A 283,481-nucleotide genomic window follows, 5' to 3' on the forward strand; every position below is an offset into this window, starting at 1 on the left:
GGTCCCCGAGGGTCGGGGGCGCCTTTTCGGGGAGGGAATAGGGCAGTGTTCACTGGGGGCTCCCGCAGACGTAGCCCCGCGCTGTCGGCTCGGTTCCTGCGCCGTCGGCTCGGTTCCTGCGCCCAGCCTCCCTGTGCGCGGATGGCCGGAGGTCCGCAGGTCAGTGGCTGACCCCAGCCAGGTGGTCCCGCCCTGGGACTGCCCATCAGGACTGGCGGACAGACTCCAGCAACATCCCCACACAGGTGGAACATGATGAACCCGGGAGCAGAAGGCCAGGAGGAAGACTGGCGTGCAGGAGAGGAATCAGCCTTGGAGCTGGGCCTGCAGGGGCCACTCCTTTGTGTAGGATCCTGGCCAACGGCGAGTCTGCCGGAAGCACAAATAGACCTGCTTATAACACAAACTGCCCTGGCCGGGTTGGCTCAGCGGTTAGAGCATCGGCGGGGACCGAAGAGTCTGGAATTCAATTCCCATCAAGGGCACGTACCTCGGTTGCAGTTGACTCCCCGGCCCTGGTTGGGGTTGGCCCTGGTTGGGGTCCTGTGGGAGGCAAGTCGATGTCCCTCTCTCTCTCTCTCTCTCTCTTTCCCTCCCTCACACTCTATCTGAAGATAAAATAAACAAACAAATAGGAAATGAATGCAGTGAAGACCCGGGGTAATGGGGTGAGACCGCACAAGATTTAGCCGAATGCGTGGCTCCCCGGAGCCGGCTAGAAGGCACTGTGTGTGCGTGCACGGGACAGAGTCAGGCCTGTCCCCAGGGCAGGGCAGCACGGCTGCTCACGGACAGTGCCCACGGCCACACGCAGCAGAAGGAAACAGTGGGGTAGTCACACTGGACAGAGCAGAGCAGAGCCGACTTTGTGGGCACCTTTGCCAGTTCGACGTGGAGTCACTGTCAGCCATGACAGTTTGTCAAGCTGTGTCAAGACTGGTGTCCTGGCCTGTGGGCTCAGCAGTTAGAGCACAGGCCTGTGGAGCTGCGGGTTCGATTCCAGTCAAGGGCATGTACCTCGGTTGGGGTTCGGTCCCCGGCCCTGGTTGCGGTCCTGCAGGAGGCAGCCAGTACATGTGTCTCTCTTGCATCGATGTTGCTCTCTCTGTCTCTCTCTCTCTCCCTCCCTCCCCCTTCCATTCTATCTGAAGATGAATGGGAAAAAATGTTTTTTAAAAAGACTGAGGTGAGGTCATAGGGTGTGATAGGAACACCCAAAACTGCAAGTCTGGACACTCAGATAAGGACGCCATCTGGTCACTATATGAGTGGGACCCCACCCTGGTGGGCTGTGAGAACCCAGTGCTGGAGCTGGGCTGCACCCCGGGTCACACGGGGGGCCCTGCTGGACTTCCACCCCGCCAAATGGTGCCGCTGCGGCAGCCTCCTAACGAGACAGGTGCCCACCTCTGCACGGGGACCCGCCAGTGACCAGGACCGCACATGGGATGCTCGGTCTGCTCATTTCTGTCACCTCCGCTCCCCTCTCTGTGTGACCTGTGGGTGACAGCATGTGTGAATGACTTTTTTGGGGGGGAAGCTCCCCTGCTCACAACACGCACCTTGGAGCACTTCACAACCCTGAAAACGGCAGCGACAGGCTGGCTGTCAGGGACATCGTGTAGCAACAGAGAAACATGAAAAGACACTTGGTGAGTGATTCTGCCTCTCTGAAGGACAAGGACAAGTCGGGAGAATGGTGACCTTGGGGTGGGTTGGTGGCTGGCACAGGAAGCTCGCTGGGGGCTGGTTAGGATCTGGTTATAACTCTGAGTATTGGTTACCATTTGGTTCCATTTGTGAAAGAAAGTTCATGGAGCTGATCACTTGGGACATGTGCCCTTTTCTGAATGCACGTTAGGTTTAAAAATCAAAAGCAAAAAGACAAACAACTCATCTCCCCCACAGGATGCCTCATACAGTTGAGGTTTGCGGAGGGTTCCAGAAGGTTCATGAACGGGGCCTGCTTGCTAGCGGCCTCCAGGGTGAAGGAGGCTTCCAGGAAGAGGTGACTTGGACTAGCCCCTGGATGGCGGGCAGAGGGTGGAAGGGTTTCCTGGGCAGAGGGAACAGCATCTGCAAAGGAAGGAGGCACCAGAGACCCTGGGCAGCTCGGTCCATTTGGATTGGATGGACTGGGGTGCCTGAGGCACATGGATGGTGAGGTCCTGTAGGCGGTTGGATACAGGATGGGTGGGGAGCTCTGAGCTGGAGACAAAGACTCGTTTGGTATTAAGTTGATTTTTTTAATCCATGGGACAATAAGGGTGCCCTGGAAAGAAGTTACAGTGCCAGAGAAGGTGCAGTCCATGCCCAGACATTATTTCCTTAATACTCAGCTCCAGGAGGCTTTAGTGACCCCCTTTCTGCTGGCGAGGAAACCAGGGCGCAGAGAGGTGAGCTCACTGGTCAGATTCTCAGGCCTACTGATCGGCCATGCTGGGATTCGAATCCAGGACAGGGACTCCCCATGCCAGGCTCGTCAGAGAGCGGCTCTCTGTGGAGGGTTCTGTTCGCCACTGAACACATCATGCAAACATTTCCCCATCTGATTAGAGATCGACATTGCACAGCTAGTGGGTGAAGGGTATGGAAGGTGCACCCAGGTTCACTGAACGACCGTCCTCTCATCGGATGCTGAGGTCGGTGACATCTGGGGGGTTGTCAATTGCGCAGCGGTGAAAACTGGGTGCTCTGGTTCCGCCCCCAGCCTGGGTATACCCGAAGAGCAATTGCTGCCCAGAAACGGACCCGTTCCCAGCCCTACAGAGGCACGAGCTGAGCCAGGGCTCCTGCCTCCTCTCCGGCTTGGAGCAACATCTTGGTTTAATCTGGGCTATTTCCATGGGCGGCCTGTGGCTCCAGAGTGTCTTTAATCATCACCGAGGCTGAACATTCTTCATGTGCTTATGAGCCTTTTGTGTTTCTTTTCCTGACTTCTTTCATAACCTGCGCTCATTTATTTCTGTAATAACAGAACTGTTGATTACAGTGGAATGTGGAGCCGACGCCGTGTCCAGCAACAGCCTGGCCACGGTCCGTGCGCTTGGATGCAGCGGTGGCAGTTTTCAGTGGCTCCGTGGACAAGGAGGCCTAAGTCGAAACACGATCTTCGTGAACCAATATTATGTGAAAAACAAGAAAGAAAACAAAATTGCATGTGGACACGGGGGCCACACAGAAATTACTGTAAGAGCCGTATTCGTGCAAGGAAAGAGCAAAAGGACCTAAATGAAATTCAGTGGGTGTTGTGTTTGGTGAAATTTTATTTTTATTCTATGGGGTTTTTTTAGAAAACAGTTGAGACCGGGAGTAAGTATACCAGAAACGTGGAGTGATACACTTCCTACATCTAAACTGACCCTGAGTTTCTTGACAACCAAAGTAAAAATCAAAGTATGATCCCTTATGCGGCTCCTGTTTTCTGACTGTTCTGTCAGGAGACACCAGGCTCTTTCTGGCGCTTTGTTTAACCACTTCCCTCCGCTTCTCTATGCAGAAGAGTCACGAAACGAAGCCAGCACATTTGCTTGGAGTTTGCAGAAGATGGGCCTGGTGTGCAGAGAGGCCCCCCCGCCCTCTGAACTCCGGGTCCAGGGCAAGATGACAACCCGCCCCTCGGACCCTGCTCCAAGCAGGAAGTCGCTCATTACGCGCCTAGTGACAGTCCAGCTTCCTCTCATCTCAGAGGAGCCGTAGGCCGGGTGCCCCCCCTAACAAATAGCTCTCTGTTTGTTTGAAAGATCCTTGTTGGCACCGCGGACTGTTTTTCTCCAGAAAACAAATGGCTTTGATGCTGCTCAGCCTTGGGAGTATGAGCATCCTGTGGTTCTTCACGTGGTGCTGCCACGCACCCTGGGTGGTTTTCGGAGGACAGCACTGCCTTGAGCCCTGCCCACCCCCCCAAACGCACCCCCGGCTCCCTGGCGGCAGCCCCAGGGCCTTTGCACAGTTCCTAGGACACCCAAGCGCTTTCTCGCCTTCCCCGCCCCTTTGCTCAGCTGGCTCCTTTATGACAGTTACCCCTCTTCATACTCCTTTATTTCTTTGTCCAAGTGTTGGTTTTCATCCCGCCCACCAGCCTTGGAGCTGCCAGTGGGCGAGGGCTGCGTGTGCACGGGCTGCGTGTGCACACCTCCGGTGCGCCGTCCATCCTCGCCGAGAACCGGCGGGAACCGGCGTGTGAGAGGAGCATGCTTGGAGTCAGTCACGCACAGCGTCACAGCCGCCACTGAGGGACAGTGGTCAGGGCGGTGGCAGAGCCCAGCGAGTCCCTGGTTCCCAGGGTGGCTCTCCGGGCACTGCCCTCTGCCAGCCCCGGAGTTGGTCCGGTGCTGAGAGCCAACCACCTGCACTCCTGGCCCCGGTCACCATCCCCTCTGGGTCTCTTGTCCCTCCTACACCGGGGTCTTTTCCTCACTAGGAAGTCCCTAGGGAGGGGGCAGTGATGAGTGATGTAACCAGGGTGACAAGTGCGAAGAGAATTCTGTCCCTTTGTGTGGGCTGCCGGGAACCAAGGATTCGGACTGTGCCGCATGCACAGGACACGCAGCCCGCAGCTCTCCGCTCCCCAGCACCGCTGTCTGCACCCCCTCCACCTGCGCCTCCCACGCAGCCCGTGCCCGGGCGAGGCTCCCTGGGTGCCAAATTCCTGCTTACAGGAAGTGGGCCTGGAGTGACCGTGCTGGGCCCCTGGAAGGCCCCCTTTGCCTCACAGGCCCCTCCCCATGCCATCAGGGCCGGTGGTGACTGGGAACGCCCGACGGGGGCCCGTCTTACTATTCTGTTTCACCCATGACGCCTAGGGATGTTCATCTCCACGTGTCCAGCACCTGAGCGTGCTCAGTCCACTTACTCAGCCAGCCAAGAGGTGCTCTCCCCTCTCCAGACCCCCCATTTCACACGGGATGGAGGGAACTGCCGGCCCCACGTGGACCAGCGGCAGGGCCAGGACGCAACCCAGGCACGTCTGGGTTCTGAGCTCACGGTTTCTCACCACCCCACGGTGCCCGTCAGTATAGTGCCAGGTGGCTGGCTCATGTCGTGGGCTGAATTAGGTCCCCCGGAATTTATATGTCCAAGTCCTCACCCCCAGGACCTCAGAAGGTGACTGTATTTGGAGTTGGTCTTTAAAGAGGTAATTAAAGTAACATGAGGTCATATGGGCGGGCCCTGAAACCATAGACTGGCATCCTCGCAGGGAGAGATGGGACACAGATACACACAGAGGGACGACCGCATCGGGACACGAGGAGAAGGTGACCATCTGCACGCCAAGGAGAGAGGCCTCTGGGGAGACCTGACCTTGATCTGGGACTTCCAGCTCCAGGGCACCAAGGAAGTAAGTTTCTGTTGTCCAAGCCCCCGTCTGTGCTGTTTGTTACAGCAGCCGAGCTGACTAATACAGTGAGAAAGAAGAAGGTGAAGAAGAGGTGCTGTGTCTGTGGTCTAGGCCCTGAGAATGGACGATGGAACCAGGGGTGGGAGGGAGCACATACGTTCCAAAACATTCTAGAAGCTCAGCTGTCCTGGGATGCTATGGATCAGAAGAATTACGAGGGCAATTTCGAATAAACACTGCCATTTATGTTTACGAGAAAACATGGTTCTCGAGGCGACGTGCTCTGCTTTGAAGACTGACGCTCCCGTCCGTGCCACCCCAACAAAGGCCTAGCAAACAGAGGCCACCAGTGAGCTGACGCCGGGGGAAGGGGTCGCGCCTGGGCTGCCCGAAGAGCAGTCCCGTGGAAATGGAGAGCGTGGCTGTCTCACTCACAGAAAGCGTGGGGGCTCCTGTGGCCAGAAAGAAGAAGGAAACTGTTCTGTGGCTGACGCTAGTGTGATTCTGTTTGGACAAAACAAGAGAACTCTGATCACGTTCTGGAAAAACTGGCCCCTGGAGCCCCAGCGGCAGAAGGGGAGACGGGGACATCCTAGTTTGGGGCTGTGTGCTCCAGTTGTTACCCACAGATGCAGGAGCGAGGTTGCAGAACAGCAAACAGGATTGCAATGAGCATCATCCCTTTCTCCCCCTGTGTCTGATGAATCCCCACTTACGAGCCCACAGACATTAAACTCTCACTTCTCCCACACCGGGGTGCTGGCTGGGGACCGGGCGAGCCAGTCGCGGGGAACCCCAGGTTTTGTAGGGGGAGCTGGTGATGGAAGGAAGCAGGGTCGGTGGCGAATCCAGTGTCTTGGCGGTCAGAAGCAGCGAACACGTGGGATTTCTGGGCTCACCGTGGCATCTGGTGTTGAGTGGCATGTGGCAGTGACATCACCTGACTGGTTTTGTGGCCTGCATTTGGCTGTGGCCCTGGCTACTCCAGACATCCCCGTCTGGCTCAGCCTCCAGGCTTGGTCTGCAGTGTTCCTGAGGAGTCCATGAGCTGCCCGATACCACTTCAATGAACTGCTTTGCTAATTACATCCTCCGGAGGGCTAGTTTCCGGTGCTTACCGCTGAGTCCTGATGGTACCGAGAGTGAGGGGATTCGAGAGGAATGGGTCCTGAGAACAGCAGCCCGATTTTCACTGCGTCTGGATGTAACCTCTGATCATGACTTGGGTTGCCTTGGTGGAAGGTAGGTTAGCAACTTTGTAGTTGTGTGAGAGATAGTTGAGTTGAGTTCAGCAAAATGAGGTTTGGACAGAGAGAGAAAGGGTATACGGTGTACCGAACAGCCAAGGGGTGGGGTGCAGTGGGCACCTTTGGGGGATTAGGCCCGGCTCATGACTCCCTCTCCGCTCAGAAATGCACCCTTAGCAAAATGTGGCAGTTTTTTTTTTTTTTTTAATCCTCATCCGAGGATATTTTTCCATTTTTTGTTCAGATAGAGTGGGAGGGAGAGAAACATCGACGTGAAAGGGACACATGGAGTGGCTGCCACCCACACGACCCACCAGGGCCGGGGACAAACTGCAACCGAGGTACATGCCCTTAGTGGGAACTGAACCGGGGTCTCTCTGGACCGCAGGCCGACGCTCTAACCGCTGAGTCAAACAGGCCAGGGCATGTAGCAGGTTTTAGTATTGATTTATTTATTTTTATTTTTAAATCTTTATTGTTCAATGTATTACAGATGTTCCTCATTTTTCCCCCATTGACTCCCTCCTCCCCACTCCCACCTCCCTCTCGCTTTTCCCCACACTATTGTCTGTGTCCATTGGTTATGCATGTAAGTTCTTTGGTTTATTTCTCCCCCCCCCCCCCAACCACTTTCCCTTTGAGGTTTGTCAGTCTAGCAATGAATTTGTACTTCTTAATCCCTTCACCTTTTTCACCCATTCCCCTAACCCCCTCCCATCTGGCAACCAACAAAATGTGCTCTGTATCTATGAGAATGTTTCTGTTCTGCCTATTATTTTGTTTGTAGATTCCATTGTCGATAGATATGTATGTATTCATTGCCGTTTTGTTTGTTCATATATTTTATCTTTTTCTTCAAAAAGACCCTTTATCATTTCATATGATAACGGTTTGGTGGTGATGAACTCCTTTAACTTTTTCTTGTCTGGGAGACTCTTTATATGGCCATCAATTCTAAATGACAGCTTTGCAGTAAAGAGTAATCTTGGTTGTAGGTTCTTGCTTTTCATCACTGAATATTTCTTGCCACTCCCTTCTGGCCTGCAAAGTTTCTTTTGAGAATTCAGCTGACAGCCTTATGGGAACTCCCTTGTAGGTAACTAACTGCTTTTCTCTTGCTGCTTTTAAGATTCTCTCTTTGTCTTGAACCTTTTGCATTTTGATGATGATGTGTCTTGGTGTGGGCCTCTTGGGGTTCATCTTGTTTGGGACTCTCTGTGCTTCCTGGACTTGTATGTCTGTTTCCTTCACCAAGTTAGGGAAGTTTTCTGCCATTATTGTTTCAAACAGGTTTTCGATTTCTTGTTCTCTCTCTTCTCCTTCTGGCACCCCCAAGATGCGAATGTTGGCACGCTTGAAGTTGTCCCAGAGGCACCTTAGACTATCTTCATTTTTTTGGATTCTTTTTTCTTTTTGCTGTTCTGATTGGGCGTTTTTGCTTCCTTATATTCCAAATCAATGGTTTGCTTCTTGGATTTATGTACTCTACTATTAAATCTGTGTAAATTATTCTTTTTTTCAGTTAATGCCTCCTTCATTTCTGACTGTGCATTCATCATTTCTGACTGGTCCTTTTTTATGCTCTTAGGTCCTCCCTGAGTTCATTGAGCATCCTTATAAGCAGTATTTTGAAATCAGCATCTGTTAGGTTGCTTATCTCCATTTTGCTTAGTTCTTTTTCTGGGGTTTTGCTCTGTTCTTTCATTTTGGACCTGTTTCTTTGTCTCCTCATTTTGGCTGCCTCCCTGTGTTTGTTTCTATATATTACTTAATGAGAGATATGGGGCTAGCTGAGACCAGATGCTACTTGTTTGGAAGAATTTAGAAAAACCTGAAGTAGGATCCAAGACAGGCCAATCCTATGGTTAAGCAACTGGCAACAGCTTGGGTGGGCCTGAAAGTTGGGTGGGGCGGGGCCTCAGGGAATCACCAGGGCGGGGCTACCAGTGTGAGCCAGGTTGCTGGGGTCCCAGATATGGCGACTGTCTGCCACCCGAGGGAAGGGCTCACCAAAGGAACAAAGGTCTCTGACAGCACGTTTGCCCTGGAGAAAGCCCCCTCTCCAGCCCTCGCTCCAGTGCCAAACAGCTCAGTTCTTCCCTGTATGTCTCTGGCGCCCCTCGAGCTGCCTCCACTCCGAGCTTAGAGGGAGAGAGTCCGAGAAGTCCGTGCACGGGCCCTTTAAGAGGAGCTGCCTGGGGCTCCAGCCGCCTCAGCCTCGCTGAGCCTCAGTTCCTGCTGGTTTTCCAGCCAGAAGTGATGGGGATTCTCTTCCTGGCACTGGAACCCTGAGCGGGTCATCTGGTGTGGGACGGGGACCCCTCAGTCCTCAGGGAGGACCTTCCCAGCCAAGGTGTCCTCCTGATTTTCATCCGCCACACGTGGGTGTGGGACCAGCCCGTCCCCTCCGCCCTCCTACCAGTCTCGATGCGGCTGCTGCTTTAATTCCATAGTCGTAGGACTGCCATCCAGCGCGATGTCAGGTGGTTCTGAATGATGGCTGTTCTGTCGTTTAGTTGTAACTTTGATGTGGTTGTGGGAGGACGCGATACTGCGTTTACCTACCTGCCATCCTGACCAGAAATCCCATGTAGCAGTTTTTAAAAGCACAGACTTTGCACCTTACTTCTTCAGTTCTAAGCACTGTTTATGTTTTATTGTCCTTCTGAATGGAGTATTCTCCATCGTGTATTCCGATCCGTGGGTGCTGACATCAGGGAGAGCTGTAAGATGTCCCGTATCCGTGATATACAACACTGTGTATGTCGTGTATAGTTAACTCATTGCCATGAGGTTTCTAATGGAAACACAATAGCTAGCGTGTCTCCGAGGAACAGTGAAGTGAATACACAGCGTGTGCCCGCAGTGGAATGCTAGCTGACCCTTTAAATGTGCACGTGTGAATGAAGACTGTTGCAACAGAGGTCATTGTTTTCTAAGTGAATGAAAACTGAGCCCTGGCCAGTGTGCTCAGTGGTTAGAGCATCGGCCTGCAGATAGAAGGGTGAAGGGTCTCATTACTGGTCAAGAGCACGTACCTGGGTTGCAGGCTCAATCCCTGGCCCCGGTTGGGATCCTGTGGGAAGTAACCAATTGATGTGTCTCCCTCACATTAAAGTTTCTCTCTCTCCCTTCCTCCCTCCCTCCCTTCAATCCACTCTCTAAAAATCAATGGAAAAATATCCTTGGGTGAAGATGAACAAAAATAAATAAAAACATATGAAAGCAAAACATAAAATTGTGTGTGTATATATCCATCTTTGTTAAAACATATATAAATGTGGACAAACATTGGGAGAAAGGCAGTTTCACGGGGCTAACGGGAGCCGTAAATGGTTCTGACTGTTTCAGTCTCTGTATACGTTACTTTTTCATTAAAGAAAACCATCTAAAATAAGCCATACAGCCCTGGCCGGGTTGGCTCAGCGGTTAGAGCATCGGCCGGTGTTCCAGTGAGCCACGAGTTTGATTTCCCATCAAGGGCACGTACCTTGGTTGCAGTTCGATCCCTGCTCCCAGTCAGGCTTGCGTGGGAGGCAACCAATCGATGTGTCTCTTTCACATCGATGTCTCTTCTCCCTCTCTCTCTCTCTCTCTCACCCCCCCTCCCCCTTCCACTCTATCTAAAAGAATCAATGGGGAAATAGCCTCAGGTGAGGATTAAAAATAAAATAAAATAAAATAAAGTAATAAAATAATAAAATAAAAAGAGGCCATACCAGTGCTTCTGCAGAGCTTCTTTGTACAAACCAGCCATTGTCTCTTTGTTTTGCTCTGTTTAGGCGTCTGATATCCTTTTAACTATAACCACATTGCAGAAAGTTGGGAAGGGGGGAACCGGAGTTGCGGTGTGTTGATTTCCAGGGCTTCACGTGCACAGAGCCCACCCCAGGGCACCCAGCTCTGTAACCTGGTCTCTCTCACTAACATCCCGTCACAAACATGCCCCATGTTGCTGCAAAGCCCCCACCCCCGAGCGGCCAATGAAACTCCACTGGGCTGGGGAAATGCCAGCTCGTGCCCCTGCTAGACAGTCCAGGGAATTCGGTGTCTTTGCTGTCATAAGAAGAACAGCAGAGACGTTTATTTGTTCCTGAGCCTTGCCCTGCTTGGGGTTCTTTCTCTAGGACAGAGTCCCAGAGCCCGGAGAAGGGGTCAAAGGGCACGTGCTGCTCTCCTGAGGACCTCGCTCTGAGTCGGCTCAGCCTCCTGCCGTTCTGGAAGGACACACGATTCCAAGTCGAGGCCATGTCCTCAGGTCCCAGCTGTGTGGACGGGGAGCCGCGGGGTCTGTCCAAGCTGAGCAAACTTGCTGAGCTAAATGGTCCGTGCAGGGAGTCTCCGGAGATAGTGTTTTTCTAAAAGGAACTCAGCAACCTCTTGCATTGGGTCTCGTTTTAGGGAAATCTACGTGGCCGGGAGGACACGCAGTGCATTCGGGAACCCCGCTCCCAGCTCCTGGTGAAAGACAAGTGTGGAAAGCAAAGCCCAAAGAAAAATGATCAGGGTTCCCCTGTGCACATGGCCAAGGGACAACGTTAGAGACCACAGTCAGCTGGCTCACCCCTGGCACTGTGTCCTGATGTCTAAGCTTCCCTCACAGTCCTCACAGACCTCCATTTAAATACTGGCCCCATGACCTTAGGCTAGTCACTCACCTGCTCTGGGCTGCGGTGGCTTTTTATAAAAAAGAACTATCATTCGGCTGATGTGGCTCAGTGGTTGAGCATCAACCCTGCACCGAGAGGTCGCTGGTTCCATTCCCGGTCAGGGCACACGCCCAGGTTGTGGGCCAGATCCCCAGGGCAGGCATGCAGGAGGCGGCCAATCGATGTTCTCTCTCATTGATGTTTCTATCTCTCTCTCCCTTCCCCTTCCTCTCTCTCTCTGAAATCAATAAAGAAAAAAAAATTTTTTTAAAGGACTGTCGACATCACCCTCATGCTGGTGTCGGGAGGATGAAACTGAGTAACGCATGTGAAGTTTCTGGACCTCTGCCCAGCACATGGAGGCTGCATGGTGAGTGGGAGCGATGAGGAAGGAGGAGATGAGGGAGTGCGGAGGGGAGGGAGGTCTCAGAAGACCTCTCTGAGATCCTGAACTTGAGCTGGGAAACGGATGCAGAGTTCGGGGGGCAGAGTAGGGGGGAAGAGGCACCCCAGGCGGAAAGAACCGCAGAGGTTTGGAGAGGCCTCGGCCCCTCCAGCTAGACCTGGCGTTCCCAGCGTGGTGCTGAGCCACATTCCAGTACGTCTCTAGGGGGCCCTGACCAGGGCCAGGCACCAAGCCACGTGCTGGGACGCAGTCAGCTCGCTGGGCTCTGGACCCCGGGGCTGGGAAGCTGACATTTACAGAGGGAGGCACTGGGGGTTCAGTGCCCCCTGGCCCAGGGACACACTCTGTCCAGGACACCAGGTGGCTTCTTATTTGTTATTATTATTTTTTTTTATCCTCACCTGAGGACATTTTTTCACTTTTTGTTCAGATAGAGTGGGAGGAAGAGAGAGAGAGAAAGAAACATCAACATGAAAGGGACACATCGAGTGGCTGCCTCCCGCATGACCCAACCAGGGCCGGGGACAAACTGCAACCGAGGTAAGTGCCCTTAGCGGGAACCGAACCCGGGTCTCTCTGGACCGCAGGCTGACTCTCTAACTGCTGAGCCAAACTGCCCAGGGCAGCTTCTTATTTTTTTATTTTAATCCTTATCTGAGAATATTTTTTCCATTTCTCTTCAGATAGAGTGGGAGGGAGAAAGGGAGAGAGAGGGAGAGGCCCAACCCCAACCAGGGCCCCCAACTCCGACCAGGGCTGGGGACCAACCTGCAACCGAGGTACGTGTCCTTGACTGGGATAGAACCCTCAACTCTGGTCCACGGGCTGACGCGCTAACCGCTGAGCCACAGCGGCCCGGGCAGTGGCTTCCTCTTGACGTCTCACACTGGCTGCTGGGCTTCTTGCTTCTTCCCAGGCACTTGCTTTTGCTCCTTTTGTGTGGCCTTGGGGTGGGTGTGGCTGGAGAGGCCTTGCAGGCACCACAGACTTCACAACAAGGCCCCGGGCCAAGCCCCGTTGCTGTCCCGGAGGCCTGAGATGTCTGCGGCTGTGACCGTGGCCATGGCCAAGCTCCAGCCAGTCCCGCGCCCGCCCCTCCCTGCCGCGCCTGGGACACTGGGCAGCAGCAAAGGGATCTTGCTGGCTCCCTGCAGTGGGCCGGAGCGCGTCCAGGACCTCCCACGGCCTCAGGAGGCTCCTGGGACACTCTGTCTGTTTCCTTCTGTTGCATCCGCAGCCTTCTGTCTGCATACCCAGTGCATGGCTCACTCATACATTCAGGCAGCAAGTATTTAACTGAGCACCTGCTATGTGCCAGGCACTATTCTGGGTGCAAAAGTGACCCAAACAGACAAAATTCTGCCTCCGTGGGACTGACACTCTGGGGAAGGAGTTTCCATTCAGAGGTGAACCGTTTTCCCGAGGCCCGTGGCTGCCATTCCCTCGCCTGGCAGGCCCTCCCCTCCTAGCAGGTTCATCCTCGGGGGGCCTGACTCTTCGGGGCACTGTGGGACAGGGGTGGCACGCCTCAGCACTGCCCCTCCAGACCCGCCCTCCCACAGGGTGTGTGTTGTGCGGGGCTCGGGGCTCCCACTTTATCTTCGGCTTCCGTTTCGGTCTCAATGGACAATGTGTAGGATTTGGTCTAACACAGGAGAGGTCAGCCTGGGTCTTGGATCTCACGGTTTATTGTGCTGACATGTTGAAAGCGCCATAATTGGTGATTGGCAAAATCACTGTGTGCCCTCTAGCTGAACCTGTTTTGTAAGGAATTTAATTAACAGGATAGAGATCAAAATAACCTTAGTAAATTGGAATACCTCCTGGACCAAGAAATGTCCAAGAGATGTCAGGTTCCCAGACACTGAACCAAGAAATGTCAGGGTCCCAGGTTAGCCAACTGCCTAACTGCATATTTTCGCTTCTGTACGTGCATGCTATGCCCCAGTGCGTACCGGAATGTGGTTTTAAGCTCTAAAGGGCGTGTGTGTAAGGAGGTCGGGGCTGATCTCCGAAGACCGTCCCGGGGGTGTTCGGAATCAGACTCCGGCCGGCTAACAAACGGCTCTTATTTGGACTTCGGTTCTCTAGTGGTCTCTCTTCGACTCTGTCGCGCCACATTATGAGGCTGACTTCATTATGACCGTATTTTATGGGCGCTCATGTTTCAGACCACCAAACACCTTTAACTCCCTCTGAGATTTCGGGGTGACACGGGGCACAGGTTGGGCGGTCCGCGAGGGCACGTCGGCCGCTGGCTCCCTCCCCCATCGGCCCTGCTCTGGTCCCCAGGCCCCTCGCCCCTGGGTCTCCCACTGCCAGCCTGCCCAGCTTCAACTGCTCGCCCACCTCTCTTGCCAGCGGTCACCTCAGGGCCTCCAGCTTGGGGCGCTCCCGGAGAAAGCGCACATCTGTCCTGTGTTCACCCACGTAGTGTCTCGTGTACGTGGGGAATGATCTGTGAATACTATGACTGATCAGATCCGCCCAGCCTGCCCTGGTCCCTGCGTTCCTCCCTCCACCGGGGCCGGCTCTCGGTGGACTCCACGCTCAAACGGGGGCTGAGCCCGGCTCCGGCAAGCTGTTCGTCCAGCAACCCTGAGATAGGAACGCTGTGCCCACTTCGCGGATGGAGGAGGCCTCAGAAGAGCCAGGGGCTCACCAGGTCTCGTGCGGCCAGGGAGAGGCAGGTGTGGTGCCCCCTTCCCAGCTCTCCTGGTTCCCAGTCTGAAGCTCAACCCACTAAAGCATCAGAGCACGGACAGGAGACGGGACTGGGTCCGTGTGGCTAATCCTCCCCACTTTGCAGAGCGTCTCAGAGAGGAGGAAGACAGGGGCCAGAGGTGTAGGCAGGAGGGTTTGGTGGATGAACAAAATGGAACCTTGTGATATGCATTCTTGGGACCTGGCCAGCCTGCGATCAAAGAGTCTGTGGACAGACAGGTTTGCCTGGAGGGCAGGAAGACTGCCCTGGTCCGTACTGGATGTTTTGTTTGCATGTGAACAGATAAGGTTTGTATGACAAAGGGTTGGAAGACCACCCGAGAGGATAATGGGCCATTTCCAGGTGTGGATGAGTTTGTTATTTTTTTTATCTTTGATCTCTCTTTCGCCATAAAAAGCAAGAGACAGGGCTTGGCTGTATGGTCTGCAGAGGCATCATCTCAAGGAAATAATTTACCTAAATCAACCTGTAACCTAGGGAACCACTCTGCAAACAAACCAGGCTGCATCTAGAGATCGGGAGCATTTTGCTCCCTTGCGATGCTCCCCCTCACTCCTACCAGCCTGTGCTTGTAGTTCATTGCATTGTGCAGACCAAGAGAAATGGCACTGACAAGGTGTGGGGACTCTCTGAAAGAGCAGGGCATTGCTTGGGGAGTGTGGAGCGGGGCCCAGTGGCCCCTTTATAAGAACCCAGGACACAAGCCTGCAGGCAGACCTCAGGCAAAGCCCCACTATCAAGCCTGGGTTTCCAAAATGATATTTTTGAAAAGTGTATAAACCACATTTTGATCACATGAAAGGAAATCAAAACCACAGAGGAAAAGTGACAGGCCCCCCCGCCCCACCCCACCAAGGTCATTTCTCCACGTTGCCCTCTGCTTCTTGTCTACTTGGATGGAGGACTTTCACCGTGGTAACCGTGGGGGAGATACAGCTGTGCACTTAGCTTTTCAGTTAAGCATGACTTTATAAACAGCAGATCCGGGCAGACTATGCGGGAGACAGTCTTTTTTCTCCTCTTCACATTGGAGTCAGTTGTAGCTCCTCACAGGTCAACGTTCCCACAGCACCGATGAGAAAAACCTGGATACCTTACAAACTCTTATTTGAAAGGCTTCACGAGTTCTGGAAACTTTGAAGCTTTGACTAGATTAAATGTCAGTGTTGGGAGACCTCAAGGTGAGCTGACGCCCTCCTGCCATCGCCTGATCTGAGGACGGAGGCCTGGGCTGCTCCTGGCCCTGAGCCTCTGGGGGGCGGGGGGCGTGGAGAAGGCAGCAAGGATTTGTGTGGTCACATGGGAGTGTGGCGAGGAGACCTGGGGGCTTGGATGCACAGCCCACTCTCCTGGTCATACATCTGCTGACGCTGCTGCTGTGCAGGGACCTGGGGAGCCAGGAGGACATCTGGAAGGCAGAGTGGGGTGGGACATGAAAGACCAGCCTGGGCGGAGGCCCGTCGCCCCACGCCACGCGTTTGCCAGGTGTCCACGCCCCTCGGGCCGGAGTCTCTGAAGGACAGAGCTTGCTCTCCGGTCGTCTCTCAGGGCTGAGGAGACCACGTGCCCCAAGTTCTCAATAAAAAGCCCGGGGGGCACTAGCTTGGAACAGGGACACCCCCGAGACAAACAAGGATCCTAAAAACTACAACCCATCCCCTTCCCTGTTCAGTTCCTGGTCGGATCGAGGTGGACTGAGGGCCAGTTTGGTATTTGGCCTTTTTCACTTCAACAGGAATCGTTCTAGGAGACGAGGAAGAAACATCTGCAGAGGAGAACGGTCGCCCGGAGCCTCCTTGCTTCCCATACGCAATGTCCAGCACTCAGTTAAAGTCACGGACATGAGAAGAGGGGGGACGACAAGTGACGGAGAGAGAGGCAGGAAGGGTGCACCACCTCAGCTGATCCAGAGAGTTAAGTGAGCTGACTAAGGCTCTACAATAATAATGACTCACATGGCAAAGAAAATAAAGGAACGTGTAAGCAAAATAAGGAAAGGTAGATTTTTCCAATTGAAAGTGGAAATCTTTAGAGAGAAAGAAACAAGTAACCAAACTGACATTCTAGAACTGAAAAATGTAGAACTCAGTGGAAAGGTTTAACACCACATTAAGACACAGCAGAACGCAAGAAAAATGAACTCAAAGAGACGTCAACAAGAAATATGTGTATTAAAACATAGAAAAAAAAACAAAAATGGATAAACAACAGAGGATAAAAGGCCTCTAGGACATAATCAAAAACTCTAACAACATGCCTATCATTGCAACCTCAGAAAGAGAGGTGGAGGGGACCATCGCAATACTCAGATTATGGCCAAGAATTTCCCCAAACAACGAAAGATGCCAACCCACAGATTCGAGAAGCTCAATTGACCCCAAACAGGATAAACGTAAAGAAAACCACATTTTCAGCACAGAACAGCAGACTGTTGAGAAACAAACACAAAGAAAAATCTTAAAAGCAGATGGGGGGAAGGTGGGGGTGGAAAAAATGCATGATCTTCAACAGAACCGTGACGAGTTGGGGTGGGCAGGGGCAGGAGCAGCGGGGACACAGGAACACCCTGTGCTGACCACAGACACACAAGGGGCTTTGGACATGATCCCTCCCAAAGGCGCTTGCAGGCGAGGGATGGAACAATCCCTGCGGTTGGTTCCTTCCGGCTGGACACATGGGGCCCAGGAGCCCAGCGGAGAGGAGACAGGCACTCAGGTTGGTCTTCGCAGAGGGAGCATCTTCCTGGAGGCCCGAGGAACAGGTGAGAGCCACTAGGGAAGGGAGAAGTGATGTTCCCGACAGACCCACCTCCACCCACAGCCTGGGGCCTCCCGGAAGGTCTGTTTTCTTCAGGACTCCCCGGAACGTCTCCTGGGAACCCATGGCCCTCAACAAGCTCTGAGAGGGGCAGGGAGCAAGCGCAGACCTCCCCAGGACTCCACGGCTTCTGAGCTGTCTTCACCCCACTCTGGACTCTCTCCCTCCCAGCAAGGCAGCTTCGGGACTTCGAGGTGCCGTCCCTGTCAGATTCCGAAGGCGTGTTTGGGATTGAGGCAGTCTAGCATCCCTGGAGGCCTGGGTCATACTCCTGGGGGGTCCTCCATTTCACACCTCTTACTGTCGAACAGTTCCAAGCATCCCACTAGCGCACACCCGCTAAGGACCTGATGCTGCTGGACACTGGGCTGGGGACCGAAAATTCAGGGACCAACAGGTCCCAGGCCTCGGCGCCTCTGGGGAAGAGGCTTCATGAGAAATATTTGGGGCTAACCACGGGGTAGATGCTTTTGCAAGGCTGTTTCCTTGTGTCCTCCCCACAGGGCTGGCTTTCTAAGTAGGTCTGGCAGGCACTTGTAACATCGTGCCCTGCTCCTGCATGTGCTCATTATGGCCTAAAACAACACTGTGCCCTATTCGAGTATTGTTCCCATACACCAAGGTTGTGGGTTCAATCCCCGGTCGAGGCACATACAAGAATCAACCACTGGCCCGGCCAGTGTGGCTCAGTGGTTGAGCGTCGACCCTGCACCAAGAGGTCACCGGTTCAATTCCCGGTCAGGGCACATGCCCAGGTTGTGGCCTGATCCCCAGTAGGGGGCGTGCAGAAGGCAGCCAGTCGATGTTCTCTCTCATCGATGTTTTTATCTCTCTCTCCCTCTCCCTTCCTCTCTCTCTCAAATCAATAAAGAAAAAAAGTTTTTTGTAAAGAATCAACCACTGAATGCGTCAATAAGTGGAGCAACAAATCGATGTTTCTCTCTCCACCCCCACCCTCTCTCAGATCAACAAAAAGAAGAACAGCAACGACATCGGAACCCAGACTATCCAAATGCACTTAACAGAACAGGAGGGATCCAAGCTCATCATTGTCTGTCTCATCTCAAATGAAGCCAGTTTCCCAGGTTTAAGTTTTGGCAATTTGGCGTCACGGTGGGGACGGAGGCCAAACAAGCGGAAAAACAAGCCCACACTGAAAAGGAGGAAAGAAGTGTTTACATGTCAAGGACTGTCATCATCTTCGCAAAACCGAGCCCCAACCAGAGCGGAGGCCCTGCCGGGGGACGCGTGCTGCCTGGTCTCTCTCGGTGGCTGAGAGGCTCTTTAATACACGTCCCCACGCGCTCGTGTCCCAGGCTGCATCTGTGGCCATTCCGGGGTCCTATGACTTCATCCTGAAACCAGGGAAATTCAAACTATGCTTTTCATACTTTAATGGACACATGAAACGATCCATCAAGAGAGGATATCTATTCTAGAGAGACGAGGACCAGCTGGTTCACAGTTATACAGAATTCATGACGAGAACCGATCCACAGCTAGTTGTTGTAAACACTGAAGTCATAACGGAGGCTTAGAACGAGGGGCCCTGCTGCCCCAGAGACCCTCCGAGCGGTGACAAAGGGGCCCTTCGAAAACAATGCTCGGTAAGACTCCTGGATCAACGTGTGTGGAAACCACCCAGTTCTACGTTAGCGACCCCCACTCCCGCGGGGGTTGAAGCTCAGCCCTTCAAGCGGCAGGCCTTGGTGCTCTTATTTGACAGTTTTGAGTGGAGGGAGTCCCAACGTGTAGACCGCCTTTCCGTGCCTGTGGAACAGAGTGTGCGCTCACGTCCGTGCGTTCCCTTCCCGGTTTCCCGTCCACGCGGACAGCGCGGGCTTCAAGGGCGGGACAGTACCTGCTTCGTCCCTGGCCCAGGGCTCAGAGCCCAGCCCAGGACAGGCATCTGCTGACTGACCCTCTCCATGAGTGAGACTCAGAAGAAGAAGACACAGGGGGAGAGGCTCCACCAGTCCAGGGGGCACCTCTGCTCCGTGAATCTGCCCCCAAGCACTGGGGTAAGAGCGGAGTCATCAACACGCCCAGAATTCCAACTCGGCACACCTGTGGCCTGCAGGCCAGGAAACGCTTCCCACGACTCTGCACTGCCAGCAGGAACCATACTGGATGCACAGGCTGGCGACAATGACACCAGGCCTGGCCCACCTGCCTGGACCTTTGGATAAGCTGTCTGCCACTCGGCCGGGCAGTGGGCACACATGCGATAACCCCCTGCTCCTCCTTTTTTACTGTGCCAAGGTTTTACTGGAAGCTGTGGTCTCGGGGAGCGAGAGTGAGAGACAAAACCAGTGAGGCCGGGGAGTTGGGGTGAATCAATGCAAAGAGAGCGACGTTTCTAATTTCTAACTATAACGGGGGTCATAAAGTGTTCTCTGTCATCGTCCCCATGCTAACCAAATATGGAAGGAGAACTGTTTATCAGGGTTTTGAACCAAAGGTCTGCAAGCAAGATCCACGATAAGTTTTTTTGTTGTTGTTGTTGTTTCTTTTTATCCTTACTTGAGGACATTTTTTTTCCATTTTTTTGTTCAGATAGAGTGGGAGGGAGAGAGAGGAAAAGAGAGAGAGAGAGAGAAACATCGACGTGAAAGGGACACATCGAGTGGCTGCCACCCGTATGTCCAACCAGGGCCGGGGACAAACTGCAACCGAGGCGCATGCCCCTAGCGGGAACCGAACCCAGGTCTCTCCAGACCACAGGCCAACGCTCCAAAAGCTGAGCCAAACTGGCCAGGGCCACAAGAAGTTTTCTAAAGTTTGAATTTGCATACTTCTCTTCCAGCCACAGGCCCCACAGCGCCCTCCAGGGGTGGGAACTTCAGGCCGGCGGTTGTAGAAGGCCAGGAAGTCAATACCAACTAACAACACATGCTTCACCAAATTAGCCTGACCAAAGATAGCAGGGTAATTTTTTTTTAATCCCCCCCCCCCATATTTTTCCATTTATTTTCAGATAGAGTGGGAGGGAGGGGGAGAGAGAGAAAAACATTGACATGAGAGAGACACATTGATTGGTTGCCTCCCACATGACCCCAACCAGAGCCAGTTTGATTCTGTCAGGACACATGCCCAGGTTGTGGGCCTGATCCCCAGTAGGGGACAAGCAGGAGGCGGCCAGTCGATGTTCCCTCTCATCAATGTCTCTATTTCTCTGTCCCTTTCCCTTTCTCTCTCTCAAAATCAATAAAGAAAAATAATTTTTTTTTTTTTATCCTCACCGAGGACATTTTTGCATTTATCTTTAGGTAGAGCAGGAGGGAGAGAGAGAAACATCGACATGAAAGGGACTCATCGAGTGACCCCAACCGGGGCCGGGGACAAACTGCAACCGAGGTCCGTGCCCTTAGTGAGAACTGAACCTGGGACTCTCTGGTCCGCAGGCCGACACTCTAACCGCTGAGCCAAACCGGCCAGGGCGAAAATTAATTTTTTTAAAAATTACATCATTGACACATAGGAAGAGTTTTATTTCTTCCTTTCCAATCTAGATGCCTTTTGCTTCCTTTTCTTTCTTTTTTTAAAATATGTTTTTGTTGTGGTTTTTTGTTGTTGTTGTTGTTTTTACAGAGAGAGGAAGGGGGAGATAGAAACATCAGTGTGACAGAGACCTATTAATCAGCTGCCTCCTGCACATGCCCTGCTGGGGATGGAGCCAGAAACCCGGGCATGTGCCCTGACCAGGAATCAAACCCGGACCCCTCAGACCATGGGACAATGCTCCATCCACTGAGCCACACCAGCTGGGCCTTTTTAGGAGTTTTAGATTTTTTATTTTATTTCATTTTATTTTTTAATCCTCACCCGAGGATATTTTTCCATTTTTTGTACAGATAGAGTGGGAGGGAGAGAGAGGAAGGGGGAGAGAGAAAGAAACATCGACGTGAAGTACACATCGAGTGGCTGCCACCTGCACGACCAACCAGGGCCGGGGACAAACTGCAACCGAGGTACGTGCCCTTAGCGGGAACCGAGCCCGGGTCTCTCCGGACCGCATGCCGACGCTCTAACCGCTGAGCCAAACCGGCCAGGGCAGGAGTTTTAGATTTTTTAATTCAATATTCTAAATATGCTTTCCTGATTTATAAGTTTCTTATTTTACCGTTTCTTTTCTGTTTAGAAAACGTCTTTGAGTAATTTTTAAGGATAGGTCTACCAACAAAAATATCTTTTAGTTTTCCTTAATGTGATAATGTCTTGGTTTTCCTTTCATTCTCTAAAGAATATTTCCCCTGGGTATAGAATTCTGAATCCCACTCCCGGCCCCAACCCTTGTTAAACATCACCACTTCCTTCTGACCTCCATGATTTCTGATGAGAAATCTGCTATAGTTTGAATGATTTCCCCCATAGGTAAGGTATTATTTCTCTCTTGCTGCTTTCAACATTTTTTTCAACATTTTTGGAATTTGGGCTATGATGTGTCTTAGCGGGAATTTCTTTGGGTTTATCATATTTGGAATTTGCTCAGCTTCTTGACTCCATAAGGTTTATGTCTTTTGCCAAATTGGGGAAGTTTTCAGTTATCATTTCAGCCCCACCCTCTATCCTTTCTCCTTCCAGAACTTGATGTAACAAATATTAAATCTTTTGTTTTAGTCCCGTGGGGCTCTGCTCCCCCCTCCAAGCTATTGTATCTCAGTTGTTCATAGTAAGTAGTTTCTATCGCCCTATCTTCTAGTCCGCGGATTCTTCCCTCTTTATCTCTCTCTCTTTGCTGAGACTTCCTGTTTTCCGTTTCTTTGAAGCATATTTGTAAGTGCTCGCTGAAGCATTTGTATCACGGGCCTTTGGAATCTTCGTCTAACAGATAACCTCACACCCCTGTCCTCTCGGGGTTAAGGTCTCGTTATCGCCACACTTCATTTCGTTGGCGATCTTGCTGGTTCTTGGCACGATGAGTGATTTTCAGCCGAAACTGGGACATTCTCCTATTACACGTGAGACTCCGGGTCTTCTCCACCGGTTTCAGCTGGCTTCCCCCAGTCGCTCCGGCAGGGGAAGTGGGGCCCTGCCTCGAGCGGTCAGGGGAGGAAGAAGTCCGGTTGCGAAGGGGTGCTCCTCATCCCCACTGGGTGGGGTGGGGGTTCTGGCTCGGCGCGAGGCCCCCACTGAAACCCCTCTGGCTGCAGAGATGGAAGCTTTGTTACCTCTCCCGCCTGGAGCCACAGGCAGGGGGCGGCAGCCTCATTCCAGCGTGGCCCAGTGAAGGCCCTGACTGCACCAGGCTGCCTCTGAGACCCCGGGAGGGGGCGGCCTGTCGCTGCCCAGCTGGGTGGAAGTCCAGACTCCCCCGGTGTCTGCTGACCCGTGGGAGGGGGCCTCGCGACCGGCTGGTAGGATGAACGTCCTGGCTCCCCACCCACCCTTGTCGGGCACCAGCAGTGGGGAGGCGGGACCCCGCTGCAGCCTGGTGTGGGGTCGGCGGCCTGTCCCTTCTGTGTGTGCAGCCGAAGTAGGGCAGCTATTGTGTGGACGTTTTCTGTCCTGCCGGAAGGGCTGCCCTTTCCCGGTCCTTGGCTACAGGGACCAGGCTTTTGTTCATCTACGCCTATTGGCATTTCCAGAAGCCAACTCCTTCGGCTGCATGAAGCAAAGGGAACCCACAGAGCTCCCCACGGGTCTGCTCGGTGGGTCCCGAGGCCCCGAGGCAGCAACCCACCTGCTTCTCTCCACCTTCCAGAATCTTCTTACATTTGATCTAAGTCTTACATAGGTTCTCAGCCTTCCTAATGCCGCGACCTTTTCATACAGTTGCTCATGTTGTGGTGACCCCAACCATAACATTATTTTCGTTGCTACTTCATGACTGTAATTTTGCTCCTGTTATGTCTTAGCCGACCCCTGTGAAAGGGTCGTTTGACCCCAAAGGGGTCGCGACCCACAGGCTGAGAACCACTGAAGATGTTCTGAGTCTCCGTGGTACTTAGGGGGAGGACTAGGGAACAGCACATCTACCCCATCTTCCCAGGAGCAGAAAAGTCTCTGTGCTATTTTTTGAACTTCCTGTGACTCTATAATTATTTTGAAATTGAAAGTTAAAAAGAAGTTCTAACACAGGTGTCTCACCAATTTGTTCGATCTCGGGATCCAAGAGCTATTTCTCCAAAGAAGAACCCTGCCCAGCGATTCCGGTCAGTCTGACAAACCCCAGAGGCGGGCGTGGGCGGGGGCTGGCATCACCAGGGGGCAGTCTATTAAGGCAGAGGTACGGGGAACCACGCCAGCAGTGCCCAGAGAGATGAGGCTGGGCAGGCAGCTCGGGCCAGACTGGTAGGTGGTGTTTCTGAAGATTGTGAAGCACTTTTCAAATCAAAGGCATCATTATTGCCAACCCCGCGGGGTCCTCAGATGCCTGGCTTGGATTCTGGAGCAGTTGCAAACCCAGGAGGCACACAACTGTGGAACGTTGGAGCCGGAGGGGTCCGCGGGGACCGTCCCTGGCCCTCCTCTGCAGCAGGAAGGGGGGCCGCAGCCACCCCGCTGGAGCCAGGCGGGCGGAGGAAGCGGGCTGGCTGCGCTGAGGCTGGGCTGCAGGAGGGGCCCGCGCCGGGGCCCAGCTGGCCGGCCGGCCGGGCTGGCGGAGAGGAGAGCATCTGGAAAGCATCATGTGCTTCGACCAATCAAAGTTTAAAGGCCAAACAAAGCCTCAGTGAGCACAGCCAGGTTGGGGTTTTCTTCCCCTTCCAAGTGGAACAGCCCGTCTGGGTGTTTCGTTTGAGCTCACAGCCATTTGCTGCCACAGGGCGGCCTCGGGAGGGCATGAGTCTTTGCAATCAAAGGACACATTTACCCATCCTTACCTCCCGGGAAGTAGACAGATTTCATGAGAACAGAAACTCACACCCGCCGAAGGAAACCCAGAAATGAATATTTCCTTCTTTCAATGTATTCCGTTCCCGAGCCAGGCCCTGGGGTGAGTGCTGGGGCCTCGGACAAAAGCAAAACTAAGCCTCTAGCCCACCCGTCTGCTCTCTGGTGTGCCAGATAGAGGACAGGCACCCACCGCTACATGGAGGACATTCGACATGGTGGCCAGGCCCTGGTCCCGTGGTCCACCTCCCCGGCGCTCCTGTCCCACCAGCCACAGCTCCCACCTGCCCTCCCCACACTGGGGTCCTGGGGTCCGATTCCTTCCACCTGTGGCTCCACTTGCCATCTCTCTGCTTCCAAACTCACAGCTCCAGCCGCAGAACTCGGACACCCACGTCCCACGCAGCCTGCGGATGTTCCCAGGGTTCTCGGGACTCACCTGGCCAAGCCCTGTGCATGCTGCTGTGGGCTGGATCGCATCCCCCGCAAAGCCATGGGGCGAATCCTAACCCTGGACCTCAGCGTGCCATTGGATTTGGGCCTCGAAGGAGTGATTACGTTCTAATGAGGTCATTAGGATGCACCTTAATCAAACCGGACTGGTGTCCTTCTAAGAAGAGACAATTAGGACACAGAGGCCGAGCATGTGAGAGGAAGAAGGTGGTTGTCGACAAGCCAAGGAGAGAGGCCTCAGGAGGAACCAACCCTGCCGGCAACTTGGTCTTGGACTTCTGGCCTCCAGAGCTACGAGACAGAAAGTGTCGCTGTTCAAGCCCCGGGCCGTGGTCCCTTGCTCCCACGCCCTTTGTTAGTGAGCTTGCACACTCACACACGCCTTCGCCGCACACCTGGCTTGCTTCCTGGCTTCCCCGCGCCTGAGACACTCCCCACCCAGCCCACTGCCACGCCAGAAGGAGGCTTGAGTTCACTGGCCGCCTTCCCCCCCTCCCCCGCTGTCAGCCAGGGTCGAGTCTGGGCAGTCGGGCCTCCCAAATCGAACTCAAATCCACTCAGTCCTCTCGGTTTCCACAGCCGCCCCCCGCCCCCAAGGCCGGCTGACCGCAGACAGGCAGAGCGGCCAAGCTCAGCGTTTCTCAGGACCTGCGACCTTGGTGAGCACCGCACACGCGGCCACAGACTCGTCATCATTTGCAGCCGCAGGGGTGCCCCCGGGCATTCCTGCACAACCCATGACCGTGTCCCAAGATGTCACAGTGCGGTGGTGTTGAGAAGCTGCACCAGGGGCTTGGGGACTTTTTGCAGCTACACAAGACAATTCTGCTGCCATTTCAGAGTGAAGCGTTTGGGAACGCAGGAGGTGCCTGCCGCGGATCCTCTCAACTCAGGGACCCAGCCCTGGACTAAATGCTGTCACCGTGAACCCGAGCACAGTTCCCGTTAGGAAGCGGGAGACGCAGGATGAGGCTCGCCAGACACCCCCAGCCCCCAAACAGCCGTTTCCTGGGCTGCTTTGCCAAGATCATGGGCTCCGGGATTTTTGAAATGAATGGAATGTCCAGAAGGTTTACGTGTCCGTGTGCATTCTCCCCAGGCCTCTGCAAGGTCATTTCATCGTGTCCAGGACAACGGCCAACCAGGGCCGCCGAACAGCTGTGAGAAAGGACAGGCGAAGTTATGTCCTTCTACAACCATCAGCTCTAGAAAGATGCTCTTTTAGTCCCAGCAAAGGTGAAGTGCACGGTTTGCATCACCAATGGGAGCCTAGCACGGAACGTGGATGAGGGACCATGGCTGCAAGAGGAGGCTGGTTGGCAGCAGGGAAGAAGGGGACAGGGCCCTTCCCAAACACTCACTGCCAGACCCTGCACAGAAGGCCAAGGACACAAGTTTCCCATAGCTGTCAGCACCTGTCTCCTCGGACCCACCGCCCACTGCAGGAGGTGGATGGTGGGCAAAGAGAGGCTGCAAGGTGTCCCATGACAGGTGTATGACTGGAGTGTGGCTGGAGCAGAGTGGGTGTGGGGGTCTTAGAGGAGCCCTGGCTGGAGCAGCAGGCAGCAGCGTGACCTCGGAGGGCCCTGGGGACCACATCTACCTGTTCTGAAGTTACACCGATAGCCTGAAAGGCTGAGCAGTGATGAGTCAGATTTGGCTCGCCCTGGCCAGTGTGGCTCAGTTGGTTGAGTGTTGTCCCATGCACCAAAAGGTCAATGGTTCGATTCCCGGTCAGGGCACATACTCAGGTTGCAGGTTCAATCCCCAGCTGGGGCGCATGCAGGAGGCAACCGATCAATGTTTCTCTCACGTCAATATTTCTTTCTCTCTTTCTCTAAAATCAATAAAAAATATTTTAATAAGATAAAATAAGCTTGCCCTGGCCTGTTTGGCTCAACGGTTAGAGCGTTGGACCGCGAACCAAAGAGCCGCAAGTTCGATTCCGGTCAAGGGCATGTACCTCGGTTGCAGTTTGTCCCCAAGCCTGGTCGGGGTCGTGCAGGAGGCCACCAGTCAATGTGTTCCTCTCATGTTGATGTTTCTCTTTCTCTCTCTCCCTCCCACTCTATCTGAAGATAAATAGAAAAATAACCTCGGGTGAGGATTAAAACAACCACAAAAACCCAAAAAATTAATAAGCTCGGTTCTACAATCCCTGTATTCTCAAATGACAGTCTCAGTTTCTCCATCTGTTAAATGGGAATAACAACAGAACCTCCTCATAGGGTTGTGGTGCAGGTTAAATGAGTTACACAACTGGAAGTGCTTAGAATAGGGCCTGGCACATAATAGGTGCCCCATCGATATGACTGATGCTATTGTCCTGTCTCTGATGTCACTTGTCAGGCCTGGAGCTAGGTGGCCGCACTGGAACACAGGGCCCTTGCATCTGTGATGGGCAGCCTCCCTGCTGAGCTGTCGGGCGGCACAGTGTGAGCCATTTACTGCACACGATGCCAGGCCCAGGGTAAACGGTGACTGCGTGCCCGCTGTGGCCAGCCCTGCCTGGGGGAGGTACCAAACCCACCTGGAGGGCAGAAACCTGTTTTCAATGTGCCACACCCTGCATTGGGAGAGGGGACTGGGGGACTTTTTCAATTCAAGTCCTGGGGCTCCCGGAGCAGTGAAGGGGACTTACTGTCGCCTCCATTTTGGGAGGAGGGCTGGAAGCTGAGCTGACTTTTCTTAGTGGTGTTGGCTGGGGTGAGGGGGGCAAATTAGGAGGGAGGCCCGCCCCTCCAGCCCCCTGATCAAGCTTCTTCAATGTAACACACTTCCGGGAGCAGGGAGATGTCCTGTGGGGTTCCACGTTAAACTGAAATCCTCAGAATTTCGGGAGTGAGCGACCCACACGTGTCTCCTCCAGCTCGAACCCGGGCGTGGTGTTTAACACAGAGCTGGAGCCATGGGACTGGATGCAGCCCTGCCCCCGGCCGCCGCTGCTGCTCAGTCCCCCATCCCGGGCTCTGTTTTCTCACCTAGAACGTGTTCGATGGTAGCAGCACCCACAGCACTCGGGAGACACCAGCCAGAAGGGCACAGCCTGCGGGTGTCGCAGGTATGGCACTGAGCGGACACCCCAGAAATGGAAGTCACACTATGTTGGGGGGTGGGGCAGCGCAGTACTTTGTACCCCAGCACAGATACCTCAGGAGGTTTCCCCAGAGGTCCCCCCACCCTCACCCCACCCCCGCCCTGGTTGGGGTCGCTGGGTGGCAGCCAGGCTATGTCTCCCTCCCCAGAGGCTCATTCTAATTAGCACGCGGCAGGAGAAGTTGATTTGAAGCTGTGAGTGTCTGATGGTTTCCCCAGGTGGTCGGAAAATAGCAAATGACAAAATCAAACTCAGAAAGGTCCTTAAGGAAAACAGAGAGTCCTGTGAATAGCACGGCCTAAAAATAGCAAAGTGTGTTTTTATAGATGGCAAAAGTGGTGCCCAAGCCTGGAAGAAACGACTGCACCTCCCAGTTTCCCCCTCGCTCTCTGAACCGGGGTGGCCGGCGGCTGGCAGCGTCCCGCGCGGGAGCGGCCCGGACAGCCAGGCTGGGGTCCGTCTGGACAGAAGGACGTGACGCACCAAATTCCAGCGCTTCGCACACAACCCGGGAGCGCGCCCCCCGCACACCTGGGTTTGGTCACCTCCAAGGGACTTTTTGTAGCCTACGGTTTACAAAGGAAAGGATGCGCAGGACTCCCCCGGGAAGAGGCAGCACTTGGTCAACGCGCTCTGCAAAGGAGCGGCCCTGGGCCCCAGCAAGCCCCTAATTGGGAACAGGTGGGCGGGGGCGCCCGCGGGGCGCTCGGCCACGTGGTCTCCAACGGGGCCTTCCCACCGAATTCTTTCCTCTGATTTCGACACAGACCAGCACACGCCATGCAGAACCAATTAGGAGGCGGCTCCAGCTGGGGCGCGCGGCAGGACCGCCTCCTCGGCGCGGGGGGGCGCCCCGGTCCGGTCTGCCCTGCCCTGCCCGGGCCCAGGCCTGCCCTCCCCAGGCCGCTCGTCCTTTATCCCGAGGTCCCCGAACCGTCCGAACGTTTCGTGGGTGCTCAGCAAATGCTTGACCGTGGAGTGGCAGCAGCAACGGTGTCAGCGCTTGGAAAGGGTGGGGGCCCACTTATAGCAAACGAGGGGAGAGGGCGGACTTCCGCTCTCAGTTATCCATTTCCAGCTGCCCGGGGGCCTTCGCTGCCCACTCAGGTGCCCACGGCCGCGTTTGGTGGAGGCGGGGCGGGCGGTGGGTGGAGAGGCTGTCTGGGGTCCTAGCAGAGGGTACCCCTAGCTTTCAGCAGAAGCCTGAGCGCGGCGTTGTCCTGCCCTCCTGCCGCTCTGGGCAACACGGGGTTCGTGCTCCGCGTGCTCCAGGTCACGGGGTTCGTGCTCCGCGTGCTCCAGGTTCTCGCAGGCTGGGCGAGGGGCGCTCAGGTCTGCGCCCTGCAGGTCGGGAGAGAGAGAAGGTGGAGCACAACCCGGGGCTGGGAAGGCGCACACGTGTCATGTGCTGCGTGCGCGACACTGCCTGGCTCCTCCACTGACCGCTCGGGCCTTGGGCCAGTGGCTTATTTTACAGGGCCTCAGTTTCCCGTCCAAGAGAGGCCTCACAGAGCGTGTAGCTCACAGACGGTTGTCAGGATGACACGGAATGACGCGAGCATAGGACAGAGCAGGGACTCCGCAAGCCCTGGTCGTCCGGATTCCACCCGGAGTCATCACCAGGCTGACCAGCTCCGCCCTGAACGCTTGTTAGCTCAACCCTTCTGGTGCCTCAGACTGGTGGGGGCCATTTCAGGGAACCGGGGAGCATGCATTCACCCAGCAAATATTTACTTCCTGGCTGCCTTCTAAGAATGAGTGAAATGAAGCAAATGCACGCAGGTCTGTTATTCATCAGAGCCCCCCAAGGCTGCCAGAGGCCGGCCTCCCAGCCGCGGAGAGGCTGGCCCAGGCCCAAGTGGCCCATCCCAGGTGAGGGGTGTGGGGCCCAGGGTATTCTCTGTCCCCTTTCGTGATTCCCAAGCACGAACCCCAAGCGAAAGGCCACTGAGTTTTGCAAGGGGGTGTGTGGGAGAGCGTGTGGCCTGCTGTATGGGTCTAACGCCCAGCTCTGCCCATCCACTGTCCTAGTGATGCTCTGTCGACGTCCCCAGCCCATGGGCACCAGTCCAATCTTGGGCCTCCTCAAGGCTCAAGGTTCTTCTCAAGCTGGCTGAGCCCCTCTCTGGCCCCTGCTTCTGGAAGCTTCCCTTTCAGTCATTACTAACTACCTGTCGTCAGAGCCCCTTGGGCAGGGACTGCGTTCGAGTCTTAGGCCTTGCCTGGCACAGGTGCCAGGATCCTGCCACCTGACCATCAGTTTCATTACCAGGACGTGGTGGACAGGACGGAGGCCACAGTCTCACCCAGAGTGTCCCCTGGTGTCAGGGCCATTCCTGGAAGGTCCCCCCTTGTACTAAATCCTAGATAGGAGTTTATATTGTTGTTATTTGCATTTTTTTTTTTTTTGAAAGCTGGAGTTCAAGCAGAGAGACGAATAGATTGGGGTTCCAATTCAGTTCCCAAAAAGGGCCACCAACCAGTGGGGTCTGGGTTTTTCCAAACATGATCCTGGAGGGGTGGGGAGCAGGCTGTTCAAGGTGGGCGAGAGGAAACTGCTGCAATAGACCAGACTCAGGGGAAGGACCCCAAACCAGGCCCAGAGCCGGCGGTCGCAAGCGCCAAACGGGAGAGAGAAGGGCCAGCAGCGATTGGTGTGGGCGCGGAATGGTGGGTGGGTGGGGAGACAGGGAATGACTCCCAGGTTTCCAGCCCAGAGCCAGGTGGTGCCTCTCATCAGTGTGGACTTTGCAGATGAAGGGCAGGTCTGGGGGAATTGCGAGTCCAGCTTGGACACGTTGAGTTGCAGATGCTGGTGGGACGTCCAGGTGCAGAGTCCTAGTAGCAGGAAGAGAGGCATTCAGAGAAGGGGTGGGGGTTGTCGTCTCATCAGGGCTGTGGGGTGTTGACCGCCAGCTGGGGGGCGCCGGCCCCAGGATGCTGCCTCCCAGGCTCCTGATGCTGGAGAGAGGAGGAGGAGGAGACCTGGGTGTTGCAACATCCCGGGGAGATTTATAGGCAAAACGTCTTGTGTGTTTGTGTCTCAGCACTGCCTTCCAAGACGCAATCCAAAACCCCACATTCTCATCCTAAGTGTAATTTCCAGTCATTTCCACCGACAACATTTGGTTCTTATTATCAGACGATACTCACCCAGATGCAGCATTAAAATCTTGGCTCCCCCAGAGAAAGAAAACAAGATAATCCGAAGGATTGCAGCAACCCTCGGACATTTACGAGTCCAAGAGATGGTTGCTGGACACTCCTCTAGAGGTCCGTTTTCCAGCGTGTTGTTTGGGTGGAGGAACGCCAGCCGCTTGATAGGTTTCTTCTGAACGTTTCATCAGAACGGCCGTAGGGCCTTCCGAGGGTGAGCTCCCTGGGGACAAAGACCGGGGCCACCCTTCGCCACCGTCCCTGGACCCAACACACAGCCAGGCACGCTGGGTGGTGCTCACTAGGGTTTGTTGACTGAAAAAAGTTTTTTAAAAAGCAGCTGAATGTCACGAGTCAGAATACAGTGTGTTTTCTCGTTCGCCATTTCCTTCCCAAGTTTCCGAGGGCGCACTGCAGGGAAAGGTGGCTTCGGGGAGGCGGGGGTGGAAAAACGTTTCCCCAGAACTGACGTGTTGAACTTCGGTGGAGAACGCTATCCCTCCCCGGGCCAGACTTCATATGAGTGGCTTGGAGCCCTTCCAGATGACATTAGTGGGACAGTGTTCTCCACTCAGGGGTCCTGGGTAGCCCCAGATACGTATTTTTACACATTAATAGCTAACATTTATGAAGACCATCTTATTACATGTCAAGCACTTTAACAGATTATCTCATTTAATTCTCATAATTCTGGAATGATAATGCTCTTATTATCCCAGTGTTACAGGTGTGGACATGAGACCTGGGCAGTTGTAGGTCACTCTCCCAGGGGCTCCCAGCTAGAGAGAGGCAGAGTGGGGGGCTGAGCCAGGGAATGTGACCGTGGCCACTTACCCGTGTCCCTGAGTCCTGTAGGCCAAGCGTGGGTGGGCTGGGCCCTTACCTACAACCATCTACGTACTCCTATGCACCCTGAGAGATAAGTCAGTGCTGTGAACCCATTTTACAGCTGGGGAGACTGAGCTTCATAGACATAAAACCCTGTGCAAAGTAACGTGAAGGACGGAGGCTGAACCTGGGTCCGAGGGGATGTCAGTGACCCCGTTTGTCCTCCCACAGATCCCGGACCCCTCTCGTCGCTCTGCAGCCCCTGGCTCTGCCCACGCACGGGGACTGCGAGGCTCCGACAGACCACAGGGACCACGGGTCCCTGACAATCTCAGCCCGGGAACCTTAGGACCCTTCCAGACCTTGGTACAATCGTAGCTGCACCAGGCATGGCTCAGGGGACCCTGGAGAGGAGGCAAAAGAGATTGGACCCTGTGCGGCTAACTGCACTCGGACGAAGCCCAGATCCGCACACGGAGCCTTCTTGTCGCCACCGCCCACCCCATCTCGTGCGTGTGCCACAGGAAGGAACCGAGAGGGGTCCGATTCTGCCCCTTTTCCGGGCTTGCTTGCCTGGAGGGTCTGAGTCAAGGCCAGAGAACCTCTCTTCCTCCCCAGTGGGGCCTCGTGCCCAGCCAGCATCCTGCCACCCCCCAGGGCCTCACGTGGACTGCCAGCTGGGCAGCGCTGGGTCTGCCCCGCCCCTGCGCCAGGCGCTCCGTGCCCACAGCTCCGCAGCCTAGTGGTGAGACCACCTGTCCACGGCAGCCAGGAGTCCGTTCAGCGTGCCAGTCAAATCGCTCCTCCTTCAAAACCCTCCAAAGGCACCAGTCTGACTCCCAGTCAGTCTCCGTCCCGGCAGAGCCTGAGGGCCGCTGCCTCTTCCCTCCCCTGCCCTGCCTCCCTGGGCCTGATCTGAGACCCTGCCCTCTCCTGGGCTGGGGGCAGCTGGTCCTCCCACTACTCCATCCAGGCTGCGCCCCTGGTAAATACCCTGGCCTCTAACCTCTGAATCAGTCTGCCTCCCAGGGGACTCAAACAGTGACCCTGTCACCCTACCCAACACTGCAGGACCCCTCTCACCAAACACTCTGCTTCCCCCTCGCTAGCACCCATCACCCTCCACACCACAGGTGTACGGGTTCGTCTCCTCCACTGGCTTCTTCCCACCAGAATGCAGGCGGGGCAGGACGGGCTCTGTTCCCTTGTGTTGGGTGAATCCCCCGCCCAGGACAGCATCCTGCGCTCGCAGCATCCTCCCGGGATTTGTTGAGCGAGCGAAAGCCTGCAGGGCTTGGGGGCAGTGAGCCCTCCCGGCCCCTTCTGCGCCCATCCACTCCGACATCGAGTCTGCCTGATTGCTTCGGGGAACCTGATTCCAGATCTTGACAACTTGTGACCGTTCGGTCCTGGGTTGCTGCCTCTAGACCTTGGGGTCCTGATTCCAGCTCTAATTATTTGAAGAGCTGAGGAGCGGTGTTCAGAGCTTCATCCAGGTCACTGTTCAAAATGTCAGATGGAGCCCTGGACAGTTAGGCTCAGTGGTTGGAGTGTCCGCCCAAGGACCGAAGGGTCGCGGGTTTGTTTCCTGGTCAAGGGCATGTACCTGGGTTGCAGGTTTGATCCCCGGCTCCAGTTGGGGTCATGCAGGAGGTAACCAATCGATGTGTCTCTGCTGTTCCTCTCTCTCTCCCTCCCTCCCTTCCACTCTATCTAAAAATCAATGTAAAAAAAACATCCTCGGCCCTGGCCGGTTTGGCTCAGCGGTTAGAGCATCGGCCTGCGGTACAGAGAGACCCGGGTTCGGTTCCCGCTAAGGGCATGTACCTCGGTTGCAGTTTGTCCCCGGCCCTGGTTGGTCGTGCGGGTGGCAACCACTCAATGTGTCCCTTCACATCGATGTTTCTCTCTCTCTCTCTTCCTCTCTCTCCCTCCCGCTCTGTCTGAACAAAAAATGCAAAAATGTCCTTGGGTGAGGATAAAAAAATAAAAAATAAATAAATAAATAAATAAATAAATAAATAAATAAAACATCCTCATGGGAGGATTAACAATAACAACAAATGTTGGATGGACCCGGATGGCTCTCATTTGCTTAGAAGCTGTTCTGTCCGTCTGAATTGACCTTGTCCATGTATGAATTTACCTGATTTCACACCTGCGTGTCACCTGCTGCAGCCCAGGGTCTGGCACGCTGTGTCAGATGAATGACTGGGTTTCCCTCACAGAGCGCGAGCACTCGGGGCCGGAAGCAGCATCCCTGATGTGACTCGTGTCGTGTGTGTGGGCCTCAGCACCCCCGGGGGCTGGGTGTCATGTTCCCCACACCCAGGCCTGGCTGGCCATGCCCTCTGATGCCTTGGGGCCCTCTTGGGCACCACTGTGGGTCCTGCTGCCCCCCGAGCCTCAGAGGGATGCTGGTCCTGGGACTTCTGGTGCCCTGCCCTGCATCTCGGCCATAGTTCTCCCTGTTATCAGCCAGGCCGTTTGTGCAGGACTCACATTTCCCCTAGGGTGAGTTGTTCCTGGCACCTCCTCAGTCACTACACAAACAGGTCCCCGGTGGACTCCGCCCCTTGCCGTCTAGACATGTGTCTGAACCTGGGTGAACAGCTCGGGCTCGGGCTGTGACACTCATGCCCCGCAGTTCACCCGTGTAACCAACATGTCTCGCACTGTTCCAGGTCTGGGGATAGCAGCCGATAAGCAAAGCCCTGCCCTCATGTAACATATATTCCAGTGACGGGGGAGGACCAGTAATAAACACGCACGTCGGGGGAAGGAAGAGTGCTGTGGAGGAGGGCTGGACCTGGGCAGGGCCTCACTGAGAACGTAACTTTTGAGCTGAGTTCCTAAGGAAGTGAGAGAGTTGGTCACATGGCTATCTGAAGAAAGAGTATTTTGCCTGGCCGGTGTGGCTCAGTGGCTGAGCATCATCCCAGGCACCAAGAGGTCGCCAGTTTGATTCCCGTCAGGGCACATGCCCAGGTTGTGGGCCTGATCCCCAGTGGGGGGCGTGTAGGAGGCAGCCAGTCGATGTTCTCTCTCATCGATGTTTCTATCTCTCTCTCCCTCTCCCTTCTCTCTCTCTAAAATCAATAAAGAAAAAATAAACACACACACAAAAAACCCTCAACTTAAAAAAAAAAGGAGTATTTTAAGCTGAGGGAAGAGCAAGTGCAAAGGCCCTGAGGCAGGAGTGTGCTCACCATGCTCACTGAGTAGCAGGGAAGGGAGTATGAGTGGAGCAGAGTGAGCAGGAGGAGAGGAGGTCAGAGAGACAGACGGCAGGGAAAGAGGTCATATGGGCCTTGAAGGCAGCTGGCTTTACTCTGAGTGAGCTGGGAGCAGCAGGCGGGTTCAAGCAAGGGAACAGGCAGTCTGGCTTGCATTTTACCTTGGTCTCTGGCACTGTGTTGAAAAAGAATATGTGGCCAGGGGAGAAGCAGGGACCCCGGCAGGCAGCCACCGCAGTGATCCAGGCAGGAGATGGTGGCGTGGCCGAGGGAGCAGCTGTGCAGGGGTCAGAGACGCCCACATGGGGCCATCAGCCGGCCCTTGCTGCTGAGCCCGATGCCGCAGGTCGGGCTGGAGAGAGGGCACCGGGCTCCGCAGGCGGAGGTCTCCTGACCACGACTCCCAGGCTCTCTCTGGAGGTCAGTCTGTGGGACGTGGGAGTCCACGCCACCTTTATCTGGCTCCGACACCTTGGGAAAGTCAGTTCTGCTCTCTCAGCCTCAGTTCCTCAGCTGGGAAGTAAATGTGGCAATAACACATTATAGATTCACGGGGTTCTAATCACATCGCATGTCGTGTCACGTGCCGGGCACCACGAGCCGCAGGCAAAGATGCCGCTGTGTTTTGCTGGACGTGTTTATTGCTGCTACAAGCCCACTGCCCTTTTGGCCCACTCGGAGCCGAGGGGCCAGGGCCAGGGCCAGGGCCTTGTTCCATGGACTGCCCATTTTCAAGAACGGACAGACTCCCTGGCCTTGGAGACCGGGCCAGTCAGTGGTGGGCTTGGAGCAGAAAGACCATTCTGGGCCAGTTACAAGACGATCCAGCCAAGGACAGTGTGGCCTTGGGAGACTTAGCGCAGGCTGGCTGGCTCCCGGACTTACTCCAGGGAAGCCCAGATGGCCGTCAGTCCTGTTCCCAAGCTCCGTGAGGCCCAGCTGGAGAGCCGGTCAGCAGAGGTGCATGTGAGGAGCCCAGGAGCCCATGGGAACCGTACGGAGTGATTAGCTGCGTCGGAGGAGAGGGCCCCAGCCCACTGCTCTCGTGGGCTTTGGACTCTCCAGTCCCCAGCGGTGGACGACAATGTCGGATTGCTGCCAGACCGACAGGGCAAGTGTGCTTGGAAAGCTTCCCGGAAGGCCTGATGGAGGACCCGTGGCATCACAGGCGTGCCATCTGCCCGCGTGCCCGTCCATGTCCATATTCTGGGGCCGTGGCCAGTGCTGGGGTTGGCTCATCCTTCATTTGGCAAAAGATGAGGAAGGCAGAACCACCAGGCATGGGATGGGTAAAGCTGGCTTTGCCATCTCTGGGCAGAGGGGTGGCTCGGTCCCAAGACAGGGCAGATGCACCTGGGGACAGCCGGACAGGGGTGTGGGGCTGTGCCTGGGCCCTGGCTGGGTGAGGGTGAGCACAGAGAAAGTCCCCACCCTGCAACTTCTTCCTCGGGGTCTTGTTCAGCTTCCTCCAGCTTCTTTTCATCATCGTCTTTCATCACTGGACACAGTACAGCTGGTCGAGAAGATGCCTCTTTTGGAAAATGTACTCTGGAGGCTCCGCTCCGTTCTCCCCACCCCACCCCGTGTTCCCACCCATGACCACCAGAGCAGCGTGGGCCAGCGGCCTCACTGCATGAGCACTCGGGGGTGGCTGTCACAGGGGGCCATAATGGCCTCCTCTATCCCCCGAGAGGGACCAGAGGCACAGGTGCAAACAGAACGGCCAGGGACTCAGCAGCCCTGCAGAGGCGGATGCATGCAAAGCAGAGATGCCACCTGCTGGTGGACAAGGGCACAGCGCACAGCGAGCTAGGCACTGTCTGCTTGCAGTGTGTTAGAGCCCCTCCCTTTGCTGTCTGGACAGGGTGGGGAGCATCTCAGGTTTTTCTGTACATTCCTATCAGTCCATAAGACTTACCTCATGCTCCTTTGCAGTCGACACCAGGGCCCCATCCCAGCCAACACTGATAAAATAGTTGGGCTAAGTCTAAAATGTCACATATATAGAATTGTATTGTGTACACTTTGGGGTTGGGTACAGTGTTTCCGATTATGGTTTCTGATGTCTGCACTAGAGCTGGCTCATGGGGAGGGAGGTGGGGCTCACTGGAGGGGAGGGGTGAGGTGGACGAGCAGGGCTTGGGCTCAGGTTACCTGCTTGGAAACTAGCGAGCTGTGGGACCTTCGGCAAGCCGGTAGCGTCTCTCTGCCTCAGCCTCCTCATCTGTGACACGAGGACAAGCAGCCACCACAGTTTCCTGGGCCGCTTCGTTTTAGGAGTCTCTTTTGTAAGCAGCATAGAACTAAGATTTTTAGAGGCCCATCTGTGCAGAGACAGGCCACGAAGCCAAGATTAGTTGTAGAATCTAGGTAGTGGGTGTATGGATGTAGACTGCATAGTTCTTTCCGTTTTACTGTATGTTTGACCTTTTTTGTAATAACATGTTGGGAGAAAAGTGGAACAAAATAAAACGAAGCCCTCTGAGTTGTGTGTGTCTATTCGTTGTCAAACGTCAGGGGCCATTCAGAGGAGAGTACTGGACACTGGCTCTGGCTGGCTTCCAGCCAGGGCCACATCACTCCACAGGATGGCAACTGCAACATCCAGCAGTGTCCCAGTGCTGCTGGAACCTGCCCAGCACTGGGCCCGGGGATGGTAGGGGTTTTTGTTTGTTTGTTTTTATTTTAGAGAGAGAGAGAGAGAAAGAAAAACATCTATTTGTTGTTCCATTTATTTATGCATTCATTGGTTGCTTTCTTGTATGTGTCATCGAACCCACAACCTTGGCATATTGGAATGACGCTCTAACCAACTGAACTGCGGGGCCAGGGCCTGGGGATGGCGGTTTTTAGACTCAGGCTTCATTTTTCTGCCAGAGAATCATGGGCAATGTGTTATGCTGCTGGTTACCAGCAGAGGGCACACTTACAGCAAGCAAGTGTCCTAAGTTTTCAAGCCTGGCTTTCCTTTTGCAACATTTATTATTTTAATTTAATTTAATTTAATTTAATTTAATTTAATTTAATTATTTTATTTTAATCCTCACCCAAAAACACTTTTCCATTTATCTTCAGATAGAGTGGGAGGGGGAAAGAGAGAGAAACATCGAAGTAAGAGAGACACATCAGATTCCAAAATGACGGCGGAGTGAACGGAAGCTATACGGACCGTCTCCCAGGACCAAACTGGAATTACAACTAAAATAAAGACAAATAGATGGGAAAAAGCAACAGAAAAGCAGCTTGCGAGGACCATATAACCAGGGACACTGACTGGATCCTGGTAGGATTGCGAAGGCACGAGAGGGGGCTGGGAGCCCACAGACAGCAGCGGCCTTAGCTGGGAGCAGCGCCCTCGGGTTACACTCCCAGGCGGCTCCACAGCGCAGAGCTGGGACAGAGGCTAAAATAGCAGCAGCCACTCACCTTGGGCTCCGGCAGAGGGAGGGCGGACTGGACTGGAACTGTGTGGGGACACTCGGGATTTGGAGGGGGCTCAGAGCTTTTGCTGAGTTGCAGCCACACAGGATGGTAGCCATCTTACTCCTCCCCAGGGCTCTGGGGAGGAGGAAGTGGCCCTTCCCTCGGAGATTCAACCCCACCCAAGTGGGCCATTGAAATGCAAATTGAGGCTCACTAACAACCAGCATCTGCCCCACCCTCGGGAAGTCCCCTTATGCTGAGCACCTGAGGGAGTTTTTCATTCAACTGAGAATGCAAGGCTCTTTAAGCAATCACTACTGATAGCCTCCAGGCTAAAAGCTAGAGGATAACTGTACCATTCCTGGGCTAGCAACTCCACCCAGGAAAGTAAGACTTGACAGTGGTGTTTAACATGGGTCCTCCCACACTCATTCAAATGCAGTAGAGGGAAAATTTGGCAGGCTCCAAAGCCCACTGTGATAGCCAAAATGGTGAAACACAGAAACAAACGCCAAATGAAAGAACAAGAGACCTCTACCGAAGATGAGATAAATGTGGAGCAGTTAAGCAAGTTAACAGAGCTAGAATTCAGAGCCATGATCTTGAGGAAGCTCAACAGCATGAGTAAGGACATAGAGATGTTGAAAATCAACCATCAGAAATAAAGAACACACTGGAAGGGCTAAACAGCAGAGTAGAGGAAGCTGAGGACTGGATCAGTGAATTAGAAGACAGGGCAGAAAAAATCAACCAATCAAAAAACCAAAAGAAAAAAACAATTAAAAAAACAGGAAGACAGCTTAAGAGAACTGTGGGACAACTGGAAACATAATAATATTCGCATCATAGGAGTCCCTGAAGAAGAAGAAAATGAGCAAGGGTTAGAGAATATATTTGAAGAAATAGTGACAGAAAACTTCTCTAATTTGGTGAAGGAAGAAGGCATTCAAGTTCAAGAAGCACAGAGAGCCCCAAGTAAGAAGAACCCTAACAGGCCCACACCAAGACACACAGTAATTAAAATGCCAAAAATTAAAGACAAAGAGAGAATCCTAAAGGCAGCAAGAGATAAGCAACAGGTTACCTACAAAGGAACCCCCCATAAGGCTCTCAACTGACTTCTCAAAAGAAACACTACAGGCCAGAAGGAAATGGCATGAAGTAATCAAGGTCATGAAAAACAAGGATCTGAATCCAAGACTACTCTACCCAGCAAGGCTGTCATTCAAAATAGAAGGTTAAATAAAGAGCTTCCCAGACAAAAAAAAAGGCTAAGGGAATACATTAGCACCAAACCAGCACTGCAAAAAATGTTAAAAGGACTGCTGTAACTAGTAGAGAAATAGGAAGAAAAATTTAACCAAACTAAACAAAAATGGCAATAAATAAGTACATATCAATGATCACCTTAAATGTAAATGTACTGAATGTTCTGATAAAAAGACACCGAGTAGCTGATTGGATAAGAAAGCATGAGTCATCTATATGTTGTTTACAAGAGACCAACCTCAAAACAAAAGACTCACATAGGTTGAAAGTGAAGGGATGGAAAAAAATCTTCCAAGCAAACGGAAAGGAAAAAAAAGCTGGGGTAGCAATACTCATATCTGATAAAATAGATTTCAAAATGAAGGCCATAACTAGAGAAAAAGAAGGCCACGACATAATATTGAAAGGATCTATCCAACAGGAAGATATAACCTTGATAAACATATATGCACCCAATATAGGAGCACCAAAATATATTAAAAATCTTCTGGAGGACTTCAAAGGAGAAATCTACAGCAATACAATCATAGTAAGTACACATGGGACATTCTCAAAGATAGACCACATGATAGGACACAAACTAAATCTCTACAAGTTCAAGAAGATTGAAATCATATCAAGCATCTTCTCAGATCACAATGGCATGAAACTAGAAATCAATTGCAACAAAAACATGCAAAGACATTTGAACACAAGGAGGGTAAATAGCATGTTATTGAACAATGAATGGGTGACCAAGGAGATCAAGGAAGAAATTAAAAACTTCCTAGAAACCAATGAAAATGAAGACACAACAACACAAAATCTGGGATGCAGCAAAAGCAGTTCTGAGAGGGAAGTTCATAGCACTACAGGCGTACCTCAAGAAACAAGAAAAATTTCTAATTGACTGTCTAACCTCACAACTTAAAGAATTAGAAAGCAAACACAAAGAAAACCCCAGAGCAAGTAGAAGAAAAAAAATAGTAAAGATCAGAGCAGAAACAAATGACACAGAGACCAAAAAATCAATTCAAAGGATCAATGAAACAAAGAGCTGGTTTTTCGAAAAGATAAACAAGATTGATTAACCCTTAGCTAGACTCACCAAGAAACAGAGAGAACCCAAATATACAAAATCAGAAATGAAAGAGGAAAAGTAACAACTGACACCACAGAAATACAAAAGATTGTTAACAACTACTATGAACAATTATATGGCAACAAATTCGACAATCTAAGCAAAATGGACAAATTTCTAGAAACACACAGTCTCCCAAAACTGGACCGGGAAGAGATTAAAAAAACTTGAACAGACCAATAACAACTAAGGAAACTGAAGAGGTAATCAAGATTCTCCCAGCAAACGAAAGCCCAGGCCCGGACGGCTTCACGGAGGAGTTTTACCGAACATTCTAAAAAGAACTAACACCCATTCTCCTCAAACTATTTCAAAAAATTCAAGAAGAAGGAAGACTTCCAAACTCGTTTTATGAGGCCAGCATAATTCTAATTCCAAAACCAGAAAAAGACACTACGAAGAAAGAAAACTACAGACCAATATCCCTGATGAACATAGACGCCAAAATCCTGAACAAAATACTAGCAAATCGGATCCAGCAATACATCAAAAAATTTATTCACCATGACTAAGTGAGATTCATCCCAGGGATGCAAGGCTGGTACAATATTCACAAATCAATAAATGTGATACACCACATAAATAAAATGAAGAATAAAAACCACATGATCATATCAATAGATGCTGAAAAAGCATTCGACAAAATCCAGCACCCATTTCTGATAAAAATGCTCAGCAATCTGGAAATAGAGGGATCATATCTCAACATAATAAAGGCCATATATGAAAGACCTACAGCCAACATCATACTCAATGGGCAGAAACTAAAAGCATTTCCCTTAAGAACAGGAACAAGACATGGGATGCCCACTTTCACCACTCTTATTTAACATAATACTGGAAGTTTTAGCCGAAGCAATCAGACAAGAAGAAAAAATAAAAGGGATCCAAATTGGAAAGGAGGAAGTGAAACTGTCATTATTTGCAGGTGACATGATATTATACATAGAAACCCCTCAAGACTCCATCAAAAATCTACTAGACTTAATAAATGCATTTGGCAAAGTAGCAGGATACAAAATTAACATCAAGAAATCGACGGCATTCTTATACACCAATGATGAACTCACAGAAAGAGAAACTGAAAAAACAATCCCATTTACCATCATGGCAAAAGAATTAAGATATCTAAGAATAAACTTAACCAAAGAAGTAAAGGACCTATTTGCAGAAAACTACAGGACATTAAAAAAAGAAATAGAGAAAGATATAAAAAAGTGGAACCACATACCTTGTTCATGGATTGGAAGAATTAACATCATTAAAATGTCCACATTACCCAAAGCAATCTATAGATTCAATGCAATCCCCATCAAAATACCAATAACATATTTCACAGAACTAGAACAAATACTTCAAAAGTTCATCTGGAACCAAAAAAGACCCCCTATAGCCACAGCAATCTTGAAAAAGAAGGACAAAGTAGATGGGATCACAATACCAGATATCAGGTTATACTACAAAGCGACTGTAATCAAAACAGCCTGGTACTGGCACAAGAACAGGCATATAGACCAGTGAAACAGAATAGAGAACCCAGAAATGGACCCAAGACTCTATGCTCAATTAATATTTGACAAAGGAGGCAAGAGCATACAATGGAGTAAAGACAGCCTCTTTGATAAATGGTGTTGGGAAAATTGGACAGCTACATGCAAAAAAAAAAAAAAGAAAAAAGAAACTAGACCATCAGCTTACACCATACACAAAAATAAACTCAAAATGGATAAAAGACTTAAATGTGACCCATGACTCCATAAAAACTCTAGAAGAAAATGTAGGCAGCAAAATTTCAGACATCATATGCTGCAGAATTTTCACTGATACATCACCTAAGGCAACAGAAACAAAGGAAAAAATGAACACATGGGACTACATCAAACTAAAAAGCTTCTGCACAGCAAAAGAAACAATCATCAAAATGGAAAAGCAACCCACTGTATGGGAGAACATCATTGCCAATGATACATCAGATAAGGGGTTAGTCTCCAAAATATATAGAGTACTCATACAACTCAACAAAAGGAAGACAAAGAACCCAATTAAAAATGGGCAGAGGAGCTGAATAGACACCTCTCCAAACAGGACATAAAAATGGCCAAGAGACATATGAAGAAATGCTCAACATCACTAATCATCAGAGAGATGCAAATTAAAACAACAATGAGGTATCACCTCACACCTGTCAGAATGGCCGCCATCAACAAATCATCAAACAACAAGTGTTAGCGAGGGTGTGGAGAAAAGGGGACTCTAGTATACTGCTGGTGGGAATGCAGACTGGTGCAGACACTATGGAAAATAATATGGTGTTACCTCAAAAAATTAAAAATTGAACTTCCATTTAACCCAGTGGTCCCACTTCTAGGAATATACCCTAAGAAGCCTGAAACACCAATCAGAAAGAATATATGTACCCCCATGTTCATAGCAGCACTATTTACATTAGCTAAGATCTAGAAACAGCCCAAGTGTCCATCAGTAGACGAATGGATTAAAAAAGGTGTGGTACATATACACAATGGAGTACTATGCAGCTGTAAGAAAGAAAGATCTCTTATCCTTTGAGATGACATGGAGGGACCTGAAAAGTATTTTCCTAAGTGAAACAAGCCAAGCAGAAAAAGACAAATACCACATGATCTCACTTATTTGTGGAATATAATGAACATAACAGTCTGAGGAATAGGGTAGACCCGGAGACATGGAGGTAGGGTACAGACTGACAACCCTCAGAAGAGGGGGTGGTGGGGAAAGGGAGGAGATAAACCACAGAACTTGTGTGCATGTACGCATAATCAATGGACATGGACAACAAAGCCGGGGACCAGGCGGGGGAAGGGGGGAATGGGGAGGAGGATGTCAATGGGGTAAAAAAGGAGAAACATCTGTAACAAAAATAAAATTTAAAAAAAAAGAGAGACACATCAACTGACCGCCTCCAGCACGACCCCAACCGAGGCCCGGGGACCAAACCACAGTCCAAGTATGTGCCTTGGCCAGAATCAAACCTGAGACTCTTCTGTCGGCGGCCAACACTCTAACCGTTGAGCCAAACTGGCCAGGGCGGCAACATTTTTTAATAATGATGTAAAAGTCAGAGTTACAGCAGGCCCTAAGGTTCCAGGCAGGAGAGTGTCATTGGGGGCGGCGGTGGCCTCCGAGCCCTCTGCCCTTCTCACCTGCACCCGTCGGCTCTGTGTACGATTCCACCTCGCGCCCCTTCGCTTCTGCACCTGCCTGTGTATCCCTCCTGCGAGACGTGGGGAGCCTAGCAAAGCATCCAGGACTTGAAGAGCATCCACTGTGCCCTGAATGAACCGATGTCACCTCCCCTCTCTCACCTTGTCTCCCTGACGGATGAGGGGGGCTAGCAGTCTGTCACTGACCATCACCTGCCTCCACAAAGGTGCTCGTTCAGCCCGGACACCCATGTTCCTAATGGGATTGTCTGGGAGGCAATGGGACCAGGTGCCCCCCTGCATTCCCCGTTATGGGTTGAATAGTGTCTCCCCAAAAGATATGTTCACATTCCAACCTCCAGTAACTCACAATGTGACCATATTGGGAAAGGTCATTGTCGATGTTACTGAGATGGTTCCTGATCTAATACGACTGGTGTCCTTACGAAGAGGGGGTTCGGACGCAGTCTCGCACACGGAGAATCGTGTATAGATGAGCTCTCTGAGGACACCCGCCGCCCATCCCTGGACAGTCCAGCCTCCAGACTGAGCAGCTATGTTTCTGTTGTTTAAACCCTGCATTTTCTGGCTCTGTTACGGCAGCCCCAGGAAACCAATCCTCGCACAACCCGCTTCCCCACGGGGAGTACACTCATTGCTGTCAGCCGCCCCAGGAATAGGCCATCGCTGGCAGCAGAGACGGTGGTGTGCTTCGCGGGAAATGCATCTGTAATGCACACACGAGGACGTCTCCTGCCCTGCAGGTGGGGGTGCATGTCAGAGGGGCCCGTGGAGCTGCGTGGCTGCCTGAAAGTGGCAGAAACACGCTCCGTGGGCACCCTGGGAGCCACCCTGGGGAGAGCCCTCCCCCTCTGCTTGTCAGACGGGGGAGCCCTGCCACAGAGGTGTCATGAAGTGAGCTTCTCGGAGGTGGTCTGCTCCAGGCGCCCAGGGCCCCGCACAGCAGGTGCCAGGAGTCCATGGCTGCTCCCTAACATCCACACCCCACTTCAGCCGTGGCAGGGATGCGGCCCCCCACCCTCACTCTGGGTGTGAGCCATGTCCGCAGCTGATCGGCCATTCTGGGGCCAGCGTGCGCTGGAAGGAGGGAGGCGGTGAGCCCGTCTGCAGCCGGCCCCGGGAGCCCTTGCCTTCCTAGAACGTGCCCCTCTGCCTGTTGGGCCCCGGCCACGGGCTCGCTGGTTCCGGTTCTCAGCCTCCTAGACCTGGCCCCGCTGGCTCCCGGGCCACGGCCACAGGGCACCCCTTCCACTGCACCCCGAGCTACCCCCGGCCTCCCACATGCCAACTACGGCAGGCAAGTCCCCATCACCTCTCCCTCATACCCCGGTGCCTTTGTTTACGCCAGCGTCCAGCCCCAGCCGGGAGCCTGCCAGTCCTCAGACCTGGGTTAACATCCGCCAGTGCCGGGGTTTGTGCACAGGAAGACCTGTGTCTAGACAGGGAGTGGTCAGCATTGGCGGATCTGCCTCTGTCATGGCTCATGATAAACTGCCACCAAGAACTGCTATTTATCACCAGCCCTGTGCCGATGGCCCCTCAAGAACCCCGATGGAAAAGAAGAGGTAACGACAGAATCCGGTCACCCTGGGCCTCCCTTCGAGCTGGAGACCCCATGACTGTAGACCACCCAAGTATAAAACACCTCCCTTCACCTCCTCTCTGGCAAGTTGCAAGTCATCCTTCAAGACCAGCAGACAACCGCTAGTTGTCCCGAGATGTGTTCTTCCATCTTCTACACACCTCAGTCAGTGCCCAGCCACGTGGCCAGCCAGCAGGGCTCCCCAGTCTCCCCTGCATCTAGCAGCGGGCACACGACTACTTTCCCGCCAAGGGGACCGGAGCGGAGGTGGGGTGCCGCTTTCCTGCCGGGTCTGAAAGGCAGGGAGCCCTGGCCGTCCCCTCCCTCCTCCCTGCTGGCCCTGGTGTGACGGGTGGTGGCAGCTGGGGGAGCGTTCCTGGGGCACTGTGGCAGCACCGCTCACCGTGGACTTTCAAACAACAGGAAGTAAACTTGCCCTGTGTTGGGTCTCTACTGGGAGCCAGGGAAGGGGGTGGGGGCGGGGAGAGGCGTGAAGCCAGACTCCCGGGGTTCAGCCCCAGGTCCACCACTCCCGTCAGTGTGAGCTTGGCCAAGCCACTTACCATCTCTGTATCTCAGACCCCTCCCCTGAAGCACGGAATAAAATAGCCACCCCCGGTGGCGTGACGATAGGATTGGTTAATGCCACACGAAGCGGGTGGGGCGGAGCCGGGCACGTCATTCAAGCAGTGTTAGCGGTGGCGGCGACCAGCCTGGAGCTGAGGGAACACACAGGTGCCCCTCTGCGGTCCTTCTGGATGGAATGGGCCTTGGCGGGCCGTGTCTGCTGTGCCCCAGCACCCCTGCACCCCTGCACCCACAGCACCCCTGCACCCGGAGCTGCTCCGGAGACATGCTCTGAGCTGCACGGAGCAGAAACCAACGCGCCTCGCAGATCCATGGGAGAGGGCAATAATGTTTCGTCCACGGGGGAAAAGTCAGGTTAAAGGCTGCTTCTGGACCAAGGAGTGTATTTTTTTTAATCCTCACCTGAGGATATGTTTTTATTGTTGTTTTTGTTTTTAGAGACAGAAAGGGAGAAAGAGAGAGAGAGGGAAAAAAACATCTATGTGAGAGAGAAACAGATCGAATACCTCCTATACTTGCCCTGACTGGGAATCGAACCTGCAACCTTCTGAGAAACCAATCCTCTTAGGCACCCGGCCAGGCAAGTGTATTTTTGTAATAAATGTGACTCCTCGAGGTTACCGCGTTTCATACATGAATGGCTCGGAGGAAGAGACTTTTTCATTATCGACTTCTTGTATTAAACTGTGTGAAATAATCTTCAGTGGGATGGTCTGTACAGACTTCCTTCATTAATTTTTTCCTGACAATAAAACAAGAAAAAACACAATCAGCAAATGCCTGACTTCCTCGTCTGCCTTGTTTTTAACACAGAAAAGAGCCCACACGGCTCTGATGCGTGTTTCCCAGGCCGCTCGGCCGCTGCGGGCTGGTGACGCGGGTGTTTGACCACGGCCTGGGGAGGTTGCAGGGTTCCATCTGCACAGGTGTGACTGAAAGCACATGTGCTCGTCCCACTTGATGTCGTCAGATCACGTCTTAATGCCTCTCTTGGGCCCCCAACAGAAGTGACCAAGGGACGATGGGCCGCTGGTGAGCAGGTATCAGATGTCGGACTGGGGAAAACACCCGTGGGGCCCTTCCGAGTTCAAGCCGAGCGCTTTATGGACAGATAGGTAAACAGTAAATAATGATGTGGATTTGGTGACATGTTCACCTACTGACCTGCATTTGACATCGCCTGCGGCTGGGACCCTGAGCTGCTCTTGGGGCCTGCATGTCAGTCAGGAGGGAGACTCTGGGCTCGGGGAGCCCTCCCTGCAGCCGGCGGTGGGCACCGTCCTCCACCTCTCAGGCCCACGCAGGGCCCCCCTGCAGCCGGCGGTGGGCACCGTCCTCCACCTGCCAGGCCCACCCAGGGCCCCCCCTGAACTCCTAGGGACCTCAGGGACTTCATCACCAGCATCCATGTCTCAGCCGCTGGGGGTCCCCAGGGCCCAGGTGAGCAACCCCAGGGAGGGGAGTCTGTTTACAGGATGCCACACAGTGGAACCTCAGGCACCTGGTTATGTGGTTTCCAAGCCCTTGACTTCCAGCTTTGTGGCTCGGGCCCCTCCCCCTTCCTGTCTGCATTCTGCACCCGAGGCTGAGCCAGAGTCTAGACCACTACCCCCATGGGGCCTCTGGTCAGCTATACACCACGGGGCCTGGGCCCTTTGGGTGGGAGAGATTGGGGGCAGAGGGTCAGGAAAGCACAGAACCTGCTCCATGGGCCCTGCCGGTCAGCACCCCCACCGCCCACCTGTCCCCCTGGACCCTGAGCGGGCCCCAGCCCTTCAGCCTGGTCTCCCAGCCCTGCCCGGCCCGCCCGGCGCTCACTGCAGAAGCTGCTCCCTGGCCAGGCCGAGGTTGCTGCAGTCCAGGGCTCTGCGCAGGTCACGCTGCTGCCGCCGCCGCTGCCGCTCCATCAGCACGGAGGTGCGGGCGTTCTGGACCCTCTGCCAGTCCCACTCCTGGTCTCTCTGGCGCTCTTCCTCCTGGATCCTCTGAGCGAGGAGAGGGGAGTCAGAAGGGCCTGGGGAACGGCCTCTCGCTTTACAGGTGGGGAAACTGAGGCTCTGGCAGGTGGACAACATCATGCAGGAAATCAGGAGACCCCTGCCTATCAAAGCAGGTGGCCCAGCTGCTGGCCACACCTTGGAGGCACTGGGCACCACCAGGGGGCAGGCTGCTGCTGCTGGCTGAACTCTGGGACCACCCGGTTGTTTCTAGAACCTACTCATCTACAGCCCCACCAGGGACAATGGGTGCATTTCTGCATCTCAGCTCATCCCTCATTGCCCTCCAGACTCTTCTATAAAAACCTCAGACTCCTAGGAGAGACCACTGGATTAATGCAGAGGGCAGAAGTGAACCGCTGAACGTGAGCTGTCTGGTCAGGGGACCAGAGTGAATTACTTCGTCAGCTCTGTGTCTCCTACAGCGAACAGGAGCCAAAGCCCAGGCGCTGGGCCTGAGCCGGAGCCCCTGCCCCCTCCACAGGCTGTAGGCGGGGCTTCCTCCCACCCGAGCAGCAGGGTGCGGGCTTCACCACCCGCAGGGGGAGTGGCTGCCTTAACCAGCCCCCTCCCTGCGAGTCGAGGCCGTCAGAGGTCCTGGACACGGTGCTTTCGTGGAGAGAACAGCCCACCCGGGACCTCTGGCCCAGGCTGCGGGAAGACAGTCTCATGTTCTTCGCTGGGTCTCAAGTCCCCCAGTTGTCTCCAGGCACGGAGGCGGCGTGCAGGGCACCGGCAGGGCCGTGCTGAGTGGGGACACTTAGTGTGGGTTTTCTCCTTTGTGCTTTTCTGTTTCCCAGTTTTTCACAGATTGAAATATCAGTCAAAATGGCTGCTTTTGGGCAGCTGCTCGGCCGTCCCCACCGGGCATTTGGGCTGAGCTGCAGGATGAGGGACGAGCAGCCCTGCAAACCTCTCCCTCCTCTGGGCCGCCCGAGGCAGGTGAGCTGGCCTACCTGCCCCACTCCCTGGTCCAGCCCACTGCCCTCCCCAGCACCTGCCTGACTGGGGACCCCTCCCCGCCCACCTCGGCAGTCACCTGCCCAGCCTGGGGCAGCCCGCCCGGCTCTGCACACTGAGACCTTCTCCCTCCCCCTCCCGTCGTGATTCCGAGTGTTCTCACCACACACAGACCACCCTTCCCTCTCCCCAGCTTCTCAGACATCCTGCCTCCCTTCCAAAGGCCTTGTTCCCACCTGTCAGCGGTCACCACCCCCCCAGTACACCCTGCCTGTGGTCCCTGAACTCCAGTGGACACCAGAACCCTGTGTGGGGGGCTCGCTGAGCCACAGACACGGGCCCAGCAGGGCTTCTGCTTCAGCAGGTCCGCGGTGGACCCTGAGAGGCTGCTGGTCCCGGCTGCTGTGAGAACCTGCCCTTGCCTCATCCAGACCAACGCCACCTCCCTCCTTGGTCCCACCTCCCTGCGGCCCATTCGCCACCACGCTGCGCTGCCCCTTCCGCTCTCGGCAGCACCTCCAGTCCACGACGGCACACCTTCCTCCCCGTTCCACCCCGTGCCCACCACAGCCGGGCAGACTCGCCTCTCACCTGACCAGACGTGCCCGCGAGCCCCGAGGGTGGTGAATCCAACTCTCCTCCCACAGCTGCGTGTGGCCTGCTCACTGGGGACACGTCACCTCATGACCATGAGCTCCAGGGACCCCTGGTACCGCCTGGCCATCCTGCTCCCTCCCCCTCGGCCATCCATTTCCAGCTCTCCTAGGTGACCACGGGCACCTTGATCTGGGTCCTCAAACCTCTGACCCTCCCTCTCTCAGCAGGAAACGGGGTTGGGAGGGGAGCCCCAGGAGCTGCCGCACGGACTCACCCACTGTCACCCCACCCGTGAGCTGTGCACACCAAGCCTCAGCTGCCCCGGGACAGGGCCCCGGCCTTCCTCTACTGCACGGCTCTCACCCAGGACAAGCAAGCAGTCACTGCCACAGCAGAAGAGCAGCTGAGCAGCGTGCCCGTGGCCCCAGTGCCCCACCAGCTGCCACCGGTTTTCTGCATCCGTCACAGCCGAACACCTTGGGAGCTGTGGGCATTTTCTCCACTTCCTCCTGCCCTGTCTCGCAAACCCATCACACAGGCGGTGACCCCGGCTTCTACCACAGAGCGCACCCCACCATGGTGCTGGATCCTGCTAGTCCGCAGAGCCCAGCAAGGGCCTTTGACCCCGGGTTTCCTCTCCTTCCGAGAAACACTCCCTCACTGGGCCTCTGGTCACCAATGCTGGCTCCCTCCTACCTCTCAGCCGCTCCTTCCCGGCCCCGTTGCTCTTTATAAACAGAGCAAGGCGGTCCCGGGGCATCGTTAGAGGCCCTCTCCTCGGTCTACACTCACTGCGCGTGCAATCCCATCCAGGCTCACTGCCTTAAATACTCTCCCGGTGGTCACGACTCCGCCTTGGTCTCCAGACCACAACTCCGGCTGCCTGCCGGGCTCCACTCGGAGGCTGTGGCAGAAAAGATCACTGGACCCCGAGGAACCACGTTCCTTCTGCCTTAGCAGGAGAGTGGGCAGCACGGCACTGCCTGGGATCAGCACCTGTCCCCAGGCTTCCTTCACGGCAGGGACAACCTTGTGACTAGGAGTTGTCCAATGACGGAAATGGAAGTGTCCTCACGGAGCTCCTCCCCGTCCCCTCCGCCTGCTGGAAGGCACGTGGGAGGCGGGAGCCCACACAGCCATGTGCGGGAAGAGGTGGGAGCCGGTGCGGAGGGCGCAGAGCTGGGCGAGTGCCCTTGGAACTGCTCCATCAGCCTGGCTGTTTCCCTAGGGCGTCGTCTCCACGCGAGACCAAATTCTACCAGTTTAAGATGCTGTTATTTGGTGGCTTTGGCTTGTTCAGGTGAGCCAAACCCTAACAGACGTGGCTGTCTGGTGGACACTGCACTTGACCCGAATCGTACTGATTCCCACTCCCCCTCCGACCATCTTCCCCACCCCTGTACCAGCTGCGTCCCCCGCTACTCAGGGAGGGTCTGGAGTCATCCTTACCTCCTGGTCCCTCATGTGCGTGCTCACCCTTTCAACCACTCCTGCGGGCTCCCCTTCAAAGGAGACCCAGAACCCGACCTGTCTCGGCACCCTCATGCCGGTGCCTGGACCCAGCAGCACCGGTTCTCCCCTCAACCAGCGCAACAGCGCCCCGAGGATCTCTCCCCTCCCCCGCCCCCTGGGGTCCAGCCTCACACGGGGCAGGAGGGTCCTGTGCAGTGTCAGTCAGTGATGTCACTGCTCTGCTCCAGACCCTCCAGTGCCCTCCCTGTCACAGGAAAAGCCAGTCCTCACTGCCTCACGGCCTGGCCCTTGCCTGGGGGCCTTTCCCCAGAGGTCTGCATGGCTCCTCCCCTCAGGTCTTAGTTCCGTCAGGTGTCCCTTCTCAGTCTCCTGGTGACGCCTCTGCCCAGCACCCCGTCCCGTCCCTGGCTTACTTTCCTCCCTACACTCACATCCGAGCTGTCTCACACAGGAATGGCTTATTTGGCCCTTGGCACTTCCCTTTGCCCTCCCCCAAGGTAAACCCCTTGAGGGCAGCTGTGACTAGATGCCCCGGAGGGAAGGAGGTGGCGGGGAGGGGTGGCGGGCACCAGCTTCTCCTGCACTTGCTGCTTCTGCACCAGGCGGACCTGCTCCAGCTGCCCCCGGGTCATGCCCTTCCAGCGGTCGGGGACCACGCGGTGCGGCCCGAAGGAGCTGGCTGCCTGCTGCGGGTTCTCCGAGAGCAGGTCCCCGCGCAGCAGGTTGGAGATCTCGGCCAGGTTGTCCTCTTGCTCTTGTTTCTTCTCCAGACTCTTCCTTTCCGCTGACTCCAAGGCCTGGGCCGGGGGAGATCGGGGGAGATATCAGGGGAGATGCTCCTAGTGACCCAGGAGACAGGCACAGGCCGGCAAATCTCCCAGGGGCCCCTGAAGGAAGCCTGCACTGAAGGGCACCAGGGACGGGGGAGGGCAGCAGACTTGGCAGGCATGGAGGTGGGCTGCCCTGCGGTGCTGGGCGTGGGGGCCGGGCTGAGGGAATGCCACCTGCTGGCTGTGTGCAGAGTTGCTTCAAGTCTTTGCGCCAGTTTGCCAAAGCACAGAGCAGCCCCCCACCCAGGGCCACAGGGAGGGGCACAGAGCCCTGCCCCAAGGTGAGTGAGCCCAAGCCAAGGGGTGATGATGACAGGAGCAAAGCCCCTCAACTGACCAAGATGGACAGACATCAATGTGTATGTTAAGCCACTGAGAGTTGAGAGGTGTTTCTCAGTCTGACGGGCACAGGTAGGTGTCGTCATCCCCGTTCTCCAGATGATAAAACTGAGGACTTGGCTTCTCCAAGGCACAAAGAAGAGCCCGGTCTGACACCTGTGTGCTGGGCGCTGGTGCCTGCGCACTGAACTCTGCCACCACAGCCACTGTGTCTAATGACAGGAGTGCCCCTCGCCTCCGAGAACTGGAGGCTCTCAAGTGTCTGCACCTGCTAAGGTTGACCGAGCTGCCTGGAATTTTCTTTTAAAGACAGCTTTCTAGACCTTTGTATTAATGCCCCAGGCTAACTAACAGCCTATTTACCGTCCGGAACGGAGCTGCTGGCTCTCCCCAAAATGGGCCATTTATGAAGGTGCTGCCTCGCAGTGTCCACGTGAGCAGCTGGGGGAGCTGAAAGTGTCGGCACATGCTAGGTGCTCACTAAAAGCTTTACCGAGTGAATGACTACATCGATGAATGCAGCAACACGCTGCAGCGAAAACCACGCCGGTGCCCAGGAGGAAGGCTCAATGAGTCTCTGCTGAGCTGGATCCATGAACGCGGCGCGAAATGAATGGCTGGATGGCTGGACAATAGTGGACTAAGAATCAAGAGCCCCATTCTGCACTAGCCTCATCGGGGCATCACTTGGTAAGTTATGGAAATGTCTACCATGCTGTACACCTGAGGGTAATATAACATTGAATGTCAACTATAATTGAAAAACTAAAAAAATTTTTTTTTTACGTTTAAAAAGAGCCCCATGCTGCCATTAATTTGCTGTGGGGCCTGGAACAAAGGCCCTTCCCTCTCTGGGCCTCTCTGCAAAAGGAAGGCCAAGGGCCAGGTGATCTCCGAGACCTGTTGCAGCGGCTGGTTGGTGACGGGGCTCCAGGTGCCCCCGTGGTCTGCCCTTGGGTCACCCCTCCTCGATCCTCTCCCTACGGCTGAAAGCCAGCATTCTCTCTGGTCTCTGGGCCAGCCTCTCGGGGATTTGTGATCACATACCCCATCAGCCAAACATCTGTGAGCTTGTGTCTCCGATATATTCAGTTCACAACGTGGGACTATTTTTTTTTTTTTTTTAATCCTCAACCGAGGACATTTTTCCATTTTTTGTTCAGATAGAGCGGGAGGGAGAGAGAGGAAGAGAGAGAGAGAGAAACATCGATGTGAAGGGACACATCGAGTGGCTGCCACCCGCACGACCAACCAGGGCCGGGGAAAAACTGCAACCGAGGTACATGCCCTTAGCGGGAACCGAACCCGGGTCTCTCTGTACCGCAGGCCGACGCTCCAACTGCTGAGCCAAATCGGCCAGGGTGTCAATGTGGGACTATTTGACCATAAAAATAGGATGTGCTTTAATTTTAAAATACACACGCGCGCACATGTGTGTAATAGAAGTGACGGGGTTAAGCACACACGTGAGCAGCGCTCGGGTATCTTCCTCCTGCTGTGCAGGCCAGTGCTCTGGTCAGCCAGCGAATCCGAGAAGTGAATCCAGGCGACACCCACCCAGCCCGGAAATACCACTGCATTCGAGAAAACCTGGAGAGGGGATCTCATTTCCAAAAGGAACACAGAACTTGAAGCAGTGTCGGCATGGGCCGGGCTGGGAAAGGAGCTGGGCAGAGTTTGGGGAGGAGGGAGCTGTCAGGGGACCCCCAAAGTGTGCAGCAATCACCAACACAGCTGCACCCACGACTGAGTGCTGGGGACCCGCCCTTGCAGGAGGAACTCTGAGGGGTGGTTAAGAACTGAACCGAGACCAGGCGTCAGGGCAGAGCTAGCTGGCATCCGTCTGGGCAGATGCCACAGTCCTCATGCTAGAGAGGAACCTGAGGTTTAGAAAGGTGAACTGAAGCCCTGGCCGGTTTGGCTCAGTGGTTAGAGCATCGGTCTGTGGTCCAGAGAAAGGTGAACTGACCCCCCTGCCCGTCGCGTGGCTTTAGGTTCCACACCCAGATTCGGAGCTCAGGAGCAGGGGCTGCAGCTCGTCTGTTTCAGGGACTGGGCAGCCCCCCACTCCCTTCCCCTCCCACTGCCGGGCCCCTCGGGTTTGGGTTGTGATCTGGCCCGGCCTGGGACCGGGGAGCTGGGGTGCGCTGGGGAGGCGGCTGGGCACTGGTGTCCTGCCCCACCCCGGCCGGGGTTTACCTGGCTCTTGTTGAATTCCTGCACAGCTGCTCGAACGGCCTTCCTGGTGGCGCTCTCCAGGTTCTGCAACTGCTTGGCCGTTTCGTCAAACTGCAGCCTGGTCTTCATGTAGAGGTCCTCTGAACGAAAGCAAACGGTCAAACCTGCGTGCCCACCCAGAGTCCCCTCCCAGGGGCGCCACTTCTTAGCACGGCCTCATCCGCAGAACCGGATGCCTCAGAGGCTGCTGGGAGACATCGATGAGTTAATTCAAGTAAAGCTCTCAGATCTGTGCCTGGCAGGGAGGGTTGGCAATCACTACTGTGGATGGGTCGTCGCGTCTGCCGTGGATGGGTCGTGTCTGCCGTGGATGGGTCACGTCTGCCGTGGATGGGTCGTGTCTGCCGTGGATGGGTCATGTCTGCCGTGGTCCCGGGACAGGGAGCAGTGGGTTCCTGCCCTCCATGACCTCTCAGGCTGCTACATCCTTACAGTGGGCAAGGGATGGTGGGAGCCCAGAAAAAGGGGAGCTCTGCCATGGGAACCAGATGGGGCTCCCCAGTGGAGGGGCGTCAGGTAACAGACATTGTGGAGTGGCAGTAGCACTTTGCCAACGAGGAGGAGGAGGAGGAGATGGAGAAGAAGGGGTAGGAAGTCAAGCGTCCAAACAGCATAACATAAAGATCCGGAGTCAGACAGTTTCTGGTCCAGCCTACGTGCTTCCTAGCTCTGTTAACCTGACCTACTTATTCCTCGACCTTTCGGAGCCTCCGGCCCTCACCTGTGAGGCAGGACAACGCCTACTTTGCAGGTTTGTCACGTTAAAAAATAAAAATGTCAGTACTCAGAAGGTTCTCCACCTGGTGTTTGTGCTGGTGGGTCTCCTTTTCATCTCCAAACACAAACACCAACACCCAAAACCTATATAATTAGATTAACCAATGTCACCCCGATAAATTCAATAAAGAAGGGAAAACAAAAACCGAACCCTTTAGTGGTGAATCCTGGGCTCCACTCCCCTTCAGCTTCATCTCTCACCTGGCGTCAGCCTGTCCGTTCACTTAACAAAGAGCCATCGAGAGCCTCACGGGGCCAGCTGCACGCTCTGCTGGGAACCCGGACACAGAGGGGCCTCCTGGGACTCGCTGTCCAGGAGACGAGGCCATAGACAGACAGATGCCGAACAGGCTCAGTACCGCAGAGTGACCGGGCTGCAGACGGTCCTGGGACTCGCTGTCCAGGAGACGAGGCCATAGACAGACAGATGCCGAACAGGCTCAGTACCGCAGTGTGACCGGGCTGCAGACGGTCCTGGGACTCGCTGTCCAGGAGACGAGGCCATAGACAGACAGATGCCGAACAGGCACAGTACCGCAGAGTGACAGGGCTGCAGACGGTCCTGGGACTCGCTGTCCAGGAGACGAGGCCATAGACAGACAGATGCCGAACAGGCTCAGTACCGCAGAGTGACCGGGCTGCAGACGGTCCTGGGACTCGCTGTCCAGGAGACGAGGCCATAGACAGACAGATGCCGAACAGGCTCAGTACCGCAGAGTGACAGGGCTGCAGCCGGAGAGGCTGCTGGGGCTCGTGGGGAAAGACTTCGGCAGTTGGGCAGAGAGGGAAAGAGAGAGTTTCTCTAGGAGGAGGTGGTATTTAAGCTCAGCCCTGAAAGACATGAGAAGCTGGTGGAGAGCAGGTGCAAAGGTTCGGAGGTTTGTCGGGACCCAGAAGTGGAAGTAAGCCAGAGGGGCTGGGACACAGGGAGTGCGTGAGGGCGTGAGGCGGTGTCGGAGGGCTGGGCGGTGGCCCCGGCGTGCAGGGCCTTGTAGGCTATGGTGGGGTCTGCACTTTCTCCCATCTGTCCTGGGAAGCCAGGAGAGGGCTTGCAGCTGGGGTGGAGGGAGTAGGGTGACCCTGTTCAGAAAGCAGCACCCTGACTGCTATGTGGAGAGTGGACCAGAGAGGGGCAAGAAAGAAAGGGGAAAACGACTAGAAAGCCCTTGGTGTGGTCCACACAGGTGGAAAAGGGGCTTGCGTGGCAGTGGTGACAGTACGGAAGGGAGACGCGGACAGTCGGAATATCTGCAGGAGGTAAGAAGGGACAGGAGCTGAGGATGGCCTGGAGGGTGGCCTGGGGGTCAAGGAGGACCACGGGTTTCTGGCTTGATTCAGGGAAGGAGGTGTCACTGGGGGAGGAAGCTCGAGGGAGGAGCTTGTCTGGGGAGAAATGCAGGGCTAGTTTCCTGGATGCTGTGAGATGTCTGGGGGTGGGGGAGGGGTGGGAACAGCTCAAGGACCACGCCCAAGGTGGAGACAAAAGCTCTCAGCCAGAGATGGAAAAGCGACTGGGAGGTGGATGGGACTTTTAAAGCCCCATGAGTGATTATTTCAACAAATATTTATCTCTGTGCCAGGAACTAAGGATGGAGCAGTGAATACAACAGACAAAACCTCCTGCCTCCGTGGAGCTTAAGAGATGGTACTGGAGAGGGATGACCGATACGTCACCGTGCAGTATGTCACTGAGCAACGCTACGGGAGAAACGAAGGAAGGAAAGGGGTAGGGAGTGTGGGGGGGGGTGAGGACACAGGGCTGCAACGTGTAATATTGGTCAGTGAGGCCTCCCTGATAAGACAACATCTTAGCAAAGACCTGAAGAAGGAGAGGGGTCAACTTGCAAATATCTGGGAAAATATATTTCCAGGCAGAAGAAGCCGTTAAGTGCAAAGGGCCTGAGACAGAAGTGGGCCTGACACACTTACGTTCTAGGAATAGCGAGGAAGCCAGGGTGACAAGGATGGGATCAATGAAGGGCAGCGCAGTAGGAGATAAGGTCAGACTGACCTTGTAGGTCCTTGAAATAGACGTGTTTTTTACACAGTGAAATGAGAAGCTAGTGGAAGATTTTAAGCAAAAGAGCTAGCTTAACTTTTAACAGAATCATTCTGGCGGCTGGGTGGAGATGAGATGAGGTCAGACGGGGACAAGGACAAGAACAGGGAGACCAGCAGAGGCCATTGCAACAATTCAGCCGAGAGAGCTGATAGCTTAGTCCAGAGTGGTGATGGTAGCCGAGATGTGGATGACTTCCTACTGGACTGGATGTAGCATTTGAGAGAAACGAAAGAGTCGAGATGACTTGCGGTTGGGGCCTGGACAACCGCAAGAATGGGGTTCCCACTGACAGAGGTGGAAGGCCAGGTGTGGGGGGATCATAAGAGTGTCCTACTGGCCTCATCCTGACATAGGCTGGACCCATGTCGTTCCCCTGGTCTTCCCAGCAGACTGTAAACAGGGCAGGGACTGGTTCTGAGTTACACGGGGCCCCAGCACCCACTGGAGCCCAGACAGAACGCAAGTTCAGAAAGAGCTTCCTGTGTCACTGACATGGGACCAGAGATGTTTAAACCTGGAACGCAGGTTCTGATGTCTCTCTCCCTCCACGGCAGGACATTAACAGGACTTCAAAACAAAACAAAAATGGGAGCTGGCCTGTTAAAGAAAGTATCGAAATCAACCCTTGTTTTTGTTTCCTTACCTGCACGTTTGTGGTCGGCCCGAGCATTCTTCCGTTCCCTTTGCTGTTGCAAGGACCATTCTCGGTTCTGTTCCTGTTGGAACTTCTTCCTCTCGTGGAAGTTCAAATCCTCTCCCATGAACCTCTGCATCCCCGACACTGTGTTCCGATCATCATTATCTGACCGCCGGGCTGGAAGATCTTTCTTAAGGGCTAGGGGGTCAGAAAGGTCGAATTCTCTGCGACTTTCTGGCTTCTGAAGGCTCTGCTGGAAGTCGGTGATAGCTTTGCAGAGATTCTTCCTATCTCTTCTTTCCCGGTCTTCCAATGTGCATGTGGTCTTGTCACTGCGCCTCATTTCAGCAGCTAGAAGAGACGTAGATTATCTATAAGCTTAAGACTGAGAGGGGAAAGTAAGTTTGATGCCATGGTAAAAAATAATTTTTAGTGATTCTAAAAGTAATACAACCCTCCAAAAAAAAAAAAAGTAACATAATGCCCTGGCCGGTTTCTCAGTGGTTGGAGCTTCAGACCAAAGAGTCACAGGTTTGATTCCGGTCAAGGGCATGCACTTTGGTTGCAGTTCGGTCCCCAGTCTTGGTCAGGGTCATGCAGGAGACAACCAATCGAGGTGTCTCTCTCACAATGATGTCTCTCTCTCTCTCTCTCTCCCCTCCTCCTCCACCGCCTCCTCCTCACACTCTATCTGAAGATAAATGGAAAAATATCCTCGGGAGAGGATTTTTTAAATAAAAGTAACATAACCATTAAAAGATTAGAATCCTGAATGCACAAAGCACACCCTATAAATCAATAAGAAAAACAACAACAGCCCTGGCCGGTTTGGCTCAGCAGTTAAGAGCGCTGGCCTACGGACCAATGAGTCGTGGGTTCAATTCTGGCCAAGGGCACGTACTTTGGTTTCAGTTGGTCCCCGGCCCTGGTCAAGCCATGCGGGAGGCAACCAGTTAATGTGGCTTTATCACATCAATGTTTCTCTAGGTCTCTCTCTCTCTCCTTCCCTCCTACTCTATCTGATAATAAATAGAAAAGGAATAAAAAAAAACAAAAACCAACAACCACCAAAAATGGGCAAAGGATAGGAAAAGGCAAATAAAGAAACATGAATAATCAATAAACTTGTGAAAAGATGATTAACCTTACAAGATGATTAGAAACACCCCAAAATTAGCAAAGTATTTAAAATGCTAATAATAGCACTATTCAGATGTGGGGAAATGAGATTCTTCATTCACTGCTGTGGGAGGGTAACCTGGTACACTTATAACTTTGGAAAGCAGTTTGCCAGTATCCCACACTGAAAACATGCATATCCTATGACCTAACAAGCCGACTTCTAGGTATCCCTCACTCATGTACACAGGGATGTAATGCATGGGTAGTCACTGCAGCATTATTTACAATCATAAAAAGAAAAAAAAAACTGAAAAAAAATCTAAATCAGCCATCAGTGGGAGAATGGATAAAGGAACTTTGTCTAATTCATATAACAAAATATCAGAAGACAATATCGGGCCCACAACCTGGGCATGTGCCCTGACTGGGAATCAAACTGGTGACCTCTTAGTACATGGGTTGATGCCCAGCTACTGAGCCACACTGGCAGGGCTGATTTATTTTTCTATTTTTTTTTTGTTGTTGTTCAGTTTGGCTCAGCGATTAGAGCGTCAGCCTGCGGTCCGGAGAGACCCGGGTCCGGAGAGACCCGGGTTCGGTTCCCGCTAAGGGCACGTACCTCGGTTGCAGTTTGTCCCCAGCCCTGGTTGGGTCATGCAGGAGGCAGCCACTCGATGTGTCCCTTTCACGTCAATGTTTCTCTCTCTCTCTCTTCCTCTCTTTCCTTCCCACTCTATCTGAACAAAAAGAGGAATAATGTCCTCGGGTGAGGATAAAAAAAAAAGACAGGTAAAACATTTAGAAAACAGAACGTATGAAGAAAATAAACTTCACTAATAATTTAATCACTCCAAATGACCACTGCTAACATTCTGGCATGTTTCCTTTCTTTTTCTAAGCATATCTTTCATATATTTTAAAAATTAATTGATAACCCATTGTATATAAAATTTTCTACCCTTTTTTTTCTAATTTTTTTAAACAGGAAAAAAACAAATTTATTGCCTATGTATATATGGGGGTTCCATAAAAATATGGGGCCCCCTTTTTCCTATTTTAAAAATCCTTACAAAATGCTTTAACCAAATAAGCTGAAATTGTTGCACATGATGTGGATTTTGTTTGAAATTTTTATCTAAAAGCTAGAACACTATTTTTTTTTATTTTTTATCCTTACCAAGGACATTTTTCCATTTTTTGTTCAGATAGAGTGGGAGGAAAAGAGAGAAACATCAACGTGAAAGGGACACATCAAGTGGTTGCCACCCGCATGACCCTATCAGGGCCGGGGACAAACTGCAACTGAGGTACATGCCCTTAGCGGGAACCTAACCCGGGTCTTGCTGGACCGCAGGCTGACGCTCTAATCGCTGAGCCAAACTGGCCAGGGCTAAAAGCTAGAACACTATTATTTGAACCATAGCAAGTTGTTCTGAGTCAGCTCAGGGGTGTGAGCTGGGAATTTGTGTGTGTCATCTAGTGTGAAGGGCTGTCCCTGACAGAAGGTTTTGAACTTTTGAAAGAGAATGTGTGCATTTAACATTTTTCATATCCAGTTTTTGTTGTTTTTTTTTGTTTGGAAAAAAATATATATCCTCAAATACTTCTTAGAATTCACAGAGGAAGAATTAACACATTATGTTAAATGAGCACAAAGAATTGTAAAATTTTAAAAGGAAAGAGAGTACAAATGACAAGTTTCTACATAGGTAAAGAAATGACCCCTGGCTGGTTTGCTCAGTGGTTAGAGCATCAGCCCTCAGAGAAAAAGGTCTTGGGTTCGAGTCCCAGTCAAGGGCACCAACTGGGTTACAGGTTCCATCCCCAGCCCTGGTTGGGGTCATATGGGAGGCAACCAATCACATTGATCCCCCTCACCTTCCATTCAATCTCTATCTAAAAATTAACGGGAGAATATCCTTGGGTAGGAATTAACAAAGAAAAAAATGAGGAATGGAGTCTAAAGGTGCACAGCCCTAAAATGCTAGCTAGGCATTTAGGAAACGCTCACCAAATGTTTCATGTCTGGCTTTTTCAGTTGCCTCTCTTATCTTCTGGTCATGAAGCTGAATATCCCAGGCTTCTGCATCTCCCTGGAATGGAAAGCAAGGGGAGAGGAGTTAGAGCCAGATCATTTTATTCTGCTCTTAACAATCCTACTTATCTTTTTATCCTTGCCCCACTGTCAAAGTATTGTCTTAGGTTCACACTAGGTTTTTTCATACCTGAATGCCGTTGCTTATCATTGATTCTCCAACCTGTCCTCTTAACTTCCCTCTGAGCTTCCTTCCCCCTTACCTTAGTTAACATACTCATCCTCACAGCACTGCTTAGACATCACCTCCTCTGGGAAGGCCTCTCTGATTTCCCAGCTCCAGTCTGTGCTCCCCTCCTTCACTACATTTTAATGTGACCATTTTAATGTCTGCCTCCTCCACTGGTGCATAAACCCTTAAGGTCAAGAACTGCTTTATTCCTCATCTCCTGGGCCCATCTCAGTCTTGCCACAAAATTTTGTGAAATGAATGCACTGAAGGGAAATCGTGTTAATGTAGAAAATCTGGCTCAGAGAGAGGAGAACGCCATTGTAGTCTGTCTTTGGCCACAAACGCCAGCCCAACTCCCTCCCCACTGCAGGACTCCATTTGCCTGTCTGGCTAGTGAAGAGTATAAGGTCTCTCTCATCCTCAGCAAAGTGAATATGTCGAATTAGTCCCCCCCCCCCCCCCGAAAACACCTGGTGTCGTTTGCAGCCGTGCCTGGGTCAAAAGTTTCATTCAAGCAGTTCATCTCTCCCCAGCCCGCCTCTCGGCCCCCACCTGCCCCTCCACGCCCCAAGCCCCCACCCCCCCACCCCCAAACCGGCTCCTTTCCCTGTTGGGCCCTAAGGTCTCACCCCGATGATCCTGTTCCTGGCATTAAAGATCCGGTTCTGCCTGCACAGCTCCGCATGTCTCCTCTTGGCCAAGCCAAGGGACTGTTCCAGGTCTTTGGGCTGCACTATGTCCATGGCTGGGAATCCCTAAGAAATTCTAAGAGGTTTTAAAACACGCAAGTTGGAAAGAGAAGACAACAAAAATAAGACAAGCTGAAGCCCGAGCCAAGCGGCTCCCGAGGAGGCGGGTCGGTGGGATGCGCGACGACTCCCCAGGCGCTGGGCGCCGTCTTCCCGGACAGCGCGCGCCCAGCGCTAGGAGACCAGGTCTCCTCCGAAACGTAAACAGCCGGTTGCTAAGGAACGACGCGGCGCTCCTGGAGGTCCCGCTCTCCTCTCGCGAGAGGCCACGAAGTTCTTCCCGCGCTTTTCCCGCCGGCGCGCGAGGACGCCGGCGAGGCGCGGAGGCCGCAGCCATGGGCCACTTGGAGCTCCTGCTCGTGGAGAACTTCAAGTCGTGGCGGGGCCGCCAGGTCATCGGCCCCTTCAAGAGGTTCACCTGCATCATTGGACCCAACGGCTCCGGTAACTGGACCCGGACGCCTCCGCCCGCCCGCGCCTCCGGGCCTCATTCCGCCCGAGCGGACCGGGACCTCCGCGCGCCCCCCCGCCCGCCGGGCCTCTCCGCCCCGCTCCTCCTGCCCGGGTTCCCCCTCGTCCCCCACCCCGTCCCTTTCTCACCGTGGGAGACTCCGCGGGCGCGGCCGGGGGCTCCACGCGGGAACATGGCGGCCGTGGCGCAGTTCGCCGAGCTGGGCCGAGGCCCGGCCCCGCTTCTCTAGAACCCTCCGAAGGGGCGCGGTCGCCATTCGATAGTTGCGGGAGCCGGGGTTCCGCAGGCCTCCCCCCACCCCCGGCCGGCAGGTTAAACCCGGGTGTTCGGGCCTCCGCCCGGCGTTCTCTCTGGTTCGGACGCCGTGTTCACGGGGACGTGCCGGCGCCTCGTGAATGAGTTGCCGTGACGACGGGGCCAGGGCCGTTGAGGGGGTGCTTCCCGGCGCCCCGCGGCTGCAGCGTCGTCACGTCACCGGGCTGCGGTACCGGCCCGCGGGGAAGGAGCGGCTCCGAATCGGGCCGCGTGCTCTCGTGTGCTCCTGTGTGCCCCCGCGTGCCCTCCTGTGTGCCCCCGCGTGCCCTCCTGTGTGCCCCCGCGTGCTCCCGTGTGCCCCCCACGTGCCCTCCTGTGTGCCCCCGCGTGCTCCCGTGTGCCCCCCACGTGCCCTCCTGTGTGCCACCGCGTGCTCCCGTGTGCCCCCCACGTGCCCTCCTGTGTGCCCCCACGTGCCCTCCTATGTGCCCCTGCGTGCTCCAGTGTGCCCCCGCGTGCTCTCGTGTGCTCCTATGTGCCCCGCGTGCTCTCGTGCCCTCCTGTGTGCCCCCGCGTGCTCTCGTGTGCTCCTATGTGCCCCGCGTGCTCTCGTGCCCTCCTGTGTGCCCCCGCGTGCTCTCGTGTGCTCCTATGTGCCCCCGCGTGCTCTCGTGCCCTCCTGTGTGCCCCCGCGTGCTCTCGTGTGCTCCTATGTGCCCCCGCGTGCTCCAGTGTGCCCCCCACGTGCCCTCCTGTGTGCCCCCGCGTGCTCCCGTGTACCCCCACGTGCCCTCCTGTGTGCCCCCGCGTGCCCTCCTGTGTGCCACCGCGTGCTCCCGTGTGCCCCCCACGTGCCCTCCTGTGTGCCCTCTTGAGTGCCCCCGCGTGCTCCTGTGTGCCCCCACGTGCCCTCCTATGTGCCCCTGCGTGCTCCAGTGTGCCCCCGCGTGCTCTCGTGTGCTCCTATGTGCCCCGCGTGCTCCCGTGTGCCCCCGCGTGCTCTCGTGTGCTCCTATGTGCCCCCGCGTGCTCCAGTGTGCCCCCCACGTGCCCTCCTGTGTGCCCCCGCGTGCTCCAGTGTGCCCCCGCGTGCTCTCGTGTGCTCCTGTGTGCCCCCGCGTGCTCTCGTGTGCTCCTATGTGCCCCCGCGTGCTCCAGTGTGCCCCCGCGTGCTCTCGTGTGCTCCTATGTGCCCCCACGTGCCCTCCTATGTGCCCCCGCGTGCTCCAATGTGCCCCGTGTGCTCTCGTGTGCTCCTATGTGCCCCCGCGTGCTCCAGTGTGCCCCCCACGTGCCCTCCTGTGTGCCCCCGCGTGCTCCAGTGTGCTCTCGTGTGCTCCTGTGTGCCCCCGCGTGCTCTCGTGTGCTCCTATGTGCCCCCGCGTGCTCCAGTGTGCCCCCGCGTGCTCTCGTGTGCTCCTATGTGCCCCCACGTGCCCTCCTATGTGCCCCCGCGTGCTCCAATGTGCCCCGTGTGCTCTCGTGTGTTCCTATGTGCCCCCGCGTGCTTTCGTGTGCTCCAGTGTGCCCCCGCGTGCTCTCGTGTGCTCGTGTGCCCCCGCGTGCTCTTGTGTGCCCCCACGTGCCCTCCTGTGTGCCCCCGCGTGCTCCTGTGTGCCCCCGCGTGCCCTCCTGTGTGCCCCCGCGTGCCCTCCTGTGTGCCCCCGCGTGCTCTTGTGTGCCCCCCCACGTGCCCTCCTGTGTGTCCCCGCGTGCTCCTGTGTGCCCCCGTGTGCTCCTGTGTGCCCCCGTGTGCTCCTGTGTGCTCCCGCGTGCCCTCCTGTGTGCCCCCGCGTGCTCCTGTGTGCCCCCGCGTGCCCTCCTGTGTGCACGCCGCCCGTGGGCAAGACGCTGGTGTCACCCCGCCGTCTGCACACCCGTTGTCCCCGTCACCGGCCCTGCAGCTGGCTTCTCCATTAGGGGGCTGCCTGGTTGGCTCAGCGGGTAGAGCGCCGGCCCGCAGACCGGAGAGACTCGAGTTCGGTTCCCGCTAAGGGCACGTACCTCAGTGGCAGTTTGTCCCCAGCCCTGGTAGGGGGCATGTGGGTGGCAGCCACTCGATGTGTGTGTCTCACATCCATGTTTCTCTCTCTCTTCCCTCCTCTCTCCCTCCCCCTCTATCTGAAGATAAATGCAAAAATGTCCTTGGGTGAGGAAATAAATAAAGTTTCGAAATAATCTTACTTTTTTTTTTTAATCCTCACCCAAGGATATTTTTCCATTGGTTTTTGGATAGAGTGGAAGGGGGAGAGGAACATCATATAGGAGAGACAAATAGATTGGTGGCTTCCCCCATGACCCCGACCGGGATTTAACTTGCAATGCAGGTACATGCCCTTGACTGGGGATCGAACCCACAACCTTTCGGGTCTGTGGGCTGGAATCGAACCTACAGCACTTCGGGTCCATGGGCTGATGCTCTAGCTGCTGAGCCAGAACCCGCCAGGGCTTATTACTTTCCTTAACTTGGAAATGCATATTGTGGAAATGCCTTTACAGGTTCTCCTCGCCCCTCTCTAGATCCACATGCCCTGGAAGCTGACTCCCCGTTTTTGAACCGGAAAGCTTCCACATTGCCTGCAGCACCCTCTCTCCACAGCAGACACTTCTGGGTGACTTACTGCTCAGTTTTCCCAAAGCAGTCGCGTGCTTTGTGCCATACGAAGGCCAGAACTCTGTATGTCACTCATCCGTGACTCACTCACAGAGTGACATTTCACTTTATTTCATTTGATCACTTCTCAGGAGATCATTTTTTAATCTTACAGAGTTACTGAAACCTTCACATGCACTTTGTATTGTTTATACAAATGATTTGGGTACAGTGAGACATTTTTATTAGAAAGTGGTGGAAACCCTCCCAAAATCCACATCCCCAGGTGCCAGCAGGCCTTTCAAAGTATAGCAGGCTCGGACCTGCTATATAACTTTCCTGCACCACCAACTCCTACCGGTCATAAATACTCTAGCAGCCTTAGACTAGCGCTTGGGAACATCCTGGATATAGTTAGCCATTTAGAAAAATATGTGATGGTTAATAGTTATGAAGTGGGGAGCACTGAAATTAGAGAAATTAGATGATTTGCCATGGTACAATATTTAAAAATGGGAGAGAGTTGGAGTTTGGGTCTATATGTTTAGATCTTTATCTTAGACCACTTAATACTCTACTGGAGCTGCATGAAGGAAACCAGTGATCTACGTAAAGTTCACTCACAGGCATTTTGACTGTAGACAAGACAGTCTCTTTAGACATGTATTGGCTATATTTCACTTCCATTGGTGGTCTGGATCTTTGGCTCTGGGAAAGGTGTGTTTGTTGTTACCATTAATGAATAACTCCTCTCTCTTCTCTCCTCACCCTTCCCCTCCTTTTGTCCTCAGGAAAATCTAATGTAATGGATGCACTTAGTTTTGTAATGGGAGAGAAAACAGCTAATTTAAGAGTGAAACATATTCAAGAACTTATTCATGGAGCACATATTGGAAAGCCTGTTTCTTCCTCTGCAAGTGTAAAAATTGTATATGTGGAGGAAAGTGGAGAAGAGAAAACATTTGCAAGGATTATTCGAGGTACACTTTTGTAGATGTTTGTTTCAGTCATCTGATTTTTCCAGAGTTAAGTCAGATTACCTGTTCTACTAGCCTAGTGAACTAGAGAGTCTTTTTCCCCCCTTTCAGAGAGCACTTTTCAGGAGCAAGTAATGGAACTGGTTTGATTCTCCACTGGAACTCTTTAAGCAGATGTATTTGTTCAAACTTCTCCATTGTCCAGAAGCATTTCTACTTGATTATTAGGTTAAAATGAAGAAGGACATTATACAAGTCCTTCCTGAGGTTGCTTATTTATCTTGTTTTCTTAGTGATGAACTAATTATATGCATATTTTTTGGTTTGGATAGAAAGTTTTTTCTACCACCAAAAAGCAACTTTGGTGAAATACCTGAATTTGCACTTTGTGATTTGTTTATTAAGTCCATGTTTCCTGAGTAAACAGTATTGGGATTGTGTGTGTGTATGTGTGTGATCTATATGCTAGGAATTGACAGAGCCTCTATAAAATAGGTGTTTCATGGTTTTGTTTTTGTTGTTGCTATTTTCATTCTGGCCTACTAGAACATGGTTTTAATGTTCTAATCTCTGAACACTGTTTTATTAACTTTACCCAAATTCAATCACAGATAATTTTAGAAATACTTATACATACATATTTGTACCTTAATGTCTAATTTATTTTACTACTTTATTACCTAGATATCGTCATTGGTTTTCTTTTTTTTACTTTACTCAAAAGACTTCCATCTCACTGATTCCTTAGCCTACTCTATTTATTTAACAAACCATCATAAATTTGTTCTTTCTTATCTTTATTAAGGTATAATTGGCAAAAATTACATATATATAAGGTATACAACTTGATTTTTTAATATACATTGTGAAATAAGTGACACAATCAACCTAATTAACAGGTATCATCTCACCTAGTTAGTGTTTTCTTGTGTGTGTGTGTGGTGAGAACATTTAAGATCTACTCTCTTAGGAAATTTAAAGCGTACAATACAGTATTGTTAACTACAGTCACATTGGATCTATCCAGAGCTTACCATCTTGCATAACTGAAACTTTGTACTGCTTGACCATCTCCCCATTTATCTCTCCCCCCAGCCCTGGCAATCACCATTCTGTTCTCTACTTCTGTGAGTTTTAATTGTTTTAAATTCCACATATAAATGAGGTCATGTAGTATTTGTCTTTCTGTACGTGGCTTATTTCACCTAGCGTAATGATCTCCACGTTCATTTGTGATATTGCAAATGGCAGGATTGCCTTCTTTTTTTAGGTTGAATAGTATTCCCATGTTCTCTTTATTTATTTATCCATTGACAGACACTTAGCTTATTCCTTAGCTATTGTGAATAATACTTCAATGAACATGGGAGTACAGATATATCTAAAAGATACTACTTTTATTTTCTTTGAATATATACTCAGAATGGATTGCTCAATTACAAGGTAGTTCTGTGTTTTTTTGGTTTGTTTTTTTCTTTATTGAATTTTAGAGAGAGAGGAAAGGAGAGGTAGAGAGATAGAAACATTGATGAGAGAGAACATCTATTGACCATTTCCTCCATGCCCTTCACTAGGGATTTGGCCCACACCCTGGGCATGTGCCCTGACCAGGAATCGAACCGGCGACCTCTTGGTGCATGGGTCAGTGCTCAACCACTGAGCCGCATTGGCCGGGCAGTTCTGTTTATAATGTTGAAGAATCTTCACATTGTTTTCTGTAATGGCTGTACCGATTTATATTCCCACCAACAATGTACAAAGTTTCCCCTTTCTTCACATCTTCACCAACATTTGCATTTTGTGTTTGATTTTAACAGGTGTGAGGTAATATCTCATTGTAGTTTTGATTTGCATTTTCCTGATGTTTCCTGATATTGAACACCTTTTCATATACTTGTTGGCCATTTGTATGTCATCTTTTGAGAATATCTATTCAGGTTTTTTTCTCATTTTAAATTGGGTTATAATATTTGGGTTTTTGCTATTGAGTTGCATGAGTTCCTTATATAGTTTGGATATTAATCCCTTGTCAGATATGTGGTTTGAACATATTTTCTCCTATTCCATTGGTTTTCTTTCGCACTCTGTTGTTTCCTTTGCTGTGCAGATATTTCCTTTTAATTTTATTTATTTATTATTGTTATTTTTAATCTTCACCTCAGATAGAGTGGGAGGGAGGGAGGAAAAGAGAGAGAGAGAGAGAAAGAAAAAAAGAAAGAAAGAAAGATAGATAAATAGATAGATAAATGTGAAGAGACACATCGACTGGCTACCTCCCACATGACCCTAGTCAGGGCTGAGGACGAACTGCAACCAAGGCAGGTACCCTTGACCAGAATCAAACCTGGGACTCATTGGTCCATAGGCTGATGGTGTAACTGCTGAGCCAAACTGGCCAGTGCGCTGTACAGAAGTTTTTATTTTGATGCAGTCCCACTTACCCGTTTTAACTTTTGTTGCTTGTGCTTTTGATATTATATCTAAAAAACTATTGACCAGAGCAAAGTCAAACCTTTTTCCAGTGTTTCTTCTAGTAGTTTTACAGTTTCAGGTCTTTCATCCACTTTTGAGTTTTCGTATGTGGTGTGAAATAAGGGTCCAATTTAAATTTTTTTTTTTTTTTTTTTGCATGCGGATATCCAGTTTTCTCAACACTATTTATTGAAGAGACCATCTTTTCCCCATTATGTGTCTTTATAACCTTGTCGAATATCAGTTGACCATAGATGCACAGATTTCTTCCTGGACTCTATTCTGTTCCATAGTTCTATGTGTCTGTTTTGATGCCAGTAGTTTTGATACTGTAGTTTTGTAATATATTTTCAAATCAGGAAGTGTGATGCCTCCACCTTTGTTCTTGTTCCATGTCCACCTGTCTTAGTCCATTTGGGCTGCCATAACAAAATGCCACAGACTGGGTAGCTTATAAACAATAACAATTTATTTTTCACAGTTCTGGAGGCAGAGCATCCAAGATCAGGGTGCCAGCACGGTCAGAGAGCACTTTTCCAGGTTTCAGACTTGGGTGGCAGCCACTCGATGTGTCCCTTTTGCGTCGATGTTTGTCTCTTTCTCTCCCTCTCTCTCCCTTCCACTCTACCTGAAAAAAAAAAAGGAAAAATGTCCTCGGGTGAGGATTAAAAAAAGAACACTTACACTATTCATGAGGGCTCCACCATTATGACCTAATCACCTCCAAAAGGCCGTACCTACTAATACTATCACTTTTAGGGGTTAGGATTTCAACTTGAATTTAGGGGCAACACAAATATTCAGATCATAGCACCATCCAATTTAAAATTGCACTACCTGACCCCAGTACACAGAAATGTTAATACCCCCTTCCCAACTCTACTTAACTTCTTAGCACTTACCACTTTGTCTCATGATACTTACTTTACTTACATATCTTGTTTTTGTCTGTCTCCATTAATTACTAGGATGTAAGCTCTTTGAGGTCAGACTTTCGTTTTATTTACTGCTGTAGAATATTCCTTGGCATGCATTTGTTGACTGACTAAATGCATTTGTTAACATGTATATTACTGTGTAACTGGCGTTTCAGTAAGAAAAATAATTTTATAAAACTTTTAGCAGTTGTTGATATATGTCTGATATTTATGCTTCCTATAACAGTCTTTATTTTATTTTAGGGGGATGCTCAGAATTTCGTTTTGATGATAATCCTGTGAGTCGTTCCACTTATATAGCAGAGTTGGAAAAGATAGGTATACTAGTCAAAGCACGGAACTGTCTAGTTTTTCAAGTAAGTAGCTGTAAAGTATATTTGATTCGTGATCTTGAGAATACATCACCATATTTTATATGTTGGTGTGCTTTACTGTTTTTAAAAGGGAACTGTAGAGTCAATTTCAATGAAAAAACCCAAAGAAAGAACCCAGTTTTTTGAGGAAATCAGCACTTCAGGAGAGCTTGTAGGAGAATATGAGGAAAAGAAAAGAAAGTTACAGAAAGCTGAAGAGGATGCACAATTTAATTTTAATAAGAAAAAAAACATAGCTGCGGAGCGCAAACACGCAAAACTAGAGAAAGATGAGGTAAGATGCCATGACAATGTAACCAGTTAAGTGTTGGACACAAAAACTGTCAGAATTGCCAGGTATTGGCTTGGGGTTACTAATGAAATTCTTTTAATAATCTAAGACAAATAAAACCCAATACTTATTAAAGATAATCTTTTTGATATTTTTCAACATTTGGGTTTTTCTTCCCTGAATAGGTAGGTCAGCCTGAACTACAGAAATTATTTGCCCAACTGAAAATTAGCCTGAAGGGTTTATACGTTATATGGCAGAGGTTTTCAAACTTTTGGTTCTTGGCACCTTACACTCTTAAAAATTATTGGGGCCCTGGCCAGGTGGCTCAGTTGGTTGACGCATCATCTCATACACCAAAAGGTTGCAGGCTCAATTCCCAGTCAGAGCACATAACTAGGTTGCAGGGAGACAACTGATCTCTTGCATGTGCGCGCACTCTCTCTCTCTCTCTTTCTTTCCCTTTCTCTCTCTAAAATCATTTTTTTTTTTTAATTTCCTTGGATGAGGATAAAAAAATTATTGGGGACCACAAAGAGTTTCTGTTGTGGGTTCTATTTACCCATATTTATTATAGGGTTGTATCTACCAGTATTTAATTGTTTTTGAAATTAAAATGGAAAAATTTAAATATATTTTAATGATCAATGTTAAGTTACAATAATAAATGCATTATATGTTAACATAAATAACATTTTTATGAAAAATTGCATTTTTTATTTGGGTGACATTGGTTAATAGAATCATACAGCTTTCTATGATACATGATCTATATATTGTATTGTGTGCTCATCACCCAAAATCAAATCATCTTCCATCACCATATATTTGGCCTCCTTTACCCTTTACTACCTCTTTACCTGCTTCCCTCTGATCACCACCACACTGCTGTTTGTGTCTGTGAGTTTCAGTTTACATCCCACATGTGAGGGAATCATATGGTTCTGAGCTTTTTCTGACTGACTTCACTTTGCATAATATTCTTTTTTTTTTTTTTAATCCTCACCCGAGGACATTTTTTGATATTTTGTTCAGATAGCGTGGGAGGGAGGGAGGGAGGGAGAGAGAGAGAGAGAAACATCGACGTGAAAGGGACACATCGAGTGGTTGCCACCCGCACGACCCAACCAGGGCCAGGGACAAACTGCAACCGAGGTACGTGCCCTTGTCCGGAATCGAACCCGGGACTCTTTGGTCCTCAGGCCGACACTCTAACCTCTGAGCTAAACTGGCCAGGGCATGTTTTCAAGGTTTTCGAGTAGATACCTAGAAGAGGGATTGATGGGTCATATGGTAACTATTCCTAATTTTTGAGGAATCTGCCATACCATTTCTATAGTGGCTATACCAGTTTACATTCCCAGAAGAAAATAGCATTTTTCTGAAACTAAATAATTGGAAGTGTAACATTGTTTTACATTTTATAATCTCCTTAATATTTAGCTTAATAAAAGACAGATAAATTCTCACATATGGTCCTGTATTAAATCTTATTTGTATCAAGGCCTAGCAGCTTTACTGGCTTTTGTACCATCAATCTACAGATATCAACACATTGAAAAAGGCAAATAAAGTCTTGGTATTTTTTTTAATGTAGTTTTGACCTCAGGGACTCCTTACAACTGTGTCAAGGACCCCTAGGAGGCCATGGCTACACTTTACAAATGCTGTTCTTTGGTATTTTCTTGGTACTCTTCACAATGCCTACTAGAGTGCCTTATGTATGGTTGATAATTATTTGTGTTTAGAGTGATCTTTTAAAAATGCAAATCAGATTCTGTCTTTCTCTTGCATAGAACCTCTTCCAGTGTAATGCTTCCCATTGCACTGGAATCTGGTCTCCTAGCCAGCCTTCTGATTTAGCCCCTATGTGCCTCTCAAGCCTCAACTTCCTCTACTCTCCTACCACATTGACCTTTATTCTTCTCATATTTTTTAATCCTCTGAGGATATTTTTTCCATTGATTTTTTTTTTTTAAATCCTCACCCAAGGAAATTTTTTCATTTTTTTGTTCAGATAGAGTGGGAAGGAGAGAAAGAGAGAGAGAGAAACATTGATGTGAAAGGGACACATCGAGTGGCTGCCACCTGCACGACCCAACCAGGCCTGGGGACAAACTGCAACCGAGGTACGTGCCCTTAGTGGGAACAGAACCCCAGTCTCTCTGGACCGTGGGCCGACGCTCTAACCACTGAGAAAACTGGCCAGAGCTCCATTGTTTTTTTTTTTAGAGAGAGTGAAAGGGGGGAGATTGGAGAAACATCAATGTGAGAGAGACACTGATTGGTTGCCTCCTGCACGCACCCCAACCAGGGCCTGGGATTGAACCTGCAACCCAGGTACATACCCTTGACCAGAAATCAAACCTGTGTGTGTGTGTCTCTGTCTCTGTCTCTGTCTCTGTCTCTCTCTCTCTCTCCAGCCTCTTCGCCCCCCACTCTGTCGAAAGATAAATGGAAAAATACCCTCGAGCAAGAATTTTTTTAAAAATGAATAAATAAATGGGAGGTAGATGTCTTCCTTATTAGTGATGTTTTTCTGTGTCTTTAAAATTTTTACGTGTGTATATGTTCTTGGTTTTGTCAATGGAATTGGGGTGTCGAAGAAAGTCAGACTAAAGTACTTAAACTGAAACAGCTTATGGAAATGTAGGATTGCAGAACTTTCAACATTATACGGAGAGTTAGAATAGTCCAACTTTCTATTTATTTTTTTATAACATCCTGGAAGATGACTGTTTACCTGCTACATGGAATACTTCATTGATTAGGAGCTTTCCTCTCAAGGAAGCTCATTCCTTTATTCCTTTATTAATAGTAAAAATGCTAGACTTCTGACCAAGATTGCGGCGTAGGTAAATGTGGTACTTGCCTCCTCCCACAACCACATCAAAATTACAACTAAACTATCATTCAGAACTGCCTGACACTGAGCTGAATGCAAGTCCTACAACTATGAAATTAAAGAAGAAGCCACAACAAGACTGGTAGGGAGGGGTAGGGGCACGGACGGGCTGGTCCCACACCCATGTGTGGTAGATAAAAATCAGGAGGGACACCTCGGCTGTGAAGGACCTCGCTGAAGAGTGAGGGGTCCCCATCCCACACCAGGCTCCCAGCTCAGGGTTCCAGTGCCAGGAAGAGAGGACCCCCATTACTTCTAGCTATAAAAGCAGCAGGAACTGAGGCTGAGGGAGGCTGAGGCTGCTGGAGTCCCAGGAAGTTCTTCTTAAATGGCCTGCACATGGACTTACTCGGACTCGCTCCTTCTGGGTTCCAGCATTAGGGAGGCAGCTTGAAAGGTACCAGAGGCATATGGTGACGAACTGACTTGTTTGGCATTGGAATGAGAGCTGGAGGGATAGCTTTCTCCTAGACACACTTGCTGTGGGAGGCTACTGTTCCTTTGGTGAGCCTTTCCCTGGGGGCAGCAGATGGCAACCATATCTGAGACTCCAGCAACCTGTGTCACACTGTTTGCCCAGCATGGCTGATTCCCTGCCCCGCCCAACCTTCAGGCCAACCCAAGCTGTTTCCAGTGGCTTTACCATAACATTGGCCTGTCTTGGATCCTGCTTCAGATTTTTCTAAAATCTCTCAAACAAGAAGCACCTGGTCTCAGTGAGCTGTATTCCTCTTGTTAAGTGGTCCCACACCTGGCACTAGAAGCAGCCAGCCTTGGTTCTGAGCTTGGCTTCATCTGGGCACCTCCAAGCCCAGTACAAGAAGCAGCCATCAGCAGATCACTTTGTAGCTTATCCCGGGTGGCCCCAGGTATGACACAGCCATAGGCTGACCTTGCCCCAGGGCCAGCACACCCAGTGGACAGCATCAGATCACATCAAAGCACCTCCACAAGTGACACACTCAAGGAGTGGACTCAGTGGTACCAGAGCCCTGCTGAAGTAAGTCTTGCTCTGTGCGGTGGGCCCCTACACAGCTGATCCTCCAAGGGAGTCAGAGGCCAGTGGTCAGTGGGCACAGCCAATCCTTGTAGCTGTCAGCCTGAGTAAACTCTCCCATTGATATGCCAACAGCAATCAAGACTCAATTACAACAGAAGGGTGTACAGTCCATACTAGGGATGCACCTTGAGGGCCCAGTGGGGGTAATCAGGGAGGCTGTGCCACTGGACCTTACAGTACACTTCCAACAATAGGGCACCCTAGGAGAAGCCTAGGAGACATAGCAACTCTATCTAATATATAGGAACAAACACAGGGAAGCAGCCAAAATGAGGAGACAAAGAAAAATGTCCCAAGTGAAAGAACAGAACAAAATTCCAGGAAAAGAACTAAACAAAATGCAGATAAGCAATCAATCAGATGCAGAGTTCAAAACACTGGTTATAAGGATGTTCAAAGAACTTAGACTTTCAGTGAACTTATTGACTTTCAAGAAACTTAAGGAGAACTCCAAGGAACTTAATGATAACATCAACAACATTAAAAAGTCAGAAATGAAGGATGCATTAACTAAAGTAAAGAATAATTTACAGGGAATCAATAGAAGAGTAGGTGAAGCCAAGAAGCAAACCATCAAATTGGAATATAAGGAAGCAAAAAACACTTGATCATAACAGCAAAAAGAAAAAAGAATCCAAAAAAATGAGGACAGTGTAAGGAGCCTCTGGGACAACTTCAAGCATACCAACATTCGTGTCATGGGGGTGCCAGAAGGAGAAGGGAGTGAACAAGAAATTGAAAACCTAGAAATTGAAAACCTATTTGAAAAAATAATGACAGAAAACTTCCCTGACTTGGTAAAGGAAACAGACATACAAGTCCAGGAAGTACAAAGAGTCCCAAACAAGATGAACTCAAAGAGGTCCACACTAAGACACATCATCATCAAAATGCAAAAGGTTAAAGACAAAGAATCTTAAAAGCAGCAAGAGAAAAGCATTTAGTTACCTACAGAGGACCTCCCATAAGACTGTCAACTGAGCCCTGGCCGGTTTGGCTCAGCGGTTAGAGCGTCGGCCTGCGGTCTGGAGAGACCCGGGTTCGGTTCCCGCTAAGGGCACGTACTTCGGTTGCAGTTTGTCCCCGGCCCTGGTTGGTCGTGCGGGTGGCAGCCACTTGATGTGTCCCTTTCACATCGATGTTTCCCTCTCTCTCTCTTCCTCTCTCTTCCTCCCACTCTATCTGTACAAAAAATGGAAAAATGTCCTCGGGTGAGGATAAAAAAAAAAAAAAAAAGACTGTCAACTGATTTCTCAAAAGAAATTTTGCAGGCCAGAAAGGAGTGGCAAGAGATATTCAAAGTGATGAAAAGTAATGACCTACAACCAAGACTATTCTGCAAAGCTATCATTTAGAACTGATGGACATACAAAGAGTTTCCCAGACAAGAAAAAGCTGAAGGAGTTCATTATCACCAAACCAGTATTATATGAAATGTTGAAGGGTCTTGAAGGAGACAAAAATATGAACAATAAAATGTCAATAAATACATATCAACAATCGAATCTACAAACAAAATGAGCAAGCAGAACAGAAACAGACTCATAGATACAGATAACTTTTTGTTGCATGCCAAATGAGAGGGGGCTGAGGGGATGGGTGAAAAAGATGAAGGAATTAGACTAATGAACCTCAAAGGGAACGGGGGGATGGAAAGAGATAAACTAAAAAACTGCATATATGCACAACCAATGGACACAAACAATAGTGTGGGGAAGGCAGGAAGGGGGGTGGTATTGAGGAGGAGGGGGTTAATGGGGGGAAAAGGGGGGCGACATCTGTAATACATTCAACAATAAAGATAAGTTTTTTAAAAAGTAAAAATGCTAAGGAGATTCTTCCATTTCACATGTAATTTAGAATTATAATAGTCCTATTTGTTCTATCAGTAGTACACCCTACAGCAGGAATTTTTCCTGGAATCATTGAATTTAAAGTTGCTAGGAATTTTATAAGTCATATAACTGCCTTCAGTTTACAAATGAGGAAGCTGATGTCAGAAATGTTAATGGACTTACTATACTCTAAGGTCAAGACTGAAATGGGACAAGGACTCAGGTTAGTGGGGGCCACTTCATTGTTCTTACCACCATAACTCTGAATGCAGGAATACAAAATAATTTACCAGTTCACTCGTTTTTTTTGTAAAAGTGTATCCAGAAACCTCCAAATAATACTCGTTTTGGCAAGAATACTGTTTTTTTCTTTTTTCTTTTTTTTAATTGATTCTAGAGAGAGTGAGGGAGAGAGAGAGAGAACATCGATGAGAGAGAACATCAATTGGCCGCCTCCTGCATGCCCCTCACTGGAGATTGGGCCCATAACCTGGGCATGTGCCCTGACTGAGAGTTGAACTGGCGACCTCTTGGTGCAGGGTTATGCTCAACCACACTGGCCATGTAAGAATACATAAATAGAAGTTCATTAGAGATTATTTGCTGGCACTAGAGCTGAGTTTATGAAAAGTAAACTTAAAGTTTTCTTTCACTATTGTTGAAATTGTACTGTTTTATAGGCAGAACGTTACCAGAGTCTCCTCGAAGAACTGAAAGTAAACAAGATTCAGTTGCAGCTTTTCAAACTATATCATAATGAGAAAAAAATTTACTTTCTGAACACTGAATTAGAGCATGTGAATAGGAATTTGAGTGTCACAAAAGAGTCTCTTTCTCATCATGAAAACATAGTGAAAACCAAGAAAAAGGAACATGGAATGCTAACTAGACAGCTACAACAAACAGAAAAAGAATTAAAGTGAGTTTTTAAAAATAGTTATTAACAGTTGGATTTTATGTAGATTAATAGAGAAAATAAAAGTGACATTTTGAAAATTGATTATTTTAAATTGTTTACTTTGGAATACTTTTAGAAATACAGAAGAACTATAAAAAGAATACAGAGTTCCCATATTCTCTACACTCAGTGTCTCCTACTTACATCTTATCTTATTAGTATGATACATTTGTCAGAATTAATGAACCAATGTGGATACATTACTGTTAACTGAAATCTATACTTTATTCATATTTTGTTAAGTTTTTTACCTATTGTCCTTGTTTGGATCCAGAATACTGTATTTGATTTAGTCAACACGTCTCCATAGACTCCTCTTGGCTGTGACAGTTTCTCAGACTTTCCTAGTTTTTGATGACCTTGACAGTTTTGAGGAGTATTGGTGAGATTTTTTTGCAACCGAGGTACGTGCCTTTAGCAGAACCAAACCGGGGCCTCTCTAGTCCGCTCGTCGACGCTCTAATGGCTGAGCCAAACTGGCCAGGGCTGTGTGAGGTTTTTCTGTAGGATGTTCTTCAATTGAGACTTTTCTGATAGTTTTCTCATAATTAGAGTTTATAAATTTGGGGGAAGAAGACCACAGCAGTAAAATGCCATTCTTGTCACAGTATATCAAGGATGTCAACATATTATAGATATTATATGACATATCTAACTGGACATCACTGTTGATGTGACCTTTTCTTGCTTATCTATAACCTCCCACACCAACAGTGAGAAACCTGCCTTCCACAGAATTTCAGTCATTTGCTTTATGTTCAGTTCCAGTAATCATGTATGGCAGTATCAGAATTGTTAACCCATACCCTCCTGGGAAGCAACTTTATCAACTAGAGTAGGATGTTTATGTACAATTTCTTTTGCTTTTAGTTTTAAAGACTCCACTCATTTCTAAAGTTATATAGGTTAGCACCTTTATCCCCACCCCTTCAACAAGGTGGTTTAATACATGTGTAATATAGTTAGATTCTTCTGTCAGTTTCTCTATTCCATCTAGGATGCTTTGGCTTCCTCTAAGATCTTTCAAAATTTGCATACATTAAAGTACACTCTTGGTGCTGTAAAGTTCTGTAGGTTTTGACAAATGTGTGCTGTCATGTCCATTGTTACAGTATCATACAGAGTATTTTACTACTTTTAAAAAATTCTCCTATGCTTCACCTGTTCAGTCCTCCCCAACACTGACAACCACTGATCTGCTGCTTACAGCCTCTGAAACTGAGTTTTTAGAATTTATTTTTAAATGTGTGATTTGGTTAAAAGAACTTTTTCCCTTTATATATCATAACATTTAATTTCCTTTAAAGCAAACTATTTTTCTTTTTAGATCTCTTGAAGCACTTTTAAATCAGAAGAGGCCTCAATACATTAAAGCCAAAGAAAACACTTCCCATCACCTCAAGAAATTAGATGTGGCTAAGAAATCAATGAAGGACAGTGAAAAACAATGTTCTAAACAAGAAGATGACATAAAAGCCCTAGAGACAGAGCTGGTTGATTTAGATGGTGCATGGAAAAGTTTTGAAAAGCAGATTGAAGAAGAAGTCCTACAGAAAGTGCGAGACATTGAATTAGAAGCCAGTCAGGTGAAGAAGTCAAATATGGGAAATCTTTCGTTTCTAGTCTTTCAGCTTCTCCTTTTTAATTAGAAAAAAATTTAAAGAATAACCTCTCTTTCTGATCCTTTAAAAGATTGTACTCAGAATCTACATTAGGAGGATTTAAAATTTTCAGTCTGTATATGGAATCTAAATTTAATCTTTAGACTAGGCTATTTTTTTCTTTATAAGATTAAATAGCATTATAACACTTTTCAGTTTATTAAAGTCATAGGAAATACTTTAAGGAGATTACATATATCAATTTGTAATAAAAGGCAATTATATTCTTGCATTTTTAAAGTCATTTTTATGCTAAGTGAAATAAGCCAATCAGAGAAAGACAGATATCACATGATCTCACTTATTTGTGGAATATAATGAACAAAATAAGGTGATGAACAAAATAGACCCAGAGATATAGAAGTAGGGTACAGACTGGGAAACCTCAGAAGAAGGGGTAGGGGTAGGGGGGAGGGAAGAGATAAACTGAAGAACTTATATGCATGTATGCATAACCAATGGACATAAACAACAATGCTGGGGGTGGGGCAGATCAGGAGGAGGGTATCAATGGGGGAAAAAGGAGAAACATCTGTAACAAAAATAAATTAATAATAAAAAAATAAAGTAATTTTTCTGTCATTGATACTATAAAAATCTTAAAGTCAGATATATATGGCTTGGAAGAGACATAATCACTTAACTGACAGGGAAATTGATAATGTGATTTAAAATGTTAAGTGATGAATTAATATCCAATTTAGTATATAAGGTTTAGTTATAATAGTAGAGATCAAAAAATTTGTAATTCAGAGTTTTGAAACATTCTTTCAATTAAATTTTTATCGTTTGTTTTTTTATCAACTTTATAATCTAACGTTTCTCTCTCTCTCTCTCTCTCTCCCTCTCTCTCTCTCTCTCTCTATATATATATATATATATATACACACACACACTAAAATTTTGTGACTAAATAGAAGAGTACAGAATTTTCAATGAGCTCCTCTTGCTTTTGGACTATTAATGAGGTTTAATCTCTTCTCTTTTAAGGATTTATTACAGAGACCTTATAGAGTTGATTTTGAATATCTTATTGATGTATCTAAACAGTTTCAAGTAAAACATTCATTTTATATTCACAATATCTTATTTGGAGAAGATAGCCAATTCTGATCTAATTTATGTAAAACATACTTTCGATAAGATTAAATATCTGTTAGTATAGGATATCACATAAAGAATTTCCTCTCGTGCGTCTTTGAGTTAGCAATATTTAAATACTCGTTATTCAGCTGGATCGTTATAAAGAACTTAAGGAACAAGTAAGAAAGAAGGTGGCTATAATGACCCAACAACTGGAAAAACTGCAGTGGGAGCAGAAGGCTGATAAAGAAAGACTGGCATTTGAAAAGAGGAGACACGGAGAAGTTCAGGTACCTTGGTTTGTGCAGTCATGATTTACAATTACTTTCAGTGACAGTTCATTTCCGTTTTATATTAGCTGTTCAGTATATAAGTGGATTTACATCAGACATAAGCAATTAGTAAAAAAAAATTTATTGATTACCTGTTAGGCTGCTTAGTATCATTTGGGTACTTTTTTCTGGTCAAAGATACAGATAGTGCTTGCATTCGTATAGTCAGTAAGCATATTCTGTGCATCTGTATAGTGACAGGCATGGGCAGATGATATAGCCTCTATTCTTACATGTATTATATAGCCCAGTGAGGTTAGGAGGAGGATAGGTAAAGGGGAAAATACAATTAAATATCATAGAGGTGAATGCAAAATTATTTGGAAACATTAAGGTCATTAACCAAGAGGAGGGTCATGGTCTACATGGGAAGTAACCATCAAAATAGCATTGTAAGGGTCTGCCTTAGAGTAAGACAGACCTGGCTTCCAGGTGGCCTTTGTCTTTACTGACCTGTATCATCTTGGTAAATAACTAAATTATTTAACTTGTCTGGACTTTGATTTCTTCATTTGTGCAGTGAGGATTGGTGTGTCTGCCTCATAGTGAAGGACAGGTTGAATAAGATGAAAGCAAGTGTGATACACCAACCATCAGTTTTTCCCTCTAAGGCCTCATTGGGTAGTATATGATAATCATATGAGTAAAAGAAAGGACATTTCGTGAAGGAGTAAAACAAATGTCCCCTGGCTGGTGTGGCTCAGTTGGTTAGAGTGTCATCCCATACACCAAAAGGTTGCGCGTTCGATTCCTGGGCACATATCTAGGTTGCAGGTTCAATCCTTGATTGGGGTACATATGGAAAGCAACCAATTGATGTTTCTCTCACATTGATGTTTCTCTCTGTCCCGCCCCCCCCTTCTTCTCTAAAATCAGTGGACATAATCTCAGGTGAGGGGTTTTTTTAATGTAGTAATAGCAGTAATTTATTTTTTCTTTATTGATTTTAGAGAGAGAGGAAGGGAGAGAGAGATAGAAACATCAAACCATCAATGAGAGAGAACATCGATTGGCCTCCTCCTGCAAGCCCCCCACTGGGGATCAGGCCCACAACCTGGGCATGTGCCCTGACCAGAAATCGAACTGTGGTGACCTCTTGGTGCATGGGTCAATGCTCAACCATTGAGCCACACTGGTCGGGCAGCAGTAATTAATTTTATATATTTATTTTTTATCCTCACCCGAGGACATTCCTCCATTTTTTGTTTAGACAGAGTGGGAGGGAGAGAGAGAAACATCGACATGAAAGGGACACATCAAGTGGCTGCCACCCGCACGACCAACCAGGGCCGGGAACAAACTGCAACCAAGGTACACGCCCTTAGCGGGAACCGAACCCTGGTCTCTCTGGACTGCAGGCCGACTCTCTAACCACTGAGCCAAACCGGCCAGGGCGAGCAGTAATTAATTTTAAAACACTTTTATAATTTGTATTGCATTATATAATTGTACACTGACTTCTGCAAATTCTCATTGCACACTTTTGCATTTGTGCATGTTGATTTTGAAAAAAATACATACTTATCTCTACATGTTACATTCTGTGGTTACCATACCACAGAGCCTTACCTAGCCTGCCTTTTCTCCCCACCCCACACACACACACAAAAAAAACACTGAAAATAATTTCTTCTGCATCTAATTGCTTATTTTTCTTAATCTATAGCTAAGGAATTTTATAAGATTGAAGGAAAAGTACAGTTAATTGGTACAGTTCTACTAGACTGGAAGCACCCATACTCAGTGTCCCATAGGACTGGTGACTCCCTTCCCAGACAGGAAGGGCTATCACTTTCCACAGATACCAAGATGGCTAGGTGCTGGGCAGTGTTTTGTTTTCCCAGACAACTAGCATGATCAGCTGGCATTGTGTGTCCAGCGAAGCACCCAGTCCCTGACATTCCTCCCGTGGGTAATGTCCTTGGCCTTTCACATTTCCTCCAGGAAAGCCTGTTCTTCAACCTAAGCCATGTCTGCAGTTTGTTCCAGGCTCTTTGCATAACAGGGGTGATCTCTGAGGGACCCAACTGGCATGTGAAGTAATGGCCACAAAGGAGCCCATCTGGCATGACACGAGCCTTGGAGGTGGCCAGAGTAAAGGCAGAAGCGGGTTTTCTAGTTGACTAAACTTTATGTTTTCATTAAGTAATCTGTTTGTTTTATTCCCCTCTTTGCATGGAATTCTTAAGTGAGATATTAAAATTGCAATGTGGGAGTTCTCATTTCAGAATGTTTGAGTTCCTAGAGAAAAATGAACTGTCTCGCTTATTTATATAATTCTGGCATCTAGCATAGATGTCTGTTCAGTGAATTTGTGACACATGAGTACAATGAGATAAGTATCTTCAGGGAATTTGTCCCTTTCCACTTGAAAACTTCGGTATCTCTTCTCCTTCCTGGTGTGGTATACTGAAAGATTAGTGTTTCTTACTTTTGTACACTCCTGGTTTTAAATTACTTTTTAATGGAGTAAGACAGACTAATCTTGCTGTGGTGCACAGGATGAATTACACAGGGGAGAGGTTAAAGACATGAAACAGATTGGAGACTACCACTGTATTTGGATTTAGTAATGTGAATGGAACAAGACTTTTGAGAAGCCCTCCTCCCATAAGCCTATAAGTTGTCTTGTATGTCCTGCACCTTTATAACACAAAACCACTCTATTGTCACTCCCACCAAACCTTGGTCCTTGAGAGCAGGGACTCTGGCCTGGTCTTTATATCTCTAGTTCCTAGCACATGGTAGCCAGTGTATATATTAATTGCTTTAATAGTTTGCAGCATAGGGAATATAGTCAGTGATATTGTGATCAGTATGTGTGTGGCCAGGTGGGTACTTGAAGCAACGGGGGGACCACTCTGTAAATACATGATTATCTTACAATTTTTCTGTACACCTGAAACTAACAATACATTGTCAACTGTAATTGAAAAATACATTTTTTAATCCTCGCCGGAGGATATTTTTCCTTTTTTTTTTTTTGTACAGATAGAGTGGGAGGGAGAGAGAGGAAGGGAGAGAGAGAGAAACATCGACGTGAAGGGACACATCGAGTGGCTGCCACCCGCACGACCAACCAGGGCCGGGGACAAACTGCAACCGAAGTACATGCCCTTAGCGGGAACCGAACCCGGGTCTCTCCGGACCGCAGGCCGACGCTCTAACCGCTGAGCCAAACTGGCCAGGGCGAAAAATACATTTTTTAAAAAGGTTCATCATGTATAACAAAGCACAGATGAATTCATATTAAAGCAGAAGTCCCAGAAGAAATGATTGATATTCTTGTGGTATACTCATTTATACTATATCATATCATTATCAAACCACATCTTTTCATTTATGAACTAATTTTATAATGCAGGATGTTATTTCTCTTCATTGCTATTAGAGAAATGACCTTGTTTTTATTTTTCTGAGATTTATTTATTTTTTTTAGTTGTTAATTAAGATGCACATTCAAGGTTAGATTCTATTGTTATTCCACTGTTTTTTGTTTCTCTGTGGATGACCTATTTACTCCATCTCAATTTGGTACTAATTTAAATTTTTTGAGTAAAGAAATCCCAAATATGTGAAAAAACAACAACTGTGTTTTGATATTTAAAAATGATCCCCCTTGAAGTTTGAATTTACCAGAGTAAACTTTGCGGAGGTCATATATCTGGTAAATGGTGGAGCCAGGATTTGAACCCTGATTCTTGTAACCTCAAACCTCTATACTATCCTGCCTTTTTACATATTTGTCCTAATGAATAATTTCATATGGCTATATTTTATATATTTCAAATTAAGAACAACTAAGGATATTACAGTAAGTCTTAAGCATAGAGGAAAAATAATCTTATTTGTTTGGAGTTGCTGTAATTGATTTTAGATTCATTTCCTAATTTAGGAAAATCTGAAACAAATAAAAGAACAAATAGAAGATCATAAAAAACGAATAGAGAAGTTGGAGGAGTATACAAAAACATGCATGTGGGTATTGTTATTAAAAGTTTTTTGCAGCTGTCTTTATATTTTAAGGGTCTGGTTTAATTGTGGTATATTTATCAAATGCTTTCATTGTATCATAAAGTTTTCACTCTTTCATTTTCACTTCAATGTATATAATTAAAAATTATACTTAAGTACATAAATAAAATACTTTGAGTTTTCATATTCATTGAGATATGAATGTTTATCAGTGGTGAAACTTAAAACTCTCTTTTGGTATTGATATTTAAAATAAAAGATGTCATGAAAGCTAGTACAACCTAAGTATTCTATCACTAATATAATTTTTTTAGTTGGCATTTATTTTTTAAGCTCATGATGATTATTCTGGTTATAGTGATCTATCCTCACTTTTTCTAGTATCCAGAAATATGTATCTTTTGAATTAACAAAGAATGATCAACACCTCTTTGCCCAAGTATCAGGCTTTGCTTTATTGCATATTCATCATTTAAAATTGATAGGTACCACTATTCCATTCCCCTGCAACACCAGACCTGAGTATATCGTATCTTGTAATTTCTAAACTTTGGTTTTACTTTTTACTGTATAATTTATTGTTATTATTATGTAGGGATTGCTTGAAAGAGAAAAAACAGCAAGAGGAAACCCTAGTGGATGAAATAGGAAAAACAAAATCAAGAATTTCTGAAATTAATGAAGAGATGAATCTTATTAGAAGTGAACTACAGAGTGCTGGAATTGATAACCATGAGGGAAAACGTCAGCAAAAGAGAGCAGAGATTCTAGAACACCTTAAAAGACTTTACCCAGAGTCTGTGGTAATTAGAATGAATAGTTAATTTAAACAAAAAGGCTAAGCTTTCTTATTTTGGATTTAAAATATTATTTGAAAGCACAGTTATTTCAGAGATCTTTAAGTTTTGTTTGATTATATTTAAAATATAATAGTAAATAGTTGGGGTAAAAATGTAAATAACTTCTAGTAGTATTTATAGATAAGTAATTATTGGGGAGAAACATTGATATGAACCCATTACCAGAAAATCCAAGTTGTGGTCAGTATCCCCAAAATACTTGGATACCATGAAGTAATCTCCCTTCCAAAAACACACAGCCTCAAACCTCATATTCTTCATGTTTTCAGATTTTTTAAAATTATATTTTCAGTAGACATCATTGGTATACTTTTGTAACAGTGAACTTTTATTCTCTAAATCTGACCATGCATCCAGTTTTGCTATAGTATATTTCATTAGCCCAAATACAGCAATATCTATCTAATCTGTTGCTTGGGATTTCAGCTTCACAAAATGACTTCTTTTGGTATTGGGGTCTAGCATCTCACTCTCTTGTCACCAACACCAGTGTTCACTGCGCTGTCCTTATTTTATTATTGTTTTCAGCATTTGATACTGTTCACCACTTGCACTGTTTTGAAACACCTGTTCCATTGGCTTCTGTGATACCACAGTCTCATGGTTTTCTTCTTATCTCTCTGGCCAACCCAGCTTCTCCTTTATAGCATCCTTTTTTACTTTCTGACTCTTAAATGTTGGCCTTGTCTTCTAGATAATTATGAAGGAATAGTCTTGGTCACAGAATCCTTCCCCAGTAACAAACAAAATGACAAAAACTAGTTTAAAGAAAAGAAATAAGTTCAACAACCAAACAAGGAAAAGGGCTCATACATCTAATGCCATAAACTTCAGAAAATGGTAATAGCCCAGGATATTTTTTTAAAAGATTGAAGTATAGCATTTTAAAGCATTTTTTACTTGAATTTATTGGGGTTATATTGGTCAATAAAATTATATAGGTTTCAAGTGTACAGTTCTACAATATATCATCTGCACATTGCTTTGTGCGCTCACCATCTAAAGTCTAGTCTCCTTTCGTCACCATTGACCTCCCTTTTACCCTGTTCCACCTGCCCCCACCCCCTTTCCCTCTGGGAATCACCATACTGTTGTCTGTGCCCATGACTTCTCTTTTGTTTGTTTTTTGCTTAATCTCGTCACCGATTTCACCCAGCTCTTCAGCACCCCTCCCTTGTGACAGCTGTCAGTCTGTTCTCTGTCTCTATGAGTATGTTTCTATTTTGTTTGTTTATTTTGTTTATTAGATTCCACATATAAGTGAAAGCATATGGTATTTGTCTTTCTCTGACTGGCTTTTATAACTTAGCATAGTACCCTCTAGGTTAGCGATTTTCAACCTGTATGCCACAAGAATTTTTAAAACGTGCAATACCTGACTATTTAGTCAGGGGCACTGACCTCTTTCCCCTAGATTTTCAAATTTAAAAATGACAACAGCCAACACAACAGTAGCCGTCCAATATAAATGAATCAAAGTTATACCTATTTTTTTGTCAGATCAGCAAAAAAAAATTTTTGGTATGCCACAGAATTTTAATAATCAGTTTATGTGTGCCATGAGATGGAACAGGTTGAAAATCACTGCTGTAGGTCCATCCATACTGTCGTGAAAGGTAAGATTTCCTTTTTTATGGTTGAGTAGTATTCCATTGTGTAAATGTCCCAGAGGTTTTTTTATCCACTCATCTACTAATGGGCAATTGGGCTGCTTCCAAATCTTGGTTATTGTAAATAACTCTGTAGTGAACAAAGGGGTATGTACATTCTTTTGAACCATTGTTTAGAGTTTCTTTGGATATGTTCCCATAGTGGAATCACTGGTCATGAGGCAGTTCCTTTTTAACTTTTGAAGGAAACTCCATACTCACAGTGGCTGCATCAGTTGCATTCCCATTAACAGTGCACAAGGGTTCCCTTCCTCTACATCTTCCCCAACACTTGTCATTTGTGGATTTATTGATGCCAGCCATTTAAAGCATTTATGAGCATATTTTAACTCTGCAGAAGGAAAACTGATAAATTTGTTAATTGCTAAGAAATTTCACCTAGTATCCCTTAATCTAGCAAGAATTCATATGTATTAGTTGCATTTTGATTAAAACTAATGAATCAGAGAACATGAATAGGTAAAAATGTGAATTTCAGATGGAAGGATAAACAGGAAGAAGTCTCTAGGACTCCTCGCTAAATTGAGAAGCCAATACAAAGCCCTCCCCACAGATGGTATTTGTCCTCCTCCCCCAAGATAGAGGAACTTTAGTATGGAGTATTGATTAAAACTGAGAAGAAAGAGCAAAATTGATATATTCAAACAAAGCATATGTACAGCCTTAGCTCTCACTTGCCTCTGCCCTCCAACCTCTTAGGTGGTGAGAAATTTATCAGGAAATACTTAGTCCATCAGCTGTTGCTCAGAAGAAATAACCATCTCAGTTCTAGGTGAAGCAATAAAAAAAAAAAAAAAAAAGTATCCAATATAGCAAATAAGAGGTCTAAACAGAATCACCACATTAAATATAAGCATGGTGAAAAGAGCAGATGTGGCAGCCATGGTACATATAAAAGTAAAGAGAAAGAATGACTTTAAAAGTCAAAAAGCCTGCCTAGTCTGGAAGAAGGTTACAGAACAAAATCCCCCATAAGTGTTTTGTGTCATGGATAATTTATTAAGAGCTTGAACTAGATTCAAATATGAGCTAAAACAATAAAAGAAAAGTAAAATGTAGAGCTAAGGACACAAATCAAGAACAAACACTGACCTAAAAAATAAATTGCAAGTAGCAAGGAGTGGGTTACACAGCTAGAAGTCAAGTACAGACCTAGAAGTAAAGCGCAAGTTGCAGCAGTTCCCAGATCCATAAGGGTTCCATTCCAGGGTGTGTGTGTGGGGGAGGGTAAGTTCATGTGTTTCACCCCAAATTTAATGCCTTTTCCTTCTTTACTGGTACTTACCACACACTGTGGTTGTTACATTTGTAGCATGAGATGTGACAGCCAAACTAGCATGAATTTCTTTTTCCTCCTTCACAATTTTACCTATAGAAGATTGTTCTCATTGCGGATCTTAGCAACTTCAACTTTCTTCCCTTACTAAGTCTTGACCTTTTACCTTTTCAATTAAAGGAAGCACTGTTCAGCTTCTCTTTGGCATATTTGGATTGCAGCATCACTACTCTTGTGCTGTGGGGCCGTGATGAAGTAGAATAAGGGTCACTTGAACACAAACACTGTGATCTGCCACAGTTGAACTGATAACCAAGGCGGCATATACAGTGTGGATACACTGGACAAAGGGATGATTCATGTCCCACACGGGATGACATAAGAGTTAATCACACTACTCAGTGTGACATTTAAAACTTATGACTTGTTTACTGAATTGTTTATTTATGGAATTTTCCATTTAATATTTTTAGTCCATGGTTGACCACTGTAACTGAAACTGTAGAAAGTGACACCACAGATAAGGAGATGGGGGCACTGTAATTACAGGTGAAAGGAGAAGAACAAGAACAAAGAGCAGGGTAATAAATAGTAACAGTCACGATCTATTATAAAGAAATTGGTATTGCTGAGGTAAAACCAAGCAAATGGAAAAATAATCTAGGACACAAAATTGAGCATTGATACAACATGGTTGACATTCTAACATTTTTAAGAAAACTTGTTGAATCTCAGTCTAATAAATTCTTGACCATTCTTCAGCTCTCAAATAGCACTTATTTGTGGAAAGCCTTCCCTGGTCTCAGGTCAGCCTAGTCCCTATTATACACTGAGTGCTCTGTGCTTTATCACAGTGTCTATTACAATTCTATTTTGTACAATTGTGTAGTTACTGATTATTCATATCTTTCTTCCCTACTAGACTGACAGCTCTGTGAGGTCAGAAAGTATCTGTTTTGTTCAGTAATGTTTACCCAGTGTCTAGCTCAGTACCTGCCTGTGGTGGTGAAGTGAGGATCCTCATCAGTTCTTATTTAGTGAATAAAAGAATGGATGAATACTATTTAATTACTGTAGCTTTGTAAAAATATCTTAATACCTTGGTAAGGCTAGTCCCTCCTCATTATTCTCTTCTTAAATGAAATGTGACGTACCTAAATGGATATTTTATAATAAAACGTAGGTCCATTTGAATAAGACTGTTAAATTCTGATGTTTATAATTTTATAAAATTAATTTTTGGTTTATGCTGCTTTGTTACATTAGAAAACAATGAATTATATGTTCCTCATGAATGTATTTATTGTTCTCTCCTGTTTTGAAAACTGCTAAGTTTGGAAGACTACTTGACCTGTGTCATCCTATTCATAAGAAGTACCAGCTGGCTGTGACTAAGCTTTTTGGCCGGTACATGGTCGCCATTGTTGTAACCTCTGAAAAAGTAGCAAGAGATTGTATTCGATTTCTGAAGGAGGAAAGAGCCGAACCTGAGACGTTCCTTGCTCTAGATTACCTTGATGTAAGAAATTTATAATTTTTAGTAGTGATTAAATCTGTCATTTATTTATTCTTTTTAATCCCCACCTGAGGTCATTTTTCCATTTATCTTCAGAGTGGGAAGTTGAGAGAGAGAGAGAGAGAAACATCAATGTGAGGGAGACACATGGACTGGTTGCTTCCCACACAACCCTGACTAGGGCCAGGGACCAAACTGCAACCGAAGTATGTGCCCTTGACCGGAATCAAACCCACGACTCTTTGGTCTGTGGGTCAACGCTCTTACGGCTGAGCCAAACTAGCCAGGGCTGATATCTGTCTTTTAAAGTATGTCTTTGTTGCCTGAAACTGTGGTAGTTATTGAAAAATCACAGCTTGGATGCCAGTCAGTCATTCAGATGGCCGGTGTTAAGATATTGGCAGGCCAAGAATAATATCAGGTGGGTGCTGTCTTTTTTTAACTTCATATAATTTCTTCCATATCTAATTTTGCCATAATTCTACCTTGATGATTTTGAGGACATGTTCTAGCCTTCCAGACAGCAATATTTTTATTCAGTAGCAGAGTGTAGGAAATGGATAAGACTTACGGTCTGTTGGTGAAATGCCAACCCAGAGTCTCAGTTGTGAATATATGATCCAGTAAATGAATACACACCAGTCTTGGTGGAGCAGGCTAATTTTGAGCCTTGGGATATGTATTGAGAGGCCTTGGAGTATCAGAGTCTAAATTCCTGAGGCAGGAACTCTGTCATTATCAAGACTGATATCCTTGCCCTGGCTTGGTAGCTCAGTTGGTTAGAGTATCATCCCATTATGCAAAGTTTGCAGATTCAATCTCCACTCAAAGCACATACAAGAAGCAACCAAACAACATAATCTTTGTTTCTCTCTCTCTTCCTCTATCTCAAATGAATACATTTTTTAAAAAAAGATTGATGTCCTTCAAAGATTGATTTTTTTTCTTGGCTACTAAAGAAAATGTTCCACTGGACCATCTTTCCAGATCCTGAACTGAAGGCAGTGTGCATAGTGGTCAAGAGTACTTGCCTTAGATTTGAACTGACCTGAGAATGGATTATGAATCTCAGCCCTGCTTTTATTTTTTTATTATTTTTAAAATATATTTTTATTGATTTTTTCAGAGAGATAGGAAGGGAGAAGGAAAAAGATAGAAACATCAATGTGAGAGAGAACCATCAATCAGCTGCCTTCTGTACCCCCCGAACTGGGGATTGAGCTCAAAACCCAGGCATGTGCCCTGACAGCATCAAAGTGGTGACCTCTTAGTGTATGGTAGGACACTCATCCACTGAGCCACACAGGCTGGGTTCAGCCCTGCTTTTAATTAGTTCTCACTAACTTGCTCTTAATTTTTCTGAGCTTCACTTTCTTCATCTGTGAAATGGAGGAAGTAGTCCTTGCTTTATTAGATTATCAGAAAGAACCATTACATGGAGAGCAACTAGTACAGTGCCTGGCACAGGAGAGGCTCAGCAAATGCTAACTGGGTACTTGTCTTTTGTACCTCTACACTTTTGCTTATACCTTGTGTCCACTAAAACTACTTGACCTAATTCATCTATCTGCCTGTTAAAATCCTGTTTTACTTACTTCATGCTTAAGATTTTTTTCAAGGCACCTTTCATTTTTAAAAAAATCTAATACTAAAGGTTATAAAATATAACGGAAATATTCCTACCCCTTCTCAATGCCCAATTCTTTAGTTGTAACTACTGTAGATTGCTTCCATACATAAAAATTTATATAAATATATATTCCCAGGTGTATGTGTCTACACACATTTTGGTTTTATATAGGGTTTTTCTTTGTTTTGTTTAAAAAATGAGATCATACTTTCTGTTTTTCAGTAATACATTACAAATACTTTTTTCGGTCTATTTATAGACCCAACTTAAAAGTCATGTCAAAGAAGGTCTGATGGCTTTCCTGATCATTTAAACCTAAAATGATTTGTTGAGTTCCCCGGTGCTGTGCCACTCTTTTGACACACACGTAAAGAGGTGTTTCACCAGCTTTTATAATTTTGAGAGCTTGGAACACTTATCATGCATTGCTTTGTCCCAGCTATTTAGTGACGGAGTTGCATCTAGAAATTTTATCTTCTGGATTTTGATGAAGTATATTTTTAAAAACTAGTATATTAGCCAGTGGTGGGATATAGTTCACCAGGTTCTTGTCAAGCTTTTATGGTATATAAGTGTATACTATTAATCTCCTGCTGTCATGCTTATATGTTTTTTGAGAAAGAATGTACTAAGTATTTAATTTTTTATTTTAGTGTATCTAATATTTTTTTAACCTTTTAGATCAAGCCAATTAATGAAAGGTTACGGGAGATTAAAGGCTGTAAAATGGTGATTGATGTCATAAAGACTCAGTTTCCTCAGCTGAAGAAAGTAATTCAGTTTGTGTGTGGAAATGGCCTCGTCTGCGAGACTGTGGGGGAAGCAAGGCGCATCGCGTTCGACGGGCCCGAGAGACGGAAGGTGAGACGCTTCGACGTCCTTCTGGGCAATCTGAAGCAGCACGTATGAGACTGACACGTCACACACACATGTTATGCTTTCATATGACTTTTAATAAGGAGCACTGTCATAGAACCTGAGGTGGTTATGGCTTCAGTGGTTTATAATGTTCAGAGTCATGAACTTATTTTTTTACTTATATGCAATAAATATTCTTGCTGAATCTCATTTTTCCTGCATTTAACTATGTAGTGTATATGTGTATTAGGAAAAATTTTAGGTGCTTATTATACATTCTGAGTTAATTCTTCCATAGCTTAATGTAAATACAACCTCTCCTTTTACACTTTCATGGTTTTAACACATTTGAAGTTATAGAAATGGCACAATTGAAAATGAGGTTACTGAATATTAATCCCTCAAGGAAACAATTTTGGTTTTAAAACAAATATTGTTGCCCTGGCTGGTTTGACTCAGCAGTTAGAGCACTGGCTCACAGACCGAAGGGTCATGGGTTCAGTTCTGGTCAAGGGCACATACCTGGGTTGGATTTGTGCAGGGGAGAACCAATGGATGTGTCTCCCACATTGATGTCTCTGTCTCTCTCTCTCGCTCTCTCGCTCTCTCACCTCCCTCCCTCGCTCCTCTCTTCCACTCTCTCTGGAAATCAGTGGGAAACTATACTGGAATGAGGATTAACAAAATAATAATAATAATATTGTTTTAGTCTCAGTTGAATAGAGTTTGTATTTAGTTAAGCAGTGTTTCATTTCTCAGATTATCTGATATAGTTTTATAAAAATCTATATCTCTTCAGTTTATATAGTGCCTAAGGGCAAAAGTCATGAAGCAAAACCAGTGATGCTACTTAGTAATTAATTATGTGACTTTAGGCAGGTTTCTAAACCTCTAATTTTAGTTATCTTTTCTAAAATTGGGGAAACAATAGTATCTATTTCATAGCGTTATAAGGGTTAATTTTTTTTTTCTTTATTGATTTTAGAGAGAAAGGGAGAGGGAGAGAGAGAGAGAAACATCGATGAGCCCTGGCCAATTTGGCTAGGCAGTTGGAGCGTCAACCTGCAGACCAGAGAGTCTTGGGTTCGGTTCCCACTAGGGGCATGTACCAAAAAACAAAAAAGGAACATCAATGAGAGAGAGCATCAATTGGCTGCCTCCTGCATGCCCCACAGTGGGGATCAGGCCCACAACCTGGGCATGTGCCCTAACTGGAAATTGAACCACTCTTGGTACATGGGTTATTGCCCAACCACTGAGCCACACCAGCAGGGCTATAAGGGTTAATTTAAGTAATAACATGAAAAATACTATTATAATACCTAGCAAATAACTCTCAAAAAATGGTAGTCATTTTTATAATTTACTGGTCAATTAAAAAATTTGATCTGGAATGTCCAGAATTGTAAATTAACACAAAACAGGCTGTTACTATGAAAGATAGTAATTTTCCGTTTTAAATGTACTGCCTAACATGATTAACTTCTCATATATTTTAGTACTTCTATCAGTAATAATCTTTTTTTTTTTTTATCCTCACCTGAGGACATTTTTCCATTTTTTTGTTCAGCTAAAGTGGAAGGGAGAGAGAGAGAGAAACATTGATGTGAAAGGGACACATCGAGTGGCCGCCACCGCACAACCCAACCAGGGCCAGGGACAAACTGCAACCGAGTACATGCCTTTAGTGGGAACCGAACCCGGGTCTCTCGGGACCGCAGGCCGACGCTCCAACTGCTGAGCCAAACCAGCCAGGGCTTAGTAATAATCTTAATGGTAATGCGATCACAGTCTTAGGAAACACTGTCATTGATTTCTACATATTAAATTTAAGCAGGTGTAATAAATGAGCTACTCAGTTATCTTCTTTATTTTGCTACCTAATTAAATGTGTTAAAATTTATTTTTGTATATTTGTAAAATATATTTTTTAAATTGATTTTTGAAGATTAGTGAGGTCATTTTAAAGAAGTCACATGAGCTCTGCCAGTTTGGCTCAGCAGTTGGAGCGTCGGCCTGCAGTCCAGAGAGACCTGGGTTTGGTTTCCATTAAGGGCGCGTACCTCGATTAGAGTTTGGCCCTGGCCCTGGCCCTGGCCCTGGTTGGGCCCTGCAGGAGGAAGCCACTCGATGTGTCCCTTTCACATCGATGTTTCTCTCTCCTCTCTTCCTCTTTCTCCTTCCCACTCTAGCTGAACAAAAAATGGAAAAATGTCCTCAGGTGAGGATAAAAAAAAAAAAAAAGTCACATGAAGACTGTGTTTATTCCTTCTTTCATTCAACAAATATTAATGGTTTATATCTGTTCACAGTAAAATGCCTTGCCCCTTTAGGCTTTATCTTGTTCTTATTGTTATTTCAAAATTTTAATCAGCTTTGTCATTGGTGTCTTACATATATTATAGAGACTTTATCTTCTTCCTATTATTGTTATGCCACTTAAGGAATTTCCTCTGTGCTTTAGGATGCACAAAACCTTTGAGCTCAATTTTTAAATATTTTTAAAATTTATGTAACAAAATCTAAAACTCTGGAATCTCTTTAAATACATGTGATTATTCCATCCATTCCCCTTCACCAGAGAAACAAGTTATTTGCTTTCTCTTCCCATAGACTGGACGGTTGTTAGTCTAAATAAAACACATATAGGAGGATCTGTTTATGTTTTTCCCTTTTAATATGGTGTAGCAAGAAAACAGACCCTCTCCCTTTCTCACTAATGGAACCTTAAAGTTAATTGTGTAACAGTCTAGGAGGGGCCATTGGATATAAGTGACAGTCATCCAGTAGACCTGCCAGAAAGGCTTCTTAATAGGGCCCCTTTACCTTTCTCCTTTCTTCAAACACAGACAAAATAGCTGGGATTCTAGAAATCATTTTGGACTGCAAAATGACTGACGATTGTCACATAAGAAGATTGACACATATAACTAGTGATACACAATGTAAATGCAAAGGATGTTTTATTGAGACAATTTAAAAGCAAAGAAAGAATGGAACATATGTGGTTCCTCAGCTTTGATTCCATAGACATGTGTTTGGGCCAGGCAGAGACAGCACAAGTTGAAAGTGCTCCAGGAGAGGGAAGCTGCCTCCATACTAGACATTTCATGGGGAGGTCAGAGGAGTAAGCTGAGTATGTCTAGCAGTGGGCTTCCTGGTCAGCAAAACTGCCTTCTGGACCAGGAACTGCAGGGGTTCAGATTCCGTGCCGTTCCTGTTGGTCCCAGTAGAGATCCAGTGTTCTTCCAGAAAGTTAGTTTAAACCTGAGGACCAAACTCATTGCCAAGCTAACATTTGGGAGAGAATTGAGCCCTTAAGGCCTTCCAGAAAATAAAAAAACCTGTCTCCCTTGAGTAATCCAAGTACTAACGATGGTAGAACCATATTATAAGAGTCTGGGTTAACTGTGGAGCTACCATACAGGTCCTGGAATGCTTACTTCTGTAATTGTGAGAGAGAAATAAACCATGTTTTCTATTAAATGTAACTAAGTTAATTCTGATAAGATATGGTGAAAGCTTTTACTTCCTTGGGAAGCTTTCTGTGGACCCCCGGGGGTGTTAGAACCTCCCAGGTGTATACTTCCAGATTACTCTGAATATACTTCTGTCTTCTCCTCACTTTATATTGTAACAATGTGTTTACGTGTCTCTTTTTCCTGCTTGCATAACTCCCTGAGGATCAATACTATTTTTCACTCCTTTTGTCACTCCAGTCCCCAGTATAGAATGTTTCAAACATGGCAGTCACTCAGGGAATGTCTGAAGGAATCAGTGAGATTCCTATTTGTTGTTTTTTGTTGTTATTGTTTTTAATCAGCTCATGTTACATGGTTTTAGTCCTCTACAGGTGGTCTCCTGCTTTGACTAGAAATATTTGTAAAACATTGAGAATTGCTTTTATTTATTCCATAAAGCTTATGCTTACTCAGGACTATAACTTCAAGCTATTTTATAACCTTGACTCCATTTAAATTTTGTTCTTGGTCCCAGTTCATATCTGTTTTGGAGAATGTGATATTTTTGGTGTCATAAAGTTGCTAAGGTGGTTTTCATAATATGCCATTGATATGTGGTGTCAAATTCTTCAAAATACAGGATTATATAATGCAAACTATTTTATATTAAATACAAATATCCTTGTTTTTTTCTTCTCAGTATTGAATATATTTGGAACTAATATACAATTCATTTGAACCTTTTTAATTTCTCATTTGTTGCCTATAATTGGTTTGGGCCTTAGCAAAACAGGATTTTGTATTTGTGGTTTATTGGTTGGTGTCTTTTCATATGCTAGAGATTTTATTCTGTGGTTTTCCTCATCTACAAATTCCCAGCTGTAAATGTCCTTATTATGTCCTATTTTTACCTCTTTTTATGTACATTTCTCCAAGGTAAAATATTTTTTAATTTTACAGACTGTAGCTCTTGATGGAACATTATTTTTAAAATCTGGGGTGATCTCTGGAGGTTCAAGTGACTTAAAGTACAAGGCTCGATGCTGGGATGAGAAAGAGTTAAAAAATTTAAGAGACAGAAAAACCTATCTAATGCAGGAATTAAAGGTAAATCCATGTTGTAAAAGTTGTAGAATACTAAGTAAAATAATTGTATTTCATAAACTATATTTTTGTAATAAAAGTACCATGCCTATACTTTAAAAAATAATTCAAATAATGTAAAATGGAATAAAGTAAAAGATAAGAATTATTTACTACATATCAGTGGTATTTGCTAAAGACAGTTTAATTCATAATCTTGATAAGTTGTCTCTGTATATGCAAGTATACGTATTATTTTTCCTATTTGTTTTATAAGACTCTTTTGCTATAGTGTTTACAATAAGCTTTTTCAGTGATATCATAATATGGACATGTTCTTATTTTAGCAGATAGAAAACCACTTTATTTTTTCTTAATGTTTTTATTTAATTTTGAATAGAGGGAGAGGGAGAGATGAATAGAAACATTAATTGAGAGAAACATTGATTGGCTGCCTCCTGCATGCCCCCTACTGGGGATTGAGCCAAAACTCAGGCATGTGCCCTGACTGGGAATCGAACCAGCAACTTCTAGGTGCCTGTGTCGATACTCAACAACTGAGCCACACCAGCTGGGCAAAACCACTTTATTTTTAATGAATCCTGCCTTGTATTTTATTGTATAGACTTTATTTAACCAATCTTCAATAATTTTATCAGTTTGGTTTTTGCTATAACAAATGATGCCCTATTAAACATTCTTTAGAGAGAGAAAATAACATTATACCTAAGAGTATAAATTTGGTCACCACACTACCTGAGTTTGACTCCTGGTTCTGCCACTTACTGGCAGTATAACCTTGGGCAAGCTACCCGACCACTTTGTATCTTAGTTTCCATTTCTGCAAAATGGGGCTACTAAAAGTACCTTCCTTTTAGGATTGTTTTAATGATAAAATCAGGTAATCCAAATAAAATACTTAAACAATACCTGGCATATATAAGCACTATATAAATGTTTGTTGTTGTTGTTGTCGTTATATATTTATTTGTATAAATATATCGTTAAGATAAATTTCTATATGTGGAATTTCTGGGGCTAGGGTATCTGTATTTAAAATACAGATAGATATTACTAAATTCCCATCAAAATAAAACGTGTAGTAGAGTTTCTGTGTCCCTAGATTGCAACACTAGATATTAGCAATATCTGCTTGGTAAAAATTGTAATCCAGTTCTTTGAATATGCATTTCTTATAACTGAGGGTGAGCATTTCTTCATGTATTACTGGCTTTTTATAATATTCTGTTAACTGCTTATTTATATCCTGTGCGTACTTTTCTATTAAGTTATTTTATTATCTACTTGAAGAACTATTTGTACAATTAGTAAATTAGTCCTCAGTCATAAGTGTTATAAATATATTCTGTTTGACTTTCTGTCAGCTTCATTGGGGTATAGCTTATATACAGTAGCAGTTACCAATTTTAAATGTGTTAGTCAATAAGTTTTGACAAATGTAAGTAGTCATGTAACCACCACCACAATCATGATATAGAACATTTCCGTCACCCCTCAAAATTTTATTTTGTAGTCAGTCCCCTCCCCAGGGCCTGCTGGATCCTGGGAACCCAGTCTACCTTCTATTGTTATAGTTTTTTCTTTTCTAGAATTTCATGTAAACGGAATCATACAGTAAGTAGTCTTTTGCATCGTACTTTTTATTCATTTAGCCTAATGCTGTTGAGATTTGGGGTGTATCAAAAAGTGCATTCCTTGTTATTGCTCAGGATCTGTTTGACATTTGAATTTTTGTCATGCATGTGTTTTTATCTTTATGTAGCCAAATGCATTAGTTTTTTTATAACTTCTGGATTTTAATGTCATACTCAGAAAGGAAATAATTAAACAAAAAATAAGAAAATGTCTCCAATTGGATCATCCATCTTAATGTCTCAGTTGAAAGGACTCACATAGACCCATGCAGGTTTGGTGAGAAAAGACACACAACACAGATCCTGATGTGATTCCTGGACTACTAGGTTATCGAAGCAATGCTAAAATACTCCCCCTTTTAAAGAAATTTTCTTACAGATTAAAATATGAAACAAGCCAAGCGTGTATCAGATATAAAACTGGATGAGATTGAAGTGCTAGCCACAGGCAACTGAGGGAAAAGGTAGCCCAAGATGTCATTTACCTCCAGGACTCTGCAGATGAGCAAGTGCAGAGTCTGTCATCTGCATGTTCCCTGTGACAAGAATACTAGAGAAAGTACTCTAAGCAACACTAACTCAGCCAAACCTAGGAATTGGAGATGGAGACAGAAGTAAAGGTGTTCCAAAGCTCTTATCTGTAATGAGGCGAGGAAGTAAGAATATTCTGAAGATACCATCATTATTAAAGAAGAAAGATGAAATATAAGGAAATTTGTTACTTTATCAAATTAGAAGGACAACCACAAAATAAACAACAAAAACTATAATGGAATTTTCTAAGCTGAAATTAGATAGAAAAAAACTCAAAATAGAAATGAGTCAAATAAATATAAAAGCTGGTTATTTGAAAAACTAATCTACTGGATAAATCCTTTGCAACTCTATCAAAGGAAGGAAAAGTTAAAAACAAACATACAGAGCAGGAGTGAGAAAATTAAAATAATTTTTAGAGAATCTTACAAGCAAATAACTACATGGTAGGGCAAAAGTAGGTTTACAGTTGTCGGTATGGAAAATAATACAATAATTAATAACTAATAATACAAGAGTAAACTGTGTTTTGTGTACTCACAGCTGTAAGCCTACTTTTGCCCCATCCTGTATATTGTTTAAAAGAAAGGGAAAGTCTGGAAGAAATGGATGATTTCAGAAAAATATAAATTATCAAGATTGACCAGAAAATGCAATATTTGAAAAGTCAGGCAGTGGCCAGCAGTATTTGATCCACAACCTCTCCTTTCTTTACTTGCCTCTGTTATAGTATTATAATAACTAAAACATGCCCAGCCAATGTGACTCAGTGGTTGTGCATTGACCCATGCACTAAGAGGTCGCCGGTTCCTGGTCAGGGCACATGCCCACGTTGTGGGCCCGATCCCCAGTGGGGGGGACATGCAGGAGGCAGCCAATCGATGTTCTCTTCTCATTGATGTTTCTATCTCTCTCTCTCCCTCTCCCTTCCTCTCTCACTCTCAAAATCAGTAAAGAAAAAAAAAAAACTAAAACAACTTGATTTCCCAGTGTTCTTATAGCTGGTGGTAGTAACCATGTGACAGTTTTGTAGGTATAAGGGAAAGTGTTGGTGTTCCCTTTTACATTCTTTTCTTCCTGACTGGGACTTGGTCAAGAGGCCTAGAGAGGCAGCAGCAATCTTAAACCAGAGGCAGTAGAATGAGGATAAAAATCATTGTACTAAGAAGCGGAAAGTTGATTGTTGAAGAACTGTATCACCCTGGACTGTTTTTATGTGAGAAAAATAAGTCCACATTTTTTTTAACCCTCACCCGAGGACACTTTTTCATTTATCTTTAGATAGAGCGGAAGGGAGAGAGGGAGGAAGAGAGAAAGAGAAACATCAACATGAGAGAGACACATCCAGTGGTTGCCACCCACACCACCTTAACCGGGGCTGGGGACAAACTGCAACCAAGGTACGTGCCCTTAGCGGGAACTGAACCCAGGACTCTCCGGTCCACGGGCCGACACTCTAACCACTGAGCAAAACTGGCCAGGGCAGTCCACACTCACTGTTAGTTGAGTGATCTACCATTGAAAGAGGTCTCCAGGAACATAAAACAGTATAGCAGCTATGGAAAACAGTATGGTGGATATTCAAAAAATTAAAAACTGAATTACCATATGATTGTGCAATTCTACTTCTGGGTATATACCCCATGGAATTGAAGGCAGAGTCTGGAAGAGATACTTGTTCACCCGTGTTCTTAATTTTTTTTTTTTTTTTATCCTCACCCGAGGACATTTTTCGATATTTTGTTCAGATAGAGTGAAAGGGAAAGAGAGAGAGAGAAACATCGACGTGAAAGCGACACATCGAGTGGTTGCACCCACACGACCCAACCAGGGCCGGGGACAAACTGCAACCAAGGTACGTGCCCTTAGCGGGAACCGAACCCGGGTCTCTCCGGACTGCAGGCCAACGCTCTAACCGCTGAGCCAAACCGGCCAGGGCTCACCCGTGTTCTTAACACCATTATTCACAATAGCCAAAAAGTAGAAGCAACCCAGAGGATGAATGGATAAGAAAACATAGTCTCTGCATACAATGGAATGTTTTTTAGTCTTAAAAAGGGAGGAAATTCTAACATGCTACAAAATGGATGAACCTTGAATACACTATGCTACATGAAATAAGCCAAAAAAACACTATGATTTCACTTACATGAGGTGTCTGGAGTAATCAAATTCATAAAAGCAAAGTAGAATGGTGGTTACCTGGGGCTGGGGTGATTGGAGAATGGGAGTTGTTAATAGGTAGAGAGTTTCCATTTTGTGAGATGAAAAGAGTTGTGGACATTGGTTGCACAACAGTGTCATTGCACTTAACTCTGTTGAACTGTGTGCTTAAAAATGGTGAACATAGCCCTGGCCAGTTTGGCTCAGCGGTTAGAGCGTCTGCCGGTCCAGAGAGACCTGGGTTCAGTTACCGCTAAGGGCACGTACCTCAGATGCAGTTTGTCCCCAGCCCCGTTGGGGTTGTGTGGGAGGCAGCCACTCGATGTGTCCCTTTCATGTTGATGTTTCTTTCTCTCTCTCTCTCTCTCTCCCTCCCTCTATCTGAACAGAAATGGAAAAATGTCCTTTGTTGAGAATAAAAAAGAAAAAAATTGGTGAAGATGCCTGGCTGGTGTGGCTCAGTGGATTGAGTGTCCTCCCATGGACTGAGAGGTCCCGGTTCAATTCCCCAGTCAGGGCACATGCCCGGGTTGTGGGCTCCATCCCCTACTGCAGGAGCCAGCTGATCAGTGTTTCTAGCTCTCTCTCCCGTTTTCTGTCTCTAGAAAATCAATAAAAACATATATATTTTTTAAATGGTAAAGATGCCGGGCTGGTGTGCCTCAGTTGGTTGAGCCTCGTGAGAGGCAACCAATCAATGTTTCTTTCTCTCTCTCCTCTCCCTCCCTCTCTCTCTTTACCTCCCCCTCTTTCTCTAGAGTCAATGAAAAGCATATCTTTAAATGAGGATTTTTGAAAAGTATTCTCAGGTGAGGATTAAAATTATATATATATTAGTAGTAGAGAATTTGGCAGTCTAGTGAAATAAAAATATATCTGACTGAATAGAGTATATTCCAAGAATACATAGATGTTTGAACAGTAAGTGATCAATCAACGTAACCCATTACATTAACAAATTAGAGGCAGGAGAAAAACCCATATGATCCTGTGCAGAAAGGCGTTTGATACAATTCAGTAGCTCCCCCTAATTAAAGTGCTAAGTAAAAGAGTAATGGGTGGAAATTATTTAAATAAAATAGATAGCTCATACCCAAAATTAACATAACTTATTGCTTAAATGGTAAAACATTAACACCATTTTACTTAAAATCAGGAAGTAGACAACAGAACTAGCTGTTAATAACATTATTATTTAACATGGTCTTGGAAGTTATAGTAAATCCAGTTAGGCACAAAATAATTTGTATAAATCTTTGAAAATAAGAGAAATTAAATGTTTTGCTGATAGTAAGATTATTGTTTTAAACTAGTAGATTAGTAAGATAATGGAAGGGCTATAAACAAAACTATAGTTTTTCTCTGTACTATCAAAAAGCATGGAAAAATGGAAAAATATTTTGCTTACAATAGGAATAAATACAGATATAAAGGCACAGTAACAATTTTTAGAAAACTAAAACTTATTAAAGGACAAACAACTGAAAGGAATGACATACCATATTCTTGGATTAGAAGTCTCAATTTATATGCAACTTAAATGTAGTTTTAGTTAAAATACTACTAAGGGTTTTTTAATTTGAAAAATGATCTAACTCTTACAAATAAATGTGACAAAGAGTACATACAGATAGCTAATACATATATGAAAAAATGTTCAGCATCACTAATCATCAGAGAGATGCAAATTCAAACCTGCCAGGATGGCTACCATCAATAAATCAACAAACAAGTGCTGGTGAGGCTGTGGAGAAAAGGGATCCCTAAGTGCACTGCTGATGGGAATGCAGACTGGTGCAGCCACTGTGGAAAACAGTATGGAGTTTCCTTAAAAAATTAAAAGTGGAATTGCCGCTCTGGCCAGTGTGGCTCAGGTGGCTGGGTGTCGTCCTGTGCACTGACAGGTTGCTGTTTCAGTTCCTGGTCAGGGTGCATGCCTGGGTTACAGACTCAGTACCCGATAGGGGTTGAGCAGGAGGCAGCCAGTTGATGTTACACTCTCACATAGATGTTTCTCTCTCCCTCTCTAAAAATCAATGAACTATTTAAAATTTTTTAAGTTGAAAATGGAACTTCCTTTTGACCCAGAGATCCCACTTCTGGGAATATAGTCTAAGAATCCTGAAACACCAGTCAGAAAGACTATATGCACTCCTGTGTTCAAAGCATTGTCATTTACAATAATCGAGATCTGGAAATAGCCCAAGTGCCCATCAGTAGTGGGTGGATAAAAAAGCCATGGTACATTTACACAGTGAAGTACTACACAGCCCTAAAAAAAGAAGGAAATCATACCTTTGTAACATTGGATGAACCTGGAGATTATTATGCTAAGTGAAATAAACCAGTCAAGGAAACACAAATACTGTATGATCTCACTTACATGTGGAATCTAATAAAAAAAATAAACTGACAAAATAGAAACAGAGGCATGAATAGATGTAACAGACCAACAGCTGTCAGGAGGTAGTGGGTACTAGATGAAAGAAGGTGAAGGGATTGACCAAAGAACATATATGCATAACCCATAGGCACGGACAACAGGTGGTTGGAGGGAAGGGGGGTGGGGACTCCGTGGAAGTGGACAAAGGGAGGGAAAATGAGGACATCTGTAATAGTGTCAGTAAAAAAGTAAAAATATGTATATGTGACAAAATGATTGAGGTAGACCTGCCAGTGTACAGAATACTATGAAAAGCCACTGGAATCAAGTTGATGGAATGTTGGCATAGCTGATTAATGAAATGGAATAGGAATTCCAGAAGTAGGACCCCGTATAGTTGACAATTCAGTAAACAACAAAGTTGTTTGATGGGGCAAGGATAGGTTATTTAACAAATATACTGATACGTCTAGAGAAAGTAATTTTTGCCCCATATTATAACACACAAAAATAAATTCCAGATAGATTAAACCACTTGAATGTAAAAAAAAATTTTTAATGAAAAGAGCCATTGTATATATTTTCTTAAAGTTCGAGGTGAAGACTGGGGGTTCTACACTATCAAAGAACTTTTTACAAATTGACCTGAAAATAGATGTTATGATAGAAACATCTGGGCAAAGGACAGAATTAAGTAGTTCAGAAAAAATCCGTATGGCTAGTAAACATGAAGAACTGCTCAATATAGGATATAGTACTCAGGGGGATACTAATTAAGATTACTTCATACCTATCAGTGAGACTTGAAAAAATATATATGCTAGTGATATAAAGAAACATGAGCTCATACATTATTTATAGAAATGTGAATTGTTAGAGCCTTTGGGAAAGCAGTCAGTACCAGCTATTAAAAAACGTGAATGCCTTTGACCCACCGATCTCACCCTGGGGACTCTACCGCATGGAAATACAAACACTGGTACCCAGGGGCATACATACAAGTATGTTGTTGCAGCACTGTGGTGGCCAAAATCTGGGGGAAAAGTGAATACCCATCATTTAGGGAATAAATAATTTTGGTGCAGTCACACTCTGGAATATTATACAGCTATTAAAAGAACGGATTTTGAGCTTTACCAGTTGACTTTTGTGAGTAATTGAATGCGAGAAGCAAGAGGCAGAAAAGCATGTTCACTATGATTCTAAATTTGCAAAACAAGACCGAAGAAAACATATAAGGTGGATATGTATACATGTTCATGTAAGGGCTTGGAGTAAAAATACAGAAGAACATACACTAGGGAGTTAATTTGGTTGAGTAGGAGGATGGGAGAAGGGAGTGGACGAGGCAAGCAGAAACACAAGGGTGCACAAAAAGCCAGGCACAGTGCACCATAAGGTCCCATTTATGTGCTTTGAGTGGAACTCACTCCTCATTCCTTCATTTTCATGCATGTTTCCTGTTAAGGTGTGTTCATTTTTTGAGGATGCTGTGTAGCATCTTGATGATCCCAGATGGCTTACGTACTTCATTGCCCAGAAGAAGCGAAGATGAAGTGTGGATGTGGCTATATGTAAAAATTCAGTGAATTATGACCTATGAGAGCACTTTGAAAAGTAAAAGTGCTTTTTCTATTGTAAAATGTTCTCATTATAGTTCTCTTCCTCTTTAGGATTTAATGAAGATGCTTCGCAAGGAAGCAGATTTGAAACAAATACAGACTCTAGTACAAGGAACTCAAACAAGACTCAAATATTCACAAAGTGAACTAGAGATGATTAAAAAGAAGCACCTTGCTGCTTTTTACCGGGTAATGTAGATATAAAATTTTATGGAGATTAGAACCAGGACGTAGAATTTTAGGAGTTACATTTATATAGCACCATGTAATTTTTACCCTTTACTCCATGATTGAGATTATATTATAGTCTTTTAGATACTTTATTTTCATGGTTGTTAATCTTATTATACAATTGTACCTGAATTTATCTTACCTCATGGATTCCTTTTTTGTTCTAAAAGATACCTATCACGTTTTTGGCTTCACTGTATAAAGCTAAAATGGCCATGTTAAAAAAGAATGTTTTCTCTTTTGTAAATAGGAGCAATCTCAGCTACAAAGTGAACTACTAAATATTGACTCTCAATGTTCTATGTTAAATGAAGGAATCAAAGAACGGCAACAAAGAATTGAAGAATTGCAAGAAAAGATAGATAAGGTTATGAATAATATATTTATTATTAAATGGCATGTAGAACATAGTTCTAGACCAAATAGCAGATTTAGGGCTTGAGCATGTACTAAGTTTTAATGGTTTGCCAAGTTAATTTTCTTGTGTCTTTTGAGAACCGCCATTGCCCATCTCAGGAGACAATGACCAGTGTGTAGTTACTCTCTTCTGCTCTCCAGCCTTTCCTTGCTCATTGTAAAAGTTACAGCCTCTTTCTTTCTCCCACTGCCCTTAACATCAGGAAAGAAAGAACTTTGTCATTTGGATTGTATTGTAAGATTACTTATTCAGCCAGGCCAGGTGGCTTTAGTTAATTAGAGCATCATCCCCTGCACAAAAGGGTTTCAGGTTCAATTCCCAGTTGGGGCATGTGTGGGAGGCAACTGATCGATGTTTCTCTCTTTCTCTCTCTCCTCTCTCTCTAAAAATCAATGAACATGTCCTTGAGTGAGGATTTTTAAAAAGATTACTTATTTGCTATGTAATTAATTCTGGAACATTTATTGTATTTGGCAGGCACAGTGCTTGGCTCTGGGGAAACAAAGATTTGGTCATCTAGCCTCTGCTTATAAAGTGACAGGAACTTTCAGGTTTAATTCATTTGCCTGTTGCTTATCTTTAATCCTTAGAAAGTTGTTTGTCACAGCATCACTCAGTAATTTTCACCCATTGCTTTTAGTTTTATTCTACCTTTTTATCACATAATTTGAAACCACACTTTAGTGTAGCCCCTCAATTATCTCCTTTCCAGATTAAGACCAGTTCTGGTAACCATCCTCTGGGTGCTGTTGTTTGTCAATGCCCAGAACAAAGCATCATGTCAAAATGCTGTCTGACCAGTACAGAGTACATGGAACACTAACATAGAGCTGTAACTTTCAGGGTTTAGATTGTCTACTTTTGTAAGTTATAGTTCACTGTTGCATCAACCAACCACATTCATATTTAATTTATATTCAACTAAATCTGAAAGTTTTAAAGAATAGGTCTGTCACCTGGCTAGTGTGGCTTAGTGGATTGAGCATTGTCCCTTGGACTGAGAGGTCCTGGTTCAATTTCCAGTCAGGGCACATGCTTGGGTTGTGGGCTCAGTTCTCAGTAGGGGACGAGCAAGAAGCAGCCGACGGATGTTTCTCTCTTACTTACATTCATGTTTCTATCTATCCCTTGCTCTCTCCCTCTAAAAAAAAATCAGTTAAAAAAATAGGGCTATCCTATAATTGTACATAAATGCATGGCTTTACTAATACTAAGGTTGAATGTTTTGTTGGATTTGACTCATTCCAGTCTTCTTAAATCTTTTTGAGTCTGAATTCCCTGCTCTAATCTTTTGGCTTTATACTGCCTAAGACACTACGGTATTACTCATATAAAGAATATTTTATTTATGTAAAACATTATATTTTGGTGTGGGTAATGTAATTGAAATGTTTTCCATTTTAAACACTTAATGAAGCCCTGGCCGGTTTGGCTCAGCGGTTAGAGCGTCGACCTGCGGTACAGAGAGACCCGGGTTCGGTTCCCGCTAAGGGCACGTACTTCGGTTGCAGTTTGTCCCCGGCCCTGGTTGGTCGTGCGGGTGGCAGCCACTCGATGTGTCCCTTCACATCGATGTTTCTCTCTCTCTCTCTCTTCCTCTCTCCCTCCCACTCTATCTGTACAAAAAATGGAAAAATATCCTCGGGTGAGGATAATAAATAAATAAATAAATAAATAAATAAACACTTAATGAACCCAAAACTCTTAATAAAACTAGTTTTGCACATTCTTAATCTTTATAGGAAGAAATTTGAAAATAGATGGGTATAGTTTATGGAGTTCAAGAACAAGAATGCACTGGCTCCTCAGAGTACAATGATGCTTGTTGGGATTAGTTTTGGCCTAATCCAGGAAAACCTTGGAGGGGAAAACTTTAAAAGTATTGTCTATTTACTTTTTTATAGTTAACTATTAAACCAATTGTTTTGAAATCATTTAAAAGGTTGAAGATGATATTTTCCAACACTTCTGTGAAGAAATTGGTGTGGAAAATATTCGCGAATTTGAGAAAAAACATGTTAAACAGCAACAAGAAATTGATCAAAAAAGGTATTTTTATTTTAAAATGTTGGTAAGCAATGTATACATATATAAATAACTGTTATTTCATAATTTAAGGGACTTATGCCTATGGTAGTCTTTATTTCAGTTTATCAAGAAATAGCTAGTAAACATTTATTTTTATAAAGAGATCTAATTCTTTTATTTCATAATTTTTTAAAGAGAGAACACAAATATACAGAATAAGAGAATGGGGACATAGTTACACAGTGGTTATCAAAAGAATAATAAGACACTGATTTACTGAGTTCTCTGTAAATATTTATATACATAGTTAAAATGATAATTTTCAAGAAGTAATATATTACCAAGATAGAAAAATCTAAGGAGGCCAGTTATCATAGGAAAATAAAGTAAAAAATCTTCTACCCATTCCCATCCCCAAATTCACCAGGGCATATGGTTCCACAGAGTAATCATCCCTGCAGACTTTAAAGGCACAGGAAAGTTCAACATTTAATATTTAAGAAAACCAATATTTAAACTATTTCATAGTATGGAAGAGGGAGAAATATATCTTTTAATGAAATAAACATAATTTAAATGCCAGAATCCAAAAAGGTATATACAATAAGAAACTATAAGCCAGTGTCACGTATAAATAACCAAACAAAATAAGGTTAAATAGAAACACATTGCAATAACAAATGGTAGAACAGTATACCATTATCTAGTAAACTTTACACCAGAAATGAAAGAATGGCTCCAGATCAGGAATTAGTGCTGTAATTTGCCATGTTAATAGTCAAAGGAGAAAAATTACATGGTCAACTCTATAGATGATGAAAAAAGCACTGGACAAAATTTAGCGTCAATTTTCGATGAAAAATTCTTAAAATATGACTAGTTTAATAGATACCTGTGATATAAAGAAATACATCTTATTCTAAATCAGTATTGTAGCCCTGGCTAGTTTTGCTAAGTGGTTAGAGCGTCTGCCCTCAGACTATTGAGTCTCAGGTTCGATTTCAGTCAAGGGCACGTACCTCATTTGCATTTCGTCCTTGGTCCTGGTCAGGATCATGCAGGAGGCAACAAATCAATGTCTCTCTCACATGGACATTTCTCTCTCTCTCACCTTCTCCTTCTCCCTCCCTTCCTCCCACTCTATTTGAAGATAAATAGAAAAATATCCTTGGGTAAGGATTAAAAAATATATTTAAAAAGCCCTGGCCTGTTTGGCTCAGCGGTTAGAGCGTCGGCCTGCGGTACAGAGAGACCCGGGTTCGGTTCCCGCTAAGGGCACGTACCTCGGTTGCAGTTTGTCCCCGGCCCTGGTTGGTCGTGCGGGTGGCAGCCACTCGATGTGTCCCTTCACGTCGATGTTTCTCTCTCTCTCTCTGTTCCTCTCTCTCCCTCCCACTCTACCTGAACAGAAAATGGAAAAATGTCCTCGGGTGAGGATTAAATATATATATATATATATATATATTAAAAAATAATAAATCAGCATTGTATTTTACACCCTGGCCAGTGTGGCTCAGTTGGTAGGAACTTCGTCCCATTACTACAAAAGATCGAAGGTTCGATTCCCCAGGGGCACCTACCCAGATTGTGGGTTTGATCTTGGTTGGGGTGTATATGGAAGGTAGCGGATCAGTGTTTCTTTTTCATATCAGTGTGTTTCTCTCTCTCTCTCTCTCCCTCCCCATTCCCCCCTCTCTAAAATCAATAGAAACATGTTCTCAGGTGAGGATTTAAAAATTCATTCATTCATTAATCAGCATCATATTTTAATGGACTGACACTAGACAGGTTTCTAGTAAAGTTAGAATGAGAAGCATATCAGTATAACCACTGTTCTCTGATGTTCTTCTGGAGATACTAATTAACAGAGTTCGACAAGAAATAGGAAGTATAAATATTTCAAAGAGAGGAGGTACATTTTTCACTGTTTGCAGGTTACATGGTATATATCCAGAAATTCCTAGAACACAGAAACAAAAATAGAGAATTCAGTAATAGAGTTGAATAAAAATATTAATGTAAATTTTTATTTAAAAATTAATATAAAAATTAATTTTAAAATATCATTTTTATGTACAAACTACCAGGCAGAAAATATATTGGAAAGAAAATATCCCAATTATATTAGAGAGGAAAAAAGGTAAAATATTTAGTGTTTAGAATCAACTTACTAAATGTGAAAGCAATAGATAAAGAAACCTTTTCATCGAGACTGAGAGACATAAACAGAAACTTGAATAAGAAAGAAGGGCATCCTTGTCCTTTCGTAAGGAGACTCAATAGGATAAAGAAAATAGTTCTCCCTAATTTAATCTATAATTTAGTATCTCAGTGTATGTATAGGCAGGATTTGTTTTTAGCTAGATAAGCTGATTCTAGAGTTCATTCAGAACTAGCCACGAAAAATCTGAAAAAGATAATGAGAAAGGACTAGAACTTACAGATTTAAACAGAGTATAAAGCTACTTTAATTAAAATCCTAAGGTACTGGCTCACAAATACAGTCCGGCAATACACTTAGGTTTATAAGGGAAATTTGACTTAAGAGAAAGGTGGCATTTTATATCAGTGGAGAAAATATACACTTTTCAATAAATCATGTTGGGATACATGTATTAGCAGCTAGAAAAAATATATTTGAGCCTCTTCCTCATTTTTTAGACTCAGATTAATTCCAGCTAAATAAAAAATTTGAATGTAAATAACATAAAAGCATAAAATACTAGAATAAATCATAAGAGAATTTTCAAAAATAATCTCATGTTAGGAATGTCTTTCAGTATGACATAAACTCTGGAAGCCATAAAAGAAAAGATTGGTAAAATGCAAATGTATAGAAATAAAAAAAAATGTTTGCATAGCAAAAGCACCATGAAGAAAATGAGAAGACAAATGACAATTTGAAAGAAAATATACATGCACATATATGTTTAGAAATTGTAAGAGTGGTTGCCTCCAGGGACAGGATGAGAAAGAGATATTTTATTTTTTGTATATTCTTACATCTATTTTTCCTTTTCTTTACCCAGCCTCTCAACCACCCTCCTCTCTGCACACAGTCTTTTTTGGTTTATCCAAATAAATATGACTCAGTCTTCTGAACACCCTACAGCAGCAATTTATTTACACCTTTCCTTTTTTTTTTTTCCTTTTTTAAAATTATTTTTTATTGATTGATTTGAGAGAGAGAGAGAACAACATCGATTTGTTGTTCTACTTATTCATTCATTGATTTTTGTATGTGCCCTAACTGGGAATCAAACCCACAACCTTAGCTATTCAGATGATGCTCTAACCAGTGGAGCTACCTGGCCAGGACTATTTTAAAAATCTTTTTTTTGCCCTGGCCGGTTTGGCTCAGCGGTTAGAGCCTCGGCCTGCGGTCCGGAGAGACCCGGGTTCGGTTCCCGCTAAGGGCACGTACCTCGGTTGCAGTTTGTCCCCGGCCCTGGTCGGTTGTGCGGGTGGCAGCCACTCGATGTGTTCCTTTCACATTGATGTTTCTCTCTCTCTCTCTGTTCCTCTCTCCCCACCCCACTCTACCTGAACAAAAAAAAATGGAAAAATGTCCTCGGGTGAGGGAAAAAAAAAAATTTTTTAAATCTTTTTTTTAATTTTTCAATTATAATGGACATACAGTATTATATTAGTTTCGGGTGTACACCCCAGTGATGAGACATTATATAACTTAAGTGATCATCCTAATAAATCTTGTACCCATCTGATACCATGCATAGTTATTAGAATATTATTATTATTTTCCCTATTCTGTACTTTACATTTGCATGACTATTCTGTAACAAACAATTTATACTTCTTAATCCCTTTACCATTTTCACCTATCTCCCTGGTCCCCTTCCCATCTAGCAACCTTCAAAATGTTCTCTCTCTCTCTCTCCATATATATATATATATGTCTGTTTGTGTTCTGCCAAGTGCACAACAGTGATGAGGATAAGATTGTATTCAGAGTCGACGGACTCTCCCTTTCCCAAGATATAGTCACTTTATACAGGGGCTGGCAAAAGTAGGTTTACAGTTGTAATACAAATAAGATAATAAAAAATAATACAAGGGTAAACTGTTGCCCTGGCTGGTTTGGCTCAGCAGTTAGAGCATTGGCCTGTGAACTGAAGGGTCTCAGGTTTGATTCCCAGTCAAGGGCATGTACCTGGGTTGCATATTTGAGCCCCAGTCCGGTAGGGGTCAAGCAGGAGGCATCCAATCTATGTGCCTCTCTAACGTCAGTGTTTCTCTGTCTCTCTCTCTCTCCCCATCCTCCCTTCCACTTTATCTGAAAATCTGTGGAAAACTATCCTCAGGTGAGGATTAACAACAACAAAAAAGAATACAGTGTGTTTCACCTACTCATAACTGTAAACCTACTTATGTAGGTTTACACCTATAAGTGCAGGTAAAACTACACTTATATTTAAAAGGAATTAAGGCTATGCAAAAAAAAAAGGAAACACAAAGCATTATGACTGCAGATTATGTAATATCTAGACTTCACTGTATTATACTCATCTAGTTGATTTGTTGATTTTGTATTAGGCATTTCTGTTTTCAGTTTTATTGAAATATTGATAATACATCACTGTGTAAGTTTAAGGTGCACATCACAATGGTTTGACCAACATATATTGTGAAATGATTACTGCAGAAAGTTTAGCTAGCATCTGTCATTTCATAGATACAATAATCAAACATAATTTTTTTTAATCCTCACCTGAGGATATTTTTCCATTGATTTTTTTTAGATAGAGTGGGAGGAAGGAGGAAGAGAGAGAAACATACAGCCAGTGATTGATCATGTAACCGAGGTATGTGTCCTTGACCAGGAATCAAACCCTCAACTCTTCAGTTGCAGGTGGATGCTCTTAACTGCTGAGGAAAACCAGCCAGGGCTCAAACATAACTTTTTAAATACAAAAGTAATATGTGCCTCTTGTAGAAAATAATTTTAAAAATCAGTCATTATCCAGAAATAAACTCTATCAACATTTTGGTCTATTTCCTTTTTTTTTTTTTTAATCCTCACCTGAGGACATTTTTCTATTTTTTGTTCAGGTAGAGTGGGAGGGGGGGAAATGAAGAGAGAGAGAAACATCTATGTGAAAGGGACACATCGAGTGGCTGCCACCCGCACGACCAACCAGGGCCAGGGACAAACTGCAACCGAGGTACATGCCCTTAGCGGGAACCGAACCCGGGTCTCTTGGGACCGCAGGCCGACGCTCTAACCGCTGAGCCAAACCGGCCAGGGCGGTCTATTTCCTTTTTTAAAAATTCTTTATAATTCTTTCATAGTCTATTTATCCAATGGTGGACAAGGAAGGTCAAGCCCTTGCCTAGTCTAGGCTTTTTGCACTTTCATGTGCAAAAAGGATCAGCTTTTCAAGTGCTATAAGAAAGTTTGCTAGAATTATGATTGTGTTGAATCTATAGATTAGTTTGGGAAGAACTGACATTTTAACAATACCAATCCATGAACATGGTGTCTATCTTCACTTATTAGGTATTCCTTAATTTCTCTCATTAATGTTCTTTCATTTTCAATGTATAGGTTTTACACATATTTTGTTCAATTTATTCCTAGGTACTTAATATCTTTATGCTATTGTAAATAGCATTGTTTTTAATTATCAGCTTCAGATTGATTGGTGGTGGTATATTAAAATAAAATTGGTTTTTGTAAATTGACCTTTGTATTCTGCAACTTTGCTAAACTTATTAGTTCTAGCTCTTTTATAGATTCCTGAGGATTTTTTACATAAGATGATCATGTTGTCAGTGAATAAAAATTTTTTATTTCTTCTTTCCCAATTAGTGTGGCTTTTGTTTCTTTTTCTTGTCTTATTGCACTAGCTAGGACTTCCAGTACAATGTTGAATGGTGAGAGAAGGCATCCTGTCTTACACCCAGTCTTAGAGATAAAGCATTCAGTCTTTTACGGTTAAGTATATTAATTTCAGGGAGCCCTTTAGCAAGTTGAAGTTTCCTTCTATTTCTAGGTTGCTGAAATGTTTTTTTATGAATGAGTGTTGAACTTTGTCAAACAATTTTTCTGTCCTCTAGTGAGAGGATTGTATGGTTGGGTTTTTGAGGAGGTGGTTATTAATATGGTAAAGTACATTGGTTGAATTTAGAATGTTAAAACAACTTTGTATAACTTGGATGAACCTACTTGAGCTTTGTTATATTATCCTTTTTAAATGTTTTTGGATTTAATTTGCTAAAATTTTGTTAGGGATTTTTGCATCACATTCATGAGTATATTAGTCTATAGTTTTCTTTTCTTTCAATGTCTTTGTCACATTTTTATATCAGGGTAATACCAGACCTATAAATTGATTCAAGACTTGTTCTCTTCTCTGTTTGTTTGGCTTTTTTTCTGGAAGTTACTATAGAACAATATTATTTAATACCTAAATGTTTGGTAAAATTTGCAAGGGAGGAACCATTAAAGGAGCAGCAAGTGAGGGGAAAGGAAAGCCAGAGTAGTGTGGTATACTGAAGCCAAGTAAAGAAGTGTTTCACTCATGCACAGTCTGTAGCAGAAATACACCCCTCAAGAGTTTGTTTTTAACCACTCCTACAGGCAGAATGGTCAGTGGTTAAGAGCTCGGATTCAGTTGTCCCTGAGTAATGTGTCATGCTGGCTCTGTCACTTCCTGAGTTGCCTTGGGCAAGATACTTAACTTTCTGTGCCTTGGTCTCCTTATCTGTTAAATAGGGACAGTGGTCTCACCTGCCTCAGAGACAAACAACTTAAGTGAGTTATTTTATGTAAAAGCATTTATAATGGCCCGATGGGTGTGGCTCAGTGGTTGAGCATTTACAGGTGTACCAAGAGGTCACCTGTTTGATTCCCAGTCAGGGCAACATGCCTGGGTTGCAGGCTCTATCTCCTGTAGGGGGCATGCAGGAGGCAGCCAATCAATGTTTCTATCTCTCTCCCTCTCCCTCTCCCTTTCCCCAACTCTCTCAAAATTAATAAAACTTTTTTTTAAAGCATTTATAACGGTGCCTAGATATTAGTAACCTGAATTAAACAGCACTCTTTGTTTTTGTCGTTACTGTTATTTTTGTTGTTCTCTTTGTTTGAGTAGTATATAGCACAGTATCTGATACAATTAGTTCTTAAAATGTTTCTTGAATGAATGACTGACTCTGTTAGGATATTTGAGGGAGACAGAGTGGAAAGGATGAGCAACAGTTGATATTGGAACTCTTTATTTAGTTTTTATTTTTTTCTTTATTGATTTTAGAGAGAGGGAGAGAGCGGGAGAGATAGAAACACCGATGAGCGAGAACATTGATTGGTTACCTCCTGCATGCCCCTCACTGGGGATTTGGCCCACAACCTGGGCATGTACAGTGACTGGGAGTTGAACCCGCGACCTCTTGGTGCATGGGTCCATGCTCAACCACTGAGCTACACCAGCTGGGCTTTTGGGGTTTTGCTTTTTTTTTTTAATTCTCACCCAAGGATATTTGATATTTTTCTGTTTATCTTCAGAAAGAGTGGATAGGAGAGAGAGAAACATTGATGTGAGAGGGACACATCGACTGGTTGCCCCCCGGCATGATCCGGACCAGGGCCAGCGCCAAACCACAACTGAGGTGAGGTGCGTGCCGTTGACCGGAACTAAACCTATAACTCATTGGTCTGAGGGCTGATGCTCTAACCGCTGAGTCAAACTGGCCAGGCCTATATTGGAACTCTTTTTTTTTTTTTTATTCTCACCCGAGGACATTTTTCCATTTTTTGTTCAGATAGAGTGGGAGGGGGAGAGAGAGAGAAACATTGACATGAAAGGGACACATCCAGTGGCTGCTTCCCGCACTACCCAACCAGGGCCGGGGACAAACTGCAACCGAGTTACATGCCCTTAGCGGGAACCAAACCTGGGTCTCTCTGGACCGCAGGCCAACGCTCTAACTGCTGAGCCAAACCGGCCAGGGCCAGTATTGGAATTTTTAAGAGGAGTTTATGAAGCTGGCAAAGTAGGGAAGTACATAAGAAAGGAACATGTTCTTAAATTCCAAGTTTGGAGTTTGTGAATGAATAGCTATTTCAAACAGCTGACTAAGAATAAATACAAAATTGTAACTTGAAGAGGGGAGGAAACCTATATAACAGATTTAAGAAACATCATATGCAATGTATGGCTACTGATCAAAACAAACCAGCTTTAAAATAATGAGACTCAGGCCTGACTGGTGTGGTTCAGTTGGTTGGGCATCATCCTGTGCTCCAGGAAGTCACTGGTTTGATTCTGGGTCAGGGCACATGCCCAGGTTACAGGCTCGATCCCCAGTAGGGGGCATTGCAGGAGGCAGCCAATTGATGTTTCTCTCTCATCAATGTTCCTATCCCTCTCCCTCTCCCTTCCTCTCTGGAATCTATTTATTTATTTATTTATTTTATTATTTGCATTTATCTTCAGATAGAGCTGGAAGGAGAGAGGGAGGAAGAGAGAGAGAAACATCAATGTGAGAGAGACACATCAACTGGCTGCCACCCACACAACCCCATGGAGCTGGGGGCAAACTGCAACCAAGGTACATGCCCTTAGCGGGAACCAAACCTGGGACTCTGGTCTGCAGGCTGGTGCTCTAACCACTGAGCAAAACCAGCCAGGGCTCTGGAATCAATTTAAAAAAATTGTTTTAAATAGATAGGAAATTTGCCAATGGTAGTAATTTGATAATGAAGGAATTATCTTTTCTATCTATAATAGTGTGTGGTTATGTATTAAAAGTCACTTCACTTTCAGAGATACATACTAAAATACTTACAGATGAACTTATGTATGTCTGAAATTTGCTTTAAATAATCCAGTGAGGGGAGGGTAGTAGGTGAAATAAGGTTGACCTTGAATTGATAATTATTAAAGCTGGGTGATAGCTATGTGGGAATTCATTATAGTACTCCTTCTGTTTTTGTATTCGCTTGAAATTTTCCATGATAAACAGTGAATTGAAGGGTTATGTTTAGCACTTGTAATGCTTTACTTTATTACACTAGATTAGAATTTGAGAAACAAAAAACTCGGCTTAATATTCAACTAGAATATAGTCGCAATCAGCTGCAGAAGAAACTGAGTAAGATCAGCACCTTGAAAGAAACTATCCAGAAAGGTAGAGAAGACATGGATAACCTGAGGAAGGTAATTAATAACGAAGGGTCTTGCCATGGTGACTTCCTTCATTGAATGCACCTTGTGCTCCTAAGTGTTATAGAGGGCTGCGGGGCAGGTTTGACAGGTAACTTGAAGTAAAATGGGCACAGCTTCAGGAAGTATTCGATGTTGAAGCGGAGAGGATGCCACAGGTGACTGCTCCTCACTTAGGCAGTTGGCGGACAGGAGAAGCAGGTCAAGGAGAGAGAATTCTGGGCCTGTGGGGCCTGAGCTGCCATATGGCATCTGGATGGCAGTCTGCCAGGTAAAGAGCACATGGGTAACGGGGAGGTCTAGGCTGGGCTGTAGGGTACACCGACCACACGTGGATGTGGAGACTCCCAGGCAGGGAGGGAGGCAGTGGCGAGCTGTGGAGCGGGGATGGGACTCGGCACTGTCACATGGGCTACGGGGAGAACCAGGGAGGCAGCCTAGAAGCCCCGGAGTGTCTGGGAGGAGGGAGTGATGAAAGTGAAATTTGTTTAGTCAAAAAAGTAAAGTCTGTGTCTGTCTACTTTGCTGATTAAAAGATTGTAGTAGCAAGAACATTCTCACCGGGCAAGGGGAACAGAAGTCAGGTGGCATTGAGCTGAGGACTGAACCCCAAGTGAAGGACAGTGAAAGGGCAGTGCTCACCCACTTCCGAGCAGTGTCCAGTGAGGGGGTCACGTTCCGTGAGAGGCTCCCCGCAGCATGAAGGATGAGGGTGCATCTATCTCAGAATGACGGCCTTGGTTGCATTGATAAGAAGATGAGCTGTTGACCCTCTTGATGTAAAGATGGTAAGTGCACACCGTCTCCACTTAGGCTGAGGAAGATTGTCTGCAAGTTGTGGATGAACTCATGGCGAAGCAGCAGCAGCTTCGGGACGTGTTCACCGCTCAGAGTGCCAACGTCGAGAAAGTCCACGCTCAAACTGAAGAGGAACGGAAGAGATTTTTGGCTATTGACAGGTAGTTAAGAAGTTTATCAGTTTGAAAGGCCATCACCAGAATTTTAGAGATGTTTATTATGAATTTGACATTTATTATAGGAAGTTTTATTATTTGAATATGTGTCCTTTGTTGCTTTCGGTCCCAAATCACACTTTCCAAACATTCTCATTTAGGGGAAAACCAAGAGAGATGCTTAGTTGTTTAGATTGAATTGTTCTTTTTGGCAGATAAAACATAGACTGTATAAAGAGTCCCTTACCCTGCATTCCTCTGGACGTTGGTTTCTACCTGTTACAGAGTGCCCCTCTAGTCTGTTTGTGTGACAGAGCATAACAGAGGAGGGCTGTGACTACATGGCTGCCTGTCCCATCTCAGCTACTTAAACCCTGTGCCCTCATTTCCTCATCAGTAAATGGGGATAATAGTGCCTCCCACAGAGAATAGCTGTGAGGACTAAATGAGTGACTGTCTGTATGCCTCTCAGAACAGTACCTGGCACCTGGTAGGCGTGTGTATCTGCCATGATGATGATGATAACACTTTGAATCAGTTGGCTTTTTTGCACCACCATGACATCAGCTCTCCAGTATGATTGACACAACCATACGTGATCAGATGAAATAAATGTTCTTTGTTTCTGCTCTACCTCCTGCCATTTCATAATTTTCCCAACTGTTCAAAGATCTTCAGTGTTTCAAGTGTCAACAAAAGAACATCCAGCCTAAGAAAAAGTCCTGTATCCCTGGCCGGTTTGGCTCAGCGGTTAGAGCGAAGGCCCACAGTCCAGAGAGACCCAGGTTTGGTTCCCACTAAGGGCACGGACCTCAGTTGCAGTTTGTCCCCGGCTCCGGTTGGGGTCGTGTGGGTGGCAGCCAGTCGATGTGTCTCTCTCTCTCTTCCTCCTTCTCTCCCTCTCTATCTGAAGATGAATGCAAAAAAGAAAAAGTCCTGTAAGAGTTTATTTGAGCCAAACTGATGACAATTGCTGGGAAGCAAAATCTCAATGGATTGAGAAAAATGCTCCAGAGAATAGTGATTTAACAGCTTATTTTATACATTAGAATCAGAGGAGGAGACATAAGGGAGTTACATAAAATTCGTTGGCAGTAGATTAAGGGGACAGGAGAAAGAAAAGCAAGAAAACAGCTAAGATTGAATAAAAAGTAAAACTGAGAAACACATTTTTACAAACACATTTTTACAAATATTTAACATTTACAGCAATAAGATAATAAGGGGGTCTTTGGTCTCTGCTCTGGTGGGAGATTGTACCGGATGGGTTTGGAAAAGAGGATTACTTGACATTTCAAGGGTGTGTTATCTTAGATGCAAAAAGACAATAGACAGGCTCACTAAAGGTAAAGACAGACCTTTGTCAGGGAAGACGTAGGCCTAGGCGGTGACAACGCGCCACGACTCACTTGGGTTGGGTTTGTATGTTCAGACTCTCTCATGTGGTTCCTTTGAATCTAGGTTTGTAGGCAGCCATACAGGCCTCCCCTGAGCCTGTCAGGTTCAGTGTGCGGCCCCTTTTTTATCCACACAAGACCCAGCCAGAAAGTTTTTTAAGATTCTTGAATGCAATGAAAGTTTATTTACACTTAATTTTTTTTAAGTTTAAACAGAACCACATTTTTGTTGCCATATTCTTGAAAACCATATAATTCTTACTTTATTTTTTGGTTCTGTTTTTGGGTTCTCTTTAAAATCATACGTTGTTTCAGCTGGTAACATTCCCAAGCCCTCATGTAGGACAGAAGGCCTTATATTAGTGGTGGTGGTAGTGAAAAAGTCCAGACTGTGCAGTGACCGAATTGGCAAGACATTTCTCTTGCTAACAGACTCTCTTGGTTTGAGGTTCTAAAATGTGGAGCTTATATTCAGGTTGAAACGCAGCTTGATTTGGGTGGCGAACACACAACACAGCATACGGGTGATGCAGAGCTGTACACCTGAAACATATAATTTTATTAACCAGTGTCACCCCTATTAAACTCAATTAAGTAAATAAATAAATAGAAATGCAGTTTGAAAAATTGCACAGGTTTAAAATTAAAGTAAGCAGGAAAGAACTGTATTGTTGTTAGCCTGATTAAAGGGAGGATGCTCATTATTGAATAATTCTCCCTTGGATTAACTAATTACATTCAGGAGTGTTAAAGTTTAAATTACAAACATCAGTGAGATCACTTGAGAACTTATAGCACTCATAGGAAAAAAAATTTTATGTAAGTTTATAACACATTTTTCTTCTTTGGTGGAATTGTACATAATGAGTAAAAAGTAATAATTTTTCCTATCTGTGTGTTTACAGGGAAGTGGGAAAATGGCAAAAAGAAGTTGTAATCATTCAGTCTTCTCTGGAACAGAAACGGCTAGAGAAGCATAACATGCTGCTTGATTGCAAAGTTCAAGACATTGAAATAATTCTTCTGTTGGGGTCACTGGATGACATCATTGATGTAGAGGTATTCTAGCCAGTGATTTAGAATGAGTGCAGCTGTCTCACTTAATGTAATGCCCTTTACTGCTTAGTGACGTCCCAGCTCTGAAGGCCCTTCCCCATGTTCTGACGCCCCTTTTAGAGGCAGAGAGGACTTGGCCTTCTCAGACGGAAAAGAACCAATCGATCCTCACCAGAGGGCCAGAATGGTGTGCAGTTCTCTCCTCTCTCTTGCTCATCCAGGTCCTGTTAGCCCACAGATGGACTGGAGATTCTTACCTTTATAGAGACACCCAAGAGAATCAGAAAGTTAAAGCTGTTGGAGTTAGGAACACCTGGGGAGGTGCCACAGGGGACCGCAGGCAACGTGCAAGCCCACTAGCACTGGCAGCCCCGGTGCTCGGGAACACGTATGTGCTTTGTGGAGGGTTCTCCTCGGCACCTTCACAACTCAGGGTGGTTCTCACAAGAAGTGTTCCTCACCGAGTCCGTGCAGGTAGTGAGAGGGCAGGGGAGGCAAGAATGGACTCCCCAGGAATCAGAAGATAAAACCAGGGTCCAATGATGGACATTTCTGTTGGCCTTTTTTCTTTATCGTTGCATTTGAATTGCTTAGTACTCTTTAGGTTCATTGGAAGTATATGCCCTTAGCTCTGTCTCTCATTTTAGGAAAGATACGACTATACAGTTCAGAAAGAATATCTTAATATTAGCCAATCCAGAAGATGCTGAAAATCGTTATTTATTTGCCTCCTAAGTCATCTCTGAGTTCGTACTCTGTTAGTGGACCACTTCTCTGTGTCCTCCCTTCCACGTCCCTCCTCCCCTTCTGCTCTGCCCTCAGCCAGCCAGGCCATTCGGTTCCATCCAGTTTTCCATTCCAGAAGAGGCCCTCAGTCCTTCGGAATCTTCAGAATGAAGTGTCTATAAAAACAATATTTCTCTTGCTAATATTGACCGCTTTTTCCCCCTTAAACATATTTATATTGATATTTTCGAGAGGAAGGAAGAGGAGGGGAGAGAGAGAAATGTTATGACAGAGAAACATGGACTGGCTGCCTCCTGCACACCCCTCACTGGGGACTGAACCCACAACCCAGGCATGTGCCCTGACTAGGAATCGAACTAACGACTTCTTGGTGCATGGGACGACACTCAACCACTGAGCCACACCAGCCATATGACCACTTTATTCTTTTATTTAATCTTCAACCAAGGGTATTTTTTATTTATCTTTAGATAGAGTGGGAAGAAGGGGGAGAGAGAGAGAGACCGGAAGAAAGAGAAACATCTGTGTAAGAGAGACACATTGATTGGTTGCCCCCCACATGACCCTGATCAGGTCTGGGGACCAAACTGCAACCAAGGTCCGTGCCCTTGACTGGAATCAAACTCACTCTAACCACTGAGCAACACCAGTCAGGGCTTGAGCACTTTTTATAGCATAATTCTGATGTGATAACATACTCAGTCTTTTTTCTCTGTTTCAGGAGAGATCACATTCTAGACAGGCGGTAAGGAAAGGAGAGAACAGTTCTTGGCCACAAATGACGTGACCCAATTCAGATGGCTTTGTGTGTGTGGTGAGGGGCTGGTGAATGGATAGGGCTGGGATGGAGGTCGGTCTCGTGCACGACTCAGCCCAGGAATCCAAACACCTTGTCAGGAACTCGTCTGGCTCAGTGTATACTGGCTCCTTCTTCAGGTCAGCTGTCCCCATAAGGGCAGCTGCAGCCACTAGCTTTGACCAGAGGGAAGAACTCTGGCTTGTTCTGGGTCATCTGTCCACTCTTACGGGTGCAGAGAGGGAAGGGAAGTCTGTTAACAGAAGTAGACGGGAAAGAAATAGAAAGTCTGTTTAAAAGGCAATGTCGCCCTGGCCGGTTTGGCTCAGCGGTTAGAGCGTCGGCCTGCGGTCCTGAGAGACCCGGGTTCGGTTCCCGCTAAGGGCGCGTACCTCGGTTGCAGTTTGTCCCCGGCCCTGGTCGGTCGTGCGGGTGGCAGCCACTCGATGTGTTCCTTTCACATCGTTGTTTCTCTCTCTCTCTCTGTTCCTCTCTCTCCCTCCCACTCTACCTGAACAAAAAAATGGAAAAATGTCCTCTGGTGAGGATAAAAAAATAAATAAAAATTAAAAAAAGGCAATGTCATTTTAGAAGAGGTTTGTTATAGAGCAGAAGAGGAGGAAGCAGTCTTGGTAACCAACATCCGAGTGAGCAGTGTTGGTCCTATTGCTCCTTCAGCTGACAGACATCCAGGCTTGCGCTCCACCATGCCCACCAGGGATGTGGAATCATTTACTGCTTTATTAGCTTGTGAACTCGCATATTCAGGGGCATAGGGTATTTCAAAGCAGGTGTGAAGACCTAAAGCTAGGCTAATACTGAATTGTTATCTAAAAAGAAAAAGGGGTAGTTTTGTTTCACTTTGTGCTGGTCAAGCCACACTGGAATATGGCATTCGCTTGTTTAAGCATGATGCTTTCTAAGAGTAACGTGTCCAGCACAGTGAGGAGGCCCGACCACACTGCTAGGCAGAGAAGGCCTGGGGACATGATCCCCCTCCTCCGATGGAAGATGGTCTTACACAGAAGCAGGATCACATGGGCTAGGGTGGAGGCCACAGAGTTGGATTTCTGCTTCTAGGGAACACTTTGTACTAGAAAGATGGACAGCCTATCGTGGTGAGTCCCTGACTGGAATTTCATCAGCACATCTAGTAGTGGCCATGCAATGGGGATGCCCTGCGAGATGGTTTCTAGAGCCCGAATGGAAGAGGCATGCGGCATAAACTCTCCAAAGGGCTGAACAAGGATTACTGGGTAGAAATGTGTCTTACAACAGTGGTGAGGTAGAACCTGAGATTTCCCTTCCACTGGGGGTAGACTAAGAGCCTGAGTTAGCTGCACGTACCAGGGCTCTCACAGAAGACTCTTACATTGTCGGGGAGACCACAGCAGATCACTGGTCCCAGAAGCATCCGAGATCTTGTTGCCTACGAGTTTGAAATTCTCCCAGCTCCGGGCTGAGGCTCACTGTTGCTGGCCTTCTGACCAGGGTTTGAGTAGCAAGTCAGCAGATGACTCCTGGAAGTTCAATACAAAATACGATGTCAAATTACATAAACAGAACTGAGAGATTCAGGGATTCAGCATTACATTTTGTATTCAAGTTCAACTTCTATGAGAACTGTTTTAACATGTTACATAAAATTCAGGCATAATTCCCAAAATAGTTTCACTGAGTTTGTTTTTCAGAGAATATCTAGGAAGAAATGGTGACAGGTTTTTCTCTCTCGATGTGTGAATCTTGGTGTTTGGTATCCGTATTACACTGACAGCCAGCCTACAGCTGAAGAAGTGCTCGTGTGTGCGTGCCTTCTGCGCTCTCCTTCCTTCCTGCAGGGAGTGACACGCGCGACCTGAAATGTGTGGTGCCAGTGATGGCACTAGGCCGTCACAGTGAATACAGCTGCCCCAAATCCCTTCCTGCACTTTCTCTCTTTTCCTTTCTTTTTTAAGTTTATTAATTTGAGAGAGAGAGGAATGTAGAGGGGGAGAGAGAAACATCGATGAGAGAACATTGACTGGCCGCCTCCTGCACGCCCCCCACTGGGGATCGGGCCCACAACCTGGGCATATGCCCTGACCGGGAATCGAACTGATGGCCTCTTGATTCATGGGTCGATGCTCAACCACTGAGCCACACCAGCTGGGTTCCTCCACTTTCTAGTGGAGGAGAGAGAGGCACACACACAAAATGGTAAACATAAGATACTCACATGGTTGGTGGTACGACAGGCTAAAGAAAGAATAAAACAGGAAAGAGAAACCAGAGTATTGGTGGGGGGCAGTTTGTAATCTTAGATGGAGGTGGCCTGAGCAAAGGTAGTAAGTGGAAGAGGTGAGTGCAAAGTGGCGCACTCGTCTTGGGGATGGTTGTCTGGACAGAGAGCAGTGTGCCAGCCCTGGGTGGATGTGTGCCTGCCCTGTGCGGCTGGAGCAGACTGAGCACAGACCAGCGCAGAGAGCCAGGGGGCTGGGGCTGGGCCTTGGCCTTCATGGCCTTGCAGGCCAACATCAAGATTTCAACTTTTAATCTGAGTGAGGCAACAGTCAGCTGAAGGGTTGGAGCAGACAGATGAATAGAGACCATCATTTCAGATAACCAGGAGAGGGCTTTCTTTGTTTTCAGTTGGGAACTGAAGCAGAAGGTACCCAGGCAACAATGGACATATATGAAAAAGAAGAAGCCATAGAGATAGACTACAGCTCCCTGAGAGAGGATTTGAAGGTAACAGAAAGATTTCTGTTGTTCATGACTAACAGTACATTGACTATTTACATAATGCAGAATAAGCTTTAGTCCATAGAGCATAAGTGCTAGGGGAAAGTAGATTTCCTAGTGGTTTATGAGGAAATCGTGTAGATAGGTTACATTTTATTTTATTTATTTTTTATCCTCACCCAAGGACATTTTTCCATTTTTTGTTCAGATAGAGCAGGAGGGAGAGAGAGAGAGAGAAACATCAATGTGAAGGGACACATCGAGTGGCTGCCACCCGTACGACCAACCAGGGCCAGGGACAAACTGCAACAGAGGTACGTGCCCTTAGCGGGAACCGAACCCGGGTCTCTCTGTACCACAGGCCGACGCTCCAACCGCTGAGCCAAACCGGCCAGGGCTAGATAGGTTACATTTTAAAATATATATATTTATATTAGCATTTGTCACGAAGTATTTTGTAGAACACTGGTACAATGAAATGTCTTGCCAAAGCAGCAAGGTTTCTGTGGTCACCAGTTTTTTGAAAGGCTACCCCCTTCTTGGAGATTCACATTCAAGTCTTTGGAAAGCCCCACAGTGGACAAAAGTTGCCAACATGCTCCAGTACCCTGAATTTGCCCTGACAGTGTCCCAGCGCATACCTCAGTGGGTGACAAGTCCGTCACAACTGCTGAGCACAGAACTGGAGTCCAGGGTATGGTCTCTAATGCAGCCACTCTGGCTCTTCTCCTCGGCATCCCTGTGGGCATGTGCTCTTTGCGTTTGACTCTGTGCTGAGGCTGCTTCCCTCGGAAGGGCAGAGTGGAAGCAGCCGTTCTTGGCTTTCCGGCCACAGCCATGGCCTTCAGAGAAGAGAGGGGCATTTTGCAGTGGTGCTGATCTTAGCATTAAGGAAGGCTTTTCCTACAAAGTTCCAGCCACTGTCCCCACATCACAGTGGTCTGAGTAGGACACACGTTCATTCCTGCCCAATCACTGTTGGGGTGGGTTGGACTCTTAGGCCCAGCAGGCCCCCCATCCCCAACCCCAACCCCTGCCCAGGTACACGGGATCCAAGAGAGAGGAATGGTCATCGCGGGCTCCGTGTGAGGAAGGAAGGAATGGTGAATGAAGGGGGCGGAGTAACAATATCCACCCCATCTTAATATATCTTGTTACATTTGTTGGGCTCTGTGGTATCTTTAGGCAATCTGAAAGAAGCATTTATCTTTTCTATAGTCTATTTAGTTCTTTTGTATTTAGGAAGTCCTTCTCACCTCATTATTGAATAAATATATTTTTTCCTGTTTATGGTTTTCTTTTACCTATTTAATCATCTGAAATTGACTTTAGTATATGGTATGAGGTAAGAATCTATTTCTTAAAAGGTGCCTAAGTTAAGCAGTTTACTCGTTTTCAAATAATTATTTTTCCAGTAAATAAACATGTCAGCTTTATCATATAGTAATTAACCCTGCCTGGGAGGTCAAGGTGATTTTCTGGAAGGTCACGCCTGCACCACTTTTTCTTTTTCCTCCTCGCTCAAGTTAGTGCTCTTTGTCGTTCAGGTCTCAGCTTTCATAATGTGCCTCCAGGGGGTGGATGTCCCCTCCCTGCGCTGTGGTACTGTGCTGGCCTGTTCGGGTTCCACACGGCCGTAGATGCCAGTGTGTAGGTCTGACTTCCCTGTGAGCTCTTGAAGGGCCAGGGCAGAACAGTCTTTATCGTTGACTCCTCGGTGTCTAATAGTAGATGATCAGTATTTTTAATGAAAGAGTAACTGAAGACAATATATGAACTGTTGCTCTTTAGCCAGATTAAGAAATATGGGGCTGAAGCACATTCCAAGAGAGCAGGGTCTGTAACACTAACTGAAGCCATGAAAGGGCGCAGCCCACTCTGGATGCCCCAGACAGTGCGCCCGGCGGGGCCAGATCCCACAGGGCCCTGTGCCTGGTCCCTCAGCAGTTTGGATCTGAAAAGCATGCAAATCATTGCTGTTCTTTGCCAATACTAGGATCTACAATCTGATAAAGAAGTCGAGGCCCACCTTAGACTCCTTCTGCAACAAGTAGCATCGCAAGAAGAAATCCTGTTGAAGACAGCAGCCCCGAACCTAAGAGCCCTGGAGAACCTAAAGACTGTCCGAGACAAGTTTCAGGAGTCCACAGATGGTGAAATTGAGCTCTAGTTGTTAACAAGATCGTATGGGTGTTTGGGTTTTGATTTCTATAACACTTACTAGCAACCTCCCCGTGACAGTACATTTTTTATTATTGTGTTTTTTCTCTGTTGCCTTATATTAATGTGTACTTTCAACACTGAATCAGTAATTGCTTCTTTAAAAAAGTGTTCTGCTTTAATTTAAAAACAGGTATATTGGTTATTTTTGAACATATATTTTTATATCATAATAGGCATATTAGATATTGTATTAGAACTTGTCATTATTTTAAAATGCACCCTACCAAAAAAAAGGGATCATCAGTTGTAAGAGCCATGTTCATGGAGTTAATAATTGAATTCTTTTCTATGTAGATTTTATTCAAGACAACCAAGCTCATAAAAATAACGTGCTTGCCTTGGCCGGTTTGGCTCAGCGGTTGGGGCGTTGGCCTGCAGTCCAGAGAGAACTGGGTTCAGTTCCCGCTAAGGGCGTGTACCTTGGTTGCAGTTCGTCCCCGGCCCTGGTTGGTCATGCGGGTGGCAGCCACTCGATGTGTCCCTTTCACGTCGATGTTTCTCTCTCTCTCTCTCCCTCCCTCCCTCCCTCTCTATCTGAACAAAAAAATGGGAAAAAAATGTCCTCGGGTGAGGATAAAAAATAATATTATAATAACTTATGCTTTAAAGTTGAAGTAAGAGAAGTCCCTCAGTGATCTCTACAATAAACAACATTGATTTTCTCTTAGCTTTTGAGGCCAGCAGAAAGGAAGCCAGAATGTGCAGGCAAGAGTTTGAACAGGTGAAGAAAAGGAGATACGATCTTTTCAGCCAGTGTTTTGAGCACATCTCAGTCTCAATTGATCAAATCTACAAGAAGCTCTGCAGAAACAACAGTGCCCAAGTATGTATTTTTCACCCCAAAATATTCGTGGGGACTTTGTGTTATTGGTAGTGCTTTTTTCTGGTGAGAAACAAATGCCACCACATCGTTTGAGTGACCCACTGACAGGGCAGAGTCAGCCGATGAAGACTGGCTAGCATAGTGGCCTGTTCTAGATCCCACGCCCTCTCTCATCAGCCACCTAGACATGTCCAGATCTCTCTAGTCCTGTTTCTTTGTCTGAAAAATGAGTGGGTTCAATTATTTGGTTTCCAGGTTCTCTTTAGTTCTGGAATTCTGTTGTCTGGTACTAATTTGATTTTATGGAACTGCTAGTGGTCTCTGTGGTGCAGGCAGGGGAAGGCAGAGGGTCATGGTAAATGGTTGATCTGGGGTCTGTGGGGCTGACCTGAGTAACAAAGGAAAGAACAAAGGCCAGGTTCCGATCCAGATGTGTCTGTTGTAACGACAGCCTCTGCTGCAAGCACTCCCTCTTCCACTGTCCAAATCCACAGCAGACGCCGGAGCTGAACATGGAACACATGTGGATGGGTCTTATGGACCTGCTTTTACTCTTTCTCGTGGTGTTCCTTTATGACCCAGAGCTGGTCCTGGAGCAGCTATTTCAACCAGAAATAATTTACTCAGTAAAGTAGGACTCAAAAGGACCCATTAACTCTTTGAGGACAGGATTCATCTCTGTCTACAGTACATGGCCCAAAATAGGTGCTCAATAAATGGTTGACAAATAGACCAACTTTAAAAAGTGACGACTGAACACTTTTTAAAGACTGTGGCCTGTGCTGCTGTGGTTGGAGTGGCATTCTGGTGGAAAGCCTGGCCCTTCATGTGCTCGACTGGGTTTCCTCTCCTCCCCACAGGGTGACCCCTGTTGTCTGTGAAAGCATATCTAGCTAAATACCTTATTTACAGGCATTGGTATTTTTCCATCAAAATGGGGAAAACCTAACCAATTAAGTATTTTGCAGTTAAGCCCTGTTGCAAATCCAAGTTAAAATTTACTAATTGCTTTTCTGATTTTGCTAAATAAATAACATGTGTTTCAGGCATTCCTTAGCCCAGAGAACCCAGAAGAGCCTTACCTGGAGGGAATTAGCTATAACTGTGTGGCCCCGGGCAAACGGTTCATGCCCATGGACAATCTGTCGGGGGGAGAGAAGTGTGTGGCAGCTCTGGCTCTCCTGTTCGCGGTGCACAGGTAAGGGCACGGGAGCGGTGGGCCTCCTACAGAATCCTGTTCATTACTTGTCTTTAGTTGTGTTTAACAGGATGTACTACAAAACTATTTTCTTTAGCCAGATGATTTAGGTGATGTTTTATGTCTAGAACAATTTAGACAAAATCTGAGAATTCCGTTTTTAACAGATTTTTATTAAATTTCTATTATCAGTAGCTACTAATATTTTAGTTTTATAGAAAGGAAGAAAAATATTTGGAATGGCCAGATGTGACATTGGAATTGCCAAAAAACCAATAACAACAAACCCAAATAAAACAAAAACGCACAACTTATATATTATTTTCTTAGTACATATTCAGAGATCTGCTCTTTAGCAAAGAATGTTAAGCAAAGCATTTCTTCAGGAAAGAACGTTTCGCCTCTGGCTCCCACGGGTGTGGTGCTGTCTGTAAAGCAGGCCCAGAGCACGAGCTGGGATGCGGAACCTTTGCCACTGTTCTCCCGGCAGGAAGAGCCACGTGCAAGCTCAGCAGCTGGTGCTGCTGGGTCTCAAGAAGGGAAAGGCTGAGGCCATTACAGGGAGAAAGAAAACCCCTCGATGCAGGGGACGTTGGGAAGGCAGGGTGGAGAGAGCCTGTGTTGAGTAATCTTACTAAATAAGACCATGTCTAGGTGTCGCCCCCCATCCACCTCAGCAGACATCCACTAGTTACTGTGTGTCACGTGCTGTTAGGCGTTGGAGAGGCGGCAGGGAACAAAGCAACCTCCCTGCCTCAGATACTTCATTCTAGGGGAAGACCGATGACAAATAAGGGGCATTAACAAACAAATTCTCTGATGTGGAGGCTATGACAAAATGAGAAATGCTGCAGAGAAAAACAATTAAAGCAGGGAAGGGAGATAGTAGAGTAGGGAAGGTTCTGCAGTACTAGAGAGTCATCTGGGAAGGCCTCTCTGAGACTCACAACTGAGCAAAGATAAGAAGGAACTAGGGAGCGAGGGATGGGGACAGCTAAGGGATGAGTGTTGTAGACAGGAAGTCAGCAGTGCAAAGGGCAGTGGGCCTGCATCTACAGAGGGAAGACTGCAGTGGTGGCCGGCACGAGGCTGGACCAGGGTGAGAGTAGAAGGGTCAGGGACAGGCATGGAGTAGGAAGGAATCAGGGAGGGTGACTCCATGTCTGTTGGCCTAATTAACTGGAGTGATAAGTGTCCATTAGCGAGGAGGGGGAGACCAAGGAGGATACAGGTTCGGAGGGGCAGGTGAGGAGATTGATTTTAGATGAGTCTGAGCTATTTCTTAGACACCCGTGTGGAATTACTGAGTAAGCTGTTGGATATGTGAGGTGAGGGTTCAGAACTATGAGAAGTGTGGGAGCCATCCATGTATGGAGGTTCTTTACAACCTTGAGATCAGGCGGAATCACCAAGGGAGCGATTCAGATGGAGGAGTGCTCTCGCACTGAGCCCCACGGGCACCACAGTGTTGAATAGGAGACGAGCTGGCAGACGGGACTGGGAAGGAGCCCTGAGTAAGGGGTGGAGGAACAGGTGGGGGGCCCACCCCAGGTATCACCTGCAAAGGTCACGTGGGATATGGACTGAGACTTGTTTGTTGAATTTAGCAACATACAGCTTATTGGTGACTTAGACAAAAGCATCCAAAGGGATGTATCTTATTTATCTGAATATAGTCAATCCTCTCCTCCAAGTCTTTTGTAAAACAAATGGAAGTTGTGACTTGCTTTTTCCCAGTTTTCGGCCTGCTCCATTCTTTGTCCTGGATGAGGTGGATGCAGCCCTGGACAACACTAACATTGGCAAAGTAAGTTCTTTTCATTCCCAACCGAATGCCAACAGTTCATACCCTGAGCAAAAAGTTTTGTTTGATCATTGTTAGTTAAAGATTAAATCTCAGTTAAATATCTACAAACAAGGTGGTTCAGGGCAGTTTCATTCGAGGTTTAGGAGACCCTCAGTCACTGGGGAATCTGCATGGAGTCGAGTGAAGATTGTGATGCTGGGTCCCCAGAACTGCTCCTGGGTAACTGGCTTCTCTTCTGACCTAGATGCTGGGTAATTAGGTCACGAATAGGCCCCGTGGCAAACAGGACCAAATTAGTTCTTTAATAAAGTACAAAAATAACATCTCTAAATAAAATTCTAGTTCAAAATTGTGTCCCCCACTTTATTTATTGAAACTGATAGTTACTGCACTTGTGCGTGATCATGTTTTCAGTATCTGAGACAATGAGGAAACTAAGGAAATAGTTTAACTCTTGAGAGTCAATTTCCAATGTGCCTTAAAGCTCAGTGCACAGATGTACAAAGCCGCCTGGAAGAGGTGCTCAGGCCACACATCTTGACTTTTATCTATATGTTTTTACTGGTTTTTTTAGACAGAGGAGAAGGGAGAGAGAGAGAAACACCCATGTGAGAAAGAAACATCAATCGGCTGCCTCCTGCTAGCCCCCAACCCGGGCATGTGCCCTGACCAGGAATCTGACTAGGACCTCTCGGTCCATGGGATGACGTTCCATCCACTGAGCCACATCGGCCAGACCATCTTGACTTTTTGACATAAGAATGGTGTCAACCATGGAAGCATGATCAAGGACAGAGGGAAACACTGGCAAGACCCCCCTCCCCCAACCCAGTCACGCCAAGGGGAGGCGTAGCTCTGGCCTGCAGATCCCTGGTGTCACCATGCCACCGGAGAAACCCATTTGTGGAGATGGATGAGTTGGACTCCTGGTTCTGACTTCCAGGCATGTCCATCTTCCAGAAATGACTGGACTTTGTTTAGTGTACTGCTGCTTACCCAGGACGCTGCCCTGGTCATGCTGACAGATGTGTTTCTCCTTATTTGTAAACTGGCATTCTGGTTTACACCGTAGTCTTGGTTACAGTCCCCCTCTGAGAGATGCATTCACTCTCGGGGTGCCATTCAGGTTCTGGGTTTCCGAAGCTGACCTCACTGTTTTCTACTCTGAGTCTCATGATAAAGGCTTGGGAGAGTCAGGACCCTCAGAAGCTGCAGTCTAAGGTAACTTCTACCGGCATGAATGGTGCCTCTGAGCATTTCCCAGCATGCATTCATCTAAGCCACAGCTCTCTGGGAGCCTGCTTTCTGACCATGGCACAGAGTACGTAAGACAGCACAGCCCTGGCCATACTTGCTCAGTGGTTAGAGCACTGGCCAAAGAGTTGTGGACTTGATTCCCAGTCAAGGGCATGTACCTGGGTTGAAGGTTCGATTCCCAGTCCCAGTCAGGGTGCTTGCAGGAGGCAACCAATTGATGGTCTCTCTCACATCAATGTTTCTCCCCCCACCCTCACTCCACTCTCAAAAACAAATCAGTGGAAAAAAATGTCCTCGGGTGAGGATTAATGACAACAACAAAAAGAACAGCACAACTCCAGACCCACAAAACTTAGTCCCCGTAACCTTGCCTGTAGACGACAGGCAAGAGCCACATTCTGTGATCTGCCAGACTTCAGGGCAGAAGACTGCTAGGAACAAAAGGTCTTGTCTCTTGAATGCCAACCAGTCTGCATCAGCTAAGTGGACTCTGAGGCCTGACTCGTGTGGGAGAAATCACCCCTTTGATTAAGTTGGGCCCTTTGTGTCCCATATTCTGTGTCATAGGGTAGTGGGCATCTTAGTAGCTGCATCTTTTCTCAGCAGCATTTAGGACGTCCGGATCTTCTAGCAAAATTTCGATGTTTGTATGAGTGGCATCTCCAGGTACTTGGTCTTTTTTTTTTTTTTATCCTCACCTGAGGATATTTTTCCATTTTTTGTACAGATAGAATGGGAGGGAGAGAGAGGAAGGGAGAGAGAAAAACATCGACATGAAGGGACACATCGAGTGGCTGCCACCCGCACGACCAACCAGGGCCGGGGACAAACTGCAACCGAGGTACGTGCCCTTAGCGGGAACCGAACCCGGTCTCTCCGGACTGCAGGTGGACACTCTAACCGCTGAGCCAAACTGGCCAGGTCCTTGGTCTTAAGACTCTTCTATTACTGTCTATCCTGTGCATTAGCCTCTTCACATCCAGTTTTCCTGACATTTGTGTTCCACACTCCACTGCCGTGCTGAGGCGAGCAGAGGCAGCTCCACGGCTGCTGTGACAGGTGCAGCGCCCCCAGGCAGCTCTCCCCGCAGAACGCACGCCCTCCCTTTGCTCCGTCTTCTCTCCAGTCCCGTCGCCACCCCGGGGCTTCAGCCCTGCACCATCGTGACTCCCGTTGCCTCTGACGCTGGAGCTCCTCCTGTGCGTTCAGCCTTTCAGTCGGAAGCAGTTTCCCTCCTCACATCATTCAGCTGTGAAAGGGCTCGGCCCTGCCCTGGAGCTCGCCATTCCTGTTCCCAGCACTGTGTCCTTAGTACCTGCGTGCAGTCTGGACCAGTAGATGAAGAAGACCCATTCTAGGCCCAGGAAGAGCCAGGCAGTTGGCACGTGTCCTACTGAACTGTAGCTTGAGTCTGAGTTCTTCATCCTTCATCCTTCTCCAAGTTCTGAGTAGTTTGTGCACCAAGACCCATTTCTGTCCAGACTCTATTCTGTTCTTCTTGTTCCTTGGAATTGACCTTCCTGAAGAAACCCTGAGCTCACCTCTAACCAAAGGACTGGTTAGGAACATGTGTCGTTGCTATATTCTCGGTTTTCAGACTTTTGAGTTGGCAGAATAGGAAGCTGGAAGTTTAAATACCAGCCCTTCTTCGCCCTCATAAGACTTCTGAGTGGTAGTTTTTGGCTCATCTGGTCATCGAGGCTGCCTGCACATTCACAGCGCGTCGTGGGTAAAGTAGGGCTTCCTCCTTAGAAATGTTCTGCAAGTTCTAGATCCTAGATCTAATGAGGTCTGTCTTTTTCCTAACCTCTTATTTTAGAATCTGAGCTGTTTGTTTCTGCTGTTGTACTGTTTTCACCAAATCACCAGGAAGGCCAGTCAGTACCTGTCACCTAAAATGGGCAGACTGAGCCCTGGCCGGTTTGGCTCAGCGGTTGGAGCGTCGGCCTGCGGTACAGAGAGACCCGGGTTCGGTTCTCGCTAAGGGCACGTACCTCGGTTGCAGTTTGTCCCCGGCCCTGGTTGGTCGTGTGGGTGGCAGCCACTCGATGTGTCCCTTCACGTCAATGTTTCTGTCTCTCTCTCCCTCCCACTCTATCTGAACAAAAAATGGAAAAATGTCCTCGGGTGAGGATTAAAAAAAAAAAAAAAAAAAAAATTAAAATAAATAAATAAAATGGGCAGACTGAGACATGCAGGTCATGTCCCAGAGCCTAGAAACAAGGCCTCTCCTTGCTGGTAAAATGTGTGCTTTTTCCTTCCTCCCAGGTGGCAAGTTACATCAAAGAGCAGACTCAGGAACAGTTCCAGATGATCATCATTTCCCTAAAAGAGGAGTTCTACGCCAAGGCGGACGCCCTGGTCGGCGTCTACCCAGAGGTAAGGGGTAAGACCCGCTTCGGTGTCCTGCCGCACAACCATAGGTTCCTCCCGGATCGTAGATACGGTGTGATTTCTGTAGTTGAAAACTGTAGGCTTAAATTATTTTTTACTGAAATACAATTTAAAAGTATAGATACTCAGGTATTTTTCTGTAGCAGTACTCAAGAAAGTTAAGATATGAAAAAGCAAACCAAAAATTGCAGAACACTTCTTTGTAAAATAATAGTACACGTTTACTACACAAAGTAAACTGTTAATATTATAGGCCCTATTTCTGTAATGTCGGGATGTTTTCAGCAAAAACAAATGTTTTGTGCTAGTACTAACAAGGAACCATTACCAGAGGGGGAAAAAAGAAATTGATCAAAAGTTCCAAGTTGTCTAGTAACCTTCAGAATGTGCACACACCTCTCTTAAGCCATTCAGAATCCTCGAGCTAGTGGAGTGCAGCAGCTAGTGCTCACCATTTCCACTTCTGGACTCTGAGCTGGTCAGATAAAAGGAATTTCCCTTCCTGTGCCTGCGAATTGTTAGGGGCCACTGGAGATATGCTGCAGAGATGGAAATTCTCACACTGTGCAGGGGAGGGAAACCGTCTTCTGTTCATCTTAGGGTCTCTGGCTGAGCCTATAAATCAGACTGGCAAGACAGGGTAACGAGAGAAAAACAGGAGCTTATGAACACCGTCAGCACAACCCAAAGGGGGCTAGAGCTCGGGCTCCTCTCCCATCTTTGGCTGAAATGAGGAAGAGGGGCTTGGTGGGGTGGGTGATCGGAAGGTGACCAGGAAAAGTGTGGTAAAACAAGTCAGGTTTGCTCTGCAGATTCAAACAGGTGCCTTCTCCATTGATAACCGTCATTAAGAGTAAGGCAGGTGTCTTTGTAAATGTGAATTTCCTGCAGAAAAGGAAAACTCATGTCCAGTTTTTAGAGCTTTTCCTGCATCTGCTGGTTCTCAACAGCCCCAAACAATCCATATACCAAAGAGCCATATTTTGGCATGGCATATCCTAGTACCTTTACCAGATAATACAAAAAGCAAGCAAGTAAGTAAAGCTGATGTAGCCCTGGCCAGTTTGGCTCAGCAGTTAGTGTTGGCCTGCAGACCAAATTCTCGGGTTTGATTCCTGGGTTGCAGGTTTGATCCCCAGCCCCAGTCAGGTCTTGCAGGAGGCAACCAACAGATATGTCTTCACATGGATGTTTCCCTCCCACTCCATCTGAAAAATCAATGGAAAAATATCCTCATGTGAGGATTAACAGAAATAAAAAATGAAGTGACGTAAATGCTGACAATTGATACTTTCTTAGGTGGCTGTAACAAGTTTTCTTTTTAAATGCAAATCAAGATTCACTACCGGCTCATATTTTATGCTTAATAACACCCTTTTCCCACATTTTATGCTTAATAACACCCTTTTCCCACGTAGAAGGAATAACTTAACTGTCTGCTCTCTGTTTCAGCATGATGACTACATGTTCAGCCGAGTTCTGACCCTAGATCTTTCTCAGTACCCAGACACGGAAGGCCAGGGAAACAGCAAACAGCGGAAGTCCCGTTAGGGCCCAGAGCCCATGAGCGACTGCAGCCCAGAGCAGACGAGACGGCAGAGAGTGGTCAGGGCCATCACTGTTCGGTTCCCACTCTCATATTCGAACAGCTGTTGAAGAGCAAACTGCTGGGCACGCAGACAGCCTGTGCCATTTGAGAGCGTGATGCTGCCAGCCCGGGTGCCCCCTTCCACTGAGGAGCGTCCAGGCCCATTCCCGTAGGCACCACTCCCTGCGAATTAGCTTGAAGGAATTCTTTTAAAAAGGTACAATTTTGTACCATAGTTTTAAGTTCCACTTTGAAATCCAACCAGAAAAATGTTGAATTCTTCTTCACTCTGGTCTTGCCTTGTCCATTTAGGTAATGTTTAAAGGGTGCTCGGTTTCTGAATGTACTAGTTGCACGGTGTTGAACCTGGGTTTATGAGTCATTACTTCAGAGGAACTGATGTCAGTATGAAAATATCAGTAAAAATATTCTAATTGCAAATGTCTCAATCTACAATTTCATAAACAAAAAAAATGTAAAGGAAAACTGAACTATGTCTGCTCCAATGTAATCTACATTTTTCTAAGTGTAATTTCTGTGAAGAAGGGAAGGAGTGCGGGCTTCGCCGAGTAACGGCAGACGTCTCCACTCGCGCCCACTGTTCCGGGAGGGAAGGGGGCTGCAGCCCTGTCCACAGCACCTCCTTTCCGTTCCGGAGCAGAGGACACTGAAGGGTGGCCATCTTCTACGACCGCTCTGGGCCGGTGCCATCCACGGAGCAGCTTCCTGAAGGCACGACTCACTCTGAACCAGCTCACTGTTGCACATAAACAGAACGCACTCTGTGCCCAGGAAGTTGCTGTGTCACAAGCCTGATGAACTGGAGAGCAGGGGCCACTGGATCTGTCCTTGGCTCTTGGCTCAGGGCTGGCAGTAGCATCTCAGTCACTGGCTTCCTCTGCCTTGAAAGACATCAGCTTAACACTGATGTCCCTTCAGAGCCCCCTGAGCTTGGCGTCGACCCGAATCTCTTCCTGGGCTGTCCTCGCTCTCATAGCTTGGACTCAGATGGTCAGTTCTAAGGCAGCACCCACGTTCCTGAAACCACCTTGCTATGCAAGACAGGGACAGCCACTGGGCGATGGGAACACGGGGCTGGAACACCACACTCCAAAAAGAAGATAGGAACCTCATAAAAGTCATGGTTGGTCTGCATACATGAAATGGTTAAGAACGACACCGGCATCATAGTAAACAGCACTGTGTCCTGAGAGGGCCCTGAAGTCAGCTTGCGGAGTGGGCATCGCCGGGTCCGGCAGTGGAAGGGCTTGTCTGAGGAAGCTGGCAGCAGAGGGCTGGCAGGCTGGCACCGGCGTTGGCTATTGGCACATCTCCCCGCAGCTCTGCAGCTGGGTGCCGGTCCCAGCTCTCACCTACTTCACCCAGTGCCGAGGTCAGCAGCCTCCTTCAGGGCCGGAGAGTAAGAAGCGCAGGCTTTGGGGAGGCCGCCAAGGGGCCGTCATGTAGGTGTCGAACTCTGAACCTCAGTTAAGCGTGTAAAGCCGGCGTGGCCTGCAGTGTCGAGCCAGGCTGTCCCCGACCCGGTGGGCCTCACAGCCAAAGCCTCAGAGGCAAGGCAGGCACACTCAGGCCATGTCCCCGCACACACAGGCTGGCTCTGCTGGACCTTCCCAGCTTTCCCTCCTGTCCCACCTCATTCCGAGCTGGGACGTGGCCAGGCCCTGTGTCTGACCAACTCCCAGATTCAGAAATCCATCCCTGATCGCCCTTCGCGAGTCTTTAAAAAAAACAATTCATAATGTTTACTTGTCAGAAACCTTAAACATTCAAGTAGTCACTTACTTGATTTCACAATTAAATGGCAACTCATGGTAAAAAGTCTAATTAAGTTAAACCAGGCCTTGTCATAACTGAAGAAAACAAGCACGCAGAGTTGAAGTGACAATGTTATGACCAGAGTAACATAAAAGATGTGTTTCGTGCTTCGAAATGAAGACAAGGTCAAGCAGGTCTAGCTGTCTCCTTCCCGTACCCCCAACCTATTCTTGTTCTCTACACCTGTGGGGCTCCAGGGCCGTCAGTGTGGGAGTCCTGTCACAGGAAAGTAGGCGACACCAACCAGGGCCTTCGCCGTGGTGACAGGGCAGCACGTCCCCTCACCCTCCACCCGGCACTGCAGTCAGCCGCCTGCGCCTGCCCCGGGACACGGACGGCTGCAGTGCCGCAGGCCTCCCTGCACAGTCCGCCTGCCTCCCGTGCAGGTCCCGCGGGCTGTGGGAGAGTGTCAGCTGAGAACGGACGGGCTGGACCTCCCCCGCTCCCTATGGGCTTGGAAAGCCTGGAAGTTATACTTCAACTAAAAGTTAAAAAGCCGGTGTGTGCTCCACTTGCAACTTCAGTTACCCGCCGCAGAACAGACTTGCACTGCCCAGCCGGTCGCTCTTCTGGGTGGGAGCCCGTCCCCTGCACCAGACAGTCATGGGTTCGATTCCCCATCAGGGCACATACCTAGGCTGCAGGTTCTGTTTCTCTCCTACGGATGTTTTTTCTCTCTCTCCCTTCCTCCCCCTCTAAACAGAAAAGAAAAGAGGCCCTGTGATTCTTCATAACTTCACTTTTCGGCGATAGTTACATCCATTCTTTGGAACTGAAGTTACTAAAATTACAGAATTCCAAAGAAGCCTTATTGATCAAATCATTCTTTTAAAAGACATACCACTCTCACCGGCAGATTCTCGTAACCTCGAATATTCTTTACTATTTAACAATGTAACAAACATACCTGAAAAGTTTTTTCTATTGTAACAGATGTTTCCCCATAAAAATGATAAAGTTTAAGAGCCTAGTTTCTTATTTTCTCTTTGGCAACTACTGTTGCTTGTACAGTCTTCACTCTCCCCCTTTTACTAGAAAACCCGCCTTGACAGAGGGCGTGTCGGGGGAGCCGGAGCTCCAGGCCTCCCCCCCTGCGCCCCTGAGGTAGCTGTCCACCAGTCCTCACGAAGGACACCTGAGCTGTGCGCTTTACCCCATGAACACGTGGGACTGTCACCCGGCCTCCGCGGGCCACACCCCCAGGGCTCTCGGGGTACGTGAAGGTTTCTAAGGGAGATCATGTGGAGTCTGAACATTCCTCGTTCGGGTATGGCACTGTGGTTACAGAAGGCTGGTTTTCAAGTTGCAGGTTTTATTGGTTCTAAAGATTTAAGACGCTCCAGCATCATCTGTTTAAACAAAAAGAAAGGAATACCAAAATATTAAGGTTCAGCTTGAAAAAGTACTTGCCATTGGGTTTCTATTTCAGAAAACTTGTAGTTTTTCTTATGTGCTAAAGACTCAGAAAATGTCTCCATGATGGAAACAGTAGCCAGTGTCCAGAAATGGCTCTGTGCATTCCAAACGCTGTCGGGGACACTGGGTTCTGTGCGGTCTGGGGACTCTCCAGCCGTGACTGTGGTGCTGCCCCCTTCGGAGGGGCAGGGACAGTTTCGGCGCACATGGCGGAGCCCGTCCACACAGTGGGAGCCCGCCAAGGGCCCTGCTCTCATCTGCGGGGCTGGCCAGCGGCCCCGGGTGAATGTTGGTCTCTCACCACGTGCAGAATGGAACACGCTTTCTGCGAGAGGCCGAGGGCTTTGTCTAGGCAGACAGCTGCGGGGGAGGGGAGGCTGCTATGGGCACTGGCGTCGAAGGGGCTGGGGACAGCGCTGGCCGACCTGCCCACTGCTCCACAGCAAGGCCACCAGGCAGAAAGCCCTGCCACCAACACACCCGACTCCGAGTCCCCACCGCGGGAGAAAAGCTGTGTTCGCAGCAGCAGAAACCCACTGTCCACTGAGAACAACCCGGGCCGGCTTTTCCCAACATCTCCACACCAGTGGAGAACCACTCGCCCTGAGGAAACCACCCGAAGACGCCAGTCTTGTTTCTTCAGTTACGCGTCTCGACTAGCTGAATTCACAGTCCACATACTTGCTACAAGACTTCAAAGAATTTTATCCAAAATGTCCTCACAACGGAACTCGGAGGTACAAAGTGTCTGGACCTGCACAGACCGGGGAGGGGCTGTGGAATCTGCTTGGCAGCCGCACAGCCGTCCTCCACAGGGTCCCCAGCCTGCAGTCCCCTCCACCTGCAAGGGACAGCAAGACGGCCAGCTCGGGCACCACCCACTCCGCAAGCAGCCACTTCAACAACGGCCTTGCTTGTTGACTCTGACGGAGTGTCGCCTGCATTCCTTATGACCCTGTATCTACAACAGACCACGTTGACAACACCCGGCCCTGCGGACGGAACGCAGGCACACCCACGGAGGTTAGCTGACAGGCAGCTGGCAGGTGACTGACAGCAAAGGCTTCCCGCTCCAGAATCTCGGTGGACTGCCATACAGGTAGGTGTTAAGGAGTGTTTTACTGAGGTTGTCTTATACGGGAATAGAAAGTAAACTGTACTATCTGAAAACCCTGCACCCATGCTTTCAGGAGTGGAGTCGAGTCGGGTACCCAGGGCAGCCTCTGGTTTCTCTAGAGATTTGAAAAGATGTTATGGACATACAATAACAGATGCTATGAGAAAGAAAACTCAGAGAGCAAGAACACCTGGAAGGTAACATAACACTGTCAAAGTAATTTAACCCAAAGGCGAGAATATAATTCTGAGACTCTCAGAAAGATGTTCTGAAAAAAGGAGACAGAAATGAAAAGACGTTACAGGAGCAGCAGACAGTAGAAAGTAGAAATCAATCCAGGAGATCCCAACTAATGTGAATTCAAGAGAGGAGGCCCTGACCAGTTTGGCTCAGCAGATAGACGACAGGGCCACAGGTTCGATTCCCAGTCAAGGGCACGCCTAGGTTGCAGGTTCGGTCCCTGGCCCCAGGCAGGGTTGTTCAGGAGGCAACCGATCGATGTGTCCCTCTCACATGGATGTTTCTCTCTCTCTCTCTCTCCCTTCCTCCCTTCCATCTATCCTAAAAACAAAACAAAAAATCAATGGAAAAATATCCTAGGGGTGAAGATTAACAACTACAACAAAAAGCAACAGCAACACGCACAGCGGAAGAGGGGCAAAGCCAGTGGGCTGTGAGGAAGCCTGAGCTTGATGACACTGGTCCTGCAGCAGCACGGGGCGGGACACTGGCCCCCACGCGGCCCCATCTGGCTAACCCGGAAAGTGTCCGCTGTCCCCCAGCCACAGAGATCGACAAGGGCGACGGGGAAGTGAGGAGGGGGAGGGTGGCCCAGCACAACCCAGCCCCACGCTGGGAGGGGACAGTCGTGAGCCCGACACCTTTCTGCAGTCAGCGGACATCATCTACTGAAATACACATTGACAGCGATCTCCTCTCACAGAAGCAACAAAAAGCACATGGTTTAGAGTGGTTTTCCCTGGAGACCAAGGCGACGCAAGTCAGGGCGGGTCACCCTGGGCTGTGGGGGCTGCCGGCAACGCTCTGCGTCTGGCACCGGCTGACGGCGCGCGTCTTCCCTCTGCATGTGCGCGGCGGGCCTACAAGCTGCACAGTGTTCTCAGTGACGCTCATCTAAATGAACGGAGGTTTGGCACAGGGTCCCCGGGCACTCCTGCCAGCGACCAGGGCGGGCCGGCGGCGCCACAGGCGGAACCGGCACAAGCGCCCAGCGCGGTGCGCTCGCTTCATACCTGACGGCCGGAGTTGTTTCGAAACTTCGACTCCATTCTCTTCTAGCTTCCTCTTTGCACAGTCCTGACACGCGCTCCCTAAAGACCAAACGTGGGTTAGAAAGCTGCTCCGGCCCCGCCCTCCACGGAGCAGCCGCGAACCGGGCTCAGCCAGGGGACGGCTGTTGAGTGAAGGCCTTTTCAGAAGGGAAGGAGGGTCTGGGAGACAGCTAAACGTCACGAGGTGGCCCTCCCACGGGAACAGGCAGAAACGGAGGGCTGGCACCCGTCCTGAGCTGCAGCCCCCCAGCCTGGCAGGTAGGCCAGGGCTGCACACGCCGCTCCACGGCCCAGCCTGCTCACCCACCGGGCCCAGTCCGCCCAGGGAGGAGCCGGCAGCCACGGAGCCTGGCCACGTCTCATTCACTCAGAAAGGGGCAGAGTGGAGCCCAGCAGGAGGAGCATTCGCGCTGCAAACACGTGTTAGATGGAACATTTTAGATAAAGCTTAGAGGCTGTCAGAGTTTCTGAAGGGTCCCAGGGACTGCTCTTAGACTGAACGCTGGAACCAGAGTCCTGTTCTGACTCCCGTCACTCGGCCCGCAGCAGGGAGGCGCTTTAACCCCTCCCCGTGGCAGGGCCCGCCCCGCAGGCGCCGCTGGTCCTCTGGCCGAGCTGTGTTCCACGTGAGGACACGAGACTCACAGACAGTGGCAGGGGAAATGGAACGCGTGGGCAAACCGCAGGCTGACAGGAGTTCAAGCTGTGCCTTACCCAGTGTGGTGCTGTCCACCAGGTCGGCATCTGGGGAGAAAGGAACACAGTGAGCAGACGGAGCCGCGTGCGCCCTCCGGCCGGCGGCGGCACTGGTGGCGAGGCCACGGCCCTGGCGCACTGTGGGACGGCGGGCTGGTGGCTGCCCTCTCATCTCCCCCAGGGCACACGCTGCACCAGCTGTCACTGCCATATGCCACCCTCTCCAAGCTGGGACCTCAGGAATGTAAGTAGTGTTCCTCAGGACACAGATACAAGGTCTGGGGCGGGCGTCGGCGGGGACGGGACGGCCTTCAGCGGCACACCCCAGGACCCGAGCCTGTGCAGGTCCACAGTAGGTCCTGGTGCCCTGTGCTTGTGTGTGGAGGCAGGAGGTGGCGTCAGGGGCAGAGGTGACGAGAACACCGTCCCCCGCCAGAGCCAGCACACAGCCGTTTGGGGCTGCCCTGAACGGAATGGTGCACCTTGCTCAGCCCAGGTCCCCACCCCAGCTTCAAAACACCTGGCACCCGCCTGGCACGTCATTCACCTCTGAGCTGGTCTCGTCACCTGGGGCGTTGGACATTGACTAAACGTGAAGTAAGGTCGGGAACGTGAAACGCCCAGCGTGCGACAGCCCAGCTCCCTGCTCCTCAGCGAGAAACCGACGACTGCCCTTGTCACACTGTCACTCACGGAAGTGCCTCTGAATCAGTCCATTCTCACTACTGATACAAGGGCTGGTGGGAAGGAAACTCAGGTGTTGGCTCATCTGTGCGTCCGTCACCCACGGTCTTAGCGTCTCTGGTCTTCAGTTCACAGCTGGTCACAGCCAGCCGGCTGTCTCCCTGGGGCACCCAATGCCACGCGTGAGTGTGCCTGGGTTTCCTGTTACCGTTAACGACCATCAACACAGGCTTTTCCATGTCGCCGTCATCCATGATTTATGACACAAACTCAAAGCTATTTAGCTGCCCGTCTGTCAAGCTGACCACTTTAAGAGTCGCTCAGCGATCCTGGTCACGCCTGGCAGAGCAACAACCCCAGAAGGGCCAGGGAGTCACCTCAGCGGTGCCTGCACTCAGTGAGCACAGAGGTGACCGAAAAGGGCAGTCTTCTGAGACCGTCCTGTCCCTGCAGTTTGTGACAGGGTCGGTGAGGAGCATCTGCAGGACGGGTCCTCGGCAGGCCGTGGGGAAGCTGCTGGCGGTGTCCAGCTCAGCAGCGACCCCGAAGTGGCGCCTGGGCCAGAACCACGGCGCAGCCCCACCTGGGGCTTTCAACTTTGCAGGCCGCCGTCACCCAACCCTCCGTCTTTAAAGTGCACAGACACTTTGGGAAGTAACTGAGAACTGGGCAGTGTAATGGTCTGTAAAATAAGATCTCAAACCAGCACAAACCTGGAAGGCCCTGCAGGGTCGGCGCGGGGCCGAGAGCAGGCTCCCTGGCCGGACTCCGCTGCCTGCAGATCTGCGAGGCCAGGTCCTGCACGTAGCCCGGGAAGTGGTCAAAACAGGCCCCGTAGGACAGCACCTTGATGCCGTGCAGCAGCATGTCGGCCTGGTGCTTGAAGAAGTGGTCCTCGCTCTCCTTCAGCACCACCATGTAGTGCTCCAGCTCCACCTTGTTGGGCACCGAGTACAGGAAGAGCGCCTGGAAGATCTGGTCCCTCAGGGTCTCCCCGCAGCCCACGAACAGGAAGGACTTGGTGCAGTACAAGTTCTGGAACACCTCCTGGGAGCAGCAAGGAAGAAACAGCTGCCCCGCTGCCCACCAGCAGGGCCAGGCCCCACCGCTGCGCCCCACCACCCCGGGGCGGCCTGTCCAGAGCCACGCGGCCCAGCCGAGCAGCAGAGGCAGCGCCTTCCTGTCCCCGCAGGGAGCCCGGCCCGGCCGAGTCCAAGTCTGGGGCACGCGAACCCGAAGTGGGGCCGGCCGGCCGGCCGCCCACCCTGCCCACCAGTCTTGGGCTGAGCATCCACTCAACTCAAAACTTCTAGAACCACGTACAGTTTTAAAACGTAAAATAGCCCGGCCGGTGTGGCTAAGTGGTTAGAGCATCAGCCTGCAGTACAGAGAGACCCGGGTTCGGTTCCCGCTAAGGGCACGTACCTCAGTTGCAGTTTGTCCCCGGCCCTGGTTGGTCGTGTGGGTGGCAGCCACTCGATGTCCCTTCACATCGATGTTTCTCTCTCTCTCTTCCTCTCTCTCCCTCCTGCTCTATCTGAACAAAAAATGGAAAAATGTCCTCGGTTGAGGATTAAAAAAATAAAATAAAATAAAATAAAAATAAAACGTAAAATAAGCCCGGCTGGTGTGGCTCAGTGGTTGAGGGTCGACCCTGCACCAAGAGGTCACTGGTTCGATTCCCGGTCAGGGCACATGTCCAGGTTATGGGCTGATCCCCAGTGGGGGGCGTGAGGCGTCCAATGGACGTTCTCTCTCATCGATGTTTCTAGTTCTCTCTCCCTCTCTCTCTCTAAAATCAATACAGAAAAAAAGACTTTTTAAATTTTTTTGAAAAACTAAATAAAACACAAAGCAAGGGTGTGAAATGTTTCGGTTCAGAGCTGCACACGCCCCACCCCAGAATGAATGTCCGCAGATGGGAACTTTGGGGGGTGGGGCACTGGTGTCAGGGATACAGGGTTTTGGGGAGTGAGGGCAGCCGAGCTAGGGGGCCAGAAACAGTGACCCAGGGCAGTGGGCACAGAGGGAGCAAAGATGATGTGGGGTCACTTGGGCCTTCAGTGGGAACCCACAACGGACCCCCAGCATCTCGGAGGACCAGCAGCAGCTCAGAAATGTCTCACGACCAGGACACGTCACTGGTTCAGCCAAAGAGCCTCGGCCACACCATCTCGTGCCACACCCTGCTGTGTCCACGGGCCCGGGGCCTGCTCCGAGGGCCCGAGCCTGAGCCCGGGCGCGTGGCTCACAGAGACCGTGGTTTCTCCGCATAGCCAAGTTCACGAAGGCAGGGAGGCAGGGTTTCCACTCTGCTCTGATGTCCACAGAGCCTCAGAGGATGAAGTTTTAAAACTGTTTTGAAGCTGGAGAGTGCCGAGTGGAGAAGAGAGGAGAGAATTTCAGACGGACAACTGACAAGGAGGGAGCGGCCAGAGGACGGCATCAGACCATGCGGCCTGCACGTCCGTCCGCAGCTCAGCCGTGTCCCCGAGCCGTCACGGACAGCGGGGGCGTGGAGTCAGCTCGGACCCTGCTGCAAATGGATCCTGCACCATGTGGCTCCGAGCGTCTGGGCCACATGCCCGTGCCAGGCATGGACACAGCGCGGACCAGCACACAGCCCACCCCAGCGAGCGGACCAGGGCAGGAAGGCCTGGAGGCCAGGAAACCCTCCCACCGCTGCCGCCAGTCCCCAGGGGCTGGGCCAGGCCATGGAAATCAGGGGCCGTACCATCACTTCTGGGTCCTGGGTGACATCCTTGTACCCCGACGGGTCCAGCACCATCCCACAGGGGTCCGTGTATAAGCCGTGGATGTGGAGGACTCCGTATCTGATGTGTCCTCTTGCCCACTGCAGGACCTGTCAACCCGAGCCAGCACAGAGCTGCTGTTACTGCACACAGGTGTGAGGGCAACAACTAAGCCGGATCATGGTCTTTCAAAGCTACCTCAGAGAGTAGAGAGATGCACGTGGGTAGTCACACCTTTAACACCTGAGAGTGACTCGGCTGTCAGGCAGCCATCCCTGCCCTCCCAGGTGTGTGGGAGACACCCTCCACACCTGAGGTCGCAGCAGGCTGTGGAGACCGGCCACTGCGGAGGGATCAGGAGGCTGTCACCTCTACGTCACTGTTCCATTTCAACCACTGCTAGGTACACAGTGTTTTCACACCCAGGACAAAGTTACAGGAAAATAATGTTGGTAGCCTTCCAGCGGTTTCTGTCCCAGACTCAGAACAAAGGCCCTTGAGAAGATGCATGTCGTGCCCTGGCCGGTTTGGCTCAGCGGTTAGAGCATCAGCCTGTGGTCCCGAGAGACCCGGGTTCGGTTCCCGCTAAGGGCATGTACCTTGGTTGCAGTTTGTCCCCGGCCCTGGTTGGTCGTGCGGGTGGCAGCCACTCGATGTGTCCCTTTCACGTCGCTGTTTCTCTCTCTCTCTCTCCCTCCCACTCTACCTGAACAAAAAATGTCCTCGGGTGAGGATAAAAAATAAAACAAAAATTAAAAAAAAAGAAAAGATGCATGTCGTGTACGCCGGGAGGGGCTCAGCGGCTAGAGCGTCGGCCCATAGACTGAAGGGTCACATGTTCGATTCCCAGTCAAGCGGGTGAACCTAGGTTGCAGGTTTGATGCCCAGACCCAGTTGGGGTGCAGGCGGGAGGCAGCCAATCGATGTGTCTCTCACTTCTCTCTCCCCCTCCCTCCCTCCCTCCCTCCACTCTCTCTAAAAATCAATGGGAAAAATGTCCTCAGGTGAGGATTATAAAAAAAAAAAAGAAGAAGCCAGAGAAAGATGGAGGCCCCAAATAATATTATATCAGAAGTAAGAGATCAATTCATTAAAAAATAAAAGCAGTGGGGTGGGGGGTGCCAATGGGGTAAAAAGGTAAAATATCTGTAACAAAAAAATAAAAATTCATAAAAAAAATAATAATAATAATAATAATAATAAAAAATAAAAGCAGTTGACAAAAAAATGCTCACAGTATAACTTTATATAAATCACCATCTCGATCTCATTTCAATAAAAGAGCAAACTGGCCACAACCCACACCAGCTGTCCTCAGCCACGCCCTGCAGCGACCCGTGACACAGCAGGTGCGAGCCCCGGTCAGCAGGACCCTCGCCCAGCTGCCTGCCGGAGGGCCTGGCACACGGTCACGGGAGGAGCAGAGCTGACGCGCCCCTCACCGGGACCCGCTGGGAGACTGTTCCACCCCATGGCACTGCGCAGGCTCAGGGCCCTTCCCGCGCCCGCCCAGGACCCCCGCACCTTGGTCTTGTCCTTCAGGTCCAGGGACTCCATGGGCTTGCCCTGCTGCTGCCCGAAGATCTCCAGCAGGTTGTCGTAGTTGGTGGTCAGCACCATGGTGCCCCGGTCCATCAGGCCGAGGATGGACTGCAGCACCTGGGGGCGCTCCAGGTGCTGCTCCAGGCTGTCGAAGACCTCCATCAGGCAGTCCTGGAAGAAGCTGGGCTTGCTGTCGCCTGTCCGCTGCGGAGGGAGCCGGAGTTACAGAACACACCTCAACAAGGTAAGATTCTGGGTGCTGGGATGGGGGGGGGGACCCTGACCTCACAGTCTGTTAAGCTCTAGAGGAGGAGACGGACACGCAGGAACAGTGGGACATCACCGGTGCTGAGTGCATTGGGGACGGTTCTGCTGGGCAAAGGGCGATGGGGGCAGCACCGGGGACTCTGAGTCCCAGACTGGAGAACACAGCAAGGGCCGAGGGAGCACGGCGCCCTCTGCAGGAGAGGAGTGCGGGGCCGTCAGCTGGTGGGGCCCAGGGAGAACCGGAACCAGGTCACCGGGGCCTGGAGGACCAAGGCAGGACTCCAACTACGAGCTCCCCTGCTGGTGGTCCGGGCAGCTGTGCCCCCAGGGCTGCCAGGCTCACTGGGCCAGTGAGATGTGGCCGGGAGCAGCGCCCAGGGCCACCGGTGCCCGTGACAAGAGCCACTGCAGTGCGGCTGGCAGGTGGGTTGGAGAGAAGCGAGCAATTGTCGGCAGAAAATAGGACAGCTCTTTTGACGAGCTCTGCTGGGAGGGGTCAGATAAACGGGGGCGGAAGCTGGGGGTGCGCTCCCAGTGAGACGCCCCGCCCAGCCACCTGCACAGGGACAGCAGGACGGACAGTGGAGCAGGACTGCATTCATACAGACCCCTCTGCCCGCCCCTGCCTCAGCGTGTCCAGCAGGAGTCACCCCTCCGTCCCTGCCTCAGCGTGTCCAGCAGGAGTCCCCCTCAGCGTGTCCAGCAGGAGCCCCCCCTCTGTCCCTGCTGGCGTCAGCTATCACAAGTCTCCCAGATCATCACCCATCCCACGCTCCAGGCACCCCTCTGACGCCCCCCCCATTCCCGAACCTGCCGCTGTTCCCAGCGGGTCTGTCATCAGTAAGCCCCACATCCCACCCCGCCTCCTCCCCACTGAACATAGGCTCTCTCACTCCCTGGACCAGAGGCGGGGTGCACCAGGTCACTGCGGAGTCTCCCCGCTGTGCCTGTCAGTCTGTTCTGGTGTCAGCCCCTTCAGGGGATCCCCACTGGGCTGCGGCACGCCTCCATCTCCCTCCTCCAATGAGCTGGTCCCAGCTCAGCCGTCACACTATGGCCACATCCCAAACACGACCACGACCAAGAGCCGGACCCTTTCCGGAACTTCTGCTCCAACCTCTCCATCCCATCGGCCCAGCTCCCAGCACTGCAGGCTCCCAGGACGCCAACCCCGTCAGAACCTGCAGGCCATGGGCCCGCTCCTCTGAGCTTGTCTCTCCCTCCCTGGCTGGCCAGCACTGTGACACCTCTCAGGCCTGCTGGCCCCTTCTCCCCACGACAGGGCCCGGCACGCTGCCTGTAGAGGACCAGAGAGAAACCACTCTGGGCTCCGCGGGCCAGTCTCTGTGCCACCACCCAGCTCCGCGCTGCAGCACGGAAACGCGTGGGCGCGGCTGTGTGCAGGAGCCTCAGCACAGGACGGGCAGCGGGCAGCGGGCAGCGGGCAGGGAGCGGGCTGGGCCCCCTGCGAGGCTCCTGCCTCACCAACAAAGCACCCACATTGGCAGAGTCCCCAGCTGCAGTACTGCCCAGCCCCGGGAAGCTGGGCATGGCCACGTGTGCGGGGGCAGAGTGATGAAGACAGAAGCGGTCCACATGACGTCCACACGGCCCCTTCCCCCTCGCGGAGTCACCGACAGCAGGCGTGGCCCACCCGCGGCAGGAGCAGGAGCTGGAGCTGCACAGTGGATGGCGCAGCCGAAGGGGTCAGCCCGGCCAGGCCGCCCGCTCTCCGGGGCTGCCTAGGACCTGCACGTGGTCCCACGGAAGCCGAGGGCTATGGGGCTCCACGGCAGCCTGAACCCTCCCCCTCCCAGGGGCTGCTTCCTTCTCCTGTGGTGATCCCCAACACCTATCCTGACCCCGGTTCTCAGCGAACACGGCGAGGAGAACCCGCCCCAGCCCCCAGGGTCCGGCCCCCATCGCGCACCGCCCGCAGCCGAGGGTGAGGCCCGCCTGGCTGTGCACCCGGAGGGCCCCGCTCCTGCACCAGCCCGGCCCCAGGCAGCCCTCAGCAGGTGTCTCGGGCAGCACCCAGCGCCCTCTCTACCTGGTCCTTTCCACCGCAGACAGAGAAGCCCCGCTTCTCCCGCCGTGACATGTCTCCAGGGCCCACTGGTCACCCGCAGAGAGGGGCTGGACACCGAGACCAGACACGCCGAGGGAAGCCCCCACCAAGCACGGGAGACGTAGGCTTGTTCCCAGTGCCGCGCCGGCATCCCTGCCGGTCTCACCGATTCGGGTTCATGGAACCTGGGCTGTAATTTTAGGGGCCCCCGCCCGTCCCGGGCATCACTGTTTAAAGAGACGAGGTTCTGATGGATTTAAAGATTTCTGGCTCCTCGGCCGACTCTGCTGAGGAAAGTCGCGGAGAATGTACACAGGGTCCCGGATTCCCGACCTGGCTCAGAACCACGTCCCCAGTGCACCTGAGAGCGACTTACAGGTGACATCTTCCGGATCAGATCGTGGGCGACAACCAGCAGGTCCCGGTCCTTCACCACCTTCCGGCGGAAATGGGCGACATCGCCGGGGTGCAGCACGTCCAGCTGCTCGGCTGCCTCGATGACCGCCTCCAGGCAGCTCCTCCACGAGCAGAGGGCGGGGATGCCCGGCGCCACCGCTGCACTGACGCCCGTTCCCATCACCAGCAGCAGCTCCTGCGGCTGCTTCTGGAGGAGGCTTTTTAGAAACTTTCTGCTTAAACACAGGGAGGGAGAGCAGTCAGCACGGAACACCGCACCGGGAAGAGCGCTGCGACCGAAGGCCTGGGCAGCGCTGGTCAAGTCCGGCCTGAGCCGTCCGCGCCTGTCGCCTGTCCCCTGACCCCCGCTACTGGGACACGAAGCGTTCTCCTTCCTCGTCTGGTCTGCGCATGCTCTGTCCTCATTCCACAAAGGGCCTGGGGACAGTGGTATCTGGTTCACCTTGAGCCCTGCGGGTTAAGCACTCACTGAGTGACATACATCACTGAGCAAGAAGCACAGCCACTCGAAGTCTCTGAAGCTGCCAAGAGCTTGCAATCAACTACGATGACGAAATGATCCCTGCTTCCCGTGACAGGTAAGATTCCGGCAAAATGCTGGTTTTCTGCCACTTATCAGTCCCAACCATTCCAGGGCACCTCCTGCCCCGCGTCCCTCTGTACGCGCAGGGACCTTCCCCGCGAGGCACGGCACCCCGGTCTCAGCGGGCCCTCTGGGCCTGCCGCCTGTGTGAGACCGGCTCGTGCTCACTTACTCGGGCGTTTCCGGCGCGGAAGCAAAGGACTGCACAGCCCCTGCCATCCGGACCCAGGGCGCTCACCTCACTGTCGCTGGGTAGGTGTGAGCACCAGAAGGAGACTCGTGACAGGCGCTGGGAACCTCACAAAGGTGGGGTTCCCTCTACTCACCTCGATTTTTGTTCACTCCTATTTATCGTCTTTTCTGGTGAATCCATCTGGGACCCTAAAGAGAAAAACTCGTCAGAAGAGACTTGTTTCCCAGACGAAAGTTCTTTCGTCAGTACCCTGGGGGAGACTTAAGGCCGGAACTAAAACCAAAGGTCCTGGGCATCCACTGAGACTGGAACACCTGCCCAGCCGGTGGCTCAGCGGCTGAGCTCATCCCAGGGACTGAGAGGTCACTGGTTCGAGTCCCGGTCAGGGCACAGTCCCAGGTTTTGGGCTTGATCCCCAGTTGGGGGCGTGCAGGAGGCAGCCGATTGATGTTTCTCCATTTCTCTCTGTCTCCCTCCCTCCCTCTCTCCCCCTCTCTCTCCTTCTCTCTCCCCTCTCTCTCCTTCCTCTTTCTCTAAAATCAATAAATATCTCCTCAGGTGAAGATTTTTTTTAAAAAGTCAAAGGTCGCCCTGGCCGGTTTGGCTCAGCAGTTAGAGCGTCGGCCTGCAGTCCTGAGAGACCCGGGTTCGGTTCCCGCTAAGGGCATGTACCTCGGTTGCAGTTTGTCCCCGGCCCTGGTCAGTTGTGCGGGTGGCAGCCACTCGATGTGTCCCTTTCACATCGATGTTTCTCTCTCTCTCTCTCTCTCTGTTCCTCTCTCTCCCTCCCACTCTACCTGAGCAAAAAATGGAAAAATGTCCTCGGGTGAGGATAAAAAAAAGAAAAGTATAAAAAAGTCAAAGGTCAATTCTTCACTTACACAAAACAAGAACTTAACCCAGCTAGGTCTCCACGGCCAAACTATCTCCACATTCTATCACTTTTCCAGAATCACATTTTCCCCCTAATTCCAGAACTATTTACTGGAAACAACAAAATATACAGGAAAAATAAAGTTTAAAAAGCCCATGCGCAATAGCTGTTATTAACATTTCTGTTTCCCTCTATGTATTTCACTTGAAATGTTTCAATAGTTCACATCCTACTTTTTCACATGGAAAAGATTCCCACTCACAGTGGAATGGCCGCCCCCAGAACCCAACCGTATCGAGACACCATCATTTACTTGATCTCTACTCCATGCAGGCCGTTACCGTAACACCAACCCCACCTTGGGCCGTTACCGTAACACCGACCCCACCTTGTGCAGTTACCGTAACACCGACCCCCACCTTGTGCCGTTACCGTAACACCGACCCCCACCTTGTGCCGTTACCGTAACACCGACCCCCACCTTGTGCCGTTACCGTAACACCGACCCCCACCTTGTGCCGTTACCGTAACACCGACCCCCACCTTGTGCCGTTACCGTAACACCGACCCCCACCTTGTGCCGTTACCGTAACACCGACCCCCACCTTGTGCCGTTACCGTAACACCGACCCCACCTTGTGCAGTTACCGTAACACCGACCCCCACCTTGTGCCGTTACCGTAACACCGACCCCCACCTTGTGCCGTTACCGTAACACCGACCCCACCTTGTGCAGTTACCGTAACACCGACCCCACCTTGTGCAGGCCGTTTCTGTGTCTCTGAAATGATTTACTTAAGAGAGGTCTCTGAGAAGCAGGCTGCTGAGCTCCAGAGTGGGACGCATCACCCCCTTTCCAGCCGGCAGCCCGTGGGGTCCCCGTGCAGCAGCCCCACCCGCATGGCCTGGAAACCACCCTTTTAGATCTTTTCTTCAGCTAGAATCAGGTCACCTGCAATAACTTTCCAACGTGAGCGAACATGGCTTAATCAGTTTCTAAGTGTCACTACCTTTCCGAGCAAGTGGGAACCTACAAATGTCCCCTGAAAATGTTCACACTTTGTCACTAGGCGCCACCCCAGGAGAAAGGACTCAGAGCATCCATCAAACCCCCAAAGTACCTGTGACTTTCCCCCAGGTGTGAAGAAACCAGTCCCCATGCCATGAAGAGGGGGCTCACAGACGCCTGCCGGCTGCCCAAGGGGGAGCAGGGGCAGGGCGGTCCTGAGCCTGGGCCCTGGCCCACCCCCTTCCCGCTGCGAGTCACTATCAGAACCACGACGGTCAGATCGGCGTGGGGCTGTCTGGAACCTACTGGGACTCTCTAAGGGAAGTAACAAATGCTGTGGTTCCCACTGTGCACGCAACCTGGGGCCCAGCCCTGGGGTTTCAATGGCTCACCTACTCACCAACCTCAGTTTAACAGGCACAAAATATGAGTTCTTGCGAACTGACCAAGTTTTGAAAGCTCAATAGGAGCAGAGCTCTGGACATTCAAACTGCTAAGTGCTCCCACCAACACACCCCCTTTCTTAACACACCCCCTTTCTTAACCTCCCGCGCAGGACAGAACTCAGAATCATTCCTAGTCAACCCTCCTTTTTTAAATTAAATTGATTGGGGTAACACTGGTTCATAACATTACACACATCAACCTCAGGTGTTCACCTTTGTAACATCTGTACACTCTACTGTGTGCTTGACTTGAAAAGTTAATATGAGATGCTTATCAGTGGACTAATCCAATTGCCCCCACCCCTGCCCCCCAAATAATTCACAACACTGTAATGGTTGCCCCTTCCCACCTATGAGAAGTAGTCTTTTATCTCAGCCTTCTCTACACAACACATTTTAGTAAAAATATTTTTTATACAGTCACTGGTCAACCAAAGACTTAAGAAATACCCAAAATTGTTTCTGTGGTAAAGAACTTTGAAAATCTAGCTCATACCCTGGCTGGTTTGGCTCAGCAGTTAGAACATCGGCCCTGGGCCGCAGGTCTGATCCCCGGCCCCAGCTGGGGTCCTGAGGGAGACAATCAATTGATGTGTCTTTCTCACATCCATGTCTCCCCCCAACCCCCCCCCCCCCCTTCCACTGTCTCTGAAAATCAATGGAAAAGTATTCTCTGGTGAGGATTAACAACAACAACAAAAATCTACGTCGCCCTGGCCAGGTGGCTCAGTTGGCTGGAGCATTCTCTGTGCAACAAAAGGTTGCAGGTTTGATTCTCCATCAGGGCACATATCTAGGTTGTGGATTAGATCCCAAGTCAGGGGTGTATGAAAGGCATCTGATGGGTCTTTTCTTCTCTTCTCTTTTCTTTTCTTCTCTTTTCTCTCCACCCCCCCCCCCTTCCTCTCTAAAATCAATAAAAACATAGATATCCTCTGTTAAGGATTGAAAAATAAAAAATCGATTAATTAAAAATTTTAAATAAAAATTGATCTCTAGCCCGGCGGTGTGACTCAGTGGTTGAGCGTCGACCCTGCACCAAGAGGTCGCCAGTTCGATTCCCGTTCAGGGCACATGCCCAGGTTGTGGGCCCGATCCCCGGGGGGGTGGCGTGCAGGAGGCAGCCAGTCAATGTTCTCTCTCATCAATGTTTCTATCTCTCTCTCCCTCTCCCTTCCTCTCTCTCTAAAAAATCAATACAGAAAAAAAGAAAAAAAAATCTATCTCTAGCTCTTTCTTTTTTTTTTTTTTTATCCTCCCCGGAGAACATTTTCCCATTTTTGTTCAGATAGAGTGGGAGAGAGAGAGAGAGAAACATCAACGCGAAAGGGACACATCGAGTGGCTGCCTCCCACACTACCTCAACCGGGGCCGGGACAATCTGCAACCGAGGTACATGCCCTTAGCGGGAACCGAACCCGGGTCTCTCTGGACTGCGGGCTGATGCTCCAACCACTGAGCCAACCGGCCAGGGCTCTCCCTGGCTCTTTCAGTTACTGTTCAGCTGCTTGGATCCTCCACACCCGTGGCTCCAGCGACAAGCTGGGAACTAAATGCTACATTCACACGTTTGCAGAAAGTATGAACATGTCAGCTCGGATGGGCTGGACCTGCCACCACATGAAGTGACTTCAAAGCTCCCCAAAGGAACAAGTCCTACTCTGACCCGAGCGCCCGGGGCGCGGGCTGCCCCGCGCTGTGCTGCTGGCTAGTGCTCAGACCTCCCGGGCCTGCGCTGGCCGCTCCGCTTCAGACAGAACCACTCTAGACTGCGACACCACATCCACCCTGAAGGGTCAAAGTGGCCAACGTGGGAAGTACCCAATTATCCTCAAACTCAACACAATAGCTCTGCAATGAGCTGCATAGCTGCCCATATTTGGACATTTCCAGTTCACAGCAACATGACATGTTGAAGATATTACCTCATTTCCTGTTCTCCCAACAGCACAATCACCGGGGCCACATTTTACAACCCAGAAAGGATTCCAGGCCTCTCCTGGTTTGTAAACCAAGGGCCAAGCAGGAGATAGCTGAACAACTAGTCCTGGGTCCCAGGAGCTTTGGGAGGACAGCAAGCCAGTGTCCGCTCCCATCCCCAGCGCCGTTCGTCTAGGCCAATCAGAGTCCAGACAACAGTAACAAAAGCCCTCAGAAGCCTGTGGAAGCTGCATCTTGTGGTTTCCTTGGCGATCGTGTCGTCACCAAAGTGTGCGGCCCCCTGTCAGGTCATCATGGCAACCCATTTTTCAAGGACCTCTGGGCGAGTTCCGAAAGCGCGATCCAGCCCCGGCACGGGTGACCAGTTCCTGTCCTTGTTCTCTAAGGCCATCAAGAAGTTCCAACAGGATGTCTTCTGCTTAAAATTTGAGATTAGGAGTATCTTTTTTTTTAAATGTGTTTTTATTGATTTTTTAGAGAGAGGGGAAGGGAGACAGAAACATCAATGTGAGAGAGAAACATCGATCAGCTGCCTCCTACACGCCCCCTACAACCTGAGCATGTGCCCAACTGGGAATTGAACTAGGACCTCTCAGTCTAAGCGACTGACATGCTCAATCCACTGAGCCACACCGGCCAGGCGAGATTAGGAGTATTTTATGAACTAGCTGCAGAGTAACCGGAGACTGCCTTACTTTTGAACCCAGCACATTTAAAATACATGTTCACCCACACAAGAGAGTGAACTACAAACACCAAACTTGTCATTTACAGCTGGCAAAGCAAAGCCCCCTCCCTCACTCCCTAACCCCACCTGGGGAGACTTAATGACGGTCCCACCTCCTGGTAACCACCCACAACACAGCTTTGTACAGCCCCTCACCCACAGAGGCTAGGCTTGGTCACGCGACTTCCTTGGCCAATGGGATCGCAGCAAGCAAGAGTTTGCTAAGCCTTTGGCATTGGAGCCTGCGGTCCTGGAACTCTGACTTGCAAAGCCCAGTCTAGCCTCCTGCGGGGGTGACCAGCAGTGATGAGCCCAGGCACGCGAGCTAACAACCCAGCACCACCCACCGGACCTGTGACAGGCTACCTGGGACTATCCAGGCCAGTCATGCAGCCAGATGACCACGGTCACATGAGCGACCCCAGCAAGGCCAGCTAGAGACAAAGACCTGCTGAACCAGGCCAAGGCCCTGGTCTCTAGACCTGGCAGGTGTCTGCACAGCCATGAAGATTAGAAGGATAAGAAAAGAAGAAGACAAAGTGTCAAGGGAAAAAAAGTATCCCACAGAAGAAATGATACACAAATGTGCTCCTCACAGGAGAACTGAGATTTGGAAATACCAGTTTTAAGTCTGATCCACGTAACCAGGGTCGTCCTAAGGACTGGAAGGGCCTCAGCAGAGGCCACAGCCCATCAGTTGCATTCTGACCGCACCTGGCAGGTCTGGCGGCCTGGGAGCCACAGGGCAGGCACTTCCCACACCTGGGCCCGGACACAGGCAGGTCCTTAACACCATCCCTCCCATTCCTCCAGGATTCCCACAACTGCCCTTGCCAAGGCAACCTGGTTCCCGTGTAGAGTCGGGAGGGGCACAGCAGACAACCACTGGCAAGGGCGAAGCTCCCAACGCCTCTGCGAGCACAGGCGAATGCCCTGTGATGGGTTCACGTGCTTCTGGGAGTTTGAGCAGCATGACTAGGTTCGCCTGAGCTGGAAACAGGTGCACAGGGACAGAGAAGCCTCCGGACAGCAGGGTCGCAGCTCCTCCGCCACAGGAGCACTGGCCCTACGGCGGGGAAGACGCAGGTCTGCAGGAAACACCGCCACTTCCCAGCCGGGAGACCTCTCTGAGCCTCAGTTTCCCAATCTGTCCATGGAAATTCCAACGCAGTCCATTTCAAATGACTGCATTGCTGGGCCAACTTCAGTGAGTTGAATATAAAATGTTTACCAGTTACTATAAACCAGTTCAGCAGCAGCAGCTTCCAACTTAACTTTCCCAGGGCAGTCACCAGAACTCCATGGTAACTACTTCCAGGGGCTGGGGTGGGGGAGGTAGAAGGGTACAGGGGAGATAAATGATGATGAAGAAAGATTAAATTTAATTTTTAAAAAATGTAACTACAGTTCTGGTAAACATAACCCCAACCATTACAACCTTTGGAATGCACTGTTTTCTTCGATTTACAGAAAACACAAAACCTTAATTTGAACAGATGCTACTACACTGATCACTTTCATTCAGTCAAAGTGAATGACGATGGAGGAAATGCTTACTTTGTAATAATCAAAATGTGTTCATGTGCTTCCTGAAACCAGTGCTCTGAACAGGCGTGTGGGCGTGAATGCTCAGACCAGAAAGGAACAAAACCCACCATGAACACACACATGCAGAGGTCACAGTTTAATTCAGAAATCAACTTTAATTACTGACACTTTCGGTGCCCTTATTAGACTCAAGGGAAAGTAGTGAGCACGTCACACCCATTATCTCACTTAATCCTCTCAATGACCCTATGAATGGGCCCTAGTTATTCCTGATCACTTGACCAGGCTCACATCCAACCCTCCGAAGAGGCCAACCGCCACAGTAAACTCAGCCTTGCACGTTTTCTTCTAACATTAGTGCGGCTCAGATGGCAGACAAATATACCTGACATTTTACTAGGAACCCTGCCAACTGCTAAATCATTAACTGCTCTACAGCCTCTCCATCAGTGGTGACACGTTGCATAATTCAAGTAGACGTGTTTCTTAACAATAAAGCAATACTGGTAAAACACACCAATTCAGAGGCCAAAGGTACCCTGAAGCACCAGCGCTCATCCGGTACCAAGGAAACAAGAGATGCTCTAGAAAACAAACCTCCCACTCAACTTAAAGTGACAGGACCCTGGAGCTGTAGGGATCGTAAAGGTTGCTCGATGCCAAACACCCTTGTTCTGTAGCAGTGAACACTGAGACTCAGAGATGTGCTGACTTGGCCGGTCCCCCAGGAGTTAGGAGCAAGTCGTCAACTACTCCTGGCTCAGGTTCTATCAGCTTGCCACTATCCTGGGCATTTCCTGGTCCACTGTGACTCCAAAACCTCACCTAAGGCCTAATGTCTACCACGTTTACCACCAAATCATTGACCAGAGTCCGGGGAACACTGAATCTTTACCAGTAACGAGCCAGACAGCTTGGCTGGCTGCAGTTTCACCTGCAGCCTCAATTTCCAAAACCCCAGAGAACAGCCAGCAGGAAGACGTCAGAGGCTGCAGGAAGAAGCCTCGGGCAACGCAACCAGCTCGGGACAGTTTTCTGTTTGGTCTTTGCTGCTGAGCACATGCCTTAGCACACGGAACAAATAAGGAGGGCTAAGCGGGGACAATGCCACCACTCAAGAGGTCTTCATGCCCCTGGCAAGGGGACACCCCAGGCTCCCTGGAGGAAGGAAGTTAAACACCCGGGTTCTCCTTGTACCACTTAATATAGGGGTAAGTTACCACCTCCGAGCTCCTTCCTTTATCTGTACAAAAGGAATAATATCTTAAACCTCACAGGACTGCTGGGAACACAAGAGAGTTGGCATTTCAAAGAACAAAACTGAGCCCTGGCCAGTTTGGCTCAGTGGTTAGAGCGTCGGCCTTGGGTCCAGAGAGACCCGGATTCGGTTCCCACTAAGGGCACGTACCTCGGTTGCAGTTTGTCCCCAGCCCTGGTTGGTCATGCGGCTGGCAACCACTCGACGTGTCCCTTTCACGTCGATGTTTCTCTCTCTTTCTCTCCCCCCCCCCCACCCTATCTGAACAAAATATGGAAAAATTTCCTCAGGTAAGGCTAATAATAATAATAATAAAAGAACAAAACTGGCCTGTGTTTCTCAGTGGTTAGAGCATTGGCCCACACACCAAAGGGTCTCCTGTTCAATTCTCAGTCAAGGGCACATACCTAGGTTGCAGGTTCAACCCCCAGCCCTGGTCGGGGCGCATGCAGGAAGCAACCAATTGATGTGTCTCTCCCACATCAATGTTTCTCTCTCTCTCTCCTTCCCTTCCACTAGGTCTAAAAATCAGTGGAAAAAGTATTCTTGGGTGAGGATTAACAAAAACAATCTTCTCTCCTCTTCTAAACCTTTCCACGGTCTCCCTTAACCTGACAAATCTCCATGCCTCCGGAAGTCCTCATGCTCTCGTCTTGACTCCCACAGCCTGCCCTCTCCTGCCACTCACGTCTCAAGCGCTGCCCTCTGCCAAACTTCCCAGCTTCTCCCATCGAGGTCTCCCCTCCTCGGAACACTTCCCTCACCCCTCCCTCCACTGGGCTCCTCTCTTCCTTCAGCCTTGGGCTGGATCGTCCCTGACTCAGGGCAATGGAAGGGGCCAGGGCACGGGGCCCTCAGGAACAAAGCTGGGTTCCCCCCATTTAAGAACCCTCTCCTACCACCCTGAGAACCTCTTCCGTTGCGGGAAGCAATATCTCTCCAGCCACCCCCCGGGATGAATCTCTTCTCCAGTCATACTGCTTGCTTTCCAAAATCCGATGTGCTTCGTAGCACGCCTCCGGCCTTTTCACACTCAATGACTCGCAAACTTCAACCTCAACCTCCAAGAATCAGCTCACCTGTTACGGGTCACTTCCTCCTTAACACCCTTTCTGAGAATCCGACCCCCACCCCGGCTCAGCTCAAGGTCACTGCACTGCTATTATCACCATATAAAAACTTCCTATTTGCTTCCTCACCCTCCTCCAAAGAGGCCCTGGGCGCAGGGGCCGAGTTGTCTCCAAGTCCAGCCAATTTGTGGAAACCCGAGCTTTCAAAAACGAGTGAGTTCCAGGAGTGAAAAGCTAAGAGGAGGAGACAACCTCCAAGCATCTCTACTTGCCCCTCACGTACTTAGTTCAACCTCCCTCCCCATCAGATCCGACTCCAGACTCTCCTTGGGCCATACGAGTCTCACCAAAGAGCATTAAAAGTTAAACACCGTCCCTGCTGTGGCCTCGATGCAACAGTAAACACAAGGCAGACGTGGGCGCGGGGAGCACCGCCCCGCTTGCTTACAAAGGGTCGGCAGTGGGCCGCTTGTTCGGGGTACCAAGAAGTCACCGTCCGAGGGCACTCTGCTGACGCCCGCGGGCCAGGGACCCCGGCGACACGCGCCGAGACCCGCGTGCGGAGGGGGCTCAAGGCGGGCTGGACCTGGGCAGGGGCGCGCAGGGCGGCGGCCGGGCACCGGGCGCGAGGGGGAGGTGGCACCGAGGCGGGCGGGGGCGGGAAGATCTGGGGGTCCTGAGCGTATCTTTAGAGGGTCCTGAGGGGCCTCGGTGGTGGGAGGCCGTCTGGGAACTTCGGAGTCTCGGGAAAATCCTTAAGGGTTTCGGGGTTAGAAGAGTCCTGAGGGTGGCAGGGGCCAGAGGTGGCCGGGGACCCCGACAGGACCAGGAGACCGGGGTTTCCGAGGGAAGGGGGAGCGGGGCTGCTGGGCACCGAGGCCTGCCCGGGTCGTGGAGGTGCCCGAGGATCCCGACAGTGTCAGGGGGCCGGGTTCCCCAGGGGCCGAGGCGCACCCTGAGGTCTCGGGGTCCTGATGGCCTCTCCACCCGGGGTCGCTGGATCCCGCCTCCCCCGCCTCTCACCTGCGGTGGGAGCCCGCGCTCCCGCCGCCTCCCCCGCTCCGCGGTCCGGGTCTCCGCCGTCCGGGCGGCCGCTCGCGCTGGGCGGGGCCGGACGGGCTGCGGTGGGGGCTGCGCGCGCACGCGGGAGGCAGCCGCAGCGGATGCCGCCCGCCCCCTGCCGCGACTCCCACGGTGGCGGCCGGCGCCGCCGCTATGGCTTCCCCCGCGCGCCCGCGGGCGCCGCGCGAAGGTTCCGCCCCGAAAGCAACGGTCCTGCGGAGGGCGGAGCCAAGGCTCGCGCCCGCGCCCGCGCCCGCCCCCGCCCGGCGTGGCTCCGCCCTCCACGGAGGCCCCGCCCCTGGGGATCTCGGGCGCAGGTGGGTCGCGTGCGCCAAGAGACCCCTTGCTCTGAGCCTGCGTCTGAGCCGCATCTGTCCGCGATCGCCGCGCGAATCGGGTTCCTCCTCTGCAAAGTGGGGGGGCGCCCCACGCGGGGACGTGGCGAGCATTAAGTGCGGTCGGGAGCGCCCCTCTGCAGCACCCCGCACCGCGCTGGCCTCGGGTCCCAACACGCCCTGCTTCCCAACGACCCCTGCCCACCTAAGTTCGCCACCAGCTCCCCCAGCCTTTCCTTGGAGCCCTCACCACTGTCGGGAAGTCGCTGCTCCCTCCCCTCGCGTGAGCGCGGACCCCGTCAGCCAAGTCCCCCCGGGCCCCGAAGCAAGAACGCTGCAGGGCCCAGGATCCCGTCCAAACGTTTATGGACGCGAGTGGCCTCCTAGTGTGCTCCTGTTACCAGAGGGATGAGGAGACCTTGATCTTATCATCTTGAAGCAACGATTTCAATCAAGAGACAAAGCTTACAAAAGCAAGCAAGAATTTATTGATGGCAGCAGAAACACACTGAGGACAGAGAAACAAGGAAGGACGTGGAAGAAGCAACAGGGGAGGCTGGGCTGCCTCGGCTCACTGGGAGTCAGCGCAAAGGGGGCCTTGGGGACAGGTGCAGGGACTTAGCCCAGGAGGAGCTGCTGCTGCCCATTGCTCCCCAGGTTGCAAGTCTGGGGGCCCTTGGAGTTTAGGAGATGCATGCCTGTGGGGGAAGGAGTGGGGGAAGGGAACAGCAAGAGCATGCTCCCTGCAGGAAGGACACACTGGGACCTGGGACCTTCTTTCCCAAGGATTAAAAAAAAAAAAATTTTTTTTCTTCATTGCTTTTAGAGAAAGAGAGAGAGAAACATCATTTGGCTGCCTCCTGCATGCCCCCACTGGGGATCGGGCCCACAATCTGGGCCTGTGCCCTGATCAGGAACCAAACTGGTGACCTCTTGGTTCAGGGGTCAATGCTCAACCACTGGGCCACACTGGCCAGGGCTTTCTCAGGGGTTTTAAAGGCTGAGTATTTAGGGGAGGGTCAACAGAATATGCATCAGTTTTATGCTGATATACCAAAACAAGATTTATTCTCTTAATTTGTCTGCCCTTGGGTGTGGTTGGCAAATGGCACTAATTGGATTTGTGCTGTCTGTTTCCCTGGGAAGGGTGATTTAAGCTACTTACCCTCTGGTTGGGGAGAAGGGCAAACCATTTACCCTTTTTTTTTAAATCCTCACCCGAGGACATTTTGCATGTATCTTCAGATAGAGCCAGAGGGAGAGAGGGAGGAAGAGAGAGAGAGAAACATCGATGTGAGAGTGACACATCGAGTAGTTGTCACCCACATGACCCCAGCTGGAGCCTGGAACAAACTGCAACCGAGGTACGTGCCCTTAGCAGGAACTGAACCCGGGCTTCTCTGATCTGTAACCACTGTGCCAAACCGGCCAGGGCGAGCCATTTACTCTTAAGTGTCTCTGGTTTAGGGAAGATGGGGCTGACTAGGTGGCTGCAAACCGCTCTTTAACTATATGTCTTAGTTTCCTATCCCACTTGTCCTGGAGTTTTCCTAGCTTCTTGCCATTTTATAACACTTCCCTCATCAAGAAATTGTTTCCTTCCAAGGCTGATAATAATAGGGCCAGCTTGAGTTTGGAGCCCATCAGGCCCTGTGGCCTCTTGCCCATCCGTGCACAGGTTCCATGTCTGTACGACGGGGTGATGCTAGTTCCCACCCCTGGGGGTGGTTGAGAGGCCTAAATGAGTGGGCGTGGCACAGGGGCATACAACTGGATTAGTGTGCCCCAGTGATCAGATGGTTCTAGTGGTCTCCTCCCCCCTTACTCTGCCACTGCAGTCTTTCTGTGCCTGAGTAAACTTTCCTGTTCAGGATCAAAAGCCACTTACTCGCCCAGGCAGTGTGGCTCAGCGGATTGAGTGTCCTCCCACGGACTGAGAGGTCTGGGTTCCATTCCTGTCAGGGCAGGTGCCTGGGTTGCAAGCTCGATCCCCCAGTAGAGGGCATGCAGGAGGCAGCCGATCCATGTTTCTCTCTCATGGATGTTTCTCTCTCTCTCTCTCTCTCTCTCTCCCCCCTTTCCTCTCTCTAAAAAATCAACAAAAACTTTTTCTTTTTAAGCCACTTCCTCTGCCCAGCCTTCCTCAGCCTGCCCTCCTGCCCTGCCCAAGCCAACCAGAGTTAATGATCATTTCCTCTCTCCTTAGCACGTTTATTTCTGCCTGGTTTATAAATTGGCTGTTAACATCCCCCAACCCACACAGAAGCCTCCTGTTTGTGAGGGAAGCTGTGCTGGCGAGTTTCAGCAGCCTGTGAACTTTAGGGGGCGTGGAGCCCAGGACACTGTGGGGCCAATGACTTGAGAGTGAACGAGGCAGGCGGGGCTTCCTGTGCAATGCCAGGCTCTGGCCTGAGCACTTTGTACCTGTCCCTTCACTTAGTCCTGGGAACAACCCTGTGAGGAAGGTGCCATCCTTGTTCCAGTTTGGCGGGAGGAAGCTGAGGCCCTGCAAGGTGCCCAGGCAGACCCATGCTACAGCCCACACTTAACCACCACGCATGCAGCTTGCCATCCTCTGGATGCAGGGTTGAGATGCAGTACAGTTCAGTTCATGCTCACCTACTCCTGTGCTGAGTGACGGGCACCCAGACCTGCAGGAGACCCCAGCACGGACCTTGAAAAGCATGGCCCTGTGGGGCAGGTGCTGTCAGAGACCAGACCCACGGTGCAGAGGGGTCCCGGGCGGGGGACATCCCAGCGCAGGCTGGAAATCTCAGCCTCTCTACCCAAAAAACTCAGCCCAGCAGCCTTAGGGGCATAAGGCCAGGAGAAGGACGCCTTAGAAATAGCCCCGCCCCCGCCCCCGCCCCTGCCCCCATCCAGGTGAGACACAGCTTCTCTCAAGCTGCCAAGCTGTGGAAAATTACTGAGAGGCCTTGCCACCTGGCCGTCTTGAGCATGCTCAGAGTAGATAAGAGGCTGGCACAGTAGGTTGGCAAGGGCGGCACGGCACTGGTGTGCGGGTGTGTCACACTGCTGAATGCTGCAGGTGTAGGCGTCCATGTCCCAGCGTCCACCAGCCCCCACGAGCACGTCTTAATCAGTGAACGAAGGGGTAAGGGTGTGTGTGCTGCCCCGAGACACCAGTGTGTGTGGAAGGACATGCGTGTGCGCGCGCATGTGTGTGCTAACTCTTCATGTGCACGTCTTCCTCCCCACACTCACTTGTGCAGTAGGCATCACTATTCCCCTTTAACGGGCTGAGAACACAGAGGACTCACCATAACGAGGCCACGCGGAAGGTGCCATTGGAATGGCTGGCAGTGCTGTGTGGCCACAGAAGGTGCTTAAATTGGGAGAAAAGAGAGAAGGGACAGAGTCCCAGGCAGGGGCACTCCAAAGAGAACAGAAAGACACCAGGGACCACCTGACCGTCCTTCCACCCTGGAGAGGAGAGACCCGCAGCATAAGACACAGATGCCCTGCAGCCCTGGACCACGGCCTCAGACAGAACACACCACACCCTCCGGCTGGGCGCGTGTCCCCGCCTTACACATGCATGCTGCGGACACCCTCATGCAAAAGGCATACATTAAGCCTGTTGGACACACACACACACACACACACACACGCGCGCGCGCACACACACACACACACCATCAGTTTCCCACAAACCCCAGTATGCCCCACCCCTGGGCTGCAGCCTAACGGACTGCGATGCCCTCGTTGGGCAGCAGGTGGGGTGAGTGGGGCTCCAGCGGCACTGCCAGCCCGAGAAGGGAGGAGGGCAGCCTGGCCAGCGCATCTTGAAAAGGAGGTTCATTAACCAGTGTCACCCCCAATAAAGTCAGTTTTTTAAAAACGGGGGAACAGGAACAAGCTCTGTGCAGTGTATCAGTAGTAACCCCCGGGATTGATAGAATCAAGCTCGAGTTGCCTGAGACGTTCACATGAGGAGATGGGGTGAAGGCTACACTGACCTCCCTCTACCTTTTCGCCAGCATCCAGCAAATCTATAGTTATTGCAAAATGAAGGTGGGTTGTTGTTTTTTTATGCTACAGTCGCCTCGGGAACCAGTTTGGCAGTTTCTTCACAAATGAGTCATGCACATGCCCCGCCGCCCCGCCACCCGCACCTGGGTGTGCAGAAGTAGCAGCAGGTGCCCACGAGGCCGAGAACGGTCGGCAGCTCCGCTGAATTCCCCGACCTGGAAACGACCCACACAGGTCGCACGCACGAGGTCAGGGAGCCCAGAGAGTCACTTCCTTGCCCCAAGTCACACAGCATGGCCGCAGCGATCAGCTGCTGAACCATGACTGGGGGAGGGACAGAAGGGCATCTGTGCAAGCTCAGCTCCGAAGGTCCTGCCGGCTCAGCCGCGGGGACGGGGAGCCTTCAGATTCCGAGAAGTGAGCGAGAGAGATGGCTCCCCTGGGTGTTCATAATTAGAACTTTCTGTGGAGCCTGAGTCCAGCCCAGAGCCCACGAGCCAGCATCTCCCACCCGCCCCTGCCCACCGGCTTGGCTCCTTCTTCGGAGACTGGATGGAGCAGCGTGCGCCCCTCCTGTCCTCCAGCAGCACCCAGAATCCACCGTCACTCGCTGGAAAATGATGGTGCGCCCTCTCCCTGGTGCCGCACTGAGCGGGAGCTGCAGTGACCGGGACCAACGGAAGGAGGAGGGGCTGTTTGGTCTGCAGAAGCGTGGGGGTTGGGTTTAGGGGACACAGAGTAGCACCTGCCACTGTCTCAGTGACAGCGCGGTGCTGGGACTGAGGAAGAGAATAGATGTCGGAGACAGCAGGGTCAGCCAGGGGAGCTGGCGGGTAAGGATCGCTTCCCGACGAGTCCTTCCTGCCTCTCCGGTTGTCCCTCCTCCGGGCCCCAGAGCAGAAGGGGCTCTGTCCTTGACCGTCTGTGTCACCCCTGACCGAGGACAGCCAGTCCCAGGCCTCCCAACACCAGCTCTGAGAGCACATCAGAGAGCCTCGCTGGGTGCGCTCCGGGACTGTTACAGCTGACAGACCCGTCACATCACACAAACACCGAGTCCCTTTTAGACTCAGACAGCAAGAGAAAGATGAACAAAGATGCCAGCTCCCTGCCTTCCTCCTCCCATGGGCCGAGGCCGAAACCAGTGACAACTGCCCCCCGGAAGGGGACACCCTGCTGCTGAGCTGACAACTGCTTTGGCTTCTCCAGACCCCTCCCAGCCTTTAGGCTCCTTCTCAAGGCCTCTGCTGCCTGACGTTGCAGCTTGGGGATCCCCCTTGTGCTGTGTGCCCCGAGCCCCCCCAGGGCCCCCTGGAGCACCCGTCATCCTGCTGGGCTTGTTCCTGCTCAAACCAACCCCGCGGACAACCCTCTTCTCCTTTCGGTGGGGAGCGGACTGGTCTCGCACCTTCTGCAAGAGGGGAGCAGTCTTGCTACCTGGCCCAGCAGACGGAACTAAGGCATCTGAGCGGAGACCTGGGGCTGGAGAGCCCCTTCACCCCCGAGTGAACTCGGCACCCTCCTCTGTGTCCCCGCAGCCTTTTCTGTCCTCCCGCTGGGACCGGAAAGCATGGAGCCCGGGCTTCCATGGCCTTGAAAAGAACCGTCTACTTCAGCCCATTTCACAGATGAGGAAGCTGAGCCAAGAGAGAGATGGCTGCAGAGAGGACAAGGTGTGCCACCGGCAGAGCTGGTTTCCAGCATGAGGCCAGCAAACCCCAGACGACATCCAATAACTGCACGTACGGCCTGTCTCGGGGGATCCCTGAGGCTCACGCGAGGTGATCACAGAGGACCTGAGCTTCCTGTTTCACAGGGTGAGGTCAGACCGCCAGCTGTGACAGCCCTGACAATCCGTCCCCTGCCTCCACCCTCCACAGAAACAACCCAGCCACTCAATACGCATGGACTCATCCATGCATCAGCTCACTCACTCCGGAAGTCAGCAGTTCTCCACCTGTGGGTCGCAACCCCTTTGGGGATCCAACCACCCTATCACAGGGCCTAAGACATAACAGGAGCAAAATTACAGTTATGAAGTAGCAACGAGAATAATGTTATGGTTGGGGTCACCATAACATGAGGAACAGGATGAAAGGGTCGCGGCATTAGGAAGGTTGAGAACCACGGGTAAGTCTTTATTGATCTCAGATTCTTGGGAAGATTTTATCCAAAGCTTTCCTGCAGTTGGACCAACGGGCCATGTTTCGCCGTCGGTGGGGTCAGGGTGTGCTCACTGGCTGCCCCAGCTCCCTCCAAGGCCCGAGGGCAGAAGGCCGCCAACCAGGACCGGCCTGGCTCAGTCCTGGAGTTTGCTGGCATACACCTCGGCCCTGTCCAGGGGCAGCCCCCGGTTCACAGACGCGTACGAAGGCTCCGAGGTCCCTCGGGACTTAGGGACGGCCTCCTGGGTGATCTGGGAGTCGTGCGTGGTTTCCCCGTCAGAACCGCCCATGTCCCTGACCAAGAGGATGGAGAGAGCAAGGGTTAGGGGCGCAGAGTGGGCGCAAACCCCATTTGCTGGCCAGGGACCTTTCTCCTTGGACACTGCTTTCAGAGACGCCATCTGGGGCATTCATTCCATAGACCAGCCTTCCCAGGGCATTAACTATGTGCCAGGTCCTGGGATGAGGGAAGTACTGCCCTTGGAGCCAACAATCTACAGGTTTTACTGTGGGCTGAGCCCTTGGAGGCCACTGCCCCATCCCTAAAGAGCTAAGACTGTGCGGGGAGACAGACTACAGCAATGCCCAGACAGAATGCACAAATCCAGGTGGGAGCCACCGGAGGGCTCCCTGGAGGAGGAGGCAGTTACTCTGGGGGGTGTCTGGGGCAACAGTGAGGAGCCCTGTGAGGCTGGAGCCAGGGATGACAGGAGGGACACATGGAAGCACCAGGCTAAAGTCGGAGAGCAGGACCTCGGGGAGCCAGATTAGGGTGTTGCCCCAAGGGAGAGAGGAGCATCACCATGTCCTGAGTGCTCCTAGGCTAATCTCATCTATTGTTTGTGTTTTTATTCATTTAAATGTCGGAAGGCAACTTGATTTCCACGTTCACCGCCCCGTCCCCATCCCTGGCTAATTTCTAATTTCACCTATTTCAAGAAGCGTTTCCACCTGCTTCCCCCACCCCCAATGGGGCAGGCACCCTCTTGATCCTCAAACCCCCAGGGCTCCCTTTCTGAGAAGCACAGAGCACGTGACTTTTCCATCCATTCCTGTCTCGACGAGAGTTTGCTCCTGCGGTCCCTTCCTCCAGGAAGCCCACCGTGATACCTCAGGCAGGATCTGCCATCCTCCGGACCCTCCCGCCACCTGTAGGTGCCTTGATCCACTCCCTGCTCAAGCTGCCCCAGACACCCCATGGAGACCTGGAGTCCTGACCCAAATAGACACAAGTCAGAGCTGTGCGTGAGGGTAGGAGACGGGGCTCTGGTCCCACCTGCTTTAACTGGCCGCGCGACCTTGAGCCACCCTTCTCCCTCGGGCCTCTGCTCCCCATCGTACCAGTTGGGTGACTTACAGTGACAACAAGAACTACGCCTTGTTTAGTGCCCGGGCACTGCCCTGCGGACTGGAGATCATTTCACTTCACCTTCTCAGCAACATGGCAGTAATGTGCACTAGTAGCTCCGTGTTCCAGAGGAGACACGGAGGATGAGATGCGTGTCCAAGTCGTGTAATTGTAAGTGTCAGACCTGGGATCTGCCCACAAACCCTCCCTATCCAGCTGACCCTGACCTTGGACGCCCAGGACTCAGCTCCCCTCCTGGACCGCACCCCGCCAGGATGGAAGGCGGCCCCCTTGCCTGCTGGGCTCCCCCTGCCGCAGACGACCCTCCCAGGGGAAGGCGTCCACGTATCCCCGCCACCTGCCTCCAGCTGGCGGGTACTCACACGAGGCTCAGCACCACGGCGCCCGCAAAGCCCAGGAGCAGGAAGAAGGGCAGTGAGCCCAGGATGGACGTGATGACAATCATGCCGCCGCTCCGCCGGCCTGGCCACGTGTCGATCGCCAAGTACGGGGTGGCTAGCAGGACACAGACCCGTTACCCCCCAGACACGGCGCGCTCAGCCACCTCCCAGGGCTGCGCAGGGTCTTCCCAGGACAGAGCAGGGACCGGCTCTGCGACAGTCTCCCCTCAGCCTTGAGGTGCTTGTCCCCACATCCCAATTCCCAACTTTCTCTTGAGTGTGTCTGGTCTCTTCCTCTTTTAACTGGCTTTGTGCGTAATTTTAAATGATACACGGACTCCAGTCTTCTAATGAGAGGGATGGGATACAGATGACAAACTATTAAAATAAAGGTGAAGCTGAGGGCCCTCCCTCTGCTCTGGCCAGTGTCAAACAAGTACAGGTCCTACTGTGAGCTGGTCACTGTCCCGCCATTGTCCCATGTGGAACCCAGCACACCCCGTTCTGCAGTTCACTCAAAGCAGCTCAGCAAGACGAGTTCTTTGTTCAAGGGCACTTGAACCCCAGGCTCGAGCCTAGAGGTCTGTCTGGCCCCAAAGGGCACGTTCTCCCCCCAGACTGACCTCAGGTCTAGTGTGTTTGTCTGGATCACCCAGAGGAACCCTGCCGGGGAGGAGGCAGAGCAAGGATTCTTCCCATTTCTCAGAGGTGGAAACTGAGGTCGTGCGGGGCTCACACAGCAGTGAGACGTAGGGGCTGGGCTCGCACTCAGGATGCTGGGTCCCAGGGCAGCATTGTCCCAGTAGGACACAATGCGTGGGCGGCCACAGGAGGGGCTGGCCGGGAGCCAGAGTAAGAAAGACCGCCCTGGTCACCCAGGCCAGTCTGTACCCCTTTGACAGCTCTGTGACCTCCGGCCACCTTGCAGAGCCACTGAGTGCCTCACACCGTGGTTACTGTTGGTAGCAGGAGGCGCTACAGGGCCCATCTCGGGACCAAGCAGTCTCATCTTGGGGTCCCAGGTGTCGCAGGTGGAGAGTTGTAAAGGTCGGGTCATGTGCCATCAAAATCACCCTTGGAAAGCTCTCTTGTTGCCCCTAAGGTTCAGCAGACACGAGTCTGTGTGTAGAACCTCGGCTCTGTGTTGAGAACTCGGTGGAGGCGTCAGGAGGGACAGGCAGACGCCGGGGCCCCAGCCTCCCGCCACCTCCAGAGTTCAGGCCCTGCCACAAGGGAGCCTCTGCCCATGGACGTGGTGATGATGTTTGTTGCTGTGAGGATTCAACAAAGGGGCCGCTTGGGCCCTAAACTCAGGGTAAACCGCCGCACAGACGCAAATGCGCCGGGAGGGCTGGGAAAAGCAGCTGACTGGTCACAGTGACATGGGTCCAGCCGCCCCGCCGGCCCAACACCAGCAGCCCTCCCTGTCCTCTGCCACAGCGCCTGGCCTCGAGGAAGGAAGGGGGAGGGGGAGGGGGATATTTCAGGTGAAGTTATTTTAAAATGGTCCGGCTGGGCCCTGGCTGGTTTTGCTCAGTGGTTAGAGCGTCAACCTGCGAACTGGAGAGTCCCGGGTTCAATTCCCACTAAGCCTGAGGGCACGTACTCAGTTGCAGTTTGTCCCCAGCCCTGGTTGGGGTCGTGTGGGTGGCAACCACTCTATGTGTCTCTCTCACATTGATGTTTCTCTCTCTCTTCCCCCTCTCTCCCTCCTGTTCTATCTGAAGATAAATGCAAAAATGTCCTCGAGTGAGGATAAAAAATAATAATAATAATAAATAAATAAATAAATAAATAAATAAATGAAATGAAATGGTCCGACTGGTGTGGCTCAGTGGTTGAGCATCGACCCTGCACCAAGAAGTCACCAGTTTGATTCCTGGTCAGGGCACATGCCCAGGCTGTGGGCCTGATCCCCAGTGGGGGGCGTGCAGGAGGCAGCTAACTGATGTTCTCTCTCATCGATGTTTCTATCTCTTTCCTTCTCCCTTCCTGTCTCTCTAAAATTAACAAATGAAAAAAATATATTTTAAAATGCATTTTCCTCATAAGCCAATGGCCTGCCTGCGTCTGGGGAGCGTTCTCAGAGCGGCGGCCGGAGTCTGCTTTCCCAGGTTCCCCCAGGACCACCCTGCCCCCCACGCTCCACCCTCAGCGCCACTCACGCCGGTTGGTTCGGATGGGGTCCGACCACAGGGTCTGGTCCTGTACCAAGCCTGTGGACATATTGACAAGGACGTACTTGAACCTGGAAGGAGATGGAGCAGGGGTGACTTCCATCCACCCGTGAGCCCCGGCCACAGGCAGATGGAGGGTTGGGATGCTGGGCTGGCGGCGGAGCAGGGACCGCTGGATGGAAATCTAGGCAGCCATAGGCGGGTGCTGGGCAGCAGGATGGTGCTGGACTTCGCTTCAGCACCTTTGCCACATATCACTGCCGGGACCCTCTCTGAGCCCGGAGGCACCTCCTCCGGGAAGCCTTCAGCATCAGTGACCTTCCTCTCGGCTCCCCCCGGGGGCGCGTCTGTTTCTCTGTTACACACATGACACGCGTATCGTCCTCCGTGCACTTTTGCCTCCCACTAGTCCTGGCCTGTCCTTGGTCCCACAACAGGGACCTAAACTATAATAATATCCATTCCCCACCCCCACTCCCTGGGCTAAGGGCTACATTTTATATGCAGAAAACCCCACCCAAGCATTGCAAACCGTAAAGGAAGACCAGGAGGCCCAGCCCGAGATACCCAAAGCCCACTTAAGGTCCGTTTAAAATGGTGACTAGCCCGGCCGGTGTGCTCAGTGGATTGAGCATTGTCTGGTGAACTGAGAGGTCCCCGCTGGATTCCTGGTCAGGGCTCGTGCCCAGCTGTGCACCCAACCCCTAGTGGGGGGCGTGCAGGAGGCAGCCGATTGATGGTCTCTCTCATCGATGTTTTATCTCTCTCTCCCTTCCTCTCTCTCAAATCAATAAAGAAAAAAAACTTTTGCCCTGGCCGGTTTGGCTCAGCGGTTGGAGCGTCGACCTGCGGTACAGAGAGACCCAGGTTCTGTTCCCGCTAAGGACATGTACCTCGGTTGCAGTTTGTCCCCGGCCCTGGTTGGTTGTGCGGGGGGCAGCCACTCGATGTGTCCCTTCACATCGATGTTTCTCTCTCTCTCTCTTCCTCTCTCCCCCTCCCGCTCTATCTGAACAAAAAATGGAAAAATGTCCTCGGGTGAGGATTAAAAAAAAAATTAAAAAATTAAAAAAAAGAAAAAAAACTTTTAAATGATGGATATTCTGAGAACTAAGAAATTGACAGCTTCTAGCTTAACATGTAAAAAAGCAGTTAAGACCCTTAAAATCTCTAATCCTCTACTTCTCTGGGTTAAAGAAGAGAGTTCCAGAGGCTGGGACACAGATGTGTCCCCAGGTGGGGAGCCCGAGGGTGGGGCAGAGAGCTCCTGCCCTGCCTGGTGATTGGACCAAAGCAGGGAGGGGGCGGGGAGACGATGGCAGACGAATGATGACCTGGCCCCACGGGAAGCCTAGAAATACAGACTCCAATCTAGGCATCTCCATGGTAACAAGAGTGGCTTTGGCCCCAGGTAAGACCCTCTGGCCGTGGGTCAGGGCTAAGCCCCCAGCTCTGCCCTGAGAAAATGCTCGAAATACCTATGGAAAGAATGAGGGACCCACTGGGCAGTGGGGCAGGGGGACAAGGTGTGCTGGAGGGAGGCAGGAAAAACAGAGGATGGGCACCTCGGACAGGGCTCTAGTTCATGCTGGGCCCCTGCTTTTTACCAGGTGACCCTGCCCTCTCTGGACCACAGTGTCCTTCCCTGTCAAATGAAGGGGGGGGGGGTGACTGCCACCTGCCACCTGGGTGATGAGCCAGGATCAGGGCCATGACTTGGGGGACCCGGTGCAAGAAGAAAATGCAGGCCCCTTGTCAAACATTCGAAGACAGCGGAGCACAAAGCCAAGTCGGGGCCCTTCGGAGCGTGGGCCCTGTGCACAGTCACGCGTGTGGCCTCTCACACTCTGCCAGCTCTGGGCCTCCCTGAGGTGGGGCTGGGGCACCCTCCCTGGCTCACCCCGCTGCCCACACCCACCTGTATTCCGTGGCTGCCGACAGCGGCGGGTTGCAGAGGCCCTGGAAGTTAGGGTCGGAGAGGCAGGCTCCATCGGCGCCCACCCTGACCAGGTATGCGTTCAGGATCTCCGGGGCCCGGGACACATCCCCCACGGCGTCCAAGCTGGGCAGGTCGCTGCAGGGGGTCAGGTCAAAGACCACGGCCTTGTAGGGGCCTGTTCTCCCCCCTCCTGTCTGCCGGAACGTCCAGCTCAGCGGGGTCCTGCTGCTGTCCTGCACAGAGGCGTTCCTGGAGCTGGCTGGAGGGCAAAGCTGGGAGTCAGGTTCTGGCCACCCCAGCTCAGTCACTCACTCAGTCATCGAGCGCTCCGGGACACCCTCTGAGCCAGCGCTGGGCCCTGGGGTCGCTGCTCCCTTGAAATGGAGGTGATGGTCCTTTGTGCCGCTCCCACCCACCTCATCTTGTCACAGGCCTGTAACTCTCCCACCCCATCAGGCTACTGTCATGTCCTCGCTGAAAACCCCAGATTCTCTCTTCTGTGGCAGGGGAAAGGGTCACGTGGTGCGGGGGGCAGCGTGGAGGCAGGCAGACTGTGCTGGGTCCCAGGCCTCCTCCTCACTCGCTGGGTGATCTTGAACAACTCAGATCCTCTGGGCGCGGCCCTGCCATGCGAGAAAAATGCCCCGCCATGCCCACAGATCGGGCACAGGCGGGCAGTCCCTAAATGTTTGCTGAAAAAGCAAAACGGTGACCCTGAGTGAGCCGTTGTAAGCGGCTAGTTGCTAGAAATGGAAGAGGTTGTCCCTGAGCTCCTCTCGGAAAGCCGGCACTGCTGCCAGCGACGGGGAGGGCTGCCCTGGAGCCGGCAGGGTCTCTGCCCTGTGGTGGGCATCGTAACACGGCCGAGTCTTGAACAACGTGGCGGTTAAGGGACACAGCTGAAAATCTGCATGTAACTTTTGACGCCGCCCAAATTTAACTACTAATAGCCTACTGTTGATCAGAAGCCTCATCAATAACATAAAGTCAATTAACACCTATTTTGTATGTGATATGTTATTCTATAGGGTATTCTTCCAATAAAGTTAGATAGAGAAAGAAGATATTACAAGAAAAAATACATTTACAGTATTTATGGAATAAAATCTGCATGTAGGTGGACCAGTGCCGTTCAAACCACGTTGTTCAAACCTGTAGTTACCTGGCAGGCTGGCTGTAAATTTCAGCCCTAAGGTGTGCAGAGCACCTGGCATGAGGTAGGTTGATGCTGTTAGATTTCCCCCACTAGACTGATGTCCCTCAGGGCAGGGAGAGGACTGTGACTGTAGCACCCAGCCCAGGGTGGTCACAGAGCAGACACAAGTGCAGTTGGCGAGGTGCATGGAGCACCCCCTACCTGCTTTCTCCCCGCCTCCCTTCGGACAAGTCAAACCCATTTCAGCATAGCGGAGGGAGACAGGGCCCTCACCTGAGTCGACCAGGACATAGAGGTAAATTTCATAGGTGCCATTGAGGGCCACCATGCTGTCAAACATGCAGAGAGGTTTTTCCAAGGCCACGGTGCTGAGGGTAGGGTTGTTGGTGGCAAAGGTCACACTGGCCAGTTGGGGCTGGAGGTTGACACCTGGAGGAAGCAGTGAGGACGGGAGCTGACCCCCGGTGGAATGTCCACACCCACAGGCACCCTGTGCCCTCCTCCCGACACATGCACACACACATGCACACACACGTCTGCATGCAGTTACTGAGCCCCTGCTGAGTGCCAGCACCAGGGTTCACCCTCCCACGGGCCACCCCAGGAACCTGCCTGCCTCAGACAAGGGCAGCACCCCTGGCCCCACGCAGCCGCCCTGGCCAGGAACCAGAAAGTCCAGCAGATCTGCTGCCCTCTCTCTCCCTCCACAGACGTTCAGTCACCAGAACTCCACTGCCCCTCCCACGCATCTCTCCACCCAGCCCAGTCTTGGAGACCCACCCTCTTCACCTGAACCCTAGTAACAAGCCCTTCCCCTCCGCTGCTCTCTAGTGTGCAAACTGACCGCGACACTCTCCTGCTAGGCCCTCCCTGGCTCCCCTGCCCCCCAGTGCAGTCCAGTTTCTCTGAGGGGCAGTGAGGTCCTGACGTGCCGACCCTTGCTTCGCTGGGTCCCCAGCTTCAACTTCTTGCACACCCCTCACCCCAAGCTCCAGCCACTCGGATAGGCAATGGAGAGGAGGTTCTCCGGCCGGACCTCGCCGCCCCCCTCCGCCTGAACCTGAATGTCCCCCAGTCCAGCAGCAGCACGAGTCCAGTCCAGCGCCTTCTCTGCTCTCCCACCGCCCCTGTGCGTCTGTTTTCTGCAGCACCCACCACAGAGCTCTGCCACCCAGAGCCCAGCAACGCCCACCAAAGGAAGCTTATTAATCAGCGTTGGCCATAGTAACATCTGGGCCCCGGGAGCCTGCGCAAGGCCTGACACGGAGCAGACATCCGTGTCTGTTCCCGGAGAGAATAAATGAGGTTCCCATTCCCAGTTCCCCTTCCCATCCAGGCTCCTCTCAGGGCTCCTGGGGAGGGTCAGGGTGCAGGACACACTCCAGGGCAAGCTTCCCACCCTCCCTGGCTCGGCCCCCTCCTCTCATCAACCCTTACCCAAGCACAGCCGCAGGCAGCCGAGGGCCAGCAAGGCCCAGAGGGAAGGCATCACCTGGGACTAGGGGCGACAGAGCAGGTGGCGGTCCCGGAGCGAGCGCACCCCGCGCCTTGTTCCTGCCGCGCACCTGCCGGCCCTGCGCCCTCCGCGTGTCCCGCCCCTGCGCGCTCCAGCCAATCCGCGACCTCCTGGAGGACTATTTGCATACGCCCCGCCCCCGGCTTCCCAGGTTTGAGTGGGCGCGGGGGCTTTACCTAAGCGCCTACTAGGTGCAGACTTGGGCAGTGCTTTCTTTCCAAAATATGTTTTCATTGACTTTTTAGAAAGAGAAAGATCGATGTGAGAGAGAAACATGGATGGGCTGCCTCCTGCACGCCCCCTACCAGGGACCCAGCCTGCAACCTGGGCACGTGCCCTGGCGGGGAATAGAACCGGGACTTCTCAGTCCACGGGATGATGCTCAACCCACTGAGCCACACCGGCTGGGCCTGGGTGGTGCTTTCACCCCTGTCTCTCATCTAATGATAAGTGGGGGGCAGGCCACCCCTCTTTGAGCCTCAGTTTCCATACTTTAACATGGGGACACTAATTCCTATAACTGTGTATATAGACCCTACAAGGACCAGGCCCTCACTGGCTCTTGTGAAGATGAACTAGGTTAACCAGTGAAAATGCTGTTATGGGTCCTGGCTGGGTAGCTCAGTTGGTTAGAGCGTCATCAGGTAGGCCAAAGTTGTGGGTTCGATCCCCCATCAGGGCACATAACAAGAATCAACCAATGAATGCATAAATAAGTGGAACAACAAGTTGATGTTTCTTTCCCCCTTCCTCCCTCTCTCTCTCTAAAAGCAATTATTAAAAAAAAAAAAAAAAAAAGTGCTATCAGCCCTGGCCAGTTTGCTCAGTGGTTAGAGCATCGGCCCGTGGACCAAAGAGTCACAGGTTCTATTCTGGTCAAGGGCACGTACCTCAGTTGCATACCTCAGGTCCCCGGCCCTGGTCGGGGTCATGGGGGAGGCATCCAATCAATATGTCTCTCTCACATCTCTCTCTCTCTCACATATCTCTCTCTCTTTCTCTCTCTCTCTCCCTCCCCCCCCTTCCCACTCTGTCTGAAAATAAATGGAAAAATATCCTCAGGTGAGGATTGGAAAATAAATAAATAAGTGCTATATGGAAATCTTGACGTCCTGGGTCTGTGAGCTGTCTGGAGATCTGTGGCGTGACCCTGTCAGCTCACAGGTGCAAGGCCAAAGCCGCACACGGACTCCCTGGAAGGGCCCAGGCTGGTGGATTGCAGGGGTACTGCTGCCCAGCACAGACGTTGATCGGCTGCGTCCTGCATGTGCCCTACTGGGGATGGAGCCCACAACGCAGGCATGTGCCCTGACTGAGAATTGAACCAGCAATCTTTTCTTTTAAATCCTCATCCTAGGATACTTTTCCATGGATCTTCAGATAGAGTGGGTGGGAGGGAGGTAGAGAGACAAACATCAGTGTGAGAGAGACACATTGACCGGCTGCCTCCCGCACGACCCCAACCAGGGCCGGGGCTGGAGATTAAACTGCAACCGAGGTACATGCCTTGGCTGGAATCGAACCCACAACTCTTTGGTTCACAGCCTATGCTCTAACTGCTGAGCCAAACCTTTTGGTGCACAGAGTGATGTCCACCCAACTGAGCCACACGGGCCGGGGCACAGTGAGCCACTTTCAGACGGAGCCAGGGCTGCCGTCCCGGAGGGACTAACTAACTGCCTTGCGTGTCTTATGTCTCACACCTTGGAATGTGAAACAGGGCAAACAACCTTGGGCTGGGTCTAAGAACTGTCTGCAAAGAACAAGAAAGCAGTTTTATGGCTAAACGCTGGACTGCTGGCTACTGGACTGAAAAATAAAAGCAGTTTAGCATTAGCGTCACTATGTTATGTTCTCTGCACCAACAGAAATGCCTTCCTTCCGGGGATGTAATGGTTCCCCTTTCTTGTCTCACAAATACCCCTTGCCTTTGTCTCCTAATAGGAACAATATTTGGGTTTCTGCACGAATGAACAATTCCTGAATAGCTTCCAACTGATCTCAATAAATGCCGGTTGCCTCTCACTTTGAAAGGCCTTTTTATTTTTAGGTTAACTGAACCCACAGAAACGAATAAATCCATGCATGACATTGATGACAACCACGTGCGGAAACACAAACGAAAAAGACTGTATCTGAGAGACCTTGGAGGGAGCAGATCTGTCTGTGCCTCGTGGGTGGGGACACTCTCGGGACAGAGAGAATTGTCACAGAACCCTGGGCTGGGCAGAGCAGAACTTTGGGGCCCTGGCCAGAGTGGCTCAGTGGACAGAGCATCAGCGTGCACACTGAAGGGAAGGGTCAAGGGTTTGATTCCTGGTCAAGGGCACGTACCTGGGTTGCAGGTTCGATCCCCAGCGCTAGGGTGGGTGCATGTGGGAGGTAGCCAACGGATGTGTCTCTCTTACATCTATGTGTCTATGTTTCTCTCTCTCCCTCCCTCCCTTCCACTCTCTCTCCTTCCATTCTCTTTTTAAAAATCAATGGGAAAAAAATATCCTTGAGTGAGGATTCATAACTACAACACAAATGTTACTTTTTTAAAAATGAAAAGAGCCCTGGCCGGTTTGGCTCAGCGGTTAGAGCGTTGGCCTGCGGTCCTGAGAGACCCGGGTTCGGTTCCCGCTAAGGGCATGTAACTCGGTTGCAGTTTGTCCCCAGCCCTGGTCGGTCGTGCGGGTGGCAGCCACTCGATGTGTTCCTTTCACATCAATGTTTCTCTCTCTCTCTCTGTTCCTCTCTCCCTCCCACTCTACCTGAACAAAAAATGAAAAAATGTCCTCGGGTGAGGATAACAAAAAAAAAAATGAAAAGACACTTTGGGATCACCAGGATGCGGGATGAGGGAGGCTGAGATGGAAGGAGAACTATACGGTGTTCTCTCTTGTTGTTGTTAATAATCCTCGCCGAGGATATTTTTCCATTTATTTTTGGATAGAATGGAAGGGAGGAAGGGTGGGAAGGAGAGAGAAGCATCAATGTGAGAGAAACACATTGATTGGCTGGCTCCAAACCAGCCAGGGCTCTAAGGTGTTTTTAATTAGCAGTATTGTTATGAAAAGTAACAATGAAGTCCCAGCTCTGTCTACTGAAAGGGCCTGGGCACAGTGAGCTCACAGCACTCTCAGCTCCCAAATACCATTCACTCCCCAGGAAGAGGCGCCAGGGCCCCTTGGAGAAATGGTGACCCCGGGGAAGGCTCAGGAAAGGTCGAGAAGAGCCCAGAACGTCCAGAAGAGCTGGAAGAATGATGTTGTGTGTCCAAGGCCCTGGCGCAGGAGGCCTTGGAGGGTCTCCCAGTGGTCAGATCAGAGTCAATTTGAGCACAAAATAAATAATGGTAATAATGCATTCAGCCCATCGGATAAAATACAAACCCACAAGTCAATGTCGATACTTTAAAAAACATTTTAAAAGAGAATTTTCTCCTTTACGGAAGAACACCCACTAATAAATGTAGAAGGAAGGACAAAGTGAAATTCATCATTTTACAATCATCCTGGTAATAACTATGCAAGAAATAGTAATAAAAATAATGTCATTTCAATAGATGGTAAAACCATTTCAATAGATGGTAAAACCATAGTAATAAAAATAACATCATTTCAATAGATGGTAAAACCATTTTAGGGAAGAAGATACGCAGGAATCTGGGGACAGCAACATAATGAGATGAACCCGGCCTCCCCAGGAGAGACCGGTGATGGACTGACCCAGGGGCTGCATGGGGTCATGGCTCTGAGAAGGACCGTTCCCGTCCAAGCAGTGGAATCCGAGTCTAATCAGCAGGAAACAATCAGGCACATCCACTCTGAGGAACTTCCTGCCAACTAGCTGCCTGGATGCTTTCAAAACATCAGTGTCCTGAAAGACAAAAGCAATAACGACCAAAAACAAAGGCTGAGGACACTCAGGAGACTCAGAGACGGAACCAACTGCACCTGGTGATCTTTGATTAATTCTCAGATAAAAGCGAATACCCCGTCACTAACACTATTATAGTTAGGTGGCAACGAGGGGAATTTGAACTGTGGAATGTCTATGTGGCAACAAGACAGATTAGATGTTAAATTCCCCGCGTGTGGCCACCGTATCGCGGTTAGGGAAGAGACACACGCCGGAGTCTTGGGGTGAACTGTCCCAGCATCTGAAACACACACAGCACGTGGAGTGAGGGAGCGAGACACGGCGAACGCGCCACAGTGTGACCCGTTGGTGGATGTGGGCATTCTGCAAGTGTTTCTATAGATCTACATTTTTAAAAAATAAAATTATTGGCATTGTGGCTCAGGAAATAGAGCGGTGGCCTGGGCACTGAAGGGTTGTGGGTTTGATTCCCGGTCAGAGGCACGGGCCTGGGTTGCGGTTTGATTCCTGGCTCTGGTTGGGGTTCAGGTGGAAGGCAACCAATTGATGTCTCTCTCTCTCTCTCTCCCTCCCCCCCTCCCTCCCCCATTTACACTCTCTCTAAAAATCAATGGAAAAAATATCCTTGGGCGAGGACTAACAACAACAACAAAAATGTTAGGAGAAAGAGATTCTGTGCTCAGCCAGAAGCACACTGGCCCTCTCTCTGGGCCTCGGTTTCCCCTCTGTAGAGTGAGGGGGAGGGGCTCTCAGCTCTGCCGTGCCAAGAGCAGATAATCTGATCCTTATCTCCGGGGAACACTCAATGCCCTGGAGATGAGTAACCCTTGAGCAAAGGGTGAGGTTTCCTCCAAGAATTTTTATGGGCTGATATTTCTTGTCCGGCGATCCTCTGCGAACCTGGAGCTGACCAGAGGCGGGCACGGTTGGTCCGCAGCTCAGCCCGGAGTCCGAGAGAGCCGCCGTCTCCTCCGAAACGCGGCCGTCTGCAGGAAAAACAAACGAAAGTCCTCGGCTCTCTTGCCCAGTCCAAATATGGACAAAACTCTGGGGGGAGGGAAGTAAAATAATAATCTGCTAAGGCCCAAAAATGTTCTGCAGGGAGAGAGAGGGGTGAAAAGAGCCCCCCCCACTGTGGCTTAACCCCCTGTGTGGATATTCCAAAAATTTTTTGCAAAATAATTTTTCCCCCTTTTTGATCAGATTCACTCCAGGGCCCTGAGCTTCGGTCTGGCTTCGGTCTGGCTTCGGTCTGTTCTCGCTCTCGGCCTCAGACGCCTTCCTGAACCCTGGCCCAGAAGTTTGCGCCGCAGGCCGCAGAGCAGGAAGTTCTGCCGCTCGAGGGTTATGCAAACCCAACCCTGCACAGGCCTCCTGTGAATTTGAAACCTGGAGAATTTATGGGCTGGAAATTCTTGACCCAGAAATGTTTCTCCGAGGGTCAGAGAGGCCGGAGCCAATTCCCACGACTCTTTTCCTTAGAAGTCAGGGAAGGTGCAGGTGCCCCCCACCCCCACCCCAGCAAACTTGCTTTCAGTGTTTGCTGCGTCAGACAGGCCTTGGGAGCCAAGCCCTTCTGCCCATTGAGATTCAGTCACATGCAAGCAGAACACAGTGCAAGCAAAGAAACCCAAGCTCCTGGCCCTCGGGAGCCTGCTGACCCACCTCCAGCTCTCAGAGGCTCATATAACCACCACCTCTCTCCCAAACTCCAGCCACCTGTCCTGCACAGTGTCACACCTTGGTGTTCCCGAAGGGCCCTGGCTCTGGTCCTCTCTGGGGCAGTCCCTGCCCCTTTGCTTTAGCATCCTTTTCAGTGAAGTAGAGGTTCTTAGGGTACCCCCTTGCAGAGCAGAGGAATGAAGTGGGGTCATGGGGTGAATGTGCTTCTTCACCCCACGGGGTGCTGGGCAGTGTCAGGGTTAGAGACGTCTCTCCCACAGCCTCCAGCCCATCACCCTCTGCCTGGCCCTCTTAGGCTGTCCTGTCTTCTGTGGTCACTGTGCTCCCTCCCCGTCCCCTCCAGGGTAGACTCCAACCGTAAATGTCAACAGATGGCTCAAATCCATCTCTTCCTTTCTGGGTCTGCTACTGCTGCCTGGCACATGTCTTCCTGTCCATCTCTTTCTAACTGTATTAGTCAGCTTGGCTGCTGTAACAAACAGCCCCGCCTGGGGCTTAAACAACAGAAGCTTATTTCCTCAGCATCCTGGAGGCTGGGAGTTGGAGATCAGGGTGTTTCAGGGTTGGTTCCTCTGAGCCTCTCGCCTTGGCTTGCAGACAGCTGTCCTCTCCCGGTGTCCTCACAGCCTTCCCTCTGTGTGTGACTGTCCTAATCGCCTCTTCTTATAAAGACATCAGATCAGATTGGATTAACATGACACCTGCGACTTCATTTTACCTTAATCACCCCTTTAAAGACCCATCTCCAAATGCAGTCGCATTCTGAGGTTCTGGCGGTGAGGACTTCAGCACGTGGATTCGGGGAACACGACTGGGCTCTCTCCATACTTCTTGCCTGGACTGATCACAAAAATCGCCCCAGGGGTCCGGGACCATGCTAAGTGTTTTACATGTATTATTAGCTCACTTATCACACCCAGTCTGGGAGGCAGATACCATTATTGCCTCCATTTTATGGGGGGGAAACTGAGGCTCTAAGAGGTCAAGTAGCTGCTAGAACATAGGCTCTGTCCAGGCACAAACCTATCTAACCCCAGCACCCCGCACGGTGCCAGACACATTATGCTGGGTAGAGAGAGGTGCCAAGTGCCCTCCAGGTAGGAAGTCGGGAGGTGGATTTTAAACCCAGGTCACAGGGCCTCAGCATCCAAGTCCTAACCACTCCTGGTTTCTTTGTCCATTGGTCCCCCGTCCAGGGCATCTCCACAGCAAGGGGAGCTTTCTCAGCCCCCTCCCGACTGCTGCCCTGAAGCACAGATGCTGTGCCCACTGCCTGCGGCACCCGTGTTCCGCACTCCTCCATGCCCAGCCCAAACCCCTCCTCCTCCAGGAAGTCTCCTCCCATGCCTTTCCAGCACAGGACCTGTGTGGCTAGGAAGATACCATGCCGGTGGTGTGTCTTTCTCCCCCAAACCTCAGCGTAAGTGCCCTGCCTGGGCTGGGATTGGGTCCTCTTTACGACAGTGACTCCCGTGCCCTGCACAGAGCAGGTGCCCATCAGTGTGCATGAGTGAAAGAATGTTTAAATTCTATAAGTAGAAGCAAGAAGGTTCTTTCGAGGGGTCAGATTCATCTCGGTTCACACCAGACACGCTTCTGGAAGGAGCCAGAAATGGTGTGGGGCCGGCTGGCATCAGGGACACGGGAGTGCTCACACCATGAACCACCGGGTGTGGGTACAGGAGTCAGGGTGGGAGGGGAAGGCTGCGGACCAGCGGGATTGCGGGGAAGGCGAGGGCGTGGGCTCAGACCTCTCACGCCCCCTGCAGCCCAGGCTCTGCAGCCCCCAGGGAAAGCGAGGGAGTGGGCTCAGACCTCTCACGCCCCCTGCGGCCCAGGCTCTGCAGCCCGCAGGGAAAGTGGCCGGGCCAAGCCCCCCAGCAGCTCAGAGCCGTGGTCAGACCCGTGTGCTTCCCACTCCGGCGGCGGCCACAGGGACCACCCTTCCCCGCAGCTGCAAGTTTGTGGAGCGAGCAGCAGCTTGTCCTGGGGGTGCTGCCCGAGCTGTGGCGGGCGGCAGGGGGACGACTGACAACCGGAATTCAACGAACGTCCGTGGTGTTGCCCGCTGTCCAGTCCCAGGGCTGGGCACGACCTGCAGGCCCCTGGAGGCCCCTGTCAAGGCCAAAGGGCAGAGCAGGGTCAGGCAGTCTGGCCCGGTCTGGCCCCGCCCCGGCCCCGGGGCAGGTGAGCCTCTGGTTGCGGTGGAGCTGGTTTGTCCCTCTCCGGAATGAAGCCGGATTAGACATTAACGTCCCCTATCTGTGTGATCCGGAGCCGGTCCCCTATCTGTGTGATCCGAGGCCGGGGGGCATGGCAGCCTTTCCCGCCCAGCCCCACAGGCCGGTGTTGGCTCAGAACTGCTTTCCCTCTACCACGGGGACCTCGCCCCAGCCCACCTGGGTGGGTCAGAACTGGAGAGGAGAGTGGGACCCGATGCAGCCCCCAAGCACCTCCTTCCATCCCTCCACTTCATCCCCGAAGCAGCTTGGGGAGCCACTTGGCCTCACCCCCTCTTCATAGGGAGAAACCGGTTATGAGCTGCGTGACTGTCGGCCTCCTGCCAGAGCTGAGCCAGCGGCTGCGGTTCGTGCGTGCTCTGCCCCGAGGGTGTGCTTCGGGGTTCTGGGCAGGGCTGGGGTGGGCGCTGGACATGGGGCCGGGGGCACCCCCAGGCGTGGATCGCGGCTGGACGCTGGGAGCCTGGACTCCAGGCGTCAGTCTGATCTGACCGCTGCTCCCCGCAGCCCTGTCTACCCCGGGCACTTCTGGCCTGCCAGCCGGCGGGGCCCTGAGTCTGGATCGGTGCCCAGCGGTCTGGTGGGGAGACAGAGACAGGTGCAGCTGCCAGCAGCGCCCGGCAGGGGCAGCACAGAGCCCTGCTCCTGTGCCCATCTGTGCTCCGTCTCCCACCGGCACAGACAGGTGCCTCTGCCATGCAGACACGGGCGGTTCTGGCCCGGTCTCTGCTGACACTGCCCACCCTAACTCAACCCTCCGATGGCCACCGGCCGCCACCGAAAGGCCTGACAAGCTAGTCCGGTGGCTCCGCAAGCACCTTGGGCCTCCCCCTGCCCGACAGTCCCCTGGGGAGGCCAGGAGGCACCCAGTGCTCCTGTCAGCCAGGCAACTGTGGCAGGTCACTTACCTCTCTGCACTGTGTTCTCGTGTGGAAATGATCATCCCTCGATCGTGGGGGAAATTAGCTAATGTATCTGAACAGACTATCTGAAGAGACGTTTTTTTCCAAAGAGGACACACAGATGGCCAACAGGTACAGGAAGAGATGCTCAACATCACTAGTCATCGGGAAATACAAATCACGAGCACCGCGAGATATCACCGCACACCTGTCAGAATGCCTGGGATCAAAAAGACAGGAAGCGGGTGCTGGCGAGGATGTGCAGAAAAGGTGGAAGGCAGGCTGGTTCAGACACTGTCGGAAAACAGCATGGAGGGTCCGCAAACAAATTAAAAATGGAACTATCACATGACCCAGCAATTCCGCGTCTGGGAACAAATCTAAAGAAGATGAAGACATGAACTTGAAGAGCTACCTGCACCCCCACATTCATCGCAGCGTTAGTTACAATAGCCAGGGTGTGTGAACAACCTAAGCGCCCACTGGGGATGAACGAACAGAGAAGAAAGGGCATGGGATACAATGGAATATTACTTGGCAATAACAAGAATGAAATCGTACCATTTGTGACAACATGGATGGACCTAGAGGGCGCTAAGTGAAATAAGCCGGACAGAGAAAGACAAATGCCGTATAATCTTCCTTGTGGACTCTAAAGCAAACATTAAAGAAACCAAAGCAAACAGAAGAACCTAGCTCATAGATTCAGAGAACAGATTGGTGGGGAGTGGTGAGCGAAATGAGTACGGGGGCTCAAAAGGTACAAACTTCCAGTTCTGAAAGAAACAAGCCCTGGGGGTGTGATGCACAGCAGGATGGCTTTGGTTAACAACTGCTGTGCACACTTGCAAACGGACGGGAGAGTGGATCTTGAACGTTCTCCTCGCCAGACAAGAAATGTGTAACTATGTGGCAACCAAGGTTAACTGGTGATCATTTTGCAAAGTAGGTTCACTGTTGTGAGTCCACGAAACAGAGTTTATGCTTGTATTATTGTTTATTAATTCTTATAATCTTCCATACGAACAGCTGTACCCCTACTTTGGCCCCACCCGGCATTTTTGCAGTCTATACAAATACTGAGTCATTATGCTGTTCTCCTGGAACAAATACAATGTTGTGTCAGTTCTGGCTCAATGATAAAAACAGTAAATAAGGAAGCTGGCCTGTATCACAGGCTCCCTGGTGAGGATCAAGGAGACAGTGAAGGTGTTGAGCATTGAAATGAATAAATGAATCCTGGGCATTTGCTTGTTTAGCAGAATCTCACTCCAGACAAATAACCCAACTGGGGGATTTCAATACCTAGGGACGAGGGAGGGGGTCTTCTGGGGAGAAGCTGGTCTTTCCCTCAAATCGACCCATGTGGTTGAGACCCGCCCTGTCCAGTACTACGGCCTTTAGACACGTGGCTACCTCCAGTTCATTCATATGAAATACAATCGAGACTTTAGCTCCTCCAGAGCACTTGCCACATGTCAAGGGCTCAGTAGCCCCACGTGGCTGGTGGCTGCCGTACTAGCTGGCATAGGTCCCGATCAGTTCCGTCTCTACAGAAGGTTCTAGAGGTCAGGGTGGCTGTCTGTGGATGATCATGCGGGGATCCCACTTGTTGGTTAGATTTGGGGCAGGGATACGAGGCGGCACAAGCCGGAACAGACCAGGAGGATGGCTGCTTGGGGGATAAGACCCCTCGTTACTTCTTTCCTTCAAACGAATATGCATCTGACACGTGTGTTAGGAGCCTACTGCTGTGTCCTGGGAATATACTTACTCAGACAGTTAGGGAGAAAACACAGCCTGCCCTCAGGATGCTTTACATGAGGAAAATGAGACATTCGTCCAATAACCACATTAAACCGTGACAAGTGCAACCACACTGGGGAAGAAGAGGCTCCGTGTGCACAGAGCTGGGGCTGGACTCTCCAGGCCACAGGAAAGGTGCTCCGGGGAAGGGGGTTCCGCTGGGTTCTGAGGGACCCAGCAGAGGTTTCCGAGCCAAGAGCCACAGTGGTCCGGCAGGAAAGGCGTCACTGAGGAATGCTGCAGGGTTAGGAGATCAGCAAGAGGTGGGGCAGCCCTGACGGGCAGGCTGCAACGCATTTACCCCAGGCCTCCTGCCTGCAGCCAGGAGAGACTCTACCAGAAGCCAGGGACCTCCGGAGGAGCCAGACGCCCCCAGCAAAGAAGCAGGGAAGCAAATGGCCTGAGCTTGTTCTCCAGCCTCCACGCTGCCAGTGTCCAGCCAAGCCCCACGGGCTGAGCTCTGGGGCAGTGGGCAGCTGATCCAGCCCAGAATACCCGCTCTCAGAGCCACAGGCACCCTAGAGAAAGGACCGAGCGGGGCATGTTGGCAGGACCCGCGGATGCCAGGAGCTTCCCTGAGCTGGTGGGGGTTATCCGAGGCTTATGTGTTTGATGTCCGTGTCCCTGTCTAGAATCCCACCTGCCTCGGGCGTGTTGGTGGTCCAGGGGCTGTACCTGCCACACCAGGACTTGGAGAACAATGGTGTGCGTGGCCGACCCTTGTGGAAGTGGGTCCCACCGTCCTGTTTTTATTTATTTATTTATTGTATTTTAAATTTGTGGTACATGCCCCTAGCGGGAACCAAACCCGGGACTCTCTGGTCCGCAGGCCGATGCTCCAACTGCTGAGCCAAACTGGCCAGGGCCCACCGTCCTGTGTTTAGAGGTGCGGACTCCTCCCTTCAGAAAGCTGACGGGTCAGCAAGAGTAGAACCCCGACTTCAAATCCGGTGGTGAAGGTAGCATGGGCCCCATCCCCCAGGGCCGGGCTCACAGCACGTCTCGGTCATCTCCCTGAGAATGGGGGCAGGGCGTAGCTCTGACATCACCATGCCGTTTTACAAAGGAAGAAACGGAGTCAGAGAGACGTTCGGAAGCTTGCCTAAGGGCACACAGCTAGCCCGAGATGGAGCAGGGATCGGGACCCTGGCGGAATCGCTCGTCTGTGCCGTGAACCACCTGCATGGTGCCTGTGTGAGCCTGAGGCCACAGGGGGACCTGGAGAGCAGGTTGCCGAGGGTCCAAATCCAGCCTTTCCCAAACCGCCTTGCCTGCCGGACACACGACCTCTGCAGAGCCAGCGGGCCTGCAAGGTCAAAACACACGAGCGAGGGGCTGGGTGGAAGTAAAGGAGGGCATGGGGGTACACGGTGATGGAAATAAGTAATTGAAAACACACGCATGAAACCGAGGTGGCAGGGATAACGGGAACCCGCTCTGCTTTACTGATTTGTTGCAAGTACTTTACTGTTGCTCACGAATTGACGAGTCTCCCCAGCAGGCTGGGGGGCCAGGGCCTGAGCCTAGGAAGGAGGAACCGTGGTCCTCAGAAGCCACAGAGGATGGGATGGGGTGGAGCCAGGTCCTGAGCATGTGCGGCCCTCAGGCCCTAAGCAAGGGTGGGGGCAGGAGTCCCACCACTAGTGACTCAGAGAAGCTGCGTGGGGCTCCCAGCCCCCAGATTCATTCACCTGAAAACAATTCCTGAGTGGCCGTTCTTCTGGGGTCACGAGTGACCCAGGCCCACTTCTCAATGTCCTCAGAAAAGAAAACAGTGACTGACAATGTGGACAGGGCCCTCAGGAGGCTGTGGGAGCCCAGGGAAGACACCTTGCCCAGCCTGCCGCCCATGACTTCCTGGAGGCCATGGTACCTCAACTGGGTCTTGGAGTGGGTAGAGGGGCCTTGGGGTGCACGGAGTTGGGTTTTGGTACTGCAGGGACTGCAGAGGGTGGCCAGCAGCCCCAGGAGCCCCCAGAAGAGGGCCCAGCCTGAGAATGCGCAGCCTCTCCTTGGGGCCCCTTCCAGCCGCCTAGTGAGGCCGCGCGTTGGTGTCTGGCGCCCCCTGGTGGAGGGCCCGCGGGCGGTTCCTACAGGGAGGAGGCGCTGTGGAGAGGGGTTGGGGGCACTGCAGGCAATATGAGAACGACCCCCCCCACAACGGATTTACCCAAGTTATATTCAAGTCACAAGAAAGAGAATGGACTTTTATGTAGAAAATATCTTAAGATATAATTCTGATATATTTATATATTTTTTTAAGTATTTAAAATAATTTTTTTTTTTATTGATTTGAGAGAGAGAGGAAGGGAGAAGGAAAGAGAGAAACATCGATGAGCAAGAACATCGATTGGCCTCCTCCTGCACGGCCCCCTCTGGGGATCGGGCCCACAACCTGGGCATGTGCCCTGACCAGGAATCGAACCTGCGACCTCTCAGTGCATGGGTCGATGCTCAACCACTGAGCCACACCAGCCAGACAAGCTCAGCGGTAGGGCGTCGGCCTGCAGTCCAGAGAGACCCAGGTTCGGTTCCCGCTAAGGACACGTACCTTGGTTGCAGTTTGTCCCCGGCCCTGGTTGGGTCGTGCAGGTGGCGACCACTCGATGTGTCCCTTTCATGTCGATGTTTCTCTCTCTCTCTCTCCCCACTCCATCTGAACAAAAAATGGAAAAATGTCCTCGGGTGAGGATAAAAAAAAAAAGATATTTTTTAAAAAATAAATAAATAAAATAAAACATTAGCCAGAGGTGGCAGCAGACTCCATAGGGCCGTTACCGGGCAGACAGACCAGGCTCTCGCAGGAAGACAGCGTTCATCCCAGGCAGCCAGGAGGAGCGGCGCGAAGGGCCGGAGCTGAGTTTGAGGGTCACAAAACGTGTTTCCATCACCACCCCCTGATGAGCCAGGGACAGAACCCCCTCTCAGCTGGCAGGAAGCGGGGGGTGTTGGTTCCTGGAGCTTCACTTGCCGTCTCTGGTCCGGCTCTCGGCTGTGTGGGCTCCATTCCCAGCCAGCCCCCCCCCCCCCAACCCCACCCCCTCCTAAGAAGGTGGCTGCCAGCATTTGCCCTCATGGCAGCCTCATTGCAAAGACAACCAGAGTCCGGCATTGGCTGTGGGTGGACCAGCCCTGGACCAATCACTGCGGCCAAGGAGATGCTGGGCTCTGATTGATGGGCCAGGCCTGGCTCACTGCTCACTCCTCGGGGGCTGAAGTGGGCTCCCAGGCAAATTCAAGCCCCTGGAAAGAAGAGGATGGATTGGATGCTTCACCTGCAAAAGTAGCAGAGGGTTCAATTGTGGCCCCTCAGCGCCCCCCAGATATGTCTACCAGGAACCTGTGGATGTGAATGATCTTCCTGAGAAAAGTCTTTGCAGGTGTAATGAAGTTGTGGCTTTCAAGATGAGAGCATCCTGTGTTTAGGGTGGACCTATTTCCAATGTCAACTGTCCTTATATGGGGGAGGCCGAAGGAGACCTGAGCCACAGAAGGGAGAAGGCCACGTGACCACAGAGGCAGAGACTGGAGGGATGTAGCCACAAGCCAAGGGCTGCTGGGGCCCCAGAAGCTGGGAGAGGCAGGAAGGACCCTCCCCCAGAGCCTCAGAGGGAGCTGTACCATGATCTCTGACCCTGGCCCGCAGAACCACGAGAGAACACATGTCGTGTGGTCCTTGGTCACCGCAAGCACGGGGAACTAACACACCCCACGGGCTCATTTCTGCAGTGCCAGAGCGGCTTCTGGTTGTGACTCCCAAGGGGGGAGGGCTAAATGAGGGGTGAGCCTCAAAACCTGCCAAATGTTCTAACTCAGCCCCTCACCTGCCGCTCTCGGGATGCTCCCAACACCTCCGTCAGAGAAGAACAGCAGTGGGTGTAAACAGCTGACGGGTTTGAAACGTTCATCAATGAGCCTTCACAAAGTAGGTGCTAGATAAACACATCGATACGCCTGAAGTGAGACCAAAATACACAGACACGAACACGGTCTCTTCTTACGGCTCATGGGCTCATATCCCTGCGATGCTGCACCCTGGCTGTGTGCCCTTGAGTAAGCCACTTGGAGTCTCAGCCTCAGTTTTCCTGCCTGTAAAATGGGAATGATAACGGGACAACTCTGCAGTCCATGTGAGGGTTAAATGAGCTGAGGGTACAATGAACTCAGCAGCGGGTGGTTGTTTAAGAAGCGCTGTCTCCGTTCCCCACCCTGCCCTCCAGTGAACACAGTGGTTAATGTTCTTTCTTCCCTTCAACATCTACCCTCCACATGCAGGCCCCACGCTGGGGCTCAGACAGGCCCCTCTCCAGGCATTTGTTGGTCGGAGTCACTCTTGCTTTTGGAGGCTGTGCCCACATCATCTCAAACTTGAATGTACCCTTCAAGCGTCATTGTTTGAAAACAGAATTCTGAAAGGAGTTTTATAATTTTGCTCTTGAATCACTTGGTTACCTGACTCTACCTTTGATGGCCTTGGAGAAGGTACCTGACCTCTCTTTGCTTACCTTTAAAAGAGGGCCAATGATGTCCCAGAATTCGATGTCGACATTTGCAAAGTTATCGAACAGTGTTAATGGTAAGTCCTGCATGTGTGTTGGCTAAATAGAGTAAAATACCAGGATCCTGTAATGTCTGGTTTCTTATCAACTCTCTAGCTCAGCCCAGCTGTTCTCCCTCGATGCCAGGGTTGAAAAGGCCCTGCCTGTTCTCCCTCGATGCCAGGGTTGAAAAGGCCCAAGGGGACATCTAGTCCAACCTCCTTCTGCACAGATGCCTTGGGACCAGCCCAAGTTCCAGGTGTGTAGGTCCCAGGTCCCAGGGCTCCCTGCAAGTCCAGGAATTGGGGCTTCTCCTTATCACCCAAGTCCATCCACCACTGACCACTGGTTCTTCCTGCAACCAGAGAGGAGCCGAGTTAATGCCCCTGGTGTGTACACGGTGTCTCTTCCTTCCTGGCCCAGATCCAACTTGTGGTGTGATTTGGAGCATTACACAGCCTCTGGGTTGTTACCTAACACACGAGGACATGATTTGCCTCTCAGGGCTCAGGGTTATACTTCTCCCCATTTGTGACAATTCTGGCATAAAGCAGTTTCTCAGGAAATTGGAGGATCGCCCCAGCTCCAGCCCCCAGCCCCAGCCCCAGCCCCAGCCCCACTGGGCACTTCCCTTTCAGAATCTCCTCTGAACTTTGGACCTTCTCAGGTGGTCCCCTACCTTGGTAGCAGGTGAGCAAATCCCCATGCCGGAGGAGCTGTTACAGTCTAGATTAGGGGGTGGCTGGGTTTCATCTTCAGGACGAAGAAAGGCTGAGGAGCAGGAATTCGGAGCCGAGGAGACCGTGAGTCGCAGAAGGCAGAAGGCAGAAGGCAGCGGGAAGTTGCTCCCTGCACAGGTGACCTGAAAAGCACTTTAACGGGAGATTAGGGGTGAATGGAGGAGCCCTGAACCTGTGCCTTGGAAAAGGTGCTTGTGGGCCCGAGGTGGGCTGTGCGCCTGACCTGCCTGGGGGAATTAACTGTCTTTTCTTCTTGGGGACCAAGGACCGTTCAGCCACTTCAAACATTGGAGAAGAGTTCTCCGGGAGCATTGGTTCTTCGCGCCCACTGGTTCTTTGAATAAGATCAGCCCCAGACGCAGGCAGATAAAAAGCATGAACCGCCGTGGCCACTGTTACCATCACGTACACGAGACTGGAGTTCAGGCATGCCGGCCGAAATGAGGCAACTCCCCTGTCAAAACAGTCGGCTTGGGGTTGGTTTTTTTTTTTTGCCAAACTTGGCCTTTTTGTTGCTCTAGAATTGTTTGCAAAATAAACCTCAGAGAAAGAAGTGGTTCCCTGCATCTCGGGGTTGCTCACTGCACTGGCTTTCTCTAGCGGCCATCACCACCCAACCAAGTAAGACATGACACAAATGTGCGATCTTAGAGTTCTCCAGGGCAGAGGTTCTGCCGGGTCTCACGGGGCTGAAAGCAGCGAGCAGGCAGGGCTGGTTCCTTCTGAAGGCTCTCGGGGAGCGTGACTCCTTGCCCTCTCCAGCTTCTCGAAGCTCCTGCCTCCCTTGAGCTGTGGTCCCTCCCCCGATCTTGGAGACCAGCAACGTTGCATCTTCTGCCTTCTTCTGTCGTCACATTTCTTCCGATCACCAGAAAAACCACATCCACTCTTAAGGATTGATGTATTGCCCTGGTCGATTTGGTTCGGTGGTTAGAGCATGGGCCCTTGGACCAAAGAGTCATGGGTTCGATTTTGGTCAAGGGCACATACCTCAGTTGTGGTCAGGATCGTGTGGGAGGCAACCATCGATGTGTCTCTCTAATGTCGATGTTTCTCTCTCTCTCTCCTCCTTCCTCTCCTCCCCCTTCCTACTCTATCTGAACATAAATGGAAAAATATCCTCAGGTGAGGATTGGGAAAAAAAAAACAAAAAAACTCGATGTATTTAGATCAGGCCCACATGGATAATCCATCTCAAAATCCGTACCCATAATCACTTCTGCAAAATCCATTTTGCAATGCAAGGCGGCATATATTCACAGGTTCCAGGGATGGGGGTGTGGACAGCCGTGGGTGTGGACACCTCGTGGGGGGCCATTAGTCTGCCAACATACCCCTTTTTCCTCAGTGGTCTTTCACAGTGCATTTCACTTCTTTGCAGAAAGACCATTTTCATTGTCATGGGTAATACGGCAAAACCAGAATTTTTTCAAGAATTTTAATTTTTTTAATCCTCACCTGAGGACATTTTTGCATTTATCTTCAGATAGAGTGGGAGGGAGATAGGGAGGGAGAGAGAGAGAGAAGCATTGATGTGAGAGAGACACATCGAGTGGTTGCCACCCACATGACCCCAACCGGGGCGGGGGACAACTGCAACCGAGGTACGTGCCCTTAGCGGGAACCGAACCCAGGTCTCTCTGGTTCGCCGGCTGATGTTCTAACCGTAGAGCCAAACCAGCCAGGGCTTAATTTTTAATTCCATTTTATATTCTGAATATTTATATATAGAAAAGTGCATAAATCACAGTTACAGCTTGATTTTTATAAACTGACACACCCATGTAATCAACACCCAGACTGAGAAACAGAACATGGCCTGTGGCCCCAGAAGCCCCGTCCTGTCCTCAAGTCCAAAACAGAGCTTCACATTTGCTGACATGAAGACATTCCCTACGCGGGCGTTACCTGGAGTGTTATTGAAATAAAAAAGAGAGAGGCCAAGTGATGTTCATTTATTCATTAAGCAAATATGTTCTGGCACCTGCCCTGGGCCGGATGCCTGGAAATACGGACTGATCGACTCAATGCTGGTCCTATGGCACAGGATCTATAGAGGCAACCGTGGGGGGTGGGGGGAGTGGGGTACAGGAAGGGAGACTGTAATGTAGACAAGAACACAAAGGCATGGGCCAAACTTAACCAGAGGCTTTTCAGGGGAAGCTGGCCTTGGGGAGCAGGGATGTCAAGCAAGGAGAACAGCATGAGCAAAGGGATATAGTGGGAACAGGGAGGGCTCCTGAGTTTGGGAAACAAGCAAGCTATGACCATTTCCCCGGCTCCCATTTCAGCCATCCAGACTCAGAACTGGAGGCCTCACCTCAGGCCACTGTCCCATTTTACAGATGGGGACTCAGGCCTGGAGGAGAAGGATACACCCTTGGCCAGTCATTTACTTCCCCAAATCCCCCCTCACTCCACAATTCTATTTTTTTTTTTATCCTCACCCGAGGATATTTTTCCACTTTTTGTACAGATAGAGTGGGAGGGGGAGAGAGAAAGAGAGAGAGAGAGAGAGAAACATCGATGTGAAGGGACACATCGAGTGGCTGCCACCCGCACGACCAACCAGGGCCGGGGACAAACTGCAACCGAGGTACGTGCCCTTAGCGGGGACTGAACCCGGGTCTCTCCGGTCCACAGGCCGGCGCTCTAACCGCTGAGCTAAACTGGCCAGGGCACTCCACAATTCTTTACAGAGCCCCCCACCCTGCAACCCCAAGCCTAGTGCTGGGGATCCAGAGGGGTCAGACACCGGCACAAAATTAGAAGGGAGGCCTGAAGTAGGACCCAGACCACCCATGTCCTGCGCTAGGGCTGTTCCCATACCCCACGGTCCCCAGCCTCCTTAGTGCCTCTTTCAAGAAGACCTCCTTGCTTCCCTATCAGCCTTCTCATTCATTCATCTCACATTTATTTACTTACTGGGCACCCACCATGTGCCAGGCAACCTTCTAGGCATTGGGAGTACAACGGATCAGACCCAGAGCCCTTCCTCAGTGGGGAGGTCAGGCAAACGCACAGCTATATAACATGACGTGAGAGTCGAAAGTGCTGCGCTGTGAAGAAAAATCAAGCAGGGTAAGGGGCCAGAGAGGGAGAGAAGGTGGTGTTTAGGGAAGGTGGTCAGGGAAGGCTCTTGAGGAGATGACACAGGATACAGCAAACCGACCAGGAAACCCACGCGTTTCATAAGGAGGGGCAGAGGGCCCAGGGACCGGGGGTCTGCGGAACGCAGGCTAGTGTGGCTGCAGGGGATGACGCTGGAGACCTGGCCAGCTGGGACCCCAGCACTGTCTCCATCTCCGTCGCACCCTGTCCTGGGAAGCGGGCCACCAGGGTGAGGTCTGGGGAGGCCTCTGGTTCCCTCACCCAGATCTTCCTCTGTCAGCAGGCCCGGCACACGGGAGATGCCAGGCCAGACCTTGACCGTCCTGGAGATCACATGCCCAGCTGACCTACGTCTCCCTCAAACCTACTCAACACTCGAGGGCACACCCCATGGCACAGCTGAGATAACAGGCTCGGAGCCCTTCACAACACCTGCGCTGTACCGGAGTCAGTGGGGCGGGAAGGGTTTTGCCACCGTGCCCAGGAGACTCCTTAATGGGTGGGGGGTGGGGTGACCTATTTCTGGGTTCTTCGAAGGAAGCTCTCAGCTTGATGGAGGGAGGCAGAGTGACAATGAGCGGGGCGGGGGACAGAGTCCCTCTCGCGCGGGGCTGCGGTCGGAAGTAGGGGGTAGGAGGTGGGGAAGGTGCGATGGGAGGGGCTCAAACTGTTGGACAGGGTTCAGGAGCAGAAGTCGGTTTCCGGAAGGGCCCTGGGGCCTGGGCCTGGAGAAGGTGAGTGACCACAGGGTGGCGGGGCCGGGGAAGGTCAGGAGGCCCTGGGCTGCGGGACGAGGCGGGATCACGAGGCCCACTTGAGGAAGACCGTGGGGGCCCAGGCGCGCCTCCTGGAAGTGGGCGGGGCCAGAGCAGGCCGCGGGGTGGGGGTGGGGGTGGGGCAGGGACGGCGGGCGAGGACTCTGGGCGGAGCAAGCGGGGTGGGGGCGGAGCCTGGAGAACCAGGGGCGGGTCAGGGAAGCCGAAGGTGAGTCGGAGGGTGGACGGGAGGCGCTGCGGGGCGGGGCCTGAGCTGGGGGCGGGGCCTGAGCTGGGGCGGGGCGAGAGGGCGGGGCGGGCGAGAGGGCGGGGCGGGGCGGGCGGGCGAGAGGGCGGGGCGGGCGGCCGGCCGGCGGCGCGGAGGCTCGGGGGCGGAGGCGGCGCAGGAGTGCGCTCGCTACTCTCGGCTCGGCGGGTGGCGGCGGCGGCGGCGACGCGCACAAAGGCGGATTGTGGCCTCGCTGGTGCTCGCGGCGGGCGGCGCCGGGGCGGAGGCGGCGGGGCACGCCGGGGGCCCCCGCGGGCGCGGCGCGGGCGATGAGCCGGGGCCCGGCATGGCCTCTGCGCGGCCGCCGGGCCGGGCCTGCGCCGCGGCGCCCGCGCCCGCGGGGCTCCGGGTCGGGTCAGCTGCCCTCCCCGCCGCCGCCGCCGAGCCTGCGGGCAGCGCCGAGGCCGAGGAGCGCTCGCTGCAGCACATGCTGCGCGCCATCGCCGAGGAGCGCGGCCGGCTCAGCCTGCGCCGCGAGGTCTGCGGCCTCGGTGAGTGGGGCCGCCGGGGGCGAGGCCGGGCGGCGGGCCGGGTGCGCGCGTCTCCGTCCCTGTGCGTGTCTCTGTCTCTTCGCGTGTCTCTGTCCGGGCGCGTGTCTCCGGGGCTCCCTGCGTGTCATGTTTTCCAACAGGCACCCCAGGCCCCCGCGTCCGCATCTTCCCGTGTCCCTGTGTCTCCGTCTCCGATGTTGGCCCCAAGAGCGGCCCACAGGCTCAGTTCCCCTTGTCGCTTTCTGTTTCCCGGGTCACTCAGTGTCTCCCTCTGTTCATCTTCCTCCTTCCTTTCCGTGGCTCTGTCCGGCCCCTTCCTTCTCCAGGAAGTCCTCCCCGGGGCCTCGGGGCCTCAGTGCCGCTGCAGAGAGTGTGGGCGCTGGATTGGGGGACCCTCAGCTCTTCATCGCAGAACCAGGGCCCCGCGGCTCTGGGCGGCCCTCCCTGCAGGTGTGCCCTGGTCCCTGTCCCCAGCTGACAAGGAGGGCCATGTCTCCTGCTTCCTGAAGCCTTTGTCTTCCAGCACCTGTCTGCACCCGCCGGTTCCGCCTGACCCTTGGCTCTAACTGGGGACCTGTTGGGCTGTGGTCTCCTGAACCTACCTGCTTGGCAGGGGGAGCAGTCCTGCTGCCCCTCTGGTTGTGATTCCGCCCTCAGGAGGCCCTAAGTCATAGATGTGCCAGTGGGGTGGGGTGGGGTGACAGTGCCTCATTGTTGGAACCGGCCTGGGACTGCAGGTGTGGGTGGGGTCTCCCGGCGTGGCTGGGTGTGAGGTCATGCTCCTGATGGATTGATGCCGAGGAGCCCCCTCCCCTGTAATGTCGGGTTTGCCATTTTCTCCATGACAAGACCCCTCCCTTCTTCATGCGGGAATGACTTCATAGCTCAGTGTCTGCCGCCCCCACCCCACCCTCATCCCTAGTCTGGGCAGGGATTTCTGAGAAGGTGACAGCATTGTGGAGAAGGGAATGTCAGCTGTGGAGATTCTGCCAGTTCACCCTTCATTCACCACTGGGGAAACTGAGTCCCAGAGAGCCAATGGATCCTAAAGTCACAAGGCATCAGGGGCATGGCAGCCCCCATCCACCCAGGCCCCTCAGCAGGCCACACCCTGGAGAATGGATGAGGAGAGGAAATAAATTCCAGTCCTCCTTTGTGTAGGAGGCAGGCTTAAGACACTCCCCTCAGAGAGAAGGTCCCAGCCCAGCCTGCCCTGGGAGTGAAGCTGTCCTGGGGGGGGGGGGGGGGCGCAGATGCCTACAAAGTGGGGATGGAGGAGGGGTTGAGGACATAGGTTTCTCTGGTTTCTTTTCTGCAAAGTGTCATGACTTAGTTTTGAGCAGAAATGGAAAGATCTGCATTAATTCATTCAGCAGACACTCACTGAGTACCTACTGTGTGCCAGCAGCCTGGCAGGCCCACCTGTCACCTGGCACAGGCTGTCTGAAATGGGAGGGGTCTGAGGGACCATCTGCTCCAGCCCTTTGCTCAGCAGCTCTGGGCAGCCCCTCCCCACGTGCTCCTGCTGTCCTCTGACCTCTGAGCATCTCTCTCCCCTATTAGACAGTCCCTGCCGCAAGGAGCCCAGAGGGTCATCTCCTAAGGACAATAATAATTGTTCTAGTAGCTGGCATTTAGTGAGCCCTTACTATGTACCAGGTACCCTATGTGTGCTGTCAATTTGATACTGGAATATTATTTCCATTTCACCGACCAGGTGGCTGAGTTTCAGAGAGGCAAGAGACTTACCCAGAGACAGCAGTGAGGCTATGGCACAACTGGGATTGACCCTTGGTCAGTGTGACCCCAGAGCCTGCCACATTCCCTCCACCCCCAGTGTGCCCGCCAGGCCTTGCTGCACCTACTGTGCTGCATCTGGGGAGAACTGTCCCCTAGTAGTGGGCCGAGGGCAGAGCCTGGTGGCCACGCTATCTGTGTTTCCTCCCCTCCCTCCAGGCTTCTCACGCACAGGCCTCCCTGTCTCACCCCTCACCCTGCTTCGTAGCCCCCTGAACTCAGTCCCTGCCTGCTCGGATGCTCTGCACGGTCATGCCTGCCATTTCCCCTCCTGGAAGGCCACCCCCACTCACCTGCCCTGCAAACACCTGGAGGTCTCCCCTCAAGCCTCAGCCTCAGCGCGGTCCCCAGGCACCCTTCCTCCACTCCCTGTCCCGCTGCCCATGCCCAGTGTACTAGGGACGTGTCCGCTGGACGATCAGGATGATTGTGGCGTCGTAATGCTCTGTGCTCCCTAGTTAGCAAGGGACCCCTGCGGGACATTGTCCAGTCTGAGTCTCCTCCATGCGCAGCACAGGCGTGTGCAGGACAGGCGCCCAGTAAACGTTTAGCAAACAAATGAGTGAATTAATTTCTGGACTGGGAAATGAGGGTATGGATGGCCAAGGAGAATGGAACCCTAGTCCCCTAGAAGGGCTCCTGTTCCCGTCTCTCATTTTGCGGAAGAGAAATGGGATGTTCATAAAGGGGCAAGCTTAGTAAGGACCTCATGCCCAAAGCAGTCAGGACCCATGGGCTGGCCGGAGCACCAGGCGGGAAGCCAGAGTGCGGCCCCAAAGCACTTGCACATTTGGTGGCGCAGGAAACCCTCTCACCTCCACTTTACAGCTGCGACAACCTGTTACGTTTAGGAATTAATCGAAGTCTCCCGGACTTTTGTTGATGTTTAACTAAAGCTTAGGCTATTCACAGCTGTGCCATGTTGTCTGAGGTTGTTTGGAAAGTGTCAGGGAGGCTCTGGTGGAGATGCTCGATCCTGGACATGCTGTTGTCATTTCTGAGTCACAGTGTATGTCTCTGAGCTGGGAGGAAGCGACCGCCCCCCTGCAGGGATCGCCAGTTGGCTGTTGTGATGAAAGGCACCTTGTAGATCTAAACCTGACTTGAATCTTTGCTGCGGCCTCTGCCGTGGAAGCATCTTTGAGCACTTGCTCCGTACGGGAGGTGGGGAGGGGGGGGGTTGGCCCTGACCCCTGCCTGGTGGGAGGGCACAGGTGACTTAGCTGGAGTGAAACCCTGCTGGAAGCAGCCAGGGCTGTGGCCGCCCTCAGCAGGATCTGGGTGTTTTGTCCGTAGGAGGCTGCTTGTGATTCTGGGCAGCAGATGAACCAGGCTAAGCTGGCTGAGGTAGCGTCTGTGGCCTCCAGAGTCTGCGCGGGGAAGCACGGGGGGGTCCAGTGCCCAGATGTGCCATGCAGACATCTGGACCAAAGGTGGATATAGCCTGACACTTCTTCTGGGGCTTGGGCCTTCTCATGGGCCCTGGACGTCAGCCCAAGCGTGCTGTGTGGCCGGCTCCCTAACAACAGGGGAAGCGTGACACCGGCAGTGGGTCCGGCCTGGTGGACAGGACCTGGCCGCAGGACCTGGGGTGAGTCGTGTGAGTCTTGGAGAGGTGCTGTGTGGGGAGGGCCTCCATCATGCTGGTTGTCTTGGGGCCCTGCCTGGGGTGAGCTCTGCTGGCCTGTCACCTCCTGTTCTTAGCGTAGGGAATCCTCTGTCTGTGATGCTGCGGGCAAAGGGCATGTTTTATGTTCCCTATTTCCTCTTATCCTCAAAATAACCCTGTAAGTTAGGCATCACTGTACTCTCCTCTGTCCTGATGAGGAGCCTGGGGGAGAGGAAGTGACACGCCTCCTGTCCCATGGCTTGTAAGTATCTGAGAGGTGAGTCCCGCCCACACCTGGCCTCCGGTGTGCACAGCTGCCTGGCACCAGGTGGACCGGGGAAGGGCCCACGTTGTGTGAGAGTGTGTGCCCGTGGGCGTACAGGGAAGGAGCCACCGAGGCTGATGGGGTGGGGAGAGGTGTGCAGTGTGGGCCTTGGAGAGGTCTGAGGCAGGATAGCACGTTCCGGGTGGAGGAGGGGCCAGTGCGGCTTGCAAGGCGGTTGGGGTCCTGAATGCCCGGCTGAGACCTTCAGGGGCTTGTCGGGTGCTTGACTCGAGGGGCGGCCTGTACGCGAGAGGCTGTGAGCACGGGGGACACCGCCCCTTCGTGGGCCAGCCGCACTGACCTGCAGTGTTCTCCCACGTGGGCAGTTCTCCCGAACAGGAGGGCTCTGTCATCGCCCATTCTGCACACGAGCAAACCAAGCTTCAGGGAGGAAAGTGACTCGCCCAAGGTCAGGTGGCCGGGAGGTGGCAGCACTGTGGGGGCCATGAGATTCCGGCTGAGGCCTGTCAGATTCGAATCACCATTTTGCAGAGAGTTCTTGGAATGAGCCAGAAGGAATGAAGGGGGATATTGCCTTCCCGTGAACCTCTCCTGTGTGCTGAACACCTCCGCGTGCCAGGCACCCGCCACCACCGTGTGAGCTGGGAAGAGGGCCGCACACCCTCGGCCTGGGCGCCCTCCGCCTGGACCTTGTTTTGCGGGGTGCAGTGCTGCTGGGTGGGATGTGAATGGGACATGTGGCTGGAAGGGGAGATGTGGAGCCCAGAGACGCCACCCTTCAGGGCCGCTGTGTCCTCACTGTAAAGTGGACACAGCGAAGTCTGCAGCAGGGGTGAGAAGTGACAGGCACAGGAGCGGCAGCAGGAAGAGCAGGTGAGACACGGGGGCGCAGGGTGCCGTGCGCTGTTGTCGGCACAGAGGGTGCAGGACGCGGCCCGTGCCCACATCGGAACTGGGGCTGGACTCGCGCGGGGCTCCAGCTGCTCTGCAGGCGCTGGGACAGTGTCCTGGCCCCCGGGGCCCCGGGCCCTGCACCTCAGGCCGGCAGAGCTGGTTCTGGGCTGGAGAGGAAGTGAGACCGTCCGGGCGGGTAGCTGTGCCTCTTTCGCTTCCTGGGCCCTTTTTTTTTTAATTTATCTTTACTTTTGAAAGTATTACAGCTGTTCTTCCTTTTTCCCTCCACTGACTCCCTCCTCCCAGCCCCCCAGTCCCACCCCCGCCTTCTCCTCGCCATCGAGTCCCGGGATGCATGTGTGCACATAAGTTCTTTGGTTTATCTCTTCCCGCCCCCCACTTCTCCCCTCTCCTAGGCCTATTTTTAAGGCCTGTGGGTTCCAGCCTCTTTCTGCCAGTGTGGTTCCCGCCCCGGCAGGGACTCTGCGTCCGTCCAGGGAAAGCTGAGGACTTTGGAGCTCACACCTTAAAGGAACTGAGGGCCCTGGCTGGTCTGGCTCAGCCGTTAGAGCGTCGGCCCGCGGACCAGAGAGACCTGGGTTCGGTTCCTGTTAAGGGCACGGACCTCGGTTGTGGTTTGTCCCCGCCCCGGTTGGGGTCATGTGGGTGGCAGCCACTCAGTGTGTCTCTCTCATCGATGTTTCTCTCTCTCTCTTTCTCCTTCTCTCCCTCCCGCTCTGTTTGAAGATAAATGCAAAAGTGTCCTCAGGTGAGGATAAACAACAACAAAGAAACCGAGGGTCACAGCCGCAGGGAGGGTACCCCTCTCCACCAGGCGGCCTGCAGGCCTGCTCTGTGGCCGTGGGCAAGCCACGTGTGGCCGGCTTGCTGCCCGCGCGCATACTCGCCTCCCTCCCCGGCAGGGTGGGCTCCTGAGTGCAGCCCAGCTGTGAGCCACCTGTGAAAAACGGCCTCAAAACCCCCCAATTTTTTCCAGTAAAAAATGTTACATGCACGTAATAGAAACTGGAAAATATAAGAAATGGGAAAAAAAATTACTCATAGTTCCAATCACCCAGAGACTCACTATTAACTTTGCAAAGTCTTGCTTTTCAGTCTTTAAAGAATACTTGGTATTCTCTACCATCCTTACCCATCCTTACTTAACATTCCTGAGACATTTTCATGTAGTTCATGCTTTCCACATTATTTAGAGGACTACGAGATGGTTGAGTGGATGTGCCGTAAGTTCCTGAATGGGGCTCATCTGTGGGAAACACCTTGATCCAGTTTTCACTATTTTTTATTTATTTATTTTTCTTTATTGATTGTAGAGGGAGAGAGAGAAACATTGATGAAAGAGAATATCGACTGGCCGCCTCCTGCATGCCCCCGACTGGGGATCGGGCCCACAACCTGGGCATGTGCCCTGACCGGGAATCGAACCGGCGACCTCTTGGTGCAGGGTTGATGCTCAACCCCTGAGCCACACCGGCCGGGCCAGTTTTTCACTATTATGACTGGCTCGCAACAAACCTCTTTCTTTGTGCGAGGGATTCTGCGCTTGGATGATTTCCTTAGCGACCTGGGAGGCCTTTCGTAGAGGCTGCTGTCTGTCCCCCGAGGGAGTGCTGGGCCCCGGGGTGGATGTGGTGGGTGTGGAGAGGTGTGCCCCCCTCAGGAACTGTTTCAGCAGTGGGTACAGAGCAGGAAGAAGAGTGAGTGGCAGAAGGTGAGGACGAGCTGCAGGAAACAGGCCCCTTCGTTCCACAGCCCAGGACAGGGAGGCCTAGAGCCCACTGGCCTGCGTGTCCCCACGGTCCGCTGCTGCTGCTCCCTTCCGGTCCTCGTCGCCCCTCACTTCTCGGCCTGGGGATGCCTGGCCTCCCGGGTCCCCGGGTCCAGTGTGCCAGGCTGCCGGGCCGAGTGAGTGGCAAGCCTGGGCCTGGCTCTTCCCACTCGGGGCCGGTGTGGCTGGGGAGCAGGCACGGGGCCTGGCCCGGCGTGCTGGGAGCAGACCTGATTCTGAGAGGCTTTCTCTGCCTGACTGGCTGGCCCCTCCCGTGGTCAGGGGACCCGAGGTCTCTCCCTGTCTCTTGGCTTTGGCTCAAGCAGCAGAATGTCCTCTGGGTCACAGCCTGCCCTGGGGAGCTGGGATGGACAGGAAGGATCCGGAATTCAGCCAGCCTAACCCTTTGCTGTACAGCAGGTAGGTGAGGCTCAGAGACACCTGACGGAGACCGAGCACAAGAGCCAGCATGCTGATAGGGCCTCCCACCTGTAGCCCCTGTACAGACAGACAGGTGAGGAGCCCGAGGCCCAGGCTGGGTTTCCTCATTTCCAGGTGCAGGACCCGAGCCAGGGAGTGTGGAGGGGAGGGGCGCTCCTGCACATCCCTGCGGGGGCCCGCTGGCCGCAGAGGGGGGCTGGGGTGTTGCTGGTGGGCTTGGAGGCGAGGGGTCGGAGCCCCTGGGGCTGGAGGCCACCCTCTCAGGAAGGACCCTTTGCACCTGGCTGGGGCGAGGGAAGCATCAGTTTAGGAGGGACGCCCCCCTTTCTTAGAAGGGGGTCTGGTATCTGATAGCACCCAAGACAGACACCCAGCTAGCTTGATTTTATATTTAAAAGAGTATATATTTTTTGCTTTCTTTGGATGATCAGTGAGTACTTAAGAAATGTCTGTTGGCAAAGGGAGAAGGGGGCTTAATATATATTTTTTTTCATCTTCATCCAAGGACATGCTTTTATTGATTTGAGAGAGAGAGAGAGAGAGAGAGAGAGAGAGAGAGAATTGATTGGTTGCCACCCACACACACCCTGACCGGGGTTGGAACGCACAACCTGTGACCTGTTAGTGGATGGGACCACACTCCAACCAACGGAGCCACAACGGCCAGGGCTCAGTTTTTTTTGTCTTATAGATGGAGGTGCTGTTACTGTTTATCTTGAATATTAAAAATCCTTTGCTTTGGGATGTGCATTGAGGCTTGAAAAACACTATTTCTATTTGGGGCACTTCTCATGACAGAGGAGGCGGAAGAGCAGAACGCGAAGTACGTTGTGAAAAGCCTGCGTTACGGGGTGTGAGGGAGGGACCCCGTCCGCAGAGTGCTTGCCTGGCCGCTCTCCAGCTCAGGGACGGCGGGAAGGAAGCGGGGAAGCAGAAATAGAAGAATCAGCCCCCTCCCAAGGGTGAAATAAGAACCTTGTCCTCCCGCCACCCAGAGCTAGTGTCACACTCGGGGCTGTAGGGTCACGCTCGCCGCCCTCCAGCCTGTCCAGGTCTGTCTTACTGATCCAGTTTGTCTGTGATGGCTGGTGCCACTCAGGTGATCCGGAGACTGCGCCACCCGCCAGGGAGGTGGGGCCCGGGATCCCAGATTCCTCCTGACCCTGGGAGGAGGGGAGCTGCCCCCCAGCCCCAGCAGGCTCGTTGGCTGATGCTCAGCTCCTGGGATGCTCACAGGCCTGTGAAAGTTGCAGAGTTGCGTGCTGTCCGGGGTGCAGAGTGCGGCAGTCCGCAGCCAGGGCTCTGCCCGGCGCCTTCCCTGAGGTCCAGGGCGGCTGCTGCTCTCCCGAGCGGGGTTGGAGCCAGAGGGTTGCTGCCTGGGATTGTGTGCTTCCCATGGCCACCCTGTGGCCAAGGGGGTACCCCTGTTGGCAGGTGAAGACGAGACTCAGAGAGGTTGAGGCTTTAGTTCAAGGTCCCAGCGCAGGTTTGGGACCCAGGTGTCCTGCACGCATGGCTGTATCCTGTCCATTCTCCACCTGCCTATCCGTTTCTCCCGGGAGAGGCATTCTGTCTGTGTGGCCTCCCCCGCACCTGCCTTTCACAGTGAAGTTCTTAGAAGCGGGAGGAATGGGGGGCGTGTCGGAGGGGGCTGCGTGGGGCTGGCATTTCTGAGCCACTGCGTGACAGGGCAGCGGAGCCAGGGAACCCGGGGCCCCAGTTCCTCATACGGGAAAGGAGAGAACGGCCTCTGGGGTGGGTTCGTGTTTGGGTTTGTCCAGTTTCCAGAGGGAGGGTGCTAGGTGACACTGGAGATAAGACAACTGAAGGGCCACTTGCCCCTCATGTCTGCCCAGCTGCCCGGAAGCCCTTGTCTCATGCAGCGTGCTGCCAGCTTTGCGCCTTGGCACAGCGGGTGCTCAGTGGGCGTCGGCCTGAGCTGGAGAGCCTGCGGGAGCCAGGTGCCGGGGCACAGCAGCGAGCGAGACAGTCCCTTTGCCGGGCTCAGTGGGGTGGGGTGGTCCAGCTGGGTCCGAGCCTGGCTCTGAGTGAGGCGTGCGAAAATGAGAGCGTGGGTGCACCCACACGCCAGTCCTGGCGGGGTGAGTCTCACTGGCGCAGTGAGCTCCTGGAGCTGCACCTCCTGCAGCGCCGGCCTAGGCTTGCGAGAGGCTGCGACACTGGGGGAGGTGGGAGGGGCGGGCGGTGGCCGGGTCACAGCTCCTGTCTGGGACGGGGCGCCTGTGCGGGTGTCTGAGGAAACCTGAGCGATGGCTCGGAGGAGCAGCTTGTCCCGGAGCCCTGGTACCTCAGGGTTTGAGCGGGTCACAGCGGTGCGGGGCTCGGGAGAAGGGATTGGAATGTGGACCCACTGTTTGGCCTGGTGGACGCCATCGGGGATCAGCTGGTGGGGAGCCAGCGTCACCTGCTGTGGGGCCGGGGGGCTGCAGGGGTTTGCAGGCGTTGCTGTTTCAGAGTCGGGGAGGCTGCTTCGGGCGGCTGTGGGCCGAGGGCCAGTCTGGTGGGAGCCCTGCCGCATGAAAGCAGCCTTGAGGTCAGGGTCAGGGTTTCTTCCTCTCTGAACCCCAGGCCTCACACGGTGCCGGCACAGAGCAGGCTCTCAGAGTGGGTGCTGACTCAGCCTGACCTGGACTCCGGCCCCAGCCCATTCTCATCTTGCTGAGTCACCCGATCAAGGGCCGGGCGTCCTGGGCCGTGAGAGGGGCTACCAGGGAGATCCAGGTGTGCTCTGCGGGCTGGGACAGCCCTGGGCCTCCCCGGCGTGCACCGGGACGGGAGGGCTGCGAACAGGTCCTGGCCGCGCGGTGGGGGGTCGCAGCTGCTGGTGCCCCTGAGCAAGCTGGAGCTGGTCACGTGTGTGTTCTCGTCCCCACTCCCTGCTGCGGGCCTGCCCTGTGCGGGGCCTGAGGTCACCCTGGGAGCGAAGGACACCGAGTCAGGTGGTTGGGAACCAGTGTGACGAGGCCACAGGCTGCATAGGGTTTGGGCCCAGCTTTGCCTCTGACTTGGGCGTCGTCAGTGTGACATCACACGGGTGACTCAAGCCTGAGACTCAATTTCCTCTTCAGTTAAATGAAGGTAGTGATTTTATCTCACAGGATCTTGGTGAAGGTCAGAGGAGGTCAAGCAGCTCAGGTGGCTGCCCAGAACTAGAGGGGTCAGGTGCTGGGGTGCTGGGGTGCGGGGAGCACAGGAGTCGGGGAGGCCCGTGTTGGGGCAGGTGGGTGGGGAACTGACCCCCTGGCGGTGACGGCTGAGCCGCTGTCACAGGCCGGTCAGTCTGGGCTCGGCCTGAGCGTTTGGTCAGGGAGGAAGGCCAGGGGCTGGGGTATGGGGTCCACACCTCGAACTTCAGGGGGCTGTGTGGAGAGGCTGGACCTGTGGAAGGAGCCCGGGAATGGGCGGGGTGTTGGCTGGCCCCGGGCAGGCCGCTTTGCATCATTGAAACCCACGCTGCCCGCCCGAGGCTAGCGCAGAGGCCGCCACTCCGTGGGATTGCTCACATGGGGACCCGTCTGACCAGCACTTCGGCCTCGTGCCTCGGCAGGACGGCCCTGGCCTCCCTGGGCAGCTTCTTTGTCTCTTGTGCCCCGAGGGAGGGTCTTCGCCAGCAAAGGGCACTGGGAGGCCTGGGTTGAAAGGCCCATTGAGGGGCCACAGAGGCCTATTCACTGGCCCTGGCTGCCGGGCAGGGAACGGCGGGGAAGTGGCCAACGCTGCCTTGGATGCTCTCCAAAGAGGACACTTGACCCCCGACTTGGGGCGGGGGCGCTGAGCAGAGGCTGCTGCTGAGCCAGGCGCGCTCTCGGGGGGCACCTTGCCAGGCCCTTGTTCCGATGGCCTGGGGGTGGGCGTCGGGCATCTACTTTCTGTAGGTCACAGCTCCTCCCGTCCTTTCTGCCCACTCCAGAGAGACTTCCCCCAGCCTTGTCCCCAGCAAACCCTTCAGGGGTCCCCAGCCCATTGAGGGGACTGTGAGGTCAGTCTGGCTCCAGCTCTGGCTGTTCAGCGTCCTGGGCCTGTCGTCCTGTCCTCGCCTCGCTGGCGTCCCCACCGCGGGGCCTGGAGAGCTGTGCCCTCCTTTCCCACTTCACTGCTAGTTATGGGCCCTCAGGGGAGCCTCCCTGACTCCCCGACATCCATGCGAGCTCAGGGTACACACCTGGCCATTGCCGAGGCAGCTGTCCTTAGCTGCTACTTGCTAATAAATCTTGTCCCCCCAACACACGCTCCAGGGGGCAGGGACGTGCTAGATGCTGCCCCTGCTCACGCCACCCCACCCCAGCAATGAGCACCCTCCTCCAACAGTGGCACTTGGAGATGTGTGCCCAGGTTGAGCGAGGTGGGTGAAGGGGTTTTGGTACCAGCCCAGCCCAGCCAGCTGTGTGCCTTGGGGCAACTGGTGTTCTCTTGGGTGAACAGACCTGCTTCACAGATGGCGGTTATCGGCGTGGTGCCCGGTGAGGTGCCCTGTGTCCCCGCCTGTGACTGGTGGAAGTGGAGTCCTTGCAATGTCGCAAGGAAAGGCATTTCCCGAGACTCGCATAGGAGGATGAGTGATCTTTGCTTTCATGGAATTAAACCCCTGGGTTTGCAGAGTTGCATTTCCCTCCATCCTGCGTGGAAAAAGTCCCATCGTGTGTTCAGCAGGGCAGGAATTGAGGCCACTGCCCAGAGTCTCGGCTCCATATTAAAGCACCGTCTAGTCCAGCATCTGGCCGGCTCAGCTTGTGTTCCCAGCTGCACGGTGGTGTGTGGGGTCTGCACAACCGCGGGCCATGCGGCTGCTTAAGGCCACGTGGCAGGCAAGTGCGTGGGGCGTGCGGATCACAGAGCAGTTGAGAAACAGGAGCAAGAGAGAGCACTTTGGCTCCGACTGCAACCAGGAGCTTGCTTAACCGATTAACCTCATAAGATTTTGTACACTTGCAGCGGCTCCACCCCTTAACTGATAATGTTTTTCCCAGGTTAGACTGACTGGCAAGCACCTTCCTTACGTCACCCTGACTTCACTGTGCATGTGCCCATCTCCCCCTTTGTTCGGTTCCTTCCCCCAGTGATCTGCAGGCAATGGACCTGTGGTTCCCTAGGGAGTGTGAAGTTGCAGCTTCCTGGTGAAGCTGCCCAGATGGCCATGCCTACGTCTGGCCTCCCCTTTTCCTATTATTAATATTAATAACTAATTATAGCCCTGGCCGGTTTGGGTCAGCTATTAGAGCGTCGGCCCGCGGACCAGAGAGTCCTGGGTTTGGTTCCCGGTAAGGGTGCGTACCTCAGTTGTGGTTCGTCCCTGGCCCTGGTTGGGGTCATGCGGGTGGCAACCAGTCGATGTGCCTCTCTCGCATTGATGTCTCTCTCTCTCTCTCTTCCTCCCTCTCTCCCTCCCGCTCTATCTGAAGATAAATGCAAAAAAATGTCTTTGGGTGAGTATTAAAAAAAAACAACAAAACAACTAATTATAACAATGAGATCAAGAATGAAAGTGCTCACGCCAGCCGGTGTGGCTCAGAGGGCTGGGCGTTGTCCTGTGCACCAGGAGGTTGCTGGTTCGATCCCCCGGCAGGGCACACGCCCTGGTTACAGGCTCAGTCGCTGGTAGGGAGTGTACAGGAGGCAGCAGATCCATGTTTCGCTCGCATCGATGTTTCTCTCCCTCTCCCTTCTATCTCTAAAAATCAATGGAAAAAAATCTTAAAATAAAAAGAATGAAAGTGTGTAGCACAGTACCGGGGACTCGGGAAGCCTTTGGTGTTACGTAAATGCATAATCCATGTATAAATCACTACAAATGTCTGAAAAGGGGAAAAGTTGTCATTCCGCTACTCTGAACACTAACCACTGTGTGCATTTTGATTCACTTCTTTCCCTCTTTCTTTTTAGGCATTTTTAAAAAGCAATTTCCTTCATTTAAGTATTTATGTACATTTTTTTTGTCCTGTTTTTGTTTCTTTTTTCTTTTTTTTTAACTTTCTATCATAAGCATTTTTCCAAGCAACTGCATTATTATTAGAAATATTTTTCACCCAGTGTCGCTCAGTGGACTGAGTGTCATCCCCTGGACTGAGAGGTCCCAGTTCAATTCCTGGTCAGGGCACACGCCCAGGTTTCAGGCTTGATCCCCAGTAGGGGGCGTGCCGGAGGCAGCCGAATGATGTATCTCACATCATGTTTCTATCCCTCTCCCTTTCTCTCTAAAAAAATCAATGAAAACGTATTTTAGCAAGGTATTTTTGTTACTTCTTTGGATCGGTAAGCATGGTCAGGGCACCAGATTCCGAGGGAATGCGAAGATCCATGGTGAAAAGGCCAAGCGTCCTTTTGTCCCCGGCCTCCGCAGAGGCCGTGATGAGGTGACAGCACTCGCTCACACTGGGTTCCTGTTCGGTGCCAGTGCCTTCGAGGGACTCCGAGTGCATCACTAACTCAAACGCCCGAGGTAGAGGCAGGCCCCATGATCACCCCCGTCTCACAAGTCGGGCCACCGTCTTGAGAGGTTTGGGGCTGGGCCGGCATGGACCCGAGCGGCCCAGCTTGTGTGCTCTGTGGCTTCCCACCCCACAGGCCTCCGTCACTCTGGACGGCTCACTTCAGTCTCAGGAAGCTCCAGTGTAGCCCTGGCTGTTTGGCTCAGCAGTAGAGCATCAGCCCGCAGACCAAAGAGTCTCGGGTTCGATTCCAGCCAAGGGCACGTACCTCGGTTGCGGTTCGGTCCCCAGTCAGGGTCCTGCGGGAGGCAGCCAATCAATGTGTCTCTCTCACATCAGTGTTTCTCTCTCTCTCTCTCCCTCCCTCCCACTGTATCTGAAGATAAATGGAAAAAAATATCCTCGGGTGAGGATAAATAAATAAAATAAAATAAAAAAAGCACCTCCAGTGTCCCGCTCCGCTCTTGTGCGCGGATTTCATGTGTCCTCGCCATGTCCTTGCGGACAGCCTCACCGCGTCCCATCCTGCGAACCAGTCCTCGCCTCTTCAGTTCTCCCGACTGACGGCACCGCCCCCAGCCTTGCAGACCTGCGGTAATGATGACCTAACTTCACACCCGTGGGCGTGAGGCTGGGCCAGACTGTAAGCATTTGTGGGCTTCGTTGTCCCGCGTCCCTCCATAGGGACTTGTCAGTTCACCTGCCACCGTCAGAGGTCCCTGCACACCCTCTTCAGCCTGGAGGGTTCTGATAGATGAAAAATAGGATTTTCTAGTTTTCGTTCACATTTCTCTAATTGTATGACGTTAGTGTCTTTTCCTGTTTTATGTATTTTTTTTTTTTAATCCTCACCCGAGGATATTGTTTCATTTATTTTCAGACAGAGGGGAAGGGAGCGAGGGGGAGAGAGAGAGAGAAACATCGAAGTGAGAGAGACACATCAACCTCCCACACGACCTCGGCCAGGCCTGAGGACCGAACCTCAACCGAGGTACGTGCCCTTGACCAGAATCGAACCCGAAACTCTTCGGTCCTCGGGTTGATGCTCTAACCACTGAGCCAAACCGGCCAGGCCTCTTCCCCTGTTTTGAGAGCTGTCGGCATCTCCCTTTGCTTTCATTCCGTTGGGTTTTCTTGGGCATCTTGTGCCACTCACTGCTTGGTAAGGCAGTCCGCCCTCCTGAGAGTGCCCGTGGTTTTCGGGGTGCTGTTTGTTTTCCCTCTGTTTACATGTGTGGGGCTTTTCTCTTTCGACTTTTTTTTTATCCTAACCCGAGGACATTTTTCCATTTTTTGTTTAGATAGAGTGGGGGAGAGAGAGGAAGAGAAAGAGAGAAACATCGATGTGAAAGGGACACATCGAGTGGCCGCCACCCGCACGACCAACCAAGGCCAGGGACAAACTGCAACCGAGGTATGTGCCCTCAGCGGAAACCGAACCTGGGTCTCTGGACCGCAGACCGACGCTCTAACCACTGAGCAAACCCGGCCAGAGCTCTTTAGACATTTTTTAAAACATTTTTTTAAAATGTTTTTACTGATTTTTTTAGAGAGGAAGGGAGAGAGGGATAGAAACACTGATCGGCCGCCCCCTGCACGCCCCCTACTGGAGATCCAGCCCACAAGCCAGGCATGTGCCCTGACCGGGAATCCAACCAGGACCTCAGTCCACGGGACGATACTCCATCCACGCAGCCACACCGGCCGGGCTCTATAGACATTTTTTATGTGGTTTGTCATTCTTTTCTTTGACAGTTTTTGTGTTTGGCTTAGAAAGGCTTTTCTCGCTGAGAGAATAAAAATATTAACTCGTGGTTTATTTTTATCTTTTTGTGGTTTTAGTTATAACATTGAAAAGTTTAGATCTTCTTGGAATTGATTTTGGCCTGAGCAGGGGCTCAGCCTTCTCTTTTTCCTCAGCTGGACAGTTGTCCCGAGACCCATTGTCAGAGGACCATTTTCATCTCACTGATTCGAAGTGCGTCTTTATACAAACCACCGTTTCAGTCCACTCTGTCTTTCCACTCTGTCTTTCCACTCTGTCCCATTGGTCTGCCGAGTGAGGACCCCACCGCCTCCCTTTCCCTAATCGGGTAGTTCATCATCCGCTCAGCCAACATTCGCCGTCTCCTGGGCTCAAACAGGTCTAGGAACTGAGCGTACAGCATCGAACCAAACAACCAGAGCGGGAAATAGACCTTCCAGGAGCTTCCGTGCTGTCTGTTAAAATAGCTCCATTCTCGAGGGACAGGTGTTGGCAGACTGGCCGGGCCGGCTCCCACCTGCTGCTGTGTTTGTACACAAGCCTGTCCCGGAGCGCGGCCTGCCCGGCCCCTCGTGTAGCACTGCGGCCGCCGCTGCAGGGGAGATGGGACCGCGTGGGGTGCGGACCCCGGAGTGTTCTCCAGTCGGAACGTAACGGAAGGTTTGCTGGCCCCGGCGCCAGGGAAGGACAAAGCGAACAGGAGGTGTTGAGCGCGTTCGGTGGCATATAGTGACCCGGCGATGGAGGAAGGTAAAGCCGGAGGTGGGCGGGAGGGTGCGTGGGCTGTGCCGTGTTCAGGAGGGTGGTGTGGGAAGGCCTCCCTCAGAAGGCAGATGTTTGAGTGAACAGCCTGAGTGGAGAGAGTGAGCCCAGGAGGTTTTGTGCAGGACAGGGACAAGCACTGGTCCAGCGAGGGGCCCAGTAGGAAGCTGGGACAGTATGGACGGGACAGGGCGGCAGCTTGGCCCAGTGCAAGTCATTGGAAAGTGGTTGGATTCCAGGTTTGTTTGGAGATAGAATGGATGAAATGGTACAGAGATAAAGTCAGAGAGTTCTTCAGGGGGAAGAAAAGCGATGGTGGAAATGGACAAATCCATAAATTAACACGTCTGCCCAAGAAAATGAGGCCTGTGAAGTTCCCGTTGGAATCGCCTGAGACAGTAGCTAGAGGGTGATGGGGTCAAGGGAGGTTTTTTTTTTGTTTTTTGTTTTAATTGATATTTTAGGGAGAGAGAAATAGAAACATTGATGTGAGAGCGAAACATCCATCGGCTGCCTCCTGCACGCCCCCTACTGGGGATGGAGCCCACAACCCGGGCATGTGCCCTGACCGGGAATTGAACCGGGACCTCTCAGTCTATGGGACAACGTTGCTCAATCCACTGAGCCACACTGTCCGGGCTTTTATTATCTTTTAAGTTGGGTGAGTCTTGAGTATTGCATTTGTTAGGATGCTTTTGGTTACAAGTGAAGAATCCCCCCCCAAAAAAGTTATTGACTAATAGGTGGTTGAAACCTCCAAGCTTTGGAAGAACAGCAACGCCCAGTACTAAGGCCGCAGGGTTCCCCTCTCTGGCCAGCTCCATTCTCGACTGCTCTCTGCCCATTTCTTTCTGCGGGTCGCTCCCCACGGCAGGACAGATGCATCCTGCAGCCCTGGGCTTTGTGTGTGCACACTGACTGGTAATGGATAGTTTGGGTTGCCACCGTCAACCCCTGAGGAATTAGCTTTATAGTATATATATTTTTAAATCCTCACCCGAGAATATTTTTCCATTTATCTTCAGAAGGGGTGGGAGGGGGGAGGGAGGGAGAGAGAGAGAGAGAGAGAGAGAGAAAGAGAGAGAGAGATTTGTTGCACTTATTTCTGCATTCATTGGTTGATTCTCATATGTGCCCTGACTGGGGATCGAACCTGCAACCTTGGTGCATCAGCATGATATTCTATACAACTGAGCTACCCGGCCAGGGCTAGGAGTGTTGGTTTTTATCAAAGGTGTTGGTTTTTGAATGCACTGATTTTGTACCCAAATACCTTATGATTTCTATTTTGAAGTTTGAATCATTTTTTTTTTTAAATGCTTTTTATTGATTTTTAGAGAGAGAGAAAGGGAGAGGGAGAGAGAAGGAAGATGATCCACGTGAGAGTGTAACACCGATCAGCTGCCTCCTGTAGGACCCCTCCCGGGCATCGAGCCCACAACCCCAGGCCTGCACCCTGACTGCGGATCGAACCGGCGGCCCTCAGTGCACAGAACAGTGTCCACCCAACTGAGCCACACCAGCTAGGGCTAAATAATTGATACATTTTTTTTCTTATCCTCACCCAAGGATACTTTTTCAAATTTTGTTCACATAGAGTGGGAAGGAAAGAGAGAAAGAGAAACATCGACGTGAAAGGGACACATCGAGTGGCTGCCTCCTGCACGACCCAACCAGGGCCGGGGACAAACTGTCACTGAGGCACGTGCCCTTAGTGGGAACCGAATCCGGGTCTCTCTGGACCACAGGCCAATGTTCTAACTGCTGAGCCAAACCGGCCAGGGCTAATTTATACATTTAAAAAAAAATTTTTCAGGTCAGGTATAATGTTATCTATAAGTAATATTAATTTTACCTTATATTGATAGTTTCTATTCTCAATATCTACCTTGTATGATTACAATGTCTACTACCTTTATTTTTTATTTTTCTGTTATAGTTGACATTCAGTATTATATTAGTTCAATGTCTAGTATCTTTACAACAAAGTTAGTAATAGTGTATTGTGATAATACTTAGTTTCTAACTTTTTAAAAAAACACACACACTCACATCTCCTTTATGGAAGTGTATTATAGGGGAAATTAGTTTTTAGATCAAGAATGGGAATTGATGCCCAGCCTGTGTGGCTCCCTAGTTGAGTGTCGACCCCTGCACCAAGAGGTCGCCAGTTCAATTCCGGGTCAGGGCACATGCCCAGGTTGTGAGCCCGATCCCCAGTGGGGGGCATCTGTCTCTCTTCCTCTCCCTTCTTCTCTCTCTCTCTCTAATATCAATAAAGAAAAAAAAGGGGGGGAATTGAATTTTATTGAGTGTTCTCTTACATCTGTGAAGATGGTCATGTGTTATTTCTCATTTGGAATATAACTATATAGTGAACATATGAATAGATTTCCTAATATTGGACCGTTCTTGTATTCCCAAATTAAATCCTGCTTATTCGTGACATATCTTTCCAATGGACGGATGGATTCCTTTTAATATTGTATTTTAAATTTTTATGTTCATATCCGGGAGTGAGATTGGCCTGTAATTGTGTGTGTGTGTGTGTGAGTCACACATACACACTGTTTTTAGAATCAGTGTTAGGCCTCCTTGTTAAAAAGAATTTGCCAGTTTCTTGGGATCTAAAAACGTGTAAGGAACACTGAGCTGTTTCTTGGCGATCTGGTGGAACTGAGGTTCAGAAGCACGTCCGCCTGCCACCGCAGCGTACTTCTGTAGGAAGAAGCTCTTGCAGTTTTCTCTAGTAACACATGACCATCGTTTAAAAACATTTATCTTTATTGTTGAAAGTATTAAGGATGTCCCCCATTTTTGCCCCTATTGACTCCCTCCTCCCCACTCCCACTCCCCTCCTGCCTTTCCCACACTATTGTTGGTGTCCATTGGCTATGCGTATATGCATAGAAGTTCTTTGGTTTATCTTTTCCAGACCCCCTACCCCCTTCCCTTTGAGGTTCATTAGTCTAACAACCAATTTGTACTTCTTCTTTTTTTTTTTTTTAATGTTTTCTTTTATTATTATTATTATTATTTTTTTTTATCCTCACCCGAGGACATTTTTCCATTTTTTGTTCAGGTAGAGTGGGAGGGAGAGAGAGGAACAGAGAGAGAGAGAGAAACATCGATGTGAAAGGAACACACACAACCCGCACAACCGACCAGGGCCGGGGACAAACTGCAACCGAGGTATGTGCCCTTAGCGGGAACTGAACCCGGGTCTCTCAGGACCGCAGGCCGACGCTCTAACCGCTGAACCAAACCGGCCAGGGCCCTGGTGTAGGTCTTGTTTTTTTTTTTTTTTTGCATTTTTTGTTCAGACAGAGCGGGAGGGAGAGAGAGGAAGAGAGAGAGAAACATCGATGTGAAGGGACACATCGAGTGGTTGCCACCCGCACAACCAACCAGGGCCGGGGACAAACTGCAACCGAGGTACGTGCCCTTAGCGGGAACCGAACCCGGGTCTCTCTGTACCGCAGGCTGACGCTCCAACCGCTGAGCCAAACCGGCCAGGGCAATTTGTACTTCTTAATCCCTTCGCCTTTTTTGCCCATCACCCCAACTCCCCTCCTATCTGGCAACCAACAAAAAGTTCTCTGTATCTGTGAGTCCGTTTCTGTTCTGCTTATTCATTTGGTTTGTAGATTCAATTGTTGATAGATATGTATTTATTGCCATTTTATTGTTCATGTTTTTTTATCTTCTAGAAGACCTTTCAACATTTCATATAATACTGGTTTGGTGGTGAGGAACTGCTTGAGCTTTTTCTTGTCTAGGAAACTCTATCCATCGGTACTAAATGAAGCTTTGCTGGGTTCCAGAGTGATCTTGGTTGTAGGTCGTTGCTTTTCATCACTTTGAATATTTCTTGCCACTCCCTTCTGGCCTGCAGAGCTTCTGTTGAGAAATCAGCTGGCAGTCTTATGGGAGCTCCATAGTAGGTGACTAATTGCTTTTCTCTTGCTGCTTTTAAGATTCTCTCTTTGGCCAGCTAGTGTGGCTCAGTGTTTTGAGCATTGTTCCATGGACTGAGAGGTTCTGGTTCGATTCTCTGTCAGGACACATGCCCAGGTTGTGGGCTCGATCCCCAGTCAGGTGTGTGCACGAGGCAGGCGATTGATGTTTGTCTCTTACATCGATGTTTCTACCTCTCTAAAAAAAATCAATAAAAACATACATACATATACATGTATATATATATTCTACATATATATACACATATATAAACACATGTGTATGTGTGTATATTTATACATATATATATATATATTTTTTAATCCTTACCCGAGGATATTTTTCCATTTATCTCCAGATAGAGTGGGAGGGAGGGAGAGAGAAACATTGATGTGAGAGAGACACATTCATTGTACGTGCCCCCAGTTGGAACTGAACCCGAGATGCTTCGGTCCTTGGGCCGACACTCTAACTGCTGAGCCAAACTGGCCAGGGCTAAAAACATATATATATATTTTAAAAGATTCTTTGTCTTTAACCTTTTGCATTTTAATTATGATGTGTCTTGGTGTGGACCTCTTGGGGTTCATCTTGTTTGGGACTGTCTGTGCTTCCTGCACTCATATGTCTGTTTCCCTCCCCAAGTTAGGGGCGTGTTCTGTCATTATCTTTTCAATTAAGTTTTCCATTTCTTGCCCTCTCTCTTCTCCTTCTGGCACCCCCGTGATGTGAATGTTGGCACACTGGAAGTTGTCCCAGAGGCTCCTTACACTGTCCTCATTTTTTCTGGATTCTTTCTTCTTTTTGCTGCTCTGATTTGGTGTTTTTTGCTTTTTTTATATTCTAATTCGATGGTTTGCTTCTTGGCTTCACCTACTCTACTCTTGATCCCTTGTAAATTACTCTTTATTTCAGGTAGTGCCTCCTTCATTTCTGACTGGTCCTTTTTTATGCTCTTGGGGTTCTCACGAAGTTCCTTGAAATTCTCACCAAGTTTCATGAGCATCCTTAAACCAGTGCTTTGGACTCTGTGTCTGTTAGATTTCTTATCTCCATTTTGTTTAGTTCTTTTCCTGGAGTTTTGTTCTGTTCTTTCATTTGGGACATGTTTCTTTGTCTCCTCATTTTGGCTGCCTCCCTGTGTTTGTTTGTATGTATTAGGCAGAGTTGCTATGTCTCCTAGGCTTCCTAGGGTGGCCTATTGTAGTAGGTGTCCTGTAGGGTCCACTGGCACAGCCTTCCTGGTCACCCCAGCTGGACCCTCCAGGTGCACCCCTCGTGTGGACTGTCTACCCTTCTATTGTAATTGAGTCTTGATTGCTGTTGGCACGTCAATGGGAGGGATTTACTCAGGCTGATCAGCTGCAAGGACTGGTTGTGCCCACTGACCACTGACCTCTGACTCCCCTAGAGGATCAGCTGCGCAGGGCCCACCGCACAGAGCAAGACTTACTCAGCAGGGCTCTGGTACCACTGAGTCCACTCCTTGAGTGTGTCACTTGTGGAGGTGGTGGGCGGTGGTGCTTCCGTGTGGTCTGAGGCTGTCCACTGGGTGTGCTGGCCCTGGGGCAAGGTCAGCCATGGCCTGTGTTCTACCCGGGGCCACCCGGCATAAGCTACAAAGTGACCTGCAGATGGCTGTTGTTGTGCTGGGCATGGGGGTGCCCAGCAAGCTGTGAACCAAGGCTGGCTGCTGCTAGTGCCAGGCCTGGGGCCGCTTAGCGAGAAGTATGGGGCTCACTGAGGCCAGATGCTGCTTGTTTGAGAGATTTGAGGAAAATCTGAAGCATGAGCCCAGACTGGCCATTCCTCTGGGAAAGCCACTGGGAACAGCTGTGCGTCCGAAAGTTGGGTGGGGCAGGGCCTCAGGGAATCACCAGGGCAGAGCAAACAGTGTGAGCCAGGTTGCCACAGTCCCAGATATGGTTCCATTTGCCAGCCCCATGGGGGAAGGGCTGCCCTGGAGAAGCTGCCTCTCCAGCTCTCGCCCCGATGCCAAACCACGAAGTTCTTCCCCTGTGCGTGGACTTGGAGCTAGAGGGCGGCTGGGCTTGCTCCGCCTATGTGGGTGATGGGCTAGAAGAGAGCGGGCGGAACGCCTGCTTCGGGGCGTGCCTCCTGAACGCCCGCGCAGGACTGCGCCAGGGCTCTGGGTAACGGTCCAAGTTGTGCATAGCAGCAGGAGGCTCAGCAGCTCACCCAAGTAGGCAGTGATCAAGAATGTGAATGGAGTCTGCCCTTAAAGTCTGGTTTGACAGAGGCCTCCCCTAACCCCATGTTGGGATTGCACTGGTGTGAAAGCCTCGTAAGATGTCACCGTTCCCTTTCCTCCCAGTACACACGTAAAGAATCAGCTCCGTGGGAAAGAATCTAGTCATGTTACATTGCCACTCAGCTGGGACGCGGGGCCCACACCGCACACGCATCCAGAAGTCCTTCCTGGGCATCGGGCTTGGGGCTGTCGCTCAGCCCCTCCACCCCGGGTGCGGATCGGGGGCCATGGCCAGGTGGGGCTGTTCCCGAGGCTCAGATGTGTAGTGAGAAGGTTTGGGAGAAGCCTGCACTCATTTCTTGGCTGCCCAGCAGGTGACCTGAAGATCCCTCAGTCTCCTCCTCTATAAATCTGCCGGAACACTCGGCCCTGGGAAGAACGGGCTGGGTTTGGGCCAGGGGCCCGTGAGCCCCCGGATACCGAGGCCCACTGCCCTATTCGACACTGAAGGTGAAGTTTTAGATTCCACTGAGGTGGTCCCACCTCCCCCGGGTGCTGTGAGGACCCAGAGAAGTGACGAGTGGAAGGTCGTAGAGAGCAGGGCGGACGTGGCTGTCCCCAGGGCTGTCCCCAGGGCTCCGACCCTTAGCCGAGGCAGGCAGACCACGCCGAACGCGCCTCTCCCTGCGCTTCGCGGGCCTCGCGTTTTTACAAATTGAAGGCAAGACCCTCCCCCAGTGAAAGATGATGACTGGCGTCCGGCGAACGCGCCCGACCGCGGTGGTCTGCGGCCAGGCCGCAGTCCCTCAACTACCCGAGACTGCGCAGGGTGCGAGGCACAGCCCAGTTCTCATAAAGCTGTGCCCGCCCTCCAGCTCGGCTGGACGGGCCCCCCAGCCCCGAAGGCCGAAGGCCTGTGAGGACACAGCAGGTCGCCCCGTGCGCGGTGGCAGCTGCAGCCCCGCAGCCCCACGGAGCTGGGGGGGGTCGGTGTTCCCGATGCAGTCCATCCTCGTGATTCGTGCATTTTATGTTTGCAAACTCAGCTAAAATTTACTTCTAAGCCCAAATCAGTACTTGGGGTGTTTGGGAGGTTTATTGGGGACATACAGGATGGTGACATGTGTGAGTCCCCCGAGATGTGTGTCCCCAGCGGAGGAGGAACAGGGTTGTTTCAGCTCCCACTGTAAACAGTGTCCTTTGCTGTCTACTTAGTGCCGTGTGTGCATTTTCATGCTTCGTGTTGTGATTTGCTGTTGGAACTGGCCCGAAGCACAGCGCTAACGTGCGTCTGGTCCCAGGCACACGAAGCCTTGACGGTCCTGGAGAAGCCTGTGTTAACGAGCTTCGCTCAGGCGGAGGTCTTTGTTAAGGAATCAGCCATACGTTAAATAAGGTGTCTTTCGACAGAAACACACATCAGTCAAGGTTGCGTGTGGACTGGCAGACAAAAACACTGCCCCGAGGCCGGAAGGAACCTCGCCCCGCATTTCCCCTGGGAGCTGCGGTTGGTATTTGCAGCGTTTGTGGCCACTTGGTAGAACATAACTTTCTGGAATGAGAACGACTGTGATCATGGCTGCTGGCCTGGGACCCCAGCCCAGCAGGGAAGGCAGGCCTGCGGCCCGGAGCTGTCCCTGGTGCTGCCCAAGTGAGCGGCTCAGCGTCTGGACTGACCGCGCCTCTCCGCTGGATTCCAGGGGCAGAAAAACCGCTGCCACGGCGGCCAGATGGCAGGAAGACAGGGACAGAGAAGGCGGGAGTCGCGGAGCTCTCTGCTGGAGGGGCAGCTCCCAGGGCTGTCACCGAGGGGATGTCTTGCTGGTGGGGCTTTGGCGAAGGATGCAGGGAGGAGGGGTTTACCTGCGGGACAGACAGCACTGCTTTCATAGGCCACACGGGGTCCAGTGACCCCTCGTGTTTATTCACACACAGTTACTGCACCATGTGACACTGGGACTTTGGAAGGTTTGGGATCCAATGACCTCATCCGAGCAGGCCACACTGCCGACAGAGACAAGGAAAGGAGCAGTGCAGGGGCCCCCAAGACCCCCCACGAACCCACTGCACTGTAAGGCAGGGGAATGGGACCCCTGCGTGGACCCCACTAGGTCCCGCCCTGGCTGGGCATGTGCGATGCCAAAGGGCACACATTTGCCAACTCCAGCCCCTCCTGCCTGAAACCAGACTCCTCATCTTCCCCCACCCAAGAACCCCTCGGTTTGCTGCCCTCCTGGGGTGCACAGCTGCCTGCTAAGCCATTTGCATTAGTTATCTGGGTCCTCCCTCTGGAAAGTTGAGGAACAGTGTATCTTCTAAGACCCCCCAGTGTGGGGTCCCACAGGTCTGAGGACTCCACCTCTTCTATCTCTGTGAACCTGGGCTTGGCCGTTAACCTTAGAGTCGGTCTCTTCTGTGGAATAGGGCAGCAACGGGGGTGCCGGTGAAAGTTTAATGAGGTGCGTCCAGGGAGCGCATACCCAGCACCCAGCGCCTGGCAGGTGCTTAGCAAGTGGTCGCCCACGCTCCACCCGTTTGCTTCTGTTAACCAGCGAAAGATCTCCTGAGGAAGGGCTGAACTTTGGCCTCACTGTGGCAGTGGGGGGTTCTGAGTCACCACCCCCTGCGTGTTGTGTCCTCTTTGATGTCTTTGATGTCTCGGCTACAAGGCCTTCTGCTGGGCTCTGGGCCCTGAGGGAGCTAAAAGTTAAATGCAATCATGGGGCAGGTTCAGGTTTTACCCCGGAGGAGCACAGTGGGCGTGGTGAATTTTGCAGGGCGTCTGCAGCAGCGTGAGTTGGTGAATTGGGCGTTGCCTGTCCTAAGAGCGTGGCAGGGATCTCAAATCCGTGATGCAGACGGCACTCTGGGTTCCACTTGGTGCCGGGACATCTGTCCTGCAGACTCTGCCCCAGGCTGACCTGCTGGTTCCTGTTAATCCGGCTGGGTTAGCCCTGCTGAGGAGACCCCTTTGTTTCCTCCTCCTGGAGCCAGGCAGGTGGGGGATGGGCGCCCGCTGCCCTGCCCTGCAGCCCAGCAGAGGGCAGAGGTTTGAGCCTCTGGTCTGGTGATGTGGCAGAAGCCAGGTCAGGCTGGGTTTCTGCGTGTGACTCCGTCTCCCAGAGCCTGATGGCTGACCCCAGGACAAGGGGGCGGGGGCTGTGAGGCGGGGCACGGAATGCCCGTGGGAGCAGGGGAGGGTCCTGGCCGCCGGCGGCCCCTGGTTCCGTCTCTGAGTGTGGGTAGTAGGCAGCTCCTTCCTGCACCCAGTAGGAGCACTAGGTCGCAGTGGTCAGGTGTCTTCGGGGCAGAGAGAAAGAAACCAGCAACAACGGAATGTTTTGAGTTCATGAGAAATGGCTCTGGAGTGTGTCTTGACATTTCCTTGGATCTGTCTAGAAGGGGAAGGCACCCTGCTTTGCCGATCCCTCTCTGTGCCAGACCAGGGCTCTTCATGCCATGGTCCCCGCCAGCCCACCCTCACCACGAGCCCGGCGATCAGAGAGGCCTGCTGCTTGCCCGCTGCCACAGACCAAGCAGCGGGGCTGGGGTGGAAACCCAGGTCTCTTCTACCCGAGCCTGGGGCTTTTTCTCCTTGTGCTGGAAGCATTATGATAGATTTATCATAAAGAAATACTATTTGTCAAAAAAACACAGTCCCTGAGAAGATGGAGCAAGAATAACCCTTATACTGACAGGCCCTGCAGCGCAGGGGTGAGGGGCGCTGTGCGTGTCTTCCCTGCTTCCTGCCCAAAGCTGAGGCTGGTTGGCAAAGGGGCGGCTGTGCCTTTAAGTCAGATTCTCCATAGGGATTGCCGCAGTCTGGGGTGAGGGTGGGGGATGTGGGCTGAGGGTGGTGCCTGTCTGATGACAGATCTCCCCTCCACAGCCCTCCCAGCTCCAGCCCAGACAGCCCCCGTGACGGTGACGTTCCTTCTCATTAGGTCTTTCCTTTCCACCGAAGCTGCTGATTCATCCTCAGTCTGGAGTCCGCTCAGCTGTGGGGCTGGGAGCGGGGGCTTCGGGCCACCTCTGGGTGGAGAGTTGGGCCTCTCTGGGTGCCCTGTGGGGGGTGGTGAGGGAGCAGGGGGCTTAGGACAGCACAGACCCCTGGCAGATTTCTGTCCAGAAATGCAGGTTGGGGATGGGGGTGGAGGGAAGGAGGGAGACCAGGCCTGGCCAAGGTTACATGGTGAGGGCCAGGCTGACCTGTCCTTTCTCACGGCTGCCTGGCCGCCCTCTGCAGGGTGCTTGAAGGATGACCGCATCGCCTTCTGGACCTGGATGTTCTCCACCTACTTCATGGAGAAGTGGGCGCCACGGCAGGACGACATGCTGTTCTACGTGCGCCGGAAACTGGCGTTCTCGGGCAGCGAGGGCAGTGTGGATGGCAAGAAGGTGAGCGCGTGTCCTTGCAGCCCTCGTGCATGCCCGAGGGGGAGTGAGGCTCACTGAGCACCCACTGTGTGCGGGAGCTGTGTGGAGGGCCACAGGCTTGCTGATGGTGGGATGTGCTGGGCGTGGTGCACATCATCACTGACCTTTCCCATGACCCTGAGGGGCAGCAATATTATCGTTATTGTGCCTTTGAGGAAACAGGTTTACAGGGTAGGTAATCTGGCCAGCATCTCATCATTAGTAAATAAAGGGTACAGCAAAGCTTTGACCCCCGAGTCCAGGTCCTCCCTGACCGTGGACAGGTGTCCTGGCTTGGGGGTGATGGTGATGGTAAGGCCGACCACTCACTGACCCCAGACCATGGACCACACACGGTGCTGAACTCTCCACTTCCTGATCTCACTGTGTCCTCCCTGCACCTCGGCAGGAGTTGTTATTGTCCCCTCCTTACAGACGAGGAAACCCAGCGCTCAGAGAGGACGTGACTCACCTGAGGTTTTCATCCAGTAAATTTAAGTGTGTAGAGGAGTCAATGAAACAAACTTTGCATGTTTCCATCTCTGTTTTTTAGAAGCTTTAGTAGTTTGTAAAATGGTTAAGCAACCTGTGTGCCAAACAGGGAAATGCGTGGTTTTCCTTAAACGCAAACAGGGCAGGGCTGGGGCAGCCCTGGAGCTTGCCGCCTGCCTGGCACCCAGCCCGGTGCCCTGACCCCTCCTGCATGTACCTGCTCCTGGAGCCTAACACGCAGAACAGGTTTTCTGCAAATGGACAGCCTGGCATCTGCCGCAAAGGAGACACGGCGACCCCCTGCCAGGCTGGCCCTCTTCGTGCCGGGGGCGATACAGCTGGTCTGGCTGGGCTTCCTGACATGTAGGAAGCCCCAGGGGCTGGCTTGGGTCCCCTGGTGTCTGGCTGGTGTGTGCAAGCAGCTGGCTGTGTGACTGTTGTCACTGGGACCCAGAAGTGTTTCACGTGTGGTAAACACAGGGACCAGAAGGAATGGGAGTGGTCAGCAGAACCACTTGGGTGAGAAGAGTCTTAATTAAGGAAAAGGTGTTCCCTGTGCATTCGGGTGTTGCTGGTGGCTCTGTGCGGCTGTGGTATAGGAGAGGGACACAGGAAACGAAGGAGGCAGGGGCCAGATCACAGGGACGCTGAAGTCAAGCCCCAGAGTTTGGGTGTTATCTCCCAAGCCCTGGGAAACCGCTGAGCCTGACAAACTGAGGAGGGGGCACGGTCAGAGTTCCGTGGAGCAAGCTCTCGGGCTGTGGGTGGAGGACTGGAGGGGGTTAGAGCAGAAGCCAGGAGGCTGCCCAGGAGGGTGCTGGTAGTGGCTGAACTAGGGAGAGGGCACGGCTGGTCAGATAGTGCCAAGGATGTGGGCTTAACCCCAGCAGGGCCTCAGGTAGCAGCCTGGGGCAGGGAGGGCTCAGCCTGGCGGCCAGGTCTGACTTGGGCCCAGGGTGAGTATAGTGCCCTCAGAGGAGGGGAGACAGCCTGACGCAGGGAGGAGTAGCAGGAGACAGAGCTACGGGCCAGAGAGGTGGGGGTAGGGGTCACCCCTCTGGCCTGCAGGCATCTGCTGGAGTTCCCATTGTAGACAAGGCCTTGTTGCAAAATCTGGTCTTTTCCCAAAGGCAGTCTGTTGTTGCAGCCGGAGACTCTGAGGACGGGCCTCCGAGACCCTCAGCAGCCCCTGGAATTTCAGCGCCTGGAGAGGTGCCTGCTCTGGTCAGGGAGGTTTTTAGCTTCTCGGCCTAGAATTCTCCAGGGCAGGTGGGAGAAGAGAGAGGCCAGGGGGGCAGGGGAAAGGAATGGGCAGGTATGGCTCTTACCTGGGGGAGAGGGGTCCCCAGACCCAGGGCTGAGGCATGTGGAACAGGAGGGCACAGGGCCCTGTGTAAACTCTCTTGAAGATGGGGGGGAGGGGGGGGTCAGTGCCGGGAACCTGAGTCCATGGGAGCATGAGTCCAGCTATTCATGTGCTGGAATGTTCCACCGACCACCCACAGGGAGCTGTGTACAGAAATGACTGGGACCTGGCCCTGCCCTGGGGGAGCCTCCAGCCTGCTGGGACAGGCAGCGTAGCCAGTGACAGAGCTGCAGTGGTGGGGAGAATGGGGAGCAGGTGGGTGCCTACAAAGAGGAGGTGACATCCTGCTGGAGTGTGGTAGGACAGAGAGAGGGGACAACAGTGGGCTGGACGTTCTGTGTGGAGGGACCAGCGCATGCGAAGGGGAGGGGTGTGCCAGGCACCTGTGACAGCGTCTGTCAGGGCGGGCCCTGTGGCGTCTGTCCTCGGTGTTTGAAGGGCAGGGGATGGGCAGAAATTTGAGGAGGCCCCATGGGCCTAGGGGGTGCAGGGCAGGTGGGGAGGGGATGTGGGGGAACCCGGTGGCAGCTTCCTGGCCCCGCCATTCAAAAGAACAGAAAGCAAGCCCTTGGCCAGAGCAGGGTGGGCGCTCTGTGGCGCCTGCGCACTGCGGGCTCCCTGTGGCGCCTGCGCACTGCGGACTCTCTGTGGCGCCTGCGCACTGCGGGCTCTCTGGCGCCTGCGCACTGTGGGTCCTCTGCGGCAAGCCTCTGCTTTCCCCCTTCGCATCCTGCAGCCTACGGAGCTGGTAGCCCATCGCCATAGCAACCTGCAGGCATCCTGCGCTAGTGGGGGAGGGTGGATGCGTGGAGCAGCTGCCTGTCGGTGGGTTGGGGAGCAGAGTGTGGGTGGAACAGGATGCTGGGATCCCCCGCCCTCCTTGCAGGACCCCAGGAACCACCTCGGAGGTTCCGTTCTTGATTAACTCTGGGTCTGAGCTAAAGACTGAGGGCGAGGCTGGAGTCGATGTGTGTGAACACCTGCCTGGTGCAGTGGTCAGGGAGAAAGCGCCGATGCCACAGTGGAACCAACTCACTTCCCACCTGTGCTCCGCAGCCGGCGGAGACTGAGCCCGAGGTGGAGGTGGAGGTGGAGGTGTACCGGCGGGACTCCAAGAAGCTGCCAGGCCTGGGAGACCCTGACATTGACTGGGAGGAGAGTGTCTGCCTGAACCTCATCCTGCAGAAGGTAGAGGTCTGCAGGGCGGGGCCCAGGAGCAGGGCGGTTGGTAAGCCGGAGGGACTGCCCGCCCTCCACACACCCCCTCCTGCGTTCTCTTCCAGCTGGACTACATGGTGACATGTGCTGTGTGCACACGCACCGATGGGGGTGACATCCACATCCATAAGAAGAAGTCCCAGGTGAGCCAGGGGGAGGGCTCCACCTGGAAGCGGCAGCCCCCTGACTGCCCAGTGTTTGTTTTGAGGAGGCAAGTCCCCCTCCTCACTTCCCTGCCCCGCCCCCCCTGAGGTGAGAGTCTGACTCCAGAAGTCCATCAACTCCAGGGTCCTACATCCAGTGCAAGGAACACAGAACCAGGTCATCCCAAGCAGCTCCTTCCAGAGAGGTCCCCTCTGGCTTTGCCTGGCTCTGAGCAGTGTGACCATGGTGACCTGTGCCTTGGGCAGCATGTCCCACCTGGTTGAGTGGCTCTGGACCTGGTTGCAGGGTGGGCCTCACTTCGTCCTTAAATCTTCTTTCTTCCAGCAAGTGTTTGCGTCCCCCAGTAAACACCCCATGGACAGCAAAGGGGAGGAGTCTAAGATCAGCTACCCCAACATCTTCTTCATGATTGACAGCTTTGAGGAGGTGAGTGTGTCTCCCATCAGGTCTCCCTCAGGCCTCAGCCTTTGCAGAAAGGCAGGGTGGGGGACTGGGAGCAGGGATGGTCTGGACTCCCACCAGTGTGGGCCCCCCCTTCCTGATGGTTGACGTGGAGTGAGCGAGCGCCCAGCCTGGAGCCTCAGTTCTCCACGTGCCCTACTTGCCCTACTTGCCCTCGGGGTCAGAGATCAAAGGGGCTGGTGAATGGCAGACCCCATTGTAAAGGCCTACAAGGAGCGCTGCCCCGGGGGAGGAGTCACTGTGATCCCCATTAAACTCTGAATAAACTCCTCTGGCTTGGCTTGGGCATGGGATCCTCCGGTGTCAGAGGGGTGGGGCTTCGGAAGTTATCCAGGCCACGCTTTTGTTTTAAGGTTGGGCAAACTGGGTCCCCAGGCAAAGGGTGACTCGCCCTGGGAAACAGGTGCTGGGAAGACTGGGCTGTGTCCTGCTCCCGACTTGCACTGCACCTGCCCAGCCAGCCCCTCTGTTGAGGCCCCGATGACACGCCTGCTCTCAACCGGAGGTGGCCAGGCCCTTGAGGGTGGAGTGGGGCGTGAGGGGCTGGAGTGAGGGAGACCCTGGAACATGGGCCCGACAGTCCTAGTAAACCGCCTAACTCCTTAGTCTGGAAGTGTGCTGACGGACAGCATCCTCCCAGGGAAGTCCCTGCTCTTCCCAGAGTCACAGGCATGAGCACCCCTGCTGGACACCACCCCTGCTCCGCAGTCCGGCTGTCCCTGTCCCTGTGCTGGCTCAGCAGGGGTGGGTGGTCTGTGGCTCAGTGTTCTCACCTGCAAATGGGAGTTTCCCAGCAGTCCTCGGGGGCAGCCGTGGCCAGGCGGTGGGCAGCTGGCAGTTGACGTCTCGCACTCTGCCTTGCGCCCACCGCAGGTGTTCAGCGACATGACTGTGGGGGAAGGAGAGATGGTCTGTGTGGAGCTGGTGGCCAGTGACAAAACCAACACGTTCCAAGGGGTCATCTTTCAGGGCTCCATCCGCTACGAGGCGCTCAAGAAGGTGTATGACAACCGAGTGAGTGCTGGGTGGGTCCAGGGGGCCCCCCAGGCCCGTCTGTAACTGCCTCCTCAGCACCTGCAGTGCCCAGGCCCCATGAAGGGGGCTTGAGGCCAGCTTCACGTGGTGTTTGCATAGCCACTCAAGTGAGAACACTCCCAAGGTGGCCCCGACCGGAAGGGGGGAACCAGGTGGATGGCCATTCTCCTGGCTGGGTGCCATCCTGAGACACCTCCCCCAGAACTTAGTGCCTGGGGCGGGGGGATGAGGCTCAGGTTCGTGGGGCTGCGGTTCTGTTCCCAGCATGGCCCTGGGCCTGCTGTGGGTGTGGGTCATCGGGCAGTGAGGGAGTGTCAGCCGGGGACCCCAAGTGTTCAGCACTGCCCTGCCTGCTGGGCAGGGCTGGTCTGTGGGGGCTCAGTTTCCCCCAGGCTGCTCGTGTCCCTAGGGAGAAACCCTCCAGCCAGCCTGGCTCAGGCACCTCCCACCTGCCCACAGGTGAGCGTGGCCGCCCGCATGGCACAGAAGATGTCGTTCGGCTTTTACAAGTACAACAACATGGAGTTCGTGCGCATGAAGGGGCCCCAGGGCAAGGGCCATGCAGAGATGGCGGTCAGCCGTGTGTCCACTGGTGACACGTCCCCCTGCGGGACGGAAGAGGACTCCAGCCCGGCTTCACCCATGCACGAGCGGGTAAGGGCTGCACCGTCGGGCAGGGGCATCCTGTCCCTTGAACCTGCTTCCCATCGTCTCCCTGGTCCTTACAGCCCCCGGTGAGGTAGGTGTCATTGTCCCCATTTCTCTGGTGAGGAGTCCGAGGTTCAGAGAGGGCAGATAACTTGCCAGGGTCACACAGCAGGTTAGTGCCGGACCAGAGCTCCTTCTGCTCCTCGAGCTGTCACTGCAGCCAGGCTGAGTCTGCCGTGTCCTGGCGCCTGCCTCAGTGGGCCTGCTGGGTGAGCGTGGGCCGGTGACAGGCTCTCCCCAGGGAGGCGACGGGCCGACTCTGAGCTGTGAGGATCAGCCGGGTGCACAGAGGCCCTGGGCCGCTCCGCGCTGCTGGGAGCCCACCCCAGCCCTGGGTAGGAGGGAGCTTTCCTGTCTGCAGCCCTGGCAGCCAGGGTCGCGGGACCTGCTGCGGTGGGACGGCCCTGCTCTTTCTAGGCCACGTCCTTCCCCAGGGTGGGAGCCCAGGGCCGGCAGGCGGCTCCAGCCCACGGCTTCGCCCTGCTAGGGTCCTCTAGAGGGCGCTGCCGAGAGCCGTCAGTGCCTGGACCCGAGCCCTTCCTCTCGGAAGAGGACAGGAAGCTAGCCCACCGGCCGAGGCAGCCTGCCGGGCGCATCTCCAGGAGAGGGGCCGAGGGGAGACTGGGCGGGATTCCGGGTGCTGCTGCTCGTGTGACCTGGGACAAGCTCTCTTCCTCTCTGAGCCTCGGTTTGCTCATCCAGAAGTGGGGAGAAAACACCTGCTCCGTCAGCGGAGGCTCGGGAGCTGCTGTGCCTCGAGCACCTGCCCTCAGGTGTCCTCCAGGGCAGCGCGGCAGTGACCGCCTGCTGCCGAGCTCCCCGGAGGTGACTTCGAGTGTGCACGGGCGTTATGAGCGCGGAGACCGCGGAGGGTGTCGGCCACGCCTTCAGATCTGTCCGATTATTTAACCACCATTTCTCCGGGCGGCCGGGGGTGGTTTCCTCTCTCCACTACACTGTTACAGCTTTTTTTGTTGTGTATCTTCTGCAATGAATGTTTTAGACGCAGAACGAAATAAATGGCATTTGTTTGTAAAGGTGGGTGGGGATTCTAGGCAGGGCCTCTCTGTCACTGCAGTAGCGGCTGTTTATATTTCGGAGCTCGTTTCGGAGCTCAGGAGCCCGATTTTTGCCCTGGTCCTAATGTCCCACTGAGACCCTGACAGAATGTGTATGTGAAATCCCCGTGAAGATTGGCCCGGGCTCCGGGCTGGGCACACTGGGGGGCCAGTTCCAGCCAGCTGTTTGCTGAATGAGTTCAGATCTGTTACCAGACCTGACTGAGCCTTGGTTTCCCATCCATCCAATTTAAAATGTTCCCATCTGGTAGCAGGGGGATCCTGGGGTCAAGGGGAGGGATTGCCAGGGCCACACTGCTGTTAGTGGCAGGGCCTGACCTCCTGGGGACTGTTCAGGCCCCTGCCACCTCTGTGCTCACTGTTGCTCATCCCCCTTTTCTGGGGGTGAGGGTCATTTGTAACCAGCGCATGACAAATGCAGATTCTGTGTGTATTGTGGTTTCTGGTGTTTGTTTTTTATCTTTTAAAAACCTTCCCTGACTTGTGGGAGGACCATCTGGAGCCAGCGGCTGCGGGACTTTGGTGGACGTCGGACCTATGACGAGGAGGCTGATGGGCTCCTGAGCCTCGGTCCCAGCTCATCTCGTTCCTCAGATTCTTGTTTGCATGGGGAGGAGGGAGGAGATGGGCCAAGTTCCCTCTGCCTGGAACGCCCTTCCCCCCCTTCTTCACCTGGCGAACTCCTACTCGTCCTTCAAGACCCAGCTCCAGCGGCATCTCCTCCAGGAAGCCTTCCCTGCTTTCTCAGGCTTTGCCTCTGTGCTCCTGTGCCCTGTGCTTCTCTTTTTCTGTCTCAGCAGTCAGCGTGCAGTCTGTGGCTGTCACCTTCAGTTCTGCTGCCCCCAGACTGTGAGCCCCTCGAGGGCAGGGACCGTGTCACGTGCCTGTCTGTGCTCAGTGCTGTGCCCGCCTGGTCCTGAGTGGGTGTGGAGACGTTTGGTGAACTGAGCAGTGTGGTTATGGTTAGGAGAGAGGAGAGGAGGGGACAGAAGCACGGACCACTCAGAGCACATCCATGAACGAGCTCTGGGGCGAAGGGGGTGGGGACATCAGCAGGAGAAGACGTTGGGGGAGGAGCCCCTCTCCCTAGGGGGGGAAGACCGGAGTTGCAATCCCAATTCCCATCATCCTGCCGGGTGATGTTCAAGTTCAAGTTGGACAAGTTAAAGGTGCTGTCCACCTGTTCCCTCGTCTGTCAGATGGGGTTAATACTGGGTCCTGTCTCGTGGAAGGTTCTGTGGACTCGCGTGCGGTGGTAGGTGCTTGAGCAGGTCAGCAGCCAGTCTTCGCACTTAAACATCCTCTGTGCAAGGAGGACAGCTGGTCCCCGCACTGAACCCACATCCTGGTGCCCGCTTAGAAGGTCGGGGTCGGCGACCACGGCCGAGTCCCCTCTCCTCGAGCTGGGCTCCCGCCAGCTCTGTGTTGGTTTAGTTTGAGGGCAGGAGGTGAGTGGACTCTGGGACCCCCGGTGGTAGGCGGGCTGCCCTGGTGACTACTGCTCTTTGTCCCCAGGTGACCTCCTTCAGCACACCCCCCACCCCGGAGCGGAACAACCGGCCCACCTTCTTCTCCCCATCCCTCAAGAGGAAGGTGCCCCGGAACTGGGTTGTGGAGATGAAGAAGTCTCACTCGGCCAACGACAGCGAGGAGTTCTTCCGCAAGGACGATGGCGGAGGTGACCCAGCCCCTGGGTGCCCCGGCCCCGGCCCCTCAGGCTCCTGTTGGTCCATTCCTTCCTTCGCTCTCAGAGGGCCGGTGCCCGTGGGGTGGGGGTGGACGGTGGACAGGCAGCTCCCTGCCTCCAGGCGCACCCCCTCCCGTGGTCTCTGTTAGGATGTGAGGACCAGGCGGAGACTGCAGTTTCAGGGGTTCGTGCACTTGCTGGTCTGACCTCTCTGCAGGGGGCCGGGGAAGGTGCCGAGGGAGACATGGGCTCTGGCCATTCCCGCGGCTTGTGACTCAGTCCTGGTCCTACTCCAGGGCGCTGGCTTGGCCAGCTCACCCTTGTCGAGAGCCTGCAGTGGGGCCCTGCAGAGTGTCCCCCAGCCTGTCCCCCCTTGCTCTGCTGTCTCCCTTGGGCTCGAGCTCCCCGGCCTCTCCCAGCAAATGGCACCTGCGTGTCATATAATCGGGGCGGCCAGAGGGGCGGCCGTGCTCCCTGCGGGAGCCGGGGGAAGCCAGGAGGGTGTTAAGCGGGGGATTGGCAGAATCAGACTTGAACATTCAAACTCCCGCCCTGTGGTCCCTGTGGGGAGCGGACCCCAGGAGGGCGGGCTGGCTAACTGGTCAACCCCGCCAGTTCTCGGGTGAGGCCCAAGTGTGAGTGCGTCCTGCGCCGTGGTCCCCAGGCTGGCGGGCCGGGACTCCGTGCATGTTCGCTGGGCGGATGACGGGAGGACAGGCCAGTGCGCAGAGACTCGGCCCGGCCTTGCCCGCCCTGGTGTGAGCTCGGCAAGTGCCCTGCTCGTCCCGGCTCAGCCCCACGTCTACAACAAAGCACCAGAAACCACCCCACCCGCCTCCCGGGGTGACCCCTGGACTGGGTGATGATGGCGGGTCATCCCTGCCTCTCCCAGTGTCCTGTGGTCTGTGGAGCCCAGTTCCAGTGGCAGCCGGCCGCAGGGAAGCAGGGAAGTAGCAGTGTAGCAGGCCCAGAGGGAGAGCTCGGAGGGGTGGGTGCCCGCCCTGAGGGAAGGGGCAGAGCAGACGGACAGAAGGGCAGATGTCCCAGGCCAGGGTAATCCAATGCCCAGCACCCGGGCCAGGAAGGAGGCACCGGAGTGGGAGGTGTTCCCGCTCCTCCCTGACCCGGCCTCCCCCCTCTCCAGCTGATCTGCATAATGCCACCAACCTGCGGTCTCGGTCCCTCTCTGGCACGGGGCGGTCCCTGGTCGGGTCCTGGCTGAAGCTGAACAGAGCGGACGGGAATTTCCTCCTCTATGCACACCTGACCTATGTCACTTTGCCGTTGCATCGGATCTTAACAGGTAACGTTGTCCGATGTGCAAAATGAGCCTCACGTCTCGGAGCCAACCTTATCCTGGGCCCTGGGTTTCCCAGTCGGGCCGTGGGGGTGTCCGACCCTGTCCCCTCATTTCAGGTCAGGTCTCACTGGTCACGCCTCCTGTGGGTCTCTGGGGAAGCCGTAGCCCCTAAAGGTGTCTCTGTGTAGAGCACTCCAGCGCCCCCTCCTGTCCGAGTGCCTGCAGACCCCAGGTGTGTGGTCCCAGGGTGCTGTGCAGCTGCCCCGAGCCCGCGCCTCGTCCCTGTCTGACGGGGAGGACCACAGGTTGCTGCCTTCGAGGCTAGAGGTGGAGACGTGTGAATCACTTAGCATGGGCTGGCTTCCGAAATTCCCCATCTCCTCTGCCCTCCTTCCACCCCAGACATCCTGGAAGTTCGGCAGAAGCCCATCCTGATGACCTAGCTGTGTGTGGAGCCCGCAGGGAGCCTGGCCCGGCCCCGGCAGTACTGCCAAGTGCCTACCTGTCCACCGCCACCGGGGTCTTCTGTGACAACCCAGCGCCGGAGCCGGAGCCAGGCGGGGCCACTCGACCCCTGGGGCCAGGGCCGACTCCTCGAACACCAGCCCAAACTGAAGTGCCTCTTTCTCCCTCCCGCTGGCTCTGCTCCTGCCCTGCGCCCACCCACCCGTCACCCCCGCCCACCTCTGGAGAGCCCTCTGCACCCAAAGACGACCACAGGCGCCACGAGGCCGTGAGAGCAAAGGAGCAGCCGCGCCCACTATGCCCAGACCCGCCCACCCACGTGCCGTCCCCTGCGAGCGCCGGAGACCACCCCCTGGGGCGTGCGGCGTGCACTGCCAGCACTTCCTCGGGGGCCGGTCTCAGACTGCAATGCCGTGCCAGTGAGCTTCAGCATCCGACGTGGTCCTGGCATGTCCCTCCCTGGTGTGCTCCCACGGGGGTAACTGGGGAGACGGGGACACAGCTGTTCGGTGGTGTGGCCCTGGGCTGGGAACACTGCGCCCCACACCCGGCTCCAGAAAGGCCTCGAGCTGAGCAGACAGGCCCTGATCCCGCCAGAATGGCCTTTGCTTCCAGCCAAAGAGCACCACCAACACACACCTCCAACCTGGAGACGTCGCTCTGTGCCTCGGTGGCCGGAGCCCCAGAATGTGGACTCTGAGGGCAGGTGGGAGGGCTTGGGACCAGACAAGAGGATGGGATCTCTGCCAAAGGTGGACGGTGATGGTGGGGTTGGCACGCTCCCAGAAGGTTCTAGTAGAACCTCTGTCCTCGGGGGGCCAGGAGGAGGGGGATAGGGTGTTTCATCTCTAGTTTTCTAGAGCTGACTTCCTTCACTTGAGTGCTGGTCCCATTTCTCAGACCAGCTCACTGAGGCAACAAGGAATTGGCTTCCCTGTGGCCGGTCTGGCCAGGTGTGAGTGGCCCTCTCCCCCTGGGCTTGCCCCTGGCCTCATGCCAGCAGGATTTCCACCTGTGGTGACCCACGAGCCTTCTTGAGAGCAGAAGTGTGGCCCAGCCCCCTGGGAAGGAACTGTCAGCAGGTCTCTCGTGGTCCTGTGTTTGATGTCCCCAGGAATATCTGGGGGGTTCCTGCTGTGCACTTAGAGGTCCTTGGGGGCCCAGAACAGGAATTGGAGGGGCTTGTTCTCCCAGCTGCTTGTATTCTGTGCTCCAAGAGTTCGCACTGGGCCCCGAAACAGGGACTACTTTGGGGTTTTCTCTAGATTTTGTATGCTGTTATTAAAAGCGAGCTATTGCATTTCATTCTGCCTCAATTTGCCCACCTGTAAAATGGGGCTGATACCACCTACCTCACTGAAGTCTCCCAAGGTTCCAGTACACGATTGGGCCAGGGTGCAATCGCCAGCCATTCTGCATCACTGGGGTCAGGTGTCAGATTCTCTGGGTACGTACCGCCCCCTCCGCCGCCCTCCTCCTCACCCGTCCCAGAAGACGTGTGCCAGGGTTGGGTCTGCGCGTTCCCGCCGCCTCCGACCTGCGCGACTTCCCAGGGCAGCAGAGTCGGTGCGGCCCGGAGCTGCGTCCAAGGTGGCTCTTCAGGAACCTTTCTCCCTGGGTCTCGGGTCCGCGGCCTGGAACTCAGTTCTTGGGAGAAGTGTGGTCCTGGGGTAGCTTCCGTGGAAGAACGAGGCAGTTCGTCATGTGCAAAGGACAGGGCCCCTTCTCCGTCTCTGCGGTGAGGGGCTCGAGCAGGTTCCCCCACTGGAGCCAGAAATCGGCCCCGCGCTGAGGCTTGGCCACCACCCTGGCAGGGCCCTGGGCGGCTCAGGATCCTCTGTCCCGTCTGCCTTGCGGGGTGTCGAGGGCCAGTTGCAGTAACGTGAAAATGCTTTGCAGAACTTAGACGTGTGCCGATGGCGGGTTTTGAGAGCTCACACCTTGTTTGTACAGCACGTGGACAGGTGCACACAGCCGGCGGGCTGCGTCGTGTCCCACACGAAGGCAGCACCACCTGGCACGAGCAGGCCTGTCACTGTCCCAACTTACCGATGACACAGCCAGAGAGGTTAAGTGAACCGCCCAAGGTCAAAGAGCAAGCCCTGAGGGCAGGAGGGCGGCATGCCCTGGCACCGCTGCCCAGGACAGACGGACGAGCGGGTGGTGGAATCGGCCTTTGTCTTTAAGTCCTCCTACAGGTCCTTCTGATACTGAATTTAAAACGTGCTCAGAGGTGCTTGGTAACTAGGCAGTAAAGCTGAGGTTGTTTCTTCCAAGTGACAAATGGCATCAGTAACAAACAGGAACAAGTGACAAGACCAGAACCAGCGGTGGGTCCTGGTGTGGATACATTTTTACTTCTTGCGAGGCCACCTTTGATTTTCTGGGGACACGCCTCCGGGGTTATGCAGGGATGACAGAGCAGGTGCGCTTCTTAGATGAGAATTGGAATTAGTAATGTCCCTTTGAAGAAACCCAGGTGTCACATTTTAGGACATTAATAAGAAGGTTATCTCTCTTTTTTAATTAAAAGAAATGTCCTGGTTTAAGAGTCTGGCAGGTAACCGTGTCCGTTTACAGCGTCCGGCCCCTGGACGTCGAGGCAGCTTCTGGCCCTCTGTTCTGAGGTGTTGCTGGAACTTCCAGTTGCCAGTGGAAACAGCCTCCTCGTTTGAAAAGAAGGTTATTTCAAGCAAGTACCGGAGAAGTGTTCAAAGAATACAAAAAGAAGCAGAAGTAGTCTAGCGCCCTGTCCACCTGGAGACGGGGAGTTTTCCAGTGAGTCGAATCCATGCCAACATTCAGACTTTTCAAAAGGACCGAGTACATCGCCAGGAATCTGGGTTCTCTCTGGAACTCTGATAGGAAAGATGCAGGCACGTTCCTGGTGGGATTTCCCCTGAAGAATCTGGAGGGAATTACACCAGGATCTATTTTTGTTGTTTCGATCACAAAGACTAGTTAGTAGACTTTTAAAAATATATATTTTTAGTTGATTTCTAGAGAGAGAGGAAGGGAGAAGGGGAAAGAGAGAAAGAGAGAAACATTGACTGGGCTGCCTGCCGCATGCCCCCTATCGGGGATCAAGCCTGCAACCTCGGTATGTGCCCCAACTGGGAATCAAACTGGGGACCTTTCAATGTACAGGATGACACCCAGCCAACTGAGCCACACTGGCCAGGGCTACTTAGTAGACTTTTAATTGATTTTTTTTTTTTTAGAGAAACATCGATATGAGAAACATCGATCGGCTGCCTCCTGCACGCCCCCTACTGGGGCTTGAGCCCCCAACCCAGGCATGTGCCCTGACTGGGAATTGAACCGGGACCTCTCAGTCCATGAAAGATGCTCCATCCCACTGAGCCACACCGGCTGGGCTAGTTAGTAGACTTTTGAAGAATGAAATATTTTTTCCATTAAAAGACATTCCATGGGGCAGTCCCTATGCAGTTGGTATATTCTAATGACTGACTTGAGAAAACTACATTTGACATTGATATGGTTTTAAATCACGGGCCAAAATTCTTTAAAGGCTCACATATTACAAATCTGCCAGCTTTTTGATGAGACTTAGTAGGCTTCTTATCGATATCCTGTTCCGTTTTCCAACTTGGCCTAATTTAGTTTTACATTCAGTTTCAAAAACCAGTATCTTTTGACGTGACGTCGATTCTTCCTGTTCAGGCTTCCTCTCTTCTTGATTCCAGAAAACAAAATTACTTCTCTTTTTTAAAAAACACCCTAGCAGGACAGGCTCAGACACGAAAATCAAGTGCTGGCTGCCATCTGGCCCGTGAGCTCGAACATCCAGAGGGCCCTTTGGAGGTGTGGCCGCCGCCCAGGAGCGTGCTCTCCCGGCCCGGCGGCCAGCGTCCACCTCGCCTTCGGGAGCCAGCCGGTGGGAGCCGGGCCAGGTGCCTGGGGCTTCCCTTTCCCTTTCCACTCAGGGACTTGGCACTGACATGGCCCAGCGAGTGGCCTGGGGTTGAGTTCAGAGTCCCGCCGTGGGCAGCATCTCAGAAGTGAAGCCACGGACACAGTATGTGCTGTTTTCTAGTGTCCTCAAGGCCATCAGGTGTCGTCGGGCTCCCAGCCTTGGGCTCAGCAGATCTGAAACAGCAGCCACCCCCACCGCTGGACACGCACAGTCTCACCTCCCTTTCTTTTGTCCCCACTTCACAGAAGGTCGGGCGATGTGGGTGTAAACAAATACCAGTCTCTGTGCTTTCCAAACGAATTCTCTGTGAGAACGCTGAGACCTACGAGGAAACCTGTTGAGATGGTTCACTCCTCTGAGACGTAACTAAAGTGATTTGTGTGCAATCTGTTTTAGCAAAAGCACAGTGGCAAACACCGAATACGCTCAGACCGCATCCTCAGTGGCGTTTCCGTCCATGCTGTCGGAGCTCCCAGGTTAGCCGTCTTCCACGTACGGGCAGTCCTTTCGCGGCCGTGGCCGTGGCCGTGGCCGGCTCTCAGCTGTGCTTGCGGGGTTGCGTTTCTATTGAAAGTTGATTTGCATGTTGAGTATTACATTTATTTTTTTTCTTCCGTGTCTTCCTCTGATGAATCTGTACTTAGTTATTTTTTTCTTCTTCTATACAGATACTACAGCAATGTGGTAACTTAGCAATGGAACCTTACTTTGCCCCCAAAGATTTCTTAAACTTTTTGTGGGGTGTTTTTGCACTGTTGTTGGAGACGGACAGAAATCAGCCTCTGCCCGGCCTCAGCTGTCTTGGGTCAGCCAGGGGGTTGGCCCCCGGCTTCGGTGTGGTCAGATGCTGTGTTTGCGAAATTAAATCAGAAGAGATGCATTTCAGCCGTAGCTCTCAGCCTCTGTAAGTAGGATACAGCTTTTCCGTGTGTTACCAAGGCTCCGCCTCTCAGAGAGCCCTCGGGAGTGGAAAGATGGCTAGACTAGCAGCCGGGCCCCGAGTTCGAGTGTTGGCAGGCTCCCAACTAGCCACCTGTCTTTCAGAAGCTGGTGTTTGGACTGTGGGCTCTCTCTTGCCTTGCTCCGCCATTGAGCACACTGACACTGAGCACGTCCCCACACCTCGCTGACTACCAGGGTCTGCTGCTGCAGGTTCATCGTAGACGGCGCACCGTGAGCGACTTCCCGCGCAGTGCTTTTCCTTCCCATGGTCAAATGAAGTCTGTGTCCCAAGGCAGGGTGGAGGGCCTAAGACACTGCAGAAAGTCACAGAATAGAAAAAAGGGGGTCTGGGAGAAACACACACACACACACACACACCTAGAAATACAGTAAGGGCACACATCAAGTTGGCACCTCTTAGAAACTGACCGTTAGAAACATCCTAAGCTGGAATTTGGTGAAGCGGCCTCGCCAGGGCAGACTATGAGCTGGTGGCTATGAAGCAGGCAGTTTGGTAGGTGAAAAAGGTGTCTTTGCCGTCCCGATCAAACCCCCTTCTTGTTAAAAACAATTAGGTCTTTTGAAAGTTGTCACCTGAAAACGTTTGATATTTGGGGGAGTTTCTCCCCTGGAAGCTGCCTACTCATTCCTGTGTATCGCCTACTCCTGATTGGTTTCAGCTCTTTGATTCTGAACTAGATGAACTTTTAGGAATGACTGTCATGCCCCAGCTGAGGAAGCCATGTGGACGGGAGGGGAGACCTTCGGGAATGTTATGCTGGGAGGAGGGGAAGTGTAAGCGAACCCACCCAACCACACAGCTCACTGTATATATACATGTTGAATGTGTACACATGCTGTCCTTCGTGCTTGATTGTGAAAATGACACAACAGCTGGGACATTTCTATGCGGAAGGGGAATATTTGTTCTGGGGGATGATAAAAGACTTCTTTTGCTTACAGCCTCATGTTGAATTTCCTCCCAACTTGGCCTGGACATGAGCCCACAGGTTTAACAAGATATTTCTTCCCTGTATGTGGATCAAGGGTCTTTCATCTTGGAATCTGACTTTAATAAAACCGTTGGATTGCTGTTTGAAATAACCATGGTGGTTCGTAAACTTGAACGATACTTGAATAAACAATTTTGTTCAAAGGGTTTTAGGCAGTTCCAGAAACCAAGTGCAGCCCTTGATGGGGTACACACACCCATAGCTGTGTGGTCCGGGGTCCCTCCAAGCTGCATCTCAGCCCCGGGGCTGCTGTCTGAACCTGGGCTGGGCTCCCTCCCTGCCACCTGCCTCCCGGGTGCAGGGAGGGTCACAGAGACGTAGGCACAAGGGCTGGGGGAGCTCTGCAGGCCGAGAGCCACCACTGTTTCTGCCCCACACTGTGCCCAGAGGGCATGCCACAGGGTATCTTTAAACTCGAGGCAAAAGGGAGCACACATGAGCCCAGTGGTTCTCGACCTGAGTCTGTATCATCACTCGTCGAAACCCTGAAGTGGTCTGGAACTAGATGGTGGTGACGGCTGGACAGCTCTGAATATACTCCAAGCGACCGAATTGAACACTAAGAGTGAACTTTGTAGTGTGTCAGTTACATCGTAGTAAAAACCAAACAACAGGCCGGCAGTGTGGCTCCGTGGTTGAGCGTCGACCCTGCACCTACCAAGAGGTCGCCGGTTCGGTTCCTGGCCAGGGCACATGCCCAGGTCGTGGGCCTGATCCCCAGTGCGGGGCGTGCAGGAGGCGGCCAGTGGATGTTTCCATCCCTCACTACCTCTCCCTTCCTCTCTCTCAAATCCATAAAGAGCAAGCAACATGCTGGCCTCGCCGGCCCTGACAAGCGGGTCTGGGGTGGGGCCCGGGATGTCCGAGTCCCTTGGGCTGCTGCACCCAGGGCCACACTTGAGAACCATGTGGCAGCTCGGCCCCTCAGCGGAGGACCTAACAGAGCCTCCATTAGACGTTATCGGCTCAGGAGAAACTGATGGGCAAGTTAGTCTCCACAGTATCTTCTTTATCAGGACACATCTCTAACCCTTAGGGCCAGTGCTGAACAACTCGGGAAGCTAACAAATCCTACACTTCCGTCAAGGCCTTAGTAGTGATTTTCCTAAAGCACTGAAAATTTACAATTACACAAACTCAAAATGTATTTTTTCCTGATCATTTTGATTCTCTTAGTTTTAAAATATCCTTCAGAGGGCTGAATTTTCACTGACACAGATCCCAACTCCACTCGCTCCTGTAAGAAACGGGACTGTCTGAGCTTGCTTCTCCATCACCCACGCGGAGCCGGGTGCGGGGGCCGCAGGCCAGCAACACAGAAGGCGCGGAGACGGCTTCGGACAGCAGCCGAGGAGCTGCGGCCCCGTTCTCACCGGTGAATGGGAATCTGACGGGGTTTGGAAGTCGCCGTCCCTCCGCCCTCCGAGCCCAGGAGGTTCTGGGCACTGCCCTGCGGGCCTCGCCTCCGCTCTGCTGGACCCGTATCAGCGCCGGGGTGTCACGGGTACACGAAATGTCAAACACGGATTCTGTTTCCTTCCATTTATTCACATTTCATGGATTGTTACATGTCTTCAATGGGTTCATTCAAAAGTAATACAAACTGAGATGACATGGTCTGACAATTCAAGTACTTAAAAAACAATTTCCTGCTTAAAATAGAAAGCAAACAATTTATGCATTTGATTGCTAGGAAGTAAGTGTTCCATCTCCGTCATGACTGCCTGCCAGAGTCCTCAGTCCTCCCGACGGCCCAGCCGAGCGCCCCACACGGCCTGTGCTCAGTGCGGACTGGAAGACCAGCTTGCCGGGCGGCTCAGTCACCTGCGGCCACCACAGGTCAGCCCGGCTGCCCCGTGGGGTCCCACATCCAGAACAGAAGGGCGCCACTTGGCTCACAAACCTGGGTGTGCCCTGCGCTCGCAGGTGGACTGTTCTGGACTGACTGGCAAAGGCCCCCAAACGCAAGCCCCACCTTTCACGTGACAGCAGACAGGCCTGCAGTGGGCACTGGGCCGAGCGACACAGGGACAGCAGGCAGATGTTTCTGGCTGCAGCATATCAGAGACGGGCCTTGGAATGAAGGCTGCAGAGCAGCCATCCCTTTAGGGAACCAGCCCCGGAACAGTCAGACTCGGCCTTCCCCGGGCAGCACAGCCCGGACGTGAGACCCTGGACACATGCTTCCCGTCTAGCTGGACAACGAAGCCGCACGCAGCGGGCTCTGCCCCGAAGGAAGGGGTGGGCACACGCCGGCTCGGAAAAGGCCACCGGGACGCCCCGTGTTCGTCACGGTGCAACGATCCCTGATTTGGAACGAAAGACATATACACACCTCACTTTAGGCCACGCGCAGGAGACACTTGATAGGTTCTTAAACCAAAACAGAAAATTTCAGTCCATCTTTCAACACTGTAAGACTTGTTTCTAATACTTTGTTAAAAATGAATGTAACCCCAAGGCGCCGAGCTAGCTATCCACACACCGGGGAAGGAGCGGCAAGCCCTCCCCGAGTCACACACAGGGATTTAGGGTTTCGGTAAAACCCACACATTCTCCGGCGCTTTGAAAGCGGCGCCTGTTCAAGTGGAGACCAGCATGTTCCTGAAGCATGAACTGTAAGAAAATATCACATTTTGAGTTGTACACACAGCACATTTTCCCGATTTTCACTTTAACAGGGAGTCTTGGCAGCAGGAATTTTCTGGGAATGTTAGGAGAGAAAGCCACACATACCCACCACGAATTCTCAGAGACTGTAAACTATTCTTGCAGGGCTGCTGGGGGTGAGCAGCCGGGACCTCCCCGCCCCTTAGCTGAGCAGCCCACAGCCTTGCAGAGGCGAACAGAACAACGCACCGCCACCAAAGCGTTCCTGCAGATGCCTGCTGAGAGTCGCTGTTCCGGGTGGGACCACGGGACACGGGAGCCACAGCAACGTGGGAAGCTGTTCCCTGCATCTCCTCATCCTGACAGCTGGGTACACTGGATACACCAGTGCACACAGAGGGGATCAGAGTTACTGTAACAGCATCAACCTTGTTTATTATAAATCATCTGTAACAAAAGCACATGAATAATCTCAATGCTAAACAGTAAATCAAAAGCCTCGGCCACGTGCCCCGAGGTCTCGAGAGCTGTGGGACCACATCCCATCACAGCACGCACACCTCTGCGTGAATTTATCCAGTCACACTGAGCTGAGCTCTCCCACTGCAGTTAAACAAGAAGCTCATGGTCACATCGGCCAAACTACCCGATCTTGAGTATGTAAGAGTTAACATATTTGATCATAAAAGTTTCCCCACCCCCCCCTTACATCTAAAAATGGTTTTTTTAAAAAAAGCAACTATCCTATTTACACTTATTTTGACTCCTCTTTCCCCAATCAGAACATACAAGGCCCTGAGCCTTCCACAGGAGCCCCGGCGCGGCACTAAGCCAGCCAGGAACACGGCCATGGCGACACTCAGCCACCCTCCTGGCGTGCCCAGCCCTCGAACGCGAGCAGGCACTGCCTCCCGGCGTGAAGACACGCGCATTCCTGTGCCAGCCACGGCTCCCTTCCACACGGACACCCCGAACAGTCTCACTCTTACAAAAGGAAGCGGAAACTGCAGACACCAGCTCGGCCCTCCTGCAGTCCAGGTCCCAGGCGCGCGCACCCGCGGTACTCTCCACCGCGCCTGGCGTGGTTCCGGCCTCATTCACGGCTCGCGCGGACACAGCTCTCCTGACCTCGGCACTGAGTGGCTCCAGACCCACAGCTCGCCGCGGTACAGTGACTGAGTGCCGCTCCCTGTTGCAGTAGGGTCTAACTCTGACAACTTCTCTATATGGCTCACGCTACACGCTACGGAATCTGCTTCTAGCCCTCACTCCTCGCAACTCCGTCCGCTGTCCCCGGGGTACAGAAGTACCAGCGTGAACGAGCGAACGTCAGAACCAAACAAGCTACTCGTTTCCTTTTAAAAGGAAAAGCAGTCCCAACCCTGCACAGCAGCCTCGGGGGCGAAGGGGGCGTGTCCGCCGCAGGCGGCACCCAGTGCCCACGGGCAGCTCTAAGGAACACTTGAGAGCAAGCGCACACCCCGGCCCCGCACGCAGCGGCCTCCCCTGCGGGGGCGCCGTCCTCAGGCCCGCCAGGCCCAGCACAGGCTGCAGGCTCGGCCCCTGCGGGCACCCGCGACAGGAGCCACCCGCGACAGGAGCCACCCGCGACAGGAGCCTCGCCCAAACCCACTGGTCAGAAAAGGCTTGAGGAAATCCTATCGATACCCTGATTTCAGTCCATTAAGAAACCACTTGTGGTTAGTTTAATAAATGAACATTAAAAATCTTTCCCAAAATTTCTTTGAAATGTATTTTACACACTAGACAGTTCTTTAAGAAGGGAGCATACAGCTTCTTGACACTAAATGTTAAAGGTTTTATTGGCCATATTAATCTTCCTCACAAAAGTTTTAAGTTATCTAGAAGGTCTTAGAGTGTCAATGAGAAGAAAAGCGACTCCCGGGGCGGTGGGGCAGCGGCAGCTCAGGCCCCCTTCTTCTCCAGCAGGACCCCGTGCAGCTCGTCCGCGTCCTCGCTGGTTTTGACCCGAATCAGCATGGTGACTGGCGTGGTGGCATTCTTCTCATCCACGGGGGGGTTGGGGACACACACAATCAGCACATTGTTCTTCCCTGTCCGGGTGCACGGCATGTTGGGTGGGATCAGGACGTTCAGCAGTATGTTGCCTGTGTTTAAAGAAACAGAAGAATCATACAAAGTACAGCTCCAGGAAGCTGGAGTTCAGATGCTAAGCACTGCACACCGAGGCCACGTACCCTCCAAGGACTGACGACGGGCCACAGGGAGGGCACAGAAGTGGGTATGCTCCTGATGCCCGGGCCAGCACGGTGTCCCCAGAGGACACCGACAGGACTGGACTCAACTGGACTTCAGAGGAGCCGCCTCTGCCCACCTCCCACCAGGCCTCACTGCAGCCTGCCCACTGTCTCATATCGGATGGGCACATGGGCAGGTCCGAGTCTCCACTAGGTCATTCAAACGGAAGAGTGGGGAGCAAAGAGACGTGTCCCAGAGGCCGGCTCGGCTCACCGGGTAAGAGCAGACCCAGCAGTCAAGCTCACAGGAAAGAAACAGCCTCACAGAAGTTTTGTTCCGCAGCCCTGCCTGGTGTGGCCACCACTTCCTTAGACCTGCTCGCCCTCCGAAGCTCTCCCCCTCCACTGGACTGTTTCAGGGTAAAGCGCAGGGCGGGCAGAAGGGTGTGTATTCATGATCATTTGCTATATGAAAAGGGTTCCCTGAAATAATCCCCTTGTTAATATTACACCATCCAATCTACCCCCAGCCTCTTACCTCCAGCCATTTTCTAACACAAAGGAACATGACAACCACTTTGTTTACTTCCTGCTATAGCTTAACAGTGCATTTTCTTCTACACTGTTCCCCACACTCAGATACGTCCGGAAAGAATCCGTAAGTATAGCATGAATTTGGCCTGAACGATCTCGTCTGTTCTAAAACCCGCACCAATATACTTGAAAATCCCAGAGACGGAAAGGAGCAAGGTGTACCACGTGACTGTGACGCTGCGCCACCTGGGAGAAAAGGCACCTACCTAAGTTGGTGTCTGCCCGCACTAACAGCTGTGTCTTCTGATTTGCTGTAGGTTTTAGATGCAGAGTACCTACACCCTTTTCTTTAAATTCATTGTCTTTCTTGTAAAAAAGTTTACACCTATGGAGAAACACAATAGGTAGTCAGACACGCAATGACAAATCATGTCAGTTTTCTAACAGCCACTATTCATGCCTGTATGGAAAAGCTCCTCAATGAGACAGAGGAAGCTCCGGGATCCATCTCTTATGGACCCGGACTGGGTCTGGGCACAAACCAGAGTAAGAAAATCTGGTTAGATATTTATTCTAGAACCTCTTCCCTATTTTTTCAGATTATTACATAGTGGGTCCCATGTAACTTTTTTCTTTTAATCCTCACCCGAGGATATATTTCCATTTATCTTCAGACAGAGCAGGAAGGAGGGAGAGAGGATGAGAAAAACATCGATGTGAGAGAAACATATCAATTGGTTGCCACCGGCACAACCCCAACCAGGGCTGGGGATGAACCACAACCAAGGTACGTGCCCTTGACCGGAATCAAATCCGCGACTCCTTGGTCCGTGGGCCAACGCTCTGAAATAACAGCTGAGCCAAACTGGCCAGGGCCCCATGTAACCTTTTTTAAAAAAATCCTCACCTGAGGATACTTTTCCATCTATCTCCAGATTTGGGGGGTGGGGGGGGGGCAGAGAGGGGAGGAGGGAGGGAGGAGAGGAGGGAGGGAGAGAGAAACACCAACGTGAGAGAGACACATTAATTGGCTGCCTCCCGCATGACCAGGACCAGAGCCAGGAACCGAACCGCAAATGAGGTAGGTGCCCTTGATTGGAAATGAACCGGTGACTCTTTGGTCCTTGGGCCGATGTTCTAACCATTGAGCAAAACTGGCCAGGGCCCATTAACTTTTTAAATAACTTTCTGAAACTACCTTTCTCAAGACAATAAAAATCACAGCCACACACTCTATAAACCCCACCCCTGGTCTGGTCTTGACCGGGAATCAAACCAGGACCTCTCAGTCCATGGGATGACGCTCAATCCACTGAGCCATACTAGCCAGGCATAGTCTGGTCTTTTAAGGACAAGAACAAATACAGGACAAAACACTACCTGGCAGCCCCCCCCCCGCATCTGTTATTTCTGAATTCTCTCCAGGGCGACTCCAGATCACCCTAATGCCTATGCAAAGACCTCCCAGCTCCTTGGGTTATTCATAAACAAATCGAAGCCACTGCCCACTCCTTTCTGTCACCTGTGTAAACACATTTAAAACGGCAAGAGGAATTGTTAGCCTCTCTTAAAAGTTCTCAAAAGTAACACTTGGAAATCTCGTAAGATATGGTGATTTGTATTATGAAAACTACTGACTCATTAGTCTGAAATTTTTCTATTAGAAAAATACATCTAGGGAAGCTTCTAAAATGGCAAAAATGTTTTCCAGTAACTATCTCTTAAAGGTACTAATTTCATTCCACTGAGAGAGAACTCAGAGTTTCCCTCTGCTTTCTTCTAAAAGCTGCAGCTCTCATTTAAAAACAAAAGCAGATCAAATACACATACAGGGACGGAAGGGTATCTGACTTTGGGCGGTGAACACAAGCAATCTACAGACGATGGACCCCAGAACTGTGCACCTGAAATCTGTATTTGTTTTATTAACCAATGTCACCCCAATAGATTAAAAAACAAAACAGCCCTCACTGGCGGCGGAAGACAGTGTTCACAGCCCTAACGGAAAGGATGACTGTGCAGAACTGCGAGAAAACCACGAAGGCCAACCAGCCTCCAGGACAGGACAGACGCCGCGGGATGCAGAGCAGGAGTGAAACCGAACCTGGGCAGCGACTGGCTGCCTTTCCTGTGGGAACGAAGGAGGGAGAAAAGGGAGAGGAGAGAAAGGACAGAAAGGACAGAAGGACAGCTGAGGGGCAGGAGGGCAAAGGAAAGGCCCTCTCTACTGCATTTACAAGCAGAAGAGCTGGGTCGGCAGAAAAGAGAAGACTGTGCCCAGGACATCTGTCGAATCTGTTTTTACATAAACAGGAATTCTTCCTCGTTCCAGTTTGGAGGAGGCACAGCCTGACCCCAGAACGGGACGCTCGGTAAATTCTGTGAGACGACGTCACCCCACTCTCTCCAGCCAGAAGCCTCTGTCTGAAAACACTTGCATCAAGAGGATCCCTCTGACTACTACTTACTTTTTGGAGTAAAAAGCATCTTCTTCTTTTACCTCAGTAACTACTACTTTGGGCGGCTCATCATTTTCTTCTTCGTCTCCACCTTTCATAAAAACAACACTAGTTCAGTAAGATTCAAATCAAGAGCTTGAAATGTGATCAAGGAAGCTTGTTATCCATCCCCATTTCAACCTAAAAATTCCATGCAAACGGGTATCAAATTGTGTGTATGTATGAGTGTTGGGGGGAGGGGTGCGCCCACTAGATTTTAATTATTTTGTAAAACAGAACGATTTTAATGGGAACACACCTCTCCCTTCTATCAGTTAGAAAGTCTTGCTGACTATTCCATGGCCCCCAGGCTAAAAGCTTCTGCAGTCATGTATACAGACGTGCTAACCCTTGGAGGGGCTCTGCTTGCCCTTGCGCTTCGCTAAGACAGCCCCTTACCAGAAGGGGACTCTCCCCAGGAGAGGAGGAAGTGTGCGTGGTTCATCGAAGACCTGCAGGAACCTCACACAGACTCCCAGCACTAGGGTCAGGAGAGTAGCCATCTTCCCCAGAGCCTGCAGGCCAAGGGTCCATCACTTCTTGCCCCTCTCACTTCCACTTCCCTTCACGTAAAGAAGCCTGGACTTCGTACTTTAAGATGGAGTTGAGGTTGAGTCTCCCATCTTTTCGGTTGGCACCTTCTTGATCAATAAGCCTTCCCTTCCTCCCAACTCTGATGTTGGAAGCTTCAGGCACATGGACTAGTAACAACACTTACGTAGACTCAGATCACCACTGGAAGATTAAAATCTCGGATATGCCTCTAACACCTTCATTCCCAAACCTGCATCATGCCAAGGAACAGTCAACATCACTATTGATGTTGGGGCATGATGGTGGTGAGGAAAAAAACAATGTTTTACAAGGCACGCTGGCAGAGAAATGACTCCAAAGCCAAGTGTAAGTAACTCAAACTTCACCCGAACAGCACGCCTCTCGAGTTCTGGCACCCTCCCCGCACTGCGCCGGAACAGCACTTCCTTTCACTCCGACCCAGCCGCAGGGGAGAGTGAAGGTGCACAATAAGGACAAATACCATCCTCTTAAAGAGAAAGGCAGTCGCAGCCCCACAGAACTCTCTAAGTTAAAAAGCAACTCTAAGAGAAACAATTTTGGTGCTCAAACAATTCAACTGTGGACAAAAAGAAGCCATATGCTAACCTGACAGGATCAGGGAAGGCCTGCATGGCGGCCTTCCAAACTTCGAGACCTATAGGAACCACAAAGGATGGTCTGAAGTTAACACTTAACTAATCCTGTCCTAGGCTGGCATCATCCATGACAAAAGCCATGGTTCTCAAACTGGTGTGCCATAGAATCTCCAGTTTTCTTTTTAGATAAACATCCTGGGACTCCCGTTAGGTTCTCTAGGGTGGGCCCAGGAAGTTGAGATTTGAACAAGCTCTCAAAGTCCTTCTGATGCAAAAACTGTGACAAACACCAGATAAGCAGTAAGTGCTTTACTGAGGGGCTTCCCGCAGAGATGGAGACTCAACTCAGATTCCACATCCCTGTCCCTGTGACTGCCCCAGGCCTGGGACAGACTCTCCATCCACCCTACTGGGGCAGAGAAGAAAGAAACGCAGAGAGATTCATACTGACAAGTATCTTCACAGACATTATTTGTTCATCACCTCCACGTGAGGAAGAGGGATTATGCGTAACCCCCTTTTCAGAGAGCTAAGGAGGCGTGAGTGGAGGGGCTAGGACTAAGACCCAAGCTCTTTGCCTTGCCTGGGGCACTAACACTACACACAGCAGAAAGTTCTGGAGAGGTTGCTACAATCCAGACATGTCATGGTTAATTTGTTCCCCATGACTATGAAAAGTCTACCTTTTAAAATTTATAGTACTGCTTTGCTCTGTGACTATTTATAACCAGATCTCCCAAATACAAATAATTCAGTGGATGTTCATGATAAACTTTCAATAAAACACAATTTTTCAAAATATGCTAATTCACTTAAATCTTTTTTATATGCAAGCCATGCGTTCGATACTTTTCAGCCACTGTGCCAGATAATTTCATATTGTTAATTTTAATTTTTATATTCCTAATCCTCATAATAACCCTATCAAACAGGCCTTACTCAGTCTTGCAGATAAGAGAGCCGAGACCCAGACATTCAACCCTGCCCAGGACCACACGGCTCAGATGACGGCGCCGCGTCTCCGTCCACTCAACACAAACATCGCACCCAGGCCTGAGCTGGCCGCCGCGGAGGCGTCACACTCACCTTTGCCGCCACCTGCTTGGCTCTCCAGCCCCGTAACTGCGAACGGTGAGCACAGTGGTTTACTCTGGGTAACATCTTTGCCAAATAAACTGGAGTTTCCAGAAGAAAATGAAAACCCAGCCAGGGGGCCAGAGTTTAACGAGCCCAAAACAGAACCATCGATTTTCTTGCCGAAATTAAACGAGGCACTGGTTGCTCCTAGTGATGGGTCCCCCTTTTTTTCAGGCACAGCTTCCGTCTTCTTTTCAGAGGCACCCTCTGATTTGTCACTGTGAAACAAAAACGTCGATTCTTGCTGCGACTTTGCTGAACCAAACAGGGCGGGAGACTGCGTGTCGAGCGCCATTTTGCTGGACTCCCTTTCCGGGCCGCCGCCGTCGCTGCGCTGCTGCTCGATGCCCGCCAAGTAGCTCTCGTAGTCCTTGAAGACGGGCGTCAGGTCGCACAGCGGGTTCGCGTTCACGTGCTTCACTATCCAGTCCCGCACACAGCAGTTCAAGGCCGCCAGCTGCTTGTGGTAGGGGGTCCCGTGGGGGGCTGGGCTCGCGGCAAGGCCAGAGGACGAGGGCTGCGGCCGGTCACCGTTGGTTTTGGGATTTGAAATCTTATTGTCAACCAAGGAAGCAGGGCCATTTGCAGCGATAGATCCTAGAGAAAATCCAAGTTTTAAGATTTACTTAGAAGATGATTTGACTTCACACATTTAGATTTTTATATCACTTTGCATTTTCCACCTTTATTGCATCCCATTTTTTGTGACAGTTCAGGTATGTGCACATCTAATATTTAGGATCTGGTCATCACAAAATTCAATGAAATCAAATTTTTATACAAGAATAGTATCTATTATATGTTTGCATCAGTAATTTTAAAATACTCGTTTCCTTCAAAAAGATGCCCATTTCCCTCAGAACTGTCGAAATACTATTAGTGTAAAACTTAATCCCCAAGGTTCCAGGAATGAACACATATTAATGCAGTTAAAATCTTAACAGAAGGTGCTTATTTTAATCACACTAAACATTCTGCCTCATTAAAATGAAATAGTACACACTTTTAGAATAACTAGCTAAGTACAATCCAACCCTCCGGGATCATTTCCAAGAATCCAAGATTTTAACCCATGATCCCATTCTCTATTGCTAATCCCAAGAGTTCTTGACTAATTTCCTCAAGACAAGACCAGGCAATCAACACATCCTGGGGAAATCTAGACGGGAGGACCCCTAGGTTCCTGGAAGGTCTGTGCCACACAGTCTTTACAGCAGCACACACACCAGCCAGGAGGGGACGGGAAAGCAAACCTTTACAGCATGTACACACAGCAGCCAGGAGGGGACGGGAAAGCAGACCTTTACAGCATGTACACACAGCAGCCAGGAGGGGACGGGAAAGCAGACCTTTACAGCATGTACACACAGCAGCCAGGAGGGGATGGGAAGGCAGGCCTTTACAGCATGTACACACAGCAGCCAGGAGGGGACGGGAAGGCAGGCCTTTACAGCATGTACACACATCAGCCAGGAGGGGACGGGAAGGCAGGCCTTTACAGCATGTACACACACCAGCCAGGAGGGGACGGGAAAGCAGGCCTTTACAGCATGTACCACACACCAGCCAGGAGGGGACGGGAAGGCAGGCCTTTACAGCATGTACACACAGCAGCCAGGAGGGGACGGGAAGGCAGGCCTTTACAGCATGTACACACACCAGCCAGGAGGGGACGGGAAAGCAGGCCTTTACAGCATGTACACACACCAGCCAGGAGGGGACGGGAAGGCAGGCCTTTACAGCATGTACACACAGCAGCCAGGAGGGGACGGGAAGGCAGGCCTTTACAGCATGTACACACAGCAGCCAGGAGGGGATGGGAAGGCAGGCCTTTACAGCATGTACACACAGCAGCCAGGAGGGGACGGGAAGGCAGGCCTTTACAGCATGTACACACAGCAGCCAGGAGGGGATGGGAAGGCAGGCCTTTACAGCATGTACACACAGCAGCCAGGAGGGGATGGGAAGGCAGGCCTTTACAGCATGTACACACACCAGCCAGGAGGGGATGGAAGGCAGGCCTTTACAGCATGTACACACAGCAGCCAGGAGGGGACGGGAAGCAGGCTTTACAGCATGTACACACAGCAGCCAGGAGGGGACGGGAAGGCAGCGCCTTTTACAGCATGTACACACAGCAGCCAGGAGGGGATGGGAAGGCAGGCCTTTACAGCATGTACACACAGCAGCCAGGAGGGGATGGGAAGGCAGGCCTTTACAGCATGTACACACATCAGCCAGGAGGGGACGGGAAGGCAGGCCTTTACAGCATGTAACACACAGCCAGGAGGGGACGGGAAGGCAGGCCTTTACAGCATGTACACACATCAGCCAGGAGGGGACGGGAAGGCAGGCCTTTACAGCATGTACACACAGCAGCCAGGAGGGGACGGGAAGGCAGGCCTTTACAGCATGTACACACAGCAGCAGGAGGGGACGGGAAGGCAGGCCTTTACAGCATGTACACACATCAGCCAGGAGGGGACGGGAGGCAGGCCTTTACAGCATGTAACACATCACCCAGGAGGGGATGGGAAGGCAGGCCTTTACAGCATGTACACACATCAGCCAGGAGGGGACGGGAAGGCAGGCCTTTACAGCATGTACACACAGCAGCCAGGAGGGGACGGGAAGGCAGGCCTTTACAGCATGTACACACATCAGCCAGGAGGGGACGGGAAGGCAGGCCTTTACAGCATGTACACACAGCAGCCAGGAGGGGACGGGAGGCAGCCTTTACAGCATGTACACACATCAGCCAGGAGGGGACGGGAAGGCAGGCCTTTACAGCATGTACACACAGCAGCCAGGAGGGACGGGAAGGCAGGCCTTTACAGCATGTACACACATCAGCCAGGAGGGGACGGGAAGGCAGGCCTTTCAGCATGTACACACAGCAGCCAGGAGGGGACGGGAAGGCAGGCCTTTACAGCATGTACACACACCAGCCAGGAGGGGACGGGAAGGCAGGCCTTTACAGCATGTACACACATCAGCCAGGAGCGGACGGGAAGGCAGGCCTTTACAGCATGTACACACACCAGCCAGGAGGGGACGGGAAGCAGGCCTTTACAGCATGTACACACACCAGCCAGGAGGGGACGGGAAGGCAGGCCTTTACAGCATATACACACATCAGCCAGGAGGGGACGGGAAGGCAGGCCTTTACAGCATGTACACACACCAGCCAGGAGGGGACGGGAAGGCAGGCCTTTACAGCATGTACACACATCAGCCAGGAGGGGACGGGAAGGCAGGCCTTTACAGCATGTACACACACCAGCCAGGAGGGGACGGGAAGGCAGGCCTTTACAGCATGTACACACACCAGCCAGGAGGGGACGGGAAGCAGGCCTTTACAGCATGTACACACACCAGCCAGGAGGGGACGGGAAGGCAAGCCTTTACAGCATGTACACACATCAGCCAGGAGGGGACGGGAAGGCAGGCCTTTACAGCATGTACACACACCAGCCAGGAGGGGATGGGAAGGCAGGCCTTTACAGCATGTACACACACCAGCCAGGAGGGGATGGGAAGGCAGGCCTTTACAGCATGTACACACACCAGCCAGGAGGGGATGGGAAGGCAGGCCTTTACAGCATGTACACACACCAGCCAGGAGGGGATGGGAAGGCAGGCCTTTACAGAGCTCCCTAAGAGCTTCCTCTCCTCCTTTGACCCTTACGTCAATTCTCAGGGTCATTCTCATTTCACAATTGAAGATTTGGAGGCTCAGAGGTTAAGGAACTTCATCAAGGTCACCGAACTGGTAAATGGCAGGGCTGAGAACAGAACTGAGGTATATTTTCACTTGAAAGTTCATGCTTGCCCTGGCCAGTTTGGCTCAGTGGTTAGAGCATCAGCCTGCGATCTAGAAAGTCCTGAGTTCGGCTCCCGCTAAGGGCATGTACCTCAGTTGCAGTTTGTCCCCAGCCCTGGTTGGGTTGTGCGGGAGGCAGCCACTTGATGTGTCCCTTTCATGTTGATGGTTCTCTCCCTCCCTCCCACTCTATCTGAACAAAAAATGGAAAAATGTCCTCAGGTGAGGATAAAAAAAAAAAAAAGCTCATGCTCTACTCAAGTACATAAGCAGCCAACATCCCCTAATCTCTATGCCTTTCTCACTGTCTTTGCTTATACAGTCCCAGGACCCAGGGAAGGTAGAAGAGAACATCTTCGCAAAGTTATTTTCACGGATTACGTTTCCTCAGATGTGAGCGAGAGGAGGCGGGGGACCTACTCACCCAAGGCCGCCGTGGTCTCCGTGGCGGCTCTGGAACTGGAGAAGGGCAGGGCACCACCAGTCATGCCATTTCCATTCGACAAGCCCTCCAAAGGCTTTCCTCCAACACAAGCACCGAACCCAGAAAACCCTCCTCCTCCTCCAGAAGGTGCAACCAACCCTTTAAAGCCTTTAAAGGCCCCTCCACTATCAGACTGAAACAGAGAGAGCAAAAATTAGATAACTATTTTTATAACCAATAAGCAAATGAGTGACAATATTATTTTAGCTAAATAGCAACTAGAATCCTTATGCAACCAGCACTAAAAGAAAACTACTGCAAAACCAGAAATAGGACAGGAGAGATTTTATTCATGACGACAGCTCTGCAAACCAAAGCTGCCTCCTGGATATGGCCAAGGATAGTCTAGTTTACAGCAAAATCTGTTTTTAAAAATATATTTCAGGTATAAAAGGTTAAAGAAGAAACACTACAAATGCAATAACTGACGTATCTACCATCCAAAATTATAACTAAAAACACAACTAAGCCGAAATAAAATATTTTTCATGTATCACTCAATTTGCCTAAGGAAGTTGTAGAAGCATCAAATTAGGTTAACTGAAAGTATTTCACCCACTTAACCTATAATTTCCTAAGAAATTCTGCAGCCTTCAACCTGCTTTCAGCCTATAGAAACTTTGGAAGTTGATTTGAGTCTCAAATCTACATTTTCCGCAGTTGAGAAATCCAGAGGCGACATTTCGCTCTCGCTCGCCTGGCTCTTTGTCACAAGGTTGTTCTAACATGTTCCGCAGTTGCTGGCTTTCTCATCTGTAACCCAAGATACTTTGGAGATACTTGGCACTCCTTATGAAATTCTAAGGTTACTCTCCCTCTGTCCCCGAGAACTTCTGTGATTTACAGTGATCTGCTCAAGTCCTGACAATTTCTTTTAAGATTTTTTCATTCAAGATAGTGATTATACCATCGAGGGGGTCTGCTTCTCAGATGAGGACCCAAGGGAGGCTGCAGGAAAGTCTCCAAACTACATCACGAAAAACATGCTTCAAACACCTGAGCGCGCACAAACCCTACGTTCCCACGTAGATGAATGACAATCACGCACTCACAAGGAAGGTACTGCAACTGGAAAGCCTTCATTTTCTAAATGGGCCAGTCAGCCTATTATCATTGCACAGTTCTCAGAAAAACACAAAAGTTTCCATCACATCTATAGAATTTCTGATGGTTACTGACCACGAATATATTTATGGCAACAAAATCAGGCAAAGAATGCAAAATCTTAACTTGTATGAGTTTTAACACAAGTAATAAATATAGCTTAGGTTCTGATGCTTTAAATTTGATCATTCAAAATCCAAAATACACCAGACTGAGTCATTTTATCACAAGGATTCGCAGACAAACTGTCCGCAACAAGATGACAGTGGCTCTTCAGAGACTTTTATTTTGCACGACATTTAAAAGCCACATGGTATTTATAGCTATTTTGGATATTACTGATAGTAATTGGCTCTAGAATCACAACAAAAATTCAAGCACCACTTGTTTAAAGAAAAGGGAGGCCCTGGCCAGGGGCTCAGCTGGAGTACCGTCCTCTACACCAGAAGGTGGCGGGTTGTTTCCAATCAAGGCACATACCCAGGTTTCAGGCAGGATCCCCAGTCGGGACACGTGTGGAAGGAGGCACCCAATCACTGTATCCTGCTCACACTGATGTGTGTGTGCATCTCTTTCCCCAATTAAAAAAAAGAGCGGGACATTCAGAATGATGAGAGTTAAAAGCTGAATGAGATGTCCATTTGGACTGCACAGAAACAGAAACATCCCTGTGCCAGGTCTGTTTTTACCCACTGATGCATCCCCAGTGCCTAGCAGTTCTGCTGAATGAACGAACACATTCACTGCACAGGAAAAGGTATATGTCTGCATTTAAGGGGATGACACAGCATTTAATTTCTCTAATATACCAGTTCTAATGGAAACTTGAGGCTGAAATTATGCATGGATTTCAAATACCCGTGTATATTTCATTTCCTTTACTAGCCGGAAGACTCCCCCCACCCCTTCACTCTGGCCAAGTGGAGACTGAGGTCTACTTCACTTCCATCAGCCAACAACTTGGCCATCCCTCCTTAAGACTGTCTTCTCGTGGCTTCTGCCTCATCCACTCAGGCCTCTTCTCCTCCACCCCATGGCTTCAATCTGCTGCGTGCTGAACTCCTCCCGTCTGCAAGAACCTCACCCCAACTCCTGTTCCAAAGAGCCAATAAGCATAGCCAGCGGTCTTGTACAGAACTCCACACAAGCCCTGAAGTATATTTTCAAAATTAAACCCATCATTTCCTCCTAGTTCAGTTGTCCCTTCCCCCATCAACCTTCACTTGACTTAACACCAGTCTAAAGAATGAGATTAGACAGAAGAAAAACTTGGAATTAAAAAAAAGGACTGAACAGAGCCACTGCAGAGGCAAGGTTGTGTAGGTTTATTCCAAAGCTGCTACCCAGAGTTCAAACCAGCTTCTCCTGCCTGACAACAGAAGCCCAGGCCACCGACAGCACCGACAGGTCTGGAACACATGGAGGGCTGAGGACAGTACTGGGAAAATTGTTAAATGTGGAGTGACCGCTGAATCCTGATGCGATTTCAATTCATGAGTCACACACAACTTATCCTCTATCTTGATCACGGGAACAAAGCATCTTAATGCACTATGCTGTCGACATGTGAAATGCTTCTGTTATACTTCAGGACTCCAACCGTACCTCGAGCCCCCGCAGTAGAGACTGAGAATGTACCCTTTCCTCTCTCCCTCCCTCCCACATGCACGTCTCTGGCCTTCTGCACTGCTATCCTCATTCCCCTTCACCATGTCACTCAACTCTGACTTGTCTACATCTGTATTTTTTTCAGCAGCGGGTAAGTCCTGTAAGGCACAGATCTCCTATTAGCATTTTTTCTATGGTCTACGCCAAGCACTTTCACAAGTAGAGTAAGCACTTCAGTGAGCTTTTATCGATCTGATTGCCCCCCAAGGCAGAAAGCTGCAGAGAACACTCACTTCACATCCGACACTCCTACGCTTTGCTTTCTTTATGGCTCTGTTCTTCAAGACTTCCTCACTGGCCACTGAGAATGTTCCCACCTGCAGGAGCATACAAATTAAGCAGCAGTAAGATAAAGCCAAATTGGAGATAAAATGCTGCACGAAAAATCTAGACCAGGCAAACGTATCTATTATCTGCTAGTTTCAAAATACTGTTAATACTTTTTTTTTTAATCCTCACCCGAGGACATTTTTTTCTTTTATCTTCAGATAGGGCAGGAGGAAGAGAAAAACATCGATGTGAGAGAGACACATCGACTGGCTGCCACCCACACGACCCCAACCGGGGTTGGGGACAAACGGCAACCGAGGTACATGCCCTTAGTGGGAACTGAACCCGGGACTCTCTGATCCATGAGCTGATGTTCTCACCGCTGAGCCAAACTGGCCAGGACTGTTAATACTCTTAATACAAACTACAGAGAGAGCACATTAAAATGAAGCTCGTGCTGTCTGCCTTTGTGAACCCCAGTGCACACCAGGCAGGCCATGAGCCTTCTGGAGCCTACGGCTGCCAGGCCTGAATCAGAGGAGTGCGTGCACGGAGTCTGGCGAGACAGGGAGTCTGGCGAGACGAAGCCTGTTGAAGCTTTGGTGCAAAACCACCCTGCCCAGCCTTCAAATATTCCAACTGTACTCAAAGGTTTGAATAAAGCTTAAGCAGGGACGTACCTTAAAGATCATCAATAGCTGAGAGTGGAGTCAGTTTTGAAACCCAGATGCCCAAATCTAGTATCTTACTATTATCGTTTCCAAAAATAAAACTGTACTTATGAAACACACATACATTATTATTTTCAGAAAGAGCTCTGCCCACCCTGGCCTGTGCGGCTCAGGTGGTTGAGCATAATCCCGTGCACCAAGAGGGCTCCGGGTTTGATCGGGGCACATGCCTGGGTTGTGGGCCCGATCCCTAGTAGGAGGTATGCAGGAGACAGTCGATCCATGTTACCCTTTCACACCGATGTCTCTCTCATCATTAAATAAATACAATAAAAAGAGATCTGCACACGTGCCCAACATCGCAGGAGCGTGCAGCTGCCGGACTCTAGGAGACTGCTGAACCCTTCCAGAGTGTGCTCCAAGTACTGCATCCACAGCCAGGAACGTGCGGAAACCCTCTGGCTCCAGTTCACCCTGTGCTGCTGGCATAAATGTTTCCTATAAAAAGTCTCATCTGTAGTGATTTCAGAAAATGTTGAACTTAAGCGATCTCTGCAGCTACAGAAGGGACCGTCTAGTTACATCTGCCCAGATGAAATGTAATGTCCTTCCACACTCATTCTTCAGACTCCATCCAAATGGGAGCGCTTTCATTCCTGAAATATTTGACTGTCAAAGCCAATCTTTATATGGTAGTGTAATCGTCCTAGGCCCAGAATGTAGCTAGAAAAAACGTAGTTATCAAAGTCTTGGTGAAAAAGCACATCAGTTAGAAATGTTAAAAGCCCTGTTAAAATAATAACATGCTTGCCATTTTGACTTCCCTAACCATATTAGTACATACATTTGTAGAGGAAAAAATATCGGTACTAGGAAACAGACTCATAGAGACAGCCATCTAAGAATAAGCTTGAAGACACTTTTGCAGATTCTTTCATTAAAAAAAAATTGTTTTTTCTTGCCCTGGCCGGTTTGGCTCAGCAGTTAGAACATTGGCCTGCAGTCCAGAGAGACCTGGGTTCGGTTCCCGCTAAGGGCACATACCTCAGTTGCAGTTTGTCCCTGGCCCTGGTTGGGTTGTGCCGGAGGCAGCCACTCGATGTGTCCCTTTCATGTTGATGTTTCTCTCTCTCCCCCTCTTCCTCTCTTTCCCTCCCACTCTATCTGAACAAAAAATGGAAAAATGTCCTCGGGTGAGGATTAAAAATATATATATATTGTTTTTTCTTGACACTATCCTATTAACTTGAAAGGCTAACTTGGTTCTAGACTTCCTGGGTGAGCTGGCCCAGGAGTACCCCACTGCTGATGAGGCATCAGGAACGCAGCTGTGTTCTGCTCTCTCTAAGAGAGAAATTACAGTATCTCCTCGGGGAAGGCCATTCTTATTCTGTTAGGAAAGAAACTAGGTCAATCTAAATTCTATTCCTATCAATGCCATTGTGGGGAGGGTGTCTCAGATTGTAAGAATACGACATACAGCTGGCCTCTGAGAAGATTCGAGTAAGCGAGGTGACCGCAGCCACCTGAAATCTGAAATGACGGGGACGGCAGGCTGAGACGGTGGTGGCCTACCACTTGTTGAGTCTGAGTGCTGGCACTGAGCTAAGGTCACGACTAGATCACTGACTCACCCTTCAATCTTGACTGAACCATGGTTTACAATGCTCAAGTGTATGGAATTCAGGAGGAAGGTGCTTCTACAAAGGAGCAGAATATTCAGGGACTAGGTGCTGGTGGAAAGGCACCCCAAATGTAATTAATGAATGTTTACACTAAGCACAGGTCATGAGAAACCATACTTATTTCCGATGCAAGATGGTCTTAAAAGGGCTTTTTTATTTTACCTCAGTCTCCAGGAGGAAGCCAACTTTAAATTTAGAAGCAGTAGGAAATCACTCTTAGGAAACTACTTTTTACCTCTTCGGCTTCATCTTCTTGATCCCAATTCCTATCTGTCAGTTCCTTCTCGGCAATTCTTTTGGCCATTTTTTCGAAGCTAAAAGTAAAAAGATTCCAAGTCAAATGTTTTCTTTTCTAGACCAAGAGATCACTTTTACAAAGAATTTTTAAAATTGCCTCTAGCATGAAATGAGATAACAGCAGGCTGATGCCACTGGGAACTGCTCTAATAACTGTACTGAGGGGTCAGGCGCCCACTGCTTCAAATCCAACAGAGGGTGTTTGAGGGCAGAGCAGGTCTTCCGGGGACACTGGCACTCTCCTGAACCACACCAAACCAACTCTATTTGAAAAAAATTAATGTGCGATCTCAATTGAGTTTTTAAATCTGAAATTTTAAGTACTATATATATAATCAAGAAGTGTTTAACTAATTTATTCTATGCAAGTTACACTTATAACCGTGCCACCGACAAAACGTTTTCAATTATTTAAATTTCTCTTCAAGATGACCCAGTGAAGAAGTTCATTCCTAGGTAGGTCATACGGGTCCTCTTGTTTAGGCTACAGACAATGGATATAAATCCACTTCCCAAGACTGAACATTTAATTGCCCCAAATTGTATATTGATAACATAGGACATCATTTAAAAGCTCAAAATGTAATTAATATGAATGTGTTGACTCTCTGAGAATACAACCCTTTCAAAAATAAGCCATGAGCTCAATTCCTCTAACAGGGGGCGGTGCACAGCTGACTGACAATATTATCTCTGCAGTGAATACAAGCACCTACCTATCCAGAGGGTGCCTTGTATCTTGTCCCTTACAATTTGCCATTTTTTTTTATCCTGTATCATATCTTTTGCCATCAAAAACAAAATCAATGGAGAGCTCCGCTGTGAGTGGCATAACTCACCAGTTAAATGGACCAAAAAACCCTCTATTTCTTCTGCCACTCACCTTGTCCAGGAATTTATCCATTAGCTCAGGGCTCCTGAAACCCGCCTACACCATTTCTGATAGTCTTTCCCTACCCAAGTTTGCCCTTAACACCGCAACCCCAGAATAAGTTCCTGGAAATTCACGGTCATTAAGATACAAACTTAGCCTGGCTGGTGCAGCTCAGTGGTTGAGTGTTGACCCATGCCCCAAGAGGTCGCCCGTCAGGGCACATGCCTGGGTTGTGGGCCCGATCCCCAATGGGGGACATGCAGGATGCAGCCAATCGATGTTCTCTCCCATCGATGTTTCTATCTCTCTCTCCCTCTCCCTTCCCCTCTCTCTAAAAATCAATAAAGAAAAGAAAATTTTTTAAAGGAAAAGATACAAACTTAGACATCACCTACTGCTCTTTGGTCTCTCTAAAATAAACTTCGAATGCTGACATCCCAAAGGCTTCCAAAATCTGATACCCTGTAATTACATAGGGGTTTTTCAGCTTTAAATAACATCCTAATAATCTTTGAATACTTTTTTAATGTCTCCCTGCAAACATTTGGTTAAGTTTTGCTACTACTTTGTGTAATCCAAACAAAAACAATGTACTTTTATATATAATTTCTCCTGAACTTGACTGCCCGCATTTCTTTGGTCATTTTGCTGCTCGATAACTAACACTCCCACCAGAGGGTAGAAGAGGTGATAAGTTGAAATAGTCACTGCTACTATTAAGATAAACTATTAACTGTTTGTTAATAACTTAAGTTAGTCAATGGAAAAAAAGGAGTGGAACTGAAAGTGCTGAAACTGTAGTAAACTAAAATTTTTACCTCTCCTACCCACAATGAATAATCATAATCTGTACACCAAAACAATCTAAGGGTAGCTGCTCCCACATTCTACCCTAATCACCACCAAATCAGTATCCAACCAGAGAGCAGAGATCCTTGTTCTGTGTTCTAGGTGTACTCCAAACACCCCAAATCCGTCCATCTCATGACGAGTGTTCTAGCTGTTGTTGAATCAGTGAACTGGGACACTACATATTTAAAAAAATACTCCGTAAGATGCTGACATTTTCCAAGAAATTACAGGAGACCTTGGGCAAGTTATTTCATCCCTGTGCCTCAGTTTTTTCTTATGTAGAACAGGGAGGTGTGAAAATTAAATGAGATGTAAAAACTTAGTTTACAATAGTGCCTGGAACAGAGGAAGGGCTTAATAAATACTGTTAAAGAAACAAGTTTTGTTAGAAACAAAGGCTATAAAATACTACCCCCCTCCCCACTTAAAAGTTCTACACTATGGGGAAAGATAAGTTAGTTACTTGAGGTATGAGCCAAGCTTTAACATATATTTTAACAAGTCCATATTTTATTTCAAAGCATGACACTTCAGACAATGAACGCTTTTTATGCAAGATGAGGAAAAAACACCCCTGTAAAGTACTTAGAATAAGGCCCGGCACTAGAGGGTGTTCTGCACTATTATGATAGGGATTTAAAACCTTTGGGCTTGTGGTTACAAGTTATGAAATGACTCTTAGGAAGCACTGTCACAGGAAATTGAAACTTATGGTAATTGGAGGACACTGGTCTCTGCCATCTGAAGCTGCCCAGCTCAAGGTGTACCCTAAGATGAAAACCGATTTGAGAGGAGTGGGAGCAGGGAGAAGGGGGGTCACTGGGGGCAAAAAAGGGACATCTGTAATACTTTCAGCAATAAAGATGAAAAAACAACCAACCACCATCCCCCAAAACACAGACTTGACCAGACTTGAAAGTGTAGTGCCTGGAGGGCCCTGGGAAGAGGAGAACAAGGGTCAGACCGGGAAACGAAAGCCAAGGGCAAGTGCAACGGATTTTTCTTTCTTTTTTTTAATTTTTAAAAATATACTTTTATTGACTTTTAGAGAGAGAACTAGAAACATGGATGTGAGAAACACTGACAGGCTGCCACTGGAAACAGCCCCGGCCGGGCATGTCCCCTGTCCGGAATCGATCGGGACCTCTCACTCCATGGGCCAAGCTCAATGCACTGAGCCACTCGGGCGGGGCTGACCCTGACCCTGTCCTGCCCTGTCCGGGTCGCTCAGGTGGTTAGAGTCCAGTCCCATGGGCCGAGAGGTCCGGATGGATTCCTGGTCCAGGGCACGTGCCCAGGTGGACCCGTCCCCCCGTAGGGAGCGTGCAGGGAGCAGCCAATAGATGCTTCTCTGCCCCCCCAAATCAATAAAAACATTTTTTTTTTAAAAAGCAACCAATAAGTGCATGAAGAAGTGGAACAACAAATCCACATTTCTCTTTCTCCTTCCCTAAAAGTCAATAAAAATTAAAGAAACTGCTTCCCTTAAAGGAGCAGAGTAATGGGGTGATCGATGGCCCTGCATCCTAAAAATCAGTACAAACTAAAAAAAGAAAAGAAACTGCTTCCCTTAAAAGAGCAGAGTAATGGGGTGATCGACGGCCCAGCCTGGCGGGGAGAAGCGAAATCGGGCCACAGAGGCCGGGGGGGGGGGGCCGGGCGAGCGGGGCCGGGCGCACGGAGAGGAGGTGCAGCGAGGAACCCGAAGGCCACGCAGGGCAGCGGCTGCCCGCTCGGCCCCCAGCCCGCCGGCCGGCACCCGGGAGAGACTCCGCCAGGGCGGCCGGTCCGCTTCACAAACAGCCCGGATTGCGTGGCGGCTGTCATCCCGCCCCACCCTCGCGGCTGCCCCGCGCCCCGCGCCCCGCCCCAGGCCCGGTTTTCCAGGCCCGGGTCCCGCACGCAGACCCGGCTCCTCCTGCCAGGCCGGGGCTCCGCACCCCGGCTCCCCCAACCCAGGGTCCCCCCCCAGGCCCGGGTCCCCTCCAGACCCGGCTCCTCCTGCCAGGCCGGGGCTCCGCACCCCGACTCCCCCATCCCAGGGTCCCCCCAGGCCCGGGTCCCACACGCAGGCCCGGGTCCCACACGCAGGCCCGGCTCCTCCTGCCAGGCCGGGGCTCCGCACCCCGGCTCCCCCTTCCCAGGGTCCCCCCCCGGCCCGGGTCCCGCGCCCTGACGCGGCGGCTCCGCACCCCGGCTCCCCCTTCCCAGGGTCCCCCCAGACCCGGCTCCTCCTGCCCAGGTCAGGGCTCCGCACCCCGGCTCCCCCATCCCAGGGTCCCCCCCAGGCCCGGGTCCCGCGCCCTGACGCGGCGGCTCCGCACCCCGGCTCCCCCTTCCCAGGGTCCCCCCCAGGCCCGGGTCCCGCGCCCTGACGCGGCGGCTCCGCACCCCGGCTCCCCCATCCCAGGGCCCCTCCAGGCCCGGGTCCCGGGTCCCGATGCGACTCGTCCCCAGGCCCCGGGCCCGCCTGGCCGTCCCCGCAGCCCCCGCCCCCGCCGCCCGCCGCCTCTCACCCGCGGCACTCGCTGGGGCGTGGGAGCGGCGAAGCTCGGGTGCGCGACGGGGAACAGGTGCGAGGTCGCGGCCGCGGCGCTCGGGGCTGCGGCGGCTGCGGGTCGCCGGGTGAGCGCACCTGGCCGCTTCCGGTGCGCCGAGACGCGCGAAGGACTCGGTGATCGGCAAACCCCGAGCCGCAAACACCATGTCCCCCGGGGGCCTCGCCTCTCTGTGTTCGGCGGTGACGAGGACAACCGTCCCTTCAGCCGGAGATCGCCGAGGAAACTGCGCCGAACACGCTCCAGGCCGCCATTTTGTAACTCGAATCTACTCCTCAAAAGCGATTCGAAAAAAGGGAGGAAAGAAACGCCCGCGTCCGGCTACTGCGCAAGCGCGCTGGAGTCTTGGCCGGCAGCCCCTCCTTCGGCGGACAGGGGGCGTCACGCGACGCATGCGCCTCGCTGTTTGGAAACTTGTGCGGGCAGGAGCGCCCCTGTCTCACGCATGCGCACGCCGGCCTCGGCCGGGGAGCCGGCGGCAGGAGTTGACGCACGTTGGTCACGTGTCGGCCACCGTACGCGTTCGAGGCGTTCGCGCGCAGTGGCTTGTGCTGTGCAGGTCCGGTCAGTCCGTGAGCGTGGCCGAGGCTCGTGGCGGTCTGTGTGCGGTACAGCAGGGCGGAGAGACCGGCCGCGGCCGGGGAAACGTGAGTGAAATCCGGAGAACCACGTCGGAGGCGCGGCGCCGCCACTGTGGCCCGCAGAGCTACCCCGGCGGCCCTGACACGTGGCCGCCCGCGACGTGCCCGGCTGCGGCGTGGCGCGGAAAGCCTGGCGCCACGGACCCAGGAGGGCGGCCTCGGTCGCCGCACAGCTTGTGTTGATGTCCGCGCTGTGCTGGCCCCTTGCCGGCGAGGAAACGCCCCACGTCGCGCCGCCGCGGTGGCTGGACGAAGTGAGGGCCGCAGACGCGCGTGTGAGCCGTGGAGCCGACACGAGGCCAGCGTCGGATCTGTGCTCCTGTTTTCTTTGCAGGGTGGCGTGTCCAGCAGTAGGCAAGCTGCGGTGCAGTTCGGTGTGGTCCACCTCTTGCCTCGCAGTGGACACCCCTCGACCGAAGACTGCGGGAAGCAGACGAGTTAGGAAACTTCCGGGAAGGCACGGCTCGGAGCAGTGGTTCTTAGCATGTGGCCGAGGGGTGTTTATGGACGTGCTGGGCAGTGCAGAGGAGGTTTGGACGTGGGAGTGGAAAACGTTTGCCTGTGAGGTCAGGTGCTTCTGAACCCCCCCTAAAATCCTCTCCGTGGACCCCTGGGGTTAAGGACTCCTTATCTAGACCCTGGATCCAACGTATACAAGTTAAAAACAGCCCTGGCCAATTTGGCTCAGCGGTTAGAGCATCAGCCCACGGACTGATGTGTATCGGGTTCGAGTCTTACCAAGGGCACGTACCTCGATTCCCCCCTGGCCCTGGTGGGGTCATGCGGGAGGCAACCAGTTGATGTGTCTCAGCAGTGTTTCTCTCTCTCCTCCCTCCCTCCCACTCTGATAATAAACAGAAAAATATTCTCGGGGTGAGGATTAAAAAAAAAAAAAGGTTAAAAACCCAAAACCGCCCCCCGCTGTGGACGTATAAGAAAAAGAGTTCATTCCCTGCTGGGATGTTGACTTCCCCTAAAACCGGCAATCCAAACGGAGATGTTGCTGAAAATGTGTTGTTCTCTGCTGTAGATGAAAAAGTAGCCCCAGCCAGGGACCTGTATTAGGTGTCGGGACAATGTGAACTGCATGTATAACTAGACAGTGTTGGACTAACCATGCATTGCAAAATGAGGTCTTCAGTGGCCTGCTCTCCGTGTCTTTGTTTTTATCAACAAAAAGAGCACTTAAAACGCAGACCCTACAGGTTGATGCATAGCTTGCCAAAGCCATCCGATTGGTTGGTGGCAGAGCTGGAGCCAGAGCCCGGGTCCCCCATTCTACACTGAATGCCTGCTGTTGGGGACTCCATAGAGTTTCGGGGGCCCTTGGTCTCTTCTCACTGCCCCAGGTCTGCTTTCCCATACTCCACAGCGACTATAAATCCTTACCAGGAAACTTTCCTAGCCACCTTTCTCCCAGCCCCCAGCCTCACCTCTTGCTCACCGTCCTCACTACCAAATAGGCACTCCATTATTTACCAAATGAACAAATCCTTCTTTTTCTTCATTGATGGAAATGTTATGCCAGACATTTCTGAGTTCCCTTCTGACTCATAGCTTGTGAATCTTGGTATTTGTTTTTATCTGTGGGAAGCTCATTCACCCCAAACTGTTTCCTGGTGCCTTATAAACTGAATGGTAATGCTTGCTTTGAACATCAGAATTAGTCAACTTGCTGTTAATATTGTGGATGAAAAGGGGGCCACACACTAAGCCTGACAGGCTCAGGAGAGGTCTGCATAGCTGCCTTACAAACTCAGACCGGAAGTAACCCCATAGGAAGGTCTGAACATAACATTTCTAACTGAAAGTGAGTCATCACCACCTAAGCCTTTAGCTTCCTTGACAAAGGTCAGTCTTTACCTCAAGTGAGCCTGTCGGTTGTCTTTTTGCTTCTAAGATATACACCCTTAGGATGTCAGGGTAATCCCGGTTTCCAGATCCCTCTGGGTAGTTCTACCTCCCACCAGAGCAGAGAACACAGAACCCCTCATTATTATCTTGTTGCCCACATGCTGTCTCTGTGCCGTAAATGTAAATTAACTATCCTGTACCCACCAGTGTGAAAGAAGTATGTATCCCTTTGTTTTACTTTTCATTCAGTCTCAGATTTCTCTGATGTGCTTTCTCCCGCCTCCCTAATCTGCCATCAGTGGATTTCACGTAGCCCCCTATGTCTACTCCTTTGAGTCTAATGTATAACATAAGCTGTGAAACCACTATTCTCTGGAGCATTTTCTCAATCCGTTGAGATTTTGCTTCCTGGCAATTGTCAGTTTGGCTCAGATAAACCCATAAAAATTCTCTACAGGTTTGGATGTTTCTTAGGTCAACAATATCTAGAATGTTACCGTTTAAGGACACAGCTTAGATAGTGATAGACTTTTTTTATATTCACGTTTCCTCTGTTGAAATATGGCTTATTCAAAATCTCAATTTTTAGTCTTGCAGTAATACAATATTTATCTTGTAAGATTAAGCAGGTTTACTTTTTAATTACGTATTATAATATGAGGTAATTGATGCCTTTCTCATGCAGATAAAAAAAGATTTATGCATACAATAGCATGTTGGCTGACTTGCACATTACAGGGTAGATTTCAGTGCTGACTAAAATGACAGCTTTAAACTGGCTGTAACTCAGAATGGAGGTAGTTTGTATGCAGACCCTACTGCCATGGAATTGGGCTGCTTCCTTTCAGGGAGGCTCTTTGTCCCTCATTTGATGAAATAGTGCTCTAAAGGTTTTAAGCCAGTTTTTTCTGAAATCTACCTCCAAAAATCCCTTTCAGTTTGCTTAACCCCTGAGGATTTTTAACCCTTGAGGTTGCCAAGCTGGTCATTTTCATTATTATGTTCAGTAAATAAGCGTCCAGACATGTTGGTTTACCTACAGTACCTAATTCAAAACAAGTTCATGGCGATGCAATCTCACATTCCTTTCTGTTGCCAGAGTTGCATGACATTGTGTCAGCTTTGGCACTGTGATCAAGTCACAGATGTCTCAGATAATTCATGCCTAGTTTACCCTAGTAAAGAATATTGCTCAATAGCCCTGGCCAGTTTGGCTCAGAGGTTAGAGCGTCAGGCGGAAGACCAAAGAGTCTTGGATTTGATTCCAGTCAAGGGCACGTACCTCAGTTGCGGTTTGGTCTCCTGCCCTGGTTGGGGTCCTGTGGGAGGCAACCATTCGGTGTGTCCCTGTCACATCAGTGTTTCTCTCTCTCCCCCCTTTCTCTTCCTCTCTCTCCCTCCCACTTTATCTGAAGATAAATAGAAAAATATCCTCGGGTGAGGATTTAAAAAAAACACAAAATATTGCACAATGATATGTGCTGAATTCCATCTGTGTTCTGACCTTTGTTTTAGGTAGGCTTGAGTCTTGAGATTGGAATCATTCTCTTGGGCTTACCAGAAAACGTCCAACAATAGGAGGCTACAGGACCACACTGCGCCCCTAAGTTAAGGAATTAAAACAGGCAGTGTTCTGTCCTCAGCCCAGCAGTGGGGCAGAGGGCCTGGAGTGGTGCTGCTGAAGTCCCCACCTAATAGAAGTCGGCACCTCCTTTGTGTCTGGAATGACCTTTTTCAATCAGAAATGATGTTTTCTCTTTATTTTGGCTCCTGTGTTGACCAGTATCTGTGCTCGGTCCTAGAGTATCTTTTACCTGAAGGGTTAGGACAAGTGGGGCAGAGCATGCAGTGCTGAAAAGAAGGTCACATATCACCGTTTTTCTTGTCTTGTTCTTCAGTTCTCCATGAATTTGGCTTTGAATACTGATAAAATGACCCCCCATAGTCAAGGGAAGTTAAGTACTAAGCAGAGGAATGAAGAAGGAATTCTTGCCCCGGCCCGTGTGGCTCAGTGGATTGAGCATTGGTCCTCACACTGAAAGGTCATGGGTTCAATTTCCAGTCAAAGACACGTACTTGGGTTGCAGGTTCGATCCCCAGCCCTGGTCAGGGTACATGCAGGGGGGCAACCAATCGATGTCTCTCTCTCACATCAATGTTTCTCTCTGTCTCTCCCCCTCCCTCACTTCCACTCTCTGTAAACTTCAGTAGAAAAAATGTGCTTGTGTGAGGATTAACCAAAAAAAGGGTTTTAAAGAGCTGGGAGATGCAGTTTTCCCCAGACCTGTCTGAGAGCCACAGTTTAGCTGGTGATGAGGACCACAGGCCTTCTCCAAGTCGTTTGCTCGCAGGATGCTTCCTGCTGAAGCTTGAGTCTAGTGGAAAGCCCTCCTCTAGTTGTTGGGGAGGGAAAGGTTATCCAAACAGATGAATGAAATAGTGTTATACGGGGATTAAGAACGTGAGCTTTAGAGTCCATTGTCCTGAGTTTGATTCTTGACCCACCTGCTCACCAGATGGGTGGCCTTGGACAAGCTGTTGAACTCTGAACTCAGTTTCTTCGTCTGTAACCTCATCGTGGGGTTGTGAGGATTAAATGAGGACATTCATGTAAAGCACACAGTAAGGGCTCATGAAATGGACCATTATTATTAAGCCAATAGGCCTCGTTTTTAAATTAATTTTTTCTAATGGGATTCTTGTTTTAAAAGCTTTGTTTTTTTAATTGTTTTTTTTTAATCCTCATCCGAGGACATTTTTCCATTTTTTGTACAGATAGAGTAGGAGGGAGAGAGAGGGAGAGAGAGAGAGGGAAACATCGATGTGAAAGGGACACATCGAGTGGCTGCCACCCACACGACCAACCAGGGCCGGGGACAAACTGCAACCGAGGTACATGCCCTTAGCGGGAACCGAACCCGGGTCTCTCCGGACCGCAGGCGGATGCTCTAACCGCTGAGCCAAACCGGCCAGGGCTAAAAGCTTTGTTTATGAAACAATAATTTACTTTCCCTTTACTAAACCAAATTGCAACAGCCCTGGCCAGTGTTGCTCAGTGGTTAGAGTGTTAGTCCACACATCGAAGTGTTGTGGGTTCCATTCCTGGTCAAGGGTACATACCTGGGTTGCAGGTTTGATCCCTGGTTCCCATTGGGATGCGTGTGGGAGGCAACCAATCATTGTGTCTCTCTCACATCGATGTTTCTCTTTCCCCTCCCTCCCATTCTCTCTAAAAAAATTCAATGGAAAAAATTATCCTTGGCTGAGAATTAACAACAAAAAATGTAGTTGACATTTAAAGGTTTTTACTTTGTATCATAACTCATATAATCACACCGAGTTCTTGTCATTCCAGCTAAAAGCAAAAGAACTGTGATGCTACAGCTGGAGCAGTTTTATGTGAGTTAGATTTATGATTTCCAGTAGGCTTTCAGAAATGTTGCCCAAGGGTTGTAGATTCTTAACTAGATCTTTCTCAATCTCAACACATTTGGCTTCTTAACAAAAATTTAATAATTATTATCGTCAACATCATTATTTTAAATCCTCACCTAAGGATACTTGTCCATTTACATTCAGCCTGCGTTTATCACAGTTAATCAGTTCCAGACTCTACTTCGATAAATCAGCTTCTGCGAAGTAGGATTCTTTATTTATAAATTGAATATTTTCTCAATTAGAGCATAGAAAACCTACCATTACACTTGTATTAGCCCATATATTAGATAAAAGAGAAAATAAGACATATTAGATGTTACAAATATATTATTATTGTACATTTAATTATACACACACAGTTCTTTTTTTTTTTTTTAATCCTCACCTGAGGACATTTTTCCATTTTTTGTTCAGATAGAGTAGGAGGGAGGGAGAGAGAGAGAGAGAGAAACATCGATGTGAAAGGGACACATCAAATGGCTGCCACCCGCACGACCAACCAGGGCCGGGGACAAACTACAACTGAAGTTCGTGCCCTTAGCGAGAACCAAACCTGAGCCAAACCAGCCAGGGCAACATGCACTCAGTTCTTACACACAACTGCTAACCTATGAAAATAGTGCAACTTGTTCGTGCACGGCTGAAGAACATTGTGATAGGCAGTTGCTGGCACTGTCTTTTCGTATGTGTGAGGCTTTTGTAGGTTCTATTACTCCATCAAGTGCATTCCGGAACCATAATGCTCGCATCATTTGTGAGTCCCGTTCGCCTACATTAAGAGTTCTCACGACTTGCAAGAGACGCTCAAGTGTAAGGCCAACTTCCTCGTCCTGACCCCCAGGAACCTCTGGCTGCTCTTCCTCCTCCTCACTCGCAGACTTAGTCATCTCCACCAGATTCGTCAGTGAAGTGATCCGAATGTGTCTCCAGCAGCTCATCCATGTCATCGCGGATCATATCTGTGAAACCTCCTCCCAGTATCCGGGCTAGCTTAACTGCCTTATCCACTGCCAAGTTGCTTATATTCTCTGGGGTAAATCCTCTGTAGTCAGGAAAATTTCAGGCCACAACACCTTCCAGCTGGCCTTCACGGCCTCCATCTTCATGTCCTTCAGCGCGGCCTTGATGTTCTTCAGACAGGTGGCGATGGCATACTGCCGCCAGTACTCCTCAGCAAGAAGTTCTCCTCAAGGTCCCTGCCTTCGAGGAGGTGCTGCAGGGTGTTTCGTGTGTAGAGGGCCTTGAACGCGTGAATGACACCTTGATCCATGGCCTGGATCAGTGAAGTGGAGTTGGGAGGAAGGAACTCGATCCACACACTGTCATAGGATAGGTCTTGTGCATGACCTCCAGCGTTGTCCATGAGGAGAAGGACATTAAACTCAAGTCCCTTCTCTGCGAGATACAGCTTGACTTGGGGAATGGAGCACTAGAGGAACCAGTCCGATGACAACTGCTTCGTGATCCAGCCCTTGTCGAGCATCCAATGCACTGGCAGTAGGTTCTAGTTTTTTTGTTGTTTTTTTTTATCCTCACCCGAGGACATTTTTGCATTTATCTTCAGATAGAGCAGGAAGGAGATTGGGAGGAAGAGAGAGAGAAACAATGTAAGACACATCGACTGGCTGCCACCCACACAACCCCATGGCCCTGGGGACAAACTGCAACCAAGGTACGTGCCCTTAGCGGGAACTGAACCTGGGACACTCTGGTTCATGGGCCGACGCTCTAACCGCTGAGCCTAACCGACCAGGACAGCAGTTTCTTGTTTTTATTCTTCAGAGCCCTAGGGTTCTTGGCCTTGTAGATAAGGGCAGGCTTGAGCAAAAATCCCTCAGCATTTCCACACATAGCAATAGTCACGCGATTCTTACACACCTTGAAGCCACGGACCTTGGCCTCATCCTTGAAAATGAATGTCTGGGAAGGCATTCTTTTCCAGAACAGTCCTGTTTCATCCATATTGAACACCTGTTCTGGATGATATCGCCCTCAAGGATCTTCTGGAATGTATTGTTCACGTCCTGTGCTGCAGGCTGGTCAGCAGAGGCAGCTTCTCTGTGGAGAGTAACGTTCTTCAGATGATACCTCTTCTGGAACTTCTCGAACCACCCCTTGCTTGCCGTGAAATCTATGAATGTTGCAGAAGAGAGACCTGGTTGAAGTTCGTCTGCTGTAAAGTGCTGATAGAACTGCCTCACCTCCCGGGTGACCGGGGAATCCAACTGAATGTTTTCTTGCGGCTGTCGCTGATCCAAACGGCTAGGGCAGACTCCGTTTTCACAATGAACTTATTACAACTTGTCACGATGCACTTTGCTTCCTTGTTGAAAGAGACAGTAACCGTTGCACGGATGTTCTTTTCATCTTTACCAATGGAGCGAACAGTAGACTCATTCAAGTCATAATGGCGGGCAGCCTTCACAATATTCTTGCCGTCTTTGATCATATCCAAGAGTTTCATTCTCCTGGATGGTAAGCATCTTCCTCCAGTGCTTAGTTTCATCGTCAGAAGGCTTAGAAGAATCAGCACATTTAGGAGCCATCGTGAGGCTTAGATAAAAGTTCTCAGAAATCACAAACACAAGAGCAGAGATGCTTCCGATGCATAGTGTTGTAAAAGCGTGTATGAGAGAAACGAACATTTCTCATGAGGCTGAGCCAATCAGTGGCCAGGATAGAAAGAGGATAGGATAGCCAATCAGTGAACAGCACGCTCTGATTGGCTTGGTTTCACCACACCTGATTTTTTGGAAAAAAGTTACTGCTCACACGAGTGGTCGAGTGGTTGCACCTGTTATTGAAGGATTTGCAGGGGTGCTCAAATGAATAGGCCTACAGTCCATATGTATAGTAATTTTAATTGTAATACAGGGGTGTATAGTTGACTCAGACAACTGAGTGCGTGCTGTATGATTTTCACTGTCTTGATTGACTTTTTAAAATTTATTTTTTTTAATTTTATTTTTTTATCCTCACCCAAGGACATTTTTGCACTTCAGATAGAGTGGGAAGGAGAGAGGAGGAAAAGAGAGAGAGAAACATCGATGTGAGAGAGACACATCGAGCAGTTGCCACTCACACGACCCCAACTGGGGCTGGGGACAAACTGCAGCCAAGGTACGTGCTCTTAGCGGGAACTGAACTCGGGACTCTCTGGTCCACAGGCCGACGCTCTAACCACTGAGCCAAACCAACCAGGGCTCGATCAACCTTTTAATGAATATATTTGAAAAAACCGTGATAGAGTGAAGTGAAAGTTGAAGCGCAAAGTGGCGAGGGACAACTGTATTCAGATGAAATGGGAGGGAGGGAGTAAGAGAGAGAGACAGACAGACAGACATCGGCATGGAAATGAGAGAGACACATCGATTGGTTGCCTCCTTCCCGACCTGGACCAGGGCTGGGGACCAAACTGCAACCAAGGTACGTGCCCTTGACTGGAATTGAACCTGCAACTCTTTGGTCTTCGGGCCAACTCTCTAACCGCTGAGCCAAACCAGCCAGGGCCAAAATGTAATTATTAAACTGGGATTCAGTTGTACTCTCTTGAGACTTTGAGCAGTGCATGACTTATTTTGTCGTAGAGATTTTAGTACATTGGGTTCTCAGAAAAAATGTTTCACAGCTAGTATTTTTCATATTTCAGACTTCAGTGCAAAAGGATTAAAATTAATGTGTAAATTTTCTAGAACTGTTATTGTGTCTTCTTGAGGCTTTGCAGTCACTAAAAAAGTAACAATATATAGTATGTTTTAAAGAAACTTTGCTTTGGCCAGGTGGTTCAATTGGTTGGAGCGTAGTCCCATACACCAAAAAGTGGCAGGTTTGATTCTCAGTCAGGGCATCTACGTAGGTTTTGGGATAAATCCTCAGTCATGGAGCTTGCAGGAGACAACTGATCGATGTTTCTCTCTCTCTCCTTTCCTCTCTAAAATAAAACAAACAAAAAAACATATCCTCAGAGGATTAATAATACTGTAAATAAAAAAGTTATAAAATTTTAAGATACTGAAGTATATAATGTAGCACATTGTGTCATTTTTTCTGGGAACAAAATCAGTTGATAAGGATTAGAAGTAAAATAATAAACAAAAGTCATCAAGAGACATGGGCACATACTGCAAGTCCCAAGGAGGGAGAGATCACCAACAGAAGTGATCAAGGACGTATTCCCAGCAGTGGGCTCAGCAGCCTCCCAGGGTGAGTGGGTTTTGTGTAGATGGAGAGGAAGTGGGTTGGGGGAGGAGGGTGGAACAATGTGAAGTCATTAAGGGCTCTGGGTCTTGGAGAAAAGACATAAAGGACAAGAGCAGGTTGACCATATCTGTGAAGAGATCCAGCTTGTCCCTCCTGCCTTGTCTAAAGCCCTTGGAACTTGACCCTTTTCTCCTTCTTGGTTGTGATAACATCATAACCTGGTTATTTAACAGGAAAGATGTAATTGGAAGAGTAGATTATACGGGCATGCCATTTATACAGCTTTGCCAGGAAGCTGCAGCTAACACTCTCCAAGTCTGTTCCCCACAGATTGATGGGAGAAGGGACTGGACAAAGGCACTTTGACACATGTCCAGTAAGATGTGGGTGATATGGGAAGGTGCTTACCTGTCAGGCACACCTGGGAACAAGTCAGTGGCCAGAATAGGCATGGCCATTGCAAGAGCATGAAATTGGAATATTTAAACTCCTACACAAAGGAAGTTCCTCTCGCTTGGTGCTCTTGGCCCTCTTGGGACCCCTATTGCAGGGGGAGTGCTCCCCTGCATTCGCCCACGTGGCTCACGGTCATGTGGGACCCCCACAGTGGACGGGTGTGCACTGTGACTAGCCTGATGCTACATTGGACTCCACTGTGGAAAGGAAACGACACTGGCCCTGCTTCTAGCTCTGCTGCATCCCAGCTGCATGTCTCCCAGGACTGGGGTAAAGGAACTGAGACTTTGGGACTCATGGGATGTAACTCCATGCAAATAAAAGTATTTTATCATATCTGATTCTCCCGTAGGGGCCTCCAAAAATGCTTATTGCAGCAGTACCCTAAGAACCTCACCCCCATGAGTATTGGGGAGATTTAGCCCACTGATTTCTCCATCGACAGTTGCTTGTACCTACAAGTGTTCAAGAGCCTCAGAATAATGTAATGGGACAGTTCTCTTTGAAGAAAAAGAATATTTTGAAGAAAAAGTAGATACAGAATATTGAAAACCAGTAAGATGGAATAAGACAGTCTGGGGTTATGTAGCTGTATGTACGGAATACTTGCACTGAGCCCTATTGGGCAGGGATACTGTGATCAATGAGAACACCTAACAGCTGGATAAACTTCCTATGAAAAGACCTCGGAGCATGCTACGAAGACAGGCTACCGGTGGATAAGCTACTGGGTAAAGGTCCACGTTACTGAAACTAAGTTCTGATTTAGCATTTCACCTGAGGGGTTTTTGTTTGTTTTTTAGTAAAAATCAACACTGTGAAAAGAGTAATGGGGAAATGAGTAGTTATGAAACTAACATAGCCCTGGCCAGTTTGGCTCAGTGGTTGAGCGTCAGCCTGCGGACCAGAGCATCCTGGGTTCGGTTACTGCTAGGGGCACGTACCACACACAAAAAAGAAAACAATCTAAGTATGATTCATGAAGCTACTGACCGAGAATTTAACAGATCCTAATAGTGAGATGTCAGGTTGCTGTCTACACAGATTCTGTTTAGATTTTAGGTGGAGATAAAATCCTCAAAGCCGGATAGCTTGGCATTGTGACTTTCAGGTGAAATGTGAGGTCTGAGGATGTAGGGGATGTGGTGCAGGTGATGTTCACAAGGGAAGACTGAAGAGGGCGTTAGGGTTCGGATGCTATTTTTTCTCCTCAACTGTGTCATAACCCTCCTGTAGGGCACCAGAGGGTGGGATCTGTTAAACGAAGACTCTGACTAGAGAAAACAAATACTACATTACAAATAGGAACCTTGACATTGCGCCTTGAAAGCAACTTACAGAATAATATTATTTCCAACAGAAAAGCTCACACTTTCTCCAGGCTCCGAATAAGACATCGAACGTGGGGGGACTGCTGGAATGGGCCAGGACCTCCAAACACCAGCTCTTCTGCTGGATCGCTGAGTGTTCATTACATCCCTTCCTCCACCCCACCTCACCCCAGTTCTGAGGTTTCATTCCATTTCCATACTTAACATTCATTTCTGACTTAACGAAGGTTAATATATCTCTAGTCTTGAACAATACCAACACCTTAAAGTGCTTTCATCCAAACACCTGGCCGATCTCTTGTCATTATTGCCCAATTCCTTTTTTTTTTTTTTTATCCTCACCTGAGGACATGTTTCCATTTATCCCTAGACAGATTAGCAGGAGGGAGAGAGAGAGAAACATCAATGTGAGAGCGACATGTCGACTGGTTGCCTCCCCTGTGATCCCGACCAGGGCCAGTGACGAACCGCCACCAAGGTACATGCCCTTGGCCGGAATCAAACCCAGGTTTCATTGGACAGCGAGATTGATTCGTGGGCTGACGCTCTAACCGCTGAACCAAAACCGGCCAGGGCTCATTATTGCCCATTTCTTTGTTTTCTTTTTTGCGAGGGTTGCTGGGGAAACCACAAATCATTGACAAGAGGGCCTAGCATATTCCTGGTTGTTTCCTACACTTCCCAAATACCAATGTTGTTCTTTTCTCTTTTTTGCTCGGAAGAGTTGGGGGAAACCTTTCTTTAAAATTTTTGCTTGAGCCCTGGCCAGTTTGGCTCAGTTAGAACATCAGCCCAAGGACCATTGAGTCGAGGTTCGATTCTGGTCAAGGGCATGTATCTAGATTACGGTTCATATCCGGCCCTGGTCGGGGTCGTGCGGGCGGCCACCAGTCTATGTGTCTCTCTCACATTGATGTTTCTCTCTCTCCCTCTCTCCCACTCTATCTGAAGATAAATGAAAAAATATCCTTGGGTGAGGATTAAAGAATAATAATAAATAAGCCCTGGCCGGTTTGGCTCAGCGGTTAGAGCATCGACCTGCGGTCCTGAGAGACCCGGGTTCGGTTCCCGCTAAGGGCACATACCTCGGTTGCAGTTTGTCCCCGGCCCTGGTTGGTCGTGCGGGTGGCAGCCACTCGATGTGTCCTTTCACGTCGATGTTTCTCTCTCTCTCTTCCTCTCTCTCCCTCCCCCTCTACCTGAACAAAAAATGGAAAAATGTCCTTGGGTGAGGATAATAAAAAAATAAATAAAATAAAAATTTTGCTTGAATTACTTTCTCAGAAAGTACTTGAAGCTTCCTCTAGAATGTATGTGTTGTATAAATAAAGTTACCAAATGCTTTCACCCTGTTTCCTTCTGGTTCTGAGCTGTGTGTGGGCTAGGTTAGGTCGTCAGGGGGGAGAAGGCGCTCAGAGGCAGCAGGCCTTAGGGTATGAAAGGGTCTGGAACATTGAGGGAGGGAGGGGCAAAATGGAAGGCTGGGGCAATTCTGTCTCCAGGCCAGGCGAGAAACAGGCTGGCAAGGTCTGCCAAGATGAGGGCATTATGATCACGTTTTAGAGCCTGGTCCAGAGCCATAGGCAGGCCATCTCTAGGGCCACGTGTTCCTGAGCACTCCAGGTGTGGGGTCGACTTCGCGCTTCCCTTCCCTCCCCTTCCTGCCTCCTCCCTGCCCGACTCTCTCTCACACACACATACTCATTAGTACTCAAAGTGCAATCCATTCATTCATTAAATAACGTATTGAATAAATGTGTCAGGTTCTAACCCATTAAGAAACAGGAGCAAGTGAAGACCAAAGCATGGTGTCAGCTTTACTGATGGGTCACACAAGTGACCGGTAACCTCAGAGGAGCAGGGTTACCTGGTGCACATGGGTGAGGAACTGGACGGATGCCCCCTTCCATCCCCCTCCGCTGTCACAGACAGAGAGGTGGCTCCTGGACAGGCTGCCTGATTTGTACACAGGGAGACCAGTGGTCTGAGGTGGTGGGAATTAGCTTTGCCTGGTGACTGAGGCCCTTTGTTACAGGACAGAGCAGTGAGGGTGGCATTGGGGGCGTGCAGTGGTCAGTACCCCACTCCTGGTGGACGTGTGCAGAGGTCTCAGTGGCTGGATGGGGGACATAAAGACTCCTCTTTAAGAGGGAACTTGGAGGGAGACTTTTATGGGGTGACCGTGCTTCCTCAAAATGCACATGTTGAAGTGCTAACCCCAGTTACTCAGAACGGGCCCTTACTGGGAATTAAGGTTAATGAAGATGTAATTAGTTAAGATGAGGTCACACCGGAGCAGGGTGGGCCCTAACCCAACATGACTGGTGTCCGTATAAAGAGGGAATTTGGACACAGACACGCACAAGGGAGAAGCCATGTGAAGACAGAAGCAGAGATGGGTTGATGAGCCTACACGCCAGAAACCCCAAGGATCACCCCCCAAACTCCCAGGAACTAGGGGCGAGGCCTGGACAGTCGCCCTGAGGGCTCCCACAGGAGCCAGCCCTGCGGACGCCTTGACCACAGATTCTGCCTCCGTGAGCACAGTTCTGCGGTGTGAGCCCTTGTGTGGCGCCTATTCCGGCCCCCCACCCCCACCCCGGGCGCTAATGCAGACACCTGGAGAGGAGCCCTGGCGGAGAGCCTGAGCACAGGTCACCAGCGCCCTCCCCAGAGCTGCAGGAATGACCTGGCCTCCAGGGAGAGCAGCGATTCCAGCCTGCTCCACGGTCTTGTCCTCTGCCCCAGATCTCTGCTCGCGCTGCAGCTGGGGACTGCTAAGTCCCTGCAAGTGCAGAGCCCAGAGCGAGGCAGCCACCGTGAGCATGTGAGCAGGTAGGAGGGCCTGACCTCTGAGGACCCCCTAAGTGCGCACCTGAGCCGACCCTTCTTGGGGGAGCTCCCCACACGCCTTGGTTTTCAACACGGTGGGCTTCTCCTGGTTCGTGGCCTCGGGGGTTCTCTCATCTCTGTGCGAGGACTTCCGCTGGCTCAGCCAGAGGCCCTGAAGCTCGCGCTCACCTTATACACTTGTCTGGGCTGCAGCTACCATCCGCAAGCTTCTCCAAAAAGTGCAGATTTAGGAGAAGCAGGTTCGGGAAGGGAAGCCCAGGAGCAGCTTCCTGAGTCACTGGTAGATGTCACCCGCCTGAAGTCCCCCCCCCCCTGCCTCCCCTCACTGCCCCTTGCACCCCAGCTCCCATCGGAGGGCAGGGCCCCTTCCTCCTCTGCCCTGCGCAGTTCCTGGGTGAGGCAGGCTGGCAGCAGCAAAGGACCACCGCTGGGGGAAGCTTTCACCCACCCAGCTGCGGCCGAGTGGCCACCGACCTAGGCGTCCTCCACTCCGTGTCCTACCCGAGCCTCTCAAGTTGCATTATCCGAACCCGGGAATGAATTTCCCTGGCATCTGGCCTAGGGCCTGGCACCTGATATTCCAGGAGCATTCAATTTATTTGAACCAGCCTTGTGACCTGGGTCAACTCATTTTATGTCCCTGGCTTTCTCCCATCACCTCTGGCCAGAGAGGGAGCTTGAACTAGCTCTCTCCAAGGTGCCTCAGCGCTAACTCGTTCCTATTTGACATGTGACCGTCACTGTCCAATAGCTTCGAATCACCAAGTAGTCAGTCCCTCCAGCCCCTTGCCCCAGCCCCAAGACCACGATCCACATGCATGCGATAGACATTTAATCTGATTTGAGGGGGTAGTATTGAGAAATGTGAGGATTGTTGAATTATGGGGATCACAGGATAGGAAAGAAAGTCAAGAATGAACCCCAGCTTTCTGCTTATGAGCGAGGAATTTGTTGGAGAGGGTCTGGGTCTGGGATGGGTTGGAGGCAGTGAGCTCAGGTTTGAATGTATTGGTCTGAGAGGCCTGTGATACGTCCACAGAGGTCAGGTTCAAAGGGGTTTGAGCTGGGAGTCAGAGGTGCTCAAGGAGCAACCGAAACACCGGGAGTGGACGGAGTTGCCCAGCGGTGGGATTTAGAGCGAGGACTTCCCCTGCGAGCGCCCAGAGATCGGGACAGTCAGCTCGGGGTACAGAGGCAAACTGGGAGAGGACATCTAGCGGGTCAAGAAAGGGGATGGTCGGGGGTCAGACTGTGCTAAATGGTTACGTGACTGGTGTCTCTGGAGTAAGCCATTTCGGAGAAGGGAGGGGTGAGGAGAAACCCTTTGCACGGCTTGAGCAAAGGGGAGCAGAGAACCTGACCGAGGCTGGGCTGAGAACAGAGGCTTAGGGACTGGACATGGCTGGAGGGGGCAGTGGAATGGAGGGGCACTTTTTTTTTTTTTTGAAAGTGGGAGAACCCTGAGCAAGTTGAACCACCGAGAGGAAGTACCTAAGGAGAGGCTGAGGAGGGACAATAGAATACAGTTCTAGAAGGTGGGAGGGCTGGGACCTGGGCACCGGGGAAGGCTTGACCCAGGAGAGCGGCGAGCAGGGGGGAGGGGATGCTGTCAGGTGCAGGAGAGTTTGAGTCAGAACAGTCCCTTTCCTAGGGCCATAGGAGGTGCCACGTTTCTGTGGGATTCAACCCTACAAACATTGCTGACTCTGCCGACACTACGCTGTGAGCTGGGGACACCAGGGAGAAGGAATCGAAGGCTGTCATGGAGCTAGAAGCGGAGGAGACAGAGCTCATAACCACCCTCAGAGCTGAGGCTGACGGAGCACGGACGCGGGGCCAGGCAGCAGAGCATTTAGTTCCCACAGCAACACCAGGGAGCGGGCAGCAGAGTGATTCTGTTTTAACAGGGGAGGGGGCGGAAGCGCAGAGAAATGAAATTACTGTCCTAGGCTCTGCTTTGTACGGGGACACCGCGTGCCGTGCTCTTAGACCGCGTCTCAGAACAACCGGCGGCCAAGTGCCGTGCACCCGGCCACCCGCTCGCCAGGGCCGTCGGGCTAGCATCTCTCATCTCCTTGGAGAGGCAGTCCTCGCGTCTCTCCTCTCCTTGGCCAGGCCGTCCTAGCGTCTCTCATCTCCTTGGCCAGGCAGTCCTAGCGTCTCTCATCTCCTTGGCCAGGCAGTCCTAGCGTGTCTCATCTCCTTGGCCAGGCAGTCCTAGCGTCTCTCATCTCCTTGGAGAGGCAGTCCTAGCGTGTCTCATCTCCTTGGCCGAGGCAGTCCTAGCGTCTCTCATCTCCTTGGAGAGGCAGTCCTAGCGTCTCTCATCTCCTTGGCCGAGGCAGTCCTAGCGTCTCTCATCTCCTTGGCGAGGCAGTCCTAGCGTCTCTCATCTCCTTGGAGAGGCAGTCCCAGCGTCTCTCATCTCCTTGGCCAGGCCGTCCTAGCGTCTCTCATCTCCTTGGAGAGGCAGTCCTAGCGTCTCTCATCTCCTTGGAGAGGCAGTCCCAGCGTCTCTCATCTCCTTGGCCAGGCAGTCCTAGCGTCTCTCATCTCCTTGGAGAGGCAGTCCCAGCGTCTCTCATCTCCTTGGCCAGGCAGTCCTAGCGTCTCTCATCTCCTTGGGAGGCAGTCCTAGCGTCTCTCATCTCCTTGGCCAGGCAGTCCTAGCGTCTCTCATCTCCTTGGCCCGGCAGTCCTAGCGTCTCTCATCTCCTTGGCCCGGCAGTCCTAGCGTCTCTCATCTCCTTGGGAGGCAGTCCTAGCGTCTCTCATCTCCTTGGGAGGCAGTCCTAGCGTCTCTCATCTCCTTGGCCCGGCAGTCCCCTATCGTCCTCTCATCTCCTTGGAGGCAGTCCTAGCGTCTCCATCTCCTTGGCCCGGCAGTCCTAGCGTCTCTCATCTCCTTGGCCGGGCAGTCCTAGCGTCTCTCCTCTCCTTGGCCAGGCAGTCCTAGCGTCTCTCATCTCCTTGGAGAGGCAGTCCCAGCGTCTCTCATCTCCTTGGCCAGGCAGTCCTAGCGTCTCTCATCTCCTTGGGAGGCAGTCCTAGCGTCTCTCATCTCCTTGGCCCGGCAGTCCTAGCGTCTCTCATCTCCTTGGCCCGGCAGTCCTAGCGTCTCTCCTCTCCTTGGCCGGGCAGTCCTAGCGTCTCTCCTCTCCTTGGCGAGGCAGTCCTAGCGTCTCTCATCTCCTTGGAGAGGCAGTCCTCGCGTCTCTCCTCTCCTTGGCCAGGCCGTCCTAGCGTCTCTCCTCTCCTTGGCCCGGCAGTCCTAGCGTCTCTCATCTCCTTGGCCCGGCAGTCCTAGCGTCTCTCATCTCCTTGGCCAGGCAGTCCTAGCGTCTCTCATCTCCTTGGCGAGGAAGTCCTAGCGTCTCTCATCTCCTTGGCCAGGCAGTCCTAGCGTCTCTCCTCTCCTTGGCCAGGCAGTCCTAGCGTCTCTCATCTCCTTGGCCAGGCAGTCCTAGCGTCTCTCCTCTCCTTGGCCGGGCAGTCCTAGCGTCACTCCTCTCCTTGGCCGGGCAGTCCTAGCGTCTCTCCTCTCCTTGGCCGGGCAGTCCCAGCGTCTCTCATCTCCTTGGCCCGGCAGTCCTAGCGTCTCTCCTCTCCTTGGCCGGGCAGTCCTAGCGTCTCTCCTCTCCTTGGCCGGGCAGTCCCAGCGTCTCTCATCTCCTTGGCCCGGCAGTCCTAGCGTCTCTCATCTCCTTGGCCCGGCAGTCCGTGAGCTTTCCTTCTGGCTTCACAGCTGCTCGCTCCTGCTCAGCCTTCCAATGCAGCCTGTTGGCCCCTGCCTTCTCGGCAAACCTGCTCTTCTGTGTTTGAATCCTTCTGGGTCCTTAATTATAGTTATTTTCTGCACCTCAAACTGGACCACAGAGGGTTTGATTTAATTTAGAAGTTTGTGGGAAATCGTACAACAGGCTCACAGAGAAGCCGACATGAGCGCTAAGTCGCCAGCAGAACCCCGCCCTGTGACTCCGGCTGCCCACGCGGACTCTGCACTTGGACATGAAACGGACATCTCACACTTCCAAGCTTTGACCCTCCGAAGTCTGATTTCCACCCTTGACGTGCACCCTTGCCTGCTGCCCCAGCAGCCTCCCCGTCTCAGTCCATGGCGTCTCCACAGCCGCAGGTGCTGGGACAAACCTCTCCTTGTCCCAGACCCCGCCTCCAGCGCGCCGGCACACCCCATGGGCTCTCCCTTCACACTGTGGATGTCCACAGTCTGACCACGTGATGGTGAATTTCATGTGTTACCTTAGCTAATGGTACCCAGATATTTGGTCAGATACTAGTTTGATATTGCCATGAAGGTATTTTTATTTTTTAACTTGTCTGTATTGTTGAATGTATTACAGATATCTCCCATTTTTGCCCCCATTGACCCTCCTCCTCCCCACTCCCACCCCTCTCCTGCCTTCCGCACACTATTGTCTGTGCCCACTGGTTGTGTATATATGCATATAAGTTCTTTGGTTTATCTCTTCCCGGGCCCCCCTTCCCTTTGAGGTTCATCAGTCTAACAACCAATTTGTTCTTAATCCCTTCACCGTTTTCACCTTTCCCCCCACTCCCTCCCATCTGGAAACCAACAAAAAGTTCTCTGTATCTATGAGTCTGTTTCTGTTCTGCTTGTTCATTTAGTTTGTAGATTCAATTGTTGATAGATATGTATTCAGTGCCATTTTGTTTGTTCATATATCTTTTTCTTCAAGAAGACGCTTCAACATTTCATATAATACTGGTTTGGTGGTGATGAACTCCTTTAGCTTTTTCTTTTCTGGGAAACTCTGTATATGTCCATCGGTTCTAAATGGTAGCTTTGCAGGACAGAGTAATCTTGGTTGTAGGTTGTTGCTTTTCATCACTTTGAATATTTCTTGCCACTTCCTTCTGGCCTGAAAAATTTCTTTTGAGAAATTGGCTGAAAGTCTTATGGGAGCTCCTTTGTAGGTAACTAACTGCTTTTTTCTTGTTGCTTTTAAGATTCTCTCTTTGTCTTGAACCTTTTGCATATTTTTTTCTTTTTTTTTTAATCCTCACCCGAGGCCGTTTTTCCATTTTTTGTTCAGAAAGAGTGGGAAGGAGAGAGAGAGAGAGAGAGAGAGAGAGAGAGAGAGAGAGGTCAACGTGAAAGGGACACATCAAGTGTTTGCCTCCCGCACAACCCAACCAGGGCCTGGGACAAACTGCAACCAAGGTACTTGCCCTTAGTGGAAACCAAACCCAGGTCTCTCTGGATCACGGGCCGATGCTCTAACCGCTGTGCCAAACCAGCCAGGGCGAACCTTTTGCATTTTGATAACAATGTGTCTTGGTGTGGGCCTCTTTGGGTTCATTTTGTTTGGGACTCTCTGTGCTTCCTGAACTTGTATGTCTGTTTCCTTCACAGAGTTAGGGAAGTTTTCTGTCATTATTGTTTCAAATAGGTTTCCAATTTCTTGTTCACTCTCCTCTCCTTCTGGCACCCACATGATATGAATGTTGGTACGCTTGAAGTTGTCCCAAAGGCTCCTTGCACTGTCCTCATGGTTTTGGGTTCTTTTTTCTTTTTGCTGTTCTGATTGACTATTTTTTGCTTCCTTATATTTCAATTTGATGGTTTGCTTCTTGGCTTTATCTATTCTACTATTGATTCCCTGTAAATTATTCTTTATTTCAGTTGGTATATCCTTCATTTCTGACCGGTCCTTTTTTATGTTGTTGATGTTCTCACTAAGTTCCTTGAAGTTCTCACTAAGTTCATTGAGAATCCTTATAACCAGTGTTTTGAACTCTGTATCTGATTGATCACTTATCTTCTTTCATTTAGTTGTTTTCCTAGAGTTTTGTTCTGTTCTCTCATTTGGGACATGTTCCTTTGATGCTTCCCTGTGTTTGTTTGTATGCATTAGGTAGAGTTGATATGTCTCCTGGGCTTCATAAGGTGGCCTATTGTTGTAGGTGTCCTGTAGGGTCCAGTGGCACAGCCTCCCTGGTCACCCCTCCTGTGGACTGTACACCCTTCTGTTGTAATTGAGTCTTGATTGCTGTTGGCACATCAATGGGAGGGATTCACTCAGG

General features: G+C 50.7%; 6 protein-coding genes across 14 annotated transcripts; 2 read left to right on the forward strand and 4 right to left on the reverse strand.

Annotated features, from left to right (window-relative positions):
* Positions 1–46,637: 46,637 nt before the first annotated feature.
* RIBC2 (RIB43A domain with coiled-coils 2) lies at positions 46,638–62,016 on the reverse strand. Its single transcript, XM_036278309.1, has 7 exons — positions 61,903–62,016; positions 61,018–61,099; positions 57,891–58,235; positions 54,370–54,488; positions 51,571–51,798; positions 47,793–47,959; positions 46,638–46,716 (listed from the first exon to the last, which is right to left on the reverse strand). Exons 1-7 carry the CDS (start codon positions 62,014–62,016, stop codon positions 46,638–46,640), a joined length of 1,134 nt encoding a protein of 377 aa, XP_036134202.1.
* Positions 62,017–62,335: 319 nt separating this feature from the next.
* On the forward strand, positions 62,336–135,676 carry SMC1B (structural maintenance of chromosomes 1B). Of its 2 annotated transcripts, XM_036278190.1 has the most exons (25): positions 62,336–62,466; positions 66,134–66,322; positions 69,973–70,085; positions 70,174–70,377; positions 76,855–77,093; positions 78,460–78,718; positions 80,026–80,166; positions 84,104–84,186; positions 84,779–84,986; positions 89,323–89,508; positions 91,817–91,996; positions 96,415–96,561; positions 104,946–105,083; positions 105,376–105,492; positions 107,486–107,592; positions 116,606–116,747; positions 117,567–117,712; positions 120,009–120,162; positions 124,331–124,429; positions 126,420–126,576; positions 127,315–127,469; positions 128,516–128,667; positions 130,405–130,474; positions 134,000–134,110; positions 135,578–135,676. In XM_036278190.1, exons 1-25 carry the CDS (start codon positions 62,358–62,360, stop codon positions 135,674–135,676), a joined length of 3,705 nt encoding a protein of 1,234 aa, XP_036134083.1. In that variant the 5' UTR covers positions 62,336–62,357. The 2 variants fall into 2 exon arrangements, with proteins under 2 accessions (XP_036134083.1, XP_036134084.1); XM_036278191.1 differs by lacking the exons at positions 128,516–128,667; positions 130,405–130,474.
* On the reverse strand, positions 123,194–160,522 carry FAM118A (family with sequence similarity 118 member A). 3 transcript variants are annotated; one of them, XM_036278193.1, is made up of 9 exons: positions 160,474–160,522; positions 150,711–150,765; positions 149,761–150,013; positions 147,032–147,253; positions 145,489–145,617; positions 143,468–143,801; positions 142,089–142,118; positions 141,336–141,413; positions 138,465–138,898 (listed from the first exon to the last, which is right to left on the reverse strand). In XM_036278193.1, the coding sequence occupies exons 2-9, from the start codon at positions 150,755–150,757 to the stop codon at positions 138,879–138,881; spliced, it is 1,113 nt and encodes a 370-aa protein (XP_036134086.1). In that variant the 5' UTR covers positions 150,758–150,765; positions 160,474–160,522; the 3' UTR covers positions 138,465–138,878. The 3 variants fall into 3 exon arrangements, with proteins under 3 accessions (XP_036134087.1, XP_036134085.1, XP_036134086.1); XM_036278194.1 differs by lacking the exons at positions 138,465–138,898; positions 160,474–160,522 and adding an exon at positions 123,194–123,222 and having other exon boundaries at positions 149,761–150,016; XM_036278192.1 differs by lacking the exon at positions 160,474–160,522 and having other exon boundaries at positions 138,461–138,898; positions 149,761–150,016.
* A 6,617-nt stretch (positions 160,523–167,139) lies between these two features.
* UPK3A (uroplakin 3A) lies at positions 167,140–175,560 on the reverse strand. Its single transcript, XM_036278231.1, has 6 exons — positions 175,464–175,560; positions 174,300–174,455; positions 172,850–173,129; positions 170,920–171,002; positions 168,737–168,869; positions 167,140–167,299 (listed from the first exon to the last, which is right to left on the reverse strand). The coding sequence occupies exons 1-6, from the start codon at positions 175,513–175,515 to the stop codon at positions 167,140–167,142; spliced, it is 864 nt and encodes a 287-aa protein (XP_036134124.1). The 5' UTR covers positions 175,516–175,560.
* A 20,340-nt stretch (positions 175,561–195,900) lies between these two features.
* Positions 195,901–232,602, forward strand: KIAA0930 (KIAA0930 ortholog). Its single transcript, XM_036278226.1, has 10 exons — positions 195,901–195,964; positions 222,169–222,320; positions 225,253–225,384; positions 225,480–225,557; positions 225,904–226,005; positions 226,915–227,055; positions 227,536–227,730; positions 230,379–230,541; positions 231,695–231,853; positions 232,253–232,602. Exons 1-10 carry the CDS (start codon positions 195,901–195,903, stop codon positions 232,291–232,293), a joined length of 1,227 nt encoding a protein of 408 aa, XP_036134119.1. The 3' UTR covers positions 232,294–232,602.
* A 7,042-nt stretch (positions 232,603–239,644) lies between these two features.
* NUP50 (nucleoporin 50) lies at positions 239,645–262,927 on the reverse strand. Of its 6 annotated transcripts, XR_004961559.1 has the most exons (9): positions 262,720–262,927; positions 258,297–258,375; positions 255,669–255,752; positions 252,604–252,796; positions 248,306–248,953; positions 246,039–246,120; positions 243,837–243,955; positions 241,067–242,946; positions 239,646–240,823 (listed from the first exon to the last, which is right to left on the reverse strand). XR_004961559.1 is itself a non-coding variant. In XM_036278195.1 (8 exons), exons 1-8 carry the CDS (start codon positions 262,788–262,790, stop codon positions 242,744–242,746), a joined length of 1,479 nt encoding a protein of 492 aa, XP_036134088.1. In that variant the 5' UTR covers positions 262,791–262,927; the 3' UTR covers positions 239,645–242,743. The 6 variants fall into 6 exon arrangements, 5 of the variants coding, with proteins under 5 accessions (XP_036134088.1, XP_036134093.1, XP_036134089.1 ...); XM_036278195.1 differs by having other exon boundaries at positions 239,645–242,946; XM_036278200.1 differs by lacking the exon at positions 262,720–262,927 and adding an exon at positions 262,601–262,682 and having other exon boundaries at positions 239,645–242,946.
* Positions 262,928–283,481: the final 20,554 nt, after the last annotated feature.

The sequence above is a fragment of the Molossus molossus genome, unplaced genomic scaffold, assembly GCF_014108415.1.
Source record: "Molossus molossus isolate mMolMol1 unplaced genomic scaffold, mMolMol1.p scaffold_m16_p_26, whole genome shotgun sequence".
In the NCBI taxonomy this organism is placed as follows: domain Eukaryota; kingdom Metazoa; phylum Chordata; class Mammalia; order Chiroptera; family Molossidae; genus Molossus; species Molossus molossus.

Bases quoted from the DNA above. Each gene is read 5' to 3' on its own strand.
- NUP50 (XM_036278195.1), bottom strand. From the start codon at position 262,790: ATGGTGTTTGCGGCTCGGGGTTTGCCGATCACCGAGTCCTTCGCGCGT. The intron at 255,753-258,296 runs GTAAAAAGTAGT...ATGCTCCTGCAG, and splicing joins AAGAAGATGAAGCCGAAGAG to GTGGGAACATTCTCAGTGGC. The intron at 243,956-246,038 runs GTAAGTAGTAGT...GTTTCTCCATAG, and splicing joins GATGCTTTTTACTCCAAAAA to GTGTAAACTTTTTTACAAGA.
- SMC1B (XM_036278190.1), top strand. From the start codon at position 62,358: ATGGGCCACTTGGAGCTCCTGCTCGTGGAGAACTTCAAGTCGTGGCGG. The intron at 77,094-78,459 runs GTGAGTTTTTAA...TTTTCTTTTTAG, and splicing joins CAAACAGAAAAAGAATTAAA to ATCTCTTGAAGCACTTTTAA. The intron at 105,493-107,485 runs GTTATGAATAAT...ATCATTTAAAAG, and splicing joins TGCAAGAAAAGATAGATAAG to GTTGAAGATGATATTTTCCA.
- FAM118A (XM_036278192.1), bottom strand. From the start codon at position 150,757: ATGGATTCACCAGAAAAGACGATAAATAGGAGTGAACAAAAATCGAG. The intron at 142,119-143,467 runs GTTTGTGCTGGT...CTTTCTCCCCAG, and splicing joins GACCCTGCAGGGCCTTCCAG to ATGCCGACCTGGTGGACAGC. The intron at 141,414-142,088 runs GTAAGGCACAGC...TTTGGTCTTTAG, and splicing joins GGTGGACAGCACCACACTGG to GGAGCGCGTGTCAGGACTGT.
- KIAA0930 (XM_036278226.1), top strand. From the start codon at position 195,901: ATGCTGCGCGCCATCGCCGAGGAGCGCGGCCGGCTCAGCCTGCGCCGC. The intron at 222,321-225,252 runs GTGAGCGCGTGT...TGTGCTCCGCAG, and splicing joins GCAGTGTGGATGGCAAGAAG to CCGGCGGAGACTGAGCCCGA. The intron at 226,006-226,914 runs GTGAGTGTGTCT...CGCCCACCGCAG, and splicing joins TGATTGACAGCTTTGAGGAG to GTGTTCAGCGACATGACTGT.
- UPK3A (XM_036278231.1), bottom strand. From the start codon at position 175,515: ATGCCTTCCCTCTGGGCCTTGCTGGCCCTCGGCTGCCTGCGGCTGTGC. The intron at 168,870-170,919 runs GTGAGTGGCGCT...GTGTCCTGCTAG, and splicing joins CCCCATCCGAACCAACCGGC to CCACCCCGTACTTGGCGATC. The intron at 167,300-168,736 runs GTGAGTACCCGC...CCTCTTGGTCAG, and splicing joins GCCGTGGTGCTGAGCCTCGT to GGACATGGGCGGTTCTGACG.
- RIBC2 (XM_036278309.1), bottom strand. From the start codon at position 62,016: ATGGACATAGTGCAGCCCAAAGACCTGGAACAGTCCCTTGGCTTGGCC. The intron at 61,100-61,902 runs GTGAGACCTTAG...TTTCCATTCCAG, and splicing joins CCAGGAACAGGATCATCGGG to GGAGATGCAGAAGCCTGGGA. The intron at 54,489-57,890 runs GTAAGGAAACAA...GCTTTCGTTCAG, and splicing joins GGCCGACCACAAACGTGCAG to AGGACCTCTACATGAAGACC.